The sequence below is a fragment of the Sturnus vulgaris genome, chromosome 1, assembly GCF_052056855.1.
Source record: "Sturnus vulgaris isolate bStuVul1 chromosome 1, bStuVul1.hap1, whole genome shotgun sequence".
NCBI lineage: Eukaryota > Metazoa > Chordata > Aves > Passeriformes > Sturnidae > Sturnus > Sturnus vulgaris.
In genome coordinates, this window is record NC_142243.1 from 58674725 (window position 1) to 58963082 (window position 288358).

General features: G+C 40.7%; 1 protein-coding gene and 1 pseudogene across 3 annotated transcripts; both read left to right on the forward strand.

Moving 5' to 3' along the window:
• Positions 1-15300: 15300 nt before the first annotated feature.
• GLI3 (GLI family zinc finger 3) lies at positions 15301-220130 on the forward strand. Of its 3 annotated transcripts, none has more exons than XM_014883474.2 (15): positions 15301-15486; positions 29812-29974; positions 81392-81634; positions 126411-126516; positions 148888-149093; positions 153758-153904; positions 161642-161843; positions 176823-177039; positions 178485-178601; positions 179880-180020; positions 204589-204738; positions 205316-205480; positions 208284-208574; positions 211773-212100; positions 213261-220130. In XM_014883474.2, exons 2-15 carry the CDS (start codon positions 29851-29853, stop codon positions 215546-215548), a joined length of 4725 nt encoding a protein of 1574 aa, XP_014738960.1. In that variant the 5' UTR covers positions 15301-15486; positions 29812-29850; the 3' UTR covers positions 215549-220130. The 3 variants fall into 3 exon arrangements, with proteins under 3 accessions (XP_014738960.1, XP_014738961.1, XP_088023774.1); XM_014883475.2 differs by having other exon boundaries at positions 178488-178601; XM_088167648.1 differs by lacking the exons at positions 15301-15486; positions 29812-29974 and adding an exon at positions 77196-77317.
• On the forward strand, positions 15504-17557 carry LOC148225244 (uncharacterized; annotated as a pseudogene).
• Positions 220131-288358: the final 68228 nt, after the last annotated feature.

The window sequence follows — 288358 nt, forward strand, 5'->3', positions numbered from 1 at the left end:
TGAAACAAGAAACAAATATCATGTCCTTCAAGTTTAATTAATTTCTTTGGACAATCTCCAAACATATAGGGTTGGGGGTGGAGGTAGGGAAGGAGAAAGGAGGTGGGGAAGAAGAAAAGGAGCACGAAACAGCCAAAAGAAGAAAAATATGAAAAGGGAGAGATACTGAAATTTGAAATAGTAGCATTTATAGAAATTTAGAAGTCAGTATGTTTTCCTCCCAAAAAGCTGTAACCAGAACCTGAGAGGTTGGGAAAACGAAGTTTCATGAGTGTAAACAAATGGAGTCTTTCAAAGTGTTTGTAGCAGCTGGATGCCACGGCATGCTCTTCATGATGCACGAAGTCGTTTTGTGGCAGAACACTCAGAAAAGTGGTTCCTGCTTGTAGAAAATACATTCTACTTCCATGCATTCTAATTGCCTGGGTCATCACTGTCTGCGGCCCTGACCATACCCCCAGCAAAGCTCTTCCCATTGGTCTGGCAGTGCCCTCAAGTCTGTTTGTGGCTGGAAATGGGACCAGTGCAGCCACAGAGGGATGTGCCCCTGGTGGAGAAAATCCCTGTGCCAGGTCTTACTGAAAAAAACCCCAAAGCCAAAAGAAATGAGTCAAAGCAAAAGAATATGTATTCCTTTTCCACTTCATTTGCTTGCCTTTTTTTTTTTTTTGTAATATATGAAAATCACCCTTTTCTTCCCCAGTATTAACCAGCTCCTTCATCTTGAATTCAGCTCCTGCTGCTGTAATGAACTTAAGAAAGTGCCATTTGTAGGCTGATGTATTTCTAGCTTCTCTCTTTTTTTTCTTTAATATTTCCTGAGTTTTCCAGTCCTATAGCTAACTCTCTTCCATTCTTATGTCTTGTCTCTTCCTTCCACCCCTAACACTTTCATTCATTGTGTAATGAAAACCTTTCATTGCCAGTCACTTCCCTAACTCTGCACTTGGAGCTGAATTTCCTTGTCTGGCCCCAACAGCCCTGTTATTTCCCACAAGGTTTTAAGAGCTTTTCCCAATGTAAGTGATGGGGCAAAACCTGTCAGGGCAGTAAGTAGCCAGAGGGTGGAAAACAAATGGATTGGAAACTCCAGTTGTGCTGCAGATTGCAGGAGGAAGGAAATAGATAGGCAGTGTGGACATATACAGTGAACTTATTTATGGTGAGCACTCACAGGACTGACAGAGATCAGTTGCTTAATGGAAGTGGGTTCCCTATAAACACCGAATAGATTCCTACTCAGTTTCCTGTGTGAATATTTTTGGCAGAATTATATTCTATCTATTAAAATATTCATAGATAAGCAAAATTAATTTCAAAAGAAATATTTTAAGCATGTAGAAAAAGTGACTTCAACAATTGAAGGGCTCCCTGCCTCCTGTGGGATTTGTGGACACTCAGCTTTGAGCATCATTAGACCAAAAATATTAGGTGTGTGGTAGTGAAGAAGCAGGAATGCAAACAGAATTTCCTGGACTTGAAAAAAAATAATAGTTTGACAAGTTGCTCTAAAGAATGCTAACCACAGTTTTTGAAGTGTTTATATTTATTATTGTGCAGTCTAAGAGGGAAATTAAACATCTGGGTAATGATGTGTTTACAGTTTAAAAAACATCCTAACGGTCATACTCCTTCCTCTGTAGAAACACTTGCACACTCCTAAACAAGATACTTGTTTCTCTGTGTTGTTTATTGATCTACTGTCTGGCTAATACACCACTTGAGAAGATTCTGGTTCAAACATCTCTAATGTAAGCAGATGCAATGACTTCGACATTGGTTGCAAGTCTTGCTCTCTGAGTTTGCTTGTGAAAGACATTAACTTGACAATGACTGATCAGAAATACCTATTTGTTCTAGTTCAAGTCTGCCTCATTAAAACTAGATTTACACCAAGATATGTTCACTGAGATCAGCAGAATTGCTCTGAATGCGCTCTAGGATGATGAAAAACAAGCATACTTCTTTTTAAAGAATCCCTTCCCAACATCAACACTTAAGAGAATTAAAAATGTTGTTCTTTTAGTATGTCACTCACACTGGAAAGCTAAATGAGAGCAACCTATTTATGCCAGGAGAACCAGATTCTCATGGATTGTATGTAGTAACAATTATAGAAGAAGTTTTGAGCACTATAAAGGAAATTTTAGCCTTTTTCAGTCAGAACAGAAAGGAAATCTAGAAACTTATTCACTAAGAGATTAAGACTGACATTCCCAAAGCCAGCTTGGGTATTTAGATATTTACATTGCACTAAAATTAACAAAATTTTTTGTCTAAAACTTTTTTAAGCACTTTCCCCCCAATCGGATTTGGACTCTGGCCTAGCCACAAATGTATACGAACTTTCCCAGGATTAGACAAGAAATACTGTGCTACTGTCTGTGCACAAATGTGAGTCTGTATACAGTTGCATGTTTGCATCTTCAGTAACAGATGTAACATTTCTGTATGATAAGAAAAACCTCAGCAAATGATGTAGGAAGGTGGGTGTCAATTTGATGATTTACTCTACTTGCATTTCAAAGGCAATCCTTTTGAGATATGATGAAAGGTGGACCATGTCCAGCCTGACATTGTTTGGAAAACTTGTCTATACCACATCCTTATATGAGCATGAGGGAAATGACACTTTGAAAGCAATCCCTGTCTCACAGGTATGGTGGGGAAGAGTAACACTGCTTCAGAAAAATAAGCATTTATTTTACTGTTTTTGGCAGCCCATTGGTTGTTATCAGGGTTGCCTAGGTGGAAATATTATCTTTTTTTTAGTTATGAGAAATACTGTGAAATCTTCAGCTTTTTGAAAAGTAAGACAAAGTAAGATTGGCACTGAAATAGGGTAAACAGCTTTATGAGTATTATGTCTAATAGAGTGGTACTCTGGTCTCAGTTGTACACTTAACAAAAAATAAGTAACAGTGATTGAGAATTTGTATTTAAGCCAAAAGTCTATATCCTTTATCAGGAAAACAATGCTGTTTAACGTATTTTATTCAGGACTATGAAAATCACTCTGGTTCTCCTGTACAAGCCCAGACATATTTGGGCACCTTGATAAGAAAAGGGAAAGGGGAAAGGGAAAAGGGGAAAAGGGGAAAAGGGAGGGGAAGGGGAAGGGAAGGGAAGGGAAGGGAAGGGAAGGGAAGGGAAGGGAAGGGAAGGGAAGGGAAGGGAAGGGAAGGGAAGGGAAGGGAAGGGAAGGGAAGGGAAGGGAAGGGAAGGGAAGGGAAGGGAAGGGAAGGAATTATCCTCTATAGAAAGGATGAAATGGAGTCTAAGTAGTAGCAGCTTTGCAACTGACCTGGGAATAAGTGCAAGGGAAACTTGGGACTTGAGGTCCTTTATCTCTCCTAAACTCAAGAGGGGCAGGTAGTGAGAATATGAACGTGTGGGTAGCTGTGTGTTGTTAGTTTTCCAGACGAAGTGCAGTGCTGGTTTTGTCTGCACTGATTTGATTAGAAGGATTGGTTGTATCCCCTGACATATGAGGTTGGGGCACTGGTGTGGCCCAGCTGATGGCCATGCCATCCAGATTAGACTGTGTTGCTGTTAATAATGTGGGAAAAACAATCAGGAGCTATGGTAGGGATAATATCCACCCCTTTGAGAGGTGTGTACCTGCCACTTATTACTCATGTTCCCAGTTCTGGTTAGCTTTCTGCATAACTGGAATCCAAGACTAATTGAGAAGGACATTTTTCTTCACATTTATCTCTGGTTACCTTTTCTCCAAAGCATACTCTGTTCTTGTGATTTATATCTTTATCACGTGCAGGCTCACCACTGCCTCACTGATCCCCACCAAGGCCCCATCTCAGGCACAGCTGGAGACACTTCCAGCTGGGCTGCCTTGCTCTGAGCACACCGAGCTGGCATTGGCTTTGATTTTTTAAGCTTCATGATGTCCTGAAGCTGGCCTACTGCAAGGATGGCTCTTACCCTCTGCCAAGCATCTTCACAACATCAGCAGCATTCCTCTGGCTCCAGCAGAGCCCTGGGGAGGAAAGCATCTCAGTAAGTTCCTGAGCTTCTTCCAGCCTGAGGGCATCATGTTTGCTAACAGGCCCTGTAGCAGAGTTCATCTCTTTTTCATGCTTGGGAAGAGGCAAGGAGTTCTTGTCCTCTGCAGAATAGGCTCGTTTTGATTTTTTTGCTATTCAGTGTCTTGAGAAGCTACAGCCTCATTTTGTTACCATAAGTCCTAAGAGATTTTTCAAAAGGTAGCAGACCAAATACAGGACCAGTTTTTGAAGTTTTTATTCAGCTGTTCTGGCTGAAGACAGCTTTCTCACTGGTGTCTACCAGACTCAGGCAGTAAAAAACAATGAAGAGGCAACTGGATAAGGACTGAGGAGTATGACCCACTGACCTGCACCCAGGCTGAAGGAGCAGAGCACACAAATCCATCACCAGGTTTGATACCTGGGCTTATACTGCTAGAATAGTATGTGTAAGTGTATAATGCACCTGTGACTCTGAGGCCAACACATTTTCTCCCTGTGCCATAGAAATTGCCTGATTTAGACCATAAAGATATGCTGCTCTTTGTGTGGTATATAAAGAATATCAATATGAAAAGAATTTATGTGTGATCCAAGAGTTTTTTTAAAAGTCCATGTCCTCTGGATATTGCTTTTATTCTTTCTGAACAGATATAGAGAGTAATATAATTGCATCAATGATCATACAGCACAGGTAGATTGCTAGTTGTCTATAACCTCCTTAAATAGGCAGGGCTCCGGATAAAGGAACTTTTAAAGCTTTGATACAGTCTGTGATATTAGACTGCTCATATATTAGTGCTCAGCACATCCTCTTACACAACTCAATGTGGAAGAACAAATTAATCACACTTTGGCCTGCTAAATGGGATTTGGAGGGCATAACTATAAATTAAGCTTTCCTCAACTCCACCTCAGAATATTTCGTCCTCCATATTGCTCATGAGTCATACCTTCTCCAAGCTCTGCAGAGCTGAGTAAACCCCGTTCATTGTCTTCCTGCACACAAATGTTGAAGGTCTGCCTTGACAGCTGGAGGTTTTCTGTTTGTTTTTAATTATTTGCGCTTCTCTTCCCTGTATGGAGATGGCAGGTAGAAGCTCGCAGCTTTGTGGTTGGAACAGAAGACAGTAAAGATTTTGCCTCACTGTTGCCTTAGCCCAGTTTCCTATACAAACAAGATTCTCTCTGGTAGGCTCCAGTGTGTCTGAGGAATGATGTTATTATGTGGTTATCACCTTGAAGCATTAAGCATATTTTTTAGATACAGTAAGATGAGAAGTGTCATCTTCTTTGGGATTCTTTGGGAAACCAGTATAGAGGACAAAGGACAGGCTTGATTTGCTTGCACAGTAGTCTGTGCTGCTGAGGAAGCTTCATGAGCAGGTTTGTTTTTTTTTTTTTTCATGTTTTAATAGCAGAAGTATTGTATGGGACACTTCTATCCGGCAAAGGTGAAGAAAGCAAAGACAGAAGTCAGAGGTGAGGTCACTGGCTGCCAGGAAGGAACCACAGATGGAAGGAAGCACTGCTCAGGGAGCTTGCAGGTCAGAGCCCAGGTGGGATTTGTCTCACCAGACAGTGGTGGGGCAGCCAGGTGCTTACCTCCTCCCATGACTTCCTTGCAGTCAGCAAGATTAATTGGCCTTGGATTTCCAGAGACTGATTCATCCTGTCTTAGTCACCTGTTTTAGAAGAGATGAATTGCAACAGAGAGACTGTCAAGGGCATCCAGATGAGAAGTTTAAACTGGACAATGAGCTTTTAGGTCATTAAAGTACAGTTGATATGATGTCTGCTCAGAAGTATGAGTGAAGATTAGGCTCTTTTGAACAGTGGAATGCGCTGCCTAAATGCTTTTATGTCCTTTTATATATTTAGATGGACACAATATCACAAGTTCTCCATAAAGCTCTTCTTGCTCACCAGCATAATTTTTATCTTGTTACTTTGCTTTTCTGTTTTCCATCCATTAGCTGATCTTAATCTATATCTGGGTCATAGTATGAGTAGTCACAAAGTTGTATATGGTGAAGGATGAGTAAAGCTCTCTGTCATCTTTTGATCATATTACTGTGTTCTGCTTGTGAGTTTCCTTCAGTTTACATATTTGGGAAAATGAAAAGTAACTTCCTTCATTTTCTTTCAGCCTTGTAAAACTTTTCCTTGTGCAGTGTCCTCAGATTTCCAGTTCTTAACTCAGGTATCCCACTGTACCATGTGGGGTTTTGCAAGTGCTTATTTCTCTTTTTTAAACTCCAGATCCTAGAATCCTGCCAGCATCAGCTGTCATAGTGCTTTATACTGTGTATTCCCTGCTTTCACAGGCACAAAGCAAAATTTTAAGTGTAGTGCAGTTTCAATTTCTATAGCATTCTTTTCACTATCTGAGTAACCAGAAGGACCTGAGAACTTTCAGTAGTATTTCAGTTGAATTTTCATCTCTTTAAAACACATCTCATGATGTATGAAAGTCAAATTAATTGGTTTTGAACACTTTGGTGTCTCTATTTTTTATGATGTACTGTGTGGTATCATGTGCATTGTTCACCAAACACATTCAGAAAGCTACATAAAAATGGAGATGGTTTGGTCCTGTTTGTATTCCTAGTGACTAATATTTTGAAAGATAGGAAGAATCTGATTTCTAAGTCTAGTTTAATAGTTTAATAAAGTAAACAAATAAACGCAAGGGCAGAGTAAAATTGAGAGAGCAAAATAATAGATCAAGCAAAAGGGTAAGAACTCATCCATTCACCATAGCTAGGCTTTTGGAAAGGGAAAAGTTGAAAACTTACAATGTACATAGGATAGAAGCACATTTATGGTATTTGGTATTGTTCTTTTGGATTGTGTTTCACCCTAAATGCATGTAAAATTTTTGTCTCATTTTTAATAGCTTCATTTTTTACTTTGAGATATTCTGCAAGCTTGCTTTTTCTCCATAGCTATTTGTGGTGGTTACTTGAACTAATGATGGTGATCATAAAACCATGGTTGGTCTCCATTGTAAAATATTCTACTGCCTTTGATGGAGCACGGTCTTACTGTGCTGGGTAAATGTACAGACTGTGAAGAGATATTTCCTGCCTAGAAACTCTGGTGATTTTTTTCTAAACTTGTGTTTGGCTTTGTCTTACTGGTTCAAAATTCAGAACTGTATATTATAGCACGTCTCACATTGTTTTCCTTGTCTGCTGTTTTCTTAGTTGGCCAATTGCTGGTCTGTGTCAGCACCAATGACAAGTTAGCACCAGCCTGCAGTATTTATTCAAGTAAAATTCACTGACTTTTTCTTTGCCTGAGTACTACAAAACAGAAACCTTTTAGATTCAAGCAAGATAACATAAAGCTCTTCCAATTTGTCACATATACTTAAGATATTCTGGCCAACTGTTGACAAATTTGAGGCATGTCGACAAAGTATCATAATTTCCTAAGGAAAGTGCTCTTCTCTCCATTAGTTTCCAAACAGTTTCCTTAGTTTGCGATCCTGCAAACATACAAAGGATTACTATTTACTTTCAGTGTGTGGGTAATTCCAGTAAAATTCAGAATTTACTGTTGAAATTACATCCCTCATGCCCACCAAAGCCTATGGCAAAAATTGCATCACTTCAATGAAACCTGGGAGCTGATACTGAATTGGGAGACAAGATTAATATTTGATATGATTGATGAAAATGTGACATCTGCTTTAACTTAAGACTTGCATATCTCTGGATGCCCTGGCTTGCTAAAGAACCCTGAAAAGACCCAGAAAGTTCAGTTACTGTTATCTACCACCTGGCACTGTATATCACTCTGGACCACTAGCGATGAGCGTTACAGACAGACCAGTGCCAAGGATGGCTGGTTTGGATCCATGGGGCTCATCTCCAAACTTACAATTTGTATAACTAGCAAGGTGTACTTTTGAGATCTATCTACTTAGACTTTCAGTCCAAGACCTCAAATCTGGACAGAAAGAGCTCAGCTTCATGGTATTTTATCTTTTTATTTTTATGACTGAGAAATTTAAAAAGTAGTACCAAAGAACTAAATGTGATGATAGTTTCAAGAAAGGGGGGCATATTGTGGGATTGGTTGTTTTCCTGAAATGTCATGTTTGATTGGCTTGTCTTCTAAAGGTGTTTAGGCAAGAATGTCTCATTAAGCCCTGGTAAAAGCAACCTGGCATATCAGTGTAATTTTTTTTTTTTTTTCTTCTGAAGTAGAAGGGCCTTGCTTCCCTTTGAACAAGACTATGTGACCTTAAGCTGCAGATTCCTTCTTGTCTCCAACCGAGGTGTTACCCAGACTTCGAGTTTGGGGTACAGAGAGGTGTAATTTGTGTTACTTCCTTGAGAAATAGTGCAAATCTCCTGCTGATTGGCTCTTCCCAGGCTTTTGTGGATGTTCTTCATTACAGAAGAGGGAATGAGAGAACTCAAATAGTCGGACATAAATGAGATGCAAGGAAAAATAACTGCAGGGAAAATTAAAGGCTCTTTTTGTATGTGTATGTGTACATGGGACTGTTGTTCTCTGCCATTAATGAGAGCTGTGCATGCTGCTGGGTCACACACCAGTAAGAATCTTCTGTGAGTACCTGGTCACCTTTCTGCCAAATTAACCAGACAGAGCTTGTGCTTTTTTATGTTGACTGCAGAGAAATAGAAAAAGATCTCATCTGTTATAAATCCTGACTGTACAAGCTCCTTAGTACTTCTTGATGTCCTGGCTTTCTACCTACAGAATAGCTTTATGCTGAAGTGGTGTGGCATTTTTTATTCGGTACTAGAGGTTTAATGTCTATCTGAAATGTAGCCTGATATGGAGCACGATGACAGGAATAAGGGTGGGAGCACAGTCACCAACAGTCCCTTCAATGTATTGTCTGATGCCATATAAGCATGTTATTTGGTCCATTTGGTGGGTGCACAGTTCAATATCCCAGTCAGAATGAGACAAGCAACTGGTATAGACAGATAGATGTGAAACAGAGACTGAGAGAGGTACATATATATAGATATATAACATGAGGTCTCGATGGATGAGAAATTCATGCTTTAGATTCACTCATCTCAGATGTCTCTTGTCTAGATATCATCAAATGTTGCACTGTAGCATTCTGTAAGGACAAATGTCCACCGAGAACAGATTAAGGCCAGTAGATTGGCTGGATGCCTGACAAGATTGGAATCTGCACCCAGGTGGCCAAGAGGATAAACTAGCAGTCCTCAGGAGCCCCTTAATGCCCATGGGATGCTACTTGATTTACTAATGCTATTGTCATACTTTTCCTGGGACAACTCTTACAGGGGATGATCTGCTAGAAGTGTAGTAATAGAGCATTAACATGCTATGAAAAAGACATTTGCAAATGCCCACTAAGTAGTGGCTATGCAAGTCTAGGATGAAATAGAAGCTATTAAACTATTCTTTTCTATTGCTATTAAAAAAAAAGGCAAACAAAGCCATTGTATGTGCATTTGGACAAGAACAATGGACATCCACCAGCTACTGAAATAATTATTTAAGAGGCTGACAGAAAGTCTGAAGACTACAAGCCTTCCATGGTATTTGAGCATGCTTTAAAATGTTGGCTAGTAGATTTAAGACTTAGGGGAAAACCTAGTCATTTCCTAGGGGAGAGTCTGAATTAACCTCAGAATGTGTCTGTCCTAATCACTGCATCATCAACTGGCAAAAAAAAAGACATTGTGATGGATCCTTTATATATCTGTGATATCCTCCCCATTTCCCCATCCCGACTGACATCATAGTAAGCAATATTAACATTGGGTTGGACATGCTAGAAAAAACTGTCCTTTTTTCTCATAATGGTAATTTCATTCAAGGAATTGGTTTAAAATCTGCCAGAACAGTCTATATAAACTACATCTCCTGGAGAAGGGCTTGTGAGCATACCCTACCAAATACTGCTAAATCCTTTCACATGTAGTTCGATGGCTCGGTTGGGAGACAAGCTGAGACAACTCCCTAGAGAGAGGTTGAAAGTATCCCAGATCATTTAAAGGGGATGTTAATGATGATCTAGCTAATTATAACAACCTAAATATCACCACCATTAGCAATTTCATTTCTTATTATACCATGGCAAAAAGGAGATAAACAGATTATTTATGCCAATTCTGCATGAAATGTTATGATTTTTGTGCCTTTATTAGATGTAGCCTGTTAGAGACACTCTGCTTTTCCCCCATATGCTACCTGCCTGATAATTAACATGTACAAGATGCTTTTAAGAGCAAACAAAGGAAACTCACTCTGCTTGTTTGTTTGGTGTGTTTATGCTCATATATCAAAATATCTCAGGCAGAACAACACCATTTTAATTTCCTGTAAAAAGAAAGTATTCTTCTGAAGAATGTTCATTGTAATGAAGAGTTTTAATGCAAACATACATCTAAACTCGAGGGTAAAAGTATTTTGAAAAAAGTTTATATTTAAGAGATGGAGAGCTCAGGCTTTTTATGTAGACAGCCCAAAAGTACAGAATTTTCTGCATAAAATTGTTCCTTTTTGTCTGTATGTAAAACTCAGCTCTTAGCCTTATTTTTTCTTCAGTAATCACAACAGGTTTTGAAAAAGAAATATTAATTTTACATATTTACAAGATAGAAGGGGCTAAAAAAATTACTGCATTTTGATCTGTTTAATTTCATTATACAGCATTCAAAAAACCTAGTTCTGAATATATGTTCTAAATAGCTAGGTTAGTTAGATTAGACATTCAGAGAAATTGGATGATGTACAAGAGATGATCTGCTAGAGTAGAAAGATAAATCTGATGACTAGACATCAGTCCTTTTTCCACTGAAATCTAGTGATATCCCCAATATTAGCAGACGAGGGAGAAAGACATAGAGGTTCCTTGCTATGGACTGCCAGAAGGAAATTTGTAGATCAAGTCTGTGAAAGGCTGCAACAAGCATCCTTAGAAAACTCAAACTCTTGAATGAGGGTTTCTACTTTGACACATCTGGATATTTGCTGATAAATTTCCTGATTGATTTTTTTTTCAATGGCAATAATACAAATCAAAACCCCAAATAATGAAAGAATGCAAAGTTACTAATTTACACTAGTGTGCAGCGGTACACCAGATGTACAGTTTATAATTTCTTTCAAAACCAAGAGATTCTAAACAATTAGTTCTTTCCCTACTCAGGCCCCACACCATTTACCTTTCCTAAACCAATTCCCTGACAGTAACTGCAGGTTTTTGCCCTGACTTTTATATCCTTCCCAAATGTGGTCACTTCCATACACCAGTTCTGCATCCCACCTTAGGCCACGACCCTTTCCTTGTGCCTCTAGCTGCAATTTCTGCAGACTCTGAGGATTTTGACATGGTACCATCTCATACTCCTTTTTTCCTTCAACCAGGCACCTCTTGAGACCTCTCTGCTGTATGAGGCAGCCATGCAACAAGGGAGATGAATAGGTCAAGTTCTCTTGTGATGGATATTGCATAACTGAGCAGAAATCAGTGCCATTGCTCCATAGTCTGGTGCTTCACCTGAGGTTGCCCCTGTAAAAGCACAGCAGACCTGTCCATTTAATAAAATTTATTCCCGTAAGGTATTTGCCTACTGGCAGGAAAGTGACTGTCTTAAAAGCTTTGTCTTCTAGTGGATGGCACCTGGATAAATAGCAACAGTTAAGGTCCTTGTATATGTCCTGTAGAACAGTCACTGGGATTGGGGAGAAAGTGGAGGGTGGTGCAACTGGGAGTGGTGAGGAGACTGGCTCTTGATATCGCTGAATATCAGGTCTTTTGCATGCAGCTTATGTGAGCAGAGTCCCTGCTCCTTCTGATTGTGTTTTCCTGTAACAACAGGTGCAGCAAAAAGGGAAGACAAGCACACAGCCTGGAGACCTGTAACTTTCAAGTCAGAGGCCGAGAAGAAGTGGGTTCACAAGGTAGGCTGAAGAAAGGCAAAAGTATCATGCATGATATAACTTATGGCAGAAATGGCTCGTGGTTATGGCATATTGAGTCAGAGAAACGAATTTCGGCATGGGGCAACAGGTCTTCTGCAGGAGCCAATTCCTGCTTGCAGGGAAACATCACAGACAAATCTCAGAGGTCAGTTTCTCTCGGAGGGGCAATCCAGACATGTGAAAAAAATCATTATATTATATTTATGTGTAGCTTTTGTCTTCCCATTGCATCTTTCAAGTATGATTCCTCTAAATCAGATATGAAAGATGATAAGGCACCTTCCTGAACAGACCTGCCCATTTTCATTTTGTTTAGCTGAAGGGTCTTGGATGCTCTAAGCTTCTTTTTCACTCTTCGTTATTAAGGTGTTGAAATATTTACAATACGTTTCAAAAGGCAAATGTCACCCACTCACCATCAGTTTTTATTTTTGGCTTGGCCTGAGCAGACACAGGCACAGGCAGAAACTTCAGTCATTGTTTCTGTGATTCCCTTCTCTCAAGACTTTTGCAGCTCAAAAATGCAGCAGAAGGCTATTTTTCATAAGCAAATATTAAATTATTTTATCACCTCTTTAGTTTATATTTTTTTTGTCTGTCTTAATGCTGGTGCGAGTTGAGTGTAAAGAAATGTTTGGGGTTATTTATCTCAAATTAGAATTATGAATAATATTAAAAACAAACAAACAAACAAACAAGTTGTTTTATGATGTAACAAGATGTCCAAGCTCTGAGGAAATAACTTATTTTTAGAAAAGTCTAAAATGAATACTGATTCGAAGGCCTAGTCTGAACTTAAAATCATGCCCCAGTTTGAATGTCTTTTAAGCTATTTTTAAAAGCAGTATCTTAACATCAGCAATACTGAATTATAAATGGTTAGGCAAACAGGATTTTCCACATTAATTTGTTTCTTTCACAAAGTATCATTTTGGATGCTGGTTAATTTCCCCTGTTACTTTTAAGGGTTTTTATTATACAAAGAGGAAAAAAGAGTTTAAGAAAATTGATTGCATTAAATAGAAAGGAATATGCAATGGGCAGAAAATGAGAGAAGGGTACAATGGGCTGAAGGAATCATATTGCTCTTAAAGAGAACTGTAAAGGGACGTGAGGTTTGCCTAATCATTCTGCACACCACCACTCCCCCACCACATATATATGTGTCAGGGGATGGTACACATGTTACATATATATATGTGTATACTATATATATATAGACACTATATGTGTATATATATACTATAGATAAATATACTAGCTGTATGTATTATATAGTACATAGTGCTACAACAAAATATCTGCAGTACTGCACCACTGTGATCATGTATCATGAAACAGCTAACATTTTCCTGGGAGCATGAGACTGCAAAAGGAAGTCATACAAGATAAAAAAGTTGGAAGAATATCAGCTCTTCGTATCGGTATTCAGATCCTGGTGTTGCACATGCCTCTTCCCCGTGTAGCACTATGCCTGTCAGCAGCATCGCTTGGGCAAGCAGGGGCTGCTCGGTCTGAGCAGGGGCAGATTGGTGTCTTGGTGTGCTGGGAAATCGCTGCCTATGGAGGCATGGCACCAGGGCACAGGCTTTCATGCTGGAGCCGGTGTCCAGCAGTGCACGTGAGTGCATGGCAGCTTGGACGATGTGCACCTCTCACTCAATGCAAAAGCACCTGACCCCGTGTCTATCCTGAAAGTCAAGGTGAGCTGACCTGGCGTTGTAAAACCTGCACAAAAAAAGGCATCCCTGGGACTGCCAGGGCAATTAGCCTGACCGTATCAGGGAGATCCATGCACTATAGGTATCTCTCTAAAGCTACTTCTTGCACCCAGAAAAGATTTCTGGGTGAAAAACAACCCCAAAACAGTTAGCCTGAGGAAATTAGGCTTGAAGTGGCCCTTTGAGTCAGGTAAGATTGCTTTCTCTTTGTTTCTAAAAAAAACTCGTGGACCAAGTCACCTCAAACCACAAATACCTGCAGCTTTTTTTTGTAATAAAATTAACATTTTCAATGGTGAGACTAAGGGAAGCTTAATGAAATGCACAGCATCAAAAGCCAGTCTTTCATTTCCACCAGCAAACATACCTTTTATTTCAAGAACCATAATTTTTTGGGGACTTCCCAAATGCAGCCCGAGCTCGGGTACCTTGCTGAATTGTATGTATCAGTGACAAATCTTTACTTGGCTGTGTTGGGAGCCAGGCTATGGACAAAGGTGCATATGAAGTTTTCTGACATTGTGATGGTAACTTAAAAAAAAAAAAAAGCATACTTTTCGCGAGAGCCAGTCCCACCTTGTGACTTGATGGAAAATGATTGTGGTAATGTTCATTTACTGTTTCTCAGATTTTTTTAATATCAGGGGAGCAATCTGCAGAACTAGAAAAAGGCAAGGTGTCTTGTCAGGACACATCATTTCCCGACGGATGGAGATATTGGAACAAATGGCATCCTAGTTCCTGCTATTTCTGAACCGCAGCATGCTGCTGTGGGAAACCTGCTCGCAAGGAGCCCGGGGGAAGAACGGAGACGAGGGCCAAAGAGAGAGGCAGCGGAGTTTTGTAGGGTGAAGGCCAGCGGAGCCCGGCAGGGTGCTGGGGAGGCTGGCAGGTGGGCTGGGAAAGGAGGAGCGGGCGCAGGCATCACCGCCACCCTTCTCCTCACCCAAGCACTTGTATTTTTTCCCTAAAAAAGCTATTTTTCGGTGTCACATGGCTTAGGTGAAACTTTCCTTGAAGTCCTTCAGTCAAATCAGCCTGCGACGCCAGAGCAAAGGCAAGCCCAGAAGCCGCAGCGCACAGAGAAAACCCATCGGGAGGGCACGTTTCCCCCCCGAAAGCCCTGAATTTCTGGCGGGCCGGAGAAAGGGGCGTCCGAGGCATCGGTGCGCGGGAAACGGGGCTGCAGATGCAGGCTGAGCTGAAGGATGGAGCCGGAGAGGAGGGAGCGGGAGGAAGCGCGACCCGAGGCGGAGGGGCCGCTCCGGGGGGGCCCGCCGTCGCCCCGCGCTGCCTCCCGGCTGTGGGCGGGGTGTCGCCGCCCTTGGGCCGCCGCCGGGGCGGGCCGGCCCGGGCCGGGGGGATGGCGGGGGAGGAAGAGGAGGAGGAGGAGGAGGAAGGGGGGAGCGGGGGTGTCATGCCGAGAGCTCGCGTCGCAGCCCGGCAGGCCGCGGCCCGACCCGCACCCCGGGGCGCAGCCCTGCGCCGCTCCCCCAGGCAAGCGGCCCCGCGCCCCGGGCAGCAGCCAGCCCAGCCGCGTCCCGAACGGGCGGAGGGAAGGGGGGGAAGGAGAGCGGAGCTCTCTCCGCCGCTCAGAGGAAGGGGAGGGAAGAGGGAAAGTTTAGCGGAGGGTGTTTGAATCGGGAGTTATCCCTAAAGAGCCTTTCCCCTGATCTGATCCAGAGGGCAGCGCTGGGAGGAGGGGGCGGCGACGACGAGCAGCCCTGCAACATCTGTAAAACTTGAAGGAGGCGGCGGAGAGGAGCGCGCGAGACGGAGAAAAGCGAGAGGGACAACTTTTCCGACACGTGAGTACCTCGGCGCGATGTGTTTGTTCCCCTCCTTCGGTGGCTGCGCCGAGCCAAAACAATGCGGGGCGGCGGCGGGGCTGGAGGGGACGGGCGGCACGGGACGGGACGGAACGGGACGGAGGGGTCCCCCCTTCCCTACCAAAACTGTTTGGGACCAGGCAGTGGATTTGGGGATACTTTTTTTTTCTTCTTCTTTTGCTCCCTCTCTTCTTTTTCTTCTTTTTCTCCTCCCCCGCTCTTTTTGTTGAACCAAATCAGAAATGTCAGTCAGTGCGAGTGAGTCAGAAGGGATCAGATTACAAGATCACTGAAACTGATGTCGGACCCGCGCGCACACACCCCCACACGGAGGCAGAGGCGCGGGCTGCTCCCCGCGGGAAGCGGGCAGGGATAAAACAACCACCAACAACACCCGCCGGCCCTCCTCTGCCGCCCCCGTCCCGCCCGTGTCCCGTCCCGTCCCCCTGCCCCGCGGGATGCCCGCCGGCCGCGGCGGGGGCCGGCCCCGCTAGCCGCGGCGGCGGGGGAGCGGCGCGGGGACGAGCCGGAGGCCCCAGCCCTCGCCCATGGGCAGCGCGGGGGCTCGGCGGCAGCGGCGGCAGGTACGTACCCACTTGGGCGAGAAGTTCTTTGTTCCCCCGGCTCTACTCCGGGCCACTTTTCTCGTCTCCCAGCGCTCCGGCCCCGCTCCCGGCCCCCTTCCCGCTTCCCTAACTTGGAGGCGGGGGGCAGGGGGGCCCGAGGTATCTAACCCCCAAAATGGCTGTCCCGGAGCGCGGGAGCCGAGGGCGCGGGGTGCGGGGCGAGGCGGGGGCAGTCCCCGCTCCGGGCCGTGCCGGGCACGTCCCGCGGCAGAGCGGCCGATGTGCGGGCGACAGCTGCTCTTTTATTTCCACCCCGTTCTTTCTCCTCGCCCCTACTCCCTGACCGACTCCCGGGGGTTTTCACGCCCGTGCGGCGGGAGGCCGGCTCAAACTTCGCAGGGAGAAAGGCGAGAGGAGCGGGGGAGAATCCGCTGTCACATCTGGCGGGGCGGAGGGGCGCCCGGGGGGCCGTCGTTCCCTGCCGGCTGCTCCCTGCGAGGAAGGGGGCGGTCGGGTCCCGGTCGGGCGGGGAGCGGAGTAGCGCTCGGCCCGCTCCGCTCCGCGCCGCCGCTGGCGCGGGGTCAGGCGGGGAGCGGGCGGCGGGACGGGCCCGGCCGGGAGGAGCGGGGCCGCTGCCCCACGGGAGCTCCTCGGAGCCTTACGGCACCGCGGCCCGGCCGTGCACGGCCCAGCTTTGGAGGGTGGGAGCAATGCGCGTCCGCCGCGGTTCTGATTGTCCCGCGAAGTCGGTGGGGTGCTGGAGCAATTCCCGCGCCTTCGGACGGGCCCGCCGGCTCGCAGCTGCTAGCGCCCGCTCCCCAGCCCGCGCACCACGTGAAGAAAAAAGGTAAAAGGAAACACACGCCCCCCGCTCCCCACATCTCACTCCCCAGTTCTGTTTTTAACCCTCTGGTGCGTAGTTTTTATCCGGTCCTGCGGGTACGGTATCCGTGGCCTTCTGCCAGTTTGTATGTAGATATATTTATGTAAAACATTTTCTCCCAGCTCCTTGCCAGCTGTTCCACATTTTCCAGCTGCCACTTCAGTTTGAAATGATGGACTGTACGGATCTCAAAGAGCCTTTTAGTCAGAGGTACGGATAGCTGTCTGTTTGATATAGAGTGTCACGTTTTAGAGGCTACTTCACTAAAGGAGCATTAAGTAGCAACCCACTGCAAAATGCTCCTCTTCGTCGCGCTCCTGCTACTTCCCGCTTCATTTCCAAGGCTCAATAAACATGATTTTTTAAGCTTCAGCGTGCAGACTTTGTTTCTTTGTGTGCGTGCTACAGAAAAACTTGGAAGCGAAATTTTCCAGAGGCCTTGAGATATGTGGCTGATTAAACCAACAAACATTTTTAGGAGGGCACGGCTGCCTCTCTGTCTCTCTGTGCTGTAGGTATCTGTTTTGAAATCTTTTAAGTCACTGGAATAGTGAGAAATCACTGTGTTTCTCAGTCTTCCAAAATTGTTTTTGGTGTGGTGTTCAGCGAGATTAGGGATTGAAATGTGCCAGAACTGGCCTTAAGTAGTTTGAATATTTGTGCAATTGCATTGTAATTTGCAAAGGTGCCTCACTGATTGATTCCTATAATTATTTCATTTAGGCCCTTTATTAAAAATTGATAATGATCTGACAGTTTCTTAATTATATATGTCATTATTATTTTGAAGGAAGACGAATGCAGTGTTTTAAAAGTAAAGTAACCTTAAAATGTAAAAATTGCCATGTGCACACCACTGTATTTCAGTCATGGAAATATATATTAAAAGTAATGGTGAATGAGTTTAGCAATGTAAACTGTAGGCAGCCTCTTGAGAGTTTGTTTATATAATGAAGGTTTGGGTATAACTAGCTAGTATGTAAATACTTTCAGTTTTGTGTATAGCCCAATTCTGAAAGCATAAATAATAGTAACTATGAGAGAAGGCTATTTTTAAGGACAGGGGATTATTTCTTTAAAAGCAGGATTATGTGATTTTGAACGAGTAGGAAGAATGAGTAAGAAAAGGACTCTCAGTGTATGTGTATTCTTTTAAGCTGCAGTGGAAGCAAAACTATGGCTTAAGGTGCCCGAATGAATGCACTCTTGCATTCTGATAACAGCATATGGTTTTCAGCAGGACATGCTGTTTCCCAAAGCTTTTCTGTAGAAGTACTGAAAAACAACGACACCACCTGCATTTCCCTGCATTAGTGGAGTAATATTTTTGGCTTCAGAAGGTGCGCAGTGGCCAAGAAAGTGTTTTACTGCTATATGTAATCATCAGTTGTGAAAGATTGTTCATTTTCATACACAAAAACAGTTTGTAGCTAAGAAATTAAAATATCAGTGGTTACAAATTATTTTTATTTTTCTGAATAGAGTTTGAAAAACCAAAATACTTGAGTTTGAAGATATCATTATAATTTGTTCCTCTTGCAGATTACTTGAATTTTTAACAAGATAAATGTATGCACTGATACTGACCCATGAAAGTTTCAGTTACACTTCCTGCCTCGTTTTGGGGAAAACTATTGAATTACCTGCACTCCTGTAGTGTATTTGAATCTTATTCTGCATATTAGAAGAAGGAATGGCATATTTTTATGTTGCAGAGTGTTATGAAAAGCTAGTTTTCTTTGCCTGATAAATAAGGAATTTGAAGGCTATTAAAGCAGGGTTTATTTGGAGTTATGGAAGGAGGCATTTTAATGATCAGTGTTGCATGTGTTCAACTATATGGAGACAGAAATGTACAAAGAAAAAGCAGACTTGAAGGAAAAGTGAATCAACGAGTCATGAAATCCTCAGGAAACCTTAGTAATGGAATGTTAATGCTTTTAGACTATAGTAGATTACCTTAAAAGTCAGGCTTTTCTTCTTTATGCAATTGTTGTAAATCCCTAGCTAAAGAATACTTTGAAGAAAGCTTTAGTTTTTCTGGCACTCATATTCTGTAGTAATTCTGGTTGTTTTGGAAGATTCAAGATATTTTCTGCCAACTTGCAGTTAGGCAATTAAAATGCTAAAATGGCTACAGAGGTGGCTTTTTATTCAACAAAAGGTTCAGCTGTAATAATGATTTCAAGTTGTCTTTTAACCACAGGTTTTATAGATATCCTCCCTTTAGACTTTGTCATTTTTATAAGGGAATTGATTTGTTATACTTTAAAATCAAATAAAATGAGACAGAATAAACAAAAATAGGGCATGGGTGCTGCCGCAAACTTTTCAAGTTCTTTCAGTGCATTTTTCATCTTTACTTTTATTTGATAGGTCTGTGAAATAGAGCTGTAGACTGGCAGACTTTAAATGAAATTTCACACTTTGATGATTTTTTTTAAACTTTGATATATTGACAGCAAAAGGAGCTGCAAAGCTTTTATATAACTTGAGCAGTAACGCCAAGCAGCAGTCAAACGTCTCTATGCATTTGTGTTTAACTGCAGAAGAAAAACATGTCCATGGGCAGTAGAGGGTTCTTATCAACTCCCTAATCCCAGATCCCAGCAAACCTTGAGGGCATGCCTCAGATCTTGCTGAAATCATTGTAGACTCTCACAGTTTGCAGATTAAATATGCTATGTGTTCCTGGCTCCAACAACAGTTTTATGAGCTCACTAAGCTTCCTGTTTTAAGATCATTTTCTGAAGTTTTTAGGAGCTGCTAAGGGCGATGCTGTCTATGGCAAGTGGTACTTGTTAATTTAGGGACACTTTAGGTATTTCATTCTGTTTGTAAAAAGAGCCAAAATTGCTATTTTCAAATTAGAAGTCGAGTTCCACCAAAAAAAAAAAATGAGCTCCTTTAAAGAGGGATTCTGTTGTTTTAATGTGTTTGTCAGTACACAAGGTGACAAAGTTTATACGAGGCTTGATTTGTTTTATGGGGCTTGATTTTGACCAGGCTCTTTAAAACGAGACTTTTTCAGTTGCAATTCTAAGCACAATGCAGCTTTTAGTACATAATTTCTGAGCCTCTTTTAACCAATTGTGTTTGTAGCAGCTCATTAAACATACCTTTGAAGTTCTTGTTCTCCTTTTCCTCCAAGAAGGGAAAATATATTCTGCCAAGAATGAATTTCAGTGAATCAGGTGAACCCTGAGATTTGTTGACTCTTCTGAACGTATGGCATTGCCCCTCACATTCAGAGTCTGGTCTTTTCTAGGTGCTAAATAGTTAACTCTTATATTTTATTCACTGTAATCATGTTTATGTATTCGGTGTAATAGTTTTAATTAAAAAGGAAAATACTTATTGTCCAACAACATGTGTCATATTATTCCCGAGAGAACTTGAGCCAATTTTGTGCTTAAAGGTTATTCATTGAATGAAATTTTGAAAGCCCATTTGTCAAGGTACTGCATGGTTTCTGTTAGTTTTCAACCCTCAAATTCATTGTCCGCATGGCCCAGTCATTAGTCAGCAGTGTATTAGTGCTGCCTTCAGGCAATGCTGCCCAGCACTTCTTCGCACCATTATAGCTCTAAAAGTGTTCTCTGCCGACTGGTAGAATTACTGCTCTGATTTCCGCTTGGCTGGTTTTGAGGTAAGTCCCCTCCCTACCTTCCAGCTCAGTCTAATCCCTGCTTTCTTTTAAGGCTGCTTTCTGCAGAGATTTAGGGGAAAAGTTTCTTAAAGATTGTGCTGGCATCATACTGTGGTTTTGTTGTGGTATACTCTGCACATGTAAATTGTACCTGCCTTACCTTGAAAGTGTATTAAATTGGCTGCTGATCTGAGGAGTTGGTTTCTCTCTCTTTAAGAACAAAATAAGAAATGAGACAATACACTGATGTTAAAAACCCCTGGAAGGTTATTTAGATTACAACAAAGGAATTGGGGTAGAATGTGTTTGTCTCTAAATAGTTGCTGGGTGTCAGAACTGATAATATCAGAATCCACTACAAGGAGATCTGATTAAATAAATTTCTTAGCTGAAGTTGCCAGTCAAATATCAAGTCATTTTTTACACTGATTATCAAGACGATTAGGCCTTTTAAAAAATTTATTCTTTCTTTATTTTTATTCATGCTCAAAATGTTGCTGCATTTTTTTGATAGCTGATATTTAGATCAGGGTAATGTATCCAGCAGACCTTTTGGTGGTTTAGAGCTGAACCTCCCACAGTAGTGTTTGCTGCTTTGTATGAGACTCTGTTTTCTCTGCGTACAAATCTGTTAACGTCAAGAAAATCAACTGCATGTAAAGAATACATCATCCAGCTGCCCAGAGAATGAAGCCTTCATTAGATAAGATGTATGAATACCTGAAACTGAAGAGTCAGAAACACAGATCAAGTTAGTGTCAGTTCTGTATGCTGTTCTGAACTGTATATATTAAAATGAAATCCTAGCACTACCGATTCTTAACTATCAGGATGTAGTTTGGTGGGGCTTTGCTTGGCTCTTCAGTTCACTATGGATGTATTTTCTAGGAAGATAATACAGCTGTATAATTCCGTGATTACACTATTTTAACAAGGATAGTGGATTATGCATTTGTAATGCAGCAGTTCAGAGTTGTACCGTTGTGTTTTGTCAAGTTACAAAAACACGAAGGGATCATGATGCAGTTTTCCTGCTGTTATGAGACAGGTGTAAAACCTAAAGTAAACTATAAAAGCTAAAGATAAAGTTTTATAAAGTACCTTTCTCACTTGAAGTTCTTCCTGGGTATATGGAGATTTCCTGGCTCTTTTACGTGTTAAAACATCTGTGTTGGGTTAGAATGTGAAATTCTGGATGAAGGCATCCCTTAACCTGAGAGTATGCTGAGGAGATAAACAGGCTTCCAGGAATGGGACTGTGATCAAAACATGGTACTTTCAAAAACATTCTACTTGATTCCTTTGATCTTGTTTTAAAATGCTAATTGTAAAATATGGAATAGAATCTTTTCTTCCTTCATTTGCATATCATAAGTTGGGAACAGAAGGCACATCTTTGCAATAGATGGACATTAAATACATTCTTCCTTGAGCTCAGTTCCTGTATAGATTGACATTGATATATAGATCTGGTTTTGTTTCTAAGGAATCTTTCATCTGTTTGGATTGATGAGATAAAATGTGTGAAGAAAGTGGTCATTTCACTGGAATGTTGAGCTCCACTACTTGAAATTAGAGTATTTCTGCATTTTTCTGTAGAAGTTGTAGTGACTTCTTACTTTATTAAGTAAGTGGTGCAAAGCACATCCATTACAGATGTTTGTAATTTGCTTTACCAAGCTAAGAAGGCAAAGACAAGAAGGCAAAGAAAAAAGCCAGCCTGTATTGTCTCCATAAGTATCCTACGAACAGTATCAGCAGAGGAAGTCATAGAGTGTGTTATTCACACGGCAAGCCTTGCTGTTGTGCCCCTTACTGTTCTCTCAGAATATTCCTGGCCTTTCAGATCTTGAGTATATGAATGAACCAAAATCCAGGTTTCATCAAACAAATGTGTTGCCAAAGGAAGTCACTGCACTGTTACTTAAGTTTGTTTTGGATTTAGTGCTGCTGAATTCCTGAAGAAAGACGGGGCAAAATCAGAGTGTAGAGTTGGTAGGGAAGTTTGACGTGTAGCCCCTCGTTGTAACCTATTGCTACAAACAGTACAGTCCACAGGAGATTTTTTCCTATCCCCCTGTGCTAATTCTTTTACAGCTAATCTTACTTTGACATAATTATTAGAGTTTTTCCTGCTGCAGAATTTGAAGCACAAGAACAAGTAGGGTTGCAAAACAAGCAGTAGCAGCTTATTCTGAATTTCTGAGCAATATTAGGCAGTTTAATTGGAAGGAGTTCTGATTTCTCCAGGGTAATTGCATTACTAGTTTTGGACACATCCCCCTCCCCAAATATATTAAAGTATTTAGAGACTAGAAAGATATGTAGGACTTTCTATTTTTTAATAAATAAGCTTTATTATTTCCATTTTATTTAGATAGTTTGTCAGAGTCAAAAAAGGAATCAGGAAACCGAAGACCATGTGATTAAAATAACAAATGGTTAAATGCAGAGTTAATGACCTGATTAGTTTTGTTTTGTTGTGGGGTTGTTTGTTTGTTTGTCTTAATTTTAAATTTCAGTTCTTTATTGTAAAGACTCTCAGACAGTGAATTGATTATAAAATTTTACCTCAGAATATATCATATCTGAATTGTAAAACCACTTAGTCTGGGCTCTGTCTCCCTCAGCTTTGTGTGTTGCATGTTCCCAAACAGCAGCTTCTGTGAGGGATAAACTGGAGATGGACAGTTTGACCTGAATCCTTCAGTGTTGTTATCCATTAAGTTCTGTTTACTGAATATGAAAATGAATCATCTCTTTCCTGGCAGAGATCTGTTTTATTTAGACACAGAGTTTAATCTGTTGAAGTAATAGTAAAAACACTTAATTGGGGTTATACTTATCAGCTTTCTAAATCCGAAAACAAAAGTAGATATAATCTACTTGTAAAACTGTGTGGCTGATGTGTATTTAAAGCAACTGAGGTGTTGCCTCCGTAGAAAGTGCCACTTATTGATACTATTGTATGTGTATGTTTAAAATATTTTCAGAACTTTTAGGTAGCTGAGTTTATCTGTAGCAGAAATACATAAGCAAATACATAATTCCCCTGGAGTCGAGCAAGTAGTACAATCAATCAGTAGTTCAATGTATGCCATAGAATATTTTCTCACTTAGGATCTTAATCATGAGGATGCTAATAGCAGTGGTTTGCCTAGCTGATTGCCTTTGTGTTAGTGATCCTCCGTTATTGTTGCCACAAGCTATTTAACCTATCAGGAACAGATCAGATCATCATTAACCAGGCTTTAGGTCTCCTTGTTTTTCATTCTTTGGGGGGGGGGAAGAAATCAAAGGAAAGTAACAAGGAAAAGACAGCAGACAGTAATGAGTTTGGAAAGATTGTATTAATACATGTTGTGTCTCTTAACTTGGGGTATTTTTCAATTTCAAGCTACAAATCCACCTACCTGATTCTGTCAAGCTCTTTCTTTCTCTCTTTCTCTCTCTCTCTCTTTCTCTTTTTCAGACAGGTTTAGACATACGCAGATAGCAACTAGTGCATTTATAGATCATGCATGTAATTGAAATGGAGATAGGTATTTGAAATATAAGATACTTTGCCCCCTACCCCCAACTTATTGTTTATTGTGGTTCTATATAAAGTGGATATAAGACTCTGTGCTGTTTATATTGGTCTTAGTCTTAATGTGAGTAGTCTTAACAGGGAGGAACCCAAATAAAGTTTACCCTGGAGTAGTTAAGTGAGGGTTGCAGAATTCTGGTTTAACTTACAAAGTATTGGGAAAGGATAAAACTATTCTAAAAATATACGGGTTAGTTCCTATAGTTACTACGAAAATGGTGAGATATACCAAGAAGTTAATGTTACATTTGGGAGACATTTCTTAAAATGTCTGAGCGCTTGAACATTTTTCATCAGGTTCTGTCAGGGGTAACTTTGTCAGTGCGGCTTTGCCAGCAGGTTTGATCGAAAGCAATGCTGAAATCTAGGTGGGTTTTGGAAGTTAAATGTACCTGAATCAAGCCTTTATAAATCAGCATGAAATAGCTCCCGTGTAATAGCTTAAAGATTGTCTCATATAAATTTTGCATTTGAATGTAGCTGAACAAGATGCATTTTTTTTTGTCCTTAAATAATCCCAAGGAACGGTGTAACCCATGTTGATAAAATTGATAAAGGGTCCTTTATGGTTGAGAGAGACTGTAATTTCCTGATTGTTCTTCATGCCTCCCCTTGTGTTTTTCACTTTCATACAGTTGTGCTGTTCAAGATGCATTGTATCCCCAAAGACTGCTTCCAGTAGTGTGGATCAAAGTAGTACCTATGAACACCCTAACTACCCAGAGCCATTTCTGAAAAATTAAACATGCTATGTTTGCTTGCACGCTGATTGGGGCACTCTGGTTGCTGATAGCAATCAGTATGAACTTCCCTACTGCTGATGTAATGATGATGAATGCTGTGACACTGCTATTTCAGACAGCTCTTCTCAGCGGATGCAAACCACTTGTTAATGAATTGAATACAACTATAGCAGCATCAAGTAAAACAGGGAAAAAAAACCTTGTTTCTTTTTTATTTTTTTGATTCAACGTGTTAAAAGATACTCCTCAAAAATAAAAATAAACCAAAGAAAGGCAGAAGGTTTAAATTCACATGAAACATAAACCAGTCTTAACATGCAAATTGAGAATTTTAAATGCTTACACTTCAGCACTTTGACCAAAGCAAGCAGTCTTCTTGAAGTCATTGAGCCTATTCCTAGCAATAAATATTTGCATGGTCTGGTCTTTAAAGCTAATGTGTGCAATATAAATAAAATGATTTAAAAAGTATTTCAGAGATGAGAAGTGATACAGAGTGAAAATTTATTGGAAAATTGAAAGGTATGTTCAGAAAGGATCAAGTTTCTTGTCCTTCTAAGCACAGGGCTACTCCACTGGTTTTGGTTAGTTTGGACTGTGAGTAAATGAACAAAAAGATGTGGGTTTTTTTCCTCCCCAGTATATTAATATAATTTTTACTACTGTAAGGCACAGTTTCATAACCAACATACATAAGGACTGGAAATTACATGATATTAAGTTGTTTGAAAGATTTTTTTTGTTTGAAATAAGTTTCCAACATACTGTGATTTGTTGACACCTCTTTTAAAAGAGACAGTTTTCCTCATTGAACTGGTTCATTCCAATAGCTTGTTCCTAAAATTCCTCCAATATAATATGCAACTGGGGAAGGTTTATATTTGTATTTTAAAAAGAAGAGACACACCTGCAGGCAGGTTGCTCTTTTGAGAGGGATTAGTTTTAAAATGGGGATCTGGAATTAATTGTGCAGTGGGTTCAGGCTTCAGGGAAATTACAAAAGGTTCAAGCATGGCTGAATGGGAAAAAGCCATGAATGTTTGCTTTCAGGAAGGAATGTTCATCCCTCTATTTACCTATGGAAGTTCAGACTTTTGCCCGTATACTGTTATAGCATTTTCTTGCCATTCATATGCACATGGAAATGCTGGATAGGCAATGAAACTAGCTTTCAGGTTTTTTGAAAGTGGGACTCCTTGCTGCAAATACATGCAGATTGTCTCAGGCCTGGAGGCAGGAAAGGGAAAGTCACTGACCCACACATACACTCTAATATAAGCCACTTTCTATTTTAATTTGGAGATGATGTCAGGCTGGCTGATTTTTAGAATGCTTTTTGATAGGAGTTAACAACCAGTAGAAAGAAATCTTTACATAACCTTCATAACCTTGGACGTTTTTTGTTAACTGCAGCTGCCATATTTCAGTACAATTTCCGAGAGAAAATAAAAATCAGCCAAATTTAAGGAGAATGATTCTAAAGGACATATGTCTGGCTTGTGTGTTCCACTAGACTACCTTAAGACAGTCTTCAGGGAAAAAAAAAATAAAGATTTTTGGGGCACCATATTGATCTCCTGATGACTGCTTCCTTGAGAGACATGCTTGGCAAAACACAGCAGACCACACCCCTCTAATTATCAGTCCTGCCATCTCTCCTGGCCTTCCTTACCTTCCCAACCCTGCATACCACTGTTGATGCACTGCTGGGGCCCTGCTGGATCTTCAGGAATTCTTGCAGGTGTCCATGCCACATGTGTGTGGGTTGGGAGCAGAGGAAGGAAGGCACAGGAGGAAAAGCCTGCAGTGCCAGGGCCATTGGCTTGTGGTGAAGGGTGTAGAGCTGAGGAAGAAAGTTTTCTCTAGTGGTGGTCCCTCTTTCATGCTGACATGAATAAAAGCAGACTTCTGGATATGTACTGAGTAGACGTGAACCAGAGCAGGTACCAAGAGCAGATGTTTATATTAGGTCTTGGCCAGTTCTGCAATTTTCTGTCCAAAAATTTAAGTGCTACTTTAGGCCTCTGTTCTGTACCGTGGTCCACACCAGGGAGCATAAAACAGAGAAGTGATAGAGAGTGAAGAAGAATATGGAATTATGTCTGCTATTCTTTCTTCCAGTAAAGATGACCCCAAAGCCTCAGAAAAATCTCATTGACAGGCTGTTGGGGAAAGAAATAAAGTAGCCAAGAGAATGGATGATGTCAGTCTGACCAGCCACATGTTGCTCTTGAATTGCAGATGACCCAAAGGTGCTTTTTATGAGATTAAGGCATTAACTCCTTAAAGTACCTGCATTACCTTCCTTTTCTGAGAAGTGGAAGGAGCAGTTTGCAATGTAGGTCCTGTCATGGTGGAGAGGGGAAGGAGGTGGACATAAGTGAAGGCTCCTTGCACATACCTGCATAAATATCTGTGTGGCAGGAGGCAGTGGAAACACTTTAGACACCTGTTAACATTTTTGTGACCTCTTCCCAAATGTTTCATGCTACTCCACTGGCCTTGTGGAGGCAGAGTATTTGGCTTCTTCCTTTCTAGTTGAATAGGGAGTATAATTGCTTCCTTTCATGACTTTAAGTCAAAATCAACATGCTTGTGAACCAAGGACTAAACAAAAAGGGGGATGAGTTCTTCAGCTTTCAGAGTCGTACTCTTTGATGTAAATGTAAATAGCAGTCTTGGCCCTTTGAAGGCAACAGAAGAAAAATAACCACAACTGAAGATGTATAGCTTTTTTAGTTCCTTCAGAGATGGATGGAAAATCATTAATTTGAGAGAATGTTAAATAACTCAAAGGTGGTTAGTCAGAGGATAAGAGGGTACACTGAAGGACTCACTCATGCCGTGGTTGGAGGCTGGGTAGAGGCAGGTTTTGGTGTTTATGTGGCCAGGGCTGTATAGAGAAAACAAACACGATCCTCTCAGTGTGGGGTGAACAGCTTGGTAGCAGTGCCAGCCTCTCTCCTCTCTACTAATGCAAGAGACTGAAAAGCAAGATATTCGAGTTCACTGACTAAACTGGGGATGCCCTTGCATGTAGTGTGCAAAAGGAAAGAGGGAGAAGGCATATGAGAAATTTGAAAAGGTGCTGTTTACAAACCTCATGTGAAATCTCTCCTCAAGGAGACTTGTGCATTGCTGGGTAAAAATCAGGGCTGTTGCAAGTAGAGTTAGATTGCTAGTTGTTAGATCTCCTACTCTCTGTTTGAAGACATCTGACATTCTCCTTAGTGTTGTGGTAGGAAGTTGTTTCACAGATCCCTATAATATTTATAGCACTTGCCCAGAGAGATCTTGAGAGCAGCTTTAGAAGTCCTCTTCTGTGGCAGGCAGAGCTTTGTTATTCCTGTTTTTAGCAAGCAAGAAACTCAAGGGAAGAAAAATGCCTTGCCAAAACTTAGACAGTAGGTCAGTGGCAGAGAGTGTCTGATATCCAGCCCAGTTCCTTGGCTGTGCTGCCTAGCTAAATAATGATTCATTTAGTGATTGGGCTCTACTTTGATCCCTACTGTATAACAATGAGGCTTTGGAGTGTTTTATTGTACTATTAAAAAGAACTCCTACTAGGAAGGTGGGAAGGGGAAGGTTTACTAGACAGCTGTGTTTGTGATGAATTGGCTTTGTAGGCTTTTTTTTGTTTGTCTGGTGTTTCTTCTTTTTTTTTTTTTTTTTTGAGTGTCAGAATTTGAAAAACCAGTTGCTAATATAATTACACTTCATTATACTTTGTGGCTTTTTGAACCCTTTTTAAAATTTTATTTAAATGCTGTCCTGGAAGAGTACGACTTCCTTCCATTTTTAGACCCATTTGACTACCAAGCAGTGTTGCTGAGAGCAGAAAACTTATTATTATTTTTTTGTTGTTGTTGCATAGATTCATGTTTAAACTACAAAAGTACCAAGATACTTGGTTTTAAGCATAATGTGTGCAGAATATTGCTGATTTGTGTAAAACTTACTTGGACAGACAGGTGTGCATCAAGTTAAGCTGCAGACTAGTGCTTAATGTTTGTGTCCCTCATTGTCTGAGATCCCTGAAATCTTGGGGCCTGGTGTGCCTGCACTGCTGCACAAGCAGCAGCAATACCCTTTTGGAAGTTCTTGGGCTTCTCATGTTTCCATCAGGAATGTAAAATATCTGAGAATATTGAGAAATTATTTGTGGGGTATAAAATGAATGTATCACTGGAGATGTCACTGAGAACATCCAGGAAAGGCAAAATAACCAGATACACACCTCTACAGAGCTTTCTATTTCCAGCGTTTTCATGCAGAGGAAAGAGATCTCATTATCTGCCACCAGCAATAATATTTGTCTTTCCCTGTGGTTTTCAGGGTGTTTCACCAAAACAATTTTGTTTGAGTTAGATTTCCGAACAAACAAAGTGAGAGATGTTTACATGAGTAACAAGGTGTAGAGATAGACAGGATAATTCCTGCTGCAGTGTATTCCAACACCATGAATGTTGAAATTTAAATATTTGGCTTCTAAAGTCAACATGAAGGTCTATCTTGATTTTTTTTTTTTTTGCTTTGTTCCGAAGTGCTCTGGGCATAAGAGGAAAATACTGGCCTTTTTTCTCTTGGATCTATTAAAACCCCACAGAACTGAAAAAAAATGGACGTACCTATCAAACAGCATAATGGCTTGTGATGCTGATTTTCTTTAAAGGCAAGCATGCCTAGTTTTGGTGTTAGTATTTCTTTAAATTCCTCAGGAATTCATGCATGCAAACATGATTTGATGAGCTTACAGAACTGTGAACTGCTAATTCAGTTGTGCTCCAGGCTCTTCTTCAGGTGAGAGGGGTGAGAAGATTTGGGCTAAGCTTTCAAACAGTCTTTAGAGTTTATGACTCTCTTGTTTCATTCAGGTATTAGTGCAAGGAGAGCTGAAGTAATGAGAAGTCATCATGGAGGCGCAGTCCCATAGCTCTACCACAACCGAGAAGAAAAAAGTGGAGAATTCCATCGTGAAATGCTCCAGTCGAACAGATGTCAGTGAGAAAGCTGTTGCCTCCAGCACAACTTCCAATGGTGAGTAACAGCAGGGATTTACTAGCAGCCAAACCTACAGTAATTTTATGTTCACTGCATTCCTTGTGAATTGAGCATTTGCACCTGGATCAGTGTTTGTTCTACAGAAAAGCTAAAGAAAACGAATGGAGGAGGGGTGGTGGTGGTGGTGGAAAGTGGTTGGATACAATAAGGCCTGTTTTGGCGTCAGGCATAGTCTCTTTCTTCCAGGTGTTCTAATTTGAGATGTAAACCTGCTAAGTTATTTATTATAGGAAGTTCCTGATTTTGGCGTTTTGGAAATTGTCTTGATTAGCCTGGCAGGGCCTGCAAGTGCTTTGCATTTGGCCATTGAAATCTCTCACACTAGTTAGGTAATTAGTTATTACTACAGAGGCAGAAGTAAGTCTGTCAGAATGGCAAAGGGGTTTTTTTCTGTTCTTTTACAAATAAACTTCCTTCTCACAAAGAGCTGTTCCACCTCCCCAAAGTTCCTTAACGCCTGGAACAAAGCATCAAGCTAAGTGTGTATCCTCTGGTGGATTGATTTCAAAGTTGTGAACGTACAGCTTTTAGATTTGCAAAACTGGAGTAGTTTGCTTAATTCTCCCCAGAGATTATATCTCAGTTGACAATTTTACATATTCCCTGCCTGTCAGAAGAGTGTGAGCTAATCCCAACCCTTTTAATTGTTTGGTATAAGAGGGCTGAGCATATTGGTTCCTACTAGTGCAAAACTCCTGTTGCATTAGGAAAGAAAATTGCTTGAAATGGTGTGGTCAGAGTTTAGACCTATGGATTTTGGATAGCTGCAGATTTACTGCTGTTATCTTACAAATCAGTCTAGTAGTGGCTAAAACCAGAAAATGCCTTTCTGTATATTTTGTGGTCCTGATGTATTTCAAGGAAAACATTTTCTGTTCACACTTTCTGCTTCCATCATGCTCACTTATCTGGGCTTGTGGTACAGGTCAGGTTCTTACTTTAATATCCTGAATAAAGGTTTCTGATTTCTCAAAGAAACAGGTTATGTCCTACTAGACTGGAGGAGAAAATACATGAATCCTACAGCCATACTAGAGGGGAATCTCCATAGGTCAGTAAAAATTAGATGGCACATGTCCAGTATCCTTTTGGATGACTGGACTTCAGATTCAAAGCAAACTCAACACCTGCTGACCTACTAGATGGAATTGATCCCATGAGAGTATGAAAACCCTTGAGCCACTATGGAAAATGTTGCATCAGTTTTCTAAGGCATTGAAATTAGATCCTCAGCTGGTGTAAGTCAGCATAGATCCGTTGCTGTCAATAGAATTACAGTGGTTCACATTAGCTGAAGAGGTCCCCATTATATTTTTTTTTTAATCGATAATAGGATTTTCCACATTGGCCCAACTTTTCAAACAGATGCACAGTTAAACACATATGCATATTCTTTGATGTGTCAGGGGTTTGTACTCAAACATTCATCTCTGACTGTTTGGGCTAGCTTGAATGTTATTGGTAAACATTCAGATTTAGAGGGCTAAAATGAAAGCCTTGAAGATTTTTTTGCCTAATTCTGACACTAATCTACCATGTGGTCAAGGAATTTTCTTTCTTTAATGGTAGTATTAGTTCTTAACTACGTGCTTCACCTAAGGAGAGTGTTACTGCCTGGCAGAGTCATCAAACTCCCGAGATCTGAAAAGACTTAAAGTCTAATAGATGACTACAAAGTTGTGTCACTGGAATTATCTCCTACTAATGGAAGAAGATGCTAATGTAGTACACGCCCTGGGGCCTAAGGCTTCCTTTTCTTAAGACAATGACAGTTAACTTTGTTTTCAGTGGGTAAGTGTTGGCCTTGTTAGTCTTTGTATTTAAGGAAGTCACTAAGATCTCCAAGGTTTGGGTTTCTAATCTACCTTCCTGCATAACAGAGACACAAGGGCTTTCCAGAGATGCAGAGCTGGGCTTCAAAGGGATAAAAAATTTGATTCCTTCTTTGATATGAAAAATTTCTTCTTAGTTTAGAGACTTAGTGGAGTATGTACCAAAACAAATACTAGTACTAAAACTTCAGGAACTTAAATGTAAGTTTTACTCGTGCAGTGTTTTAAAAGTTTTGCTTCTTGCAGATGTGATTGTCATGATAATGAATTTTGGTTACAGGGACAATTTGCATGAAAGCTGGAGCTTGCATCACATTTGCATCTTTTGTTCTTCAATGCTGGAATGAGTATTACTACAGGAACATCATCAATTGCTATAAGACACCACTCCTACAAAACATGCAGCTTTTGTCGATTCAGTGCCTCTTTTTTTTTTTGTAAAGGGCTGTGGTAATGTTAAATGTTGTGATTTACATTTGAATGCTCTGTTAAACAAGGTAAGGTACCCTTAAAAATAACAAAAGGACAGAATGATCCCTGCTATTCTTCACAGAAGACTGATGTCATTGCAGAGCAACATCTGCCTGTGTCATACCAATGTCACCTCATAATCTTATCTATTATCAGTGCTTCTGTCCTTCTGGACAACTCATGAATTAACAAAGTTTGCAGGGTAAATTTTATTGATACCTGTCTGAGGTGTGATGTACAGACTAGTGTTTTCTCAGTAGCTCTGCTGTGTTCTGAAAGAGTCAGAACTTGGATCATAAACAGATGGAAAGCTGCTAGTTATAGCTTTTATGCATAGCATACAGTCATGAAAAAACAAAGAAAATGCCATTATTTCACCAGCTCCCAGAAATAAGTGAAACACCCAGGAGCAGGATCTATGTTAATATGGCTATCGAGCATGGAAAACTTTTAAATCATATGTTGTGCAGGCTGTGTTTTGAAGATTCTGGTGTAAATCTAGATGCAAGGGAAAGAAAGTGGGAAAGGTGACCTGGAAAGGGAGCTCACATGTTACTCTGAACAATGCAGTAGAAGTTTTGAGGCTCAGACTAAGGGTGCCCTTTGGAAGGTAACAGCTGCACTGTGGTCTCAAGCACTGAGCAGACATGGGCCACAGTTTACACGTTAGCCACTTCTGCTGAGTTCCTGTTATTACTTAATGCCATAAAGATTTCTGCTGCATTCACCTGACTACAAACTCTGTATTGCTGACATGCTTGCAATGTACGGACCTGCCAGCATTTCCATTACAAACCCCTAAATTCCAGGATTTATAATGAAGCCATTAAAATTCGATCCAGGACAAAACATGCACTGGAGCAAATTAAAACTTCTTTTAAAATACATATGATCAAAAATTTTTAAAAAAATTATCATAATTTGTAATAACTACAATGTAATAAGAAAAATCTTTGGTGCACTTTAATTCCCAGTGGAACCACTCTTGCTTTGTTTTGAATTCATTTTTGCAAGCTTTTGTTTTTTTTTTCTTTGTGTTTCATTTTGTGTGTCTCAAACTGCATGCAGTTTACTAGGATACATTCCTTTGCAAGTTGTTCCTTTTCATCCTTTGACTGCTATATTTGCTGCTAGGGTAATATCCAGGGGGACAAAAACTCCTAAAGAAAACTACTAATGGAGATGTTAATTCATAAAGGCTGTATGAATAAAAAAGTTTGTGCTAGCGCATAAAGTAAGTTTAGTTTTGTGTATGGTGGGATTGGATAACCTCAGGCTGATGTGCTTTGGCAAGGTAATAACAACAACAAATAAATCACGTTTATGTCGTGGCTGTGCCACTCATATTACACGGGAGTAGAGGCCGGTGCTCTGGACCACCTCACTAACACGGGGCTGTGTTGTTGGGTTTTGTCTTCTCATATGCACATTTGTGCCACTTTTCTGGAAACTACCCTGTTCCTTGCCATGTCAGAGCATGGATTTAGGTCGTTCTGAAGGTTGCTGCATGCACAAACGGGTTTCTATCAAGTTGTGCAAAGAATGGCTTTCTTATGGATGGTATCCGTTGATAAACTCATTAACATTAGTTCTGTGCTCCCATTGGAGAACCTTTGTCTGGTGTTGCAGGTCACAAAACCTGACTTGCCAGATCTTTGGTGGATAAAACAGTACCTCCTGTAATTTCAGGGTTAGAAAGAAATGATCAGGTGAATGCTGGAAACGTTGCAGGAGTCTGCCCGGTGTATTGTGTTGCCGCATTGTGATGAATGCCTGTGTGAAGGCTTGTTCTCCCTGCTCCTCCATGCTGCTCCTGGGCCCCTGAGCCTCGCAGCCCGACAGGCGAGCTGAAACCAGCAGCAAGCCAAGTCCATATGTCAGGCTGAGTGCTGCAGTGCTGGAGCAGAAAGCTGCTTGCTGCCGTGCCCTCCCTGCCTGTGCAGCTGTGCTGCCTGCGCTGGTGCAGTGCCCTCCTGCTCCCCGGCACCAGGAGCTGCCAGCCTTCCCGAGCATTGCAGTAACGTCCTGAACTCCGGTCTGATAAACTTAAGCAAGTGCCTTGCTTTAGCCATGGGACTAGTTCTGTTTGCCCTAATAATTGTGGGTGTTTGCATGATTACAATTAGGCAGTGGCTTTCATGCTTTACCAGGCTGGCTGCTTTGACTCTGAGTTCTGTGTTGTAGGTGAATTGGATTTATTTTAGGGTGCTTCCTTAGAAGCTTTGTTTAAAAGAAACTAACTTAACACAGCCGTCAGCTCAATGCCATTTGTTTTTTTTTTTTTTTAACTTAATCTGTACCAAAGATATAATTAAATTTTTTACCTTAATTTCAGAAAAGTAGAAGAATTTCTGTAACTACTACACTGATGCTTGTACAAGGCAAGACTGCACTTCACAGCATTGCTTGGAGAGCATTAGGAAATTGTGATGCTGTATTCAAACCTGATTTATTTACTGTTTGGCTTGTGAATTTTGTTGGTGACTTGAATGCTTTCCTCCTTTGAACATTTTGGCTCAAAACTGATGTTTTAAAAACAATACAGTTATTGTATAGGAACTCCTTCAGTGTCTGACAGGCAAGCACTTATTTTCAGTTTGATATATTTTGTCTAGTTTTTGACCCATGAGCTTGTTCCAGTGTAATCTGATATTTCTTATTAACCTATTACTCTGCCTCAGAAAAAAGCTAATTATAAACGTATGTAGGTTGTGGACTTGACTACCTTTATCAGAATCAGATAGTTATTGAGAACATACTTTAAAGTGATAGAAAGCAGAAATTATTATCTTAATGATGATGTAACTTAAAACCAAGCTTGATAGATGAATAAATGAGAGGAAGTTCATGCGTTCACTTTGATTCTTTCAGAAGAAGAGCCAGCTTCATCTAGGTCTCTTTTTTCTTTCCTTCTTCCTAGTACTTCCAGGGTTGATTGAGGGAAGTATTCAGCAGTCTGCAACCCCGTAAGAATCACATTTCCTGTTTAAATTTTCAGTTGGTTGCTTGTCCTGCTGTGTGCTTTCAAACCTCACCGTAAAATAGGTGTTAATCATAATACCCATTCTTGGCCTCCTCGTTGGACTGATGTGCTCAGGGTCCTGTTGAGAGGTCAGGGTTCAAAAGAGGTTGTTAGGTATCAAGAAACATTGCCTGTACTATTTTAGTGACTTGCAAATTGAGCCCTGAATTGATTATAGAGACCTGATTGTATAAAGTGATCAGGAGATGCCATCCTCTTCCCCTGAAATCAAAGGGGATGGAGGGGCCCTATTCACTTCTCATTTTCAGGTCAAGGAGGAAACAACATCCTGTAGTTTTAGATGCTGGAAATGATAACTTCATTGTACATGTTTTTCTGACTAATTTCTTTTTCAGCAAGACCAATACTGCAAGTAATCCCTATCTACAAGTGGTATAGAGCAGCATGAAAGTTAAGGGTAGATTGGCCACATGTGGTAGCCCAGAAAAATAAGAGCAAAGACCTGAACTTGTAAGATTTTTTGTAGTCTTCTGTTCTAATATTTGTGACCGGGTTGTAAGAGGATAAACTTAAAAGAAGGTACTTTTCCTGGAGGAGAATAGGCTACCTTGATGCTTGGGAGTATTGGAAAGGAAAGTATTGGAGGTTGTAATTAAATGGGGACTGCATGTCTTGGTGTATTGTAATCTGATGTGAGTAGCTGATTAAATGCATGTTCTTGTGGAGTAATGCACCCATGGTCTTTTATGCTTACTAATAAAATTTCAGTCATCAAGTTATGGCTTATTGTAGACTGTAATAACTCATTCTGCCTGATAATATTTTCTAGCGTTGTTCCTCAGTGAGCCAGCCCTACACATACCCCACTCTAAAACCAGTGATCTGCAAGTGCAATACAGTATTGCTTCATTAATTCTGCTGAGATTTCCCTCGTTTTTTCCCCCCTTCTCTCCCCTCCCTGCAGTGGTTAATAGCATAAGGGATATTAAATGTCAATCCTCCTGTATCCCTTTGCAAGTTCCAGAAAGAGATGATTGAGTGGCTTATCCCTGCAATCACTGTAATCAGTAAGTAATGACTTAACATCCTGCTGGATAACACAAGGTGGAATCAGAAGAAAACATTAGTTAGCAGCAGAAGCTTGCCACCTGTTCAAGGTGCAAGCTAAATTCAGGAAATTTTACACTGGGGAGTTTTTTTTCCTGAAAAAGAAAACAAAAAAAAAGACTCAACCCTAAAACACCCAAGCATCCATATGAAAATTGTACCTGGGTTTTGACACAGAAGTGATAATAATAAAAGGGTTTAAATGGTGTCTCTGCAGTATGGTGATAGTACCATGGTATCTTGTGCTTTGCAGGAGTCTCGTGTCAGTTAGAACTCAAAAAATTCAGTTATTACAGCCCACAGTACTAGTGAGGAGGAAGCAACCAAGAGGTTTGATTTTTAGAAGAAGATGGTGGCAGCTGAAACTGTTAGCCTTCCAAGAAAGGCTAACTCACTGTCATCAGCTGCTGGTCTCAGGGGAACATACCCTAAAAGAGAACGAGCCTCCTAAAGGCCTTGCACTGCTGTGCCAGCCCATGCCACCAAAGGGAGGCTGCATGGCAGCAGCACTGCTGCTCCAAGTGATGGCATCTTCCTCCCAGCTGCTGGAAACGGGTGTCAATGAACAAGTGGGAGCCAGGCTAGTTGGGAGGATTGGAAGGGCACTTTAAAAATTAAGGCAGAAAACTTCTGGATCCTGGGCCCCAAAAAAGAGAATCTGTATGTGAAGGAGCTATGCAGAGCAGATCATCTTCTTAAAGTAAACAAAAAAGAATTTTTAAAAATCCTTCTAATTGACTTAAAGCTAGGCAACCTTTCTGGCAGGCGCAGTATTTGGCTTTATGATCTGAGCTGTGTAAATTAAGGCAGTTGAAGCAATTAAATTACTTAACAGGTTTTCAAATGGCATTCATCTTTTCTCTTCTAGATGTTTTCTATTTCATATCTATCTCCAGTTAAAAGGAAATAATCAGGAATCAGTGTTGCATTTGATTATATCCCTGCACTGTATGTTTCTATTTACTTCCCCCCTCCTTTCTTTTTATTCTTCTTTTGCAGAGGAATCAAAACTTCAGCTTCTTCTTACACAGAAATTATTACTAAATACATATGCCAATAAGTGGGAGAAGTGAGCTAAGGGTATAGTGTGTGATTATATAAAGAAGGTTCCATATTAAAACTACCTTTTCTGTATTCTTTCCAAGCCATATCTTATTATTTTGGGGTGAGAGTGGAAGGGGAGGGAGATGCATTCTTTTGACATCCCAACCAAAAGGGAACGAGATGGATTTTTAGTGCTGTGTTATTATCTTATTTCCCATTAAAAGTGTTTGCCTTTGATGTATACTGCAAATGGTCACAATTTAATTTGCAGATTCTATTTTTGCTCATAAGGCTGGCAATTCAGAAAAAAAGATTTGCTTGTAAATGTGATCTAGACCTACTGATAAATGCATACTTCAAGTGTACAGAGGCACTTTGAAAAATAGAAGTATATAGGAAATACTGGGTTTTATGCAGACCATTTTAAAATTTGGCTTATAAGGCGTTAAGTGTCAGATTATCAAAAAGCAGGTCCTCATCTTGTGCCTGCAGTCAACTCGAGTCTTGTTATAGAGAAGCACATTCTTTGCACATGCCAGCCACTTAGAATATGCTGTTTTCCATTCATTTAGTATGACTTTTCATGCATGTTCCACATGCAGCCAAGTGGAAACTTAAGTCCCACAAATGCAATAGCTTGAAAATGCACACAGATGTCCCAAACTAAGGGGATTTTTTTTGTTCAGTTAAATAGAACATGTTTGTACTGATGCAGTTTTTCCTAAGATGGGATGATAAATTGCTGAAACTGAAGTTAGGTTTGTAGACCATGTGCTCTCTCTGTGCCCCTGTCCTGTGCTTGCTTTTCTCATCTTTTCCAGTGTAGGGGTTTGTACGTAACAGCAGAGGGTTTTATATGTGGAAAAGTTCCTTCTGGGCCTGACCAGCAGTGTTTTCCCCTCCTCCTGATCTCTCACTTTTCTCTCCTTCTTTCTCTCCTTTTTCTTCTCTCTCCTTTTTCTTCTCTCTTTTCTTTCCTTTCCCTCCCCACCCCTCCTCCCCCTCTTTCCTTTAGTTTTCAGAAAGTTGAGTTCCATCCCAATTATTAAATCTTCGGAGACCATTCCCACATGGTTCTGTAAATGGTAGCTTCATCCTGAGTTCTTTCATCTCTTTTCCTGCTCTCCTGGCTTGACAGTTGAAAAGGTCTGACTGTGCCACACAATGGTTTGATTGGTTTCTCTAGGGGAGGCTTTACCCTGCCTCATCATTCGCCAGGCAGGTGGACCAGAAAGTCTCTTGATTCTTTTGTTGCCTCTCAAAGTCCGAGGTCTTTGACTGAATAAATCCTCCGTCATGGGATAATTTGCTAAAAGGAGACTGAAAGATGTGAGAGAAAAGCCTCACTACTTGGGTGCTGAATTAATGAAATAACTGGGCCTTAGAGTTTGCAATTGAAAAATCACCAGGAATGCAATGGGTGGAGACAGGCTTCAGAATGCAAGCCCGTTACTTTGCTGTAATAAACTATGAGAGAGCTTTAAATGATATTACTAAATACGCCGGCTCGGCTGGCCGCCTCCGGTTATTTGCATTTGCAGCCCCGTTCGTTTGGCGGGGGAAGCCCGAGCAGAATAAAAGCCGTTTTGGTACAGCGCCTGGTTAGTCATTAGATTATTACGAGGGGCTGGAAAGAATTCCATATGACAGAACTAGGGTTGAGTTAACACAGGACGAAAAGTAATTTACAGATAGGCTGTCCTCAGCCATCTTCGTAGCCCCTGATAAGGTTTCATTTCAGAATGGATAGGCGACATTTCCACTTACGGGCCCATTCTGCGACACCTGTGATAACAGCTTCTGGATCCTAATTGAAATTGGTTTCAAAATGGATTTTCACTTTTCTCTGTCTGTGGAAAATATTGAATGGACTCAGAGCTGCCACAGAGAATCCCAGACCTTGGAAAATGGAGCAAGAAGCCAGGATCATCTTTCATAACTGTGTCGATGATATGACAGTTTTGTTATCTGTCTTATTAATGAAATCATTGATCACCTGATGAGGGAGATAATACACTACATTTTTGCTGCAGTTCAGGAAGCTCAATTAGATTTTTTAAAATACAGGAAAAAAACAAGTCAAAACAATGAAGTGAGTGTTTTCAGGTCTATTTTCAACTTTGCTTTTCTTGAAGATTTTTTACATGAAAGAAATCTCCGAGACTGTAAAATGTTGACTGTGGCTTGAGGTTATTGAAAGTAAAACAAATCTGATGCTCAGGTTAAGACGTACTGGGTTTTTTTGTTGTTGTTGTTGTTGTTTTTAACAAACTGCACTAAGTAAATAACACTTAAGTCTTAGTAAGTGCCATGGAAACTCAGATGAAAGGAGAAACAATGGAGCTGAATTTTAGCTGAAGTGGGATTAGTGATCCAAACTCTCTGAATGCCCTGATGTGGACAAAGGCTGGTGCTAAATTTATTGAATGCTTGCTGTGATGCTGGTTCTCCGGAAAATTATTTCTTCTCTAAAAATGGATTTTAAAAGCCTTTATTTCTTAAAGCTCAGATATTCTGGGAAAATAAGTTTTTTTTTTTCTTTTTTTCCCTTTCCTTTTTTTTTTTCAATTAATGGACTTGAGGAGATTTTAAAATGCAAGTAAATGTAATGAACCGCTGGCTCAGGATAGAATGTATGTGCAGGCTTCAAAAATAAAATCTGAAGGGATTTTGTGATGTGCTGTTTTTGTGGCTGTTTTCTAATTATTGGGGAAAGAGATACATCTGTTGTTTGTGCTTGGTTGCTCTGGAATGTACGCTGTATTCCTTGAGGAAGGTGGGAAGGGATAGTTTTTCTGAAGAGGGGTGCCAGTGACTTCTCATATTTCACTGTGAATTGTATCCTAGGTGTTTCTTCAGTCCCTCCACTGGTGTGGGTCAATCTATTCCCCTTTTTAAGTTTGAAAGGGGAGCTCTGATCAAAGGCTTGAATGATGTCACTGATCTCTGGTGATTGATTAGGAACAGAAGTTCTGGAGCATTTTGCATGTCTGCCTTTACCTTATTGCTTCAAATCCATTAGTGCCCACCCATTAGGGTAGCTTTCAGTCCTGAGAAAAATAACCTGTGCATATATATAAACACACATATATGTCCCACAGGTAAATGCATATATAGAGAAGAGGAAAGTGTACAAGCTCTGTAGTCTGAGATATAAACATATTTTCCTTTAATATAAAAGGAAATAGTTTTTATTGGTCTGTATTGACACACTATTTGCTAAATTCATGGGTGTAATTCTTCTGTTCTTCTGCCACTTCTCTCACAGATTTAAATCCACTGGTCTCTCTCACATTGGATTTTTGACTGCTTTACTTTGATTTGGTGTAGTTTACCCAGAGAGGAGTCATGCCCCTGCTTGTTACTTCTTTTCTATGCCTGAGGTCACATTAAGATCCACTGTGCATGTCAGTGCCTTAGAGATATTTTTTAATTACACATTGAAAAATAAATATTTTAAATCCTCATTTTTTTTTCAGAAGGTCAGAGCTAGCCAAAATGTATGTTAAGCTGCTAAGAGAAAAGAACTTTGATTTGTAAAAGAGTAGCAGTCCCCTGACTCTCAGTGGTGTGGGAGGCTGACAATGGGGTTTACTTGTCGACAGAAGAGTGGTGTGCATGAGCAAGCAGTACAGGACTTGAATCTGACTTCACTGTGGTGTAGATGAGGAGGATGGGTGGTGCAAAGCTGGAGTCCTTTCCTAAATATCCTGCTTCTAATGGTATATTGTGATTTGAATGAGGACTTTAAAACTCCACGCAGACTTTAAGAAGTTGGAGTTAATTATTCTGCTAAATGCATGTTTTCAGTATGTAGGGTTATTAAAAAATGTGTTATTTTTGTGTATCTCTTTTCCCCTTTCTTTTTAGTAGGTTGGCGTTCCTCCCCCCCCCCGCCTCAAATCTCCTTCACTCTCTCTTTTGCTGTTGTGCATTTCACACCAGGAGATGACAAGTCTTGTGATTGCAGCAGAGGCAATTGAAAGAAAATAAAAAGAGAGTTCTTTTTCTCTGGTGCTGGCCCATGAACATACCGTAAAAATTGGATTAGACACACCTAGACTTGGGATTGATTGCATCTTGAATGGGAAATTAGAACATCTGAAAAATTCCTTTTTGGATGGAACAGAAGCACAAGAAGGAAAAGTTGGATGGAAACCAGAGAAGAACTGTAAATCACTATTGAAGTTACTTCCTATGGTTTACCATTGGCTGTCAAAGAAAATTGCCTCAGGCTTGTTTATAGCTAATTCCCTCTATAGAAAACTTCAATTTGTGGACTGGCCTCTGAACGGGATTGATAACTCTGTTTATAGACTAGGATGGGTATCTAAAGATAACAGATAATGCAAATGAGCCTTTTTTTGATAAGCCAGGGAAGCAATTATGGATACAACTTGGTTGATGGATTTCAGAGTGCTTTTTCACAGATTATAGATTTTATTTCTTTTTTTGCATTATAGTTTTCTTAGCAGTGTTAGAAAAACAAAATCAAAGTCATTTGAATAGAGCTAAAAAGATGGAGTGGCTGATATAACCAGCTTTCCTACCACTTGTAAACGTAGTGAATCAGATTAAAAAAATAAACAGGCAGTCCTCAGCCTTCTCTGAGAGAAATATGATTTGATAAAAATGTGTGTTTAATATTCAATTTACGGTTTCATCTGAAGTGTGTAAACCTAGATGTCCCATGGGAGTTTACAGCCTGTTCCAACTTTAACTCAGATAAAATGCTCCTCGTAAACTGTCTTCCTGCCTTTTTTTTTAATTTTTTTTTTTTTTTTAAATTTGTATTTCTGCTGGAGAGGAGGAGGGTGGAGGCTAGACCCTGCCAGTTGCTGGAGGCTCCCTGGGGTGCTCAGCATCTGTGATGAGCCTTTAAGCCTGAACTAGTTTCAGTGCTGACTGCATGGCACAGTGATGCACAGTGGGCTCACTCAGGAGATGGCTGCACTGCACTGTATTTCTCTCTCAACTCTATGGATTTTCCCATTGGAAGTGTCTGGGAATCCTCAGCTTCTCACAGCCAGGATCTCTCTGTGGCTGGGGATTGCATCTGCCAGAGGTCAGAGGGAGGTTTGGTATTCTCTCCTTACCTCAGGTTTTTTGCTTAACTTGTTGGTAGTTCAAGCTGGTGTGTGTTACAGGTGGTGTCTCTGGTGAGGAGCCTGTGCTTTCCTTACCTCTTCTTGGGGTTCTTGGGGCTGCTCCAAGCTGCCTGCAGCATGCAGGTCAGGGAAATCCATCCCTTTCTGGCATCAGGGTTCAAAACAGGGGGTATCACTTTTAGGATTCAACAGTGAGACAGGGATGAGACAAAATTAACCCCAAAGAAGGTGTCTGTAAGGCATGCTTGTAGCTGTAATTTCATATTGTTCTTTAGTGATAAGATAGGGTTTTGTTTAATTTTAGGCCAAAGTTCACAACTCACTGAAATACTGAAAAGATTTTTAGCAACTTTAACTAGTTCAGGCTTTAAATATTCAGTCTTAGCTATCTCTTTCCAGTCCTTACTCAAGCCGTAGTCTTTAACTGGTTCCCTTCAGTAAGATATCTGGGCTCCCAGCACCCTTGATCACTGAATTCTCACATCTCTGAAACTTGAGATAACTTCTCATGAAGCCATCTTAGGACCTCATCCTGGAAATATGCTGTCTTTTACAAATGTTCTATTTGAAGGCTCTTCTGTATTATGAGAAAGAAGGGAAAGAATAATGATATCTTAGTTACCATGCAGTTGTAATAGAATCACTCCTTGTAGTTTGAGCTACTCCAGGTTTCAGAGACTTTATAAGATCACGACTTGACCTCTGTTGTGAAGCCAACTGCAATTGATTCTATGGGAACAAACAGCATGGGAATCTTTATTTTAATCTATATTTTTAAATATTCAGTCACAAAGTGTTTTAAAACCTGCTGGGTTTTGCAGGCATTTTCAGGACCTTCATAAAGAGCCACACCTCTCACAGTTTTTTTTCAGCAGAATTGAAAACAGCACAATTTTGCTTAGAGAAATGCCAGACTTGTAAGCTGCTTTCTGAACATTATTGTAAACTGCTTTTCTGAAGGTGTATGATGAATTATTCTTCAGAGACATTTGGCTGAAGAGTTTGAGTGAATGGACATTAGTACTTTTCAAACACTGGGATGGGTACAGGATTACGGTGTCCCTGCCAAAAAAGCAGGGATCTGGAATCATTCACGGGATTTCTACCAACTTAATTTCCAACATTCATTTCAGTCGAAGTCAAGTGCCAAGTTTTCTAAAGTATTGGTCAAAGAAAAATATAAGTATAGGTTTTATTTTGTATTTTTAATTCAAGGTGCATTAGCATCTTCTGACAGTCACCCTGAGCTTACAATATCTGTTCCAAGACACCATTTTGTTTGCTGATATGGTAGAGGATAATGTTACATATAAAAGAGTGGAAATAATTTTAAAAGTCCTGTCCTCAGCTTTGAACATTTTCTTTTGATTGTTCAGAGAATAGGGGGAGGTAGGTTCATTTTGCTGTTTAAATTCCCAAAGACCTTTTCTTCAGCCTTCAAATTTAAATCAGAATTTAAGGCTTGCATACGTTTTCTTTGGCACCAAGAAATTATTTTTTTCCTCTGAGAAATAACCTTAGTATGAATGATACCAAAATATCTCAAGTAATAAAATATTTCAAAGGACTGTAATTATTGCTACATTTATCTTCAAGGCTGAAGGAGATGCTAAAAATAAGCCTACTCCTAAAAAAAATAATAATTATGTCTATAAGTGAATAAGAACTTTGGGCAGAGATATCAAAAGTTTCACCAGGTATTTGAAGAGTAAAAGAAGGAAAGAGGAAAAAGAAAAGAAAGAAAAGAATGAAAGAGCAAGCTCTGTGCTCCTCTGTGGTGCTCTCATTTCAGCAAATTTCTGGTGAAATTTTGGTTGTCATGTTGGACTTAGAACCTGTCAAAAATCAGTATTTTAGCATTGTTAGACAGAAGTCATAGTTGTTCATGGAACCAGTGCTTTAACTGCAGGAATGTAAGATCTTACAGCTAGGTGCAGAATAATTGATTTAGAAAAACTTAAGTGTACTAACAGGTGAATCTGAGAAAAATATCGTATTTCAGACTCCTTAATTATGGAGCAAAATGATGCCTTTAGACACAAATTTTAGACGTGAAGGAAGGGCAGCAGAGTTCTTTGTTTGTGTGGGTGAACACAATTTGGGCTGCTGCTTTTTGCTTGCATTTGCACAGACATATTGTGCTAGATTTCGCTTGCCCTTTGAGAAGTGTAGCCTCTTCACTTCTTTGGGAGGAGATGACAGAACCTCTGCCCAACAAAAGAATGGTTCAGGTTGGCACAACATTTTCTTCTAGCTTTTTGACATCCCAGAGAAGTCAGACTTACTGGCCAGGCCTCTGTGCAGGTGGAGTTGTATCCTGAGTGTGTGCTTGGTGGGGATGTCATGGGCATCCCTGATAGCTGCAAAGTCTCAGGTGTGGTCTGGCTGCACATAGTATTGCCTTGTGCAGGTGCTTCTGGATTTCCAGGAGTCTTGGCTGCTGTGGAAACCAAATCCTTGGCAGTCTGGTAGTGGAAGTCCCCTGTGCTGCAGGATTGAGCTTACTTTAATGTGGAACATACCTAAACAATGAGAAAATTAGAGGAGTCTGAGTAAAACCCCTTATTATGTTGGGCTTATATTTTGTTTAGCAATAAAGAGAGCAGTGAAATTACTTTTCCTAGGTTCTGCTGGAGGAGTTGCAGAGGGCACTGTGTGTACATTGCAGCCTATCAAGCTATAGTTGAAAGGGAGAGCATTCAGAACTTAGCAACAGTCAGTTCTTCAAAATGTAAAGAGTCCTTGAAGTTAGGTGGATGTTAACTAGAGTAAACATAAGCCATGAGGAGGTATGAAATGATCTCACTGAAAATCAGTTTCCTGATTTTGTGTCCCTTCAGTTTATAGACTTTTCTTTTACTTCTTTTGGAGTTCAGACAGAATCAGTGTCCAACCTGAAAAATGAGACATAAAAATGTTTAATAAAAATAAAGATGTTGCAAGCTGTTACCTGTCTCCTTCAATTTTTCCCCTCTAGGGATAGGTCTGTCCAGTGTAAATTTTCTCTTTAGTGGTCAGCAAAGACTGTGAAGTTGGCTCATGTGGCTGCCAACATGCGATCCTAGTAGACTTCAAGAAGTGGAACAGAAAGGGAGAGATAAAGGGTGATAGAAAGGGACAAGAAAATTCCACTTAGAAATTTACAGTGCTTTCGTGAAAAAAAATTCACCCTTTTTTTCTTTAATTTGGAATGTGGTACAATATTTCTGTGTTTAAAAAAAAAAATCTCAACTTCTATCCATAAACACATATTTCTTCTTGTTCAGTGCTGCAAATGCTTTTGAGTGTCTTAAACTAAAAGAGACCATGAAGGCCCATGAAGAGAGGAAGATGTTTTACCTTTCAGTGTTTTAGGAAATAAAAATTAGCAAACATAATAAGTGTCTGTTCTTTTCTATTTATTAAAATGGATGGGATGTGGATCAAATTACTTTATTCAGCAGTTTAGCTTTTCCAGCTACCTTGAAATGGGAGACTGCTGGCAGTTCAATAAATTTTCTGGAAAGTTGCCCAGTTTCACTGCTGGTTATATAAGCTTGCCTGTATTCTCTGGGGAAGACTATTTTGTAACTTGTTATATCAGGATATAACCAGTTCCCTTTAGCTCTGGGATGACAGAAGTAGATGAGTGGTAGTGGTGGTGATGATGTTTCTTCTTTCTGGGGTTAACAAAAAATCAGTGTCCTATCCCTCTCTACTTTACTATCATCTGAAAATAGCATGCAATGTACATTAATTGCAAGAAGCAGTTTTGGTTGATTTATACATTATTTTGCAACTGCCATGTTTTTGGAATTGCTTTAATGATAGTAAAACTTGTTTTGGAGCCAGCATAATTAAGGATGTGTGACTCCTTTATTAGACTGCCTTGTTGGATTTCAAGAAACAAGCCATCACAACTTGTTTATATGATGGTGTTTTATCTCTGTAGATGTTTGTTCAGCTCTTGGCTCTGCTGTAGTTAAGATGGGATTTGAAGCCTTGTCCTTACTCCATTGGATAGCTGTTGATGTCAAACAGAAATTAGTGAGTTTCCCATTTGAGACCAGTATTGTTAAGTCACCATTAGTGCAGATGAGACAATTGGAATGTCTAAGCACTGCAGACTGCGTCTTCATGTCTTTGCCATGGTGGTAGCACTGGGAAGTATCTGTTTGTGGAGGCAGAGCCCTTTCTTTTATGAATGCACTTTTCATTCTGGAACCTGCAAATGAGCCCGTTGGGTGCAGCTATATATGTCCCAATTTATCACTTCATTCTTCTGTTTGGGTTATTTCATGCAGAAGCATGAAGTCATGCTCTCAAAATTCTGTGCCAGTAGGGAGTAATCTAGCTTCATTATCTACTGGCCTAATTTTATATCAAGAACTGCCCTCAGCATGGCAATAAACCCTTGCTATTGGTACTAAGTCTGATGATGCTACTTATTTGCATTTTACAGTTCTTGTTGAGGGTTGGAATGCCCTGAGGACTCTTGAGAAGCTTTGAGTGACAAGGACAATACATCTAAAACACATTTCAGAATAAAAATAAACCTGTTAGGGTATTTGTGATCCACAGTCATTTAACATGAAGGTCCTCTTGGGCAGAGCAGAGATGCTTTCCTGGCAGAGCAAGCAAGACCTACAGTGGAGCAGATCTGTTGAGGCTGGGAAGTGGGTTGGATAATGACAGTGGTCACTGAGCTGAGGTGATACAGGTCACCTCATGGACTTGTATTGCAGTCATTTATGTTACCTTAATTCCTTACTGTCTGCCTAACTAGCGGGGTCCATTCCTGTTCTTGGAGAAGTCCCTTTTGTTCCTTGCCTGAAGTCCATTGAGCTGAGTGGAGGAAACTTCGTTGTGTAGGGCTTTCCAAACTGTCCTAATACAACCTTTTACTGTAAAATTGTTTTGAAACAGTGGTTGCTTAAAGATAAGAAGTTGACCTAAAAATCCCAGATCCACATAATGGCAAATGATCTTTGGATGCCGATGGGTGTTGCTCAGGCTGCTCCCCTGGAGTCATTTATATGTAGGCAGGACTGGGATGTTGCATGTAAAATGCCCATCTAAGAATAGAGTTATGGGTTGGATGAAATTGGAAGAGAGTCTCTTGGCTTCTTTTCAATGAGAGTTGTAAGAGGAGGCTTCTCTCTCATGATTTACATGGTTCAACGATTTAGAATAAAGTGGCAGGTGTGATTCTGAACATGTGAGTCTGCACTGGCAGAAGCAATCATTCGTATGGCTTTTGCATATGCTCTGCTAGATGCTGTTAAGTCAATATTTACTTCTCAGGGAGTAAATGCCAGAGTTTTTTCTGAGAGCTGCTACTGCTGTATCAATGGAAGAGTAATTTGCTATGTCATCAAGTATCCTACAGTGCAGATTCCTGGAGTTTTAGGAGCATTGTGATTATGAGCTTGTGGACAGTAGCTGGAAACACAAATCCTGTTTTTCAGCAGCTCTGTACGACCAGATAATCTATTTAGAACATGTTGCACTGTGACTATCTAATGTTTCACAAAAGTTACAAATAGCTTGTCAGGTGTTTCTCCTTTAGGATCTTCCAACACCATCAAAGAATATATATTCCAGTTGGCATTATTGAACTTTTGGTCAGAAGTTTTATTTTGTTGGTGAGAATGATGGGAGAGAGAATTTGGCTATTAATTAGGCTTTACATATGGACTGCATTTGTTCTGTGTAAGAGACCCTCCCAGGAAACAAGTTTCACTGAGGATAACAAAGGTCTGATATGAGGTAGGATATGTAAAATGATTATTTTGTCTGAATGCTGAAGAATGCTTAAAAAATGTGGGTTTTTTTGGTGTTATATCACCATTTCCTTTGGAGTATCCACCTGAGCACATCTATGCAGCCAGGTTCTCTGTACAGGGTGGGAGCAGGCAATCTGCAGGTACCAATGTGCACTGCAGTGGCACATCAATGCTGGGCACACCTGGCATTCCTTTGAGTTTCTGCATCATTGCAGAACTCCTGCCTCCTTTAATTTCTGCAGAAGGTGCCCCCCACTTTGCAAGTCTGTGGGAGGTAAGTGGGTTGTGTGAGGGGGTGTTATGCACTCTTTGACCTCTGACTGCATCTCATGGGATGCTTAAAAATCTTCTGGGAAAGAGACTGTAGCATAAGGCTTCTCAATTCTTCTCCCTCTGCCTTTAAAGCCAGGAGGAGCATAACCTTTTTGGAATCTAGAGACTTCTGTGGCGTTCAGGGACTGATCCACAGCAGATTGAGGTCAGTACCCTCCTAATGGGCTTTGGCTGAGTCCCTCTGAGAACAGGAGCAATTGGCCCACAGAAAGGCTGCTAACCCATTTTTCACGCTTGCCTCCTCTCTGCTGAAGGAATCAAGGGGGAAAAGCATGACTCCTAATGACTGCTGATTATAAATAATTAGGAGTCATTCAACATTTACACTAACATATTTAGGTTGTGATGTGTTCTGCATTTATTAGAGTATTGGCTTCTGTCCTGTGGCTCGGTGCCTTTGCTTAGTATCTCTCACCAGCTCCCTGTGTAAACACTGGGGGAAGATGGGAAGCTGGGCCCCCAGTTTGGCATCCCAAGGAGGCTGGCAGCCATGCAAGTCCCTTCAGTGCTGTGGTTCACTATTGAACAACTGATTAACAAGTGTTGAGTTTTATCTTTATTGCTTGTCCTTAGCTTAGTTGGATTTTGCATGGAGCGAGAATTACTGATCTATAGGTGATGCACAACAGAGTCCTTACATAATGCAAACAGCATTGCTTGTGCAAACACTTAACACACTGAAATATGGTAAAGCCACGTTTGTGGTGTAGGGTCCATTACAGAACTACCAGTCCACATTGCACCAGTCGTGGTGCACCAACCATGCTCTTCTGGTATAACCATGAGGATATTTTTTTCTTCTTTGCAGATCATGTAACAAAACGATAACAGATGAATCTAATAAATATTCCAGCAATGCTTTCATGTGCTATTTTCTGTAAAATAAAATTAAAACCTGTAGCATATGTTAGTTTTTCAGGGAAATAAGTGGAAAGAAAAAAAAGAAAGAGTAAAAGAGTAACACCTCAAAGGCTAGATGTTAGCATTTATATGTACCAAAAGGAATTTCTAACAGACAAATAATAAAAAATAAAAAAGTTTGAATTTGCACATCAGAAATGGTATTGTCTTCATCCAGTTCATAAATGTAAAGCTGAGGTGAAACTACACAGTTAAACTGTGATGTGACAAAGGTAGTGTATAACCTCTTTAAAGTCTATATAAATCAAACCTTTAACCTACTGCTTTTAAAAGGGAATGCCTGGAGAATGCTTTTGAATAACATTTTTTTTTGTATTCCATTTAAATGTAGATTTTTAAGGCTGTTAGTATAGCGGTGCATCTTTTGCAATGAAATGTTAATCAGGACTCTTTTGTAGCAACTTGGTTCAAAGATAAAATATTTAGTGCTGTTGTACAGTGAGCTCACATTCCTTCCATACACACACAGGCTCTCTCTGCCTCTCCCTTTCCCTCTCCTCTTTCCTTCTAATATTTTTTTTTAATTCTCCACACCATCAGAGAAATATTTAATATCTGAAGGCCTGGTCTGTGCATTCCCATACTGATAAAACCTGACTTGGTTATGGTTCTAGCAGACTGCTAGCAAGGAACTGTAATACTTGGATGACTGAATATAGTTAATGTCCAGGATCAGTCTCTTTCCCATTTATCCTGTGTTACTGAGTAGAAAACAATTTTACCTGTCTCTAGTTAACTTTCTTTGCTGAGCAAATTTGTGATATTAAAGAAACTCTGGGTTTCTATTTCCGCTGATTACAGTAATTCTCAACTCGTAGATACAGCTGCATTGTACAGTCGTGGTTCCCTTGGGTTTTGGTTTGTACTGCTATAAGTAAAATATTCTAACACTCAAGGTAATGTGTGTCCTTAAACACACACGCTACTAGGAATTGGGTTACTTAGGTCTGTAAATCTAAGTGTATGCATAGATTGCTCACAGGTTAAATAATCAGTTTATTTAGTTATTAAATCTCTTTTTCAAAGTTTGTAACTCGCATAAAGAGGCATGGAAAGTAAATTTTGCTTTTACTAATGTTCCATCATAATGAGCCTAAGCTGCTTTCCTCTGGTGTGATGGGTGAGTTTGTTCCAAGAAAAATAGTTGTTCTACAGAAGTCAGATTTCATTTAGTGTGATTGCTATTTTTTTCGTATTTTTCTTATTGATATCTTGATCTTTCTGGATTATTTTTTTTAATAATTTGACTATGTGCATTTTGATAGAAGCCAAAATGCTAGGGATATTGTAACATTAGGCTGATTTAAACTGAGTTCCACAAAACCTTAGACTTCACATTACAGGAATGTTCTTCCTTGATGTAAGGATTTACTTCATTTGTGTCTCTTGTGTATCATTTTCATTTTTTAAAGGAACATGGTAATAAAAGAGGTCAGGAGTCAGTCTGTCACAGGATGGAATTGTGGGATTAAGGGCATAGGGTCTGCTTTCAGTGAAGTGTGGAGCACACATTTGGACTGTGAGGATGAGAGGAGCAAGGAAGATTGTCCAGTATTTATGCATTGGCAGGAATTTACTGTGGGATTACAATTTTGTCTTTTCTAAACTCTGCTTTCTAAGCAATTGGTGAGTTTTCTGCAGCACAACCCATGTCAGTGCAAACAGCCTGTTGATCCTTCACTTCAAACTTCATAATGGTCACTGCACTGAAAATACTCAGCATGGAGTTTTTTGTCTCCTTTTTAACACAGGGGGGAAAAAACACCACCTAAACTCAAGAGCACTTGATGATGAACACTTGACACCTTCCCAGACTCGGTCATTAGGCTCTTCTTCTGAACAAAATTATGTCTTCTTACCTGCACCAAACTGTTTGCTGCAGGTGGATTGTAAAGAAATACAAACCAGGCTTAATGTTTGAACTAAAAAGGCAGATTGCATGATTTTACTTGGTGTGCAACACCCCTAAATTCTCAATGGTATCTCCAGTGGGGATGGTGGTATTAAAGTATTCAATTTGGAAAACTTTGCCAGCCATGTTCACTTGAGCTCCTGGTATCGCTATAATTACATTGGCAAGTTAATACCAAAATAATGCCAGTTTTGTATTTATCAGGAAACTAGTATAAACATTTTCTGATTTTTTTTTTGCCAGTCTCTTCCAGTTCTGCAGGAATCACCAGAGCACCAGGAAAAAGAAGTCTTTGACTATTGTATATATAGACTCTATGTCTAGAGAAGAACCATTTTGGTATGGAATGAAGAGGCTAACCAGCTCATTGCTGTATAGGTTCCAGATTTTATTTGGTCCTGATAAGCCCTGAAATTTTGGAACAATATGTGCTCCTCTGGTCTTTGAGGAGTTTCTTGTTCCGTTTCATGGACATTTTTACTGGAATCATGAACTAAATTTCCATCTGGTTTCTTACAGCACTGCTACAGCTCCATTTGTCAGTGACAAAGCATTTTTAATGATATTTTCTTAATTTCCTAACAAGGGATCTTGGTCTCCAGACATGAAAACAAACCAGTAAACAGTAATGTGTGAGAGCTGAAATCAAGCAGGCAATGCTATTATATCAAGGTATGAGGCATTGTGCTGTAACACAGTAAAGGTCAGCTTGGGTGCCAATAGGGAGCTACTAGTGTTTGCAGACTAGCTAAGATTGGCTTAGCAACTAAATCAGTGATAGCATGCCCGAGGAAGGCTTTTTTATACAGAGGGTAATTTTTGCTCATGAAACTTCATGAGATAAGAGTCACTGAAGTCACAAGTCAGCAGTGAGAACAATGACACTCATTGATTATAAGCCAGCCTGGCAGAGGGGAAAACTCATCTCCCCAGGGCAGTGCTCCTTCAGAGGCTTGGATCAGTTTTATCTTGGTGTTGCTTCTCTGAATGGCTCCTCTTGGTTTACATTGGTTTTAAGAGAGAGTAAACAAGTTTGCAGTGTTTAGTTCATAGCACTTCGTCCATTACCCTTTGGAAGTGCTTTGTGAGGTCTTCCCAGGACTGTTTGAGCATGAGGTAGGATCCTTAAATTTTTAAGTAGCAATTGTGATTTGCCTTGACTGTAATCACCTCCACCCTGCCTTTCAGTCACAGAGCACAGCTTTACAGAGCCTGTAAATGGTGTTCCTTCATTGCTTATGAGTAATAAAAGGAACTCTTACACTCACCAGATTTTCTTAAAAAAATTGGTGTTAAATATTAAGCTGTCTATTACGGCTAAAACGAGGCAGCCTCATTTTGTAGGGAGCAAGAGCTGAGGGCCAAACCAGTGGCAATCTGATCAACTCACTCTGTGACTTAGGTCTTTATTCTTTCAGAGAATGTTAAAGGGACGATTATATATCTTACTCTTAATTGTCTATTGTTTAGGAAGAAGTTTGCATACAGAGGGCTGTTGGATGTAGATGTTTAAGCTGGTACCTTGATGAGCATGAGGCCTGTTGTCCTGCTTCCTGGAGGACTTTGCTGTTAATCTAAAGCCATGTATCATGCAGCTTCAGTTTACCAGAAAAATGACATCTTTTTCCTTTCCTTAGGCACCCTTGCAAAAGGAGGAGGAGGAGGAGCGGGAGAGGAGTTGGGACAATAGAACAGTTTGCAGTAGTTTCCACTAGCTGCCTACAGGAGGGAGGATCTCTTTAGGCTCTCACTCCCTGCTGCCTGGGAGTGGAGGAGTGGGAAGCAGAGGGTGGTGTGCTGACTGCATCCCCATGAAAGACTGCTCTGAGCTCCTGCTGCTCTCTCCTCCCATGCCTTTTGCCTCCATGGTGTGTTGTCTCTGTGGTAATAGTCAGCAGATATCAGAGCTGGAGGTGCTGGCAGAGCCAGCAGCCTAGATCAAACTGGCCTTGCTCAGAGCAGGGCTAATGCTGTAGCTATTCCTTCTGCCAGGGCTAGGGAGGAGAAATGGGGAGGGACCTACTGTGCCATAGGAGTGGTGCAGGAGGTAGGGCCTGTGCACACCCACACCTAAGACAGCAAAGGCAGCAGGGGCTCACAAGCTTGGGTGCCATTTCAGCCAGGTGTCTGCTCCTCTTCTTCAGAAAAGGGAGTGGACTCCCACCAGCTGGTGGGGGCATCAGTCCAGTTTTGACCATTGGAATTTAAGTCAGGGCTGTATTTATTTGCTTCCTGCTTTGGCTCATCTTTCCTTGCCTATGCTTTGCACTCTGCTGGACGTGCGATTCAGTCCTGGAGTGGGAAGACTGGGCTATGGGGTGTTGGAAAATAAAAAAGGGAGGTGGTGAAAGATGGTAGATCAAAAAACAAGGAGACATTCCAACAGGGTAAGGGAAAAGATATCTGGATTAAAAAAAGAAAAAAAAAGGAGAAATGCGTTTTTTACATCATGATAGATAGAAGGTAAGACGTCCAAAACAAAGCTAAAAATAAGTGTTAAATAACTAGGAGAAATAGATCAAGTGGGTGGAGGAAGACAGTCATAAGCTTAAAATGAAAAAAAAGAAAAATGAATGAGCATTTTTTTGGGAAAGGACATCTGTGGTAAATCAAACGCTAAATAGAAAAGACAATAGGGTAGCAGAACTAGGATAGAGAGAAACAAACAGAAAATCACCAAGTAGAGAAAAACATACAACAGAGATCCACTTCTGAAAAAAAAGAGACATTTTAATGACAAACCAACATACTGTTCCTTTAACATACTGAACCCCAGTTTCTAGCCCTGCTTCTCAAACTCTGAGTTTCCTTCTGATTAATGAAGTAATTCAATACTGTGTGTGGAAAAGAGAGATGGCATTTTTACACCTATAGAAAGAGTGATGTCACATGTTTTGGTTAGGATGGTGAGAGTTAGAAAAACAGTCTGTTATGAGTGGTTTTAAGTTGGAGGAGATGGTGAGATCACAGCTTGAGCTGAAATCCAGACATTCTGCTGAAACAACCTCATGTATAAGAAGTGGCCTGTATAATTTTTTTTCCTTAAGAAAGCCAAACAAACCTGAAACAAAAAAAACTTCTCCCACAGTTTGGTGGCAATCTTCAGTCAGGCCCCAAGTGATGATTCTCACAACAGGAAACCTCAGTTTGAAAGTATTTTGAGAGTCACCAGCGTTCTCATTATTTTAAGTCTACAAGTCTACAAGTGATGAGTGGTGGAGTATGTAGTGGTAAACATGGAAGTAGAGTGGTATTTACAAAACCAGCATAAATCAGCTGTCATTGGCTTCTTAGTTGCACAGTTCCTGGTAGAATTGCCCAGGGGAGAATGACAGGAGTTGTTACTGGTGCAGGATCATGCCCTGCTTCAGGAAAAGAAGATAAGGCTGCATAAGTGGGAGAGAAGGAAAAACAATGCAAGAAGTTGCTGAATTTGCCAGAATTTGGAACTGGAATTCTGTTTGTGTATGCTGTGGCAAGAGTGGCCATTTCTATTTCTTCTCCTGCCTTTACCTCCTCTTCAGTTTGCTTCCCTTCCTTACTTAGTTTTCTCAAGTTACCTTTCTGTACTGATATTCTTATCTCCTTGCTAAGTATTTATCTTTGCCAGGTTCCTGTTGTTTACACCTTGTTTGCTCTCAATTATTTTTTGGTCTTATCATATGCTAATTTCAATTTTTTTTTTCATTCTCTCTTATTTTTCTGCCCATTTCTTAAGTTGACCCCGTTTAAAACTTCCCTGCACTTCTGAGGCCAGTGTTTACTTTGTCACACAGTCTTCCCTACAACCCTCCCCTCAGTTACCTTTGTTTTTAGGTTGTCATGCACGATTTTCCTCACATCTTTCAGCCTGGCTGCCTATCTTGGGTTACTGCTTTGGCAGCATAAATTTACTTGATTTCAGCACTACCCATCCATGATGCTTTACTTATGGCTTGATGGAATTGGAGCAGAATTTACTACCTTCTGTATTCCTAGAGCTTTCTAGAGCTGCTCTTCATCTGTGCTTATATATGGAAATAGCAATTCTAGTTTTCTTCAGATTGGCTGGAGATCTGTCAAAGTTTCCCTTTCTCTGCTACCTATATATTTTAGTTTTAATGAGAATCTCAAGCACTGAATTAGTGAAGTGACTGGTTGCTGCAGGATGGAGGGAATGAAAGAGACAGCATTGCTCGTCCATTTAAATGTAGAAAGCATGTAACTAGATTTTATTTCTGTTCATTCACCATCCCTAAATACTTTATGCAATTGGCAAAATGAGAATACTTTTATTACATGTCTCTTCAAAAACTGTTTGGGACAAGATAAGGTGATGAATGGATGTCTTAGGGCTCTGATGAAAACCTGTATTTATTGTTTTAAAAGGTCTTCCAATTTAATGAAAAACAGGCAACACACTAGACTGAGCATGCCCTCAAGATATGCCAACATACACAAAACACAGAAAAATCTGTGAATCACATCACATAAGTGGTTGTGCATACAGGCACTGCAGTTCTCCATAGACATATGATGTTTGCAAGATGTGAGCATTCAAACTTGGTTTAGAAATGAGTGTGAGACAGATTTTACTATTGACAAGTTTGCAGCAAGCAAACAGTATCTGTTGGTGTTCTGTGTTCGCTTATTTATAGTGTGTATGCCCAGAGAAAACTGTTCCTCTTTTAATAAATGTTTACTTCAATGCCAAATGTTGATGTAAAGAAAAGTGAATTTCTTAAATAAAGTTCTGCCAAGGTTTGTTAGTCTTTGATTAGTCTTGTATATACTGGTCAGCAATGCTCAGATATTGTTCTCATGACTGTGAAGGGGCTATACTCTGACAGGTGATATGGATGCCACAAAGTTTGGCAAAAAGTTTGACAGAATGTGTTCGAAGGTCCAAAGAGAGATTATTTCATAATTGTCATTTCCCTCACCTATACTCTGCCTGCTGCTATGTTTTCATTGTCATTTATTTTGATGTACTAATTGATTCCTATTTTCCAGATAAAGCTGAGGGGGGAGTTGTTAATTCCTGTCGCAAAAGTGTCCTGCCTGTAAGAATTGGGAAAAGCTAACAGAAATATGCCCAATATAAAATAAGTGTTTTCTTGAAGCCCAGGTCCAGGTGTCAAGCACCTTTTCTCTCTCATTCTGCAGCCATCCTGGAGGCTGGTTTGAGCTAAGTCAGCTGAAAAGTTGTTAGTTCTGAAGATCTCAGGGAGGAATGTGACCTGTTGAGCAGGTCATCTTAATGATGCATCAGTATGGCAGGTGTTGTCTGCAGTTGCAGTGATGGGAACTAGCACTACAAAGAGCTCTGTGAAAGCTGAAATGACCGAGCTGAGCACTACTGAGTAGGGCTGGTGCTGCTGAGTGCCTGGAAGCAGGGATGTGTTCCGTGTGGTTTATAAACAGAAATTATGTAGAACAAATATGTTACACTTCATCAACTGTTACCACCAGATTCTTTGAATGTGATGATGAACACAATATAATTAACTAAAATGTGCATCTGTCTAAATGTGTTGTATTCTGTGGTATAAAAGCTGCAAGAGAATATCGTCTCTGATTTGTGTTGTCACATTTCTAGGAACAATACAACCTCACAGTAAAAGGTCAGTACTTAGTCTGATACTCAGAACAAAACATGAAAATAGTTTCTTCAGACTGATATTTGAGTGTTTTTGGAGAGGTTATGTTGTATGTTTGGGATAGTTTCAGACACAGGACAGTGTTTCTTCTTTCAGCTTGCCGAAAGTGATCAAAATCCAGGAAATAAAGGAAAACACCATTTTCTTTATTTTCATAGTTTAAGTTTTTCCCACAGCTACCATCTGCAGCCTGGATGATATGAAAGTGGGAAAGAACAGCCTGAGGTTTTTGTCGCAAAAAGGGGAATAATGACATGTGGAACACTATGAGATACTAGCAAGGATTTGATAAGCTGCTTGTGCTTGTTAGCATACCTTTGGGAAGCCAGTAAGCTGAAGACTTCTGTGGAATCCATTGGAATCCTCCAACATATTTAATCATATTTCACTAACTTGAGTAGACAGGATCACATTTATCGTTTGCATTGTGTATGCTGCCTATCAGTACTCATAACATTGTAATACAGATTCTAATGATTTCCCCATGCTGAAATCTGTGAAAGATTTGGAGTGTTCACTCTCCACTGAACCTTTAATGGTCTGGAGAAAGTTATACCCATGTGTGTGTGATAACTTGAGTGTGACTTGTTGCCTGTGTTTAAATGCACAGGTCTGTAAGTATTTTGTTAGTCCATACCGGATTATTTCCAGGAAATTCTGATGCACCACTATTGACCTGCTGACCAGCTCTGTCTGTGCTGCTGCTGTGCTGCCTGGTCATGTAACAGTGGCTCTTTGGCTTTCTTAAAGCTGCTGAAATGCATTAGGCATGGTTAGAAGGTGCATGTAGTTACTCTTTTTGGACAGGTAATTTCTGTAGTTGCTGTCAGTATATGTGATGTAAATATTAAAAATGTTAGATTCTAAGCCAATCTAATGACTAAGTTCTGCACAACCTCATAAGAAGTTTGAGGCGCCCTGCTGTATTTCCTTTTTTACTTGAATGATTTCTGGGGATGTGAATACTTTGGAGATTTTTTAATACTCTGGGGCAACTCTCTGGCCTGGATAAATCAAATGTACTTTCTTTGGCCGTCACCTAGATGGTGCTTACTGTGTTAAACACAAGACTTGCTGAAAACTTTCTCTTCTAAAAGAGCAGGCTGCACATTTTGTCTTTACCCAAGAAGGTGGGGAAGTTCTGTTAGTGAAAGAATAACAGCACAGATGTTAAATGAAGAGGTATAATATTAAACAGAAAGAGATGTGTTTTCTTTGTGTTTTTCAATGTTTAAGATGTTTTTTTCAAATGGAGGTATTACTGGATGATGCTGTTTTACCTTGGCATATGTTAATAGCTGCCCTGAACCCACTTATGCTCCTGTGCAAGAAGAGATTTAATGGTGCGTAATCAACTTTTGCCAGATGCTTAACAGTGCAAAGACTTTAACAATTTGTACAAGAAAGGTATAAAACAAAGCATTTGGATTTTGGATAAAACAACTCCATCTGACTGGATAAAAATTGATGCAAGAGTGGTTGGCACTTAATGTCGGCTGCTCTGAGCTAATATTGACCCAGTATATCAGACTAGTATGTGTCAGAGAAATACACAAGTTCACACAGAGTAAACACTGATCATAAATGGAGTAAAGACTGAGTAAAGAGCGTCACACTGAGTAAACACTGATCGTTTGGATTGAGGGGTTTTCTTTGGTTACTAGCTAGCTAAAAGGTGTGGGACTTAGTTCAACAATTTTCACTGCCATGACTGAGAGGAAGATTTTTTGACCACAGGGACTCTTGAAGTTTGAAGATGATGAGTGTTTTGGGTGTGGTTGTGACAAGCTGCAGATGCTGGAGTGTACTTCCAGCTCTGTCACTGATATCATCATCTCTTTGCCTTGGTGTGCACTGTTCCAAATCCTGGAACCCTGGGGACTGGCTGGTGTTGCTAATGTCCTTTAAGGGTGTCACTGGAGCTGACAGTGTCTTACTGGGAAATTCTAGAGGCCTTGCAGAATGAGGTGCTGTTGTTTGACAGATCCTCAGTACTGAGACTTTGCTGTAGAAAGGAAAAGTCGTCATTAAAGTGAACTTGGATAATATGTGAACTTTCTGTATCCATAGCCAGGTGATTTATTGTCCTGGAAATCTGATCCTGGCAGCAGATATGATGGACTGAAATCATATTCTCTAGTTTGCTCTTTTGTGTTTCTGTTCATGCAAGCAATTGAAGGGACATAGAGGAGAAAGAAAGGGGAGTTTATGGGATAGTATTAGTTAAAACTCTTCCTCAGTATGTCTTGTGTTGGTTGAGGCATTACAGTATCATGACTGGGAGTATATGTAGCCTAGCCTAGCTGCGGTTTCTTGCTTATTGGCAAGCTTCAGGAATGCTAGGGGTATTTTGACTTTTTTCCTTGTTGCTTAATTTCATTCACAAGAATCTTATATTTCTGACATTACTCCTCATACTTCAAAGAAGAAACACTTCAAAGTCACGTCCTTCTGGATGCTGTGACACTAAACTTGCTCTTCCTTTAGCCTCAAATTTTGTCTTCTTGATTCCAAGAAATTATCATCTCTACTAATGAGGGATAACTGTCAGGGACTTTAAAGAAGCCCTGTCTTGAACCCTGCCTACCCCGTCTCTTACTGTCTAAGTTGCAACTTCTTACTGAGAAGAGTTTATAAGCAATGATGTGATTGGATCCTGAGAGCTAATGGAGGCCAGCAGCATAAGACCTGCTGTTTTCTGTTACTGGCCAGTCATGCTTTTATTTCAATGGGCTGCTGTAAACCATCCTTCTATGTCTGATTTGGGCAGTTTATTGCAGTGAGACATTCCAGTGCATGTTGTCACTGGTCTGCTTGCACTCTGCCTCCTGCTAGAGACCTTGGGGGCAGATGGCCAGATATTTCTAGAAATGAATTCAAGAAAAGCACAAGTGGTTTAACCAGGGCCCTTCCAAATGGTGTGTAGACACAGCTCAGCTGCTCTTCTTGCCACTACATACTTGTGAGTGGTCATCTATATTGAAAGAAATGCTTATTTTATGGACAAGACCCCTGACTTGAAGGCTGTAAGTGAAATGTCAAGAGAGATAACATCTATGATATACACTTGCATGCAAATCTGCTACGACTTGCTAAGACTTGCCTTGTTTGTGTATTGATTCTGAGAGGGAAGAAACCTTGTTTTTTTGATGTTTCTGTCAAGAGAGGCATGGTATCCATGAAAAAAAAAAGATACTGTTGTGATGCTTTTGTGTGCAGTGATGTCTGGGCAGTTTGACCATGGAAAAGAGAAGGTATGGACAAAGGCTGAAACAATGCACTTCATGCTCTTAATTTGGTGGGATGGATGGATGGACCGAAGAAAAAGGCTGTTAATGAGAGAGCTTCTGGCTTGTCATTATTTCGTATGTGCCTTTTGCTGGGAAATTTGGATGCTTCAGAGAAAGTCATTGTGATTGGCATAGTAGCAACTGTGGAAATGCCAGAGTGAGAGGCTTTCAGGGTATGGTGCTTTCCAGAGTACAGTATTGATGCCAAGCTGTGATAACGAAGATCTGTTAAAATGTTAAGATTAGATAAATGACTGCTGTCTGTAGCCCCTCTTCTTGCCATGCTGTTAGCAGAGCCCAATTAATATCAAATAACTAGTCTGTCAGAGCTGGGTGGATACATCAGATCTTTTTGTTCAAAATTACTGGCTTGTAATTGTTTTGGCCGTTTCCAAGCTCGTTGCACTGTACAGTTGTCACCAAGATAATGCTGCATGCCATCATTGTGCCATATTTTTCTGTTGTGTCTATAGTTTTTGAAGTTTATTTATAGAGCATTTAAACATCTCTTTTATAGATTTGTCTTCCCCCGTACCCATTTTGTCTTCCACTGCAGACTTGTATTGCTGCTGGAACTTAGTGCCACATCCAGAGCTGAGTAACCCATGGGATTAAGCTAGGATTTCCTCTTTGCTGTGCTTCACCCCACCCCCAGTGCCCTGTTTTCAGACAGCAGAGAGCTTTTTTTTTTTTGCCTATATTTGCATAAGCTGCCCCCAGATCCTGTTATCTCTCTACATCTCAGCTATGCTCTCATTTGCTATTAGGTTTCTGCCAGCTGGGTTTATCGTTAATATTAGCAAGATGTAGCTGCTGAATCAGTTTTTACACATTTTTCTATGCAGATCCCTTGTTTATTTTTTACCACCCTCTGGGTGCAAAATGGGCAAATAGAATTACTAGCAATCTGGACTAGGAATCCACTTACATGTACAGTCAAATTCTGCCCTGTATTTGATACCAAACTGAGAAAGTTGGGAGGGAAATTAAATACATTTGAGCCAGTTGTTGGAGCGGGTGGACAATGCTCTGTTATGTTGGAAGCCTGAAGCATGAAAACCTGCAATGTTTCAGTTGTTAGCTTTGCTTAAAATTGCTATTAACTTTTCTTTCTGAGGGACTATATTGCCTTCAGGATGGCAGAGGAAGGGTTGATAGGGCAGTGGGAAGGAATTATCTGTTCCCGTGCTAGCGTTTTATATTTTACTCAGCAGTGACTTTTTGTTAGAGAAAAAAGGCAAGTATGAAAGGGATCACATATAAAAGAAAAAAGTGGAATAAGGAGAAAGGTGGGAAAGTAAGCTAGGAGGGGAAGAGGTAATGCAGGTATTCTTGTCAAGTTAAATTCAGTTTTGTTTAAGTACTTTTGTGCTAGACACAGAGCTCCTCAAATGCTAGCTGTGTAAAAAATGAATGAATTTTTATGTAAGGCAGATTTTTTACCTGTTAGATCTTAGAACACCATTCAGCTTATGCATATGATCAGAGAAATTATTTCTTGTTTAGAATACCCATGTTCAATCTACATTAAAAGCAAGAAAAGTTTTGCTGTTGTTAGTTCTCCTAAAAGCCTTGATATGTTTACTAACAGGAAGAAATGTAGGTCTGTTTTAAAGAAAAAATAGATGCAAGCCATATGTACTGTGCACGGATGGAAGCATCTAAAATCTGGTTTGAGTAAAGAACTGTTCTCTGATCTCTTTGTAAGGGAGAACTATTTTTTTTTTAACAATTCCCTTGCTCCAGTTTTGTTCTGTGGTTGATTTTCCCTCCAGTTTGGTTAGCTGTTAAGCGATGGTAACTGTTTTAAAACTCATTATCCCTCAATGGTAAATATAACCTCTCCCAAATTGGAAATCAAACATTTTGACAATGGAAGTTAAAATTCAAAAGAAAAAATCTAAATGTATACCAGCTAAGCACAAATACTTGAGAATTTTTCTTGAACTTCTAAGGCTACCCTTAGCCTTATTTACAAACACCCACACTTATAAAAATTCTTAGATGACTTTGTATCCCAGCAGGGGCTGCTTCAATGCTGTCTTAAGCTCTGCAAGTAAAGCAATCTATAGTTTTTTTTCTCTTATTTCTACCCTCGTTTCTCCAACATGGACATTGTCCTGGCCGTGTAAGAAGAAAGACAAGATGTGATTTAATTACTCCACAGCTTTAATAACTCATCCGGGAACAGTGACAATTAACTGCCCTGTACAGTTCATCAATCTTCACTGGATTCTGGATTTTTTTTTTAACAAGTCTTCTCAGCAAGATAGGGTACATGTGCTTTTTGTTTTCCATTTGATCATGCCAATGATACCAGACAGCTCCCACCAACTCAAGTGATATTTCCCAATTGTTACTGGAAGTAACAGTGGCAGAGGTAGAGGGAAATGCTTGAAAGTTCCCAATCTTTTTTTGTCCAGGCAAGCTACCTCTGCAGTGGTGAAGAAAGGCACATTCAAATGAAAATTCGAAGGGAAGGGTGAATATTCTGAGTGTTGCACTCAAGAGATTACTTCATAAAACATTAGTGATGCCAGTTAGATATGGGAAAATTTCTTGTACTTCCGTTGTACTTCCAACATGACTGAGACCTCACCATGTTTCACACTGAATGAACAATACACCATTTGTTTTTGCAATGGTAAAAACCATATATTTTTTGGGTAACTGATTTTTAAATATGGGGTCTCCGGTAGTTCTCTGAGAAACTCAAATTGTGTAGCCTGAAAAAAAACAAAACATTTTTGCAGTGCTTTTGAAGGACCCATTCTGAGAGGCCTCACTTTGCTCATTTGTGGATATATGTCTGATAACAGACAGTTCCTGCTGTGGAGAGCTTATATTCTAAAGAGCCAACAGATACAGACAGAGAGACTAAAGTCTCAGAAGTACCAGCTGCAAAACATTTGTGGAGATCCAGATCCCTTGCATCTCCAGTCTTCTATGTAGGCACAGACTAGTACCAGTTGTTCACTACGACATACATGTTTTGGAAATTCAGTTGCTGAACACATTATAGGTCAGTCAATCATGACTGCAGTTGCTTAGTGATGATAAAGTCCGTAGAGTTTTGAAACTGAAAATTTCTGAATGATTCACTGATGTAAGTGGTCTTACCAACACTCAATGCCTTTGCAGCTCAGGCAGTCAGATGTCTATAGCGAGGTATCTCTGAAGTGTGACATCTGACCCAGGGAACTGATTTTGGAATGGGTTCATCTACCTATCTCATAAAGCACCTATTGTCGTCTTACAGATTATAAGGCTGAAAATGCTTGGTGTTCTCCTGTAGGCTTTAGAAAAATATGGCTGTATTGTTTTGGCTGTGTTATCTTACCTTTCTTATAAAATGGTAGACTGTATATTTGATTAAAACAACCAATCAAGATAAATTATATTGTTTGGTTGCTGTTTCAGGGCCGATATTCCAATTTCGGTGCTCATTACCCTGGCTTTCTTATCTAAGCAGTGAGAGAAGGTGATCAGGTCTATCCTAAGAAACTGCATGTATCACTGGGACTTAAATTTTTCCAGTAAATATTAGATGAATCATCTGAAAGCACGAATTATTCACTGTTCTTCCAGCTTCTCTGCAGTATTTGATTGTTGTAATGAAATAGAGAATGAAATTTGTTAACTTCAGTTTGACTACTTGTATTATTTAAAGATGAAATCAAACCAAACAGTTGCAGAAGTAAATTGACTATTGAGGCCAGATATTATTTTTATTATTATTACTGGATGGCACAATAGTACCTTCTGTAGAAAACTGCGAACAAACAGTTTGCATTCCCCATATTTCTAGAAGTTGAATAGTAGAGCCATCTTATCTACCCTTATCTTTCTGAAAGGTAAATGTCTAACTGGGTGATCTGTAGTCAGTGATGTACATTCAAAGGATGAGTCCTTCCATTTTGAGATAGGCTAAATCACAGTCTGGAGGCATCATTTCTCAGCCAACAATAGAAGGAGCCTAGACAAGAGTACATTAGACTTAGGTGAGATGGATCCTACTTCATGACTCTCATTGTATGAAATGGCATTTCTCATCTTCCATACATTTAACTGCAGCTGTGAGAGTTGCAGAGATAATTGTTCCTCAGGTATTATCTTCTTCCTGCTAAGCATGCAAGTGGACCTTAGGACTGTGGTTTTATTCTATCACTATTATGAGCCAGCTGCATCAAAGAAAAGGCAATGCTAACAATGTAAAGGAAACAGTAAGAGGAAACTGAAGATGATCATACAGAATTCGCTGTTCTGAATATCGTGTGAAGGACACCTCCACCACTTTTCCTGTGCTAGTCCAGGGTTTGCTGCCGAGAATGATGGGGGAAGATTTCTGTTTAGTTGAGTGTGTGTTGGAGAGTGGGAGCCCTGTCAGAAGGGAGAAAAGACCCCATAAAAAGAAGCTGAAGAAAGCAGCCCAAGCTCAGTATACTGAGATTGGTCAGAGAACCTAGAGGGAGAGACAGGGAATCATCAGAAATGGGGCACAATGACTGGCATGCATGACTGAAGATTAAGAAAAAGACATATTGAGAGAGAAGATGGGAACAACTGAGCAAGGAGATTCTTCCCACAAGGAATAGGACAAAGAGCTTAGATTTAATGGCTAATAGATACTGGTTAAAGAAAATGGGTCTGAGATGAGAGGTTTGTGGAATGCAGTGTTGGAATAGCAATTAGGTCTGGGAGGAGGAGATAGTAGTGGAGAAGATGAAGCATTTTCAAAATTACAAGGGGAAAGATGGAATGGGAAATACACATTTTAGTGGAAGAAGCAGCAAGTTTGCTCTCACTAAAGCAAATTTCCTCTTTAAATCCTGGGGTGGGATTCAACATGCAAAATTTCCTCTTATCAGCAACTGTCCGTGAACCCTTGATATGCTGTCTGTCATCTTCTGCCCTGAATGTCATGGGAAATGATAATTTACTGAGGTTACAAGGTGTTTTGTTTGCTTTCAAAGGGTCAGTGGGTTGAATTAAATCACCCATTTCTTATAGCTGCCATATTCATCTTCCCATTTTGCTTTTTCCTTTGTTGCTTTTTTTAATACTATGAAGCTACATGCAAGTCATTAAATAAAGGAATATTATTTATATCACAAAATCAGGAACGCCAACATAGAATTCTCTGTGCCTGTTCATAATAGTGCAGTCTTTAATGATATGATCGCATGCATTCATCCCTTTCTTGTGTGGTGACCTGAAGAAACAGACATGCAGCTGTAATATTTCTCTATCTCTCCCCCACTTTCTTCTTTCATAATAATCTGTCACCCCCTTGGCCAACTTTTGCATCATTGACAGTGAGGTGGAGGTCTTGGTGATAAAAATTTCTGTATTTCATTAAAATACATAATGAAGAAGACAAAATATCTCTCTTTACCATAGAAGGAGATTTTACAGACTGAACTCATATTTAGATAATAAAATTCCCTGCTAGCAGAGTGGCTTTTTATAAATGGCCCCAGAAATGAGGAATTCTTCAGTCACAACTCCCACCTTTTTATACACTTTAACCACAAAAATGCAACAATATATGAATTTTTTCAGTGTCATTAATTACATTGAACCAAGCCTTCTTACTACTTGGAGCAACTCAACATCACCAGTATAGAAGGTTTTTCTTTTTGTTTCTTGGTATGTGACTTGCATCTGGTTTTCAGAAAGGCAAGCATGTGTGCATGCTGACAAATACAGTTATAAATATTGCTTGAAAGCACAAACTGTATGAAGTAGATTTGGTGCTAAGTACTCTGAAAATGTGTTCTCTGAAAATGGATTCTCAGGCTCTCTAGACTATGCACATACAGATAGGGACACTAAGTGCATAGTCTATGTTGGCAGTGGACAAGACCATCACTTCACCTTGTGAGAACTCTTGTAAAAATCATTTTCATACTACTAATGAAGTACTTGGATATTGCAATGAGTGCTAGAGAAAATCCAGGAGGAAATTATCAATCTGTCTACAGAGCTGGGCTTTGATGAAGCCAGTATGTGGAGCAGAGGAGTCATATGTTGAACTCCAAGGTGAGAACCAGGTAGTGATGAATTGTTTAAAAAACTCAACTGTCCACCCCGTGGGTGGTGCTGGATGAAGCTGGGGTCTTGCAGAGAAAAATGGCATGTTTCTTTGATGGCATCTTGAAGCTGACTGTAGTTACACTTGTGATGCTACACAGGCAACATTAACTTTGTCATGCCTTTCTCTTGTGGGCTTGATGTTACTTTCAAACTATCCTTTTTCTTGTTGTCTTATTCATGTTCCAACAGTTCTGTGTACACAGATGTGTAATGCTTCATAAACAATGCATGATAATTTTGTTTTACACTTGTGGCAAAAATGTATACCCACTCTCAAGTCCTTACAGGTAAAACATTACAATTTGATATGAGGGAAGATAAATTAATGATCTACTGCTACAAAGCAGGTAGTTCCAGTGGTATAAGGGACTTCTGTGCTCCTCAGATGAATAGCTGCAGGACAGAGTCCTAAGTGATTAAGCAGTGATGGTTGATTTTTCTCTATCCCTCTGTTCAGCAGTATTGTTGACATTGTGTTCTGTTGCCTAATGATTTAGAGACCTGCTTGCATGCCATTAAAATTTTAATTACTGACTTCTCAGTAACAAGACAACTTGATGGACCATAGGTATTTTATTGGTTTAAGGTGCAATTTATTCCCAGCTTTCTTTGGGCCCACTCCTCCATTTTTCCTGCTTCCACTGAAGTGAAGAGAGGTCTTGTTGAGAAGTTAAGAAGAAAGCGCTTTTGCCAATGAACCCAGCTTCTGATATACAAGGCTGGTATTTCTGCAGCCATGCTTCTGGTCTATGAAGATGACAATGATCACTGTTGGCCACACTTTATTTGCTATTCTTCATCAAGGCTGTGCATATATAGTTTTCAGTTTGTGATGAAATTTATGGTCAGCCTGGCAAAACAGACTCTACAGTCGGTCTCCATCTTCACACCTGCATATAGTTTCATGGGTGATTGATAACCTGCTGGGTAAATGAAAGTATTCCTGGGCATTCTATTCCTCAGTGATTGAAGGGGATTTTGGAAGACAAATGCTTAGTCCTCAAGAGAGTACTCAATAATTTGCAAGCACTCTGGATGTTTGAATCATCCTATGCTGCTGAAGCCTACAGAACCTCATGTGATTCTATTGCACTCTAGTGCTGATTTTTTGTAAGATTTGTCCTGGAAACTTGCTTCAGATCACATCCCTAATCAGCAAGTCTGCTCAAAATGCAAAGCTGCTTGGAGTAGAAATGGACCTTCCTGGGAATTGCCTCCAGGGCATGTATTTCTGTCTTGATTCTCTGGTGTCTGGTAAGATGCTGGCTCTGATCAAAGTTATTTTCTGCTCCTTAATACTTTCTGTATGATGTAGAGAAATTACTCTGCAAAGTCGATGTTAGAGGGTTGGTAATACACCATCTCTTCCACCCAGATGCTGCCTTTTTCTTGGTAGAAATCTAGTATAGAAACTCTTGCCTCAGATAAAAATGGCTTAATCCAATCTATGAGTTTCAAAGATATGTAGAATAGATACCAAACGCTTTTCTGCCTTCCCTTGATATTATTCAGTCTTGTTTCCCTCAGAAATGAGGCAAAATAAGGTTATATTATGGGAGGAGAGCCATCCCTCTGAGTACAGTTACATAATACATTATGTTACATCACAGCATGCATCCTAGCATCCTGGGTTTTGTCCTGTTAACATAAAACATTAATAGGGTACCAAAAATGGTAGGAATCCAAACTTGAGCTTTTTCTTTCCTGTCTTCTTTTCATTTATCCTGAAGTCTATACTTACAACTGGAGATACATATGCCATATGCATATATGTTATATGTTCATATATGCTATATGTTCATATATGCTATATGTTCAAGCCATGATGTGTTGCCCTGGGTGAATTTTTATGAGTTAACATGTTCTGAGAGTCTTGTGTAGACTTAAGCAAGAGCTAAGCTGGTGAGTTAAAGCACGAGGGAAAGTTAAAATTCAAAGTGTTGTCCAGCTATCTACCTGCTTTTTTTGCATTGCCTTTTCTGTAGGCCGCCTGCTAAGTTGAGTGTGTTCACTGGCCTTTTGTAAGGTCTTGTCCTTAAGTTCTGGCACAGACTCATTTGAATGCAATTTATGAAGATGGCATTGGAATGGTCTTCAACAAGGGGGAGTGTGTGAGACTGCTGCTGAAAACCTAGATTTTTGTAGGAAATAGCGAAGGTTAGGAGATCATAAACATCTCTTTTTACTTAAATTCTTTGATGAGAGAATTTGAATCCTCTGTTGGGATATTCAGACTATAAGAATGATATACATGATAATAGATGGAATGTGGGGGGAGGATGGAGGAATACAGGTGAGAAAATAAACAAATATTAATCTACTATTGACATCTATTGACATAATTTATTTATGCACTTGTATTTTTTTTTTAATCTGAATTGTGATATAAAGTAGCTTTTATGCAAACCAAAGGGCAGGGATCTTATACAGGCCATGATTTGATCCAGTGCACGGAAATTGCTCTGGATGGAAATGTTAAAATTTTTTTAATGTATTGAAAAAAAGAAAGAAATAGAAAACTTCATGTGTTAAGAAATGTGGACAGATAAATGGTGAAAATGCCAAGAAGTGAATTTGGATTCCTGCTGCTTTCTTGATTGGCAGGTAGATGTAAAAACATACAGGGATACAGTGCTTTGAAAAGTCAGTGAGCAAATGCAGGCCACGGCACAGACATCAGTTCAGCTGCTTCTGAAATTACATAGACACCCCTGATTTGTGCCAGTTAGATTGCTGGTTCAAGGCTTTGGTTAATATCAAAAGTAGTGCATATACTTTGATGTTAACACTCTTTAATGTCCAAGTTTACATCTTTGTTTCCATGATTTTTGAAGATAAGACCCGAAAGAGAGGGAAGTATGTAGTTCAGTGCAGCTGACAGTGGTAACCTTACTGCTCTGGAAAAGATTTTTTTCCTAGTCTTTAGAAAAGAGTTGCAACAAGCAAGCCCAATGTGTATTCTGCTGTGAGAAGGCTGTGGACTGTCAGTCTTTTTGCCATGAAAAAACTGCGATTTCTAATGGGAATTTCTTCTTTAAAGCTAGCTGGTTTTGATGTTACAACTCTGGTGCATCTGAAATGGTTAATTGAATTTTCTAGGACAAATGTGTTAAATCTCATATCCTCTGCAAGGAGGATGTGTTAATACAACAAATCATTGTGGCACAGCTGATGAATTTGACAGTATGATGTAGAAGGTATCTGTTGTGGTTCCAAAAGGCTATGGTTTATAAAGGAAAAAAAATTAATTCTTGTAGGTGCCAGCAAGATGGAACTTTTGTCTTGCACTGGGGAAGAAAAAACATGGCTACTATTTGGAGAAAAAGCTTCTTTGACTATTTAGCAACCTGATGAGATGCTGGTAAATCAAGTGCATTTATTTAATAATTCGGGATGTTTATGAAAAGCCATGATTCAGCACTTAAGGTAGCTGTTATTAAGAGGGTGAAGCACAGTGTTTTGGATGAGATTTCTCTGCTGCTGGAAGAGCAGCAGGGGTCTGGATGGGGTAGGCCTCCTGAATTCAGGGCAATAACAGCTTAAATATTGATTCAAAGGTTTTCTTCTGGTTTTATGTGTTTTTTCTTTTTTCTTTTTTTTTCCTTGCCTTCAGAGGGACATGGTAAATAGTTATTAGTCAACAGTTATGTATTTGTGGACAAGTTGTGCAAGTTGTGGACAAGCATTTGACGTAATAGAAATGGGAGGCAAGCTGTTTTTTCAGAATTGGAACGTTTAATATGCAGGGTGATTTGCAGGGCACCTTTGGGCTAACTCTTCAACACATTTTGCCTTTAAATTTAAGTGGATGTTTCTGTAAATAAATCTAATGGACCTCGAATCCTTCAATCACACTGTGCTTATTTGCTTATTTAGAAAAATAAGTTCTTCTCTTATGAAATCAGTTTCCAGTATTTTATATGTTTGGTGAGTGAAGAAGACCTACAGTTATGCATTCCTCTGCAGATATGCATTCCTCTGCAGAAGTCACAGAATTGCATGGGGATTTTTTTTTCTCTTTTGCTTTGTATATAGCCAAATGAACTTTGCAGGTGATTCTCTTTCCCTTCCCCAGCCTTTCTTACATACAAATCATACTTATTTTATGTTTTTGAGGGATGAAACTTTATTCTTCCATGAAATAGATGTTGCCTGAGAATGTAGAATGAAAAAATGCAAGAATACAAATGAAAAAAATAATAAGGGAACATTGAAATCTCCTTCTGCCAGATTGTGCAGAGATGAAGCCAGCAAAACCTGATTAGCAATTTAAGAATGCCCTTTTTGAACTCGCATGGCTACTGTAGTAGGAGGAGAGTGCTGTTTTAAATTGTTCTGCCATTTTCTTTGTGAACATAGGATTGTTTTTGAGTTGGCTGTCTTTTTGATCTCAGGTGCCCATTGCACTTTGATAAATGGAAATACACAATATTGCTTAAGGCAGTTACAAGCACCTAAGTACATGTATGCAGTTAATCAGTAAAAGCTTGAGGCCAATATTCCACTGTCTTTAAAAATCTGTTATCTAGCATTAAGGTTAGAAAGACAAATGCATAAATAATCAAAAAAGTGAAATCTCAAAACCAGTTTTGCTTATCCCTGAAAATCAATAAAAAACATTAACCATTAGCTTGTTTTCATCCATAAAGTGATCAGGTTGGCATTCAGTTCCTCCCCCTGTGGGGTTGTGTTGAGAAGCTGGAAAAAGCTGGTGTGTCTTGGCTTTCTTGCCTTTTCTCAAATGTAGCAGGCAGGGCTGGCAGACCCTACCAGAGGCTGGAAAGCCTGGCCAGAAGTGTGCAGTGGAAGTGATGAAGGGAGGAGAGAGGCACTGACAAGTAAGCCAGTGAGTGGTAGTAAGTTGTTGTAATTCTCCAACTCCATGCATCCAAAGATCCAAAGCATTTGAGAGGATTCCATCCCCTAGGTGAGGGGAGGGCAAATCATGATATGAAGAACTTGCTTTGTCCTTTCCTTCCAGGAAATCCTTTGGATTGGAATCCTTTCCAATCTCCATCCCTCCTTGCCCACTCGCATGCACCCATTCTGAGACCCAGGCTGCTTGTTGTGGCTGTTAGCAGTATTTTTGATGACTGGAATGTGAAGGCAGGAACTATGAGAACATGGCAGCATGCACCTCTGCCAGAGGTACCTCCTTGTACATCCTCTTTAGTGGAGAAAACTGAGAAGAAAATGAGCAAAGGGGAGAAAAAACAGATTGGTCTTTGGGAAGGTCAAGATCTTAAGGCTAAAGGAGAGTTTTTTGTTTTTTTTTTTCTTTTGTAAGCAGTGTCTCCAGGCAGGGAAGAAAGCTTTAACTTTAGTGGAACCAGGCCAGGTTTGGGGCCTTCAGAATATATTCCTGGTAGAGAAACAGTGTTGATAAAAGGAATACTTTGCAAAATCTGTGGATTAGTAGCTCTGCTGTTCTAAATTAGTGCGCTAATGTCTAGAAGATCATTCAAAGCGTTAAATTGCTTGGGGTACGGGGCTCGAGAGTTTTTCTTTGTTTGAAAACATCCTTTGCTGTAAACCTTACGACTGTTTTGCAGCATTCTTCTGAATTACTTAGACTACTGATGAGTACTGTGAAAAGTCTCATTTCTACAGTCAGGTATCCAGCCTGCCTGTGTGGACACTTACTTGCAGACATAATGTATCACGCATCCGAAATTGGTTGGATTTTATGGAATGTAAGGTGGAGCTGAATTTGTGGGTGCCTGTGACCACACTTTTGTATGTAGAAGTACATACACATCTGCACAGAGAAATGTATATGGCATTCAAATTTTGCCCTTAAAAAACTTCGGTGGAAACATTGTCTGGAGATTGCAGCCACTGTAAATCAGGGCAGAGTAACCCATGACATATTTTTAAACAACTGGTATTTTTCAGAGACCAGAAGTACAAGGATATAATGGAAACAAAAATCTTACTGCAACTGTGCAAAAGGATGCAGCAATAAGTAAATTTCGCAACTAAATAGGTGATATCTGCCATCTAAACTGAAGGGTTGCCTGGGTTGTTGCAAACCACTTCAGTGATTTGCTAATGATTCCATTCAGCAGTTTGAACCCACCCAAGGAAAAAGGGAAGAAATATAATGTTCGTATGCAACACTATAACTAACTGCTTTTTTTATTCTCTTGAGGCTAAGGTGTCTGTGCTGTAGATGCTGCAAAAGGAAATGGTGCACCAAAGGGTTTATAATGCCTCTTTCACTCTTTTGTGGCTTTTAAGCATGGTTAATCAAATTTATATCAGGCTTCAAACAGCTTTAAGGCCTGGTCTTGCTGCTGGCTTGGTAGAAAGTGACAGCACAGAATATGTCCCCCCAGTGTCTGAGTGAAATGAGGCAGTTACCCACAGATAGGCATAAATGTGCTATTAGATGGTTGAGAAATATATCCCCCCCAAAACTCTCCTGGGAATTTATTGTAGTGCCTTTGATGTAACTAATTAGCCTGCTCAAAGTAAGCAATGACTAACAGTCTAATAAGTGGCTAATGGAAGGAACTTCATAATGTTTTTAAATCAGGATCCTTTTGAGAGTTTTACAATAGGCTGAGGAGCTGAGGAGCTTTTTCCTTCTGAAAAATAGTTGCCAAAGGTCAGATCCAGATGTCTGTTGTTGTCTTTTAGTTATATTTGACTCTCTTGGCTCTTTGAACAGTCTAGATGTTGGAGAAGGGCAATGATCCTGCAGATATTCTGAAAGTGCAAAGCTTGAATTTTAGACCTGATCAGCAAACCTTGAGCAAATGTTCTAGTTTGCTGATAGTGTTGTACAGTAATTTGCAGTCTTTGCTAAATTTTGTACTGTAGAACAGGGTTTGAAAGGGGAAATTAAAAAGTAAGTTTGTTCTAGAAATAAATATTTTTTTCTCATTTGAGTTTCCTAGTCCTCAAGTAGCAAAATCAAAACGTAAAATCTATTATATCAAGAAAGGGGAATGTATTTGACTGCTTTCTTATTCTGCAAATTCATAAGGAAAATGACAGACTATATGTTAATTTTGCCAATTAATTCTACCTCCAAATGTCTTCTACTTCTGCATTATGGCTTTCATTTTTTTCTTGTCCACTGGAACTACAAAGCTCTGGTACTACTGAAAGCCACTTTCTCATCAAGCTAATGATACAGCATTACAGCATTTCCACGTGCTAACCAACATCTTCAGTGCATTTTCCAGACAGACTCTTTGTGCCCAATGTTTGCAGCATTTCTGATGCTGGACATGCTTCCTTCTTGCTCCACTTGCACAAGCAGTTTCACCGGATCCCCAGAATTTCAGTTTGAGTAAAGCAAGCAAAACTGGGGCCTTGTAGGCCCCATGAAGGTAAATTTAAAATCTTGCCACCTGCTTGGTACCTAGGTGCAGGGTTTAGGGTTTCTCCTGCCGCAGTCGATGTTGTCACTAACACCTAAACCAGAGTGCTAGGGGCTGCACTCGCCAGTGGTGTTAAGTATCACTGCAATAATCCACTGTCTGCCATGGGAGAAACATGTAGCCCTGAACTTGGGAAGGCAGAAAAGGTTTTCAGCTGTTTTGATTTAAATTGTTTGTTTTTGTTATTTTAAAGCCCGTGTGGAAACGGGCTGGGGGAGGGTGTTTTCAGAAGGGAAGCTCACACTTCGGAGGCTGACCTTGCAAGCTGCTGAGAATTAATCCCTCCGTTAGCTTCCCAGAGACTCTCAGCCCTGCAGGTTGGGGCTGCAGCTGGGCACTGCACACATTCAAGCTCCACGTCTTGCCTAGTTGGTGGTTCAGCTGGGCAGCTTGAGGCAAACTTGGCCAACAGGATACTGTGGGAAGCTGGTTCACAGCAAGCAACTTTGGCAGCTTGTTCTGAAGTCATTGAAGAGAGTGGGATGGCTCAAGTGTCAGGTTGGTAACTTCAGGCATATGCCCAAATGTTAGTCCTTTTTTTCCCCACATGTCCTGAATGAGCAGCGAGATGCAGGATCATGTGTAAGGCAGCCCAGCCCTTCCTCCTGCCCTCTTTGTCCGCCCTCTGAGGCTGAATCCTGGGACTGACAAGGAAGTTTCAACAGCACTCTTTGCGTGTAGGTAGCTGTGTCTACAGCTACTGCTTGTGTTTCCTCAGTAGGATTTTTTCAGCTCATATGAGAATTTTTTAGCATTTCCCTATAGATCTGATGCAGTGATTTGTAGATGCATACTCTCAGTTAAATACAGTAGGTGTTTTCTTGTATGAAATTTTAAAGGTGGTTTTGTTTTACGTGATTTCCTATATGTCTGTTTAGTTTCAGCCAGTTGGTTTTAGTTGAGAGTGGCTGGAGAGGTAACAAACACTGTGAATTCATCTGGATTGAGATAAATTGAGGTAAAGACATTGCTACTAACAAGACCCTCTCTGATTTAGGGGTCTGAAAAAGTTTACCTGAGTTTTTTAAGCTGCTTCATGCCATTCTTGGGTTCCCCATCAGTCTTGGGGAAGTTATCCATACATTTGGAAAAGGCTGTGAGTGATGTTCTCCTGATAACAATGTGTTGCTGGTTTAGTGTTGGAACAGTGTGAACTCCATACAAGGCCCAGTTTTACCTCGTCCAGGTCAGTGGGAACTCTGCCGTTGATTCTGAAGAATGCATGATCAGGCTCTGTTTCCAAAATCTTAGGCACTGTCTCAATTCACTGTGTTCTGTCCTCCTCTGTACTGTCAAAAAAGGAACTGAACCGAGCTGTGCAACAGATGCAGCAAAAATGAATGCATGTGTCATTTGAGGAAAATAAGGCAGTGTGCATGGAGTATTTATTAAGTAGGTATTGTAGGGATTGGGTCCTCTCCCTCCTTAGTTGATAAATACTTTTTCTTCCAGTGAAAGCTAAAACTGATAACAAAAGAATGTAACGTGTTTATTAAAACAAACAAAACCACAAAAGAGCTATGTATTTGTATTCCAAAGATCACAAATCAGTTCTTGGAAAATACTATACATAGGACAAAGGAAAAATAACTAAGCTAAAAATCCATTGCAAGTGCGAATAGAAAACTCGAAATTTTTAGTGGTAAGCTCAGATAATGTATGTTATTTATAAGCACAAAATTCTTGTATAAACTATGCTTAAGCATTGCAAATAAAGTGAGTACAGTATTGTTATCTAGATTTTGTAGCCTCTTGTGTGATTGGAGTCTATTTTTATAACCAGTTATGACCGTTGTCCTTCATATGTGTGTTAGTGTTTCCAGAGTGCTTCTTGTGCAGTTGCTCCAAATGCAGGAAAATAACAAACTTGGGACTAGGGGCGTCCAATTTAAACTACTGTACTCACCCAAAACAAAATTCCGTTCACAGCATATGCTGTTTTTAAAGGCAGGCACAATCCTACAGATCTGTTTCCCCCAATGTTGCTCTTAAGGTGGTCAGAGAGTAGGGAAAAGTGTGTGTATGCAAGAAGGCGCAGGTACAGGTGTCCTAACGAGCCTGGCAATTGCTCTATTGCATCATTTCAAGGAAGAAAATATCAGGTGTCAAAAACTTAGACTTTCTTAAATGGGAAGGAAATTGCTTTCTTACTTAGGTATCTGTTCTGTTAAGAATCTAAGTAGTCAATCTTTTTTACATTCCACCTTCCCCCTTCTGTCTGGCTCACAGCATCTAAAATGCTACTTTTCTGGGAAAGGCTGATATTCTGATTTCAGTTTTGTAATTTAATGATGGAGAGTTTCCTTAGTAAACCAAATTTAGAGTACTAGAATGCTTATCTTATATCCAGACCTTGAACATAAAAGGCATTTTATACCAGCAATTGTTCATTTAATGAGCAATTGCAGAGTGCAGGATGGTTAAGGGATTGAGCTATATGCACCATTATTGCAAGAAGTATTCTGAAATACCAGAAATAGGACGTAAGCTCTGATCAGGGGGACTGTGAGCACAATTACCTTCTTTTCAAATCCTTCTGTGACACTGCGGGAGGAAAAAGGACTTTGAAACTTGAAAGGAAAGAGCTTGCTTTCAACCTCAAAAGCTAGGAGGAAAGGGCTCTGAAATTTGCTCAGTATTCCCAATTCACCATTAGCCTGTTTCTTCCTTTAGCCTCAAGGCATTCTCCGCTTTTTGAAAAGATGTTAAGAAATTCAGTCACAATAGAGAGCCTAGTTTTGAACATGTTTCACTCGGTCCATTGAGGTCTGGTCTTCAGCCTTTGTGTGGGGTGAATTGAGCTGAGCAGCAATCTGGTTGGGGAGAGGTGAATGAGCAGTCTCTGTGCAGTCACAAATTCTCGCAAAGAAAAGATTACCCTTTCCTTTATTTTACAATATGCATTCCTGTACAATCCTGCTAGTGGCAATATGCAGAGTGGAGCTTGTGCTTAGGTCAATATGGAGCACTTGGTTTATAGCAACTCTTGTTAAGTTTGTCTTGTAATTGAAGCTGCTGTTGACCTTGCTTGGAGACCATTTGTAAAACCGTTTATTTAGCATAAACTGAAATAATAAACCCTCCTTCTCTTAGGCTGATTGTGATAGGGTGACATTAGTTTGATTTAATGATTAGCCGCCTGACCCCTCAGCTAGAGAGAGCTGCTTGAATAGGAAGAGTTCACTAGGAAGCACACAGGAAGAATACTAATGAGCTTGTTAAATTTAGCATGGCACCAACCACTTTTAATTCCTCTAATGGGAGAAGCACTGCCTCTGAGAGAGAGGGAGGGAGATGGGGGTGGGGGGGGAGAAGGGAGAGAGAGGAAAAGAGGGAGGAATGCCCATGTCCTGGTAGCCAGAGATTTTTGGTCAAGAGAAGAGAAGAGCTTAGAGGCAACATCAGCCAGGGTCTCTTGGACTGAGTTGTAAGTACCTCGATTTTTCTTCTACTCAGCTGAAGTGCTGTCAGATCTCTTATGAGACAGTAACGCTGTCTGAAAGTTGCTAGCAGAAATATGGTGATGGAACTTTTTATATAAAGAGATTTGACTGGGCTGGTGTTGTCTTGTTTAAGCAGAGGTGTCTCTGAAGTGTGTTGGGATTGACAAAAGTGTGCTCTATCAGTAGATTTCAACTTTTTTTTCAGTTTCTGATTTCAGGTGGTTTAAAGTAAAATAGCTTTTACTTTGTCTTGGTCTATGGTAAAAAAAGGCAAAAAAGTTCAATAGGTAAAGAAAATTTTAAGGATTTTTGCATAAAGTTTTGGCTTGTGCTGATTTTAAAAAAACTTTCTGAGTAAATTAGCTGTGCAATTAAAAGTGTGTTTATTCAGGCATGCTGTCTGTCCAGTCTGAGTTTTTTGAGAACGCTTTTTGATTGAGTGAGAGGTGCTCCATTAAGTGAGGAGCTCAGCACTTCTAGTAAAATTGGCTTCTGATCAAAATAGCAGGACTAAATCGGGTATTTCTCAGTGCATGTGAGAATCCTGGATTAAAGTGATCATTCAAGACTGAGCACTTCTAACATGTGTCTCTGGCCATTGGCTTGTTAAGTCAGAGAAAGGGTGTATGTGAAGAAAGAGAAGCTTATGCAGATTGCTCTTGGGCACGATTGTTTTTTTTCTATTCTTATTTAACCCTTCACTCTTACACTGACGAAAGGTGAGAGGAATTATGCTGGAGCTGGGCTGCCACCAACTTCATCTTTCACTTTGGCATTTGTCTCTCTACAACATTTAAATAAATCAGATGTTTCTCTTGACCCTAAAGCTGGTCACTTCTAAAACGTGAGCAGAGCAGTAACAGAACAGTTCTCGCTTATTTGGCTGTAAAACCCCTTTGGCAGATGCTTCTGGAGAAGTGGGCTGTTTGCTTACATTTTTGCTTTAGAATCCCACTTGTTGCCATGGTAGACAGTGTGTTTCTGTCAATAATTTGGCCTGGTGCACCTTGCCGTTCTTACTCTTGAAACTTTATTGAACCCTTCAGTTGAACCACAACAAGATTAGACAGCTTTCCCCTTTTGGCGCACCAGAGTGGCTCGCCTTCCGTGAGAGTGAGCAGCGTTACTGCAAGAGGAGTTTCCTGCTCAGCGCCGGGGGAGCTCCTGCAAACTGCTTGGATCTTAGTGTCCTGGAGCATGGGTGCTGTCAAATTTCTCATCTGCTCCCTATCACAGGCAACCCAGTGGTGTGAAGTCAACGCTTAGCGAGCTGTTTGGCTGATGAATAAGCCTTATTTTTATTGCAAGAACGCCATCATGTTTAGTTAAACACTTCTGGGGCAATTTTTGTGTAGTAGGAAACACAGAAACTTTTGACTTGTAATGGCACATGGCAATAACTTTATAATGGGGAGAGAGATCATTGATGCAGAAGGCAATATAGTTTTATTTTCTTTTTTTCTCAAGTAATCGAAAAAGGGAAAAGCTTATTGAAAGAAATGGTATTTTTCCTTTAGTTTCTAAGTTACTGAAAGTAGGGTTTGAATTTCATTCAGCAATTTGAAAAATCAGCCTTTTCCATAATAGTCGCTAATACCTTGATTCATGACGTGTGCATGTTTTGAGAAGAAAAGTATGAAAGTGGAGCCCGCAAACAGATGTCAGCTTCTTGTTGTATCCTAGGATGGCAGTTTTAACAAATATTATCTTTATATGGAAGAGTAAAAGAGCTGAAATCCTATCTGATCATCTGAGTGATTATACAGCCCACAAATCACTTTAGCTTTCTTCTTTCTGAACTGTTGTAGCACTGGTTAGCTTGCTCTACTTAAGAGTCTGTCAGAATTTCAAATAGAGTGTAATACCCTGTTTTTATAGGAGTTTACGTCTCATCTGTGAAAGTTCACTCTGGGTTGAAATTTAACATAAAAGACAAAAGACTCTGGCTAAAGAGAAACTTGATGGAAAATATATCTATGGGGTGATTTCTTTTTTTCTTTTTGGTTATACAAGCAGGTTTCTAAAAACCTCATATAAGTTCTAAAGTTTTAGTCCCTGATTTGCAGTTCTCTAACTAAAACCAGCTTCAGTGTAAAAAGTTGAAACCTTAAACCCTGCTAATCCAGAGCAGGGACCAGTGCCTGTGCATATTAATAAAAAGTAGAAAAGGGCAAAGAGTTTAAACTCTGTAATGTTATTGTCTATTTCTATTAACTCTTTCTCCTCAGACTCAACCGTGGAAAAGCTCTGTATGTAGAATTACTGGCTGCAAAAAGAATTCCGTCCCTGGAAGATGCTGATAAGTCAGCAAACCCTGGTTGCTGTAATACTTGGAGATAGAAAAATAATTAAGTGCTCAATAGGCTATGCTGCTGAGTTTTTGTGTTGTTGCTACTTGTGGGGAGAGGGGGCAGGGAAAAAACTGGTTAGCATTTCATTCAAAGCAATGGTGTAGCTAGTTTTTGCATATAATGGCCAGGTATCTGTATGTACAGAGCCTGTTTCTAATCTAATTCCTATAAAGGCACATAGGTTGAGCTACGCTGGTGTCAGGCTTGCTGAAAGTAGTCACCTGGTGAATTGCTGGCTGCTGCTTTTGCTGTGTGAACAAGTACACCAGGGAAAGGTACAAGTGAAAACAGCCCTGACCTCAAATCTCTGACAACTGAAGTGCAATCTTGGTGCTGGTGTCAATCATTCTTCCTTGCATGTGGATTTTAGAGTAAGAGCACTTTAGTTCTATTTCCTAAGGATGTTTTAATTTCCTTTTCTAGTTACCATTTTTGTGCCCAGCATTTAATTATTTGAGATTCGTTGTGTGCTTCTAGAAGTGCAAAGCAACTTTGGAATGAAGTGTCATTATCAGTATTCCTTCAAGATGTATTGGTGTACACTTGCATGTGCAGAGTGGTTGATGGAACAAGGCTGTCCCTGGAACATTGGTATTGGCCAAGGATTACAGCCAGCAAGGAATCCTACTTGTTTAGAGAAACATCTCTATTTTAAACCAATAATGCCACTGAAGGAGAGCATTTACATTAGAGACTTATGTACCCAGCAAAACCCCTTTGTTGCATGGCACGTGTGAAATGTACCTAGGAACATGCATCTTGATTTTGAGGAACAGAACCATTTTGTCTGGTTTTTGAAGGGTGTATGTAGTCCCTAGGAGTTAAAATTCTTGTGGAAGCAGTAGGTTGTTTTAGCACCTAGTCCTGGAGCTCTCTGCAGGGAAGGCTGGTAGAGCCATGGCCAGGAGGCTCTTTTCCCCTTATAAGTGGTACCACAGGCCTAGAGGCTTACTCCAAACTAGTGTTTGTGTTTGACCCTCTTAGTTATTGTTGTTTTCCCCCCCACTTTTTCTTTCCCCCTTGTTCATTAAGAATTTGGGGCTTTGTTTGTGTGGATATGGAAAAAGAGGTAGGGGGGATTGTATGCAACCATCCTGCACAAGCACCAACGTGGTGACACTATCAGAGCAGGTGGCCTTGCTTGTGCCTGCCTGATGCTGCTGGTCTTGTATCTTGAGCAGTTGTACCTATTTTATTGTTGCCCACCTCGGTTCTGATCACTGCTGACCTCCCTGCAAGGTTTCAGCCCCTCACAAAGGCAAACCCCAGGGACCTGGGGCTGGGCTGCAGAGCTGTGGTGGGTGGCTGGGCGTGATTTAGGCCCAGCTGGTGGGGTTCATCTTCTCCTCCGTGTGACAAATCATTTCTTGACTCCCCATCAGGGAGCTCCCAGCCTCCATGTCCCAGAGGCAGGGAAACAGCAAACCTCTGTCTGTTCCTGCACAATTGATGGCCCCGCTGGTAGGAGCATCAGTGCATGGGTGACGGTGATCTACTGCTCCACTGCTGCCGGCTCCAAACGGGCAAGCGTCCCCAGGCCATCCCTCACAGCCACACAGGCACCTCCTGTCACAAACTTACATCGGCAGGAGGAGGGGGCCAGCGGGGGGAGAACTTTTCTTTATTGTATTTGCTATAAATGGGCTAAAAGTGTGTGTCTCTCTTTTTTCTTCCCTTCTCTCTTTCTTCTCCCTCGTTTTTTTGCAGAGGATGAAAGTCCTGGGCAGACCTATCACAGAGAGAGACGGAACGCGATCACAATGCAGCCGCAGGGTGGGCAAGGCCTCGGCAAGATCAGTGAAGAGCCTTCCACGTCGAGTGAGGAAAGGGCCTCATTAATCAAGAAGGAGATCCATGGATCTATATCGCACCTTCCCGAACCTTCCGTACCTTACCGCGGGACGCTCTTTACCATGGACCCCCGAAATGGTTACATGGACCCTCATTACCGTGAGTATTGATTGCTGCTCATTTGGGGATGCAAAGTTGGAAGGCTGTCACATTTAATGTGATTTTGTCACTTTGCATCGCCCCCAGGGAGAACTGTTTTATTTGGAGGGAGTGGTGTTTGTGGTAAATACAATCTTGCTTTTTCCTGAAGTTAAAAATCAGGGTGCAGTTGCACTGCAGCTAGATATTATCGCAGGCCTCTGCAAAGTGACTTCCACAGGACATCTCATCTGTTGCTAATCCTCCTCAGCCATCCAGGGTTGTGTTTTGCTCCACCTCCTTAATACATGAAGAAAAACGGGCCTCATTATAGAAACCAGAGAAGGAAAATGAAACAGGCCTTAAAAATCCCTCTTTTAAAACAATGTAAAAGTATGCTATTGAGAGGAAGAAGGACTGTGCCCTGTACACTGAGAATTTGGGGAATTGTAAGGCTTATTTTTGTGCTTTTGGACTCTTTATTTTGTTTTGGAGGGTGTTTTTAGACATTCATGAGTGTGTTTGAGAATGCAGGCTTGATGGAGTGGTTTTGCAATTTTCTTTCCCAGCTATAGTTCCCTGAAGTTGTAAGGGGGAGGAAAAAAGGCAAATGGTTTCAACTTCTGAATTCTTGCTCAAGCATTAATAAAAAAGTAAGAAATTAACCGACACTTGAACACAGATGTGGAGTGGATTTCTCCACAGGCAAAGTATGAAGGAGTTAAGCAATTTTTTTTTCATCTGTTTCTAGTTTACAAAAAAAAAAAAAGGAGAAAAAAGATCATTTAGTTGTGTAGTAATGAAGTACATCTTGAGGTGTCAAGGCTTGTGCCTTTTGATTATAGATTTATCACCCAGTCAGGATACAGATTTGCCATTTAACCTTTCAGTCTCCAATTCCAGATGATAGGCTTAAGACCCACAAAGAGAGAGCAGTCTGCATTGGTTTTCTTTATTTTTTTTAACATCATTCAGAAATTTTAGTGTTTTAAGGCAAAAGGTCATTAGCCAGACGACTGATTAGTGAGGACAGCTGATTAGTGCATGTTTTTTTGCTAAAGAAAGTGCCAGGGATAAAAGCTAATTTTATCCCTTCATTAGTTGGGCTAGCAGCAAAGGGGAATGTTCACTCATCAGGGTGCAGATCAAAGTGTGTCTTGCACAACCTTAAGTCTCACCAACCTCCTTTAAAAAAAAAAAAAAAAAGAGGGCCTGATTGTTAATAAGGATGGAAGTATTATGAGAAAGCGAACACTTGTTGTCTGTATAGTTTAGATCAGTACTTAGGGGAAAAGTTTGCAGTTAAGCTTTTGAGCTCTTTTTCAGTATAGTCAGTTGGTTTTTGTGCACCCTTCTCTCCTGCTCCGGTACAGACCTGCTCAAACCCTCTGGGGGAGTTACTCATCTCTCTGTTGAGGAGCATGTGCTGCAGCACACCCACGGCAGACTCCTGCTAGAGAGGCATGAATGTGCGGTGCAAGCGGCCCCTCATGAGCAGCAGAGCATACAAGTATTACCTGGGGGGCTGGAGGCACCATACCTAGCTTGTGGTTAACAAATGCCCAAATCTAGCTTAAAAGAAACCCACCAAAACAAGCAAGTATTATTGGGGAAGCAAAATAGCTTCTCTGTTTGTAGGCAGTACAGCTGGGGAGAAATGAAATGTGTGACAAAAACAACCCTTAAACAAACAACAAACCTTATGCTGAATTTAGTGGGGAAGATTACCATTTTGACCATCTGACCAGCTGCCAGCTCACCCCTTAAAGCTTTTTCAAAGTGTTACTGGAATTGCTGAAGGTTCAGACAGAAGAAAAAGATCTGGTCAGTCAGCATGTATGTGAATGGTTTGCAATGAGTTTATTTTGGTTTGTTTTCCCAAGTTCACCTTTTGACAAGAGTTGTCAAGATTTAATGAAGCTGCTGTGTCTGTATTGTGACCATTAATGCTAGCTAGTTAGGCTGTGTGGACTACTAGAAAAACATAGATGTCGGTAGTTGAGAGAATACCAGAAGTTACCCAGCATATGACAGTAGAGAAACAGGAGATGAGTTAATTTTAAATGAGCCACAAGATCTTAAAGCAGAAACCTAAGTCAGAAAGCATCAGATGGACAGACCTGCTTCCCTCTCCTGTAATGAGTAGTACATTTGTATTCACTGATTTATAAAGTCCCTCAAGCTATTAATGTCATAAAAAGAGCCATCATGCTTTTATTTACCTTTAATAGCTATGATACAGAGAGACAACTAAAAAGACAAATGTCTAGTTAGATTTATAGGAAAGCAGACAGTCTTACTGAAATTTTCATAGTAGTTATATCATTTATATATGTAAGATATGCTTTCATCAGAGTGGTGACTGTATTCAGACTGACACTTTAGTGGTCCATAGGAAGAAGGCTGAATAATGTAAACTGTAGCAACAGGTAAAGAACCAGAGAGGCTATTGTTTTCCTTTCTTAATTTCTTGCCAGTTTTGCTGGGCATATGAATAGAAAACGTTTTAATTCAACATAGTTAGATGTGTAAACACAGTAATTTCTTAGTTTCCCTGTGGTTGGAAAATACAGACTTTTCAAGATGCCTAATTTGTGCTTCTATTTATACCCACTTTGTATTTAAAAGTGTGGGCAGGCTTCCTGTAACACAGGAAAGGGAAAATAATTTTTTTGAAGAAAGACATCTGTATATTTTTATGACAGAAAAAGAAGAAGAGTGTTTAAATCAGTTGTGTGTGGAACGCATGTCCGTTCCATGAGCTGCAGTTATTAGAAACAACTTGAGTGCTTTGCATTTTAACATGTAAATATGTATGAGTCTCTTCATGCATTGCAGGATGTTTTTTTTGTTTTGATTTCTTTTTTCTAATTAAAATGCCTGATTTTGTAAATGTTGGTAATAATAGTTACCATAAATGTGGAATAAATCCCTCATTGTGGGGAGTTTGCTCTCCTGCAGAGTGTGGCTGGGGGTAATGGTTATGTTTCAAGTGAACCAGCTTTTCAAACAGCTGGGATGAAACATGCTATGGAGCTGGTGGCCCTTCTGCGCCACCAGAGAGCCCCTCAACCATTTAGTTTAGCAACTGAGAATGTGAATGCAGTCACATGCTCAACTCACAGCCTTCTATCCTCCAACAGATAAAAAGGAAAACATGGGCTTAAAGCAGAAATTTTTCTTTTTTGTTATGGGTTTCTTAACCACTATTTAAACATGGCTCAAAAAAGGAAGAGGGGGATGCTGTTTTTATTTGTTTAACTTTTAAAAACCTTTTTTTCTTTAAAAAGGCTTTAGGACAGATGACTGAAGTGCTGGAGTTAGCTCCTTTTCTATGTTGAGGAAAGCAGAGTTACTGACCTTAATTATAGTGTTTCTTAAAAGGATTTAAAATCCTGAGTTTCTCAAACACTAATTCCAGTGGTAGTTGGAGCCCCTCGTTAATGTAAATTCCATCTCTAGAGTTGGGGCTGAGGCAGGGAAGATGGGGATAATAACCTGCCTTTGTTATTCTCTTCTGCAATTTTAATTTTTACGTAGATTTATGGCAGACTAAGACTGCCTGTCTCACAAGTCATTCCTCATGGAAAAAATGAATCATTCCTGATGTAAACACTTTGATTTAAAACATACTGTTGATATTCTTCCCTGGGTTACACAGCTCGTCTGAAAGAATTGTTAGTACCTAATTAGCAAAACCTGAAAAATTATCTTAAGTAAAAAGCAGTGACAGAACACTTGGCTCTGATCCAAAAAATTATATACACAGGAATGTATGGCCCTCGCAGGATTCTCTTTGCGGTAAGTCACTTCATCTTAAAGAGGTTGCACTAGCTGAAAACAGGAACTCACCTCTTTCTTTTTTTTCTTTTTTCCTTGTCCTTTCCTTTTTTTCCTTTCTTCTTACCAAGGATTTATTTTGCTGATTTTGAAGCTTCTGTATTTATCTGAGGAAGTGGGAACTGCTTATTGCACATTTCATAGGATTAGCCCTCCAAAGGTATTGATTGGCCTCAGTTCCCACTGACTGTCCTTGGACTTAGCTTTATAAAGACTGGGCCTTGCATAACTGCCCGAGTTAGATTACCCAGTGTTAGTGTCACTTCAAAATCAATTTGCAACATGAACTAAAGACCACAGCAAGGAAAATACAATGCTGATTCACTAGGTGCACTTGTTCATTTACTAGCGTTAATTTCTGTTGACAAGAATTCCCCTTCCTTCATATCCCTATAGGGAAGGAAAGGTAAGTGTGGAAAAAAAAAGGGAAATTGGATTTTGTCTCTAAAAATGCAAACTGCTAACTGGAAACACCATTTAAAAATGTAACTGGAAAGCAATGACTTTTCATGGCAGCGACCCTTGAACCACAGTGGCCAGCTCTGTGTGGCACATTTGACAGTGAGAGCAGTCCAGGTCACCACCAGCAGATGGGCTTATGGATAGGGCCTACAGAGGAGTAGGTGGTGGCCTCCCTTGTCATCTCCCTGGCATAATTTTGGACTCAGGAGAGGCAACTGAGACACTTCTGGATAGCTCCAAAGCAGGCCTCTCACCTCTAGTTTTCCAGTGTCTTTCGGTGACAGAAGACCAGGACAGCTTTTTGTAGAGGGTTTCTACCTGGCCTGGTTGGACTGTGGTAGGAGAATGTTGGTGGAGAATCCTTGTAGAGATTTCGGGCCAGAGTCTTTACATACATTTAGGTGCTCTTCAGTTTCAAACTGAGTTTGGCCTCTGAGAATCTGGGTCCTACTTCAACTCTGCAGCATTTTGCAGGAGAGAGGCTTAAGCACTCTAGTAACAAAACTCTCTACTGACAGTGATTTATGGGGTGGTTTCCAAATGTTGTCAAGTAGGAGTAGTTGAAAAAAGTAAAATCTAAAGCTTTTAATAGAACTCACAAGGAAAAAAGCATCTGTTAGAAAAGTGAATGTCAGACTGCTCATGTCAGCTAAGCAACTGAAGTGTGGATCTTTAAAAAAATTAGTGTGTTTGCAAAAACATTTTTGGGATTAAAAGTCTAAAATATAATAGTATCTTTCAATAGCCTCCAACAAAAACCATTACTGTTCTCAAATTCAAAGTTATGGTCAGAGGCAACTTCAGTGTGAAATTTAGGAAGGTGCTGCAGACCTTGTAAGCTTAGCAGCTTGTAAGTTGAAATAGCTTCTCCAAGATGACTTCCAAACCTCTCTTGTTGTTTTTGAAACTGCTCATTACAAGTACTCCTGCCCATTTCTCTGGAGGCCTGTGAAATCAGCAGTCTCTTGAGAGCCCTGGAGTTGTTGCCTTTGTGTGATGGTCTTGTTTGGAAGTAACAATTGCACCTATAGGTTTACAGTATGTAGCTATGTTCTTCCTTTTTATGCATTTTTTTCTCTCCTCAGCAAGAGACAGACTCCAGAACTGCCAATATCTGGAAAGCTTTGAAGTGTAGTGTGATTGAGCAATTGAAAGGTGATCGTGTAGGTTTGGGTGATTTTTTTTTTTTTGTTTGGTTGGTTTAGGTTTTGCTGGTGAGTTTTTGTTTATTTGTTTGTTTGTTTGGGGGGTTGGTTTTGTTGTTTTTGGTTTTTTTGTTGTTGTTTTTTGGAGTTTTTGTGGTTTTGATTTTTTTTTTGGCTGGGTTTGATTTGATTTGGTAGAATAGAATGTTTGAGATTTCTTGTTTCTAAACAAGAAATAAGAAATTACAGAAATTATTTCTAGCCCCATAATTATGTTGGACTTCAGAAGTCTAAAAATGTTTTGAGAAGCACATTAAAAATGTTCTATTAATCTCTCCTTGTTTTGGTGTTCAAATGCATCTGAAGAAGCTGTAGGGTGAAGTTTTATGCATGGTGGTTTTTTGTTTTGTTTTATTTGTTTGGGGTTTTTTTTTAAGAACAGGACAAATGCAAAACCACTTCTCTAATGGATTTGGTTTGGTTTTTTCCAGCGAAAGCTTCTTTAGCTGCTTTACAGTATGTATTTGTTGTATACTGCCTTCATGGAAAGAGACAGAATTCATTGCTCAGAGCCACAGAATCATGGTTAAGAACTGCAAAGAAAAAGCCAATAATGTAATCCATCTCTTGAGCATCAAGGCAGATCAGCTGCCCCTAAATCAGGAGAGAGTGAAAAGCTTCTTCAAAAGTTGTTTCCTTGTATCACTTGATACACAGACATTTGTCACAATGCTTTTAAAAGTCTGTAGTGGATTTGGGCTGATCTTGTGTGCATACAATGGAACTGCTGTGGCATCAGCAGCTGGAAGGTGGGGAAAAATGTGAGACGGTTCTCTTGCATTGGTGTTCTCTCTGGTCAATGTTACTAGAGGAAATTTAGTTGCCTAAGTAGAGATTGGAACTTGAGTGCGATTTTCATGCCTGTGAGAATCCTAAGTGGTTTGAGTGCCAGCCTGGTCAACCCTTGTATCCTGGGTCATAGCTGTTAATTCTGTATGAATATCCGGATATATCAGGGAACTAAGGTGGCCCTATGTGTCTGTATTTGGGTAGCAGGATCCTCAGTTTTTGTGTCTAAATGTAGAAAACAAACATTTAAATTCAGATTTTTTTGCTCCATCTCTGCTGTCATTGTCCAGCTTTCGTTAAGCAAACCATAGCAATAAAAAGGTAGCTAATGTGTACAGAATGCTGTCTGTCATGATGCTCTTGTGTTAATTTTCTTTCATTCTAGGTGCTTGAGATCTGGATGTGCCTTATTTTTCATTACTCTTGCCCCCGGCCCTTGTGCAGGCACAGGAGGGAGGGCATTGTGTCACAGAGAATGCCTCAGGTGGGCAGTGGGAGTAGTGGGAGTGTGTGGGCACCATGGGCCTGCTCTCTGCATGGCACTGACCATGGACTTGTCAAGGCAGGATTTGAAAGGCAGCATGGTCCCTGTTGTGAAAGTGCAGTTTCAGCCAGCCTCCTGTTGGAGTCCAGGATTGAACAGGCCTTTACTTTTACGACAGTTTAAATGCTTTAGTTGCTGAACCATTTTCAGGATCGCTTGCAGATACAGCTTTATTCCTATTGATTGAGGTCAGTACTTAGGAGGAGAGCCACTTAGCCAGAGCCTCTACTTCCTTTTATTCACACCTACCAGCACAATTAGCTTCCTCTTAATCTGGCTCTTTACCTCTTAGCCTTGGTAGTTTACACAGTACTCTCTAAACTCTTATTAAAACACTCCTCAAATTACTTACAACTGGAGCTCTTAAGCTTGCTGAGTGGATCACATCTGAGTTTGGAGATCATGTCAGCAATACTTACCCCTTCAGTCAATCTTACACTGGCTACCTTTATTGATTTCTGATAATATAGCTTGCAGCCGAGGCAGCAACCACCAGTGCAGGGAAGCAGTATTATCTTCAATATTGACATATTCATAGCTGTGTTTTAAAGAGTACAGCTAGTGTGTTGCCATGTGATCATTGGCATGTGTGGTGGTGGGTACACAGCAGCAGGAAAGACAGTATGTGCATGGGAGTGCATATATGTACGGGTTTGTACATCTTCATACTTCCTTTTAAAAGTAGCAGTTATCACTTACAAAACAGTCTTTCAATTTTGCTTTCTGTATTGGGTTTTTTTTATTGTCTTACAGTTTTTTAGAGTTCAAAACAGATAGCTCACCAGATAACAGAATTGCTTTCTAATCTCAATTATGCTTCTTTCATGTTTCATACTGAATAAGGTAGTATAGGGGTCCCCCATTGTTTATTCTAGTTTCCCTTTCACATTTCAGTGTTGCCCTGAGCCATCATTTTTCCCAAACAGTTGAATGATGCTGATCCAGGACCCAGTGCATTCAATGAATCAACAGCTCCTGGCTTCAATAAACTTTGAAATAATCCTCAGTTGCCTTAGATTCTACCCTTTTATCTTACCTATTCTCCATGCTAGTTGTAATTTAAAATCATAATTCCCAAGAATCCATGTTACCATTTTGCAGATGAAGAGCTGAACATTGTTATTCCTCCATCTACAATCCCCACTGAAGTAGCCAGTGGTAAGAAGCCAAAAGTAACGGCATATGAAATACTTCAAAATAAATGGCTGATTATGGTAATGGCTGAGTGTAACACCATATCAACTGTAGAAACAAATAACTAATGTGTTAAAATGTTTTGAATTAAATTTCATTCCAGCATGTCAGACTCCTTAGTGTGAAAATGTATATTTTGGTTTTTTTTTCCACCAGCCTATACAGAGATACAACTTATGAAAGCTTCGAGCTTTGGCTTTGACTTCTGTTAGACATTGTTGTTGCAATGGAATTGGGTTACTTGGATGAATGAAATTTGGATCAAGGCCTATATTATGTATAAACATTGGTTGCTCACTTTACCGGGACGGACCAGCATGGTACAGTGATAGGAAACTGTTGGCACCAAAGCTGTTCCTCATGCTGGACAATATTTGAATTGGCATTAACACCACTGATCTAACTGTGCTGTTAACAATAAAGTTGGTGCCAGACATCAAAAACATTAATTACTGCTATGATAGGATGGGAATTTTTTTTTCTTTTAACTAGGAGGGAAAAGAGGAGCTCTAATCATACATTGCTAGTTCATTATTGAGCTGCCCCGTATTTGGGATGGGATTTGATTTGGAAAACCTGATGTATGTGCTGCTCATCTAAGTCCTTACATTGTGTGAGACTGGCAATGGCTATGGTTTGTGCTTTTTTTCCACTCTTACAAGTTTCCAGTTAATTTTTTTTTTGTTTTTAATTTAAGCACATAAAGCAAATGGAAGAAACCCCTTTAAAATAAAGGTTAAAGACCTGATTTGGCTTCATATGATCCCACAGAAAAAATTAAAAATCTGATTGAAGCACATAATGCTGGCCTATGAAAATGTTTCTGCTCCTTGTGGGGAAATAGCACATTTCTTCAGTCAGTTAACTACTGAACAGTTAACTACTTATCAGGTTAACACACATCTGGCATTTGGTAGCACCATTCATCCTTTGTGCATTATAAACCAGGGTTAGGGAGGACAAGGGCTGCTGTAGTGGTTCTTCTCATAGATGTGAGTTTTGTGTGTATTCTGCTCTGAAAAGGTGGTCTGTACAGGTGAGTTAAAGAATGCTGTGTCTCTGTGTTGTGACCAGCTTTCCTGTCTGGAATTCTGTGGGAGTGTTGCTTTAACACGTGGTGGTTGCCTTAGCATGCAGGTCTTGCTGGACCAGGGGCATGTTGGGCCAGTTGCTGCTGAGGCTGTGCCTGGAGGCTGGCAAAACACGAGGTCGTCGTGCCTTACCCTTAGGGAGTGGGCTCTGGGCTGCCTTTAAGAAGTGATGTAGACATGGATACTGTTTGTTAAGGTTATACAAGGTACTGGCACAACCCTCGGAGGAGGACACTCATTTGAAATGGTTTGCTCTGCTGTCTATTGAGAAATGACTTTTGTATTTTCCTTATGGGAGCCTGGTGCTTAGTCTGGCATTGCTCTGTGGTCTTGAAGCACAATACCCTGTTGTCAGAATTGTTATATAGATGAGAAGAAGCCATCTTCAAATTCCTTCTGAGCATGCCTCTAGGCCATATTTATTTGGCAACACGTGCCAGTAGATCTTGGCTCCAGAAAATGCCAGGGTCTGCTCAGTGTTTTCCATGTAATGCCTTTTTTTAACTTATTATTCAGACTCTGTATCTGCTCATTGTTTGCTGCAGTCTTTCACGGAGTCTGGCTCAGCTGTTTGATTCAGAATCTTGCCATTTATATGATTGGTTGAATTCTTCCAGCTGTGATTTCCTAAGGAGCTTCAAAAGCACTCAAGAAGGGTGCTTTCTCTTCCTGCCTGCTTCCATCCTGCTACATAGTTCTTCCAGGAGTCCCACCTAACTGCAACTAATGACACCCTTTTATTTTGTCAGTGTGGGGAGCTGAGAGGTGCTGCTGGCAGCCTAGTTATATTTTGCTTCTTGTTCTTCTAACAGTGCAATGTACTTAAAAGAAAATTGAACAGTCTAGAATTAAGTGCAAAAGTGGGAAACCAGAAGTGGGACTTGTAGCAGTATTCCTCCTCAGCCCAACCTTTTTAGAACCATGATGACTTGTATATTATGGCTTTGTAGCTATGAGACAAAAGTGTGATGATATTCTCCTGGATTTATCTTCAGCTCTGTAACACTGGCTGATCCTACTGCAAGTACATGTCACCAAGTCAGGGTGAGTGTGATTGCCAGGGCATCACTGGTTACAAACCAGCCATGATGTGCAGCATTCGTGGTGAAGCCATATCCCTTTGTGGGAGCCGGGTGTAATACCTTATGGCAGTGTAGGCATGTGTCTCAGGTAGAAGACCTGCTGTTTTATTTGTAGTGACCAATCCTTTTTTCTTTTAATCTACGATGATTTTGGCACTGTATGGGAGACACTGGTATTAAAAGCTGTTGGGTATGCAACACGGGACACGTGTATATATACTACAATAATTTGGTGTTTTCTCTGAGGCTTGGTGCTTCCTGGTTATTTTCCTGCTCATTTTTGTAATGTGATTTTTCATATACTTCTGTATTATGAACCTTTTTGTTTTTTTAAGCTATCTCTGATATGCAGCTTTCATATCTTGGCTCCCAGCAATGTTGAACCTCATTTTAAAGTCCCTTCATGCAAAAGCCATCTAGTTATAACTCTCAAAAATAAGAGGCTTGTCTCCTGAGGACAGCTCCATATTGCGGGTGAAGTATAATCCTTAACATTGTTTTTTTGCTTTCAAATAGCTGGGGACAGTAAGTCAAGGAGTGAGAACTCCCTTTGTTTCATGTAGTGTGCATTGCAGGGAAAGAATGTAACAGAGCAGAAAATGAAGAAACACATAAAAGAATCTCAGCTCAAGGAGGTCAGATCCATCACAGGCTTAGCATTGCCTTCAAAGATGTCTGGGACAGGTGGCAGTTCAAGACAATCAGAGGAGAAGCATCCGCTAGCGCTGAGATAAGGGATTCTTGCAGAATCCTGCTATCTGGTCCCAGTTTGCTTTGATGTAACTCTGCTAGAGAAGACTTCTGGGAGCAGGCTACTGCTTCCCTCCGTGATAGGCTGCTGTTGTTCAGCCTTTTAAGGTCTCATTACAGTGGTCCTTGAGGATTAATCCTCTTTTAAGGTTTACATGGGAATGGTTTTGTCTGAAGGCCCAGCCAGGGACCTCACTAACACCTGTACAAAGCATTATTGGATTCTTTCATTCTATTTTTTTAAGTGGCTCATATTTAACAGTATTTGACAGAAAGTAAAGCCAAACATCTTGCCTTTTTTTACTTCCCTCTTTGACTATTACTGAGTTTTTGTTGAGCACAGCTTGAACAGTCCTTTGCAGACACTGAACCATTAGCAGTAAATTGTATGCTTCTGGTTACTCTACTTAGCCTGCTGGTTTTGGCTGTCTTTCTTTTTCTTTTCTTTCCATGTCCTCACCCCCCCTTCTGCTCCTAAAAAGAGGGGAGTGATGATGTTTGGCTTCAGAATCAGAAATCATCATTTTGCTGGTTTATTCCCATGCCTGCCCTGGTAGAATTTGCATTCATGCTGTTCTGCTCAGTGTTCAAGGTATGGGAATGTCATCAATTACCAGCATTAATTTATTAAAAGAACACATTGGCACTTTATAAGGGTTTGTTTCTGAAAATACATTTGCCACTTTGAAATCACAAAGCTTGCTTTTGCTGCAATTCCCACTCATGTGGGAATCATATCTGGTTTTGGAGATTCAGTAGCAGGCAAGTGCCTTCCAGCTCCCCAGTACATTCTTCTTGGTATTGTTTCTGTGTAACTCTGTTACAGATCTGCCTCTTGAAGATGGAAAAAGGGCATTCATCCTTGATGCCAAAGAAAGGAGCATTACTCTGGCCTGGAGTCTCTTTCCCCAGATCATTCATTATTGCCCTAATTGAATTAAGTGTCACAAAGTCATTTTGATACTGTAACTTCAAGAAAGTGGCTGAAGTAAAAGACTGACAACGTTTCTGCTGAAAACAGTATCCATGATCCTGACAGGTGAAAGTAAAGTGACTGTTCTGAGCATAATAAACAGTTTAAGGGACTCAGGTCTATGTTGCAGTGGAAGTCCTTAAGTTTAGTACTTCTGAACCATATCGAGCATCCTGATGGACCTAATTCGAATTATAATGACAAGTGCTAGTGTATTTTAGTTTATTTTAAAAAAGGCAGCAAACCATTTCTACCTAGAAAACTCAGCAATGGCTATAAGTTGAATCCTTTCAGTTTAAAATGATGAGTTGTGCATCACTGCCTACAGAATAACTTGTCATGACTTACGTAGTGATTTTACTTTATGAATAAAAGGAAAGCGAAACAACACCTTCATAAACATTCTGGGTTTTGTTTTGAGTGTTCTGTTTGGAAGTTATCTGGTATGTTAAAGAGTGCTTGTGATGTATGTATAACAGATTTTTTTATATATATAAAATTATTATAGGAAACCCTATATCTAATGCTGGCTATATAAGTCTGTACGGTGCCATTATAGCCATAAATATGCCTGTTACCTTCATACACTGCACATAATTTAAAATTAGTGCATGTGTTTAATTTTTAGTGTGTTTGTGAAGATTGTTAAATTCTGCACATACAATTTTTTTCCCTGTTAGCTAATTCTGAGAGGGCAGAAGGATGAGAGAAATAGAAACTAAAAAAAAAAATACTAACTCAAATAAAGGTAATGAAAAATCATGATATGCAGTGCTATAGATCCCTTCAAGAAGACCTGTTGTCTGAAGAATATAGACATATCCTTCGCAGCCTAACTTTATATAAATCAGACAGGTGTGCCATTTTATGCACCTGCAATCCAGTGCTATAGCTGTAGTCTTAATGCACATGTTGAATATGTTTATAAATAAAATATTCTATACTTACTGTCCATAAGCTACAAATAATTTGAATAATATGATGTTAAATTTCTGTTCATCTTCTTCAACTTCGTGTTAGAGCTAGTTGTCAGCAGTTTGGACTTCTATGGACCTAATGAGGAGGCTGCTGTTTCATTTTTGAGTTCATAAAACACAGGGAATGTGAGGGTTTTTTTTATTCCACCTAATGATAAATGCATGGAAACTGGCAGTGCTAGGTTTAACTGAATTTAATGGCTATTTATGTAATTTCAGTGTAAAGGTGTCATTATGAAGCATCTTTTCAAACTGAATGTCAACTGCATTGCAGTTTAACAATGTTTCATCACAGAGTTAAGTGTTTTTCAGGTGAAAAAAAGTACATGATGACACCAAGCCAAGTTGTGACCTCTTCTCTAAAGAGCTCTGGTTCTTTTTTCACCTAAACACAAATGGGCTGGATAGGAAAAAGGAGAGGGCTGATTTCAGACAGATGTTGGGAATGTGATGTTGTGGTCCAAAGATTCAATTGCACACTCTACAGTGAGGCAAGAAATGGATAGAACTTCCTTCTGGGCCCTGGGCTGACTCCTGGGCTTGTCTTTATCCAGGTTGCAAGAAGTAATGTTTCTTGGAGACAAGGAAGTGAAATGGCTGGCTGTTGCACTATTAGTACATATACCATGGGAACACCTACTAATAATAGTATTAGTGTTTTCTAAATAACAAAAGTAACTGGAAGTCAGTGAGAATTGGCCATCCTGGGAGCTCAAAGTGTAAGGTTCAGCCATTTTTTCATTGTGAGAGTAAAACAATCTATGAAAATGAAAATGCTCATTTGAACAATCATGGAAAACTGAAATCCTGAAAAAGAAGTTTTCAGAAAGTTATGATGGGCTAAAAATAGGGTTTTGTAAGAAATTATGTAAATCCACTGCAGCAGGTGCTCCCCAAACGACTCCCTATATATATGTAAAAATACATATACACGTGTGTATATATATTTGTATTGCATATGTTAAAAAAATCCTTTGCAGCTTTGGGACTTTATGCCTCTCATGAGTCTGAAATTTTTTGATAGTAAATTCTGCATTCTGTATTATTAGCAGTGGAATCTTAATTTATTTTTGCCCTACAAAAGAACAAAACTGTAGTCAAAACTGATCTCATGCTAACAAATGTAGAGTGGACTAGGAGTTGTTCAAAGTCCAATGGTTATACCACAGTGTCTTTGTTTGTATTTAGAAAGTGCTTAACAACCTGATAATTCAAAAAAACCAATACAGCAGAAGTGTGTGTATCAATTATTTTATTTATTTATTTACATACACAGATGCCCTAAGTTGCTGACTGCTGTTGTTAGTACATACAAATTACTTTCAGAAGTGGTTGTAGCAATTGTAATTGCTAGCCCTGTAAGAAGAAACATATACTCAAAAAATCTGTTATAAGCAATGTGATTTGAGAACTGTAGGAATTCACCTCAAGTTTCTTCAGTGAATTTCAGCTGCCAAGTGTTGTGTTAAACACTAAGTAAAGATTCAAATAATATTAACAGAGAGTTTGATTAGGAACAAAAAACTGGATGGATTTTCAAATTGTCTTCTTTCAGAGCCTTTTAGAGTCTCCTTGTGCATGACTCTTTGGTCTTGTCTTTCTGTCAAGGTAATCCAAAGTGTTCTCCTCGTTTTCTGTGAAGTCTTATCTCTCCCTTATTTTCCGATATTAGTCTCTTCATCATGCTTAAATATTCACAAGATCATTAATTTTCCTAACTGCTCTGTATACTTTTTTCCTGGCCTCTCTCTCCCAGAGCTAGAGCTGCTTTGGATTTATTGATCTGTCTGCTTTTCATGCTAAGAGAAAAATCCTCAAAACTTAGGTTATTTCTGTGGACCCTGCTCTGTTAGATCCTGTCCTGAGCTTGCATGTGCTCAGCTTTTTGTCTTGGAAAAGGCAACATAACTGTGGCCTATATAAGGTCTAGCAAGGTCCTGAATACTGGGTGTCAGATCAGAATCAAAATATTACTCAAGCAGCTCTGACAGGGTTTGGACATTCAGTAGGTGTCCAGTCATTTCCCTCTTGCCTAAACCCTGCAGCTTTAGAGGAACACACAAGTCTGGGATATCAGGTGGCCAGCAGGGGTTTTGTGTGGTGGGTGCTGCAGTGTGAAATATTGGCCCTGGATCTGCAGGTAGGCAAAGCTCATTCAGGAAAGCTGTGGTTGTTTTGTAGAGCAAACAAACTGATTCTGGACTCATTAGGGATGAAATCCCACCATATCCAAAGCAGCTGAAGGCTTTCTAGTATTTTCAGGATTAGGTTTTATAATCTTAAAACTAGAAAACAGATGAAGTACTTCTAAAAATAGCTTGATTAGAAGTGATTTCTTTTTGGAATTTTGATCTACTGTCTATTTTGCTGTTTCATGCTACATACTTTTTCAAGGTGTAGCTTTGGTGAGGGAAAAGGAAAGTAACTTTTTCCATCCGCTCATGCAAGCAGTTTGCTAAGATAGTAAAGGAGTTGTAAAACATGATTTTTCATAAAGTCAGTATAGAACAGTGATTAGTCAAGAATGTTTTTTCATCACTAACCCACATTGTTTTTTCCAAAAAATGAATGAAACTCTAGGATTGATTAAGAAGGGCCCATGTCGAGTTCTGTATGAAGTGCTGTTTTTCTCTCAAAGCAGGTATGCACAGACCCATTTCTTGTTTGTAGCAGCTGACAGGCAGACAGTTTGAGATTTTTTTGGTGATGTCCAAGTAAGTTTGTGGCAAAGGCACAAATAAAAATCTTTGTCTAATGTGCTATGCCCATGCCTTACTAATTAACTAAAAAACTTTCAAAGTGGATTCAAATCTTTCTTCCTAGTCTGGGTTTCAAGTTGGGTAGCTTTTTTTAACCCTTTATTTTTTAGATGCCCTTTTGAAGTGTTGATTGTCACAAGTTTTTCACCTGAAGCTTGAAAACTGAGATTGGGACAAAATTTGAGTGTAGATAACTGTTTATTATTATTGATTATTGAGAGTTGATTATTGCTGTGTAAACATAGCTTTAAGAACTGGAGTCAAGCTACAGCTTGATGCAGCAGTGTAAGTAAATGGCTGAATTTTCAGGAGTGCTGAGCATTGAGAAATTTTTCTGGAAGCTCTTTAGGTATTGGTAATTTGAAAATGAAGAGTATTTTCTCTAACTCACTCCTAAAGTCTTAACTTACACTTAGATTTCTAAAAATTTTGGTCCTAGTTTCTAGTCTTCAAGTTGGATATCTTTGTGTGTATTTTGCCAGTAACCAAGGTGAATATGGACTGTGCTGTAATGTATGTGGTTAATTTTGCTTCACAATGAAAGTGCAGATGATGTGAAGTGTGCAATGAGTGTGTCAGGTCTCAGAGGAGCAATTATCAGCCTGGCCAGCTCTACTCACACCTAGATTTTTACATGATGGGCTCCTTTTTTTCCAGACTTAGTGAAAGAAGTTTCTGTGGGTTTTTAGTTTTATTTTGTTGTTGTTGTTTTTCTTTGTTTTTTTTTTTTTAATTTAAAAAAAAATACCCTTAAGCTTATTGTCATATTGCAGTACTCTTGTCCTTTTAACCCACAAACTGCAGATTATTTCAAAAAGTCTCTTATAGTTGAGTATTGGCTTAATTGTCCCTGAGATAGGATTTTCATGCAATAAGGCTGAAACTCTGCATATCCCAACAGAAGAAAAAAAAACCAAAGAAATTTGGGCACAGAAGGTAGTATAGGGACCTCATGGGGAAACTCCCTAAAGAAAACACTCATTGTAATAGCCAGTTACAATTACTAAATGACAGCAGTGAAATTAACCTGTCTCATAGTTTATACAATCCTTGCACTTATAAATGTGGAAATTAATAGTTAAGGCTGTCATAAATCTTACACTATTCTCATAGTAAATAAGCATATTATTCTTATCAACTTTAAGCTACATTAACTCAACTCAGAATAATTAGTAGTTGAAATTTTAATTTTGTAGTAGAAGGAGACAGACTAAATTTGGACTCTTGGATGGAAAACTCCAAGTGCTGCTCTTGTAACTCTAATGTCCAATACTAAGAACTACACAGAAATCTTGTATGGAAGATTACTAAAATTGATATATTATGCTAAGTACTTACTAATGATCTGTTACTTAAGACCCCAAATATTAGTCACTAGATATTAAATCTTTACCAAAGTCTGTGTTAGAAACATATCCTTTTGAACTTCATATAGAATTGTACAGGAAAATGGTTTTTTTTTTACATTTTGAAGTTCTAAAGAGAAATGCTTGCTTTCAAATAAACTTACAAAACAGAGAATGTGGTTTCTTAAAACAAAAGAGTTTGATAAAGTGATATAATACAATTGTCAAAACTCATCAGTTTAGACCATGACATTGTAAGTTCAGCTAGGTGGATAAGTTATGTTACAACCCTTAAGTGAACGGCCCAGACAGGGATTGAACCCACAATCCTGGTGTTCCAGCACCAGTTCAACCAGCTGAAAACTAATCCCAGGGCTCCCTTATCTGATGAGGATACAGGGACAGAGTCAAATTTTGTCCACAGCTACTCCTTTCTTGACTTTTAAATTGGTAGGGTTTTTAAAGTGATGTATGACCTAGGTAGGCTTCTGTCACCCAGCAATGCTGAACAGACTTTTGAAATGCTGTATTTGGAATAGGCAGTTTCAAACTGTCATTGGGTGGAACAAATGTGGGTATCCCTGACACTCTCCAAAAGCAGATATTGCTATAGTTTCTCCAGATGTTCCTTTTGTTAGCAAACCTTTGGAAAGCAAATGGCTTTCAAATTGCTTTGAACTTTAACAAAATTTTTAGAGAAGTAGAAAGCGTGAAGTAAGATTCTGATCTTCCAAAAAGCCCACCCATGTTGGAGTTGAATGAGACAAGTCCATAGGGACAAGTAAATGTGTTGATATTTGGCACCATATTCCTGCTCACTGTGTGATCTCCAAAGCAACTGGTGCTCTAGCCCAGTAAGACTTAACCAGTGTTTGCTGAACCAACACCTCAACAAAAATTAAACTGACCATTATTTCAAAGCATGAACTTGTAAAGTGTGTAGGTGCTAATATAATAAATGGGTATTTTCTGTATGTAGCAAGAAACACCAAAGATAGCTAATAGTATGTTTGAGTATCCAGATTTTTTTGGTTTTTTTAATAATAGAACAGATGGGAGTACTGTTCATTGGCAGAAATTACAATATTTATTTAATTACAGAGATAGGATTTGTATGCATTATAACATACATAAACAGCAGGCGTCATTCAGTAATCCTGATTTTCTTGTCCTTTTCTCCTAGTCCTCTTGCTCTGAAAGAATAAAGGGAAAAAAGCAAAACAAACCTTCATTACAACCTTACAATAAGAGACTAGGAAGGGTGCAATGAGCACCTATGCTGATATGTTTTAATAAATATTAGTTTGCTGCATGCCACAACGGAGAGCAAATACATGCAATTACTTGCAAATTTCTTCAGTGTTTGTACTTATAAATCTCTGCCTAAATCTTCCCAGCTGGGAGTTAGTCTGGTCTTTCTGCTGTGGAAACAAGGCTTTGTTCTCATGTTCAGCTTCAGCTCAGTCTGGAATAATTCAGAAACGTATTAGATAGATTGCTGCTCCCAAAAGGCATAATGAAATAACCTTCACTCCCAGCCTTAGGGAAATAAGCACACAATCAGGGTTTGGGCAGATTTCTCGATTAAACAAAGAACTAACTGTGCACAAATTGCTCCCTAACAATTTGTAAAGAGTTCACTTTATAAATTTCTTGCAGATGTAAAGCTGATATTTTTAATCAGAATGGCAGGGCTATTAAAGTTGAAATGTCTTCAACCTTCTCTTTTTGCTCTATAATTAGTATCAGAAATATTTAGATTTAAAATGGAATTGGTAACACATCCTAGGTTATTTTTGATTTGTTTTGGGGAGTCAGTGAAACGCAATGTCAAACCTAAGCTAAAATCTCCACTTAATACATACAGTGAACTTAATCCATCTGGAATAGATTCAGGATAACTTGGTGCTGTCAATTTTTATTTTGTTTAATTTCATATGGTGTTCAGCAAAGGAATGAAAAGTTATTGCATTTAATGTTGTTGTGACTTAAGGTGTTCTCCACTCAAATTATTCAATAAATCAAAATCAGGCTGTGGTTGTAGCTGCAAAGTGTTGTTTAGAATAGAATATTTAGGAGATTTTTTGAAGCTTTTCATTGATTGAACAAGACGCACGTGTCATGCAAAAAGCATGCAGTATTTTGATGAATAGCTGTATTAAATGGCAAGTCTAGGGACCCAGTAAACACAACTTCTTATTTTACTAGCCTTTGTTTTTAGCTTGAAGGCTTCAGTGTAAAATAAAATACCACTCGAGTATCATTCTGATTCCTTATTGTTTATGTGCAACCCATGCTCTTATCATCCGAAACATCCCCATACATTTAAAAATACGTTCTTATTTTCTGTACATTAGTTTCCCACTGATTACCTCATTCTTCAGCTAGTTAGATGGTTCAAAGTCTTGCTCTCACCTAAATGTGCAAGGTTCATGGAGAATGGTAGAGATTTTTAGGCAGACTTTTCTGTTCCTGATCCTTATGCTGGTGGCTGTCTGCATCTCTGGCTGAAGTCGATAGTCCTGCAGTCACAGAACAGAGAGCAGAATCCATTCCCCAGTTTCCTATGTCACGCTGAAGAGGAGCTGTGCTTGTATCAGCACAGCTGTCAGCAGATGCTGTTAGGTCCTGTTTCTACAAGCACAATGTTCAATTTCAGTTTAAACAGACCTGATTAAAAAAAAAAAAAAAGTGAACTTTGATCAAAATGCATGCAGCTACTTGGCAGTAGTTGTGCTGCTCAGTTGCAGAAATGCACATCCAGCTGCTGCCTGGAGCAGTTCTGAAACACCAAAGGTGTCAGTGCAGCCTGGGCAGCTGCTCCTGCCAGTCTGGGGCTGAGCTGGGTGTCCTGCCCCAGACCATCATCTGTCCACTGCTCTGCTCTGACAGCAAGTTACCAGCTGGGGAGGTTTTTTGACTTGGAGGTTCTCTGAAATGTTTTACTTTTTGCAGCTAATGTGTACTTTCTCTTGCAGGCCCGGCTGGCCTGACATCACCTCTTGCTTTCAAAAAAAGCATGTGAGACATAAGCAGGAAGCCTGTTTGTGTGCTTTATTGCATCAATGACAGAATTGGAGTTCTAGAGTTGTGTAAGTTTAGGTGTGGTTTGGGCATGTGTTATGGGGAGACAAACAAAAATACCTAAGTGCATCCTCATTGGAGAATGGACTTGCCACACTTCTACATAAATACGTAGCACTCATGTTTGTCTCATTTATACTTTATGTGTGAAAGCAGAAAAAAATACTAAAGTGGTTTTAGGAGAGATAAGTGAGAAAAAATAAACAGGAATAGAAGCTGGGCTCTATTCGGTCTGCTTACTGTGAAACGAAACAGCTAAACACTAACCAGCATCTTGAGCTAAAGAGAAAAAAGTCACAATTAAATTTATCAGGAAATTAATCTTTTACTCTGTTTCAAGTTTGACAGGACCTTCTGACAGCTTTTACCCATCAAGCAGATATGCAACACTGTTCAAACTACTTGTATTCTGATAGCTGAACTCAGGGTTAGGAAATGAACTTTACAGTTCTAGTGGACATGTAATTAAATACAATGTCGTTCTGCCAATAGAGACTGTAACAATTGCTTGAGGTGCTCTGCTCTTACACTGGAGAATCTGCAGTGGCATGTTGAACAGGAAGGCTCCAGCTTGGTTTTCTTTTAAAATTGTGCTTAAATGTATGCTAGATACACATTCATCACTTTAATCTAAACTCTACTGTAAATTAACATGTATAGCCTCTGAGATCATACACTTTCACAGAAGTACTGTAATGAAACTTGGCAGCTTTCACCCCATAACATCATTTGTTCCATTCACTAGCAAATGCAGACCTTAAACAAGTCAAAACTGTGCTCAGTAATGAGTTCCATTATTTTTCTTCATGTTTTTGGAGTCTCAAAAGCCTCCTGTCCCATGTCTTTATTTTACACTAACTCAAAAAAGCATGACAGATGTATCAAAGAAAAGCTTTCTCATGTAAGATCCTGAGATGTTTGTCATTTACTGTACCCTAGCATGGGACTTCAATTAGCATGAGTGACTTGTTGTCAGTAAGGAAGCTTTCTTCTCAAAACTGGTACATGAGTGGCTTGATGTACATGGGTGCTGTTACACATACAGTTGCCTGGATGATTCTGTCATACTTTTGCATCTCTATTAATACTGATACAATGCTGACGTGAAAACCAGGTGCCAAAGCAAGCTCATAAATATAGAAGTTTTAATTTAAATTAACTGTTTCTTCTGACCTCATGGAAAAATGCATGCTATTTCTCACAGTCTCACCACTGGTGCTGGACTGAGGCATGACTTGGTGAGAATCAGACATTGTCAGTGGGAAATGAGGTGACTTGCTCAGTTTTGAGGTAGAATTTGGAGAATTTGACTTGACATGCTGTGTTGCTCCTCTGTAAGGGGAAACCAGCATAGCTCAGTTTTGGCCATCTTAACCTTTAGCAATGAGAGAAAAAAAAAGCTGTAGGAAGACCCTTTTATCTTGAAAACACTATGTATCAGGGAGAAAGTAAACAAGCATCTTCATGCAGTTGGTCCCTTGTGTGAGCTGTGATATCTGACCTGTCTCAGCTCTGAGCCCTGATTTGACCTCACAACAAGCAAGTTGGAGAGAGAATGAGCTGCACCTTGGATTGATTTATACATTCTTAGTGTTTCTGCTAAAGAGGACAGATAAACTGAGTTTATCCAGTGTCTAACTGCTCTGCCTAATTGTGTAGGCACTAAAAAAAACGTAAAAGACATTAAAAAGCTGTCAGCCTGCATGTTTTCAAATTTCTTTTTCTTATGCTCTTGTGGGTAAATCTCATAAATCTAATGCCATTCAAGATAAAATTCAAGATAAGGGCAGCAGTCATTTCTGCATAGAAAACAATTACTGGAATGCAGTCAGTACAGATCTTTCACCTTCACTAAGCAACTGGTTTTGTAGTCATTCAGTAGTTAATAATAGGTTTTATTGCACTGAATTAACAATCTATTATGGCAGCTAAAAATAACCAAAAAGTCTTTGCAAGATCTTATGCATTTTTTTTTTTCTAGGTTAAGAGGTATAAGTTTATTTTGGACTGTTAGTGTACCTAAATGCAGCTTCTTCATGAGTTCTGTTGGGGCTTTGTAGTGTTGAAAATAGCATTAAGTGTTAGTAAACAGAAATAGAATTCTAGTTGCAAGGGAAGGAAAATCAGTTCTAAAATAAATACCTCCCCCTTAAAAAATATTCCTGATTCAACATATGGGCTGATGGCCCATTGAAGTCATTTATTAATGTCAGAGTTGGTCTACACACTATCAACAGTGGCTTTCAGCTTCTCTGTATGGATTAACCTCATCACTGTGGCTTTTAACCTGTCTTTGGGGCTGTTCTGAGGAGCTCTCTAGATACATAATTTTGGAAGCAGGATGAGGTGCCCAAGAAGTTAGAGGAATTTGTCTTAGAGGTGTTTTGCTTTTATTGTATATATGTATTGCTTCCATTCCTATCTGTTTTTTCTTGGATTCTGCTCACTTTGTACTTTATTTCAATCAGATATTTTTCCTTCTCTTTTCATACAGTGTCTCTGCAGCATGCTTAGATGCTGATTAATGGGTAGCCTGACTCAGAACACCTGGCTACAATGAGTTTTTCATTTAACAGCGGATAAGGCAGCAAAATTTAGGGCATAGAGCTCTCTCATACTTTATTCTGGTGATCACATTTAAACAGCAATCTCATACACTCAGAATCCACCGTGTAGGGGAAAACTGCATATGCATCTGATAATGTATATGTGCAGTTGTTGTTAGTTGTTTTCACTTGGGTCTCTCCTAGTACCCCGTAGGTTTTAGTTGATGTATCACTTTGTTTTACTCTTCATGCTCCAGAATCCATAGGTATCTTCCTCTTTTTGTGAAAGAAACTGATGATGCTCTATATATTTTTCTGTGGCCCTGCCTGTGGTTAATTATTTTCACATGGAAGTCATAACCAACTTCCTGGTGTGGGAATACTTTTGCTCTCTGTTTCTCTTACTCAGTTTGTATGTATGTGTCTTGTATTGCAGAGCATTTTTTCATAGCCTGTGTTCTGGGAGTTCCCTTCTTCCTTTGGTTTGTACTTACTGAGAAAAGAATGGTTGAAAGATGAAGGATAAGAATTTAGATGAACATAAATAAGGGGAGATTATGTTGGTGACTGGTGTAAGGCATGTGTAGTGTGGTGCGAGCTGGAAGTGTGCAGGGCAGCCTGTGAAGGTGTAGACACCTTCATTAAGGTGGAGTAAATTGGTCCTGCAGGTATTTGGGTCCTTGATTTTTCTGGCAGCATAGAAAAAAAAACTTGGACTGAGTACTAAACTTTTGGATGGGCCAGTTTTCTCATTCACTCAAATGCCTGATCGAAGATATATTTAAAGGGGGGCACAAACAGCATTCCAGAAAGCAGATAACCATCCTAGGGATGAAAACGTGTGCAGATGTCAGTCTTGTCACCAAACTCTCAGGTGCCTACTGAATATATGAGCAATTCTTCCACTTTGTGGTTCACATCTTACATAACCAAATTGTCCTGTGGAGTTCTTTGTTTCCAGTTTGTCTGTTAGTAAAAAGGGATCTGTGTTCAGGGCTTTTTACATGAACCTCATTGTTTCTGTCTGCTTCCTGTGTCTGTGTTTGCTAGTCTCTAGAACATGCCTGAAGTGATAGATTTTTCTGTAGTCCCAGCTGCCTCATCGATGTTTTTCTCCATAAAACTTCCATTTAACTAAAGAAGCATGGATTCTTCTCAGACTAACTGATGTTACCTAATAGGTGAAAGAGTGTACTTCATACATCTGTTCAGCATGAAAGCTCACATCCTGGTGTTTGAGTGAACTTGTGCTGAACTGAAAATAAGAATATTGATTGCATGGTGGACAATATGTGTGGTATACTGTAGTTGAGTGTACACAACTTACCAGATCCATGTGTAATCATGGTGCTGAATATAGAGAAAAACCACAAACAAACACAAACAAAAAACCAAAACAAAATATATGCTATTCCATAAACTACAGTAGCCTTCAGGGACTGAATATATATTTCTTTTAAAATAATCTTTCCAAAAGGAGTTTTTTCTCTTTTCCTTTTTATGTCTGTACTTGAATAAAAATTGAATTCATGCAAGGTGGCAGGACAGCAACAAAATACATAACCTTTCTGAAGGTAAGATATTGGAAGAAAAATAAAAAGTTTGTAAGAAATTCTAACCCTGAGAGAGAGTGATTGAAGAGATTCAAGGAGAACTTTGTTTGCTTTGCATGGCTGTTCTGCTCTTCTGTCAGCTGAGCCCAAGGTGACAAGTTGTTGACTCAAAAGGCTCTGCAGGAATGTTAAATGGTTATCATTATTTAATACTTTCACTCTATTAAGCGACAGCCTCTACTTTGCATCTTCAAAATGCTTTTCAAGCACACACTAGTTTTCAGGGCTGGAGGCTGTTCTTTTTTACAGGTGGGCCCTGAGGTCTTACTTTAATCCTGCAGTGAAGCTGAGCTGGGGAGGAGTTATAAACAGGATTTCTACTTTTGCTGGTCCCTACTTGCTCTTTGTGGTACAGAAGCAGACATGGATAGGTTGGCTCACTCTGGGGCTTATGGCTGGTGGGCCAAAGTCCCCCTTTTTAGTGATTACTAAAGCTATTCATTTTGAAGCTCTTTGATGTACCTGTTGGTATACAAACTGTACAAATGGCTGCTGAAGTTCCCACGGGGCAGTCCTGCAAATTTTCTGCTGGTTAGGAGAAAATTAAACTGCCATCATTTTGGGGGTGGCAGGGCTAAGTTATATTTCATTTTTGGTATCCCCCCCTGAATTAAATACCAGTATCTTACTGTGATCTTTACCATTCTCACTAACCACTGAAAAAGCTACCAAGCTTGCTGAAAACCCGAATTAAAATTTACAAAAAAGTAACTGTCAGTGATGGTGAAGCTTGGGTTTGGTTTGACTTTAGGGAACTGTAACTTTAGGAAATCTCCAAGTTTTGTATTTCAGTCTCTTCTGGGGAGTCCTACTCTTTTAGTCTTGTCTTAAATTATTTTATACTCCTTCCTAGACCTATATACTTATACTATACTTATATACTCCTTACTCCAGACCTAGGTCTGGTCCCTCCTGTGAGTTTTGTGACATATTATGGACAGTTTTGCTTGCTAACTTTCAAATTGCTGTAATCTTTTCAATGCTACCTGATTATTTCAGCTTAGAATATCTCTACTGCACAATTTACATACTTTATAATTAATATACTTTTGTACTTAAAAGCTAAATCCAAACAATGAAAGATGAGGACAAGACAAGATTTGATCACAGAGCTATGAGAAAAGCAGCAACATCTCAAACTTCACTACGTTAGACCTCTAATTTCATTTGTGTGTTTAGCTGTTGTTTTTGTCATCAGATGGTCTTGCCTTTTTTGTCTTCCCAGCATTGCAGTACAATGCTTTAAATATACTTAAGAGGAATTGTAATTTTTGCAACACCTGTGCAATTGTCTCCTAGACCTCTTGCAACACTACTGTTGCCCCTTTATATTGGCAGCAAATGTTAGCTCAGCAGAAATCAGAATAAGAATTTAAGACAGTTAAGGTACATCAAAATCTTTATACTCATAAATTCAGAATTTTTCTCTTGAAGGACTTGCATTTTTTATGAATAGACATTTAGTGTGTAAAAGTTGAATACATTCAGCACACAGTGAAAAATATCTGTTTAGAAAGAAGTTGGGCTGCAAGAAAATAGCCATAATACTAGGAAAATATCAAATTATGTGACAGTAGTTGCACATTTTTGAAGCATGACCAAATAACATATAATTCGAAGCATTTCCCTACCTCCTTGTTGTTTTTTCCCCCCTGGAACTGGGAGGAAATGGATACTACACACCCACCCATTCACAAAAATCCTGGCAGGAGGCCAGTTTCCCTCTCTCTCTTCATCCATGAGCCAAGCTCCGGTCTCTTTTTCCCTTCTCCTTTCTTACTCCTCTTCACAGTTGCTGCCTGCCAGATTTGTACCTATTTCAGAAACAAATGAGCTCTATGAGGCCTTCTCACAGAAGTTTTCTAGTATTGCTCATTATCCACACAGATCCTAAAACATGCATTTATGCTTGACTCTGGCTTGTTGGGGATTTTTTATTTTAGTTTGTACTTTATTTCTTGATTCTCCTTCAACTTTCTCTCTGTTCTTTTCTGTTGTTTCAGAGTGTCTGAGTTGGCACAGGCTGCTGCCAGCAAGTGGTGGAGGGAAAGGAGTTTAAAAGCCCTTGCACACATCCGTATGCCAGACTTTTGCCAATACCTCTTCCCCAGCTGGTTTGGCAGCAAAAGTAATACCTGTTGTGGCGGCAGAGGCTGCTGCAACCACTCCAGATGCTGTGGCTGGAGCAATGTGGCAGGATTTAAATGCACAGTCCCCCATGCCAGTGCCTGGGGGTTTGAGTCTGAAGCTGTCAAATGAAAAACAGTGTGTACTGAATTGTCCCCATGGTGATTCTCAGCCGCTTTGCGAATGTGGGTTTTGGATTGTGTCCAAAGTCTGATTTTTATCCACCCCTCTTTTTTTTTTTTTTTTTTTTTCTCTTGTTTCCATGATTGGGTTAACACCATATGAAGAGGCATGAGGATATTAAATAGAGAACATTGGCTTGTAAAGCTCTTCCCAGCAGACGCCTCTTTTATTTGACAGGCTGGAAACTCCCTGGCCCGCTTTAGCCCTCAGTCTGCTAAGGAGCTGGTAAGGTATGATTGTCTACAGGACAGCGAATGTGTCCGTATATGTCAAAGAGTGCCTCGTACAGCTGAGTCCCACTCGAGCTGCTGGCTCTGATCTCTGCTGCCTTGGGAGCAGAATTGAAGAATTACTTTAGCATCCTGCTGGCCACAGCTGGGCTTGTGCCCATATACCTTGGGCTGGGGGGTTAGCATGGAGCCTGCAAGTCCATCACAATCAGAGGTGTGTCTGCTGCTGGTGCTTGTGCCCAGTGTCATTCCACCAGCTCAGGTGCTCATGCCAAGTGTGGTGGGCAACATGCAAGCTACCCAGCTCTGGGCTCACTGCCTGAATAAACAGGCCAGGACGGTAGCTGCAGTGCCAGGGTTTATACTGTCATGGTTTATATTACCACAGCTCCGTTCTTGTGGGGGCCTTGTGAACCAGACTGGGCAAATACAGTGCAGGCATGACTTTGTGCATGTGGGGCAGCAGCTTCAGGCTTTTCATACCACTCCACTGTCCCTGTTGTGGCAGGGGGCTCTGATAAGGGACAAGGAGAAGAGTGTTGCCAAAGCAGAGGACAGAGGCTGTGGCCTCTTTGTGGGGCTGCAGGAGGGAGTGCCTGTGGTAGCTTAGATGTACATGGCATTTTGGAGCTGAAGGAGCATACCAGATCATTGTGTGGCTCATGCATGGAAGACTGCTCCCAGTCCCCAGCACAGCTTTGCTATTGTCTGATGTCTGCACATGCTGGTCAGATCTTCTGCATGCAGGCAAAGCCTCAGTGGCCTGCTCTATGCATGTACCAAATGTCCCTACTCCTGGTAGATTTGTGCTCTCCTTAAAGAACGGAATATACATTGCAGTGCTTAACAAGACTACTTTGGGTTGGTTAAATTCCTTCTTCTGCCAAGCCTCTTTCAGGCTCCCAAAAAGTCATTACAATCCAAGCCTGCTGTGTAGTTTGCTGGATTTGTGTAAGTGAGTAGACTGGATTTTCAGTCTTATTGAGCAGCGTGTTGGTGCAAATATGGTGCTATGCATGTCCCCTTAAGCTGGCTCTGATTTCAGCAAGGTCTTCACAGTCCTCTGTGAGCACCAGCTCAGTGACAGAGAAGAAGGAGTTTCCCTCTGTTCAAGGCACACTGCTTCGAGCTGGGGATTTCTGTCTGCTGAGCTCACGTGCACAGGAGAAATGCCATCTGCCCGTGAGCCAAGTGCTTCAGTTAAGAATGAACTTAATTGGGGATTACTTACAGAGAGTTTGCTGCACCCCCTGACCTCTACCCAGTTATGTGCAGCTTGGGAGAGGAGGGAATGTGAGTCTCTTGTTTTCTCTCTAAGCCTATGTCTGAAAAGAAAACTCTCCCCTGATTTTTTTTTTCCAAAACGCAAAATCTCTGCCAAACCCGTAATCAGATACAAATAGGAATGAATGCCAGAAGCAAAAGCAGCCAAGGGGAGCTTTTCATCTTGAAAACAGCTTTCCCACCTGGCCAAGAACTCCCAGCATTTGCCTGGCACGATGGGGCAGCCCTCCCTGAATTTGCCCATGAGGGCCTGCTTGGTGCTCAAATGTTGATTGTCTTCTCTTCTCCATTTAATCCTGGCTGTTGCTGCCTCACTTTGACCACCCCAAAATCTTTCAGGTGAGAGGGGAGGAAAGGCATGCACCTCTTGTCCTGAGGATTTACATGCTGCTTGAAGTGGAACTTACAGCCTGGGTGCTTTAGGAAGTAGCCCCTTAGATTTCTGCCAGAACAGGCCAGAGGCCAGCCTTTTGTGTGAAGGAGAAGGTGGTAGATAGATGTTGGCCTTTTTGAAGCAGCTTCTGCTAGTTTCAGCTTCTGCTGTCCCTCATCATCAGGTCATTCACTACATCTCAGTAAAAGTTTGGTGGTGGTGATTGCATCTGTTGTTGGTTTTCCCCAGGTTCTACCTATGATGTACTAATGAGCCCTATGAAAAATAGATTTCCATCTAGTTAACTAATCTGCTACCGGATTTAACCATTTGGGAGTGTTCAGCAAGTTCTGGAGATCCATTTTGGTAAACTGAAGAAAATGCCAAGTGTTCTTGTTTCTGCTTTATAGCCCTGATGGTGCTTGTGCATGAGAAAGAGAGAAAGAGGCAAAGTCCTCTTATGTGCTCTTCATCTGAACTGAAAGGCAGCTTGTGCCACCATTATTGTAAACATCAGTGAAGGGTTGCCATCTCATTTTGACTAATGAGAGTATGTCATCAAGAGGAATCTAGGAGCACAAGGCTATTGTTGATCTGACTTGTTCACATTCCTCTATCAAGAAGGCTGCTGAATTCAAGCATGATTGAGAGTCTCTCAAGGATGACCCTGGGCTTGGTCATCAAGTGTGAGGTCATTTTTTGCAAAGAAATGTCACCCCAAGTTAAACACTTGGAAAAGACAAGCCATGGTGATATCTCATGGAGCTAAAATAGAGACCTGAATTTCTTCATTGAATGCTTGTTGTGTATTTCACTCCTAAAAGTGCATTCATAAAATGCCTACATGAATTGTTCTCTTTAGCTCATTTGAGGTTTTTATTGCTGCAGTATGGGTAGAAGAAATGGAACTAATTGCAGACTGCTCAAGTAAACAGAGGAGCAGAAATGATACTTCTTGAGAAAGATGGGATAATGCTTTTCCTGTGTTTCTAGGATTCTTTTCTCTGTTTGTGTGTCAGAGGATGTGTCATTTCCTTTTCTCAAAACAGTCTTCCATGCAGGTTGGACATTTGTGGCAAGAGGGTTTAATGGAGTTAGAAGGAAATATGTGGCCTGTTGGCTGGTGCCTGAGATAGAGCTTAGATTAACCCTGGCACCTTGAACCACCAGCCCCACAAAACCATGTGTTGTTTGGGTAGGCATAACTTTTTTCAGCTGCTAGCTGAATGTGCTAGGGAACAAAAAAACTGCAACAGAGGACTCGCTGGAATGTTGTAAAAAACTGCAGAAGTGGTCTGGTTTAACTTGAAGATTGGGGAATGGCATAATAAAAATAAATTGTTTCGCCACTTTTTGTATTGGAAAAGACTCAGGCCATAAACATCTTGAAAGAAATGGATTTTTATTTTTCTTTCACCCTTCTGAATGGATCAGAGTTGCTTGAAGAAAATCATACTGTACATAAAGCACAAGAGCAGCAGGGTTTGGAGTCCTATTTTTAGTGTCAGTAAGTCAACCAGCTTGGTATGCTGGGAAATTCCCAACTCCTAGCACCTAAAGGTTGGAATTACCAGCTCTCCAAGAACTGGTTTAGAACATATGTTAGTTGCATTAGGTCAGCTTGTGCTATCTGTTGTAATAACAATAATAATAGTAGATGTATTGCTTGTATTAAAAGACTGGGCTATGACTGTAATTTTCTCTAGCTCATCCTGAAACTTATTTTTTTTATTTCCACTTTAAACCTGAATTCAGACTTTTGACTAAAGTTCTCAGAAAGGATCTTTCTACTTCATGTCTTTTAGTAAGCAATCTTTTAAGACTATAATCTGTGTGTATAAGGAGAATTAGAAGAATTCTCAACTCTTAATAGATAGGACAAAAATTACTCTGTGTACAGGAAGCATCTACTTAGTTAAATTAAAAAAAAAAATCATTGAAATATGAAGAGCAATTCTGGTATGGACCAAAATCTCTGAAAACAACTTTAAGATAATCACTGTTAAAATGCACAGATTTTAATGCCAACAGATACCATTTGTAACAGAGATGTACTGTCCTCCTGTCACCTAGTATCTAGGTATTCAAAATAATAACTTTGTGTATGTGATCATGCAAAACACATACATACCAACTGCAAGATCCTGTCTGTACCTACATACCTGCTCATGTATGGTTTTTTGGAGCTTTTTATTTTCTCACGTGTTATGAAATGTGGGGGTTTCTCATTTTCCAGCTTTTCTCTGCAACCATAACAGCTGGAAACATACGTGTGGTTTCTGGTTGGTTTTGGTTTTTTGGTTTTTTTTTTCCCCCCTTAAATGAAAGCTGAAATTCTTACTTACTGACATGACTGAAAATGCTGGAGCTTAAAAAAAAAACACTGAAAAGAAAAATAAGACGATAAAATCACACGAGCTGGCTATGCTGACTCCACTGAAATTAATGATAAAACAGTTCTGACTTAGTGGGACTTAATTTTACCCTGAGAATGGAAATTACTGAAAAATATGTTTTGTATCACTGCAGGATTGAAGTTACAGTTACTCAGGTGTCCTAACCTTCATGTTCATATTTGATGAGACTTGATTCCCCCTAATAAAAATGTTATCTGTTCCTCTCCTTTTTATATGATAGTTGGAATAACTTCAGCACTTTCACAGCTGGTCAGCCCTCACTGTACAGCCAGGTACAGTGTGTCCCTGTTTACAAACTTTCTGAAGGATATTTAGATTTTTAGTTGTTTCTTTTTTTGCCTGAGAATTGAGTTAGGAGCATATAGATAGTTGATAATTTGTTTTGGAAGGTTATGTGAAAGCTCTAGGCTTACTGGGGGTCTGTGCTTTATGACTGATGCAGAGATGCCATCCCTGTGATTGACAGTAGTGATGAACACGGTGGAAGTGCCCTTAACTTGCAACAAACTGTGTTGTGTCCTTTCTCTCAAATGTGCAAATGACAGTATTTTAATTAAAATCCTTCAGCCTGGCACAAAGCAGTTCTAAGCTACGTATCTCTCTTGAAGGTGCATTCCCAGCTCAGCAATGAGCGTCCCCAGGAATCACATGGGTGTGAGAAGGGGAGAGAAGTCTCCTAGCACTGGCTGCCTTCCACTGCCTCTCCTTTCCATGTCCAGTTGTCTTTTTTCTCCCTTCACCTTCTGTACTTGTTTCTGGGATGTAAGAGTACTTTGTGTGCTCCCGGGGCGTTTGAATTGCTGTGTGTATTTTGTCCAGAAGGAATTAGCTTAGTGCTTTATCTGGTGATTTGTTGGCTATGCAGCTTTCTCACTCTTTTGTACAGCTCTCTGTTGTTTGCCAGTTTAACAACTCAGTTAAAAAGCAATGGAGGTGCAATAACGTTTTCATTGCTAAGGGTAAAACTTGCTGCCCTTTGTGGAGCCAAATACACCAAAGCAGGCTACCAAAGCATCACTACTTTTCCAGTTTAACAGGTTTAGCTGATGTTACTGGTTTGCCACCGAGTTTATTATAGTTTCATATCTCACCCCGGGCTGGCAGCAAGTGTTTTGGCTTTTCTTTCTCTGCCTGTGCAGTGGTAGTGATAGTCATCAGGGCTCTCAGCCCCTCAGATAATCTCTTCGGGTTATCATTTACTTGCAAACAGTCGTGTGAAGTATTTGTGAAAAGGCTTTTGAAGTGGCATTGCAGGCGGATGCTGCCCGGAGCTGCAGAGCAGGCGGTGTTTACACAAGGGCAGAGGATTTCTCTACCCGGTGTGGTTCTCCTCAAGTGCTCGTATTCTGCGGCTACGCTGTTTGCCTTTCTAATGAAGTGAACTGTTTGTTTGAAATATGTGGTAGAAGGTATTTACACAGAGACTAAAGTAAACTTTAGGGCTATTCACATAAGCCGTACGTATCTGGTTTGTGAAATGAAGGAAAACAATTTGGCTGCAGCTTACCTCTGGGAAGGGCAGTTAGGAATTGTTTAAACAATGAACGGGGCTGCAGCGGATGTTGCTGCAGCCTCTTACAGGCCTTCAGTGATGACTGCTGCTCATGTAGGCATTCCTCAGGATGCTGCCTCGATGGAGATTTCAAAATTGCTGTCGTTATTTAAAAGGGGGATTTATTCATTAACTGAGAAAACTTGGGTACATTCATATTTGATTAAAACCATCCCAATTAGACAATGGACTGTTGAGAGCCAACATATGCTATTGCCTTTATAACGTCATTAGTAACCCAGAGTCCCCACTTTGAAATAAGATCGTGCCCGAGTGAACAGACATCTGTTTCTGCCTAGCCAGATGGAGGTCAGCAACATAACTTAAACTGCTAATCCTTATTGTAGAGAGGGGAACAGGAATCTGAGGAAGGTAGGAACAAATGAACTCGGATCCCGCTCCTGGCAAGGCATGAGGTATTGATGGCAATACAATGCCTGGAACATGCTCTGCAGAACTCTGGTAGTAAGTTTCTGCCTAACCGCAAGCAGAAGTTCAGAGAGCAAAGGAGGGCTCGGCAAAGTGAAACTCTCTGTGGTTAAGGCATTTCAGTTCGTCTCGGAGAACCTCACTGCTGCTCCTGGCTCCGCCACAATTGTGCCTAATGGGAGTGTTAGTCGGCTGCAGCACAACATTTCTCAACAATGACTGGCAAAACAGACCTTGATAGTGGGGAGTGCTTTTCACCCCCTGTTATAGCACAGAACAATTAAAACTGGGCATGTGGGGACTTCAGGAGCTGATATTTCCAGCCCTGTCCAATAGAGACCATATGTTTCCATCCATCATTTATATTTTTTGGCGTGGAAAAAAGCACCAAGTTGGTTGGGACTACAATGCCACATCCTCTGGCATTGTTTCTCTGCTCATTCTCCTTGGGAGCAAGGGGAGTCACAACACTTCAGACTCCTTGGGTTCAGCACAGAGATAAAAACAAACAAAAAGTCCTTATGCTCCCGGAGTGCAATAAATATGCTACAATTTCAATAGGATCCAAACAAGTGACAATAGTAGCATTAAGAGCTGGCAAATCCTTTGATGTTATTGACCAGAAAAGGACTGTTGTGGTCTCTGTCATGAACATTTAAACTTTTGACCTCCAACCTTTGTGTCAAATGGCTTTTCTATATGGAGAGTTACTATACCTCTCTCAGTGCCACTGCATTTACTAGAGCATCAAACACTTCACTGGCGGGAAACTGATGCTTAATGCATTGGAAAAGGTCCAAGATTGCCAGAGGGTGGGACTGAAGAAAACTTGTATTCCGTTCTTCTGCTGAAGTGTAAATGAAGTCCTCTGTTTTCTTATAGCTTGATTGCATCTGAGCTCCACACAGAAATGTGGTAGAGAGGATTGGACAGGAAACAGACATCTTAAGTTACTGTTACCACCACCTTTTTTATGCAGTGTAACATGCAAACATACAGCTGAAAGATGGATTTCTACAGGCTGGGGATATCTTCATGATTATGCCAAAGAGCTGAAATCCTGCAGCGCTGGCACTACCCTTGGTGATGTGCTGGCTAAATGTCAGAGAAAGGAGTTTGCCTTGGGGGACATGCCAGGCATGCGCAGAGTAAGAGGGACCGTCCTTTCCAAAAAATGACCAAAAGCAGATGCCATGGAGTTAATGTAAGAATTTCACAGGTGACTCTGCTGTCCTTTTGTTCCTCTGTCAGTTTCACAAAATTTTCAGTTGAGGAATTCCTTGGTCCTTTTTTCAACACTTTCAGATCTTTACTACACTTCTCTTCTGTGACTTTCCACTTGAGGCCATTCAAACCTCCTGTGTCCCTAGCCTCCTGTGTCACTTGGCTGTGTGGCAGGGAATGACGTGCCTTGTCCTCATCTAGCCATCTTTCCTCTCTTCTGGCTTCTTTTGTCTCCTTGTAGCTCTCCTGGCTTCTCTAGGATGTAGAGAGGAATAAAAAACAGCCTCCCCTTTAGTGCTCCCTTACCTGTTTGGGTGGGCAGAACAGTTGTCTCATACTTTTATTCGTGGGTTTGTGTTCCACCTAATTCTATGTTTTCTTCTCTCTTGTCCCTCAGTTACCAAGCTGAAGAATGTGGCTGTGCACAGGCAGATTGTGTAACTTTTTTTTCTGGTCTGCCTGGACTGGAGGCTGGAGAAAGCCATACTGTTATACCCATCTCTGGTGGTGGTGGCAGAAAGTTCAGTCAGAGACTCCAGCCCTGTTGCAGTAGGCACTGTAGACAGGTGATGTGAAGATAGAAACTGCCTTGAAGACTTTGCTTTTGTGTTGTTGCTATACAGAAAAATCTTTGCTAATGCCATGGGCTGCTTTGCCCACTACTGCATTTTTATGCTTCTGCTTGTTTGGGTCTCTGTTTTTCCATTTTTCCTTTTCTTTCATTAGCGGGAGTGTTTTTCCTCACTGGTGAAGCTGGACCTACCCACGAGTCGTGGCAATGATGCTGGCGTCAGTAGGACACAGTGCAAGCAGAAGACCTCAGGAGATGGTGCAGCTGGTTCTGCAGCCCTCTGCAGCTCTGTGCCCCTGCTCTGCACCTCTGGTGTGGACACTACTGACTCGGGGCTGTCCTCACGGGACATAAGTATTAATTAAGCTGACATTGCCTGGTTTTGATTTGTTTTTTTTAAGTAAGTGTTCTCAGACATACGTGCCCTCTTCCTGTTTTTCCACAGCAGTGCCAGCTTTAAATGGCTGATGTAAAAGGTTGGTCACTTTGGGTAAGCAGCACTTAGCTTCCAAAGCAAGAGAAGTGTACATCACATCCTGCCACTATGTCTGCAGAGAGCAAGAGAGAGGATGAAAGCGTTGATAGGATTTTATGAGGAACTTCCATACTTTCCCATAGAGAGAATGCACCTTGGTGAGGAAAAGGAATTAGGAAATCCTGAATCCTAGCAAAAGTCCTAAAAATATAAAAAAACTGTAGTTATATCTATAGCTGATACTGTCATCCTGTGTTTGGGTAGTGGGAAACAGAGAATTAGTCTGTAAAGAAAAATAATAAGATCATGAACAAAAGCCAAGAGAGATTAGTAAAAGAAAAGCCAGTTTCAGGCAATTGAACCACAGTTTTTAGAAGAAATAATGGGGAGCTAATAAAATACTGTCATTTTATCTCTTTATTAGAACTTTTCACTGCAGAGGTTTAGAGTGTCTCAGAAAGGGTACCTCTCTGTTAACAGTGACCAGACTGAGGCCCAGGGAAGTGACACAATTTAACTATGGCCCTTCTTGTTAAAAACATTTTGCTCAAATTTTGACTTGTAAAAGTAACTAAGATTGATTGGAATATCGACAATATGACATCTCAAAAATAGGCTGAGTGAGCACTTAGAATAAATGTCAATAGGGCAAATTAAAGGAACTTACTGTGCTTTCCATCTTCAGTAATGATCTGAAACAAAAAGTAACCAGCATAAAAATGAAATACAGAGGAAGAACTCTCTAAGAAGCTGAGGGAAGGTGGGAGAACATGGAGAAAGAAAACAGCTTAAAGTCAAGTATTTAGAAATGTCAAGAAGTAATAACCAAAAATCGGTCTGTGTTGACTTTATTTGACTTCAGGAGCGCCTGTTTCACCAGCAGTCCCCTAGAAATGGTAGGTAAGGTCACTGCCACATAATAAATACACTGTCTCATCGTGGAAAAATGAAATATAATGGTTTTTGAGACTATGTGTAAGAAATACATATCACTGCTGGAAAGGGAAATTTTCAGAAATAGGTTATTTCTATTATAAATTTCTAAGGCTGGCTCATCCTAAACAGCATCAGCCTACATGAAAACCTGGTGCCCAAGAGTGCAAGGATGACAACACAAGCTGGAAGAAACACAGAAAGCAGAAACAAGTCACTGGGATTAATTTAGAATAGGGACAGAGAGATTAAGGGTTGCAATAAATGTATATTATCAAGTAGCCTGACAGCACATGCAATAACTATCTGCTCATCTGCAAGAGCTTGAAGAATGTAAACACCTCAGAAGGAGAGTAATTGCTAAGGATGATACAGAGAGAAGCAAAATATTTATGAATAGTTGGATGAAATTTTTAAAAATCAAGTTCAACAGCAGAGAAAAGAAATCTCTCAGAGGGTTCATCTGATTGTGCATCTCATATAATCTGAGGAGTTTTAATATCTGAAAATAGACATAATTGATCTAATTATACATTTTCCTCTCTAATTCCTATCATGACATAAAATACTCATCAAAGCTGCAAAGTATAACCTATTTCCAAGTCTTTCACACTGTGGTCCAGACCTTCAGCTGCTGAAAATCTGTTTAGCTTAGCTACAGTGATTTTCCCTGTGCTGTACTGATACTCAACTATTTGAGGTTTGGCCTTTCAAATAGCTTTTAAACATGGTTTTGCTACACAGAGGAGCACACAAGTCTCCAAACCATCATTTAAACAAATAATGTTTGCAGACTGACGCACTGATGCTTACAAACTTCTAAGAATGTCACCAGAGCTTGTTGAATTACCTAGCTTGTCTTTATTTGTTCCCACATCAAATCAGCAGCAATACATGGGTATTTCCTATCTCCTCCTCCACCGGTTTCTAGATTTCTGTTGCCTTTCCTTAGCCACATTTATCTTTGCATCTAACTGATATTTGTCATTACTAAGTTAATGTGTCTAGCTGATATCAGGACATTCAGATGCATTCTTTGAGCTGTTTTGAGCCCTAGGGAATAACCAAGCTGATCTGTGGCATCACCTTTTTCCTATTGTTCAGGAAGTCCATGCTAAACTGCTTAGAAGTTCTTTGGAGGTGAAAGCCTTGCTGTGAGATTTCTTCTTTAGTTCTCACCAGTGTGGATCAGGATTTATTTTGTTTGTAATATTTTAATTTCCTCAGTTTCCACTTTGTAGCTCACTTTCAACCACTGGAATTTACAGTGTGCTACAGAAATGGATATGAAGAAGTAGATAGGTACAAATTATTTTCGTATATATTGTAGTTATGGATCTAGTTACTTGTTTGCAGAGGAGGAAATGCTGAGGATGTGATCTTTCATACACGTGTAGTAAAAGGTGGAAAGCATTCCAGAGCAGCTGGGTAAAACCAGTTTTCTGTGATTCTTGAGAGTTAAACATGGTTGCTCATTTTGGTTTTCATAATTTTTAAGGATGGATTTTGAAGTGGTGAAGTCTGCACTGACACATGGTGACACAGGCAGTTAGGGGCAGGAACAGCAAGACAGCAACTGTGTTGCAAAACAGAAGCTGAATTTTTTTTATTACTGCACGTCCTTTGAAGGTAGAAGAGGGAGAGATCTCTTTTGTCAGCTTCCTGGCAGAGGGCAATTTGTCATTTTCTTGCAGAAACCACATTATTAAGTTTTTTAAGAAATGCTGCATGTGATCCAGAGGTTATGAAAAAGATAAGCTGTGCTGTACCAAGAACCAGCTGTGTTAGATGAAACAATTATACCTCTAACTAATGGGATGGTGAGGTTCATCATCCTCTTATCCTGAGACCATGGGCCAATATATAGATGCTGGGTATATGCAGCTGTGCTCCTCTTCATGCAAGTTTTTTTAAGATTGCTTATAGGATGAAGCAGCCAGTGTTTCTTGGGTGGAAGGCAGGATATTCCTGATGCATTTCCACCAATCTAATGTTTGTTCTTGAGCGAACTGGGCTGATGGAGTGACTTGGCTTTCCTCCTCTAAAAAGTATGTCCCAAGAGGATTGTGGGGCATCAGTGCTTTTCCCATCCCACTTAGAAGGCAAGTTCATAGCTGCTTGATCAGGGCAGCTCAAGGAGTTCTTGCTTTGCTTACCAGTGCGTCCATCCCAGTGGAAACAGTCTTGCAAATCACTGGGCTGTGATGAATCATAAATTTTGTTCTGAAAGAAATGGAGGCTTTTCTGTTCAAGGTGTTTTGTACAATTACCCTGGGAGTCTGTCTCTCACTACTTTTTTTGTTTGTTTGTTTGGGGTTTTTTTTTTGTTGTTTGTTTTTTGTTTTTCCAGATGGGCAAATGGCTGTGAACACTGGAGTCTGTTGAATGGACTTGACAAAGTTTAGTTAGTATTCCAGAAGGCAGTCCTGCTCCTTAGACAGCAGAGTTGCATTGACTGGAAAGAATAATAAAGTGTTCAAACTGAAATCAATCCAGCAGTTATTTAGCCAATACCTGCAGCAAATCTGGCATATTAAAACACCTCTCAGTGCCAGCTGATGAGACCAGTTCCAGCAAATTTTATTTCAGCACAACGATAACTGCTCCTCCCTCAAGTGTTTGGCATCGTGCTTGTTGTGGAGCTGCTAACAATAAAACATGTTCCCACAAGGTGTTTAGATTTACAGACTGAAAGTATTAAAATGGATGACAGGAATCTAAGATGCTCCAAAGTCCTGATTTTTGTTTTTGCAAAGATAGAAATTATTTTTGAGCCATAACAAGAGCTGGACCTCTGCTCTAGTTTGTGAGGCTTGGCCTGGAACTGCTGTGGCTTAGTTTTAAGATCAGTACATAGGCTTTGTGAGCACCAGCAGAAGGTAGAAAGGGGAAGCTTGATCATGATTAATACACAAAGACACATGGAAGGAAAGTGAGCCCATGGAAAATTGTCTATTCTCTGAATATGTTACATCTACTGTATGTTATCACAATTAACATTTAGTGCTACTGGAATGGAGAGGATTTGCCTCTTGAAAGTTCTTTTCCTCAATTTCCTTCTGTCTGTTTCTTGGCTTTATACACTTAGTTGACTTTTTTTCCAGCTTTGCCATGGCTTTTCCTCTTTCCTATTTAGAATCCCTGTCTCTGTGAAGTCAGATGGTGAGTTAGCTGCATCCATGTCAGTGTGACTGTTGCCACTTTGGAAGCGTGTGCGTGCACGTGCACACAGACACACAGAAATGAATCCTGAGTAACTGGCTGGAGCATGGCAGTGGATCAGCCTGCAAATAAGCAGTGCTTCAGATGGCAACCAGCCACCAGCAGGCCCAGTCACCATAGGGAAACTCTTCAGAGTCCACAGAATAAAGTGCATGCATTAACGGGTAGCTGTGGCTCAGTCATTTTTTCTTCCTGATTAAAGCCTCTGTATAAACAGACATAGAAAACATAAATCACTCCTTATTGAAAGAGAGCTAAAAAAACCCTCAGAGACAACATGTGCTCTTATTGAGCCCTAATGCAAGCTGTAATTAAACAGAAATCCAAAATAAGATCTTTGCTTGGCAACTAAGAACCTAATTCTTGCCATAAAACCTGGCAATACCATTAAGTTCAGATCAGTTGAAGCAAATGTACGTGAAGAAACAGTGATGCCCTTAGGGACTCTGCAAAGCTGAATATTAGAAAATTCTCATATGGTGATCAGCTTGTGAACCAAAGGAAGTGTAGAAATTTGCTGGCAAACTCTTCAAAACTGTTCTGCATATTGAAAAGACATTAACAGGGAGGCTATGTTTTGCCTCATACTATATCTGTTACATCTGGTGTGAAAGCTTGGTACTGTCATTCAGCATCAAGACTATAATGGATGGATTTAAGCAGGAAGGAGATTTCATCTCAAGTGAAGTTATATCTGAGATAGAAGTTTGCACCTGGCTCATCTCTGACATGTAATTTGGTGAACTGATTGTCCTAAGGACAAATGTGCTGCAGCATAATGAGGTCGTCCTGTGTTAGGCTTGGGACCTCTGTTTTCGTGGCCCTGACCTCGTGACACAGGTGCAGACATTGGGGCCTCACCGGGTGAGTTCAAGCCAGTGCAGGCGTCTTCTGTGGTAGCAAATGTTTTCTTGATGTGCTGAAAAATGCAGCCTATCGTTTCAGCAGCCGTCTCCCTCAAGTGTTTGGCAGGAATCACAAGATGCTTGAGCAAGTCAGCTAGCTGAGGGCGGAGTGTTTTACTAGTATCACCATCACAGCCGATCTTTCCAGATGTATTGATCCCCTAAGTAAGGCTTATTTGAGAGACTACAGAGCATACAGAAAAGTTACCACGAACTTCAGCGAGCTTCGTAGCAGCCTAACCCTTCTGCCCTTGTCTCAGAGTATTGCACAGCACCTTTGAGCCAGCTGGCATCATCCCCTTTTCAAGTCTTGCTGTGAATTGCATCTCATCAGACTTCAATTCAGGTTTGCTGTTCAGCATCAAGGATCATACATACCTGTCTTTTCTCCCAGTTTCTTTCTCTTAATGCTGCAGCAGAGAGACATAGGTTGTCGACTTTCAGAGAACAAGAGTAGGTCTCTTCTTTTTTCCTGTATGGGAATGATTGTAATTGGAGAGAGATGATCCTATTCACTTCTTTAAGAAGGTAAGAATTATTCTTGAAGGAGAAATAAGAAGGCAGGCTTTACACAACAGAAAGTCAGCATAAATTGACATATTTTCCAGAAAATCTCACAGTGATAAAATGGATGAGTTTGTAGCATTACAGGCAGTTGTGTCTCCCACTTTGTTTTAAGGAGACTCCGCTAGCTGTGCAGGACACAGGAGAGCATGTGAAGGAAGCTTACAGGAGTAAGTAGCAGAGAATTCAGAAGGCAGCAACAGCTACCAAACTCAGCAATGCATGAGCAATGTCTTCAAATATATTTCCAGTGCTTTGGCATGTCCTTACAAGTTCTTGAAAACAGTGGAATTTATGCACAGAATCAGGTACTTGTACTGAGTTGAAGCTGAGGGCTGCAGATACACAGCCAGCATCTATACACTTGGATCAGTCTCTGCAAGGATGCCATTAGCCCAGGAATTCACAGTTCCATTTGGATGTCTGTAAGAAAACTGCCTAGCGTACTCTGTGCAAGTTTTCATCTTAGCCAGAATTTTTAAGAAGGTAATAAGTAATTTCCTTAGCAGAATAGAAAGTTAGACTTCACTGATTTGTTTTGGTGAGAGAAGTTTCTCCCTGCTGAAGGTAAGAGTTTTTTTCCTCACAGTTTAAATGAATTAATGAAAGCATAGTCAGAGCAGCTATCCTGTCTTTGACACTGCATTTTTTCCCTGGTTTTCTAGATAGGTAAAGCAAACAACCGTGAATCAGATAGGTTCAGATTCAATTCTAGCCTGACTAGTCTCACTCAGTTTTTTACTTACCTACAGTATCCATAACTGTAGCAGAATGTGCCATTAATATTCTGATGGTGCCTTTAATGAAATAGTTACTGGGTGGGATATAAAAAGTCAATGTGAAACTGTCTACAGCCTCAGTTACTGCTTTGTAAACTTCTTATTAGCTGATTTCCATATAAATACACATTAACTGATTACATTTTATGCCATTTCAAGTGAATTCCAAGTGAAGCCCTGGATGGGTGTTTTGGCAGCTCTCTGATCTCAGAGTCCTTCCGTATAAATATTCAGTGCTTTTCAAAGTGTAGTGGTCTTGGGCCCCCAAGCACATAGAATTTACCAGCTACTTTTGTGCTGAGGACTGACCCAACGTGGCAGGATTTGATTTCCATCTGTAAAATTGACTCCACCAGTTCTATAGTTCTGTACATTATTCTCCCTGTCTCTCATTTAGCATGTTAGTCTGCTGACAGTAGAGTACACAGCACTTAGCAGCTGGTTTGTGGAACCATCAGTCAGGAAATTGTATGATAAATAGGAGGTAGCCAGGTTTAGTGGCACTTTATTCTGCTTCAGCAGTTTTAGCCTGACTTTGGCAAAGTCATCATGTGGTTTTTCTTAAGGGTTGCAACAAGAGATGGCTACAGTGTAGTAACTTATTACACATAGACTTGAGTTATGATGCTCGCCAGCTGTATTGCTCATGTGTAAATAATAAACTGTGAGATGGATAATTATGTTGGGGTTTGATATGCAGCTCTGCTCTGGACGGCTCAGGGCTGACAGAGACAGCTCCCTGTGCCATGATAGAGTACGGCTGTTTCCCAGATGGAAACTACAAACAAGATGCAACCAAGATATACAAAGGACCTTAATGTGAGAGGACTCAAAAAGATGTTCTTGGAGATTTATAGCCCATGCATAAATAAAACTTGTTGATGATCTGCACTGCATAAGTTCCACAGAGAAAAATACCTTTTTTTTGGGTTGTTTAATTCTAAGTTTCCATTTCTCAGCGGAAAGTAAATTCAACATTGAGGAGGGTCAAAAGGTGTTTCACTACATAATTACTAGGACTGCTTTTACTGGGTAGGCACTCAGGCTAGTTGAGGGTGGGACAGTGAGGAGGCTGTGCATCCTGAGTGGGATTTCATGGTTTGGCCAGGTGGACCACATCCTGTCTGACATGAATATGGTCTCCATGGTCTTACCTGTGCTCTCTAGACTCACTCTTTGAAGGAAGTGCATAGGCAGAGAAGGATTTGCCTGTTCATTTATGAGGATGTGAGTGACTTCCTTGAAAAAATGGTTCCAGACTTTGTACTGTAAAATGTTAGACATCTGCTTTGAAACCTCCTCCCTTTGGCTTATGCTGCTGTAGTCAAATACCAGAATAGCAAGGGAAGAGGGCAGGCAGGGAGATGTGCTGAAACACACTTCTCATGTCCCTTTTCCCCTTCACCTTGGTGTCTACTGGGGAATGTGTTTCAGGAGGTGGCAGCAGGCATCCTCCACTCAGACAATGACAGTGTGTTCCCGATCATCTGTGACCCATTTTTTTTACCTCCATTGAAGACCATGAGTGCTGGGCATAGGGAATAAAGCTCCTAACAGATTGCATGACAAGGTCCAGTTGGTTCAGCAGAACCAGAATTAAAAATACCATGAGTTTGAGCTCCCAGCTTACATCATAAGCCACGGTTATTTTTCATTTATGGTGCCTTAGTAAATGGCTGAAATGTGTTGTGGCTAATCACATGCTAATGTCCTTTTACAAAATCAAGCCGTGTAACTGGACAGTTTGTGTCAGATGTTTCCAGGCTTTCTTGAAATACTTGGAATATTTCCTCAGAAATTATTTCCCCTTCATCCCCTGTATGTATTCCCTCAGGGCAATGAGGTTTGTTCCTCTCATTCTTCTTGCACTTCAAAATACAGTAATAAAGCAAACCAACTTTTTAAAACATGATGAGGAAAAATCCTTTTTTTTTTTTTTTTTTTTTTAACCATCTCTAGTTGACACCAGGGAACTGCTTTCACAAATAATATAATCTAAGAGGAAGTTTACATTTTGCTGAATAAGAAAGGCGGGAAATATAAAGAAAAGTTACCTTCAAGAGTTGGTGGGCAAAACTGGAGTAGAACTAATTTTACTGTCAGTACACAATTGAAGTTTTTTTTTTTCTAGAAGCATTTTAGTAAATCCATGACATGACTTAATGTCTGTACTTCTCAGCCTTTGATGACAGATAAATATATGGCATCACCCAAAGTAGCAATTGGGTGTTTTTTTCATGCCACTGGAGGTACTTAACATCTCATTGGAATTGTGAGAGTTTGGGAGGCGGTGTAACATTCAGAGGCAAACAGATCCCAGCGGTGTGCTGGTGAGGAGAGCTGTGGTCTGTGTGAACTGTGCCCCTCCAAGCCGGGAGGCAGTCCAGCTGCAGAAGCTGTGAGGAGGGTGGACCGATGCCTGACTCCTCTGGGCAGAGCCCGTGGGGGTGTTAAGGGGTGCATTCCCCCTTTTGTCAGCCTGTCTCCGAGGCTGTCTGGAAACAGCGGGGAGCAGGAGTTCTGACAGCTGCAAAATCCCCCATCCTGTGAAAGGCCTGGAGGAGATAGAGCAGGGGAGCTTACTGCAGCCATGAGTCTCTGGGTCTCCAGTCACGGGGACAAAGAAAGCACCCTTCTTTTTTAAGAGCTGGGTATGAAATTAGTTCCTCCATCCTCACACGCATTCCTCCAGGTTCAGCCATTGGTGTGGTGCAGTTAAACATCACCAATACGGCTTTTCCCATTCGCATTTGCCTTTGAACATCGTCTGATTTAATCCAGTTTTACTTACATTTCTCAGCATGTCACTTCAGTTTGGCTTTCTGTTGTAGGACTGTGCATACATCTCTGAAGATAAACGTTTTTATTGCATTGTGTTCTCTGCTTAGGCTTTTCGTCCTGCAATGATATTTTTTTCTTGTTTTAATACAAAATAAATAAATCAGGAATGCTTATGAAAGCTGTGATGGTCCTTTTGATCTGATGCTTCTCATACAGGCACATAATTATTTATTAAAGACTTTTTTAATGCCCTTTTCCATTTAAGCTATAAAAAGAGAATATTAAAATTAGTAAATACATATTCATGCAAACACTGTGGGCCAAATTCTCCTCTCAGACAGACCTGACTGACAGGAGCACAGAAGGAGATTGTGACCCCTAAGTCCTAGCACTCTTGACACACACTTTTCAGTATCTGTTCTGTCTTTACGAATGTTGTTTTTAAAGAATCATTGGAGATACTCAGATCTGGAAACCTTGCTTGTTTTTTCAGATCCTCCTCACCTTTTTCCAGCATTCCACCCTCCTGTACCAATTGATGCGAGACATCATGAGGGACGCTACCATTACGAACCATCTCCCATTCCTCCTCTGCATGTGTGAGTATTCAGTGTTCTCCCTTGCTTCCTGAAAAAATGGACAAATAAATGAATCTTTGCAATGCTTGAAACCATGTACCTGGAGCACTTTTCCAGTCTTGCCAGAGTGTGAGGTTTTCTTTTGGAAAGCATTGAGGTTATCTGTTCATAAAGCAAAACCCATGCTGGTGTTTAAGGAATTCCTGTTTTAATAGGTAGCTGGCAAAGGTTACTTATGTGTTTTGCTGACATTTATTCTGTATTATGTCATTCTATAAAGGCTAAATTAAAAAGTGCTGAGCCCTGTGAAATGCAGCCAGATAAACATGTATTTAATCTCTATTAAGCTTGGTATTCTTCATAGCTAAAATTTCCTTTCATGCCAAAGGTTTGTTTACAAAACAACCAAAAGATTGGTTTTTTTCCCTTAGTGACTGCTATGAAGCATAATGAAATTTTTGGTAAATTTTCTTAGTCCCTGTTGTGTGCACATATAGGCAATTGGTTGATTGATGGGAGCGTCACCCAAACAAAATGGCAAATGTGATAGAGCACATGGTTTACACAAAGATAAAAGAAATGAATACCAGTGATAACATGCATTAGAAAAGGGTGGTAGTGGTGAAATCCTGTAGAAATAAATTTTATCTTATTCCGTATGAGGAGACAGGTATCAGCATTGCAGAATAAACCAGTAGATGCATCCAGAAAACTGCTAAATGCCATTTAAAATGGAGCAAAAAGCAGGGCTTGGTACTTCGCTAAAAGGCTTGATGTATACATTTAATCATACCTACTAATCACCTCTCACACTGAGAAAATACAAGAAGAAAAGCACAAGTAATACTTGGAAGAATAATGCTAGTTGTTTAGATGGCAGATTGCTTTTCTATGGCTATTAGTTACAGCTGTGTAATTACATATATGCAGAAGAAAAATGAAGTTGTTTTAAAACAAGTCCTCCTCTGTGAGCAGAATTAATTGATATTAACAATCCTAACTACATGCCCAAGTACACACACAATATTTTACTAACAGGTTTTTTTGGGTCAGTCGTCTATTACTGAATTGTAATTTCAGAGCAAATTTGCCTGGAGGTAAGTAATAAATCTGTGTTGCAGTCTTCTTGGGCATTAGAGGAAAAGTGGGTATTTATAGAAAGAGAGAGCACAGAAATCTGTGATTTATTCCTCAGGGTTCCTCAGATGCATCACCGTTTACACCACAATCTACCACATAATAAAGTACACTCAAATGCATGTTTAAATTTGCTGCTAAATACTGTTGTAAGCTGAAGGTGGCAGGCTCAGACAGTCATTAAAGGGTCATCCTAGATTTTGCAGTGCAGTCAATATTCTACATGATTGGATGTTTTTGGGAGCTGGGGGAGATGATCCTGCTCATTCTGAAGATAGTGGGGAATTTGCCTTTCTCTTTGTATTGGGCAGATGGGGTAGAGAGTTTTAATCTGCATCAGCAGAGGACCATCATCCAAGACACAAGTACTGCCTACCAGCTTGGAAGAGGCTTCTGGAAGCTCCTGATGGCATTTGCTGAGCTGAGCCCTCCCTGGAGCCTCAGTCCTATGAACTCAGTCCATAGCATGGGACCTCAAGCCCTCAGCAGGGCTTTTGGGTGGGTAGACCTGCTTTGGGTGACAGTGGGAAGTCAGGACTATCAGTCTACAGTGCTCTCAGTGCCAAGATTTCTGTAAGAGCCCTAAAAGATGTTGGAAATGCCTGTTTCGTACCTTGTTTGGCATTCAGAGGTAGGTCCCCTCTGACCCCCAGATCATGCTCCTTCTATGGAAAGGTGCCCTGCTGTGTGCTGTGCACCCCTGCTCCCTTATTAAGTGGTGATTCAGTTGGGCCCTGCAGAGGCAAGGAGGTCTTTAGCCAGATGTGATGACTGCAGGCAGCTGCTTTAGAAATATACTCTCATATCAGCCCAAGCTATAAACTCAAAATTGCCTTGATATTGGCCACTTTTCCCCGTGAACTTCTGCTGATTCTTTTGCTCATTTGGTTTATGACACCATTGGAGTGATGAACCGTAGTGGACCCTTGGAGCTGTTGTGGTTGGTGTAATTAAATATAAATAGGCAATTAAGCAATTTTAAAAAATCATTTAGACTTCAACATCTTTGTAGATGTTAGAGTTTGTCATGCTTTTGCAGTTTTCAGGAAAATATATTAATGTACATACATGTGAGGTAGGCACCCAGTGGTTTTCTACAAGTTTTACAGAACCTGGTGTGGGTAGCACTTAGGATCACTTGGGATCATTTGGAACCATTACTTGAACTGCTGTCCTAGCACCCATTAAAAAACAAACAAACTAATAAAAAAAACCCAAAAACAAAAAGAAAGAACTGGATTGAGAAGATATTTGAGAATTCTGAGAGAAAATGGCAAGATACCAGTCAGGAGGCAAATGTTTACCTACAGCTTCAACAATGACTTCGTTGTACAAGTGTTTTTTCTCCTCAGGTTTATAGTACTCTCAAATGTGTGTATGTCATATAAATTATAAATAAATTTTTTTAAAAAGTATTATTTTAGTTATTCAAGTTCCTTGAAGTATGTTCCAGAACCTGACAAGCCTTAGTGGAATTAGTTTAGGTATAATACAAGTGCAGAAAAAATGTGAGGAGGGCCTTGTCTGCATGGCACCTACAGTGTCTGCACATAATTTTGAACACTGGCCAAGTGAAAAAGAAAAAAGAAAGCAGGAATTTTAAAGCTATTACAGGGCTCTTACATACTTGCAGCTCTAAAAAGGTTTATGTATTCTTATGTGTAATTCTTATAGTTTAATTGCTGATGGTCAGAATCGTTGCATCCCAAATTTCAGCCTGGAGCCAAATTTTATAATTTGAGTTACAAACCCTTAAAATAAGGGTTTATGTTTATGATGGAATTGCTGACAGATGCTTATGTATAGTAGGACTAGCAGGCATTGCTGTAATTATGCTATCCTATCCTATCATTAAAGATTTCAATTGAAAGAGGTTTATAAATTGCTCTTCCTCTTAGATAAACCACCCTACATTAAGGCGTCAACGATATGGTGCAGAATTAAATTAAAATCTCATAAAATGAAATATGTTCTGTATTAGCTGTTTGACACTTAATTTGCCTCTGAATGAGTAGAGGAAATCACAAATTAACCTGCCTTTGTTTTTCCAGCCATGGCTTATTAGGTGTTAGAACAACTGCAATTACAGCCCAATAATAACCCCCAACCCTTATGAATATGTACTGAAATGTGTTACTTTTTGTTACCAAAACCTGTTAGGACTGTGTAGTTATCTTGGAATTTTTACAGTGCATCTCTGGTTTATACTTCAGGAAGATATATGAAACTCAAGTTGTTCTTCAGTGGCAATGGATGAATGGCAGAATTGAGGCTGGAGCTTGTGTTTTCCTTTTATTATTTTGTTTTCTCAAATTCAGTAAACTGTAATTCAATATTGCTGCTTTACATTGAACTTGGAGGTTAAATTATGTGATAAACACCATATGATTAAAAAAACCAAAAGAAGCATGGTTTTAGTAATCACATTCCTTGCTTTGTTTTTCTTTGTTGTTTTTGTCCAGCTCTTTCTTAATTTTCAAAATTGTTTCTAAAGTATAGCATTAAAGGAGGAGCTGAAGCTTATCTACATTTTGGTCCTTGACATCTGTTAGGTCATCCATTAGAGTGTGATGCCTTCTCTGGTTGGTGTGCAGTAATTCAAAATCATATCACTAATGAGGGTGTTTACTTGAAATTAATAACATGAGTATGCTATTTCTCTTCAAGAACCAAATCCCGAATTTGTTATTGGCTAACACTTCCAGTTGCTTGATGTCTTTGTTTGGAATGAGAGTTGTTAGCAGTGAACAGAAGAAGGGTGTCTTGTTTCTTTTTGTGACAGTGCAAGTGTAAATAACTTTACAGTCCCACAACTTTTAAAATTGTCTTAGCCAGGACAGGAGGTTTTATTTAGCAATTAAAAAAAAAAAAGCTCCTAAGGCAGAGGCAAAATTCTACTGGTGGATTTAAATAAAGCAATTTAGGAATCTACTGTTCATGGCCATTCATTCATTCCCACACTTCAACCAAGTTGCATTAGTAGGTTTTTCCCAGTATGCTTAATTTCAAAGTTGAGTTGGACAGCCTTTGAAGGTGACTTATCCTGATATTTTCAGGCACTGTTACTGTGGCCATGAAGGGAGTGTACTCCTGCAGAGATGTGGCAGGAGACAACAGTCAGGAATGGCTCTAGGATGGTGGCTTGTGTACATCTTGGAGTGGTAAATGCATGTGTTGCAGGAGGCTAGTGGAAAGTTAAAGTTTCAGGCCTGAATGTATTACAAGATGCATCATGCATGTTCGAAAACATTCATCTATTTAGTCTCCATCTTTCTCTGTTTCCCTTTTACCTTAGCTCTGGACTACACATAGGAAGACTGAGCAGATAAATCTAAGGGAAGGTGCACTGATGCTTCCCATATGCTTTCACCTGGGAGAGGTTGCCTTTGCCAGGAGGAAGTTGGAAGGTACAGCTGGTGTATTTTAGCTTCCTAGGATCAGCGACATTCCAAACTCCTTTTTTTTTCCCTCTAACTGCTGATTGAGAGTAGAAAGTTTGGCAGTCTTACACCCTGAAATGATGCACATGCAGATAACTGTGCATGTGCCTAACACGAATGGCTTGAACAGATATTTTGAACTTTCTCAATGCTCTGGTACTAAACCAAAGCATGTGTTTTGCTTGCACTCAGCTCCAAGTTGATAAAAAGGCAGTTTAATTCTTAGATATGTTATTTCGTATCTAGTTTATACACACATCAGTTACACAAAGGTGGAAAGAAAAGCAAAGTCAGGCTCAGACACTCAGCTTTCATCATCTGATTTTGGACTATGCAGCAAAATAGGGGATGCCCAAATGTGAGAAGATTAAAGCATATTCTCGATTATGAGAGAAACTGCTAACCATACATTTGATAGGATGTTTACATTTCCCCAGTCTTGTCACTGACATTATGATTTTTTTTTCATTTTCATTTCTAAGCTCTAATTTATTTTTTAAAATCTGAGTGCTTAAACCTCTTAAATCTTTTACCTGCTGCTTTACCTCAATGTACCTCTAAGCTCTAGACTTGGCAAGGAGTTTGTCAGCTTGTCAGAACATTAATTGATCCTTTCACAGTGGAAAAAGGAGAGCCCCACCCAGTATGAAAAGCATCACTTATTGAATTGGGTTTAATTACTTTAAGACTTGGAATGGTTTTTACGGTTTAGCCAGGAGCCATCAACAGGAAAAACTGGGAAGCTCTTGGGACATGAGAAGATGACTGTAGTTACAGCTTTCCAAAATCATCCGTGAAAGTATTTTCTTTCAACAGGAAGAAATCTTGTATTAAATGGGAAACACCCCAAGAAACCTGTCCCTGGAAGTGAAGTGCAGCATGAAGAATAAGCAGCTGCTAATAGCCTGGAGGATTTTTATAACAAGTATCTGAGAAGGAATCAGCATGGTCTGGTGACTTGTTAAGGTTATTCAGAATTTGTTATGTGCCACAAATACGCGTGTTGTAGGCTCTGCAAGCAGCATGTATCCCTCTTTTCCTAGTGATATTCAGAGAAGTAAAATACCAGGGCCAGGTGCCCACACATAAACTTCAACAGATAGTTTTCATTCAGTGCTGGATCTTTTACGAAGCTTGGGAATAGGAAGCTACTGTCCAGGCTAAAACTGAGTGATATCTCACTCAGTGTATAGTTTTGCATCATTTAAAATAGTGAATCAGTGTTTTGTTCATTCTTGTTTAGTGGTATTTACCTTAAGATTTGCAGATCATAAATTCTCCTTCATAAGCTTTGTAATGCTTGCAGAGTAGCTTCAGAAACAGTGTTTTTAAAAACGGTCTGAAACTGCAAAAAGTTTGGAAAGCAAATTAGTAGTGGCATATATTTAATTGCAGAAAAAAAGGATAAGTATTTCCTCTTAAATTTTTGATTCTGAGCTACATTTTAAAGGAAAAAAGTGGGTTAAAAAGTGGATAAAAATAGTTAAATATTTCTGATGTAGCTGTTTTATGTAAGTTCAGTTACATTCATTTGTTTAGGTAAGCTACAGTCTGGAGTTACTGCACAGTCAATTCAACTCTTCTATACTTCTTACTGATTTGCTCTCTCGCTTCTAGGAAAAAACAGTATTTAGAAAAAACTGTCTTATTTAATTTCTGCTGAAAAATAAATTCTAGATCAAATAAGTATTCACTGCTAAAATCCATCCCCGTTTTAAGCCAGCACATTTACATGAAAGTCAACAGAATTGCCTCTAAGTGCACCAGATTACATTTGGTTCACATCATTCATCTGTTTCTGTGGTGAATAATACTTTGTGACATAATCATTTTCTCTGGAGTAGCTAATTGTAATGCCAAGGAACTACAGATTTATAAGGGAGAAACAATAGCAGCAAATAAATATTGCGTTAACAGAGGCTCTTTGTTCTTTTCATACAGGCAGCTTGATTTCGCGCTGTCTGGGGAAGTTGCAGCAATTGAAATTAGAGGAAAATTTTGGTGAGATTTTTAATGTAGAAGGAAAAGCTTGTAAAATGTAGAGGTTTGTTTTGTTGAAAATCCTTGGTAGAAAGTTCCCCTAAATCTTTGGTTCATGGATTTTGTTTTCTTTTAATGTTGAGAAAATCACTCGTGTAGCAGCAGCCCCCAGCTTTAATAAGCTGTGCCTCCAGCGGCTGGCAGCTGGCTGACCACTTCTCTTCAGCACTCTGGAGTAGCAACAATGCACAGGGCATCCTCCTGGTGTGACACAGGGGGAGGAAAAATTGGGAAAAGCCCTCGGGAGTACCCCTCCGATGGTCTAAAGGGGATAAGGTTGCCTCATCTCCACCTGAGACATAGAGAGGCATAGGTTTGCCTGGTGGAGCCCAGTCCAGCAAAAGGGATTCTTTAAGAGGTTTTTATGGATTATGCTGTTGCAGAGGAGCAGTTCTAAGGTTTATCAGCAGTAAGGTGTCTATCAGCATTCACCAGCACTGCTACTTGGCTGATTTATCCCATCTGGGCAGTTAAGAATCCTTAGATGAATTCTTGGCTGGCAGTGAGAAGTGGTTCCCTAAGGTGGGCTTTCAAACCAGCGTGAATTAAGGGATGATGGAAGCAAAAAGAATGGCCAGCAAAGTTATACCTCAGGTCACTGTTCTATGTAACATTTTTCTGTAGACTGAAGAATAGCTAGACATGATTTCAAGCTGTTTAGGTGCTTGCTAAGTGCGGTTGTGTATACAGGTGTGCGAATTTGTGTGTGTGCTCACATGCATCCTCTTTACAAAATAGGATGAATACCTTTTCTTCTGTTTGTCATGGACTGAGTAATTTTAGATCTCTGCAGTTAAAACTAATGCAAGGAACTGCTCAGAGACTGAGAAAGATGGAAAATTAGAGGAAAAATGTTAACAAAATGCTTAGGAAAAAATGTTTAATGGCAAAACCTTTGAGGACATGTGGATCATTACCTTAATTTAACATTTAAACAAAAATATATAGAATTGCTTTGATGCTTGAGTTCTGCTGCATGAAATTTCTATTATCTCATTCTGTTATCAGCTGCAAAGAATGCGAGCTCTAAATATAGTGCACATTCAAAGGCTCTGAGCCTGTGGTTTCTTGGACAAAATTCCTGTGTTCTTTGTGCTGTAGTCAGCAGTATTAGTCGAGTGAGCAGATATTGACTGTGGTATTCACGTGCAGTGAACCAGAAGCAAGCCAACTCTATAGAGGCTGCTGTCAAACTTGTTGCAGTAGCCTGTGAGGTACTGGACTGTGACAGACTCCTTTTTTTTCAGTACAATTCTTCCACTCATGTTAAATCTTGCTTCAAAGAGAGCTGAAATGTTACAGTCTTAGTGGGGATTTTTCTTTTTTTTTTTCTTTCTTTTTTTTTAAAGCGTACCTGTGAGATTCCTGTGTTGTGAATTGGAAGTTCCCTAAAGTTAGAGTAGGTATAAACTCCAAGAAATGTGAGTGATGAGTAGGATATGTTGTAGGAACACAGAGCATTTTCATCATGCTCTCACTCTCTCACAATCTTTCCCTGACTTAGACTCCATCCTCCCCCAACAAAGACATCAAGTCCTAGAATCTTGCAGTATGGATTGAATGTAGTTGAGACTTTTTCTTTCCCAAAGGATGAATATGTATATGTGTGTGTGTGTGTAAGTCTGCATTTGTTTACATGTCTGTAGCAAAACATGGGCTGTTGAAGCTGTGCTTCTGAGATGTAGGAGATTAACTGGCTGCCCCTTGCATATTCTGTTTTGTGATGCTAGAAAAAACCCCAAGGATACCTTAATTTCACTGAAAAGGTTGTGTTTTGTGTTCAGTGGGTGTTTCATCACTGTGCCTCAGGCCAGGCTGAACTATCATTGATGACTGATGTTATTGATTAATAGAGGAAACTATTTAAAGAAAAATGTTATTCTGCTTGATTTTTGCTTTTAGGATGCATGACCAAGAAATGGCTTGGGACCTTTTTTCAGAGTAACGTTTACATTGAAGCTATGAAGTTGCCACTAAAGAGCAGGTGTTTAATCCATTCCAGCAGTGAATGTGGAGGTGTGAATTTACAGTAGATTACGACTGCATTTATAGTCAGCTTTATGGGTGCATTGGCAATTTTCTGGAGACTCTGCAGAGGCTAGACACAGAGGCAAAACATCCTGCTCATGAGTCAGGATTACAAAGCTCCTGAAGGAATGAACTAACCTATCATCTTCTTGAAAGCATTATTTATGAGGTGTTGTGACCATTGGTGTTAAGGATCAACAGAAAATTAGGGAGTATTTCACATAAGGGAGAATTTCTAAACATATCAGATTTAAGTAGCTATCTCTTTAAAGATACACATCTTTCAGTCCTGTATCTCCTGTTGAAATTCAGCCTAGATTTATCATGCCTTTTCCACTGGCCCATGGAAGAAAAGATTGATAGTCTAGTCCAGTTTATAGAGGCCACCAACGCAAATAGCCCCATTTAACAACATTGTAGACAGATTTGGCAGAGAGAGCAGTAGCTGAGTGACCAGGGGCAATCAGGTGTTCTCTGCTTTACCCTGGAAGATCACTATCAGTGTATATCATCAAGACAGTACCAAGAAAGCTTGTGTAGCCAGCCTGTCTTCCTTTGCCTTGCTTGTTCCTTGGACATCAGGCTTCCATCCTGACACCTTTTCTGGGAACCATGTTTTTACTCCTGTGATTAGATTGAATTGCAGAGATGAGATGCTGAGGGAGCAAATGTGTAGCTTGTGCAGATGTGTTCCAAACTGGCCAGACTATTCCCTTCATTGTTTTTATTTACACACCCAGCTACCTATTCTGTTTAGAGAACTAATAATGCTTCCAACATATAGATAGTGCATTTACCTTGAAGATTTCAAAACTGAATTTACTACTTTTAAAAAAAAAAGTATGCAGCAAGAATATTATTCCTGTATGTTTGTTGTTCAAAGTTACAGCTTTGCCTGGGAAATGTTTTTTAACTCCAGTTTTTCACACAAATAGAACAAGAATAGCAGTGTGAGGACTTTATCTCTTGTTTCTTTTGATGGCTATAGTGTTCCAGCCATTATATATTTACCATTTGTTAGGACTAACTTGTACTCTGGACTACGTAGAAGCAAAAAGTCTTTCAGTGCTTGCAGGATCAAAAAGTTGGCCTAACAGAGACAAGACTTCTCAGCCTGGCATGAGAACTGAGTGTTTTCCTGATCTTCTCTGGTTGCACCTCAGCCAGCTCCCATACCTAGACCTTCAATACTGGCAGAGAAAATACAAGAAGGGGCTGTTAGCAGAATATCTTTTCTTCCCCCCTTGTACCTTAGCAGCATTCACCTTTGATGCAAATGGTGCTTCATGTATCTGTGAATCCTACTGCCATCATGATTGTTGGTGCTGATCTGTGACTTGCACACCTGCTGTTTGTGGTGGTGCTTGGAGGATGGGAGAAGCTTGGAATTTGTGTTTTCATAAGGTCACCCCTTGACTCCAGTTCTGGGTACAGCATGAATGTATACTGGACAGCTGATATTGTCACTCAGGTGCACTCTCAAAATGGCTTTTCTTTCCCAAATAGTGTATTTGTCTAGGGGAAGGGAGGGAGGATGCATTTCAGAAAATAGTCTGTGTTTTATACAGAAATGTATATATGGAGAATTTTATTCTGTGGACTTGTATTATCTATTTTTTCCCTGCTGCATGTAGTTTTAGATGAGAAATTCTAGCTGATACTCTGTTCAGTAACAGTCACTAATCCCTGTGAATATCAATTTTGGGCTGTCTGTTGATGATAGTATAGAGGTTTTAAGCAAATCCAACCATACCTCAACAGAAATGATTAATGCTGAACCTTCACATCACTGTTTTGTCAGGACTGTAGTCCTGTAAAGTTAGAATTTCAGTCAAACATTCCCTATATAAACAAAGATGAGTAGCAAGTGCAATAGGAGAAATATTCAATCCCTGAATTTCTCTTTTGTTATTGTTTTGTTTTAAACAGTGCAGTTATTATTTTATTACATAAAATAATTAAAGAAAATATTTCTTTCTTCCTCAAATCCCAATTTTGTAATATTGTGAATGTGACTTACAGTAGGCACTGGAAATGAAAGGGTTTGTTTTGTTTTGATTTTGAATTTGGGAAAAGAGTGTTTCTTAGCATCACAGAAGAGATTTTGAGGACAGTGTTCACTTGAAGTAATGTGAGAAGCTTTTCAGGTGCTTTTCCAGGAGAAGGAACACCTGCTTTAATGAGAGGAAGGAGTTAAGGGAAGAAGAGAAGCTAAAATTTGCTGGAACAATACTGTGCATTGCATGCTGGAGTTTGAGGTAGGGAGGGTGTAGAAAAATCGTAAGTGAATGAATGAGATGAGAAGAAAGGTTCCAAAGTACTAAATATGATAAAAGGTTAATTCTCTAAAAATAATTTTTAAAAACCCATTAAATTATGATAGTAATAACACATTAATTAAAAATACTATTTTTCAAGAGAACAAACTATTTGTGAAATTCATATATCAGTTGATTTCAAATTTAATTTTACTGTCATGGGTCATACCCATCACGAGAAAAACTTCCCATGAATTGCACATGAGTTTTTTTGAGATTTAGGACAAGCCTCAAGCTCTTCTTTCTGGTCAGATAATCCCCCTGGTGGATGCAGTCATCTGGTCCTCGCACTGTGGGATTGGATCCTAATTAGCAATGCTGTTTTTTCCACAGAGAGTATTGCTGCACAGAAGCAGGAGCACTCGTTGCATGCAGACTGCATCCTCTTCTCATCTGTGAATGGTAGAGAGAGAAATGAGGAGTAATCATAGAAACCATTTCAACTCTCTTAGTTTTGTACCATTTGGTTGTTTTTCTTCTTCTCCCAGTCATGCATGCATGCATGCATGTATGTATGTGTACTTTCTCTGTCCTGTGTAACGCTGTCAAGGTTATTTTTAAAGACCTACAGGCATTTTCGGAGTGTTTTTGAATCAGTTCACCATTTACGGGTATATTGCTTTTATAGAGGTCGTCTTTGATGAGTTTTTTGTCATATGCCCTACTGAAGTTTCGGTGTACTCAAGCATTAGAAAAGCACTATTTGAGTGTCTTTGTTTTCTTTGTTGAGCTGTTTATTTTGCTTTCTTCCCACACAGTTCCCTGGCCTCGCTCTGACAACTGCTTTTCTGCATGAATTACATTCCTCGGGGCCGCAAGTCTCCTAATTCTTCCAGTCGATTTGATTCCTGCCTGTGTGATTAGTCCTCTGCTCCAACACACAGTTGGTCTTTGCCAAGCAGGCTGCTTGCTAAGTGCCTTTAACATGAAGACCTAACTACATTTTTTAACCTCATTAGTGTGTAGGGCACTGCTTCATTCTGGCTTAATAACATGGCCACTATTGAATCATCACTTGCTCTAAAACAGGTTACAAAAAGGTTACCTACGTTGTCTGTTATTCTTTTTGTATGACTGTGCTTTTGCTGGGTAAGTTTCTTCCAGCTCATGTCTATTTTTTAGCATGTAAGTTGCTTTTTTGAAAGGAGACCCATAGATTCTACTGAGGTAGATTTATGATGTTAAGAAATTTTATATTTGTATGTTCAAAAAGAAACTCAGCACCTATTTGGAAATAGCAAAACTAAGTAAAAAAAACAGTAAGAAAATACGGGTTTGGAACAAAATGGGAAGAAGGCTTGGGGGAAAAATTTACTACTTGTTTTAGCTTTAGAATTTTAAAGACTTCATCCTCACCAGTTTAAACACAGGCTTTTCACTATAATGCTGGATTTATATCAGTGCAGCCACAGTCTGCATGGCTTCACTTTATCTCGTGGGTTCAGTTTTTTGCTGAATGTATTGCCACTAAAATTTAGATTTCAGTTGCAGTTGTGTATAAACTTGAATGGAAAATTCCCTGGCTTCCAAATGTTGTAAAGGCAGCAGAAAAGTTTCCTAAGAAGACCGTATCACCGGGGAGCTGGGGAAAGAAAGGAGGCAGTGGGTCACATGCCACTTGTGATGGTGCATTTGTGCAGTTGCATAGCACAGCCACTCAGAGGGTGAGACTTCATGATTAATGGTGTTTATTCTTGACAGAAGCCTCCTTTATTTATCTGCAATACAGTTTAGTGATTTTATCAGTCACCTGAATGAAAAATATTCAGTCATACCAATATTGCAGTGTAAATTGAGTAGAGTCACTTTTTATTATATCTTTCAGCCTTATCATCTGCACAGTAATTTTCTAGCAGGGTTTTGATATAGAAAGGCTGGATTTAGCTGTACTTGACACAAAGCCTCTTCAATTTCCTCTAAAAGTTCAGGCTACTCTTAGAAATGTGTATAAATATATATGTGTATAAATATATATATATAAAAAAATATAACCCTCTTATCCAAGCAATTTCAGTATTTGAAAGAATAAAGATAAAATGCGCAAACTTCGATGTGAGAAATGTTGTTAATATGAAAACATCTAATAGCTCTGAAGCCAGTGGTGAAATGCTCTTTAGTGTTTAAGCTTGTGGCTTAGTGCATTCTTTTTGCATGGCTACGTAGTCTGACTTTCTTCTAATCAATCATCATCCAACTCCAATCAGCATACAGGCAGAGCCTATCGTTCATCCTGGGTGTAATTTCAGAGTTGAGGACTATAATGGCCACATACAGCACATTAGTCACTGCGATAACAGCTAGTGGCACTCCTGAGGAAGGGGGAGGATGGGGAAGAAGGGGAATAAAATTCTTCTCATTCTCACAGTGCATTAGTGAAATAGGAGCAAATGTTAAACAAATGTTTATTCAATTAGCTGACTTAAGTCAGCATTAAGTGTGAGAAAGCTTCTGACACTCCTTTGACCCACTTTTTCTGAGAGAGGAGAGGAGCAGCAAGGGAGACAAGAAAGGGGTACATTAATGCAGTCCAGATTTATATATGTCCACATACTCATATGATGATGCCTCTGGTTAAACACTGGAAGCCACGGCAGGCTCTGCCTGTAGCCTAGAGGAGGCTAAAATTTGAATAGCAAATGGGACCACCTCTAGAGCATCGGAAGAGAATTGCAGAGCAGAGAAGTTTGCTGTAGGAATGCAGTTGGTAATTTCACTGCCCAGACTGTTATTACTAACAACAGATAATGACTTGGCTGTAGAGCTTTTAGATTTTCCTGCTGCACTTTGTGCTACCGCATAGTTTGAAGAGGAAATAGTGTGTGAAGGTCCATGGCAATCTTATTCAAATAACACTTTCTTGTCCTGTGCATCTGGTTTATATTCATGATGATGGTTTCTGCATGAAATGCAAAATTGCTACATTATCCAATATATATTAATATACAAGTCAGTAAACTTGGAACCAGCTGAAGACAGGGGGAGGAAAAACTTACTAGCACTGAGGTTGGGCTGTCCTCTGAAAGTATAAGGTCTTATGGTTCAGTGCAAGCTGAGCAAAATTAAAAAAGTGCCTGGGTAAGGCTCTAGCAGGAGCAAGTGATGGGAATCACATGTTAGCATTGCTTTTATTTACTGTTTATGTTACTGCAGTGTCCAGCTCTGTGCAGGATTGGAGCTCTGCTGAGTGTTGTGCAAATACAAGGAGCTCTGCCAGGAAGAGCTCGAAGTCAGACCTCTTTGGCTCTTTGGCAAATGAGCTCTGGTGAGTCAGCTCTGATGGCCGCAGGGTTTACCAGCCCCAGCTGTTTCCTCACCCTGGGGATTATCTCTTCTCCCTCAGCAGGGTTGTGTGCCTTTGCCCCGTTTACAGTCTCACAGCTTTTTTCTGGTTTCCTGAAACTGGGCAATGAAGTGGCCAGAGGCAGAGATGTTCTGCCTGGGAAGGGCACCAGCTGGGTACTTGGTGGCGTACACAGCTGCCACAAAATTTGCCAGATAACCTCTGGTAGAAGTCTAGAATAGACCAGTGGCATTTGCAGGGAGTAGCTACTGTTGGTTACTTTTCTGTGTATTTGCCTGCTTTATACATGCAAAGAAACTGCCAAGTAAATCCATATAATCCTCCCCAACTCACTGATTTCTTTGCAGCATCCCGAGAAGGATTTGAAGGAAGGAGATGAAAGCTGGGATGTTCTGTATTGCAAAGGCCAAGTGTACAGTGTTTCAAAGCAGTACCAGGAGGCAGCAACAGTGGTAGGTGGATGGAAGGAAGAGGAAAAGGAGAGGCAGGTTGTTCTGGGGAGATTACTAGTGTGTGAGGAAGAGAACAAGAAGACTGGACTTGACTTGAAAAATACTGGGGGACAGTTTTATTTACATTTTTCATAAAGAAGAAAATTAAACGGTCAAGACTGTATCAGCATACACATTTAAGGAATGTATGTTAAGACTCCAAGTCAAGACTGTATCACCTGAAGCAGCAGTTCAGGTGTTAGTGTGGTCTGAAGGTCACCAGTGTTACAGCTGACCTTAGGTAAACAGCATTCTGTTAAATAACAGAATAATATTAATTGCTTTTCATGGCATAAACTATTCTTGAGGAAATTTACAAGCTGATGGTTGGGTTATTTATGAAGTCTTGTAAGTAGCAGACAGTGTATGTAAAAAACCTGGGTCTATGTTCAGGCAGTCCGTCAGTTGAAAAATAGGAATACATCACTGACTAAGGATTTAGTGCTTGATTAATGTAGTCAATTTTTAACTGTAACTACATAATGTTAACACTTCCCAAAGAAGGAAAGGGCAACCAGAGTAATATTCTTTTCCTGTCGGTCATTGCCTAATTGTCATGCAGATTTCCTGAACCATGAACATCTCTTGTACAGTCATTTGTGTCCTTTTTTTTTTTTCTGCAACGATGCCTTTTAACTTTATGTGGGAGAAACTTTTTATTCTTACCCCAAGTGAGGTTATTTGTATATTTTAGGAATTTGCATACCAGAACTGCAAACATTTTGTAAGGCATTGTCCTTGCCTCAGTGAGAAAATATTCATAACATAGCATTTCTTGATATGACCTTCCCACTGTAGACACTGAACTTTTTCCAAGTGCTTCAACACAGTTTTAAAGATGGGGAAAGATTGGATTAAGAAGACAACAAACTTGTACAAGGTGGACAGCTGATAAATGATGGAGACCAAACCAGAGCCTGTCTACCCTAAACCCTGATCTAGCTTCTATGTGAACTACGTAGGCGTGGACCCACTCATTAATTATTTGAACATGTATCTACTGAAAGAAAGGTTGCTACAAATAGCAGTAAGTTCTGTAACTTACTTCCCTATGCTGACTACAGTTCCAGTGTGAGGACGAGTGAGCAAATATTCACTAAGTGTTGAAACATGGAAAATGATCCAGGAAATCAAGAGGGTTTTTTGTATTAGGATTTCAAAAGCATGCTCGTGTTCTTTTTCTTCATTTCCACCATTAAAAAAATGTAGTCAACAGTGCTTACTCTTTTGCAGTACTTGAGCTGTTTTATATGAAGTGAGCTCTGACATTTCCATGTATTCAAATAATTATTTAAATGCCCATAATTACTTGCTTAGTTTTGCTAAGTCCAAGCTTCGAGGCAGTGAGCAATTCTAGGGGAATGGAGTGCCTATTTGAAGCTGGAATTTCTGAAAAAAATTAGGTATTAAAAATTATATTGTTGATTTTCCATATTATGTATTTATAAGTTTGATTGTTTGATTGATTCAATGAGAAGTGAAAAGGGAAAAGGACTGTGGATTGCATTTTAAAAATGCTCTGTGCTGGCCTCAATCTCCTTACACTGAAATCTCAGAGCTCAGCTTTATTAATATGAAAACCTTTTATTAGCCAGTTGTTGGCTGCTGGTGCTGAAGGGTCAGTCTGTACAAGCAACTATGGTATTAAATAAACAATAGAAATTTAACATGGGAGATATTACCAAAGGAATTGAACCACGTGCTTTAGAATAGGAGTCACCACATACCAAGAAAGTCCTTGTTTGTTGATCTTCCAGGTTCTACTAGAAATAAGTGTTAATGTTTTGTGGGTAGATATCAGAAGATTATTGCAGAAAAAAAAAAAGATAAAAGAAAAGTATCACAGGCAGTTTAATGAATTTAGTATTTTTCAATTCTCCAGGCGGGACTGAATTGAACAGGTATCAGAGAAAAAGTGTGGATATCAGTGGTATGAGAGTTGTGCCATCAATGCTTGCTCCTACATTGAATAACATACTGTTAAATGATTAAATATTGAGGTTTGAACTTTGACACGTTCATAATATAACAAGATGGATGAAAAGGCAATAATAAATTAGGTTATGTTACAATATTTCATCCCACTTCGTTGACAAGCTTTGTTCTGTGAGATAGATTATTGTTCCATCTGTAACCTCAGCTCAGTGTCATATTTACAATGTTATAGTTAAGGATCACTTGCTGTTTTCAATATAAATGTATTTTTCAACAGATTCATAAAAGAGCCATTTAAAATTTTATCAGGACAAAACTTGGCATTAAGATTTCCAGTCCTGGAGTTATAGTTTCCTTTAAAATCAGAAAGACCTTAAATCACCATGATTTTTTTAAAGATAGATTGTGCTTAGAAGAGGCTTTTGTCCAAGCACAGCTTAAAGTTATTTGGAAACCATTTATGACAGATCTCTAACACCAAACCAACCTCAAAAATAGTAGCCCAGATTTTTCTGTGGCACAGACCCTTGTGGCTTTTCTGAGTGGCTTTACATCTGCTTCCAGTAAACATTGCTATTGAAGAATGCATGTGACAAGTGTGGGGGTTGCCCTATGCCCTGGGGCCTCATGTGGTTTTACACAGTTGCAAGAGATAGAAGAACAGGCACAATTTGCACTGTATTGGTATTTTGAGATGTACTAAAACAGTTCAAGCACTCCAAAACAAGTAAGTACCCTGAGGCCACTAATTGGCTATAATTGTCTTGCATGGCCTCACCAGAGACCTCTACCAACACCTCATGCATCTAGGAACTCCTTTTGAGCTGAGCTGCCCGACCTGTGTTGTAAGTAGTGCCAGTTTCTGGTCCTGCTCCTGGCTGAGCTCAGGATCTGCAAGGTAGGAAGCTGCTCTGGATAGAACCCTCAGAGCCATGGTGTAACTTGTCTCCTGACCTGTCTTTGTCCCTGTCTCCTGCACTTGACTGGCCCAATCCAGACCTGGTTGTCACTTTGCCTTGTCTCAGACTGCACCTGGCTCTGGTCACTCAGATCTGGTGGCATGGAGTGCTTTGCCCATGTGTCGCTGCTGGCTTGCCTTTTCTTAGGAAGCCTTTGTCGCCCCCCAGCACCCTGAACTGGGTCTCTTTTCTTTCCATCCCCCCCTCCTCAATTCCTAACTCAGTTACATGCATGAATCCACCATAAGATAGTTTCATGGACTTTGGCTGATCCTCTAATCCCATCAGTAGAACACTGAGAGGGTGGCTGAAAGGACCCACAGTCAACAAGCTCTGTGCTGGCTTACATACCCAGGGACTTCCACCTCTAGTCATAGCCAGACAGCAATATTTCACCTCAAGTTAGCTGTTCCATTAGTACCAAAGAAAGGGATAGGATTTGAATTTGGGCAATCTAAACTTTCTATGTGGTAGGAGTCTCCGTATCTCAGTTTTTTCTGCTGATGGAAAGAATGTGTGATTCTTTCAAGATAATACTAGGTAATGATCTGTGCATGCAGATAATTTTGAAATATGTATAACTTGCTCATGCTTGCCTCATCAACTCTCAGATTCCCATGATCTTCCTTCACCAGTTAAAAAAGCATGGGCTGAAAAGGGAATTGCATTTGATTCCGTTTTTGTGGTGGTTAAAATCCAAACCTGCTGCTAGTCAGTCTTCTTGTGCAGAGTTAATCTATTGCAGCTGTAAGCAACAAAACAAAATGACACACCATTTTCATGAGTAATAACTGAAATCCTACAGATAGCTCACCTGTGGTTCAGCAGTGGTCAGGAAAAACCCATTTTCCCATTTTTTAAAAAAACAGCTTCACACATACTGTGATTTGCTCTACGACTGATGCTGTTCACAACTGCTGAACTGGTGTGACTGTGTACATTTTTAAGACTGTGCAGACACCTCTGCAACTATTCATCAAAATAGTGTCATGACTAATAGGAAAAAATACACCTATTTGCCCTTACACTGACCTCCCTGCCTCAGCACGTGTGTGCCATTTGCAAGCTGAGTAGTTGAGATTCCCCAGAGCATCAGAGTTGGGACAGGAAGAAGCTGGCAGGCTGGATGTGACTGGGGAGTGGGAAGTCCTGTGTTAGATATGGAAGCTGTGTGGCTCTCATATTTCAGCACCTTAGAAGTGAACAGGAAGGCCTTCTAGACAGAAAGGGAGAGATGCTTTCACAGCTAGCCCTGTTCTCTGTTCCTTCTCATTTATGTTGGGGATATAATCAAGGTTACTGAGAAAATGATAAAATAATCCTAATGTGGCAGGATAAAAACTAGTGGTGAAACACAACCACAGGATCTCTTTTACCCACAAACCTGGAGACCTTCAACTATGTCTTGAAAGTGTGATCAGCTTTGTATGAAATTTGAATTGAGTTTTCAGGGTGTCTAGAAGTAGACACAGATGTCCTGATTCAGAAAAGATCATCTGCTTTGCTTCCTCCCTTAAGTGGTCTGAGTATGTTGTATAATAGAAGAACCTCTGCACAGGAGAAGATACAGGGCAAGTTCTGACTTCCTGTGGTTTACAGGTGAAGCATAAATTGTCGAGCAGTATCACTGAAAATCTCATTGCCTCTTCTCATGCTGAAGCCTCATTGCATCCCATAAAGTAGCCTCAGACCCAAGGCAGAACACCATTCAACAGGATACATGGCTAGGTTGCAGGGCTGAAGGGTCCTGAGTTTGAAGGAAGGTTCCCAGCTTTTTCCCTGCTCATGACAGCAGAGTTGGACTGGATGACCTGTAAAGGTACCTTCAATCCAAACCATTCTATTCTTCTAAACATGTGAAATAAAAATTATGGGGATGGATTGCCACCCACATCTGGAGATGTGATTTATTTGTCACTGAATGAGTATCTGCAGAGCCACCCCTGGCCTGTACTGTTTGCTATTTACAGGACAAAAGTCATTCTTTATTGGTACACAATAAGGTGGCAAAGCAACAGTAAGGGTGTTTGGCAGCACCCTTTGTAAAAGTTGCATTCTAGTTTGGAGGAGGAAGTTAATACTTTTGAAAGATGTTCACAGTGAAGTTTAATCACCGAGGTAAAGAAAGAATATGTGACGTTTGTTAGAATAAATCAGGATGGCTCAAATTGTGGGACTCAGAGCAGATGAAGAAGGCATGAGGGAAAATGGGTCTGTAAGGAAAGGAGGTTCGGGAACACAGAGGAGCAAGAGAAGTCCAGACTGAAAGTGAGCACAGAAGTTAGCAGCATGTTAAAATCACATGCTTGAGAGAAATTAGGAAACATCAGAGTCCAGAGCTGGGAATTCTTTGTGGAATCTGATGACTCCTAATTTCTGCCTCAGATAATACTGTTTATATGCCTGCTGTTGATTGATGTTACCCAGGTACGTAGCATGCTAGGAAAACTGAGGAGCTCAGAAGAGGAGACAGAGAAAGAGGAAGGGCTGAGGAGAAGAGCAGCTGAGTCCTGGTGTCCTTGAATGGCTCTTGTTGGATCTGGAGGGAGAAGCTGACAGCCTGGCTCTTAATCTTGCTCCTGCGACAGCATTTGGCTGTTGGCCAGCTGGAGAGTGAATCACTGAGGCCAATACAGACTTCTTGCCTTCTTGCATAAGCATTTAAAGAGTTTTCTGTTCAATATGCACCAGATAAGGCCAGAGCCCCAGCCTGCCTGCTTGCTCTTTGTGTTTCTAACTATGAGTTGGGATCACATTTAAAAATAATCACTTGTAAAATGACATCCAAACTTAGTTTCTTTGTTACTCTTGTATTAAATTTGCTGTACTACTGTATTTTCCTCACTGCCAGGATAGGAAATTCACTCTGTAATGTGATACCCAGCTGTAGTACTTTTGCTTTCTACATCACCTTGGTTTTTAAAGCTTTTTTGTCTACCAAACTTGGGCTCATAGGGAACCAGGAGACAACAAATGTTTCATGTCAGGTGGGGTTTCATAGTACCAAGATAAAAGATGCACTTCCACTGTAAAATAAAGGTACTTTAGAACCATGCAGACAAGAAGTTCTCTGAGGAAAGGAGATGTCTGGTTTGCACAGTGGCGGAAAGCGGCTTCTAGTATTGGGTTCTCACTGCTTTTCAAATGTGGTGAAGGTGTGCTAGTGAGTGGCTAGGCTTTATGTGGGTCACTTACTTGGGTGCCAGAGGAGTGACTGCACTGCTGGTACCTGCTGCTAGCACAAAATGCAGCTCTCTTATCAAACTTTGAAGCTAGGAGATATTTTCATACAGGAAGGCTAAACAGGCTTACCTTGCAGAAAGCTGTTGGAGGGCAAGAAACACAAAAAAGGTCAAATAGGGAAGGGGAAAGACTGAGAAAAACACATCAGGAGAAATCTTAATTCCTCAGATTTTACAAGCCCTCATGGATTTAGTGGCAGGGAAGCTGGCGTCATGTTAAGAACTCATGACTTTGATCACTGGCCCACTCATATGCTAGCATTTCCTAGCTGATGGCAGGGCAGAATTGGCTCCTATGTAAGATTATGTTCTGTTGGCCTTTTAGGTGATGACAACTGCCTCCATTGATCATGATATGTGTATGTTAAAGGGAAAAAAAATATGTTTCTTGTTTGATTACTCTTTGTAAGCCAACAGCATCAAAGGAACAGGCTGCCCTCACTGCTCTCACAGCTGCTGCCTGTGTCTGTGCTGTATATATGCTAAATTAATTGGAAAAACAGGGACAAAAAGCATTTAGTTCAGGTCAGCCAGTTGGACTACAGCAAATGCACGACAGGCTTAATCATTGTCTTTTGCCAAAGAGCAGGTTGGCAAGGGCAGGCACTCCAACCTCTTCTGATGAAAATTGAACTTTTTCCAGTGCCTTTGGAGATGGGATTCTGTGAGAGAAAAGTCTCCAAGCAGAGCCCAGACGCTGTCGAATCAACAGGGTGGGATGATGGGGAGGGTTATGGTCAGTTATTTATCTTTTGTCAGCTGTGAACTCAGCTTTCAGCCTTGGTTCATCACACATAGCATGAGAGGGCACCAAGCTTCCCCTTCACAAAAATGACGTCGTTAATTAATGGAGTCTCGTTAAAAAACATTGGTCACTGGCGCCATACTAAAAACACATTCAGCAATCTTTCTTCCTCTGCTACCAAATTTTGTGCCTTTTTCATGAGAAGGGACAACAACAAAAAAATGCTCCAGAGGACACATCGGTCTTAATGGCTTACACAGTTTGGGACTCCTGAAGTTATTTCTGTATAAACACGCCAGCTTACACTTTCAGAAAGAGTAAGCTGGCAAATGAAGGGCATGGGTGCAGCATTCTCAAAGCTCCTTGTTCAATAGCCACATGATTTTGAAGATGTAAATGATTTTGAATCTCAGTATGTATTTCGTATTTCAGTAAGAATTATTATGTAATGCAGTGTACATGTTTTGCACTATTTGAAGTGATTTTCTCCTTAACTTCTTGGAGAAAGGATATTGAGGGGTGTAAAGATTAAACCAAATATAAAATACTGTTAAAATTGGTCAGAGAAATGTTTCTAATAATGGGGACAGAGAAGAATTAATTTCCCATCCTTTTTCTTTCCAGGCAGTTGACTTCAGTACATGTGCAACCTAGTTGTTATTCTTCAAGAAACAAGTGTGTTACCTTTATAGTGTTTTTCTTTATTGTATAGATAACCTGGCTGTTTTTTTTTTTTCTTCCTTTTGTTTCTTCCAGGCCTTCTGCCATATCTAGTAGCCCAACATACTCAGAGCTACCATTCCTTAGAATTTCTCCACACCGAAATCCTGCTGCAACATCAGAGTCTCCCTTCAGCACCCCTCACCCATACATTAACCCCTACATGGACTACATCAGGTCCCTGCACAGCAGCCCGTCCCTCTCCATGATCTCAGCAGCCCGTGGACTCAGCCCAACAGACGGTGGGTTAAGACAGGCTTCCTGTTTTCTGTCATTGTAGCAACTTAAGTTATATTAATCTTGTCAACATTTTTCCCCCTTGTTCAAAGCAGCTTCACCAGGTTTGTCAGACATATTCATTATGTCATAAATGTTTCAATACTTCATCAGCCGATGATGGCTCATTTGTACATCTCACAAATGTTGAAACTTCAGGGGGAAGGAAAGAAGAAGCTGCCTCATTCAAAATTTATGCTGGAAGGGTGGTGTATGTCTTGTGATATCTTTTGTTTGTGGGGCTGACATGAGGTGTAATTCTGATCTCCCAAAAATTCCATTTTATCTGCACTGAATTGAGTCAGATTGTTTATGAGTGCATGTCAGTGTATGACCATGGAGCTCTTCAGGCACAAAAGGCTTGTTAATTAAAATAGTATTTTTCAATCATATAAAGCATGCACTGACTGTTCACATTTAGTCAATAGTTCTGTTAAAGTTATGTAGAATTATTTCAGTTTATCCTAGCCAACAATATGGCCAAATGAAATGATGCTTATGTAGAAGTGGCTGATGATCAAGATTGTCCCTTTTAATCTAAATGATGGGCAGGATACTTGAAATTCAGTGCTTTAGGTCTTGGTGTGACCATGGCTTTTACTTTCCAGACTATTTGAGCTGAGGTGAGCTCCTGTGATTACTCTTGTCATTACTCTAGCACATTTCCTATTCATTTCAGTGGGAATTTTGCCAAAGGTAGCCATCAACAGTTGCAAAAAAAGGCTGTCTTGTTAGTAAGGTTTTTCAATAGTGGGTAAGCATAAGCAGTTTGACATTTCAAAATTGTAGCATTTACTGAAGGGAACTAAAATATAACATACTCCAAATCAACTATGTAGAGAAAGGTAATGAAACTGGTACTTTAACTATGAGAAAGATCTTCCCAGTGAATTAAAAAACTTACCAGAGTTAAACTGCCTTTAGCTGAATTTGAAAAATGAGCAGTGCACCCTATCCAAACGGATAACTAATTAATCCTCGTTTATAAGAATATATACCTTTACAGTTAATCCATTAGTTATGGGCACATATTCTTATGAGAATAAATTTTAATGACCTATTGTCAGTCAAGGTATATGGCATGCCATAGGGCTTTCCTAGCAGTACTTTGGATGTTGCATGAATTCTTGCTAGTTCTACCCCTTTTGTTTTAGCAGAAGTATTTAAAAAAAAAAATACTTTGAATAAAAAATTTGAACGGGCAGAAAGGCAAATTTTGACTTTGGGAGCTTTGGAGCTTTAGATACAGGGCAAAAATGACAGAGCTGTAATGTAATGGCATATATTGGGAAAACACTCATGGTGTACATTTGAGATTTTTCACAGGGGTTAATATGCAGAATACCTTGCTCTCTTCAATACTCTTCAGGCCCCATTCTTGCAGGATTTCATTTATGCTTAAGGTATGTTGCAGTAGCACACAAAGGAAGGAAGGTGTGAAGGAAACCACCTATCACCACCTATGACTTTAAGCTGTATACAGTCTAGGTCTCAGGTGGACCGTACTGAATTCCCTTGCAAAGATGGAGGCACAGTGTTCTCTGACCCAGCACCCCACAGACACTCCAGAAAAATCCAGAGATGTCACAGGGTAGAATTTGGTTTCAGACTTTGGCACCTAAATGTAGGTGTGTATGTGTGATCTTGCTCTATTGTTCTGCCATTGTAGTTCAATGAGTTGTAAGTAGTGAAGTCTCAAGGAACTATTCAGTTCTCCAACAAATGGACACTTGACATGTTAGCAGTTGAGTCTGGAGCTCTGTTGTAATCATGATGGTGTTAATGTTCATCTATCTACAGTGCAGGTGTTTGATGTCAGTTCAAGTCTGTGAAATATCCTGCCTCTTTGATTGCAGACTGTATACACAGCCTTAATCTGTCATAAGTATATGCTAAACTTACTAGCTTAAGCATCTCTCTTCAGGTTTTAAACAAATACATGTTACTTCACACTCGCTCTAGACTCACAGCTCATCTTTGATCAGTTACCACAGCCCTGGTGTTGCACAGCATCCAATGAAAATACAGCAGCTTGATTGAGGTGTTGAAGATATCTCAATCAAACAGCATGTTGTTGAAAACTGCAAGTTTGTTCCCTGGAATCCATAGCCTGTTGTATGGTCAATCAGGTGTACAATGAAATGCCTTTTTCAGATGTGGGTTTCTAGGATCAGAGAATCTGATTCATGGCTTGAGCACTTCTAGAATGCAAATGTAACACTCCTGTGGTTTACAGGAGTATATGCACTTTATGTGCTAATTACATAATGGACACCATGGCTTAAGTGATACAGCATTTGAACTATGAAAACTGGGAAGTTGTTATTGCTCTTCTGAAAGCCATAGCAAGATTTCTCTTGCTGCCCAAATTGCTTTATAACAGTTAGATCAGTGTACTATTGGGCTCAGTCTGTCGACTCACAGATCTGGGGATGGCCAGGAGCCAAAACAATCTGGAACATAACTCTCGTCACTTCTCCTTAGCCAGCAGATTTGGTGGGTCAGGGGTGGCTGAGGACTTCTCAGAGGATTTGAAGTAGGGGTAAAGATGGAGTTGTTGGTGTGTGTAGAGAAAGGTGCTCAAATGAAGCTCAGCTCTGCCTGTGGTCCAGAAGCAAATACCTCCGCTTATAGAAAAACGAGAACAAAGCTGAAGCTAACTGGGAATAAACAGGAAAAAAATCAGGGCTGTGGGTCTTCCTGTTTACCCTTCATTTACCCTTCATGCAGTACATCATTTAGTAGGCTAATTTTTCATGTTTGAGGGAGGTAGTAAGGAATAATCTTCTAAGAGTACCAGAGCATTTCTTGGAGTATGGAACATTTAGTAATGCAATTATGTGTTCACTATGTTTTCTGCAGCAGTTAATTTTAAAGTTTGCAGCCAATGTTACTGTTAGTTAACCTAGACGCTTATGTCAGAAAGCTCAGGAAGTATTTTCAGTCTGTCTGCAAATACACCATGGTTGTCTACTATTGTAAAACTTTAAAACTTTCAGTGATTCAGTGTGAGTTACCCATCTTTTAAAATTTGGTCTGAAAAATTTCTTTACCATTTGACAGAAAGCGGAAAGATTGTATTTAATTGTGAAATCATTTTGTAATTTGGAAAAAATGGCAGCAACTTTTCATTTATCTCAGCTCATTTTTTATGCCTATTCCTGTTCAACATACTTCTATTTTTCACAACCCTTTCTTATATGTTATATTTAACGTTTTAACATCAAAAGCACATTCTTTAATTTTATTTTGGAGTAATAAAGGCAGGTTATACACTTCAGCAATCTATTGCTGAATAAACTTTTCTCCAGATTCCAGTGCCTTACGTTCAAAAGGACATTAAAAGTGTAAATCTTGATTCTTTGTTTCTAAGGTTTGCATTTAGGATCTGATTTTCTAATGAAAATATAAATTATCTTTTTAGTAGCTCTGTATAGGTACCAATATTCAAATAATTTCAACCAAAAATTTTGTCTTCATTCAAGATTCAGCTGCTGAAATTAAAAAAAATTAAATTATCTAAAAGAATATAAAAATAATCTGGTGTACCAATTTGGGGTGCAGCCCATCAACCTAAGGAACCCTAAGTGTTTTAAGCAAGCTTGCATACCATCTTGTGGTGACCAGAGTGTAAACTGTTTTGCAGGTGAGACAGGGAGACACCAGAAAGAAGGGCTGTTCACCTCAGATTTCATGGCAGGTCAGGGTCAGGATCAAGGAGAAGGAGCCCAGCTTATTTTATGTGTACATCTTACACAAGTTCATTAAATAACCCTCTACTGTCAGTAGCATCTGAAGCCTGCTGAGAGGAGATGAACTTAAAGTAATATCAATTTTTGTATTTGTCCAGAATTTCCCATTAGTTGAAGGCCTGCTTGAAAATTGGAGGGGAACAGGAAGCTCTCATGTTACTTTTACATGAGAGAACAGCTAATACAAGTCATTATCAGAGGACTGCATCATGATAACTTCACTGATGGGATGTAGAGTCTATTCAGTCTGTGGTTTTGACTCTGAAAACAGGCTTGTGTCAAGTATATTTATACATGAGCTTTGAATGATGTGATTTACTTCAGTCTGTCGTCCTAAAAAACGGATCCTATATTGTTCATGGACAGCTAGTATTTGTCCTGGAATCATGCTTTGCCCCTGTTTTCTCCAAAGCATAGACATATGACAAGGTGAGGGAGAATCTTCTAGTCCCTAAGTAGAGACTCCAGAAACCCGAATGCTTATGGAAGTTCAGTTGCACTGTTACCTTACACATGGATTCCTTTGGGCCAGGGATGAGGTAAATGTGTATAAAATGCTAGGAAAGTTTTCCTGCTTTTTTATGTCACTAAATAAATCATACTTGTTTCCATTGCTGTCATCCTGTCACTTTTTGAGTCACTTAATAATAATGAGATCACTAAGCTCATTAATATTTTATGTCTTGCTGTTTCTTTGAATGGTATCTTTATAGTACCATTGGTTGAAATATATTGACCCGTGGTGGCATACTGCAGACGTTGCATTACATTTAAAAATAAACAAGCTGTTTTAATAGCCAGAGAAACCAGCAATGTGATAAAACTTTCCTTCTTGTTTATCTTACGTCATTAACGATAGTTTCATGTTGTTTTTTTAGCTCCACACGCTGGCGTCAGTCCAGCGGAATATTATCATCAGATGGCTCTGTTGGCAGGCCAGCGCAGCCCGTATGCAGACATCATTCCTTCAGCTGCCACTGCAGGAGCCGGGGCTCTTCATATGGAATATCTTCATGCCATGGATAGTGAGTGATGTTTTCTAGAAATATAGATGGTCCTACAAAGGGAACCATGTGGATTGTTTGTGGTCTGACCCAAAAGGCCTCCATGCTCATAGAGAAGTGGGAGTCGACATAAACCGCCTCATGAAGCTGGAGGGCCAAGGACTGATTGCCAAATGCACAAGGGTTATGTCAAGCCTAAAAGTAAACTTTGAAAGAAAGTAGGGAGAGGAGCAGGACTGCTCCTGAAAACAGGTTATAAATTTTATTTCTAGCAGGGCTTGAGTGCTTTTGAAAATGTCCTTTTCTATTTGCAATCAGTAACTCACTTTCATAGTTAGGCTGAGTATTTCCCTGATGAGCTCTCTGTTAGCAGAAAGTTTACATCTGTTTTTCTGTTAGGAGAGCATGCCCTGCACATTTCAGAGAGTGCTAGCTGCACTTAAAAGTTGTGTATCATAGACCAATAGACCAGTGACCACTTGTAAAGTGGAGCAGTTTGCTGAATTCTCAAGGATCCCAACTTAGTTTTCTATAATATTTCCATAATCTTAAGAGCCTTCTTTATCCACTAGGCATCATTCAGTCCTCTAATCTGTCTCTTTCTCTGTTGAAGAAAGAAAAGAGAGGACCCCATTGCAAACTGCTTGCTCCTGCTTCTTTTGATCAACCAGAAGGGATTATGCAGAGCATTCCCCTTGAGTCATAGATGCTTACATGCTTTTTAGGATGTACTCTGTTCTTCTGATGAGGGCAATAAAAAATGGTGGCAAGAAAAGGTGGTGATGTTGACTTTTGCTTGGTAGCAGAGACTAATACAATAGCATTAGACAACACTTGTTTTCCTGTAGAATTTTAAACTTTGTTTACATGTGATTGCTTCCTGCTGTTGGCTGCACGCCACAGTTGGTGATCTCAAGGAGCATGAGTGTTGGGAGATTTACCTCTGGAACACATGGGAATATAGGAATATATATATATCTAGCCCTGGAGAACACATGCCTTGGAGTGTGAAGTACTTGACTCACCAATAATTTTTATAAGAATCAAGCAAGACAGATAATTGTGATACTGTGCAGGAAAGCTTTTTTCATTTTGTTTCCTTGCTAATGAAGGATTCTTAAAATTCATTTTCTATTATGAGTCTCACTGCACTGGTAGCATGCATAAAGAATTTACAGTAACGTACCTTGAGCACACTGCAGAAACACAGTAAACTCACACAAGTAGTCTGGACTTAAACCAGAAATTAATGTGCAGAGTTCTGTACCTGAAAGCTTAAGAATATGATACTTCCTGATTGGGATTTTGAGAGGAATAGGGAGAGATGAGGCACACTTCTAAAGGACTGAATGCCTGTTAATAATACCTTGCAGAATGGAAATGTTACATGTTACACATGATTCAGGTAATGTAAATTTGCTGCTGTGTTCCAGCTGCAAGGACAAATCCCCATCTTGCATGAATGGGCATGGTGTCCTTGAAAAGAATCATAGAATCCTAGAATAGTTTGGGTCGGAAGGGAACTTTAAAGGTCATCTAGTCAAACTTCACTTGCAATGAGCAGAGATATTTTAAATTTTCAAGGGTTTTGGTTCCTACTGTGAGAGAGTGTCTAAATGCACATAAATAGCAGTATCATACCACATTCTTGGATGCAGATTTGACCTAATGGGTTTATTCAGCCTTTAGAAAGATAGATACCCATATATATGCCAGAAAACTTGAGAAAAACAGGAGACATTCCAGTATTCCTACAAATAATGGCATTTGCAGAAGGTTCTACTTCTGTGTTAGTAGAGACTATGTATGCTGTAGTTTACATAGAATTGCATCTTTTGCATCCCAAGAATATTATCACTTCTTACTTAACAGGAAATGTTTTGACCTTTGTCCATAATTTCAGCCCATTCATGAAAGGTACCTAAACACCATCTTTAATAAGGATATTCGTGTTCACCAGCTCCAGCTAGGATACATTTGAAATGCACACTTTAATTTGTTTTGTGTTTGTTTTTAAAAATTATGATCACACATTTGAGATTAATTATACCAGCAACTTTTCAATTAGGCATTTTTTCAGAGTTAGAGACAAAAACTGCACTATTATGCAAATGGGTTATTTTTAAACAGTAAATAGAGAATTAAAATAAGATTGAATCTTAGTAAGGTCACTCAGCTCACCTTCTGTATTTGATGAGAATGTGTTTAGTCAGGCAATAGCTGCTTTTATCTAAATAGAGTATGAAGTTACCCTTTTACTTTGTAAAAACTAATTAAAACTATCTTAACTTGCATGGGTATACAGTAAATTAATTGTCATTAAGAAGGAATCTGAATGTCCTATCATTCATCATGCTAAAGAAAACCCCTTTCTTCTTTGTCAGATTTTTAGATTAAAAATGAGAACAAAACAATTAGCAGGAAGCTGATATTAAGACTTTAAAAAAATCCCCAATAAGAATGCCCATGTATTTAATAACAAAGTACAGTGATCAATGCGAAGCAATGCCATTTGTTTGGATCTTTCTTCTTAAGGATTTGTGTGGTGATCTTAAAAGTAGTCTTTTGCCTTTGCCCAATCTTGTCAAAGGAAGCAGAAGACACATGAGTAGTTTCCCTCATTATCTGCTATCAAATTCTGAGCAAGTTGACTCAACTGTCTGAAAGGATGCTGCTCATTTATCCCACACAACAACCAAATAGATACAAGCAAGACATTGCTCTTCTTTTGTGAAGCAAGTCTGTCTCCTAATTGTGTGCTTATACAGCATTTAGCACAGAAATTTGGAAACTCTACCCCCTCCTGGACTGCAAATAATAATTCCAACACCAGCCTGCACTGAGTTCCAAAGGATATTACATACAGTATGTGCAGTTTGGGGTCTTCTGTTTTGTTCTGTGGTGCTGGAAAACTGATTTCAAGTGGGGATTATGAGTGGGAGAATTGTTAATCAGAGGTTAAATCTTACCCAAAGAGCAGTAGACTTCTTGAAGCTCTGAACTTGGCTGTCCATGAGCTGCCTAATATATCGCAGAAGAATAAAGCCAAGATTATACATGTTTAATTGTAATTCTTTATCCTGTAATAATTCTTCATCCTGTCCTGAGAGGCATGAAAACTGGACCAAAATTTTCTCTGCTGCTGTAAAGTTTTTCTACAGTTTTGGTGGCCAGAGACCCTGAGCAAGCCGTACCATCTTCTTGCTCATTCTAAAAAAGTCAGATTTGTTACTTTTAAGTATAGCATCCAAATAGGGGTGGAGTAGATGTGGAGGGTATTGACTGCACCACAGTAGCAACAACTGAAACTGCTTGTTGTGGCTGGAAAGATATTGAATGCCAAAACTGTCTTTAAGCACTATAACAATTTTTAAAATCACTGTCTTTTGGGTTGATAGGTGCATTTTTCACTCGGGGGATATGTTCTACTTTCTTAAATGAAGTTCAGTGGAACACAAGCATGTTTCCCTGAGGTTTCAAAATTCCAAATTATTAATATCCACACTCTAATTAACTTTTGTCTATCCTCACTCAGAACAGGAGGGTTTTTTTTTTTTTTCCAAAGGTATTTAGTATTGACATACTTCTTTTGGCATTAGAGACTCTGATAGTAACCCAGCTGACCTAAAGAGTTTGGGCAGCTGTGGTGCATTGACCTTGGCTGGAGGCCAGATGCTCACCAAACTGCCCTATCACTTCCTCTTCTCAGCTGGATGTGGGAGAGAAAATAGATGGAAAACAACACATAGGTTGAGATAAGACAGTTTACGCAGGCAAAAGTGAAAGATTACATGTGCAGAAGCAAAGAGAAAACAAAAATTTTTATTCTCTACTTCCCAGCAATGTCCCTCCACTTCCCAGACAGGAGGGCTCCAGCATGTGGAGGGGTTGCTCCAGAAGGCAAACGTTGTAAATAACAAATGCTCCCTCACCCCCTCCTTTTCTCAGCCTTTATGTCTGTGCTGACATCATATGGTGTGGAATATCCCTTTGGTCAGTTTGAGTCAGCTGGCCTGGTTGTGTCTCCTCCCAGCATCTTGCCCACTTTCGGCCTACTAATGGGGGGAAATGTTGGAAGACAGTGCTGTGCCAGCACTGCTCAGCAGCAGCCAAAACTCCTTTCCAGCTACCAGTGCAAAGTGCAGCACTGTGAGGGCTGCAGTGGGAAAAAAAAATGAATGTCGTCTCAGCCAGACCCAAACACGAGCCCAAAGAGTTAAGCCAGACTGAGAAGCTTTGGACTGGGTTTGGTTTCTGTTTGTTAAGCACAGTTGGAGAATGAGGGTCAAATATCAAAGCCATTCTTCTTTTCTTATACTTTTCTCATGACAGATTTATCATTTTGAACACTAAGACAAAATTTATGATGAACTTTCATAAAGCGAAAACAAAGTTTTTACACATCTGTAAACAGAAGGCAGAAGGAAAAGAAAGAAAGAAAAAAGGTTTGACTTTAAACCCACCCCCCAAATGCCCCATGTTCACAGCCTTCAATAAAAACTAGTGCCTGAGACATGTTCAAAGAAGTTTGATTTAAAGGAAGGGAATAAAAAGGTTTGATGAAGTTTGATTTAAAGGGATGGAATAAATGATACATGTCTGAAGATTGCCTTATAAATGATTAAGCAATGCTAAAAACTTCAACTCAGAAATCAAATTCATGGGCAAATTTGCTGGATGGCATATTCCATTTTTGAAATTTATGATGGAGATAGATATCTGTTATTTTAGAATTGATCTCCACCTCACAATAAGATCTTTTCTTCTGACACCTGCTGGATTTTTTGTTGGCACACTCAAGTCTTTACTGTCTACTACTGACTTTTTATTTCTATAATGTCTACTCCAAAAGGGTGACATTTCTAAGCAAATCTTCACTGTCAGCTTCCATTTGCATGCTTTACCAAAGCTGATGTTTTTTTTTATCAGCACTTCCACAGAGGTAAATGGATTTTTAGTGAATCAGTGTTCTTTCATTTTCTGATTTTAAAGCATTATTGAGTAGGGAATATAATACTTCGGTGCGAGAGCACTGTGAGCAGATGAACATCTCAAATTGCTAAATAAATATTGAAGTGTTTGTTTTTAAAATAAATGCTGGGCAAGGCTGTAAAGTTTACTTTAGTATTCAGAGGCATTGACAAATTGTGACCTATTCCTTTTCATAGCAGCATACTAACTGAAACTCATGGTATGCTAAATGAATGGTTAAGCAAATGTCCTGTAACAAGTGGCCAGCTCATGCTTAAGACTTTTTAGACATGTGAGACCTAATTAAACCATGAAGATATGGAAAAACAGTAATTCTATTCAATTGTATTTTCTGTTTTAAAACTCTTACCCCCCCCCCTTGAACTGAATCCCTGTCTCCTGTGGTCAGACTCCATAGAGCTCTTGCCTGGCTGAAGCAGAAATGTTCCCTTTTTGCAGGATACTGCAAAATCTCCCTTAGGAGATTATTCCTGTCCCAGGTAGATGGAGGGGACTGCTAAATTCCCAGAGCTAGATGGGCCTGAAACAGGTGCTGCCTGGAGGATCAGAGGAAGCCTGAGACTCCTGTATGTGTGGCTCAAGCCCTGGCGCTGCCCCTGACAGCTGTAAGGAGAGTCTTTCTCCATCCCTGGCCGAAGATCTGGTGCATCCAGAGCAGACACTGGGATGCTCTGGCAGCAGCTGGCAGGCAAGGCAAAGGTGTAACAAGCAGTGGGCAGACATGCAAGAGCCATAGCATGGCAGGCAAGGGGTAAAGGAGACAGGTTTAGTCCAGAAAGGGCAAGGAGGATGAGGAGGAGGAGGGAAGTCTTTGCAATTTTTGAGAATGTCCAGGGCACTGCAGGGAGTATAATGCCTGTACTTAGCTATGCCCTTGTAAAACCATGATAAAGCACTTGAATTGTATCCTCATCTGGGATAAATTACGTTACAAGCACTAACTTCAGACGCATTGTTTTAATTCATTCCAGTTGAGCAGTCAGCAGAGAAGAGTTGTGGATGAAAGATGCAAGTGCAAATTACAACTATTTTTGTTTTACCATGACATGGATGTTGTATTTCCTTGTTAGATATATTGCAGTTTCTTATAGCTGCTGATCTTTGTTGTTTCTTATATTAGCACAAGTAAAAGATCTCAGCCTTTGAAAGACATGAAGCACAGGACTAATAAAATACCAGACACAGTACAATAGCAAGCTCCTAAAAAGGAGATAAAACAGATTACATAAAATGGCATGTGGTAGGTTTTACAAATAAATAAATAGTTATACCTATATTTTAAATGATGAATCAAGAGTTTGAATATTCATAGAAAGATTGGAGCTGTATGGACTAAGGCTTATTCTGGAGACAGAGCAGGAAGGAAAAGAAAACCTCTGTATTACCCGGATGCCAAAGAGAAGGATTATAACTGGAGATCTGGTCAAACAACAGCAATAAAATAGCAGCCCTTGATACTGTATTAAAATCTTGGATAGCATGCACAGAAAGAATGGAAACCCACTCAGATGTGTAAAGCATGCTAATAGATTGTAATCTAGCTCTGATCTTGAGATGAGTCTAATTAGAATCATTTGGGCTTTTCTCCTGGTTATTGTTAGACATGTAAACTTAAATACCCTGCAAAAATGATCCTGGACACAAAGATGTTAGGAAAGGCAGACCTATACTGGATGCTTCTGGCCAACTGTGAATTATTAGCAAGTTACAGAGAATGTCAGGGACTCTAGGAGAAGAAGCTGTAAAGTAGGCATCAAATCCAAGACCTGCGTGACCTTGGCTGTCAGGATCATTAGGATTCAGTCCTTTACTACAGGTTAAAGGGATTTAAAATGTAGAAGCAGCAGTACTGTTAAAGGAAATTGTTCAGTACGCAGTGGGGAAGCTAATTCTCTCCCTTGGTCTTTACCAAGATAGAAAATAATTAAATAAAGGGAATAAATTTAAGGTGATATATCTTCTGTCAGGACTGCAGAGAGTTGGGATGATGTGGTAAAATAGATGAGAAGAGGTAGAGAACAGGACATAAAATTTAGAAATGTAATATGTATTTATTTAAGTGGTATCTGTATGTTTGCCTTCACCTTGCTGATTTGAAAAGTCTAGTCTCCAGTTTTAAAGAAATTTGGCAGTTGTAGGCCCCTATACACCCCAACTAAGGAATATCATGGGATCTTGGACAAATTCAAATAAAGCCTACTGTTTGTCATTTTAATGCTCTGAATGTCAATCTGAGTTCTGGTGATAGAGCTGGCCCTTTAGTGTTTTAGTCCTGATTTTCAATTTTGCATCAAATATCCACCTGGCAGAATTACGGTCAACAAAAGAAAAGCTACCTCTTCATTTCTATACTGTATTTGACATGTGTAGGTTTGGCTATATATATTAAAGTGTTGTGGGTTTGGGCTTGCTGGTATCCCAGATCTGAACTACTGTCTCATTGCTCATGGTTGAATTAATGATGTGAATGTCTAAGAAGCCATCAGATTCATAAATCACCAGAAATGAGAGGGATAACTCATAAAAGTCTTTTCCTTTTGTTTAGCCATTTATCATTTTGCTTGCACATTAATAAACAGAGCTCCCCTGAGGTAAGCCATAGGAAGAAAGATTTTTCTTCCTAATTTTCCTCAATCGTAGCCAGTAGATCACAAATGAAGAAAGCGGGCTTGTCACAGTGTGCTGGTGTCTCCCTCTACCCATCACTGATAACAAATAAATCCAGTGAAGTATCCTGGTGGATAATTATTTGTGTTTACATAACAGGTGCCAGGTTTCCGAGTCCGAGGTTGTCAGCTAGACCAAGCCGAAAGCGCACATTGTCCATATCCCCCCTGTCTGATCATAGCTTTGACCTTCAGACCATGATAAGGACATCTCCAAATTCCTTGGTCACAATTCTCAATAATTCTCGTAGCAGTTCGTCAGCCAGTGGTTCTTATGGCCACTTATCTGCAAGTGCAATAAGGTAAGAATTATATTTTCTGCCTGAATTGTGTCACACACACACAGATGTGAATGTATACTCACATCTTTAAGTAACTTGTGGGGGTTTTTTTGTGAATATGTGCATTTTGCAGTTTCTATAATGTATGTTCATTGGAACTTAATTTAAAGTATAAATCTTTTTTTCTTGTTCAGAAAAGTAACCATAAGGAACTTTTTGGCCTACTATTGTCCAGTGCAGGTAATATTTCATCTGACCAGCAGGAAGAGTGTGTGTTTGTGTGTCCAGGAATCCATTTTCAAAGAAGAAACTGTAGGATAGGTTTGTGACTTAAGTCACTTGGATTCTTCTGCCCATAGATATGATGGCCAGTGAAATGTTCCTACATTACAATCATCAGAAAGTAAAGAAGAGGAATACGGTACTGTTCAATTCAAATGTTTGGCTTTAACTTTTGGGTATTCATCTCCATTTTTTTTTCATGCGTTCAAAGATTTTACATTCTCTGGCTAATTTTTTTTTTCTTTTTTTTTTTTTGTACCAAGGAAGTACTGTCATCAGAAATGCTGTGATTTTTACTTGACTGCTCTTGGCTGCTTCACTTGTGTGTGCAAGAAAACAGACAGAAATGGTTGTTCTGGAGGCAGAAGAGCAGAGTAGCAACTGAAGAGATGGACAGAAGTTGTACAGAAAAGGGAAAGAAATAGGGCATAAAGGAGAGGGAACTAAAAGAATACTGTAAAAAGAAAAAAGGGAGTGGAAGAAAATCAGGAGCTGCAGCAGGAAAAATGGAGATGCAACTGCAGAACATTTTTGTATTTGTGGCATGGCTATATGTTAACTGGGAAAAGCTCCTTTGGTATTCGAAAAAAAAATCCCCCACCTCTCCAAAGTGTCAGAAAATGTTGAGTTTGCATTTATAACCCTCAAAGAGTGCTTCTGGGCCCTGGCTTAACAGAAGTTTCCACCTCCAATTTGCAATGAGGCAAAGGAGCAAGTCCCTACAGCAGTTTCTTGAGATGGGGTGCCCATTTTAGGCAAGGCTCAAAAACACTACCAAGATCATGGATTTGACCCCCTGTATGGGCCATTCACTTAAAAAGTCAGATTTGATGAGTCTCGTGGGTAACATACAACTCATATTATTCTGTGAAATCTGTGCCTCTGTGGCAAAACTGACACATTTACAGCTTCGAAAACAGGCTATGGGGGTTTTCACTCCTGGAGAAGATGGGGAACACAACTAGGGTGTTAGAAACCATGAGCCTGACAAACTCTGAGAGTGACAGCACTGTAAATATTGGCATTAGTGTAAGTTCTGTGTTCTCCTTTTTTAGCACTTTTAAATAGTCATGCTTCATAGTTCTGATGTACTTGAGTAGCTGTGTAGTGTCATAATTCTGCAATGCAACTTTGCAGTCAATGGAATCATGGTTCCAATTATGAAGTTCCTTAATGAGGAATGTGATTTATGTCAATGGCTGGCAGCAGTTGGACCACATCTGTCAAATACCTGTAACTGTGTGGAGGTGCACTATCTGCACTATCATTAAGATGGGATGGCACTTAATAACTAAACTCCTTTCCCATAGCTTGTAACTTTGGTAAAGCAAATAGTGCATGAAAGTTAGCATAGTCTCCACTGTAGAGTAAGTCTTCTCTCCTTTTACCCTTCCAAAGCAAAGATGGAGTCAGAGGAATAGTTTTGTTGAAGACAGTTGTGGAACTGGAGGAAGCTGTGGGCAAAGACTGAGTGAGGCTGCTAGGGATTCTTCAAAGTGAGTCTTGTGAACTGGTGTCACTGAAGAGAACAGTGCTTGTGTGACTCAACCTGTGGTTGACCAAAGCTTTCAGCCTTTCCTGGTCATACTTCCCAGGAATGCATAATAAAAAATTTCATATAATTTTGAATTAAGATTTTTTTTTTCATTTTGATAAGAGTAAGATAAGATTCAGCATGCAAAGTTGGAAATGTACAGCTCCATTCTTCTCAGTTGAAAGGAAGGAAAGAGCGAGCTCTTCTTCCTGCTTTGTAACTCACCTCTGTTGGTGCCCTTTAACTTCTCCCATGTGAACCTGTCTATATAAACCAAAATAAACAAATATAAGGTATTAAACCCAAAACAGATTTAATTACCTTAATAAATTCCAAGATTTAATAAATGCGAACAGGACTGTCAGTGAAACCTAATTTATTATTCGCTGTCCTGCAAATAATGCACTCAGCACAAGTACTGTGGTATTGAATAAAACCATAGGTTCATCTCATTTAATATCCTGTCAGCAACCGTGATCAAAGTCTAGAAAAAAACATTTCCGGGTGTAAAATTTCAGCTTCTGGAAACTTGCAGGTTAACATCATCGGAGTTGCTGCAAAAAAATGGTACAATTCAGCAAACCACTAGATGGAATTGCAAGACAGGAAAGATTTCTACTTTCAATAGTATCAGTAGCATTAACTATACTTAACATTACACAATCTTTCTACTTCTTCATATTGTTTCCTATCTTTTTTAACTTATTCCAAATAGTTGACACTGGGCAGCATTTTTCATGGTAAATACCTATCTAATGCTGAATATTAAAAAAAAACAAAAATCAACAAGGCTATTAATTTGTCCAAATGCAGTTAGGGAAGAAGAGATTTTTCTGTACAAACTAGAAAAACTATTGCTTACCTTTTTACCGGGAAGCTGAACTTTGCCAGCAGTGTTGCGTAGATGATGTAAATGTGATCTCTGCTGTTCTTGAGAAATTGTTCCATTCAGCCAAGTGATAAGCCCTTAAGAAGTTTCTATTAGCATGTGTTAAATAAACTAAGCACTCAGCATGTTCCAGTCTAGGGCCCACAGAGAAAAAGGAGGACCTTTCCCTGCAGCTGCAGCTCTGGTACCTCCTTGGGAAGCTTGTGGAAATTCAGCTGTCTGTCCAGCCATAACAGTTTTGTGAAACAGAAAGCAGTCTTTAGAGGAGACAGGAGTCAGCCCAGAAACTGTACAGGCTAAGCAAGTTGGCACGAAATGCCTTTTGATAACACAACATAGACTTGCAGCAGAGGAGAGAAAAGGCTGCAAAATAAAGCACGTGGAAGCTGGTCATTCGGAGAATGAAGGTACTGCCCCCTTGTGATTGTGCTCTGATACCATCTTTAACTTTAGTATTTGTAGGGACCCTGTCTTCTTCAATGCACAGCCTGAACATCCTGAACATACTGTGTGGATCAGTGAGAGCCACAGGACACTGCCTCACCTGTTCCAGGCAGCCTAAAAGAGGAGGGAGCCTCGTACCTGGCTGTTTGCTGCCTGGAGGGCAGACTGTGCTCTTGCAACGCAATCCTAGGCTGATGCTGGGCAAACTGAACTAGTCAGAAGTGACCACCAGGCTCAGTTTGTCTTCTCGAGTCCCAGCCTACCACTCTTAATTCTGCAGAGGAGTCAAATTGCCCCCAGCCATGAGTTGATGATACAGACAGCTGTTTTGAACATTTCATATGTTGTGTCATGTTAACTAGCCCAGATCTTCCTGCCTGAAATTGGACAATTGCAACGAGTGACACTTTTTGCCTCCATCTTTCTTTGATTCGTGCTCCTATGCAAAATGAATCCTTCCCCTTCACCTCAGAGGGAGGTTGAAAGCATTAATGTTTTGTGAAGCATTTAGATTATACAGTGATGAGCACAGTGGAGAAGCTCAGGAGGGTACCAGTAATTATTTATTCACTGATGGTTTAAATACAAGGGAAGGAAGGCCTATGGGCATTACTCTGGGCACAGAGAAGAAAAATACCAGAGTGCCTCTCACTGAAGGCTACCGTATACTTCTGGTATGTTTAATTTTGTGGGTTCAATGCTCTTTTACATCCATTTTTGTAAAAGTACTGCATGTGTTAAGAAAGTGTCTCCAGGGCCTCACTGGTCTTTGCATTGGCTAAAAAAAGAGGCTGAAATATTACATCCTGTGCTTCACACAGCTTTTCAGCATTGGATCCTCTATATGAGCGGTGTGGGATGCTGAGGATGAAATCAGGTGAAAAGAGCCACTTTTTGGTCTCTGTATAAAGCCAAGCACAGAAGGGCTCTGGTTTTTGACATGGATACTACTGTAGTTTGAATAATAAATACTAGCAGTTTAGTACAATCCAGAGGGAGCTGGATTGGTGCTTGGCGGGTGCTTTGCCATTGTCAGCTGGCAGTGTGGTGCTGTATCCTGACTACTGGCTGAGTACTTGAAAAGGAGATGACACTCCTGCTGACAGCTAATAGTGGATCTCCTTTAGCACACCAGGTAGAGCTTCTACTTTGTGCATTTGAAAACACCTGGTTCAGGTCTCAGCTGGGAGAGATTATGCAGAAAGGAGATGTGTGAAATACCATCAAATGAGGATAATCCTTCATTTGACATTTACTCATTTGGTTACCTGCCTCAGTCCTGCAGTGCAGCACCCCTGCTATTAATCCTTTGTCAAGACATACTTAATGTTATGTCTGCTCCCTGTGACAATTATTAGACTTTGCACTTCAGTAGCACTTCTTTTTGAGAGACAGCATGGTTTAGAGTGAGTAGAGAGGGCGTAATCACTTCCCATGGTATTAAGAGTACTGATTCAAAACCTTTACAAAAGATTAACTGGTCTTTAATAAACATGGGGGGCTGGGACCTCATGTTCTATCAGATTTGAAACTTAGAACCTCTAGTCCCTTGAAATTTAGTCCCTTGGCAATGCTGTGATACCAAAACTACAAAGTCAGTTTTCAGAAAATGATCTGAATTTCCTGTCAGACTCAAGGTGTTCAAGTCAGTAGTTCCACCTCTACAAGAGACTTTCTTTTGGTCTAGGCAGATATAACTGTGAATATAACTTAGCCACCTCATAACCTGTGAAAATTCAGTTTCATGTGAGCACAAGAGCCCTTTGGGATCTCCTTGAAGGTTTGAAAGAAACTGAGAAAGCTCAGTAGCACTTTCTTTTTCCTCATGCACTGCCCTGCTTCCCTGATAGTATCAGAAAAATTAACATGGTGTGGATAATTACAGCCAGACCCTGGCTGCTCTGGCTCCTGTCACTTTGCTCTGGGTTGATCTGAAGCATCAGGGAAGGGTGGCAAGGATACTTTCACAAAGAGCACTAGAAAGGGATAGCCAGGTTTGTAGGGTGAGCTTAGACAGCAATGGATTAACATCAGTGAGGAAGACAAGGGTTGTGCTTCTGCAAGCAGGTATTGGATTCTCAGTTATTTCCTCATCTCATGTAAGCTGCTTGTATAGAATGTTTGTTGTATAATGAGCCAGTACATTGTATTTAGAGATGAGTGACTAGGTAACATTTTTTCCAGATTTCCTTTGCAAACAGCGAGAAAAGAGAAAAATAGAAATAGAGTTAAGATAGCCAAACAAAGTATAAAGTTATCAACAGAGAAAAGTGAAAGTATCTTTAGAGAGCCCAACCATCTAATTATACACTCTATTTAAAAAAAAAAAAAGTGAAGAGTATCCTTTTATCAGGTTTAAATTATCCAGTTTTTGAATTTAACAGAATGTCTCATAAGACAGGAAACCCTCATGTTCTCAATCCTCCTGCTTTATTCAATATTTTATATATTCTTATTATGTCTCCTCTTATTCATCTCCTTTCTGATGTTGTTTTCAGTCTGCACTTTAGAGTTCTTGCATTGTCTTTTCTGCTGATACTGTCTGAAAGTCTTCTACTACATGCAATAGTATTCCAGGGTAGGACCAGCAATTTAAACGGACCATAATTTTTTCTGTTTTTTTCCCCAGCCAATTGTTTTAACATGTTTTTGCCATAGCTTCATGTTGATCAAATTTTCATTCCTTCATTGAATTCTGCATTGAGACAAGCAAGTGCTTCTTGTCATTTGTCTCAATTAATTTAGAACCAGTGTATGAGTAGCTCTGACTCCATTTCAGTATCGATATGCATCTTGCTATCAGTATTGCTCATTCATCTAGCATATTGGGCTCTAAAGATAACCACTTAGCTTTCACCATGCTGCTCAAAATAATTTTGTCACATATGCAGATATAATTTTTTCATTTCTCAACTCCATGCCCAGATTGCTGACAATTGCACAATGAAACAGAAGACCCTATCTGAGAATTTGTATCTAACCTTTACTTAAATCCAACTACTTAATTCTTGCCTTTGATTTGTGTTTTGGACTGTAAGTTTTAAGTTTGTATGTTTCTGTTGTTATGCCTGTGTAAAAGGACACAACCAAATGCTGGTTAATGAAATTAAAAAGGACATGTTTAGCATAGCACAGGTAAAACAAAATACATTCACAACAATATTTTGCAAGAAGCTTGTTATGATAAGTTGTGTAGGATAAAGAGTTTGTTAATTATGTCAGCATTATAGGTGTTTGGTTGTTTTATTATTACTCTTATTGGGATCCACCTCAGTTAGATACAGAGCTGACTTTAACTGAAAGCCTTTCTTACATTAAAAGCTTTCTAATTAATTGCATGCAATATGTTATAAATTAAGTCTTTGTTTCAGTTCAGACTGCGTCAAATTCAGTCCAAGTGTAACCCCACTGAAATACATCCTCCTGTAGCTAGACCTTTACATATGTGCAATATAAGGCTTTATTCTCCATGGTCTTGTACTGTGATTAACCTAAAGAAGGGAATATAATACTCTATCCTGCAATAATATCTTCATTTCATACCTTCTTTCAAGAAGTGTGAATAACAGAGAAGTACCACAAAGAGAATAAAAGTGAAATTCACCAGTATTACAGAAAGTTGCATCTTTATCAGGCTCTGTGGAAATATAACCCTGCAGCTAGCAGGCAGCTAGCCTCCTGCACAAAGCTCAGGTAGATTGTAGGAGGGTGACATTGAAGGAGATTGCTTTGGACTGCACCTACATCTTGCATTAGAAAGTGGTAGATGTTTCTCAGCAGAAACACCAAAAACATGAATGGCAAGATTTCTGCCTTTGGAAATTGTAAAATGTAAGGAGCTGAGCAACATACAGGCATGTATTGCATAAACATTTACATGTGCAGGTGCACCTATATACAAGTGAGATTATATATACATGCCTGTAAGTCTGTATGTCATAGATCTTGTAATTAAAAGTCCATTTGAAGCAACTTTCTCCAGACTGGTTCAGTGTTACTCAAAGAGTTTAAAATCATTGAACCCAGAATAATATTAGTTCCAGGAAAGTTCTCAAGCTAAGACAAGTGTGCTGGGGTTCAGCACTTCATTACTTCATTTTCAGACTCCCAAAAGCAAGTATTAATTAGCATTCTGAATGTAATACATTTTACCAGTTTTAGAAACCCAAAAGTGCTTAGCCATGAATTTAATTCGAAATTATATTTGCTAGAAGTGGCATGAGCTTGCATGGAGGAAGCACAGATAAATTATACAAGGTACCATTAATACAAAGTCCAGCTAGGATACTAAGGATTCCTTCACAAGAATAATCCAGTGAGAAGGACAAAGCTGACAGTGCTGTCTGAGCACATAAGGTTAATCAGTGTGGCCCCATTACTCTCAGTGAAACTATGCCGTTTTACTCTGCATATGGCAATGTATTCATGAAGAAAAATTTCACCTAGCCTAGCAGATAAAAAAGAATAGATAATAAGGAAAGCTGAAGAGAAAGTACAAACCACAGACTCTGTTAATTTTAAACTGGTAATAGAAAATTTAAAAAAAAGGGGGGGCAATGATGTATGTGAATTAAATACGATTGTACAATGATGGTTGTTATCTGATGAAAATTGGAAAACCTAGTAAAATACATGCTCTACTTTATTAGATGCAGGATATGTCTTTTTACCATTCATTTAGATGACTTGTCTCTAAGTTAGTGATTTCTAATGCAATGTGTCAACATTACAAATGCATATGTTTCAAATACATATTTGAAACCTAGTAATTTTTGAAATATTTTTTTGAAAAATATTTTCAATTTTCAAAAAAGGATTTGAAGTCTCATACCTGCATTCAAGATCACATTATGTGTGGTTCATACTCAATGTTTGGTATTGTTTTCCCCTGTACCCATAAAAACTACTGATGACTTTTCTGCCTTGCCTACTAAAGCATAGTGGTGTCAGTTAAAAAATTCAGGGAGAAGAACAGAATTTAATGCACATTTTTTTATTACTAGAAGTATTACATATATTGTGGGTAAATTGCTCCAAACAGAAATGCATTTTAAAGTCTCTCTTCCTGTAGTGCTGTTTGGTTTTTGTTTTGTGTCTAAGATACTTGAAACTGTAAGAGTTTCACAAATCTTCAGGGCTGCAAGGTTGCCAAGTGATTTGTCACTCCTGTGTCCTGAGCAATTTGTCAACATTCACTCTTGCAGGTTGTTGCCATGAGAAGAAGTAGCGGACAGAGCTAGAAACTTCTTTTCACTCACTCCTGTGTGTTTACAAGGAACATACACAATTCCTGTTTCTGCTAAATCCAACAGTGAGAGATTGTTTTCTAACATGTTGTTACTGATTGCTTCTTATCTTCTGCATCCTTGTCTAAGGAGAACTCACTGGCTTGTTTTCTTCTACACCTCTGCTGGGGTCTGTCCTGCCAGCTGTCCACAACTTTTCACATCTGAGTATGCAGTGTTCCTGGCTGCATCTTACACATACACATTGCTCCATCAAAAGATCTATATAAACTTCTATGCATGAAGTTAGCTTATGCATATCCCCTCAGCACCCATGGCTCATCTCCCAGCCACACTTACATATATCCTGTATTTTGAACTACATGGCAGTTTGTCATGGGATGAATGAAGCTGTTTCTTATATTAGGTTTTATTAAAAAAAAAAAAAAAAAAAGCATCTGAGCATGTGAAAAGCAGTATTTGATCACTGTTAACTTATGACTTGTATTATGACTTACTTCAGTTGAGATTACTGTGTCTGTAAGACCCAGGCTTTAGGACTGCACTTAAGGGCTTGCTGAAGTGAGTCCCTCTTCAGAAGTACTTTAAAAGTTATTAGGGTGCTTTCCTGAACAGTAGCTGGGTCCATTTGTGAAACAGTAAAGGTGCTCATTTACCTCCTAACAACTTTCATAAACAATTTATAAGGACTTTGAAAATCAAAATTAAAAACTAAAGTTGAAAAGATGGCCCAGTCTAAGCAAAGGATAAAAACATCATTGAATTCAATGAGTCCAGATAGTCTTCCAACATTAATAGTTTCCTATTAAGCCAAATTTCTCTGTTTCCCTTGTCCACAGGCTTCATGCAACTCTTAAGGGATAATAAGACAAAGTGGTGACATCTGTACCTACTTGAGCATGAGTATTACATATATTGTGTACATATAAATTGCTCCAAACAAGTGCATTTTAGAGTTAATTAGGTGTTATCCTAGTTTGTGATGATCAGCTTTATTGAACATGAAGGCAGTCCACCACAAATTACTTAGCCCTTTCTTGAACTGGGGTCCTTTTTTGGAGGGATTTGTATATTTTGATCTGTCTTAATTTGTCTTGATCTTAATGTCTTGATCTGTCAGTTTAAGTCCCTGATGGCAAGAACAAATGATTGTAGAGCAAACAGGGAGTGCCAAGATTTTTCCACAAATTGGGAAGGGGCCTGCACGTCCCCTTGCAGTGCTGATTGCACCCTCCCTCTGGAAGTCCCTCTGGAACTTTAGGATTGTCAATGCACCACCCAGACATCAAAGACCCTTCAAAGGCCAAAAGCCTGAAGCCAAAATGCTCTCCTGCCCCGTGATCTAGATAGAGACAGTGTGTCTCACTATGCTCTATGTTCCTGTCCAGTGACTTGTTTTGCATTGTTTTATTTCAAAAGATGTTGGACACTTGGGGTACTACAAGGACAAGCAAAGAAAAAGATCAGAGGTCTGAAAAATTACATGGTTGAGTTTAAACAGACTTCATCTGTTTTTTCCAGACTGGACAGGAAGAAGGTATAGAAATAATTTCAAATATTTAAAAAAGTCAAGAAAGGAAGGGGAAGGCAGATAATGAGTGCTGCGTAGAAAAATGGAGTGCTGGATCTTCAGTGGACACAGGAAATATTTAAGATAGAGGATAGGAAAGAAACTTCTAATATGATAAACATAGTGTTCTATATGAATTAAAAAAGATACACCAAAGAAACAAATTTTTCTTTCTGAATTTTAAAAATGAAGAAAAAAATAATTAAAAGCATCAGAAATACCCCATTGGGTCAAACTAGAGGTGTTATTCTAGTTAGTGTGTCTCTGATGGTGCAAACAGGGATGCTATTTAGGAAGCACATGAACCCCCCTGCTTGCTCATTTTTGTTCTCTTAGTGCTCTCCCAGCATCAATGTTCTTTAGGTTAGCAACCTCAAATTATACATTCTTTCTTGTTCTCTTCAGGACTTCTTTATGGACCTGTTGTCTTTGGATTTGTCTAGTCACATATGAACCTGCTTGCTATGTCTTTCATTAAATGCTCTCTCATTACCTTGATTGGGAAGCTCTTGTCCTGAAATCTTGCAAAGCAGATCCAGAAAGGGGAAAGCACTCAGATACTTGAGCAAGACTTCCATGCATCAGATCTTGCAGAACTTTGTATTTTGTTACACAAAGAGGGTGCCTTCAGAGTTTTGGGAAGAAAATTACTGTGATATATGGAGACAATCCTGGCAGTATTCACAAATTTGGAAGCTCCTCAGCATTTTTTGCCTCCTTAGGCACACCTATGCAATGTATAGGAAAGAAGGATTTTTTCCTGACTTTAATTCGCAGATATTTTGTGGTAAATTCCACAGCTGTGACCAGAAACTGGACGACCTTGTTTGCAGGACAGCCACAAAGTAGCCACAAAGTTTGGTCTTTATTATAATGTCTGTTTTTCTTCTTCTTGAAGTCTGTTCTTTAAAATTTGATGTGTTCATGTCATTGCAATGTAGTTCACTGCCCTGCATTACCTCCAGTGAAGGGAGTTTGAGACTTTGCAGATGAGGAGAAGAGAGACAGACAGACTGACAGACACAGAAGCCCACAGTATGATAAAATAAATTATATCACTGATGGGCTTTTCTGTCAGTGTATATGAGTTATTGAATGCTTAAGCAGAAATATTACGTTTCTTCTAACCCTTATTCCTCATAAAACTCAACAACTAAAAAGATAACAGTTATGTAATTTTTAGTGGCTATACATGCTTTTATCTTCTTTTCCTTTTCTACTTTGTTTAAAAGTCCATTACAGAAATACAAATGAAATTCCCTCCAGTGGTGTAAATTTTCATATCTCAGTAGGTAGATGGAAGGAAAAGATTCATAGTTCATTTACATTTCTGTGAATCCAAGATTTTTTGGAAGTGACTGATGTTTTGGAAAACATGAACAATTGGAGCAGGAATCTTGTGTTCTTTGGCATCTAGATTTTGGAAGTCGAACTCTCCTTTGTCTGAAATGCAGCCTCTTAAAACTGTCTTAAACATTATTCAAAATAAGGCCTCTGGAACTACTCATTGCTTTTGAAAAACCTGGATGTTTGTTTTAGTAGTTCCATAGTCTCAAAATTACTGCTTTCAGGTCTTGTTTACTTATTTTGGACATGAATTTTTGGTGGTTCCTGAGTGACACTGCTGCACATTTATAAGCAGACATGGTTGGAACAACTGGACAAGGGCAGCTGGTGCCACTGTCCACTCTTGCTGCTGATGCTGGCTGCCTGGCTAGGAAGCAGTGTGAGCTTGGTAGGGCCAGCAGGAGGGCATCTGGCTGCTGGTCAAGGCAGAGGGATCACATGGGGCTCTGGGTTACAGAGGTTCCCCATCCATCCTGTTTTCAAGAGCTGCTGAACAAAGTGCAGCGAAAAACTTTAGGAAGGAGGGCAGGAGTCCAGGCCTTCCCTTCCCAATAGAGCACACCATGCCAGCAATGTTGAGAGCTTTGATTTATTTTTCTTCTTTTTGGCCCTCAACATTAAGTTCATTGTATGGTTTCTGAATGGCAGAGAAAGACCTAGCACCTTCTGTTCTCTTCAGAACCTTCTGATCTGTTCAAATCAGAAAAATCCTCCAGGCTGCCCAGTGGCAACATCTTGCATACAAGTGACATTAAACCCAGCCAGGTCAACTTGCCTTGTGAGGAGGTCTCCAGAAATAGCTGGAGAGAATTATTATTTGAAGGCAGCTATCTGAGCTATTTAAGAAGTCACCCTGATGGCTGAACCACTGTCTCCATTTCTGAGTTATTCCTCTTCCTGTGCTGGCTATTCTTCTGCTCCCTCACAATCACCTTTTCATTTCATTCTGAGATGTTTGAAGTTTGGAGGTAGAGGGAATGAAGTGCAGGTTTTCAGGCTCCATAGGAAAATCCTAGTCCTTTAGACTCAACTGTTGCTGATGAGGACTGGGTAAAAGAAAGATACTAGAGAAAAAAGGATTCCTCCTTCCCCTAGCACATCTGTCCAGCTGTGTCTTAATGCATCTGCTGCTGCTGTCACTGTTTTTCCAGTAAGAACCTCTAGCTAAGATGATGTCTGTCTCCTCTATAGTACTCTACAAATTTGTCAATGCCTGGCTTAGCTTCCCCTTTCTGGATACTGTTGTACAATGTGAAAACAGATGTAGATAATAAGGACATCACTAGGAGGTAAAATCTATCCTTTTAGTGGAGGGCATTTTAATTTATGTAGGGAAGGGAATAGCAGGTATACTTACTTAATGTTTAAGCACTGCACTGTTTGAGTCATATAATTCTCATTTTACCATGTAGGGTCTGAAGGACATGATAAAAGTTTTGAACCTGGACTTGTCAAGCTAGATATTGTTGTGCATGGTCAAATGAAAAAAAAAGTCAAAAACACCCCAGAACTCAACCTTGTATTTCCAAAGGCTGCTATGCACTTGGACCTGCCAATGAAATCACTCCACTTACTTTTTTCTTTTAAACTGACTCATCTGAAGGTTGAAAGTGTCCTAGGCTTTAATCACTCACAGAGAAATAAAACACCTCATCCAAACTGTTTGTGTGTCCTGTTTGTTATCTTGGTGAATTTGCCAGCGTCTTCAGGATGGTGCCTTCTAGTGTTTGAGTGTATGAGGTGAACTCACAGTGTATGTGTGGAAGCAAAAAACACCAGGAATATAGTAAGAGGCTTTTTTTTCAACCTCATGTATGGCAGTGTAATTGTGTGTTTTTTAATGAACAGACCAGAGTAGTTACACTTGGTAATGTTTGTTCACTAAAAAGGAAAAGGGGTGTTAAATCATTATGTTCTTTGATGAATGGCTTGTACACTGAAGAATAAATTGAACAAACTGGCATAGAGCTCAGTGAACATGAAATCAGCTATTAGAAGAAAGCTTGTGAACAAATTCTGAGCCTGATATGCATCTTTTGATTAATGTCCTATTAATCATCCATAGTGGCTACCTTAGCTAAGTCGTGCTGTAATCATTCATGGTTGCTTACAGGAACACTAGCAGAGACTATAGAGCTTCAATAACTGAATATTATTACTGATTTCTCCCTAACTCTTGCTGTGAACAATTACTGTTTTCACTACGTTTCTGCCTCCCATTATTAGAAAGAATACAATGCAGAATGAAAAGAGAGTTCCTCAAAGACCAGTAAAATTCTCCCAGGGTATTCTTAATGATATTCTGTCCTAAATGGGCAAACTATTGTAATGCAGAGTTCTCACCAGGAATAATAGTAATGTAATCACATTGAAGCTGTCTTTTTATGAACTGTAGTCAAACAGACAAAATGTATAGTCATATTAATGAACACGGAATTTCCGTAGAATTATTACTTGAAATGGTTGAAATTATTTTGGCTTTTTGTATCACAGTATTTTCAGTTAATGCACTTAGCAGCAGCAGCAATTAAGACTCCAGACTGTTAATTTGGATAAATTTGACATTAGAAGAAGCCTTGATTCTTGGAAGGTATAATGCCCATACCCCTCTCCTTTGAGACCAAATGTTTTATATTCCTGTGGCTTTTTTGAACTCTAGTCGTTCAATGTATTTTTTTAATCAATGAATATTATTTTTCTTTTTTTTTTCCTCCTTTATAATTGAAAGTCATTGGCAAATATTTGCAGGAGGATCTCTTACTCCTGTGTGTGAAGATTTAGTTCCACACCATTTATTTCTCAAGTGTGACACAAAGAATGCTTTTGCACTACCCACAACATAGGTCCTTAGATGGCAGTGTAATTTCCTCCTAAATCACTGTGGTCTGGGAAATACGGAGAAGTAATGAAGTGATGACAGGTATTAACATGCATAATGGGCTTTAATAGACATTTAATGTTGTTTAACTGGAAGAAGGAGAAATGCTTTCCCATTGGAATATTTCTACATTGGAAGTCATTGATCACGAATTTCAGAGGGGAAAGGTTAATCCATCAGTTTCTGTAACCAAACAGCACTGATGGAAATTCTTTAGGTGACATTCTGGATGAACTGAGCTTTCCATCTTTGCAAACAAATGAGTGATATGACAAGCATGGTGTTCAGAACACATTTAACCAATTGATTTTCTCTCTTCTTGTAATAAGATCTAGAGACATATGAAAGAGTGTAGCATGAGCCAAGATTAAAGGAACTGCTTCATACACGTGAACATAGGGGAACTGCATTATCAATAAAAGTACTATAAAGCATGTAGGCACCCATTCTTTTTCTTTATATAAAGTTTGTTATTGCAATAAATAGCTGTTATTGAACTGCCTGCCTTTTATTTCAGTTTTTCTGAATTTTATTTCGGTCAGCTTTCTGTGGTTTCTGGTAGAGGTTAGGAAAAAATGTTTGTTTTGTTATGGTATCATTTTTGTACTGACTAGTAAAGCCAGAGCAACTCTGGATTTAAAATCAGGATTTATCACGTTTTGGGGCACGAAGAAGGATATGAGGGGGAAATCTGTCTTCAAGTAGTTTAAAGATGTCAAATATATTTTAAAGTTTTAATCTGTATGGTTCCTTACCATAATGATCCTCATCTTTTTCCTCCCTCTTCCCTCCTTTTTCTCCCAAATTCAGCCCTGCTCTGAGTTTCACATACCCTCCTACACCAGTATCCCTCCAGCAAATGCATCAGCAAATTATAAGTCGTCAGCAAACCCTAGGTTCAGCCTTTGGACACAGCCCTCCACTCATCCATCCTGCTCCAACTTTTCCTACCCAGAGACCTATCCCCGGCATCCCCAGTGTCCTGAACCCTGTCCAGGTCAGCTCTGGGCCTTCTGAGTCCACACAGGTGAGAGACAACAAAAGAAACCTTTACACTCCATTAATTTAAAAATTAAATAAATGGCAATGTCTCAATGGCAATTAATCACCACTGTCACTGAGACCCTTCGATAACAGTTTTCTTGTAGCTCTAGTGCTTGCAGTCACTTTATTATGAATCACAGGACTGTTGGTGCAGTTCCTGATTGGTAGTGTGCTTTTTAGTCCTCATAAATATTCCAGTGTACTGCAGCAGCTTCTCGTTCCATACTGCCTCTCCTTGATCTTATACAGGAACCTAGTAGAGGTGGGGAGTAAGAAAAAGGGGCAAAACACATCAAAACGACCAATGTTTAATCTTTAGATTAGCAGCTTCAACTTCAAATCAGGCTGACCCTAGGATATACAAAGTCGTATTCTGCCCTCATTGCCCAGCTGTGAGTAACCTGAAGCAAGTAACTCTGTGAGCAAGAGAGTAGCTAAAAAACGGTGAAAAGGATTGAAGGCTTTTTTCTCTGATTTTTGCCAAATTGGACTTACTGAGTTTGAATTAATCATTTCAGTAAGGTGCATTCCTGAAAGCTGGGAATGAGCAGCAGTGAATCAGGCTCCTAATGTGGAGTTTATCATGGTTTGTGATTTGCCTGTTATTAACTAGTGCTCTTTGTTTCTAGATGACCTGGGATAGGTTATTTGTCAGTCTGGAAGCTGTTTATCTCCTGACTAGCTTTTACAAATACAGAGGAAGAACATACTGCTGTATTGATTTTTTTGTGGGGTCCCTGCAAGTTCAGATATCTGTAAAAGATCTCTGGATTCCTACAAGATCCATTTGCAGGTGTAGATGATGGTGTTCAGTCGAGCACAACAAGAGAAAAACAAGATTCTGGCCTGTTTATGTCAGCCATTTTGCTATTAACTTGTGAGAATCTAGGACTTCATCTGGGATTTTTTGGCTGAGTCTCACACTAGCGTTTGGTTCTTCTTCCTATCCACCCATTATAATGGGAAACATAGTGAAGAAGCTGAGATCTTGTGTGCAGATATTACATGCAAAACCTTTCCTTAAGTGTGAAAAAATAAATGTTTCTCTTGTGTTTATTTGAGCATGCAGTGGTTTTCCTTCTCAAAATTGCCTTTCCAAAGTTGTCATTATGTGGAAAATCAAGTTCTTCCTACCTCTCACTGCTCTGACAAAACCAGCATGGGTTTGTAGCAAGCAATTACATCAAATGCTCCCCTTTCCACTCCCTCCCTGCTCTGCTACAAAGTTGAGCAATGCAGCTCTTCCATGAGTTAATGCTATGTAATTGAAGAACAATGTAATTGCATATCCAATATAATTAACAGTGCAGCTTCTCCATACAAAGTTGCTGAGCAGATGCTGCATATTTTTGTTCGGAGCCACGTATTTATCGCAGTCTAATTTTGTCTTCTTCTGGGGGGAAAAAAAAACACCCCACCTGCCTGCAGCAGAATAAACCCACAAGTGAATCTGCAGTGAGCAGCACAGGAGACCCCATGCACAACAAACGCTCCAAGATAAAGCCTGACGAGGACCTCCCCAGCCCGGGAGCAGGAAGCATGCAGGTATGGCAGCCAGGTTCCAGTCATGAACCTTCCCTCTTGCTGCTGGAGGGAAAACGCAGCTTTTCCTGTGACACGCACGTTTTCACTTTGTGTGCTGCACACACGGGCAGCTTCTGCCCGCAGCAGCCAGGGTTTGATGGCAGTGGTGGCTCCTGGGGTGCAGGGGCTGTGGCAGGATGAGGGCAGAGAGGAGGGAGGCTGATGGAGAGGCACTTCTGACCAGTCAGAGCATGCTCAACGCTCTGTTCGCCACAGAAAAGTGAACAGGGGACTTTATTCAGGTCTTTATTAAGAACGTGTTTTCTGTTCAGCAAAACTGCTTAAAGCCACCTTGACTTTTACTGGGTCTTAGCACTGTTCTGTGCTGAGACCCCAGTGTCAGGCTCCAGTCTCGTTTGCTGTACTTTCTATGCCAGTTAATGCCACTGGTTTTAGTAGAGTGACTCTTGATTTACAGTGACTCAGGGAAGATGAGAATCAGAGCCTCAGTCTTGTAAGTGAATCCATGAAAACAAAGCAGAGGTCTGCCTAAATCCTTCAGCCAGGTCTGAAATGGAAAAATAACAGGAGTGCATAATCTGAACCCAATGTTTACACTAACATCTGACTCTTACACTCAGCAAATAACAAGCTGGGGAGAATGTGACACCTGATGAACTGGAGATGGGAAATCTAACCCCAAAATACTTTCTTCCCTTGCTCACCCCTTTAATGAACATGTTAAGGGCAAGAACAGACTAACGAGTAACTCAAAAATTACCAGTCTGCTCTTGAAAAGGTTTTAGCATGCAAACCTGTTATTGTTTTAATAATGGAAACACACTGGATTACTGGTGATCCAATTTCTGTCCAACCCTAGTACTAAAATCAAATTCCAATTAATTCAACTATATTGAATAGTGCCTTTCACATTAGTGGTGCCACTGAATCATGAAAGCCAGGTGCACAAATTGCAAGCTGCTTAAATAAAGTGTGATGGAAGCCAGGCCATTATGATTTATTTTTAATTTAAATGTAATGAGAACGAAGAATTTATTTTGCATGTATAGTTTGCAAATGGCTTCTGGCTTATCAGGCCTGTTTTGGGCTTCTGTATTTTGTACAATGGAGTAGCATAGTGAAGTGAGAGTAAAAATAATCCTCCCTCCCCCACCTTCTCCACACACACACACCTCCCCATCATCTTTCTTTTAATGCTGAAGTAATTCACATTTCTTCCTCCTCAGTTTCAGAATGTCCTCTCTCTTCTTCTCACCCCTGTTTTTTTCCTCTCTCCAGGAACAGCCAGAAGGAATGACCTTGGTAAAAGAGGAAGGGGACAAAGATGAAAGCAAACAGGAGCCTGAAGTGGTCTATGAGACAAACTGCCACTGGGAAGGCTGTTCCCGGGAGTTTGACACGCAGGAACAGCTAGTGCATGTAAGTTAATGGTATTCAGGAACTAGGTTTTAAAACTACGTGACCTTTTTCATGGGGGTCAGGTTCTCTGACCCTATGCTGAGTCAAGTTTCTTAGCTAACAGAGCTGCAAACTGGAGAGGGGTTTATGAGTTTCTGAGAATAAAGAAAACTTGAAGCCACAGTGCTTGACCTGTTCAGTCAGCTAAAGCTTAGTGTAAAATTCAATAAAGTCTTCCACAGAGATTGTAATGGCTCTGATCCTGTAAGCCAGCAAACGCTATTTTGAGTTAGAGACTTTGATAGTTATTGAGTAATAGTAAGCTGGACATGAATGATTATTAACCTTTAGTCAAGTTTGATTTTTTTCTCCCCAAAGGGGCTGTAACAGTAGAAATGGGTGAGGGGAATTTTTTCCCTTCCCTAAGAGAGGTTTTGCTATCAATTTACTGTTGTGTGTAGACTGAAAGGGATTATTTGGCTAAATACATGCAGGCTGAGTTACTTCAGTCATTTTAGCAAAAGCAAACTGTATAATCTTTTCTGTGGTACATCAAATATATCCCTTGATTTTTATTCCTCTCTGTCAGCTCTCCCAAATAAACAATTTGTACTGTTTGGTAATATTGGAAGATAGAAAGTGAGCAATCAAAATTCAGAATACGACCTGACAAGTACAATACCCTGCCATTCTAACCTCCTTAACTAGAAGCTTAACTCTTTTATTTACTGGCATCATAGAACATATTGAATACTCTGAAAAGAAAAATTGAATTCCTAGTACAGAATAGAGAACATCTTCAGCAAATGAGCTGTGTGACAGAATTGTATTTAGTTTAGAAAACTGTTTAATACTTTACTGGAGATCATGCAAAATCTATTGCAGAATGTGGCTAGTACGTCTGAAATAGCTAATTGAAAAGTCCACTTTTTTACCCCAAATAAATTAAAACAAACCTGCCATATATTTCCAAACACTATGCCAAATGGTAAACTTATCCTGCAAAGCTGACTTTAGTAAAGCAATTTCAGCTTTCACTTGCTGGAATGTGAGAACCTCTTGGTGTTGCAGTTATTCATCAAGATGGATTTTCAGGTTCTTGTTATTATGAAGTAGTAGCAGCAGTAACAACAATAATGATAAATGAAAGACTACCAACAACTAAAATAATATCCAAAATGTGACATTTTTCCAAGAATTCTTTGAGACATTTTGCTCACATAATTCCCTAACATTTGAATAGGCCAAATTGAAATGTGAGGAGAAACTGTTTTGGTGTCACAGTACCTTTTGGGGAAGAAATGCCAGTGGCTTGACACATTTCAATTAAAAGATCAAATGTTGGTCTTTGAATTGATTCTGTGCAAATGGACCAAATGACATCATATGGGGCTCTGCATAGGCACAGTCTTTATATCTGCTAGCAATTGTTAAGGCTGAAGCTTTATGATGCCTGGCAAACCTTTCAGTATTCAGAAGTTATCCCAGTGATGATGATAAATAATATACACAAAAATATATGAAATAAAAGAGAAATTCAGAATAAAAGTTAACTTTGGCAATAAAAAAATGATTTTTTGATGTTCCAGGTGTAAAATTTAATGGAAGTCCACTGAACATGTTAGGTAATAGCCTGTGTTTTGTATTTTAAAGTGAATTAAATTTACATAGTGGTAGTTTACTTCTTCTGGAGTTTAATGATAAAGTTAATTTGTTGGTTTTGGTGGGATTTTCATAGCAAATCTGCCTGCATTGTAATGGTCAATAGCAAGTCTGAAAAAAGTGTATTTCTTATGCTTCTGAACAATGGCAACATCTGAAACGAGTTTCTCTGGACATAGAAAAGGAATATAAAAAGTTTTTCTATGACAGGGAGTTCTTTTTTTCTATGACAAGGCTCAGGATTCAGGTGTGTTATGATGGTGTTTAGGATTACAAGGTACAAGATTTGACTCCATACCCTGAAGAAAATAAATTCATCATGGCAACCATCCCATTTAAGTAGCACAAATCATGCTGTAAGAGTCAGCGGGATTCAGTGATGGGGCCATGGTTTGTGATTTCTTTTGCTGCTCTGGCAGAGCCCTGCTGTGGGGCCTTGAGCAAGTTATTTCTGCCCAGAATTGCAAAGGGCTTTAGACATCCAACTCTGTTTGAAAGCCTGGCCACTCACCCCAGTCTGCCTTTTGCACATTTTGTCTGCCCTTGATTGCTACAGCCCTCTGATGCACATCTGCAGCAGCTAGGGAAATGAGGTCTGGTCTCAGTAGGGCTTCATAGGAGGGCAGCCCTGGTTTCACTTGGATGTGTCACTCTGGCAGAAAGTGTTCCATCCCTGAGCATTAGGTCCTTGAAAATCTCAGCTGAAAAAGTGCTGTGCCTCATGTATGCCTCCTATCCAAATAGTATAGGTAAATCCAAGTAGATACGAATTGCTGTAGCTGCCCTAAAACCGGTGTCAGCACAGTTCTGAATGCTGTGTGTGCATGCGTGTCCCCGAACCAGGCACAGGCACAGTGTGTGTCTCAGAGCTTGTGCACATGCTTGGCTCCTCAGCCCTGACACTGTGGTAGCAGCTGGAGGCTGCCCCCAAGCCTCACGATGCCAGACACTGCTCAAACACAGGACAAGGAGTGCACCTGACGTGGGCACGAGGTCTTTCACCCTGCAGCTCTGGGGCCACGTACATCGGGCTCCTTGTGCTGTCAGGAGATACCTGATCTGGCAGCAGAGTTGTGCCACCATGCCTCTCCTGGCTGCTGCTGTTCTCCTGGTGATCCCCAACCTACAGGCAGACTCAGCAGAGCCTGAGCTGCTCCAGCTGAGCTTGAAGAACTTGAATGTTTGGAAGTAAGACACTAGACAGGATGTTAAAAATAGAGATAACCATCCGGTTTTGTTGATTCTGCTGTGGGGTAGTAATCACCAAGGCAGGGGCAACTGGCATAGATAAAGGCAATAAAGGCTTAAATTGCCCTAGCAAGACTCATCCAGATAACATTTACCATCTTTCTGTAGCCATGCATAATAGCAAGAGATCAGACCCAGAATGTCCAAGCCTTGCTTCCCAATGCACTGGAATTTTAGAGGAACACTAAGGGTGTTAAGGGAAGAGATGGAAATATGTTTCTAGCTGTTTGCTTTGTTTTGTTTCCTGAAGGGTTATGTAACTCTACGTGAATTCTAGTAATGCCAGGTTGAGTAGAGCTTCGAAAAGCTTTTCCACAATACATAGTGCACCCAGTTCATGGTATAGATGTCATTATTCCCACTATGTATAGGGTGTTTACACAGGAACATATGCATGTGTTTTTGAAAAAGGTAAATATGATTTCGTGTATATTCGGGTCATTCTGTCTTATATGCATAGTTTTGTTATTTCTTGGGGAATTTTGAGACCTGATTTACTTTGAAATCAACTATAGTTGAATCAGCATTACAAAGAGATGTGTGACATAGCACATATGAAATTGGTAAAGGCAAACAAAATCTGTGTCTAAATATGTGGTATAGCTTTACAGCAGAAATTGCAATGTTGTACACAGTAGTCAGCATTTGATGTCATTTTATGCATTTCTGTAGCAAAGTCCTGCAATTATTATTATAAAATGTGGGTGCCACTAAAAGTGTTCTTTGGTCCCAATGTTTTCTGACTGGATTTATGAGCAGAACCTGAGCTGCTATGAATAAATAACTGAAAAGCTACCTAAAAGAATCATTATTGACCCACCCAGAAGGGTCTGACACTGAAATGATTTTGGCATGGGTGCTCTTATTTTCAAGTGATATGAGCCGCTTAGAATTCAGCATGGTTAAATTTTCATGATGCATGCACCAAAAGGCAAGGTGTTAAACCATCAGACACTCTGCCTTATTTATAACACCTATCCATCCTTCCTCTCCCCCCTCCTTCTCTTACAGTTAATAGAAAGATTCATGATTCTTCATGGTTGTCTATCTAGCGTCTGACAGTACCGACTGCACTGCTAAAGCAAGTCACTATCTATAATTGATATCCTTCTATGGAATAGGGTACCGGCTGCAATTGAAGGGTTTTGCTGAAAGCTCTTAAATCCTGACAAGTTCTGCCCTTGTTCTGGTTGTTGCTGAGCTGCACTGCTGAGATCCCAGGGTTATTTGAAGTTGATGCAAAAGGGGGTGCGTGTGTTGCACATTAGCAAGACACAAAGTTGGCGAGCCACGTTAGGGCTGCCACTGCATTCTCCCACCAGGTAGTCTTATTTACAGTGCCTTGCACTCCTGAAAAGGCTGGTTACATTAATGTTTGAAATGTCTATTATAGGTTTCTTTCTTTCCCTTTTTTCTTCTCCTCAAAAAATTAAAAAAATATCTTATTTATTTTAAAGCCTCAGTTTGCTGCTGGGGTCTTTATCATTCAGCTGTTTAATTAATTTCTCTGCCTAGTGAGATATTATAATTGGGCTTAGCTGAGCTTAAGTTTGTTTTAAATATGTGGGCGCCTAGAAGCTAATAAGATATTGTATATATTTATAAATCTGCTTTTTGTTGCAGTTTGTCCCTCTTTTTCCCCTAGAAATCAGTTAAGAATAAAATATTGCAAAAGGGTTAGATGCTAAAGATAAAAGTTTATTTAAGAAAATTATCCTTCAAGGAAATGACTAAATTTATTGTTAAATATTAATACAATGGCAATCAGAAAAACACAGTGCTGCCTATTTCTCATCCCCCTTGCTGCGTAGCCTTGATGATAATTATTTTTTATTCAAAAACATGCTTGAAGAACTGTAGAGCTATTTTTTTGTTAGTGTTTTCTCCTCAACTGTACAGCAATAAAATTATTTCATTGTTGTTACATTTGATTAGATGAGATCAAAAAGCCCTAAACTATCAGCAATGACTTACATTCAGGATTCCATTTGCTGAAGTCTTCCTGCCTATTTGCAAAGCCCTGGTGACTGGAGCACTCCACCTGGCAATCCCTGGGGATTGTGCTGCTCCACTTGGTTGCCTTCTTGCACCAGAGGGCAGCTTCTTGTGTTTTTCAGATACCCACATGTTCCAAGGCATCACAAGTGCACTGAGGGTTCCCAAAAGAACCATTACATGCAGTTCTGAGACTGGAGTTTCTTAATCTTTCTGCTCTCTGTTCCTACAGAAAACAGTGAGTTCAACTCTGACCAACAAAATTTGGCCAGCAATGCATGGAGACCTACATAAACCCCAAACTGTGGCCACATCCAATCTCTGCTTAGGTTTTACAGCATCTGTAAGGTGCCTTAATCCATCGTCTGCACTGCAAAACACTTAGGAACATCAGGAGGTGAGGAACACACCATTCTGAAGGATTAGCCCTCAGTGGGTGATTTTGGGTGCCCAGAAATATGGACACTCAAAATCAATAGATTTGAAAGTCTCACTTTCTCTCTTACTGTGCTGGCTTTGGCTTGTGGCTTCTTCCTCAGCTCCTCTCCTGTAGGAGAATTGTAGGTAAGGATCAGAGAGAGTTTCACCACTCTTCTCTAAACAAAGATCCAACTGCAACAGGAGGGTAAACCAGATTAAAGCAGTATCAGCTACAGTGCAGCAGACCTGTAAGTGATGCTGAGAGTTTCACATGGACTACCCTTGCAAGAGGAGAAACTGCCCTGTAAGCAAGAGGCCCCAAAGCTGCCAAAGCCAAGGAGGTGCTGGGTGCAGCTCTGTGAGTAGGCGTCTGCACCTAAACGGAGGCATTGCACACATCTGCTCCAACAAACAGATCATCCTGTATTTGTAGTTTCTTTTTTTCTGGGTCCTAGAGGTGTGCTTGCAAACTGGTCATGGGGCAGGTGAAGTGCTATCTTTGTGAAACAAATCCCTTACAGTCCCAAAGGGGTGTAATTACACATCCCAGTTTGCATGCTTCTCAAAATACGTTCGGGTATTTACTTAATATTTAATTGTTCTTTGCAGAGGCAGTGCATTTTCATTTTAGTTTTATTTGGCTCTAGCATAGTAACAGAGAAGCCTCAGCCCATTCACAGGCTCATTGTGCATGGCAGTGACAGCCACTGCCCTGAAAGGTTCAGGAATGTTTCCTTTAAATTGAAAAGAGTAAGGACTAGATAAGAACATGAAATCCATTATTGTAATCATTTTTTCCTGACAAAAGGAGAATGTTTTACGTACATCAGCAAAGGGGGTTTTGTTGGTGGTTTTATTCTGTTTCATCTTGTTGTATTTTCTACTCACTGGGGTCTGGACCCAAACTTGGAGAAGGAGTGCTGTGGACAAAAGAAATCAGTTCTTCAAGTGAGACAAGCCCAAGGCTTGTGCTGAAAGTTGTGACATCTTGGAGAAGGCAGGGAGTTCTTTCAGTTGCAAGCAAGTGCCATGGGAAGGCATTTTTCAGTTTGTCCATCCCCTCAATATATTTGATCTTTGTAGCTGTGAGGGTACAAAGGAAAGGAAGAAGAGATTATAGCAAATAACAGACATCTGCACAGAAGTTTTTAGATTTTGAAATCTCTTCTTTGTTACCTGTTTAAAGGCCTATTTCTAATTAAGGCACCACCTTACTGTGCTGGATTATAAGCTGATGAGCCCATCCTTTTGAACTGTGCCAGAATTGTTGGATTGTTTATAGGCCAGCAATTTATTAGATGGCACAGCAAATCTGGTAAGCAGATCTGTGTCCTTGAGAGCATATTCATTTTCTCTTGGTTTCTGCCTGGGTACCTAACACAGTCTTGTTTAAATTAAACAAGTTTTTAACCCCCCATCAGAGGTGTCCATGTAAGTGCTGTTGGGTTTTAAGGTTAAGTAACCACAGATGGACCTCACTGCTGCTTTCTGGAGCCTCAGTAGCCCCCAGGCTCTGGCACGGCCCCTGCTTGTGCTTCTCAGCACATCCTTGTTCTGAGTCAGTCACCGTGATGCCCTTTGCCTCCCAGCAGTGTTAAAAGTCATTGGTGCTGCCTGTGAAGAGATCTTATTCACCGTGGGCTTGACCCAAAGGCCAGCTGTGCTTTGGCTCAGGTCCTCTTAAGCACTCCACTACACAAGTGCATCAGCAGTCTCCCTGTCTAGAGTCTGACTTTTGATGAATCACAGAGAAGAAGGGGAAAAAAATAACATGGGGATTTCTTTTTTGATAGAGAAAGGTTTACAACAAAATAAATCCACCCTAATCTGTGAAGTATTAAGAAGGGATTTAGGGAGAGAAATGTAATCATTTTTTAATTTTAATTCCGCTGTAATTAGCATTCCTTTCACAGCATTAAGAATACTTGTTGTTAGTCTGCTGCTGCTATGGCTTCTGTTCATATGAGTTGCCAAAGTCATTGTCTTTGAATTGGTATCCCTGAAAGAGGTTGCTAAACTATGACATGTCCTTTAAATAACACTTCTTTTTCACTGTTGTAGGTAGGGATGAACAGTGCCCTGGGAAGTTACTCTAACTCTACCCATAGTGAGTGGGCACTTGGGTGGAAAGGGCTGTGCAGGGCTTGACTTTGGTTCGTGCCTTTAATCACACAGCTCTGTTTAGGTGGTTTATGGCTATACATATACATATACATATACATATACATATACATATACATATACATATACATATACTTGTAGTGTTTGCCTGAGAGTTCAGCTGGTGAACTTTCCCAGGTTACTGATACCTTATTGGTGGCTTCCAGTTTTGGGGAGAAATGTAGGATAAGAAGCTGCCAGCCAAGTCCCAGGGGAGCCCATGCTGAGGGAGTGACAAACACCTAGGCAAGCCACCTAGCAAACTGAGTTGACTCTTTGCCTCCTGACTCTTCTTGGCATAACATGGAGAAGAGAGAAAAGGGAAGTCCCTCTCTGCATTAATTGTGCTGCCTCAGAGCTGCAGGGAGGGCTGGGCTTACACATGGACTTCAGGTACCTTTCAGTCCTGACCAATGGGCCAGGACAAAGCAGATTCACCTGGACAGAGCTGTTCTTTCTGTTCAACTTTTTCATGCCTTTTTCTGTTAAGTGATTTGATGTTACGTAGCCTGTGTGATTAGGGCAAACCAGTGGGAGATTCTACCTTGATGTCTTTTTTGTGTGGTATGCCTCTGCACTGCTCTTGTCACCCATATTCTACCAAAAAATCTACCCATAGTAAACCAGTCCTGGGAAGAATTGAAATCTGTGAGTGCTGGCTCAGCTGCATGTGGAGGTGCTTTTTCTGAGAGAGGACTGGCAGATCAGCATGTACAAACGGAGCCAGAGACAGGCAACTTAAATACAGGCATTAGTGAAGTTTCTGCATTTGGTTTTGAATAGGCCAGGCTGCATGAATTCATTTTCTCTATTGTTTCTCTAACCTCTTAATAGAAAGAAAAAGAAAAAATAAAAGCAGATGGGCTTGGCTTTTTATCATGGGGAAACAAGTCTAGTGCTTTCCTGTGCTTAAACTTTAGTGTGAGCATGACTTTTCTTCAAAATGTTGAGTACCTGATGTATAAAATGAATGGGTGGTTGTTTTGTCATGAGTGGGTCCTCTGGTGGCTTGCACTGTAGGTATGAGGTCTGCATTCACCATTCTTATGTGTATGGCAGGGCTGAGATGCTGCAGTTCTCTGTGAGATAAAGTAGTCAAGCTGAAAATGAAACAAAGCTCCAACTGTATCCCTCCTTGTGTTTAGCAGAGATAAACTACAGTGGAGTCTCAGTGCTGCTCCGTTTGGCTTCTGGCAGCAGCTTTAATTGGTAAAATGCAGATTTTTTTTTTGATCAAGAGAGGATTATTCCTGTTATCAGTCTGGAGCATCTTATTTCAAGATGAAAAGGCTTCGCTGAATTACAGATGCCAACATTTTTACAAAGCACTTTGGCGATTGACATCTCAAAGAGAAAGTATGATTTATTAGCCTATAATGGCTAACACTCAGCACTGGGCTAGGTCCCACTGATTTGTGAAATTGCTTAATATGAATTGCCTTTTTGTGCAATTCAAGTCCCAGGTTTTTCAAATAAACTTCAAATATAAAGTGTATGAAACATTACGTACCTGAAAAGAGAGAAGGTTAATGGGACTGTGTAGCTAAAAAGAAAAGAAAAGCAAAAGGAAGAAAGGGATAAAGAAAGAGAGAGAGAAAGAAAAAGAGAAAAAAGATACAGAAAAAAACCCAAAAAACAAAGACCTACTTCTAAATCCATCTTGGTGGTGCTTTTTTACAGTAGTTTGGTTGAAATGTTGGCAGAGTAAAGATTAATAACAAGCCTTGTCGCTATCAGTACTTGCTTGTCGATTCTCTGTAACAGGGCTGTCTGTTCAGCATGGAAATTATTGATTAAATAAAAATTGCTATTAGATTGTGATGTGATCCATAATCACAAACAATGGTGGACATTCTTCTTTCAGATCCCAAGCCATGCATCAAGTTTTTTCTTGCAGCAATTTATATTGTGCTGACACTCGCACACATTAGGCTTTTATCCTCTCCTACACGTGCCAAGAAAGAACGAAAAGAGAGAACAGCAGCAGCACAGCAGCAGGGAGGTACTCACTAAATTTTCAGAGAGAAGCACAGTACAGATAAGTCCATCCTTTGCTGCTGGTTAGCACCTTACCTCAGAACTGATTCCTGCCAGATAAGGGCAACACACTTTGAATGCATCCAGGGACATCCAATATGGTTTGTGGGAGGGGAGGGTTGTGGTATATTACTCTAAGATTCTGTAGTGTGAAGGACAAGTGTCTTTCCTGTATTTATTTAGCCCTGATGCTTCCTCATTTGAGGAATTCAGGATTGGAGCACATTACTTAAAACTGCATTACTTTAGGCTTAATTAATTAAAAAGAACATATCTCACTCTTCATAGCACATGTGAACATGGTACCAACTTTCTTTCTCCTCTGAAAGCCTTTGTCTAAAACAAAAGGAAACATAGTGAAAAAAAAAATTTGAGAGTTTGGCTACTTATAGAAGCTTCTCTGTCCCTTTGTTTCTCAATACCTTACACAACATACGTATGTCAGAACTGATCAAGCTCACCTGGCCTGGCTGCTAGGGAGAAGCATTCCTGTAGCTCTGGTCTGTTCATTGTAGAGTGTTTTGCCAGTTACCAGCATCAGGCAGAATTGCCACAAGGGTTCTGTACCTCTGTACAAGAGCTGAGAGTACAGAATCTTAATACACTGTGGATATGAAGTGATTTGGTTGTTGTTGTTGTTAGTGTAAGTTTTCTTAAAGTGAAGTGAAGGCTGTATCCTTTAAACTGTTATCAGTGCTAAGTGTTTACATTTCTTTGTTGTGCCTATATTATGTGTAATATTGCCTCAGATAACAAAAAAACCCCCTGCCTGCAGTATTTGACCATTTGCCACATTATACTCAGCTTTAAAGAGTGTTTAACAGTAAGCTGAGCTTACTCCAGTATGCAGGGCAAGTAAAAAGTTTTCAGGCTTGGCCACTGTCATTTAAATCAAGACACCACTTCATTTTGCAAAGTCAGAGCATGTGCCTTGCACTCCTCCGTCCAGTGCAGCCAGGGATTACCAGCCAGGAAATTAATTGCCAAGGGGATTCCGACACTTATGGTTAGTAAAAAAAGCCTGAACAAAGAAGTGTGTTTTATATGACATTCTGAAGGCGCCAGGCAACAGTTATGAAAAGTTTTTGGATGAGGAAGAGTCACAGAGATACAGGACTGCCCTCTGGTTTGCAGCTGCAAATTTCTGTGATTGACTGCCAGCACAAGTCTGTCCCATTCAGATGGTGCCACAATGGTATATAGGAGAAGATAGGAAACTGAGATAAACCAGACTATTTAGGATTGAGTTTTAGTTAACAAAAGCCCTTGTGAGTTCACTGGAAGTCAATTAAAGTTTGTATGTGGAATGCAGGGGCAGAAAAAAATTTGTCTTGGCTCTTTTCTAAGTGTTTTAGGTGATACTCCCATGTTCTACTGAGATTCTGCACAGTTTTCACTGCAACAGCTCAAACATGCATCTTTAGATACAGCGCAGGACTGTAAAGGACTGCAAGCCTAGTATGGATGCAAAAAGGAAATTCTAAGTGGATGTCTGGTAAAAAAAAAAAACCAACAAGGGAAGTCTTTGAGCAGTAATAAACTGCTGCATGTGCTGAATCTTGTTAAACATGTTTCTTGGAGGTGTTAGGAGGAAGAGCCCCAATTACTTCCTCCAGTCCAGTTGTGATGTTGTGGCTTTAACACACTGCTGCTGCTGTGCTGTGCTGTGCTATTGAGGCTGGATTAATTCTACCAGGACCTCTCCTCTGTGATTAAATATATGTTAAAACATATATTGCTAAGGATTTTGGCACTGCTTTTCACTGCCAGCATTTTTCTTTGTAGTTTCTGTGAAAAGTGTTCTGTGTTTTTAAGTCACTATATTTCCAGTTTTTGTAGAGGATTTTAGTGCCATTCATTGAAAAACGTGGATCAGGCATTATCTCTAATCTGAACTGCAGCTTTCATAGTTTATGTATAAGGAGACACTAAGTGCATTTATTTAAAAAAAAGCTGTGATTCAATAATCTTTCTCCAGACAAAGCATTGGTATTTTAATCATACGAAGAATTTCTATGTGTCCATGTGGTAAGCACAAGGGCTCTCTTTACAAAAAAAATTAGAAAGATTTACTGATTGATTTTCACAGGAAGATCCTGCTGAGGAAGAAATTTTCTTTCATTTTAAGTGGATCAGTATTAGCTTGCTGTAATTATTAATAAAATTCTAAAAGTAGAAGAAAAGGCATTTTTTTACAAAATATGGTCCAATGTTAAACCAAAGGAAGTGCATGTTTTCCAGCAAGTCTTATATACATGCTTATGCTAGTGCCCATATGCTTAATGCACCTTGAAAAGCAGATCCCATTGAAATATCTGACATTTACCTTGCTATTTATGACCTTTAGGAACAAAGGATTTTCAGTAAAAGAGGCAGTGGTTTAACTTTTTTGTAAAGGATCAAATATTTTGCTAATTTTTCTGCATAAATAGATGACCCATTGTACCACTCCTGAAGTTTGGAAAAATTCAAAATCTTGTTAAAATGGTACTTCTTAGATTTTCCTTGTTTTCTCTTGCTATAGCCTTTCATAGGTTTCTAAATTGGTTCACAGGATTAAGCAGTTTGTCTCTGCTAATATGAAATAGTATAAAACTGCTGTAATATATAGTTACATTTTAATGCAAAGAGCCTCTTGATTCTAAACTGGTTCCAGTGTATTTCTAAATACATGAACTGAAAGGCAGTATAAACTTTAACACGTTTTTGTCCTTACAGCATTATAATTTTTATAAAACAGCTCTGTCTTTATACATTCACTTAGTGTACCAGTTGTTGGGATATTTTGCAGGGTACTTTCTTCCATTTTTTTTTCTTCCTTAGGCATCTTTACTCTTAAGCTTTTATTTCTTGGCTCCACTGCTCTGGTCTGTGCTGTGGAATGTAAAGATTAGGAACCTCTCCCAGTTTTATTTTCTTGTGAACATTCCCTATGTTAAAGGAGAATATTATTACTTTTAGCATGGTTTGGACCCACAGCTCAATAAGTAACTGTAAGAGTTGCTGAAGCCCCACTCCTGCAGAGACCTCAGTGTGTTTGGACCCAATCAAATTTAATGGGCTCCAGGCTACCATAAGAGCTCATGTCAGCAGAGCAGCTCACTGACCAGGATCTGTGCATCTTGGCCAAGAGCAATGGCTGGAATTTATCAAACCCAAACAATATGGGGGGAGAATAGTTAATTTCAGGTTTAATATATACAGCAGGTCTGATTTCCATTGAAGTCAGATAAGTTATGGTGGCAGGAAGGAGGCCTATAGTTTTTGGTCTTCTGCAGAAATGTGGGAAAACATCCAAAGTATTTACTTTTGCCTTGTGTGCACTGGTGTGCTTCTGTCAAAAGCAGAAATGGTATTTTCATTCTTCATACTATTTGCAAATAAGATGAAATATCTTATTGTAATGCCTCTTTATGATTACTTCCTTCTCATGTGTGCTGGCAGGAGTCCTCTGTGGTGTGTCTTTGCCAGAGAGAAAAATCCAGAAATAGAATATATGCTTTTAAGTGTGTTATACTAACATCTGTAGCAGTGCTAAGTGTCGATCTGTTCAAGTTTTTCAATTTTTTTTTTTAAGGTAAGTCTTGTATGTTTTTGTTAAAGATTGTACACAGATGTACACAAGTTCAGATTTCTAAAGAAGAGTAAGCCATTGCTCACCTTGGGTACTGCCTGTGAGGGAGATTTTTAACATGGTTTTCCTGGAAATTCTCCAGCAGTTGCACGTAAAATCGATTTTTATCCTTAAATGCAAAGATCATGAAGCAGAAAATTTTGAAGTTGAGCCTCAGGTGGTTTTCTCTCCTTCCATATTCAGCCACTCCTAGAAGGTATCAGACAATATATTTTCTAGGCAACATTCATTGGCAGTCTTAGAACCAGTGAAGGAAGGGGAGATGTTTGGCCAGTCTTTACCTTCTTCCCCATCCAACTGTAGGAAAACCTCTCCCTTGTTTGTGCACTACTACTTTGGCTAATTTGAGAGAGGAATGTGTAATGGATTTGAGGGGAATGTGGAGCTTTTTGCAATGTGAATTTCCTCTCTTGTGAGTTTATGACTTGAACAGGCACAGCACCTCTTTGCAATCATGCTGAAAAGCTGTTTCCTGAAGGCAGGAGTCCTTCCTGCAGCTCAAGCTGTAGAATTCCTGCCTGTAGCCACCTCTCAGAAAGCCTGTGGGGAGAGCTTGGATGCATGTGTGATGGAGAAGAATGAGAGGAAAGCAGGCAGAACAGGCTGAAGATCATCAGTGCAGGGCTAGGCTATAGGATCTAGGAGAAGACCACCTTCATTTGCTACTGCATGTAAAGATAAATATCACAGTTTCATCATGTAGTCAGCAGTGGGTCTTAAACCCTTCAGCAAATGGTATTTGTCAATTTTTTTCTTCCAGCCCTGATCCTTCAAGCCAAGTTTGAATTCTCTATCACTCGTACACACTTCACCTGTCTTTTTCCTCTCTCTGCTTTTCTCCTTGGCAGTCTGTTTTGGGACTGTTGTTATGCTGCAGGTACCCAAATTACCCTATATTTTTCTCATATGACCTCTACATAGAAGACAGGTGAAATGTAGGTGTAATTGGGGGACCTAAATGTGAAGAGCGTTAAAAAAAACAAAGTAGAAGTGAGGCAAACACACACACACACACACACACACACGCATACATATATATAAGCTAATTTTTGTGAAAGTGAATTCTGTGCATTGCTGAAGTCTTGGTGAAGTTGAAAGTTGTAATGGAGTTCTACCTGTGATGTTGCCTTTTAAAAAGGAAAAACCCTACAGGAAAGGCTTTTGTGCAGTTAGCACAGCAGTTCAGGTGCTCAGAGCAGCTCTCAGCCTGTGTGTTCAAACACCAGGAAAGATCCTGAAGCAAGTGGAAGTTGGAGGACAGTTTGCCAGCACCCATGCAGTGGGTGTGGAGTGTGTAACACAACCTGCAGGAGCTGTGCAGGGAGTGCTGAGGCAGAGGCAGCCGGGAGGGCAGCTAGGAGAGCTGGGAAGCACTGCAAACAGCAGGCAGGTAGGAAAAGGTGTTGGGAGAAACACTAGGAGTGCTTATCTTGTGGTTGGCCCCTTGTACTCTTCCAAGAGCACAGCAGGGGCACTTCTGCCTTACAGGCTCCTTCATCCCAGTGCCCCAAGAATTTGTCATCCTCATCTAACCCTTTTCCATCTTTCCCTGCTTCAGCAGTTCTCAGGAGAGCAGGGCTCCACCTTGGAGAGCAGAGATTTAACCAAAACATCCCCGTTTGAGAACAATTTACTTGAGCATTTGGCTTGTGGTTTCCACTATCAGTTCCTTCTGCAACCTCCTCACAAAATTGCAATTGGCCTGTCCTTGGGCAGGTGCTTGAAGAGAGAAGCTGAGCTTTTTTTTTAATAACATTGCTAAAATAGGGAAGCTGTGATACTTTGCTTGAACTAAGGCAAATGTGTTACAAAGCATCATTGCTGGAGGAGATGGTAAAACCTAGTTATCGTGACAGCATGCATTGTAAAATTACTCCTCTACAGCTGGGGGGAAAAAAGGGAGTAAAGAAAGCTGGAACCATACCATACCAACTTTACCTATTAGTGTTCCAGGTAGTAATACAAGAATGCAAATTCCAAGAAAAACAAGGCACTTGATTTTTGACAGAGTTACGGAAGAGAACATCAGGGAAGAAGCAAACCTGAGAGTCATCAAAACATCTTTCCTACCACTGTAAAACTGGAATGATTAATGTCCACAACATTTATGTTGATGTCCTTGCAGAATCTCATTTATTAGATTTTCATGTTTAGCAAATAAAGATGCAATTTCTGCCCATTGCTTTATAGCTGCATGCTTTGACACAGGAAATCAAGGGAGAGTTGTAAAACATTGCCCTTGATGGAGTGCATTTTGCTGCTAACAGACTTAACTGTACTGCATACATGAATATATGTATATTAAATGAAACAAGAACAAGATGTGATGTTATTGGGAAAGAATCCCTGCAATATCCCGTAAGTTCCATTCACTCCATAGAATTTACCAGAGTCTACCAAAAAACTGTCCAAAACCTGGATACAGATACAGGCTGAGGGAGTTGGTTCCCAGACTGACGAGAAAGCTGTGTTTGCCCTCTTGGTATTCTATCACATCCATACTGGATAACTGCTATATCAGAGATTAAAAGAAGGTCATGCTGTATTATGAACCACTGTCTTTATTTTTAGGATTAGATAACTTTTCTCTTTTTTTCCCCCCACTGATTCTCTTTATATCCTAAGGGCAGATCCTTCCTCTTGGGTCAGGAATGTAATAAGGCAGGTTTTCCTCTCTCCAGGATATTGTGTCTGTCTCACTGTGTTTAAATTGCCACAGAAAGCTCTTCTGAGCAAAATACAGTATTTTCTTTGTACAAGAGCCAATGATTGACGTATCCGTGGGGACTCTCTGTCTTTAGCATTTAAACATACAAGTTGGATATGTTTAACCTATTGATAGGCAACGAAGACAACTACAGGATTTACTGCAAGAGAACAAAAGGAGAAGCAGAAAGAAATACTTTTTTTTTTTTTTTTAAACTGGGGAACTTAGAAATTTTATTGCTGTTGTTAGGGCAGAGAGATTAAAAAAATAATCAGACCTATATTTTCAGCTGAAAGAGGGAAGTGAAAAGCAAACAGTCCTGGTGAGCTGTGTCCTTTGAATTAACATATTCCCATTTATTAGTAATACAGTTTCAAATTTAGAGAACAAGACTTATCCAATCCCATACTTAAACAGTCATTTGATTCACCATGACTTGCTCAAATAGCATTTGAGGCAAAAAGATGATTCCTGCTCAGGCGTACAGTAAACTCCACAAAATGCAAAAGTTCATTACCTATTATTAGTTTGATTGCTCTTGGCCTTGGTGCATTCCTTGCTGCTGAATTTGTATGCCCAATGAAACAGGGACAGCCTCTGTCCATGTGTTGCACTGAACCCCAGATCTTTACTAAATTTTTACATATGACTGTAAACCAAGTGGCAACTGTGCTGGTCCAAGAAAGCTGTTGACCCCAATTATTTGTTGCAACATCTCTGAGGCTCCCTTCACTCTACCATTGATTTGGGAATGCTCCCTCAGATGCTGGAGTCCTCCTTTCTTACTATTTCCATCCTCTCTTCCAGCCTTTGGTTTCCATGCTGCCCTTCTCCTGTGCCTGTCATCCCATTCTTCTACGTACACGTGTTATCTCAAGTTATAAATCATCATAATTTTCAGTTGACTTAGGCTTCTAATTTTGATTCCTCCCTTTCTTCATTGACTGCTGTTGCCAGTTCTCAAGGGACAGAAATGAATATCCAGAATAGCACAGCAATAAAAGCGATTCAAGCATTAATTCAGCTGGAGTGCTGACTGGAGTCTCTTTTTATTCTTATAATTGAGTATTAACAGTCATGGACACAGAGTTCAAATGTTAAGTTTGTAAAATAGGTAAGTTACATTTCCCATTTTTGACATGCTTCACTCCTTTCTGAAATAACCATTTTTTGACTGAAACTTTCTTTATGTAGTAATTTTTTTTCTTAATGAGTATGAGTAATTTTTTTTTCTTAATGAGTTTTAGGACAGTTCTAGGACATTTTAAAAAATGTTCTAAAACATTTTTAGTCACACTGAAGTTACAAATATTTGCCATATATATATTTTTTACATGCTTTTATCCTGGTTTTGGCTGGGATAGAGTTAATTTTCTTCCTAGTAACTGCTACATTCCATATTTTGGATTCAGTATGAGAAGAAGGTTGATAATATACAGATGTTTTAGTCGTTGCTGAGCAGTGCCTACCCTAAGTGAAGGACTTTCCAGTTTCCCATGGTCTGCCAGGGAGCAGGTGCAAAAGAAGCTGAGAGGGTCCACAGCCGGGAACAGCTGACCCAGACTGGCCAAAGGGATATTCCATGCCACAGAACATTATGCTTAAGATATAAACCAGGGGAAGTTGGCTGGGATAACCAATTGCTGCTCAGGGGCATGTTGGGTATCAGTGAGCAGGTGGTGACCAAGGGTATTTTGCATTGCTTGTTTCTGTTGGCTATTATTCATGTCCCTGTTCTTATCTCCCTTTTTTCATCATTATCATTATTAGCGCTATTATAGTTTTTATTTTGGATTTTAAACTACTCTATCTCAATCTATGGATTTTGCCTTTTTCTAATTCACCCCCTCCTGCTGGCAGAGGACGGTGGGAATGAGGCTGGTAGGTAGTTGTTGGCTGTGTTAAACCACTACAGCTGTTGAAAAAGCCACACTCCTCTCACATGTAACCCAAAAATATCTGATTATGAAATGTGGCATGCCACTAGTCTTCGTTTAGGTTTACAATCGTGACCATATCTAGGGTGAGCATGGGGCTTCATTTGTTAATAGCGGAAAATGATGAAAATTAAGTCTATTGATTGAGTTACAAGTGACAGTGTGACGTGAGGAGTGCAGTGCACAGACTATTTAGTGTATTCATTGTACACTGAGGAAATTGCTGTGCAGTATTTTTAAGATCCAGATGATCTTAACTGCATGTATTCCATTTTAGTAAAGGCATTAAAACTGTGGAGGCACTGATCTGCTTTGGGCCAGATCAGCAAAATGTATGAATTGTCATGTTGCTAATTAGCATTAACAGAGCTCTGTCACAACAGCGTTTCTTAAATCTATGAAAGACAACATCAAGAACTCTAATGGAATAACAATGAGTACGTCTAGAGGAAGGGAAGCAGGATTGGAGATAGTTGTCTGGGCTTCTCCATAGGCATGTGCCTATATGGAAGTGCAGAGTTCTACAGCATCCACTTGGCTTTAGGAACTGCAACCAGCTTAAGAGTTTATACCACCATAAGGGCTTAAAACAGCTTAAGTGCTTCTTCCATCTCAGGAACTAAAAATGGCTTAAGTACTTATGCCACCCTAAGGACATGGGGTCAAAAGTGTACTCTCAACTTGAGCAGCAGGGAGGAGACATTGGTCTCTTGGGGCTGTTCAGCCTGGTTGTGGCTGCAAAATATTTTGTAAGGAAAGGACAGACAGGATCTGTACCTATTTTCCATGAGATAAGAGTAAATTAAAATGCATGCATTGTTCTAACAGACAGTCACAGAGGTTTGAGAGAGACTTGATTGAAGTGATTGGAATGTGTCCGAGAAGTCTGCTGGGGATTTCACTCCATGGAGATGCATTTTTTTTTCCTCCTCACAATGAGATTTCTATTGTCATGGGAGATTTCCTGGCTCACCAGGACCTCCTTTATATCCTGACTTTTTTACAATGCCTTTGTCTGTTCATCTTGCTGTGGATCATGGAGTCAACCTTTATCAAGATGTTAATGAGATCGTAGGGAAGCCTGTCTGATGTCATCTCTCAGTTGCCTGACTGCCTAAAATAGTAACAAGGAGCAGTGATGAGTTGCATATTGCATCTCTGGGGAGCAGGCAAGCTTGGGGACTCACTTAAGTGCTGCCTTGTCACTGTTATGAACACTGATATTCTTTTTGCAGTCACTTGTCTATCTCAGGAAGCTGTGTAGGTCAAGAACCTCAGAAGCATGCACACCGTTCATGAACAAGTGACTACTTTTAGTGGGAATCAGAGATCTAAATACTTCTGTGAATGTGGCCTTTAGATTTCCTGGACCTTAAGTCTCTGCCTCAACTGTGGCCATAGCAGAAGATACTCTTTTGTGAGGTTTGTTGTTAGGAGAGGTACGTTCACAAGCTACGAGGTACTCAGAGACTTTTGTAATAATCTCAAGTCTAAAGTGAATGTGAGATCTGTACTTACACCTAAGTGGTGATAAGGAAGTTTAAATTCTGTTAAACCAAGTCTAGTGAGCCCTGGTGTACTTCACACTATTATGGTCAAGAAGGTTGAAGTTTTACTAGACCAGATGAAGAGGCTGAGAGAGCCACTGATGGACTAATACAGTCCTCAAAGTGGCAATGGGGAATCTGGGAACAAAATGACAAATGGGACTCAGACTTTCCCACCTCAAGCCAAAGCAGGTTAAGGGGGGGAATTAGGACTTGGTTGTTGAAGAGAAGACCAGAAGGAACTAATTTATTTAATCCAGTGAATGAAGACGGAGAAGAGACTGTTGTCTGCCAGTTAGTTAGGGTGGGGAAGGGAGAGAACTAAACACTCTGCAGGGAAGCAGAGCTTATTTAAGCTGAAGGATAGTGTTGGCATGAGAACAAATGAATATAAATTGGCTGTGAATAAATCGAAGCTAGAAATTAGTTGCTAACCAGCAGAAGAGTTCCTAGAAGCGTGTTCCACTGGGAGCAGAGGGAGTTGATCACCAAGGTGCTTAGAAGCTGAAGCTCTGTTCATGACCAGGATTATGTGCAGTGGGACTTGCCATAGCGAGGGGATGGGCCTGATGACCAAGAATTTATTTCTAACTGTATGTGGGCTTAAGGACAAATCGACATTCCCTATACAAAACATAGAAATAGAAGTGTTCCCTGCAGGATTTCCAGGTCAGAGACAGCTAATCCCCTTCCAAACCAGCTTCAGAGCTATCCGGTCTGGTACTGCCAGACACAGCCTCTGCACATGTCCTCTCTGTGGGCTCCACAGCTCTCTTGTGCAGCTGCAGGATGGGCTGTGTTTAGCAGCTGTTCTACTGCAATGCCTCTTCACCTTTCTCACTTTGTCCCCTGTGCATCCAATGCAGCAGCCGTGATGGTTTGAGGGACTTCTTGTCACAGTACAGGGGGAGATTTGTGCTAGAAGATGGTTTAAATGCTGCCTCTGCTTAATGTCAGTGGTGAGATCTAGTGAGAAGTTATTTAGCACCTCCTTTTTAATTTTTTAAAATACAGGGAAATAACTGTGAGAAGATAAAAGTCTGAAATTGTCGTTGTATAACTGAAATTAACCTAATTTTGGCAATGGTGATATGTCTTTCACTCTGCCACTGACATACCACATTATACCAATACAGCATGGTCTCTTCCCAGTTTTCTCCTACATTCTAGGGCAGCATGTCTAGGTTAAAAAATAGAAATGTGAGATTCGACCACAGTATTCTGCTCTTACCACCAAATAGCAGTTTGCGTTCAGATGCAATCTTAATTGCAGTGACATTCTTTTTCTGATGTTCCTAAGTTTCTCCACGGGTATGGAGAGGCCTTTCCTCCTGCTGTTTGACTACTGTCATGGAGAACATTTGGCCTTTGTTTATATTTTGAATAGCTGACAGGTACCATGCAGTCAGCTAGGACTGCCAGATTCTCCTTTCATCTAAAAACCCTCTTGGAGGAGGGAAATGGAACACTAAGATTATTGCAGATCCTACCTTCGGTGTCACCTCATCTCATCTGCTACAATATCAAGTAACAGGGTAACAGGTACGGTTGGTATGGATTATATGAGAACATGAGTGATTTAAGGCATTCCCTTTTCAATAGTATTTCTTACTATGTAATAAGCATTTATGCTTCCAGGATACTGTGGATTGAATTTCCCGTTATCCCTGGTTTTTGAGATTGCCCAGTAGAGATGACAGGCGAACTTCAGCCTTGATTTCAATTAATCTGGTGGGGTTTTATGCTCTGGAATTGAAATCCATCTCAGAGCTTCCTCCTTCGAAGGTAGGTCATTCTGAGACCAAAATCAGTATTTAGGTCAGCTCCCTCTGTTTGTTTTAGGGTATTTTGGAACTGGATGATAACAACATTTTTAAAGAAAAGAAAATGAGCCATGACAAACAGAGGTTTGGTAATAAGCGTTGAAGTAGCATGAAAGTGACTGGTATTCTGCAAATGACCCATGTTTAGCAGCTTTGTGGAGCTGTATGCAACGGGAGATAGCTTGTAGAATTCCAGCTTTTAATGGGGGCTTTTTTTTCAGGTCAGAAATTCTTAATAATACAGAGCTGGTGCTTCAGAGCCTTATGCTAGCAAACCTGACACTAGGGAGTAATATCATTGGCTTTCATGCGCCTATTTACTGTAATAAGGATTATGGACATAAGTAAAACTTGCAGGTTTGGGCCCACAAAATTAAAAGAAAAGCTTTTTCACACCCTGAAACTGCATCAAAATTCAATTTCACCAGGAAAAAAAATCCTTCTGATCTAGTCCCTGGAATGTGACATTTCATGGGTGTAATAAGGTTACAAACAGATTATAAATTGAAACCCTATAAATCCTTATTGTACTGTACCAAAGCTTCTGCTTTGCATAATACTCTTATTCCTGACTGTTCTTTGTTTTACAAGCTCAAAACTGTTCATTTCCTCTCATAATAGAGAACAGAGAGCCAAAAACACCGTGTAAAATCCAAAGGTAATTATCTGAGTCAAAGAACCTGAATGCCAGAGTTCATAAACTTCTGAACTTTTCTAAATGGTCTTGTTTGCACAGTGAGACTTCCCTCCTCTTTAAACATGTTGCAAAAATTGCACATTCTTTCTGCCAAGTGATAATGGTAAAAAACCCCAGTGTAGACTTAGTTTGTGATTTGCATTTGTGTAGTTCTGCCAGTATGTCCATAGCAGATGACTGATGAGTTTTCTCATCATAATTTCAGCAAGTGAGGGTGTTTGAATCTCAGGATGAAATACTGTGATTCTCCTTACTTGAGAGCACTGCTGGTGCTGATTTTGTGTCTAGCAGATGTCTTCCTCCAGACTAGCCTTTCAATATTTGGACATGTTTGTAGGTCTGCTAAAATATCACCCCTCTGCAAAAAGCAATTAAGCAGCTCACCTGTGAACCAAATAAATTACCCAGATTAGCAGATCACAGGCTCATTTATTCCAGGCTTTCCCTAAAGATGAGGAGCCTCAGAGGGATTGAATGAGAATGAGATGGATTTTCGAGTGAGCTCTCAGGGGCCACTTGGACCATGAGAGCAATGAGGGAAAACAGCACAAAGAGGGGTTTGATTGTAGGAAGATCAGAGAGTCTAGGAAAGGATTGATCGAATAAGAGAGCAGGGCAAATGTGTATGGAGGGCCACAGTTGTGAGAGACCAGAGGATGATCACAAGGTATTTGACAGGTAAGCCAGTGATGGAGAGAGGCAAATGCTCATCACCACCCTCGGCAAGCTCTGTCAGCTGCTGCAGTGAGCCTGGGCTGGGGAGGGAATGAGGAAAGGACTTTTAGGCCCATGAGAAAGGTCAGTTTTAGAGGATTCCCATGCTGTTAAAGGCTAGAGGTCTGGAGTGCAGGGAGCAAGCTGATTTGCAGGGACAAAGAGGAAAAGCTGTCCTATGGAGATTTTCTCTGAAAGAGCCTTCATGGTGCCTGAGTGTCCACACAGCAGGAGGTAAAAGGAGGTGCCGTGGTGAAGTGATTGAGGTTTTTGTATCAAATGGAAAGCCTGAGTCACACACTCAAGCTTCATTCCCCTCGTGGCTGTGCAGGTTTAACCACATAACACACGGTCTGTAATGATTACAGAGAGGTTTGGCTATGAATTACTTGAATGCGTTTAATTTTGTCCTGTTACTTCTTTCTCTTTCAAGAAAGAGCACACATTGCCCTCACTGAACTTTTCTGATGGCATTTCACAGTGCAGGGCATGTGTGTGCTTCTTGCACAGGTGTGTGTATTATGCATGGCTACAGATCTGCACTTAGGAACATTCACTCTGCCAGATTACAAGTCATATGTTGCCCAGCACCTCTGCTCTGTTCATGCATCCTGTGCCCCATAACAACTTTCAAGAAATGACAATAAAGTTTCAGAAAAAGATCTGTCGTCTTTTACAGGCAATGGAGGTCTGTTTTCCATGGCGACGGTGCATAATTTTGAATATATGCGATTTTATGTGGCTTTCTGACTGATTTCAAGATTTCAGAAAAGATTGGGATTATTTTCTTTGTGTTCCAGTATGAGCTACTGAGTTTCTGTAAAGCTGGCATTTTCTGTGGGCCCGTTATGGAACACATACAGATTTCATCCCTTTGCTGTGATCAAATAAAAACTGGAAATATTTTTTGGTGGTGCCTTAGTGGGAATAATGTCATTCGCTGAGTAATGCAGCCATCTAGTGGCACAACGACAGAAGTACAGCAGTGTGGAATAATTTCTCCAAGAGAGTCCGGGAGGATGAGTTGGGTAGCTTCTGTTGGGAAAAAAAAAGATTCTGAAAGTTCAAGTGTAGTTTTATTTTCTTTTATTTTCTAAAGCTGTGCAAAAAAATTTCAAACAGTTAAACCTTTAAAAAAAAACCAAGCCAATTTGGATGCTGGCACTGCTTCACCTGCCTGTTTCCACTCAGAGAGAATTAAATGAATTTTTAAATGCTTTTCTGAACTAGATCTTAATGAAAGAAACAGAGCAAGCTAATTTTGTGGAAGAGTAAAAGGTACACAGCCCTGTCCTGCTTTTGGATACACTCACATGGATGACACTGACCACAGAAAGATGTGCCCCCGAGTCAGCAGGGCTGGGGCTGCTGTCACTCCCACACACATTCAGACAGAGCCAGAGTTAGCAATGGGAAAAACTGACTTGATGTGTGCTTCAGTACTCAGAGTTTATGTTCACAGTGTATAGGGTTTTATTTCCACCGCCACAATCTGTACATTTACTGAACTAATTACACTTACTGAAAGAAAATATGAGTAACAGGAAGTGAGTTAAAATTTGGGTTGGAAACTTGATTTAGCAGTTCTGTTGATTTTTCAGGTTGGAGGATAAGTTTCTAAAGGCCTACTTTTGTAAACCTTGTTTACGTTGAGCAACACTTAAGTAACACTTCCTTGCTTTGCAAAAGCAATACCCAACGTGAATCACACAAGTGGAGCCATGCATGAGATTATCCAGGATCCATTTATCAGCTTGTATCCCTGAGGCCTGATCCAAAGCCTGTTGATCTCAGTAGAAAAAACATTCTTGGGCCTTAGTGGACTTCCAGTAGGATCTATAATTTGAACTCTGTGGTCACTTGGAAGTGCCGATGATCTTATTCTTTCGGTACCACAAGGACCTGGTTCATACCTGAATCTCTGGTGCTCTTCCAGTGTGAAATTACAATTAGCTTGCACCTGATGTTGTATTTCTGTTAAGCTGTAACCTCTGTTCTACCTGAACAGCATATCAACAATGACCACATACATGGTGAGAAGAAAGAGTTTGTGTGCCGATGGCTGGACTGTTCCCGAGAGCAGAAACCTTTCAAAGCCCAATATATGCTGGTGGTCCACATGAGGAGACATACAGGGGAGAAGCCACACAAATGCACTGTAAGTAAAGGAGTCTTATGTCCAAGCTTGTACAAGGAAGCTGGGGCTGTGCAGAGAACAAGCAGAGCAGGACAAGTGCTGCATTCCCTGAGCTCTTATCTGTCAGACCCTTGTGGAGAAAAGACTGCTTTGTTATCCAGCACAACCAGATGACAAAAGCTTTAGGAGAGGGGATTCCCTGGATGATTTGGCCCACTTCATCAAGTTTAAAGTACAAAGAAGCCCCAAAAGGCATTATTAAACAGGTTTGTTTAATTGTTTAAAGGCATTTTTTCTTACAGAGCTTGATATTGGTGCTGGCCACCAGCCTCCTGGTGGCTTTGCAATGGATTTCAGTCTTAGTCGAAGTACACAAATACTGTGCTCTCCTGTAAGAGAAGATTTACATAATGCTGAAAGCATTTTAACTTGAGCTGTGGTGCAGTTTGTGTGGGTAAAATTAAAACCCTCCAAATCAAAACTACCTTAGATAAGGTTATGAAAGCTTGGAAAATTTTGGAACTTTTATAAGTTCACTTTTAGTGTTTCCTGCAAGTTCAAAGATTAAAACTAAACCAGACTTATTTCATGTTTGCAGTTTGAAGGTTGTACAAAGGCCTACTCCAGACTAGAAAACTTGAAAACGCACTTGAGATCTCACACTGGAGAGAAACCATATGTGTGTGAACATGAAGGCTGCAACAAAGCTTTCTCCAATGCTTCTGACAGGGCCAAGCACCAAAACAGGACTCATTCCAATGAAGTAAGTAAGCACAGCTTCAAAAGATTAATATAATTCATTGTTGAACAGACTTACAGTGTGGTCATAGTATTGTATTACAGAGGACAGGCACAGCAACCCTCAGCAACCTGAAAGGAATTTAACTTCTGGATGGCTCTTACCAGCACAGTATGTCATGCAGACCTGATGTTTTATTATGTATTAATTAGGAGAGTTTTGAATGAGGGATTCTAATGGAAACATATGCATTAACCAAGGACAGATCCTGTTTTCCCTGTAAAGGTGGGATCATTTTTCCCTCTCGAGCTGGAAGGGTTTGTTGAGTGCCTTGACCCATCCCCATGCCTGTGTTGGCACCAGGCATCTGCTGGGAAGCAGCTTCCCCAGCATGCTTTGGGGTGCTGCAAACAGCCACAGTCTCTGCATTTGAAAGCATGGGTTGCCTTTTAAGTTCTGAGTTATGCCTTTTCCTTCTTGTCTGGCCACTTTTACTCTTTCTTTCCATCCTGAACAGACCTCATGGACTAGGGATGCAGCAGAGGAAATACGACCTTTCTCAATGAAACCAGCTGAGACAGTCACAGCTGTTTCCCAAACTCTCAGTGCAATATCTCATTATTACTGTGTTTCCTGTTACTGCTGCCTCCATTTCCAGGAATCACACCACGTTTTATTGGCCCATTTCAAGTTGCACAGAGTCACAGCATCTCAATCTCACATCTCAGAGTCCACTCTTTCCTTCTTGACATATGCTCCTTCACCTGTAGCCTAAACCTGGAAGTCCTGGAAGGGTGGGTCATGCTATAGCAGCTGTAACCATTTCCACACAGCTTGTATCTTTCTCTAGCTGGCTGTCGAGTCTGTCACAGGCACACACTAGGGCCAGCAGATCTCCAGGGAGCATTTATCTTTTTCCAGTCCCTGCCCTGCAGCATCTCCTCAGTCACAAGAGAAGCAGAGGGCACTGCACATCTCTGAGTTTCCTCATCCCTGCCACGTGTGTTTTCAGCAGCCCACCTAATAATGGCACTGAAGCTTTGCAGTGATTTCATGAATAGTCACCAAGGTAGAAGGAAGTTTGCCAAGCCTTACCAATAGCTGCCTGAGCTTTCTTTTTTTCATTCACTTTCAGAACCAATCTGTGTGCTGCCTGGTTGATGAGTTATACTTAGCGATGTGACCTGCCCCTGTGTTAAGATCAGAATTTTGTGTCTAATAGTAAGTCAAGCAGAGAAATTTTATGCTGCACATGATTTCTGATAGGTGCAGCCACAGGGAAAAATGAAGCATTTCCTTCACCATTACTTCACGCCAAAACTGGCTAATCTTCTAGGGCAACATGCACTGGTGGAGTGATGTGAATGCAGTGAATACAGACCAAATTCAGCACTTGCTTGCAGTGCCATTTTGGCTTTAAGTGGGTAATCTACAGAGAATCTTAAAAGCAGCTTACATATCTTCATGACGATATTCCTTACTCATGCAGAGGAGAGCTCAGTAACTTGTACTTCCATAGCAACTTGAGAAAACCTGCCTTGGTAGCTCAACATCATCTCTAAATTGCTCATTCTTGCCCTTATTCAACTAAATGGGAAGATTTTTTTTCCACTGATATCAGTGGAAGCATTCTCAGGCCTTAGACAGCTATGACAAAGCTACATCTGTCAAAGGCTCCACAGTGCCATGTGTAAGCAGACAGAGAACCCCTCTGAGAAACTCTGTATGAAGGTCTCTTTCTATTTTTTGAAAAAAACCCTTTAACATAGTAGTTTCCTGGAAACAATTCAGTAATAAAAGTGAGTGAACAATACTTTGCTTCCCGAGGCAATTAAAGGATTTGGGAAGTGCTCAGGTCTTTCTTCTAATCCCCTCACAATACAAGAACAAAGGCTTTGTTAATTTATAAGACAGTAAATTTACTTTATTCTACATGCTTAGAGAACTATAGAAATTCACAGATAAAGAAAGTGGTTTCTAAAAAAATGAGTGATGAGTTATGCTAGTAGCAGTAATAATAGTATTAGTGCATATATTGCTGCAATGTGAAAATGTTCATGGCACTGTATCTTATGCTTTGACCTCATACTGGTGATCTGAAGGAGCCAGAAAAAAATGTTTACTCAGTTACTTCTGCCTGAACAAATGGCCAGCATCTTTTGGAAGGGGTTTTTCCTCTCAGTGTCAAATAATAGGTATTAGGCATACTGGGAAGGCTATCAAACTGCTGAGGGCAAGGGACAGGATTGAAAATTAGACCAGTCTTCATAAATTGCCATAGCTGAGTTGACTCTTCTGCTAAGATTAATGAAAACTGTGCCAGTTGTGCTCACTCATGAGAGACTCTGCCCTCAATCAACTGTGCAGCACTAATTGCTACCTTCTGAAACAAGGGAATTATGGTTTTGACTAGGTGCAGTGACAGTTGGATAGGACAAGGGGTGATGGCTTTAAACTGGAAGAGGGTAGATTTAGAATAGTTAAAAGGAAGAAATTAGTTACTGTGGGGCTACTGAGGCACTGGTAGAGGCTTCCTAGAGAAGCTGTGGATGCCCCATCCCTGGAAATGTTCAAGGCCAGGTTTGAATGTGGCTTTGACCAAGGGGTCCCTGCCTGTGCTGGGAGGGGAGTGGATAATTAAATAATCTTTAAGGTCCCTTCCAACCCAAACCATTCTATGATTCAGTTGTTGTAGAGACCATAAATTAGGGTAACAAATTCACTGTGAAAGCATACAACTGTGACACCAGCTGTGTTCCGAGGAGTTCTCTGGGAGTCCCACGTGGAATTAAATCTAATATAGGTGTTCTTTTTTGCATCTTGTCAGAAACCGTATGTTTGCAAGATACCGGGCTGCACGAAGCGCTACACCGACCCCAGCTCTCTCCGGAAGCACGTGAAGACCGTGCACGGCCCGGAGGCACACGTCACCAAGAAGCAGCGGGGAGACATCCACCCACGGCCTCCGCCACCAAGGGACCCGGGCAGCCACTCCCAGACTCGGTCACCAGGCCATCAGACTCAGGGTGCAATTGGTGAGCAGAAGGACCTCAGCAACACTACCTCAAAGCGTGAAGAATGCCTCCAAGTGAAAGCGGTCAAGTCGGAAAAACCAATGGTATGCAATACGCCGTGCCACTCCCTTTGTCCTTTTCTTCCTGCAACCAGTTAATAATCCCTGTATGAAATGCTCAAGTCTGTAAACTCTGGCTCACAAGATTTGGTTTTGTGAGGTCTTCTTCTGTGTTTACATTGTAAAATGTTTTAAAGCCTAAGAAATAGAAAACGAAAAGATTACATCTAATCTGTGTAATATGGAATAAGTGCAGTGCTGGCAACTGCCACAATAATTGTTCCTCTTAAAAAACTCCCTCTTTTGGAATCAGCAGAGTACGAGAAAATCAGAGTTTTCATTTAAAAAAAAATAATTTTCCAACCCTTCTGTTTCCAGAAGAAAGATGGTGAATCTGAATCTTGCAGGCTGAAAGCCAGAATAAGAAAGAAGCAAAACAAACCAAACTAAGCCACAACAGGTCCAAATGACTAAAATGATGATATTGATGATGATAATTTTTGGAGAACCTGGGGAAGCAATCAGATTTTAGGGGCTTGAAACTTTTGGGTAATGGATCAAACTCAAGCAGAATTAACTGACTTTCTTAAACAGCAGATGGGCATCTTTTAATAACAGTTGTGATGTGACCTCTTATGTTTATCTAATACTCAATCAAGTTAACCTAATTCAAGTTTAACTAAATCAACTTGAATTGACAGTCTGCAGATCTTTTCTCTGGTTTACCTTGAGGTATTGCATTAAACTGTTGAAAGACCTGTATTTCATTTTTGAGGTGCTATCTTAAATACACAAGTTCTTTTATTTGACTGAATTTCATGTGCCATCTGCACTCTTCACAAGAGTTCATTCAAAGGCAGCCACTCCATCCTCTTCCCCATCTGGGTCTATGATTCATCTGTATCCAGCCCTACAAATATGAGCCCTCCAAATTCTGCTCATACTGTTAATCATGCTGCAATTCAAAGTGATTACTCACTGAAATATGAGTTACTGCTATGTTGTACCTAAGACTTATGTTCAAACTGTTCAGTATTAATACTGAATTTAAAAACTTTGAAGGGCTCAGAGTAAGCTCCTGCTGAAGTCTAAAGGAGGTCTTCTGCCATCTTTGATGATAACTACCTTAGTTTACAAAGGAACAAAATCTCTTTTGCTTTGCTAGGTAAACCTGTAACATTATTGAGATATGTTGAACACAGTTTTAGCAGGAAACTTTGTGGAAGAGGGGTACTAATGCCTATAGCTTACATAGTATTAAATATTTCTCACTGAAAATTATATTTTAAAAATAATTCTGTGTATCTTGTTTTTCATTGCATGTATGAACTAGGGTATATTTTCTTGGTTTTCAACTAATCCAATGTCTTTTCTGTCTAATGCTCTTAAATGTCTTATTCTAACTTCCTAAGGACAGTGGGTAATAAGGTGAGGGCATTTTAACTTTTCTGCTGTTTTTCTTATTGCAACATTATTTATGTTTTTATTTTAGTCTTCTGCCTGTTGTTCAATCATTCCTTTATTTAGTAATGTGCAATCCATCAAGTGCATTCCCAGTTGTAATGTGTTGTGAGCATTTTGCAACACTTGACATGTGAAAAATCTAACTTATGTTGGTGAAATATCTTCAGTAATGTCTTTGTACTTTCCCCTCTAGATGAGACATCCATTTTTTTTGTATTGCACATCTAGAAATCTATGTCCTGCATTATACAGTTCTTATTTCTGTACCCTGCCTCACTGTGATCTTGACATGTGCTGCAAGAACAGGCTTCTGATCACTTTTACTCTTCTTCCATATGGCATGGAGCTATTGTCCAGAAGCACAAACTTTCTTCCGTATAATAACTGCTATTTCTATTCTCTTCACCAAATCTGCTATGGCCAGGATTTGGAAATGAACTTACTCAGTGTGGTCTCATAAATTTTAAGTATCATCATTCAAGCTAGAAATAATAAAATAGTTATTGAATCTCAAATGGACTCCTTAGGGGCATATGAAACTACAGTAGTGCCATGAATCTGTGTCTTCATTCATTGATGTTTAAAGTGAGAGTCGTCCCTGCCACTTCAGAAATTCTAGACCACATTTTTCAATAAAATGTACATAAAGATCACAGAGTGGCAGAAAAAAAAACCCAAAACCAAAAAACAAAACCACATCAGAAACCCTAAAAGTTAAATACTTACATGAAACTGTTCTTGTGAGCAAAATGATACTGCATGCCCCACTGATTTGTGATCACACTGATAGAACCTTACAGTGAGATATTAAGTCCAGAGACTTCTGTCTGTCTTTCTCTGTTTTGCCTGTTAGTTTTTCAATTTTCCCATTCTTTTGAGAGAACTTTATAAAAAGTCTGAAAAGTAAATCAAGACTGTGTTTTCCCACAGCAAGAGTTCTGCTAGAGCAGCAGGGAACACTCCCTGTTAAGAAAGATGTTATTGTGATATGTTTATATCCCTGCAGACTAGCAGCCTGTATGGTCTACTTAAATTCCTGCATTTAAAATCTTAAATTCTAATGAAACAAAGGATTTGGTTTAGTGGATCATCACCTTCTTGATTCAGAGCAGAGGTTAGGTATAAGAGGAGGTATAAGTTAGACCTGATGCTGCCAGGGTCACGGGATGCTGATAATATGATACAGTATTTTTTACACTGATGCTTTGTGCCTGTTTTATTACATGCTAACATTTCAGGCCAACCACTGTTTGTAACAATGAGCCTTAAGCCTGGAAAATGCTTACATTCTTTAGCCACAAGTCTAATTAAAAAAACCCAAATTCCAATGTTGTTGGAGTCTTCTTTGTTTGTTTGTTTACAAGCCTAGCAGTGTAAGCTAATACCTTGTAACATGGCTGAGTTTTGGTTTGGTTTTTGTGAGCTTCAGTTGGGAACAGCACATAAGCAAAATAGGGTATCCGTCTGTAGGTGCTCACAAATAGCTTGAAGTGATAGAAGTAACTCTGGAAATAACTTAGATAAATGTCTTATGGAGATGTATTGTATATCAGCAACACGTGAAAGGGGATTTTAGTCTTGTGTTTTACAATGCCATTCACTGCAGTTGAAGCCAATATCTAGAAAGTCTCTTTATGAACGATCAGTGTTATCATTCAATGCTGAACTTTTCTATACCTATATATCTTCAGCTCCATTTAGACCTTCTTTTAGCACAAAGGCTCTTAACATTGTTTGCTTAATCCTCACGCTCTTTTGTCTCTTACTTCCCTCCAACAGACATCTCAGCCAAGCCCTGGTGGTCAGTCTACATGCAGCAGCGAACAGTCCCCCATCAGCAACTATTCCAACAATGGGATCGAGCTTACTCTGACCGGTGGTGGTAGTGTAGGAGACCTCAGTGTCATCGACGAAACCCCAATCATGGACTCTACCATTTCCACAGCCACCACAGCACTTGGCTTACAGGCCAGGAGGAATATGACAGGGACCAAATGGATGGAGCAAGTGAAATTAGAAAGGTTGAAACAAGTTAATGGAATGCTTCCAAGACTGAACCCCGTTCCACCTTCCAAAGCCCCGACCTTGCCGCCTCTCATAGGAAACGGTGAGATGCACGTAATAGGAGTGATAACGCTTTTTGTCCTTAATCTTGTTGCTTGCTAGCTCAATCTTGCAACTCTTGCAGGAGTTGCACAGCTTGGGAAACTCAGGAGATGTGAAATTATTTGTAAATTGATCACTTTCTGTTTATTCCCTCACTGCAAGTCTTTCTATCAACCCTCTGAGAAGTCTGATAGTCCTGGGTGTTACAGAACAGGGGCTAGCTAGCAAGGGAGCCAATAATCACATTTTAAATATTCCCTACAGTTAAAGGTTTTGACTCAAGATTATCATAATTCTGTCTTGTTTTGAGGCAAGGCAGAAGAAATAAATACTTGTGAGTTTATTGTATGGAAGTCCTTCTGCTGAGGCTTTTGCAAGGCAGCCATTGCAGAGATGTGGTGGGCTTCCCTTTACATAACCTGTTCCCACACATAGAAGAAATCACATGTACAGATGCTACTGCTGAAAAGGGCAGGTATCCATGAATGGGAGCAAGGCGAGGTTGGACTCTGAAGATCCCCAGTTGTTTTCCTCCAAAGAGCTGCTCATGACCAAAAGGGATGTCACTGCTGCCCCTACTTTGCCTACAGCATGCCTGTAGGTTTCTGGGCTCCACCCAGCAGTGACAGCCCAGGTTTTCTGAGACCCATTCAATCAAAAGAAACTATGTAAAATTAAGAAACTTATCCTGTTTACTTAAAACCAAAACAAGGAAACCAGCAAAGATGTTTTGCGGTTGTTAAGAGTTATTTGAAGACTATTTCAAGAAGTCTTAGAAATGACCTTGAATAGCCTCCAATTTGTATATTTTGTCATTTCATGCAAATGCTTGTTCAATTATATTTTGCCTATAAAAAGCTCCCTTACGAATGTGTCCTCCTGGCACATCCGCCAGCATAGCTGCACTGCACCAGCTGATGACAGTTTGTGGCTATGGGCTATAAATTTTCTGCTGGGATTCACACTGAAATGTTACCCTTGAGTCTCTGAATTAACTTTTAACCTAAGGACACAGTTTTTATCCCTGCTTCTTTCAAGAAAGAGCACTGTGATGACTGTGATGATGTTCTTCACTTATACTCCACTTACTTCTTTACCGTGTGTTTTTCACACCAGTTTCTGGGTAATACCTCTTTGATCAACTGTGAATTTTACCCGCAGGTACCCAGTCGAACAGCAGCTGCAGTGTCGGAGGATCCATGACTATTCTGCCAAACAGGAATGAACTCTCGAGTACGGACATCACTGTGTTGAACATGCTGAACAGGAGGGACAGCAATACTAGCACAATCAGTTCAGCCTACCTGAGCAGCCGCAGGTCCTCTGGAATCTCACCTTGCTTCTCCAGCCGGAGGTCCAGCGATGCCTCCCAGGCTGAGGGCAGGCCACAGAACGTGAGCGTTGCAGACTCCTACGACCCCATCTCGACGGATGCCTCCCGGCGCTCCAGTGAAGCAAGCCAGTGTGATGACCTGCCAAGTCTTCTCAGCCTCACCCCGGCTCAGCAATACAGGCTGAAAGCTAAATATGCAGCAGCTACTGGTGGACCCCCACCAACTCCACTGCCTAACATGGAGAGGATGAGCCTCAAGACAAGGATGGCACTCTTGGGTGACTGCAGGGAGTCTGGAGTATCTCCACTGCCTCCAGTGAATGTCCCTCGAAGATGTAGTGATGGTGGGGCAAATGGTTACAGCAGGAGGCATTTTCTGTCTCACGAAGCTTTAGGAAATGGGACAAGGAGAGCCAGTGATCCAGTCAGAATGGCCTCCGACAACCTCTCTGTCCCGAGAGTCCAGCGTTTCAACAGTCTTAATAGCTTTAACCCTCCTGCTTTGCCTCCATCCATGGAAAAGCGCAACCTCGTTCTTCAGAACTACACCCGTTCTGAGGGTGGCGCCTTCCGCGGCTTCAGCTCCCCCTGTCCTCCAAGCATCAGTGAGAACGTCGCCCTGGAGGCTGCTACCATGGAAGCAGGTAGCAGTCTGAATGATGAGGATCTCCTGCCAGATGACGTGGTCCAGTATCTGAATTCCCAGAACCAGGGCATGTACGACCATTTGTTGAACAATGTCCTAGACAGCAACAAAATGCATCACAGCTCAGTTTCAGGAAACAGCAACCCCAGCAACTTTGACCAAGCCCCTCCACCGAGCAGTCAGCAGGCGGGTCCCGAGGCAAATAAGAGTGACTTGCCCATTCAGTGGAATGAAGTAAGCTCAGGGAGTTCTGACTTATCTCCTTCAAAGCTGAAATGTGGTCAGCGGTCAGCAGTGCAGCAGGCTCGGACCTTCAGACTGTACAACAATATGATGGTTCAGCAGCAGAACCTGGAGAGAAGCAGCATGGCCCAGCAGAATGGCTATCAGAACCTGGTGGAGAGCAACACTTCCTACAGTTTACAGCAAAACATGACTCTTGGCAGCGGAGATGGGAATTCTTTCAGCATGCAGTCCAACAAGCCTTACAGTGAAAGCATGGGCAGGCAAGCAATGATGGCTGGGGTGACGGACAATTCCTGTGGTATGGCAGTGCAAGGGCAGAAGCTGAGAATCAGCAACATGCCAGTGAATGGGAACCAACAAAATTTCAGCCACCCCCTGGCATCCAGCGATCAAACCATCAGTATGGCAAATGGGATGCAGGACAGGAATATGATGGAACAAGAATATTTGCAAAGCCAGCCAGTTGGAGATGGTGTTCATTACCAGGGAGTCAATCAGTCTGGTCAAATGATGCTAGGGCAGGTTAGTCCTACCTCACAAGGCAGCCTGTATCAAGGGCCACAGAGTTGTCCACTGGTGTCTAACACCATTAGTAGCCAGCCTTCAGGTTTGTCAGTGGCCAGAAGTTACCAGTCATGTTCTAATTACAGCAGCAGCAGACGGCAAAATGTCTTGAGAAACAACCTGTCCCAACAGCAAAGACACACAGGTGATGGCAACCAGATGTACAGGGTAAACACCATTAAGATGGAAATGCAAGGTCAATCACAGCAGTTCTGCTCTAACATGCAGAATTACTCCGGTCAGTTGTATGACCAAACCATGGGCTTTAGCCACCAAGCTATGAAAACAGGTTCTTTCTTTGGTTCAGAAGCCAGCTGCCTGCTGCAGGGGACTGCAACTGAAAACTCATCTGAGCTTCTTTCCCCGGGGGCTAACCAAGTGTCAAGCACAGTCGACAGCATCGACAACAGTCTAGAGAGTGTGCAGATAGATTTTGATGCTATCATAGATGATGGGGACCATGTCAGCTTAATTTCGGGAGCCCTGAGCCCAAGTATCATTCAAAATGTCTCCCGCAATTCCTCACGCCTCACCACTCCCCGAACATCTCTTACATTCCCAGCTATGCCTGTAAGCACAACCAACATGGCTATTGGGGACATGAGCTCTTTGTTGACCTCACTTGCAGAAGAAAGCAAGTTTCTTGCTGTTATGCAATAGACATAAAAAAACAAAAAAACACTTAGGAGACAACAGATGGGAAAAAAAAGACTAATATTTTTTAGTTGTGTATGTATTTTAGCAATCTCATCTCACCTAAATGGGATGTGTTTCAAGTATATTCCTTTTATGGAATAAGGACTCTGAAAACCCTAAAGTGTTCTAGGGAGAAACTGTCTTCCATTTCAGTTTTGAATCAGTATTGCTACACCCATTCTCTCCTTTTCTCTCTTTTCTCTCTCTTTATCTCCCTTTTCAAATGTCTGTATGCTTCCTTTTTTTTTTTCTTTTGTTTTTTAATTGTAAACCAATGTAAACGTGTGAAGTGCATGTTGTTTCTTTTGTTTTGTTTTGTTTTGTTTTTTGTTTTGTTTTGTTTTGTTTGGGGGTATTTTTGTAAAGAAAGGCCTGATGAAAAGACTTAATAATTTTCTGTTACTCAAATGAGGCTAGACCTTATAAAACTGTTGCATCTTTTCCCCTTGAACCTTAAACCAGGCACAATGTAAAGTGAGCATACAGTGATGAAATCCTCTCTGGATGCATTGGACACATCACACTGAGGTGGAAAACCAGTTTAGAAATGCACTGCCATGGTACCCCTGGGCTGCAGTTTCAGAAACATGGAGCACAAAAAGTTGGGAGGTTCAAGCAAATAAGAAATGTAAGAACTATCAGTCCTTTGATCTCTTAAAGCGAAAGCTTAAGGATTTTGTAAACACACACACAGATAGCTGCCACTGCCATGAATAACGATACTGAGATTGTGTCATGTTCAGCCTATTTCAGAGGAAGAAGAAGACCAGAAAGCTGTCATAGCCCAACTCTCATCTTTTGCAATATTTGGCATTCTGGTTTTCAGCCTTCTTTTTTAAATGACTGGATAGCAAATTATGGGCATGTGTAGTGACTTTGGTAGTCTATAGTCCTAATGCATAACACATTTGTGGAGATACAATCAGGGTCTTATGAAGTATTTCATACAATGAAATAACAACATAGCAGTATTTCATAGCGGGGAATTCTTTTATTTTTAATGCAAATTGTTGAGGTGTAACTTGCTGAGCAACTGGTTCTTATTTGCTGGAAGAACTGTGTGTTCATCCCCTTTAGCCCAGACAGCCCCATGGATACATACAGCTTCAGAAACATCATAGGCATGTTATGTAAAAGAAGCAGAAAATGAATGTCTGGCCCAGTTCTCCAACTAGCCAAATAAATCAAAGCAGTTGCAAGCAATCTGATAATCTTAAATGTTTTTCCACTGTGTCCAGGCTTTACAAAATTAAGAAATTTAAACCGCCATTAAAAATAGCAAAGAAACAAGGGGAACAGCAAGTATTCACAGATCACAGACTATTCTGATCTGGAATTATTATCAGGTCCAACTCTTCAGTGAATGGGCTGTATGAGGATCAAACCCACAACTTTGATGCTATTAGCATCATGCTCTAACCAACTGAGTTGTCTGGCAGCTAATCAAAGCTCAGAAAGACCAACCCAGCTTCTTTCTCTCTCTCTTGGTGACACCATGTGCGTTTAATTTCAAAGCAAACCAGTGGGTCAATGCCCAGGGTCAGTTGCACCGGCAAAAAATTGAAACCAATGCACTGTGATCATGAAGCTGCTCACTGGTAGAAGTGAGTGGCATTTGCTCTGTGAGCACTGGATTGTTTCTGGCTCTGCTGGGCTCTGTGTCTGCACTACTGAACACACGGTGCTCCTGGGTGAACAGGCTGCTGAGGGGAACAATCACAAGACCAAGCTTTAAGTTCACCCACTCCACTGTAAGGAGCCGATGTTATAGTAGACATACAAGGAGAAGAGGGAGCATAGTCAGTTTTGAAATACAGATAAACTTTAGCCCAGTCAAAATCAGAAGGTGACTTCTGTAGGCTAGAAAACCATAGCATTTTTTCAGTTGTAAAAGAAAAGGTGAAATACCAGCTGATTCAGGACAGGGCACTTGAGGAAATGTGTAGGAATGGAATCTCAGTGAAGCTGTCACATAGCATTGATCTGTTAACAGCTGTTAGAGGATGGATGTATAAATCAGTACGAAAACATCATAGGAATCTGGTGCAGGGGCCATATTTGAGCTTATCACAGCATGTACCAAGAGATTTGCACTGTGAGCTGGAATGTCAGAAATCAAGACAAATGTAACTATCCTACACCTTTTATCATGATCTAGCTCTTGTCTTTCTTTGTATCTTTAGCCAGCATTTCTTTCTTAACTTGTCCCATGCACACACATTCGCTCATCCTGCACTTTTCCCTCTGCCAGTTCCCCTCCCAGCCTCCCTGCTCCTGACCAGCTATCACAGCCTGCCTGCAGTGATCCTTGGGCTGCACAGGCAGTTGGGCACAGCTCACCATGGCAAATGACTGGATTGCTGTGGTGGCAGGAGGAAGCTACTCCCTGTTGCTCTGTTGTTGCCCAAAGGCCCTGTAGAGACCTGCTGACTGTACACAACCCCTGCTGCTGGAACAAGCATTCATTCCACTGTGCAGATCCACAGGGGCAAGAATGTTCCAAGGCCATATTGTGCATTGCAGCACTGGGATACAGCTCACAACCCTGCAGAGAAGCAGCACTGTAGGCATTGAGAAAAGGCTGTGCTGGACATGTTTCAGACAGTTCTCAGTAATCAATCCTGACTTTTTACTAAAGCCATCAATTACATATTTATAAACAATTTCAACAGGGAGACTTATGACCAGCCTGGGAGTAGGTGGTTGGGGAGAGAAGTCTTTTATTGTTATGGAGCCAATACATTAAAAAAACCCCAAACATCCCCAACTATTTTTTAAATGCAATTTTCCAGTTCATAATTGTATCTGCTGGTGCAATTGATGCTGGGAAGCTATTAACAGATGTGATCCATCAGACCTTAGAAGGAGCCATTCATATTGCTCCAGGCTAAAAGGGACTGTTTGAGTAGCCAATTTGGCTTCCTGGATTTGACAAACCTTCGTCACTCACTTAGCCTTGTCTTGGGCCAGCAGTGTGTCTTGGTAGAAACCACATGCTCAAGAAAGGCATCCCATTTGATTTGGCAAAGCTGAAGAATCGGAGACTCCACTGTGTCCTTGGGGAGTTTGTGCAAATGATATATCATTTTCACCATTAAGTATGTGCCACTCAGGTTCATATGTCACTCTTCAGTTTTTAGTGTTTTCTCAAGCTTTTCTGTTTTATACTAAAGAGCCTGTTTTTGGTACCTGTGAGGTAGCAATACATCATAGCCCATCTATCTTGGGTTTTGGTTCTGTTTTGATAAGGTAGGCTCATCTCTCTGAGCATGGCACTGTTACACTGGACATCGGCCTTCACTTGTCAACCTCCTTCTCAACATATTGCAGTCTGGGGAAAGCCACATCAACCCTGGTGGGATGAGTTTACTGGCATCCCTCTACTCTTCCTCTTCCAGCTACAGAGTCAAAGCTTGCTTTTGTGCACGTGGCACATGAGTTGATTTTTGCATAGCTGTTGGAAACTCACTGCTCACCCAAGAGTACAAGAAAAGGCACAAAATATCATGAATGTTCTGTTTTTAAAGCATTGCAGCATAAGTCTAAATCACCATTTCTTATAATGGCTCTGTGACAGTCTTCCATGTTTGTTACTGTTGGCCTTGGGCACATCAGTAACACTCACCCTGCCTGAAGCATGTGTGTTTCTCCAGACACTTTTATTTCCACAAAGTGGAAGTTGCCAGTGAAGAGTTTATCTGCCAGTTACACAAAGGTAAAGGAAAGGTGTGTTTGCAGGAAAGTCAGTGGGCTCCCACATGGCTTTACTGTGGGGTACAATGGTCCCACACATCCACGTGGCAGATGATGTTATTCTCTCCTTGGAGAATGGCCCCAAATGGTATGTGCATTAAGATGCTGGCTGGCTGCTGTCACTGTCACTTTCCATCACTGTCACTTCCCCCACCCCTCAATGAGATGGCAGGTCGGCTCACCCACGCCTGTCCCACCACAGCTTGTCTGCCAGGACAGCAGTGTTTATATTCTTGCAATGTATGTGCCTTATTTTGCGTTGACCCTGTAAAAGAGAGGGACCAGGATGTGTTTTCCAAATTTTCCTGATGAGGCTGTACTTGCCACTGAGCTAATAGCACATACCACTGTTAATAGTGTCTGAAACGTCTTGTAAACCTCTGATATTCATGTGTTATTGTCCTTGGATTGGTGGAATGTCTCCTATGGAACAGTTACTGTTGTCAGTCCTGCAGATGTGTAAGATAAAAAAATGTTGCTTTTTTTTTTCAATTTTTAAATTTTTTTTTATAAAGCTTGTAATCCTTTTTAAAAAAATTAAAAAAAGAGAACATGTAAATACATTTATGTACGGTAGGAATATAGAGTTCAGCTGTAACAGACCTTAGTGGTCTTCATTTGATAAACCTGCAGTTATGATCTGATGTTTCTCAAGCCTTAGGTTGATCTGAAGGGTCTGTAGCACTGTGTACATATGAACTGTACTTCTGCTTTCAGAACCACTTAGCTTTTTTGTAACAAAGAAAAAAATGTTTCTTACAATGTCAATAAAAACAAAAGCCTTTGTACTTAAGTTCTTAGCTTTCAGCTTCCAAAGTATCTCCTTGGGGAAGGGAGTTATTTTTTCATAAATCTGAAAAGCCTGGTTGCAATCAGTGCTTGTATCACTTCCACTCAGAGCTGCTTTCCTCTTTCTGCTTCCCAGCCTGTTGCTTCACTTCATTCACAGTTTAAATAGACATGGGTAAACAAAACAGGGTGTTTACCTTCTTGCTAAAGAAAAATGGCTGATGGGTGTTGGGTGGAAAAATAAATGACAACACAGTGTCACAGAGATGAAGTATTTGAAGGGAGGAGAGAGACTGACCTGGTTAACTCTGCTGCAGGAACAGTCAGTTCAGAGGCCAAAGCTAAGTTGTGCTAAACTTTAGGCTGTTCTATGGAGGCTGTGTTTTCATCCCTTGCTTGCCAAGGGTGTCTAACAAAGGTTTGCCCCACCCATGAAGAAGCATGGGAAGGAGGAAGAGGAGTTCCTCTGGCTGGGTTAATTTGTAGATGATCACTCAGGTGGGTTACAGCATGATCTGCAAAGAATTAGACACAGTTATCTTCAAAGCTGGACATAATTAACGAGTGCTCCTGTTGAGTACAGTTGTTATGGATGATGTCAAGGTAGTGATGGCAAACAGTATAGAAAATTTTGTAGCGCTACTTAGTATTAAGTTCTCATTTCGAGGTCTTTTGTTTCCATTGCTGGTACCTTGGCAAGACCCAGAGCATTCTGTTTAGCTGCCAGTGCTCAGCTTCTGCCTTAGTCCTTCCTCAGCCAAAATAGGTGAGCCATTTCCCAAGTGGTGAGAGGTAACTTTGCATTGTTACTTGCTCATGTTGACTTCTTTTCTTTCATGTGTGTCCTGTTTTGTTGTGTTTTGTTGTTCACCATTATTAAGTTTTTGTCATTTGGCACAGGCCTTAAGGTTTAGGAAGGACAAAAGGTAGAATGGAGAGCTAAAGCCTAAAGCGTGCCCAGAGGCAGTAGAGCCCTGGGAGTGGCTCAGTAGGGGTGAAGGAAACCCTGCAATTTGAAAAGGAGGTTGATGGTGGCCATGGTGCCTTAACTTATATTCTGCAATCCAGAATTCTCCCAGAGTTTGGCAGTGCTTTGGCATCAGCTCACTTTGGAGGATGGGTGTGTGTGACAGTGGCTTCCCCACAACTTCAACCAACAGGAGGTCAGCAGCTGGGGTGGTACAAGGCTCAGACAAAGACATGATGGACCAGCAGAGAAACAAGGGAGGCCTGTGGGGACTGGGGAGTCAGTAGCAGGATCCATGCTGACCACAGATCATGGCTGTCAGGGGCTTAGAACTGATCGAGACATTTCTGAGCCTTACCAGCCGCCTGCAGGTAGTGGGAGGTGAGGAACTCCCATTTCTTACATGCTAATGCAGTAAAGTCTTGCACACATGCACGTGTGCAGCATCGTGCTAAACAAGCATCAGCAGCAGTGCACACCTGCTGCCATAGGGGAGCCCACACTCCTGGACTGACAGCCCCTCTCTGCTCTGTGCACAAAGCTTGCACCACTACCTCTACCTTTAACCTGCCCTGCATGCTCATCTTCCAGCTGTCTCCTCCATCAGCTGGATCTACTTCAGGATGAATGTTAAGAGGGCAGGAGATGCCCTAGGGGCCCCCTGTCCCGTTCAGCACATTGGTTGTGTGCTGTGTTGAAGCTGCAGGGAAAGGTGCTGCCAGGCAGTGCGAGGTCAGGCACCAAGGTTACAGCATTTCCAGAGCTGAGTGCTGCTAGGTGAAGAGCTGTGGCTCCAGGTCATATTCCTAGTCCTCCAGCCTAACCTGGGATTGGGCTGATGAAAAGCTGCACGTTCAAAGCTGCAGCCAGACACAGGAGGACCTGTGTTGCCATGTGGAAAAGCTCAGTATAATGCCAAGTTCTCAGGAAAACAAAAAATAGCAGGGCAGTCATGGTTTGTACCATCCAAAATCAGCAGATGCTGTTGACCTTTAGTCTGTGCTTTAGTGCCAAGGCTTTAAATGAATTAATTTAATTCATTAAATTGGTTTCTTACTTCAGAAGGGCACGTACCCAAGAGAGAAATGCAGTTTGCAAAGCCTGAAAAAACCCCCAGAGATATACAGCATCGATCAGCAAGGGAAAACTCCCCACAGCCCCCCAGTACCCTAAACAGGTGGCATGACATTACTGCACACAAACCCAAAGATGGGCAACACGAAAATCACCAATAATGTTAAGACCCTGCCTGCCATGGTCAGGGATGAAGCAGGGGAAGAGCAGACAGTGTGGCCCACAGTGTTGATGGAGTTACTGAGCTGGCTGGGTGTAAGCAATGGCACTGTAGGGCAGCCCAGTGTAATTTTTTTCCTTTCCCAGCTTTTGTGGGCTTGACTGTGTAACCGTCAAGCTGCTTTTTCAAAGAGAGGGTAATAGGAAGGAGACGACTTGTTCTCTTCAGGCTGAAACACAAGCTATTTGTGTTAGGAACACAGCTTTGTTACATGATTAGTGCAATGGGAGCCCCTAGGCACCACTTCCCAGTACAAACAACTAGTATTAATAACTCATGTTAAAATTGCCTGCTATTTAATAACCTGGGCCTCTTTCCACCCTGAGAAACACATAACTACTTTGGGTTCCCACCATCTCTGCCTGTCTTCCCTCACTGGCTTTGGATTCTCCCTGTTCATTTCCCAGGGAAAAAAGGAGCAGGTTTGGGGAAGGAAGAAGAAAGAACTGATGGTTAAGAGGAATATCCCTGCAGCCCATATCTGTGTACCCCCTTGCCTGCCCCCCCATCACAGGGTACTGCTCCTGCCTCTGATGTGGGGCTGCTCGTTGCAGCCTTGGTCCCCTGTTTTCGCCCGTGTTCTGGGGAACGAGTGACCTATTTCATGCCTCGCCAAGGAAGCAGCCGCCCTCCCTCCGAGCTGCCCCAGCTGGCTGAGACGTGATAGACCAGCACAGTTACTCATGGGTGGGAGGCCCATGTGAGTCATGCTTCCCTTCGCCCCACATGCAGGGCGGCTGTGGCAGGAAAGCGGGGAGCAGAGAGCGGGACCGCATCCCGCGCACGGCAGCGGCACAGTTGGGCCCAGGTGGGAGCAAGAAGCGGTGGGTAGATCAGATGGTGATGAACCATAAACAGGATCGTTTCCCATCAGCTGCCTGAGCTGCTCCAGCCTTTGCCAGCAGCACTAGGATGGCTGTCGGGTCTGCAAGGCGGTCTCTAAGCCACCCTGCTCTGCAGAAAAACATTACTAATGTTCCCATGACCGGAGCAAGAGAGAAGAGACAAATAACTTGGACGGCAACGTGAAACAGTGGCAAAAATCTGGAAGACAGAGGAGGAGAGAGGAAAAAAACAAGAGGGTGGAAAGCTCTATAATGACTGAAAGAGCCCCAGATGGATACAAACCGAGAAAAGGCCAGAGACAGAAATAGTGTCACCAATTAGCTGAGCTGAATGACCCCACTCCTGCTGTACCTGAGCATCCTCCCCTGTCCTCAGAGCCCTGACGCTGCCAGCCCTGAGAGAGGAGGAGTAGGAACAGGGAGCTGCTCAGACCTGGATGAACAGAAGCTATGAAGTTCCTATAGCAACGCTTAGTGAAAAATCCCAAAGCAGAGGCACCTATAGAGCTGGGTAGAAAAAGGGTTGTGGCTCCAGGCAGCATCCCCTGGGGGAGAACCATGAGAAATATGTGCTTCCCCATCCTGAGCATGGTTCCTGCTGCACCTCTGCTGCTTGAAAACTTCCTACTTCCATTATATGAACAGCCAGCCCTCCCAAGACATAGGAAAAGTTCACTTTGCCTATTTTGCCTTGAGGCGGTTTTGTTTTGAAGTCCTACAGCACATCCCACAGTGCCAGGAATTGTGGCAATGTTTTCACTGGCAAATTTTTAATCTGTAAGGCTTTTGCTGGGAAAGGGCAGATATATCTCATCCCTGTCGTTGCTGACCACTTCAGCCTCCAGTCAACTGCTTTCAGTAAACTCCCTTAACTTTGTCTGGGGGACCCAATGGCATGGCATTGCTTAAATATGACTTTTTGGATGGAGCTCCAAAGAAGAAAAAATAGTCTGCATCATCCTGCTTCAGAAGCTGAACTTGAGCTCTCATCAGAAGTTTACAGATGTAAAAGAGGGCTAAAAATCCCCAAGTCATACATTTTGTGAAAGCAGTCATCAGGCACTGAATCCTCAGAGCTGTGTAGTTCAGTGGCAAAGGCCCCAGTGCCCATGATGAGGCTGGGGGCTGGTGTAGCAGAAGCCAAGGGCTGCAGGGCTGCCATGAGTGGCAAAGCAGCACGTGTGAGCACTGGGTTTTGTTCCCTTCCAGCAACAGTAAATCAAGCTGCCCTTTGCAGCCATCTGGGGAGGAGCAGTGCTGTTTGTCCCCCAGGGCTGCTGTCTCCTCTTTGCATCACCTTTGGAGTAGGCAACCTCCTGCTGCTGATCCAGCTGGCAAGAGCTCTCCTTTGGACACCATTAGTAGGACACACCATGCCATGCTTGTTTTTCTGTTGCAGGGAATTAAAGGAATTCATGTCACTTTGAAGTTTGTGGTGCAGTGTCCCACTCCAGGCCCACCAGGACAGTGGGCTGGCACAGCGTGAGCAAGCCCAGTGACACAGCTCCTACACCTGCCCTATGTCCAGTCTCCTTCCCTTGCCTTGGATGCCTGTCCCTGCCCTTTCCTCCTCTTCTCAAGGCTGGGCTGTAGCATAGAGGAAAACCAAAAATACTGCATGCTATTTTTTTTCTCTCCTTGGCTAGTCTCTTGGAGATTGCTGCTGTTTTCTCCTAATTACAGAAAATGCTTGAAGCTGTGCAGAGGCTTAGCAGGGAGGCAGCAATGCCTTTCTTAGCTCTGTGGAGTGCAGTCTTGAACCACTGTAGCACTTCTTGCTTATCCTTGTACCTTGAGACCTCTTAGGTTGCAGTATTAGGTTTCAATTGCTCTTTACCTGAGCTCTGCTTGGCATGGCCAGCCGGAAAGTGCCGGGCTCCAGTTTAGCTGGAGCATTAGCAAAGAAAGGGGAAGCTGGAGCATCAGCCAGCAAAATGTAATAGGGAATCCTCTTGCCCCCAGCTCTGCTGATGCTAAAGCCAGGGCCTGGCTTTCCTGTTTGAAACAGGGCTGGAGGCTGGGGTTGCCTGCTGTAGGGTCAGCTCTGCCTTTAGCAGCTCCCATAGTTGCAGAGACCTGTGTGCCAAGCTTTGCTTAGAAGCTCTGGTGTAAAGAGCTCCATTCTGCAGAAAGCCCAGGAGAATACAAAATCCCCTTGGACTTTTTATTGAGGAGGAGGAGCTGGTCAAAACCAAAATCAACAGTCCTGAAGCAAATAGTGCAGGCTTTGATCTACCCAGTTAAATATGAACCCTGGTGAACTAGATCCTCCTCTCTTTGTGCATGTTCTCAAACAAAGTATTTTCCTTCAAGAGAACAGGCTGCAGACTGGCAGGCTTTCTCTTCTCCTGTCCTACACCAGATGATGAGTTTTATAACAACATTGTCCTGACTTAAGTCATCCCATGCTTGGCTGGCCTTGTGCTAAATTTAAAAATGGAGAGCCTCAAAACCCCAAATGTTGTTCCCAGTGTGCCCTAGATAGTGATATTGCTTGGATTTTCTGGTGCCACCATGTTTGCTGAGTGTAAGTATTTGGTCAGTCTTTGAGCTAAATGCTGATCCACTGCAATGAAAACATCAGATTTAGAGGAAGAAAAACAAAGGAAACAGACACAATTTAGTAATTTTAGAGATACCACTCAGCAAAAATAGAACCAGCCCAGTTTCAAACTGGGGATGTCCTTGAAAGCTGTCGCCACATATGACTATCTCAAGGCTGGCTCCAAGGCCAGCTCTTCCTCCTCTGCCCATGGACCATTTCATGCTTTTTGCCATACAGGAGGGCTCCAAAAAGCATGTCTGAAGCTCTCAGGAGTTGAGCATCACCAGTGGTACAAGGAAAGGTGGACCTTGGTGCCTGGCTTTCAGGTCCTCCCTGAGCTAGCACAGCTGGGACCAGAAGCTGGCCTGTACCACCCTGACCTTGGGTCTGGAAAACCCCAAATTCAGCTTAGGTTGGGAGGGAATAAAAGAAAAACCTTCCTGATAGGCAAGCAAATGGCAAAAGTGAAACAATGAGCCAGTTGCTTACCAGGAAAATCCCCCAGCTGCTGTGTGGGTGGTGTGGGAGCACAGCCCCATGACTGCTGGGAAGTTGGAGCCCTTTGGGACAGCTGTGGGAGCCAGGGGCATGGCAGTGATGGTGTCCAAGGAGCACATGTCCTGCACAGCCTGGCCTGTCCAACCACCTGCCATCCCTACGAGTTAAAGTCAGCAAAGTTCTGGGGTGCCTGTGCAGGACCACTGTGTGGGAATCAGCCACAGGGTTTGAGAGCAGGAGAGAAGGGGTTTGCCTTGCCCCTGTGTTTCCATTAGGAGTGGTGCTGGGTGCCTGGTTTGCAGTGCAGTACTGCCCACTGTGCTGTCACATCTTGCTCAGTCTCACATGCCTCCTTGGCTCCATCACACTTTGGCTTTCTAGCTTCTAATAATCCTCTTCCAGTATTTGGTGCTCACCTTAAAGAACTCGGGAGTGACCCTGTCTGCCCTGAATGTGTGTTTTTCCCTGGGCCACAGCTCTCATGGTTGGAAGAAGCAGGGCAAGAACCATCTTTGTGCCCGAGGTCCTGAGGCTGCAGCAACTTTCCAGTATTGCCAGACTGTGGGAATCATGGCTCATAATGCTGACCTGCCCTGTAGCCAGCCTGCTGTGCCAGCCTGGCTGCAGAGACATCCCACTCCCATCCATGGGCTCTGCTGGGACTGCTGTCTCCCTGTGAAGGGAAATCCTTAATTGACTGGCTGGGGCTGTAATTCAGGGTAGGGGCAAACCTCTTGCCCCTACCCTGTCCTGGCTTCTGGTCTGCAGCCAAGACATGGAGCCATCACCTGTCAAGGCTTCAGCTGCATGTTCCTCTCCAGGCTCCAGCACCACTTTCCTGCCTTTGTTTTCAGGTGGTCAAACACCAGGCAGAGTAAATCCCACCGGATCATGGAAAATGGTGGTGCAAAAGTCTGTCTGGGGAACACGTGTGTCATTTTGCCCTCTCATCACCCTTTCTCCCAGGAAGCATCCAAACAAGTGAATGAGGCATCCTAATCAAACCCTCTGCTGCCTTTCAGTAGCAGGAACAGCAGTGACTCTGCTGCCAAGATTAATTTGGCAGCCACGTAGCAGATTTTTGCATATGCTCTAAACAGCATTTGGATGGCAAGTAAGGACAAAGGCAGCTTTGCCCTTGAAAGCAAACTACCTAAGCTGGCTGCTGGCACAGGTAATTAACAGCAGCTGCTTTATACAAAGCAGCAGGAGAAGCAGTCAATTTTCCACAGCTCCTGAACTGGCCCAGTGGTGGCACTGGCACTGGGACAGAGGGCCCACAGCTGGAGGACCAGCACTACTCACAGCAATGCCCACAGTGCAATTTGCAGCCTCTTGCTGAGCTGCACAGTGCTGCCCTCAAAGACAAACCACCAGCCATGGCCAGCTCAGCTTGGGAAGGCTGATGGGCTGGCAGCCCAAAGCACTGTGGAGTTTTCCATGGTCAGTTATTGTGCTGGCATGGCCAGAAGCTGCTATTATTAGATGGCATATGAATCACCGGCACGACTGGAATTAGCAGCCTCAGCCTGAGCCGAGCTGGACACTTATTGGAAAAGCCTCATTGAAGCCCAGCCAAGAGACAAAAGTGGCTCAGAGAAATTGCTTGCCCAATGCCCACTTCAGCCCTGGCTGCCGCCTCTTCCAGCTGAGAGGGAAGTACCAGCTCTGGGGGTTTCCCATGGCTCCGATGGTGTGACAGAGGAAAGGAAGGATCATGAGATCTACATCTCTGTTCATGCACTACCAACCCCATGCAAAATATAGCAAGAGAAGAAAAGCTTTGGGAGAGACAATCTTAAATCATGACCTGATGGGGCTGGTTAAAAGGTCACAGCCTGACAGAAGGTATAGGTGAAGGGCTTACAGCTGCCATGCCTGTGCCTTGGCCTGGTCTGCTGCAAAGCAGCATCAGTGTGCAACACAAGCAGCTGCTGAGCAGGGTAACACAGCTCTGTGGCTGTAGGGGCCAAACTGCAGATTCCTGGGAACTCACTGGGTGCAGAGTGAAAGAAAGAAAAGAGGGAGCTGGAAACACGTTTGCTTTTCTGGATGGGAAAATACTGTTGCCCTTTGATTCCAGTTTTGACTCATTTGAGCCTGGAACTGCAATAAGACAGCCCAGTAAGTAACAAAACTTGTAGGAATTGCAGCTGCTAAAGTTTTCCTTCAGTCTTGTCACTAGTCATTTTGCCCATGTTGTTCCTCATTTACTCTTTTGCAAACGAGATCAAGTCCAGTCTTCGTATTCTCTTGTATGGTTGTGAATCAAATGCATTGGCAATAAAGTTCAATCACTAAAGCTGTGCTGTGATATTTACTTTACCCTGAGCTTCTCCTACCAAAATTAAAATTATACACTATGTCATCTTTTCATAGGACATGAAATAGAATTTCATATGCATTGCAAAGTCACACCAAGGCACATTGTGAGAAGTGGCGGAGTACACACCATTTCTTATAGCCTAACAAAGGAGCTTTTATTTAATAATGAACTATTACAGCACAGTACAAAGATTTGCTTTGTTCAGTGCCTAGAAATTGTTTGCAGATTTTTCCAGCCACTGGGAGTTGACAGTTCACTTAGGAAATCAATTCTTAAAGCTAGAGAGCCTACATGCCTGTTTGGCTCTTGGAGCACTGCAAGCCCAGAGCTCCACAGGGTTCAGTCCAGCTCTCTTTTTCCATGGACTGAAACAGTGAAACATTTTTGGATATATTTCTTGGTGGAGGAGGCAAATCCATGGTTTCAGCAATTTCTCCCTCATCACCTTCAGGAAAGCTTAAAGCTTCTTATCCATACTGCTGAAAGCAAGGGATGAAAAGATGAACCTCAGAGCAAAACTGTAGGAGCTTCAATGTGAGGCAAACAGATCGCATGGGTGCTACAGAGGGCTCAGCTGTGTGGGGTGGATTCTTAGCTCTCTGAAGCAAAAACTAAAGATATCCATATCCATATGAGTAGAGATGATAGACAGAAGACATGGTGCACAAGGACTAGGATGATACACTGTAGTGAGGAAAAGTTTCCAGCAGAGCTAGGCACTGCCAGGAAAGAACTGGAATTTTCCCCTCTTCCAATCTCTTCTTCTACTTCTATTAATAGGCATTAGTACCAATGCAACCATGGGGTGCAGGCACACAGGATCCCAGGGAAACCCATCCCATGCATTAGCATCTCTGGTGAGGGAGGTGATCTGGGACAGCTTGTTTCAATCCTCCCAGAGCAGGTCAGGCCTCTTGGCTCAAACACACAAATCACAAAGCCAGTGTGTTAATGAATGAGAAGCAAAGATGGCTCTTTGTCCCAGAGAGGGATTGTGGTTGGTGGGAGGGAACAGGAACCAGCATTCACCCAGGGCTGTACCGCAGCCACTCCACCATGGGGGTAATGCAATTACCAGGCTATTTCTCATCTCGCACCTTTAACCATTTTATTTATCCCCAGTGAGCTTCTTGTAGAAGGGCGAAGGAGGAGGAGCAGAAGTGTGCTTGGCCCTTTAACTCCAAGTGAGAGCACTTAATGAACATACCTCTCCTTACTTACCAGCCAGCTTTCCCAGAAATATCAGAACACAGAGCAAGGAGCTGCCTTGATACTAAATCCTTTGGCAGGTTTAAAGGCACCAGAATCACAGGTCTGCCTATCAGCTAAAGAAAGGCAATCTCTGAAAAGTCCCAGCACAAATTGTCCGTGAGCATCTTGCTGAGACTGAGAAGCCTAAGTCCTGAGTTCTGGAGAGATACTACATTCTCTAACATCAGCTTCTGAAGACTTCCTCTCTTTAGGTCTTTCCAAAGTACATCATGTGCAGGAGCAAATATATACATATACACACATGTTCATTTGTTCATTTTTTTTCAAAGAAATTAACTCACTTTTCTGATTTTTTTTCTGGGAGGGAAACTAAAATCTCCTAAAGCACCAGTCCCCCTCTGTGAGCCAACAACCTACAGCAGGGAGTTGGAAACTTGGCATTTGGCCCATGCATTAGCTGCAGGTTAGTGCTGAGCAGAACCAGGTACAGCAGATCTGAAAAGCCTCATGTCTCATCTGCACTCTGCTTTGTTCTGCCAGGAGCTGCCATAATTCCTGCACATCACCTCTGGTGAATGAAAAAATAGTGTTAGTAAACAGGCTTGTTGCATATTGGGATGCAGTGGCAAGGAACTTCACTAATGCCTTACCCTATGACATCACTTAAGCTTTTGTTTGTCTTTCAATGGTGAGAAAGGAAAAGAAAAGAGTGGGAGGGGAAATTGACTTGAAGCAGCTCAGTCTAACCATTTATTTACCTTGTGTGCATGCCTCACACTCTTACTCATGGGTTACAGCCGTGGATGCACATAAAGTCTTGAAGGTCCTCAGCACAAATCCCTCAAGAGAGGAGCTGGTTCCTGACATGCTCAAAAGCATTACTGTTTCATCACTTTTCTGATCAGATAACACCATAACTTCATTGCTGCTTCTGGTAACCTCTGCACGTCCTTTCCCTACATGTCCCTGAAGCAGCGCACGTTGCATGGGAAATGCTCCTCTGTTTTGACACACTGCTCAGCACAAAACCATGCATCCAGGAAAAGGACACGGAAAGTTGAGCCAGCAACCCCTGATGTTCCACAGGGATCTGAAGATGGGCCTGCTGTACTGAAGTCTGGGAAGGAGAAGTGGGAAGGAAAGAGGAGCTGGGAGTGGGGAAGTAACTGGTCACACAGCAAGTTGCTGTGGTGTCAGGAGTGCAGTAACTTTTGCCTGCAAACAGAAAAGTGGAGGTACTTGATCTGGTTCAAAATAAACATAGTCTTGGCACTAGGGTGATGTCCCACGGTGACTTTTATAGGCATTTTTCTTAGGCCATTTCCTCTCTGGTACTGCACTCCTTGCATCCTCTCCCACAGTGAAATAAGCTGCGGGTGAGACAATTTACCCCACTCTGCTATGGTTACTCAGCATTTGCTGGCAATGCCCTCATCACAGCTTGGCCCTTTGGTCCCAGACCAAATCGTTTGGTCTGGACATCAGATAAAGGATGAGCTTTGTCTAACTTTACACTTGGCCCCCTCATTGCAGTTCCTTTGAAAAGCAAAGAAGAGAAATAGGCATGATTCGCCTGACCTGTTCTAGACACTGAAATGAGAAGGGGTGACTCATAGCTGTGCCTATGCTTCCTCATATTCTTCTCCATAAAGGGAGCCTGATGTGACTAGCTCAGATGGAGGCCTCTATGTTTAGTCAGATGAATCCCACCCCAAGTGACTGCAGCTGCTGGAGGAATGTGAGCTTTCCCATAATCGTTTCCCTTCCTTCCCCATAGTTTTGGGACAGAGAGAATTATTTGGGCTGATGAGTCCTTGAAGGATTCCTTGAGATTTATGCAAAATCTGCTCAGAAGGACATTTGTCTTCTTACACCAGGCCTGAACACGGTTGTGTGCAGGTTCCAGGCAATAGGGCATTCAGAGGGCAATGCAACACTGGTGTTATCACACACTCTGCTAGCAGGCAGCCTTAAAATGGAAAAAGCAAAGACAGTAACAGAAGGAGCATCCAAGACATCTCCTGGGTTTGGACAGCTATTAAGTTGGCCACATCCCAAGGGAAACAACTTCCGCTTTCTCCCCTGGCTCCTACCCTTACCTCTGCCTTCCTCTTTTCCTTCTGCTTTCTTCAGTCATCTCCCTCCTGAATAGAAACTTTTGGGAGGAACTTATTTCCTTGCACCTGTGTCTGCTGTGATGTAATTGTGGTAATAACCACTGTTGGACATATTTCTTGGTTGGGGTTTTTTTTGTGTATTTTATTGCATTTTGGTTATATTTAGAGATGGGCTCAGATTAGAGCTGTGCAAGAGGCAGACTCCCATGGTTTGAGAAGATCTGAAGCAAGAGTCAGACCCCTTCATCTCAGCTGGTCTTCTTCTTACTAAAGTGCAGATCCAAAACCCAAGGTCAAGCTGGAGAAGTTCAAATGTAAGTTGCAGCACAAACTCTGTCGGTGAGGCCAGTCTGTGGTTGTGGTGGGATGAAGCAATGTGCAAAGACTTAAGTTCTGCCTTAGCATGTGCTTTCTGCACTCCTTGACGGGAAAAAAGCAATTAAAGAAGAAGACTGGGAAAGCCAACTGCTGCCTTGCCTTCCAGAAGAAGCAACTGAGGCAACAGAGAGATCAAAGATAATGTCAAGAATAAAAATTATTGTGATGATGATGATAATGAAGATGATGATAATAATATAATCTCTCTCCATGTATTTTAAGATCTCGTGACCTTTATTTGCAGAGGAAACTGAGTATTTGAACCTGTTGTTTGATATGACCTGATGCTTTCTACAAAATCATATTTTGAGCCCCAGCTCTCATGGTTCAAACTGGCAAGAGCTCCTGTGCTGCTCAGGGCAGTCAGCAGCACCTGCACTGAGCCTGAAGGCTTCAGACAGACCAAGACACCACAATTCTCTGAAAGCAACGCTGCTTGGTGCCACATATAAAGACCAGAAAAGACCAAAGGGGGAACTGGCTCATGCAATGTTGCCTAGTGAATTTGTCAGGTTATTCTGAGGCTGGGCAATGCTCAGCAAATCCTCACAGAAGTGGCAGCCACAGGTGGGGCCATAGGCAGGTCCCAAGGGGAGAGAGATGTACTGCATCAATCATCTCACAGCTCCAAAGCATTTGCCCAATCTATGTCCACTGCTTCCAGAGATACCCAACATCACACTACCTGTGGCCCAAACCCTAAATGTTGAGGGATGGGCACCATCATTGTCTCACTGCAGAGCTGCACCAATGAGCAAATTGAGGGAAATGTAGATTTTGGGGTTTTTTTCACCACCCTGAGAGAAAGGAACTGGAATAAAAACTGAGAGATTATAATTCCAATCCAGTATGACATAGTCATGCTGGAGAATTTCTGAGTTTCTGTCCTGTGGTGGACTCAGACATGACTGTAAAGGCAAGCTCCTTTACAGGTTACTTTACTATCTGTAAAGGCAACCTCCTGAGGTGATTTTATCATCTCTTGCCTGTCCAGCATTACCCACCAGTAGGAAGGAGGGTTTCACGTCAAGGCTGAATTAAAGTCATGTCAATGGCTCCTCACTTCACTGCTGTGATCCAGTATTTCAAAGACATAACAAACCTTGTCATAGAAAAGTTGACTAGATGGCACACTTTAACTCTTATAAAGGCTTGTATAATCCCAGCCTCTTCCCACAGCATTCCAGCGACCATGCAGGAATTCCCAGGCACCATATCAGTGGTCCCCCACAGTGTTTCCTCTTTCTCACTGAGGTTTGGACATGGTGAGACCACCACCTGGTGCTGCAGCCCAGGGATGCTCCCGGAGATGCTTCTGCAATCCCCAAGTCCTGTTATTTGCTTCTAGGTTCCCAGAATCAGCTGAGCTCTCTTAGCCCCATTGAAACAGCAGCTATTGTGGAGGCAGTAACCACAATGACCCCATAATCTTGTTTTTCAAGGCAGTATCTCCTGTCCTGTAGGTACAGCCTGAAGTCTTTTTTCCCAGATGTATTCCTTTTCATTTAGCTAAATTAAAACACATTTTCTTGGATTGTGACCATTCAGCCAGCAATTCCGATCCCTCTGTAACTGTAAACTATCCTTGCCGTTATTTACTGGGCTGCAGGTGGACAGACTGAAACACTAGCTCTGCACAGGATGCCCACATTCAGCTCAGTGGGCTGTTGATGCTGTATAATAGTGACAACTATTCTGGTGTCCAGGGAGATTATTTCATGACTGACTTTTTCAGCTGAAATATTCAGCTCTTCTGAGATTTGGGAGTACATTTAGGACTGTTGAAGGAGTAGCATCTTTTTCTCCACAGCCTGTCTCATCACTGAATGATAACCTCTCACTGCCTCTCTCTCTTCATTTCCTTTGTATATGGAAAATCACAGATAAGAAAGAGAGAGAGAAGGAAAATATATTTACTTCATTAGTTTATGCTCCAAGTCATGCAATGACAGAGCCACTGGACTGACATCAACCCCTTTCCTGTCCACCCCCCCCATCTGAATCCTACCCCAAGCCATGCAATGTGGCCAAATAAAGAAACTGAAGCACAGGAAAGATGAAAAAATCAAATTGTCACCTTCCTTACTAATGCACAACTAACTGCTGCAATGAAGTTTCCTTTACAGTAGAACAGATCCTGGTACAATGTAAGAAGGTAAAAGTCTGGAAGACCTCTCCATAGCAATTCTAATGCTCTAAAGAAATTACAGAGAAATTACGTACAAAAATGACGTATTGGATAAATATTTTTTTAGTGCTTTCTATGTCCACAGCATATCTGACAACAGGATATGTATTCTTTCCATGCAACTCCAGTAAGGTCAGTAAACTTATCCTAGGATTGAGTTTATTGACATTTGGGTCAGAAATACCATTTGCATTTCTGCAAAACCATTACTGCTAACAGCTCTGGGTCAGTGTGCAGGCACACCAGCCCCTTCACTGTCCCAGTGCTGCATGGCCTGAACATCAGACATCTGAAGAGATGACATGGCCTTTCAGGTCTTCTCCTGGGCTATGGCACAGAGGAGCCATACAGATCAGGATAATCAGACCATAGTCAGTGATCTATGAGAGGTCAGATTCTGCTCCTGTAGGATGAGCCACCAGGTCAGGGAACTCGCCCTCTGTTTAAGAAAGAACGTTAAGCAACTTCCCAGGAAAATCACTCTCCTATGACCACATCTCAACCACAGTGTTAGTAGGAAAGAGGCAGCCTCACAGAGCAGGCTTTAAGCAGCCCACCCTCGGCCACGGAGACGCAGCCCAGCCTGGCGTGTGTGGCTCACCACCGAAGGCTCTTATCCCTCCTTTTACTGAATCAGACGCTGGTGTCGTCACACAACATGATGCAGAGGCCACCGGGCCACACACACATACCTTTCTTGTGCACGTTGCCTAAATCCCACTGATCAATGACTTCCTGCATGGTCACTGGAATGCTGTGGGAAGAGGCACATAAAATTCCCTGCTCTCATTTAGCCCTCCTGTCAAAGCTAGAGAAGTCCTGGCCCAGCTTCAGCTACAAAAACATATGAAATATATCAGCTGAGGCTGAACAGAATAGAAAACGATGGCCAGTCCGGATATTGCTGCTATTTCACTGGGAAGGTTTACTTCCAAAGCCAGTGTGGATGATTCATTAAAGAGCCCAGGTGCTCAGGCCCTCACCAGGTACTATGGTAAAGGGGGCCAAGGCCAGGTTTAATGGAAATCACTGTAAATCCACTACCTATGGGCTTTACTTTCCAGTGGTTAAAGCACCACAGGAACAATGAGAAGCACAATTATTTTGTAGCATTTGGACTTTTGTCTTCTTTTCATGGCTCCATCTTGGGCACTCGTGATGAAGTAACCAGAGAATTGCATGAAGAGGGAAGCCCTGTCTTGGCAAAGGACTTCCAGATTTTGATATCTGGCTTGATTTTTAAAAAGAATGGAAAACAAAAGCATTCTCATGCTTCTAATGAGAGCCGGATTAAAAACAACAACAATGGAACAATTATAAGTTCCTTCAGTTCTATGGAATAAACTTTAAACACTTGAAAACATGACAAACCCAAGACAAGACGATAGATGGTTAATGCCTTCAGAAAACCAAAAAATCTTCTTTATAAGACACAAGTCTGAGTGAACAAAACAGTCACAAAACACATTACTGATGAAAAAAATCAGCTCTCACTAGATATATACAATTTTGAGAGATGGCTGGTGAAACCTTCACAGACACAGCCCCCACAAGAAACATACAGTTTCTTGTTTCCCTTTCTAGACAGTTTTTAAGTTGGGTTTTCCTATTCACACTGAGTACTGTTTGCATGGAAACAATTGCAGGGAACTGCTAACTAGTAAAAGAAAAGAACAACAATAATTTCTGTTGTGACTTTAAAGTACAAATAATGAGAGAAAAGCCCATGTAGGCTAAAAATCAGTAAAATGCTTCATTAAGCCATTCTTAAACAAAGCATGTATTTGGTTTTTCTCACTTAAAAGCTTATGCAATTAAGTCATAATTTTATTTGACTAGAAATATTTGTTAAAAGAAAAATGCAAGACAAAATCTTATTCTCAGCTGTATTCATTTAATTGTATGAATCTCAAATTTGGCATAACAAAAATGAACCAAGCTGATCTGATAATTAACTCAGAGAATGAACAGTGTCTTTCAAATGCCTACATATAAATTCTGAAAGTTGGTATGGCTGGTAAGGGGAAATGAGATAAAAAATGACATTAGGCTGGCTGAAAAACCTCCAACACCAGGATGTTGTAATCTCATCAGGAATGTAAGAAGCAATAAGACAAATATGTTCTGGGTGCCACCACCCGCTAGGGATTCAGACCAAAAAATCTTGAACTTGGGTGACTCCATAGAGAAAACCCAAGAAGAAACAAAGGCAGCTCTCAGGATCACTTGGCCAAGGAAAAGGAGAGGTTGACTTACTCCTTCAGCAGTTGGTTTTTTTGTATGCAGGTAAAAAAAAAAAATTGGTTGTTACAGGTGATTTGAGTTTGAAATATTTTTGAGGTTCCATCGATACCACTGAGAAACAATCCAGAGTTTCTAAAACTAGCAGGTAATACTTACTCAGAAATTACACAGAGATGGTGACTTTACTATGGACCTCACTTAGGCTGGAAGTCGCTGGTTGTGTCAGGACCACTAATTGTGATGTGATTATGGTCTCTCTGGGCAAAGAGAAATTTGCAAGTAATGATTAATATACCCAATTGTTGTATCAAAAAGATTTCCCAAAGTTCCTGTAAACTGCATTCAAAATTAGTTAGGATGAAAAATTTAAATAGAAAAAAAATATGAATGAACATTGTGCAGGCATAATAAAAATAAAAGAGAAAAAATGATTCTGCCTCCCTTCACAATCAAGCTTAAGCTAAATCTCATTCAAATTTATCAGCAACTGGAAACTACTAACTATATCATTAACAAAAAAAAGGAGGAAAAAAGTAAAGAATACTGATGACATCATGAAATTCAGAGATGAAGTACGGGAAGCTGTGGGCCTTGATGGAAATGGTGCTTCAATATTCAGGCTTTCTATACTTAGGTAGAACAAAAAGTTTAAAAATATGTTAGAAACAAAAATAATCCTAGCAAAACTGGCAAAATTGATGCAGAAAAAGCTGAAATAGTTACCTATTACTTCAGCATTGGAAATGAGTGGCAAGGAAATTATTTTATATGCAAAGGCAAATTATCTACCAGTCCATTAAGAAATAAACAACTATTAAAATTCAGCAGCATCTTCTTCTGCCTGAGAGCTGTGCCACAGGGGTCTCAAGAGGCATCCTGCAGAGTGCTCTGCTTCAGAAACACCACGTAATTCCCTGCTAGGCTGTAGGTAAGCAGAAAGGTCAATACGCCTCTCCCCTGGGCTTGGAGTGGGAGGTGGAAAGGAGCAGAAGGTGGGGGCAGGAGACAAACAGGGCACTGCAGCCTTGAGCTCTGGCTCTGGAGCGCTGGCTGCGGCTGCAAGTCATGACTGCCAGAGGAGTGTTAAAAACCTGCCAAAAAACACACAATAAATGGCAAAACTGCATCTAAGTGAGACTCTTTGGGAGGGGCGTTTATTCATGCAATCACGAAGAAGATTCAGAGGCTTCTCAATTTCTGCATGAAGGACAGAAACAGTCCTCACTAAATCTTTCTCCATCAAACAGAGAAAATTGTCACAACAGTTCAAGCAGGAGATCTCAAACCTGATTAGATGAGAGAGCTGGTACCAAGTGTTAAGAATGATGGAGAATAAATTACTTAGAGAGGTTGTGGATGGCTCTATTTCTTGATGTTTTCATTGGCTTCAGCAAGGAGAGATTTCACACCACCAGCTGCAGTCAGCCAAGTCACTCAGCCAGTCTCTCTAGCCTCTCCCTGGCCCATGGAGAAAGATAAAATCCTCTACAGGGGATGCTTCAGTATGCCTAAATTCATCATTGTCTTTGAAATGCATTCTGGAGAAAAACGCCTCACCACTACCCCCCTTCCTACCCCCTGATTATCAAAGGGTCTTAGGGAGACCAGGTGTATGACAGGTAAGCAATTGGGTAGCACCAAACTTCTTCCTACTTTTGAGGAAAGTCCTCTACAGAAAAATCAGTGCAACAGGCTCTTCTTAAAGATCAGAATTCAGACACTGAATTCTGGCTGTTTCGGAAGATCCAGGAAATGACATATAAAATTCAGACCCTGAATAAAACACTTGCCCCAAACACATCACAATCAAAGCCTCCCCTTACTTGGCTCTATCTATAAAGTATTTGTTCAGTGTTGCACAGTAGCAACTAACTGGCTTTCACAGGTAACTTCCAGTTCACAAATGGCTCATGTCACAGAGAAAATGAATAATCATTACCTTCAGTGTTGGGGGTTGAATGCTTTGCTTTTCTTTCTGTGGAATTTCTCCCATTGTTATGCTAAGTAATTGTGGCTACACCTTAAAACGACAGATAATGTTCTCTCGTAGGGGGGTGGCTGGAGGGGGAGGGGGGGGGAACCGGAAAAGGAAAGGTGGGATAGGGGGGTCTGGAGCGGGGGACTGGCTCTCGCTTGGCTCCTGGAGTGGGAAGAGAACCTGGGCTCTGCTCTGGCATCTTCCCCTGTCATCCCAGCGCTGAGATCCACGCTCCCTGCCTTTGGACATCGCTCCGCTGCTCTCCCAGCTCACCCTACTACCTCCGGACACTCTGCTGAGCACCATGACCGACACCGTGAGGGGGGAGTCACTTTCCCCATCCTCTCTCTCCCCTGGGCCGCGGCCGCCATCACCCAGCCCTCTTCAACTGCGCGGGACCTGCCCTGCCCCCACAGCACCGGTAACAGCACAGGGAGACGGCCTGCGGCCAGAAGGGACTGGAGCGGAGCTAGACTGTTTCTGTTGCCAATTTTTATACCTGTTGTTGTTTTTTTCTGCTTTGTTAAATACCAGTAAAGAACTGTTATTCTCATCCCCATATCTCCTGCCTGAAGGTGTCTGAATTGGACCTAAAATAATTAAAAGGGAGGGGGATTGCACTCTGCATCGCAGAAAAGGGGCTCCTGCCTTTCCTTAGACCATACCTGTCTTTCAAACCGAGACATTCAGTAAACAGGCAAACCCACTCTTGCAAGCACTGAGGCAGGAATAACTTTAGCAACAAAAGTCTTGAGTTAGACAGAACCAATTCTAATTGCTTTTCTTTATATCCAAGTGATATAACCCCCCCTTGGCAGGGAGGTTGGACTAGATGATCTCCAGATGACCCTTCCAACCCCAAAATGTCTGTGATTCTGTGAGAGAATCTGGACCGTGGAATTGTCTGTGTTTTGTTTTGCTTTTAAGAGGGACATGAAGACACTTTGTTTTCCTCTCTTATTTGCTCTCTATGAGTAGTGGTCATTTTTCTCCATCCCTGGAAACATCTATATTTCTTCCTTTACAGCAGGTTTGCCAGATGCCTTTCAATTTATTACATCTGTCACCTGCTAAAGTGCCATTTATCAGCTGACATCTTCAAAACTGCATGCTAGGGGATGGGCTGCCATCCATCACTAAATCTGGTAAAAAAAGTCACAGCTGTGCAGCTTTCCAGATACCAGCTGCCCAGGTAAAACCTTAAAACCTCAGTGGAGCCACAGGCAGCGTTGAGCCACACTGAGGAGCTTGTGGGGGGCAGCGTGGGCTGTGAGTCTCTGTGGCTCACAGTGCATGGGAGGGAGCCCAGATACACTCATCGATTGTCCTCAATGAACACTGCATGTCACAGGCAGGACGTGCCCATTTTACATGTGGTGCTTGGAAAGGGCCCACACCCTTACTTTTCCTCCAGTCTACACTCACTGCTTGCACATCTCTTTTTCTTGAGTTTCAGTTTAGTAGTATGAAGCTAGTCAGGGCTAAGGGCTTTGTCTCCATGCTAAAAATCTCAGTGATTTCACTTCTATCCATTTCTAAACTGATGCAGTTAAACCACTCCAGTGGGAACATTTTTTCTGATTTTTGGTTAGCCCATCCAGATTCTCAGCCGATTAAAGCTACACTAAATTAAGCACAGTGCAAAACTGTGCTAAGAGAATGCACTTGGAGATTGCTCTTCTTCAACTAAAGTGGCTTACTAGACCAGAGTTGTTCATTCATGGGAAAAAAAAGCCAACATATTCCTAAGTACGTTCGCAGCAGAGAGCTGCAAAAACATTTTGTCTCTCATTCTGTCATTAAGGGCTACAACATTGATTATTTATTTATTTCTGATTTAGCAACAGCAGTAACACAAATTGCCTCCTTGACCCGAGGTAGTTGCCAAATGTTTAGTTCAGAACCAATTTCAGTGCTACTGTAATCCCCTGAACTGGAGAGCTGGAGCAGAAGGAAAGCTGAGCCAACCTGAAACTGTAGCTGCGCAAATGGCGCCAATCTAATTAAGTTATGAAAAACTGTCCCTCTGGAGATGACTCTCCTGCAGCTCACAAGCAAAAGGTGGAGAACATGTGAATCTGGCCACAAGCCCCAACTGTTGACAACCCAACTTATAAAGCATCTGTACACATGCCCTTTGGGAAGAAAGATAAGTGGTACTCTGGGGAACCACATATTTGTTTAACTCTTTGTTCTGTACTTGTCCAGGCAAAGAGAAAATGTTTCATATTATGCTGAATACCATCTCAGATTCTGGCAGGATTAGTTGTCAATATTATTACAGCCTCTTCAGTTACAGTGCTTCAGCAATAAAGTAGTTCGACTGGCTTTGAAATACAGAAATTCAGGCAATACAATCGCACTATGAAAGAGTGCTCATTAGCCTTTGGCTGACCTTGAAAAATTGCGTTTCTCTCCAATTCTTCCACAAATTGCCTTTAAGGAGACCTCCTTATTTCTACCAAGTCACAAGGTTCAACTGTGTGACTCATGTTTTTTAGCCACTCTCTCACGATCAGAAGGCATGCTTGCCTTTTACACGCAGCCACAATTGCAACAAGGAGGATACATAAAAATGCTCCGACAGTCTTTTAATAGGGACGTGTTCTTATTTGTTTGGGATTTTTTTTTCCAACCTCAAAAGTTTCATAATGAAACAGTTGGTCTTATAAAAAGTGTCACTCATCAACTCAAATTTTATGTCTAGGTCACTGTAAGGATTTTGTCAGATTGTGGCCGTCCATGGTCGTAGCTGAGGAAGCTGAATTAAGTGCAATCAGGTATGTCTGGGAGCATGAGTGGGCTCTCAGACAGATGTGTTCTCCTATTTGGGACAAATAGCATGAACACAAGATCTGACTGTTGCCGGACATAGGTCACCAAATGTGTTGAACCATTAGGTTGACCCATATCCTGAATCTATGCCTCTGCTAACAACAGCCCTTGCAGCTTAATGAGAGATTGTCCGGCAAAACACTGGACAAAGGATGGGGGAGCTCAGTTCAAGGTGCACCTTGCCAGAACAGAACAGAACAGAACCAGAACAGAACAGAACAGAACAGGTGTTGACGCCTTCACAGTGAAGGTCTCAGACATGGTGTTTTCAGCAGAACCTGGCATTGGCATACAACAACTGACATAATTACCTGCAGCAAGGCTGGAGCCAAATCTGCTCAGCCATTCTTCTGTTCCTGTTGTACAGCAGATGATGGAGCGGAACAATGGGGAAAAGCACCTGAAGGAACTGAATCTTGGATGTCACAATTCACCCAAGGAACTGGAGCCTGTCTGAGGAGCTGGATCAGACCATGGCAACAGGCTGATGGGCTACACCTGTAATGCCATGGCCACGCTGCTCTCGGACAGCATCCTTGCTGAGCAGAGCCTTTGCACATCGGCATCCCGCTGCCCAGCTCTCCTCACGGGAGCACCACTGTCAGCACTGCCGCAGGAGCAGTCTCCCTTTCTTGCACCAGGGCGATGTAGCAGCGTGCGCTGGTGGATGAAACAGCCACACAGGTCTAATTCCACCCAAAAGAGGGCAGCAGTGCTTACGGACGCACGGTCAAAGCAGTAGTTTACACTCTGCTCGATTTTCCCAACCAAGCTGACAGAAACTCCCCAGTTCTTGGCATAGGCAGAGCAGTTCACAGAGCTCTGTCTTACACACACTTAGCCTCTGCTCTCATTTCCTCCCTTTGACTGACTCATTAGTTGTTTTACCATTATTTCTCTGGAAATACAATGAAAAAAAATCACATGGATTCATCCATGCCAGTGCTGAGTACCAGGTGCCTCTGTGTTACCCCCATCTATCAGTTATTCAGCTGCCAGCCAGGACGTGCCTTCTGCAGACGCAGCTTCTCAGAACTGTGGCTTGGGTGTAGTCGGGAATGGAAAATTGGATACACCACAGTTTATGGCAATCAAGTGATGTTCAAAAGCTTGATGTCACAGGAAACCACTGATATTGTGAATAATTCAAAGCAATTTTAAAAAATCCCCAATATAACCAACTGATTTTCTCCTATTGTAGCTGCTATATTTTCAAGTAGCCTCTTTGTCCAGTGCTTTCACTCCCACCTTTTTACAGGTGTAGTTTACAAAACAATTTAATTAAACCCAAGCACCTGCCATTACCTTTTGTACTTACCACGCTCATCACTCAGCCACAGGGCTGTGTGGGTTTCCATGGTTGTAAGTGAGTGCAGGTCACAGACTTGAAGTGGGGAGAGACTGTCACTTTGCTTCCCAGCACCAGAGGGTTTCTCAACCTGGCAACCTCTGCTGTGTTGAGGTTGTTCAGTTAATGCTGTTTTCTTGGCTCCAATGCTAAAAACACCAGACATACTAGCAGCAGCCAAGGTATTAACAACAAAAACAGCAGTGAAGACAATAGCTACACAAGTATAACTCATGAGCTTAACTTTGTTTAATGGTACAGGATCTGCACAGCCTCTGGGAGCTGGACCCAGAGCAAAAACCACAGCCAACTTTCCCTCCTCTACTGCTCCTGACAGTTGGGAATGACCCTGTTCCACATCAGCACAGCCCTTTATTCCTGGGTGAAATGAAACACAGCCCCAGCATGCTCTGGTGAGCACAGGCCTGGAGGTGTGATTTCTTATACAAAATACGTTTGGACGGAATTTGGTGTGGTAGTTGCAATGTAAACTTTACACAGCTGGGCTGCTAGCATTGCACAGCAGTCCTGCAGGTGATGCACCTCCACATGACACTGTGTCCCCTCACCAGGGTTCCAAACAAGCCAATGAGTCTGCCACTGCCTGCTGTGACAGATCACTGTGCAGGGCTCTCTGTCCTGAGAAGAAAGTTCTCCTTCAGGTTAAATCCTAAGACTGGCTTTCCTGGGTGTGAGAAGCCTGGTTAGAGGATGGGCCAAGCTGGAATGTAGGAGGATGGGTAACACCTGAGCAGCTTCCTGTCTCTGTCTAGTGAGACAGCCCTTTCAGAAGGGATAGGAATGTCACCCCTTCACTGGTAACTGTCAGTGTCCTTTAAGACTGTTTCTTGCACTGACAGAAACCAATAGAGCAGGGTCAGATCCTTAAATCATAGATATACCCGCTCTGAACTGATCTGATTGTACCACATGCACAGATCTAGCTGCCTTAGCATGGGCATGAAGCACTTCTGGGGTACCTGGCTGGACCTCAGGCTTCAGGGACCAAGACATGCCCTCTGCTGGCACTCAGAAGATCGTTTTAGAGCATTTAAACTGGGACTGTATTCTTGCATTTGAGCTAGACTCACCTAGGTAAAGAGCAAAGTCTATGACTATTCCTGGACATGACTTCCCTTCCTGAGGCTGCCTGGACACACAGTCCTCTAAGAAAAGCCCAAAAAGCTTATTATGTCTCTTCAAGGAGAAAACCCTACTTGAGGGTCAGAGCAAGACCTACCACTCTTAGTGGTGCATGGTGCAGAAAACTGAGTGAGTTCAACTGCTCACTAATCCATGGGGAAAGATTAATGTGACTCCTGAAAGAAGAGTCCGGTTATTAGTACTGCACCTGAGACAAGAAGAACTGGTCCTCAATGCCTCTGTAGTACTCCCAGATTTGGAGCTGATGTCGGAGTCAGCAGCTGACACAAGCATTGCATGATGTTGATCTGCTCTCCAATGCCTGTATTAGTTGTTGGCACTTACCAGATATCTGCAGGCCGAGCTTCAGCTTGTTCTGCAGCTTTAAAAGTGGCATAGGTAAACACCCGTGTTAACTTCTATTTCTGATTTTTAAGCATGCATGGTTAGATGTGCTTCTAACAACTCCACTGCAGAGGTGATCAAATCAGGACAAGGACCCTCATAGACAGTATGATGCAATATGGAAAATCTGTGTCTTTTTCTCCAGACACAAAAATTATTGCTATTGAGTGTTAGGAGAACATGAGCAATGTCAGTATTACCACACTTGAAAAAATGCAAATATTAAATTCTTTCCCAGTGAATAGTGACAGTACCGTGCTATGCAGAAATGCAGGGAATTAGGCAGTGTCATCCCATGTGATCTGTACATACTTAAGAGGGAATTAAATCCTTGTGAACCTATCCAGTTTTACAGATGTTGAGGCCTAATTTGGCTTGTTGATGTTCCAGTTTTACATGGAGGCAACTCCACTGAGGCCTGTGAAGTCATTAACCACTGACAGAAGAAAGCGGAGACTCAGATGCTGCCACCCTACTTGCCATGCCAAGAAACGGCAGGCATTTCCCAAACACTTCATCCATTGAGCAATAGCAACTGCACTAGCAAGCTCTTCTGTGACTGGCTTTGCCCATTGCCTGACCCTTAAATCCATGGGGGACCACCTCCAGGAGTAGAAGGTCAGAAGTTTATCTAGACCTATTCTGGTTTGGATCTCTTTGCAGTACCACAAGGAGACCAGCATCTGCATTCTGCCATTTGCACATCATCCCAGCTCACAGGCTTTGTAAGGGTTCTCTGCTGTAGCATTTGGTGCCCAGATTTCTCTTCCTTCTTAAATTACTGTCATATACTGCAACCACTTTAATGCTGGAACTAATGCAACACCTTCTCTGCTGAAAGGCTCTGTTTCTGGTATCCTAATTGCAATTTATCCCATCATAATCATTATCACCCCCATTGAGCAATTGCCTTTTCAGCAGTAGCAGGCCATATGTTCTGGTTTACAGTGATGCTACACCCCTGACCTTCCTTATCATTTTTGCAGTCAAGAGAAAAGTCAAAGCAACGTTCTTTACATGGGCCCTTCTGAATGAGCAGGGACAGGACAAACGAGGGCTGTGAGCATCCCTCCTGGGTGTGTGCAAGGATTGCTGCTGCACCATGCATGGGAAGTCAGGCATTTTGCTCTCTGCAAACCACACCCAATGCCAAGAGCAAATGGAAGTCTGAGCATCTACTTTGCGCCTACACACAGAGGAAGGGTGGAGCAGGCTACACGGGGATGGGAAAGCAGTCTGTGTTGTGATGCTGTGGGTTTTACATGCTGACTGATTTTACTTATGCAACTGCATTGGGCCTCCTCAATGTTCTTGCATTTGATTAACTTTTAGAAAAAGAGCAGGTGTAGGGATGCATGAAAAGCTAAGTGTGTGCACACTGTGAGGAGGATCCAGGCTTCTCTCATGATTTGTGCTGTTCCCAAGAAGCAATTTGGCAGCCTTGCAGCTGTGCAGCCTGGTGTCCATGCTTAGCTAGTCCTTGTGAATGCAGCCTTGCAGTCTTTTCTTTTCTTGGCCTTGGAATCAAGCCGTGGGAGCTGGGAGAAAAGATTGGGTTTCCTCTTTGTTGTTTTGATATTTTGCTATGAACCCACCCAACTTTGAAACATTGCAAAATGAAGGCATTGCCGATTTGTTTTTTTTGCATCCTGCTGAGGGGAGTGAAAGAAAGAACTGGGTGAGATTAAACAATGGAAATTAGAGTGGAATAGAGGAGTGTGTAAAACAAGAAGGTTGAGTTTATGAAAAGCAGGACCAAGCTTGAGAGAGAAAAGCCCTTATGAGTGTTTAGATATTGTCTAATAGCTGAGCTATGAATGCACCAAGCAGCAACTGAGTAGATAGAGAAAGAGCAGACAGGTATAGAGCTGCTAACAGAGCTTTGTAAATTGCTCTTCAGCCTCAGGCACAAACCAGGTGACCTCATCTTTAGCTAAAAGCACTAAATACACTTGGGCATATGTGTAAATTGAATTACCAAAAAAAAAAAAAAAATCCTCTTGGATTTAAAATGACAGCATAATCACACCAGGTAGTCCTAGGGACTCTGGTAAACTCTGCAATTGCTTTGAGTTACTCTTGTCCCCAGCAGTTCAGCGTGTTGTCCTTGGCTGGAACTGCTGTGCCACTGATCTCAGTGCTGCCAGGCCTCTGGCTCACTTGCCCGTTCTCCCCCGTTGTGCTCTGTTTCATTATAATGGATAATAGGGAGCAGTGGTTGAAGTTCATCTAGAAAGAAAATCCGAGGCTTCAATGTTTGACAGCCCTGCCCAGCATGGATGAGCAGGGCCTGATTTTTGGGAAGATGATCAGTACTTTGTCTTTAAGAATAAGAAGGGTGTCTGGGAATCCCATAAGATGGTTATGTCTTTCTTTACCACCAAAATCCATTTTAAAACACAGCACTCATTTTTATGTTTTCATAACGCCTCATTTGCAGGCATGTGATTAGACCTAATTAATGCTTGTAATCAATGAATGCTTAATTGCTTCGGGTGAAAAATGCTGGAGAAATGCAGAGCACTGCTTGATTGAAGGTTCCTTCATTGGCTAATGGATCACTCTGTTACTCTTTTAGATTCTGCTTAAGCAGGCAAAATATCAATGTTGGTGTAAAATAATCCTGTATTGATGTGTCCAGCTGAGAGGGGTCTTTCTAGAAATTAGAATTGTGAAGACAGGAATAGACTTGGATGTCTGGAGGACAGAGGGGAGTGGGAAGAGTTTGGGGGTTTTTTGTTGTTTTTTGTTTGTGGGTTGTTGGTTTGGTTTTTGTTTTTCTGTTGTTTTATTTTTTTGTGTGTGTGTTGTGTTTTTGTTGGGTTTTTTTTGTTTTGTTTTTGTAATTTGAGAGCTTTGCAGCAAATGGCAAGGAGAAGACTGCTTAGCTCTTTAGACTTTTAGCTGTAAAAAATCATTTAACATTCTCCGATAAGCCTCTTGATTTAAACAGAGAGGCAATTTCTTCTCCCTGGGAGTTCCATTTGAGTGAGTCTGGCCCCAAAACTTCACAGGCTCAAATCTCTGGAACCAAATTCCAGGAAACATTCATATGTGGATGATGCATCTGTAACAGATACAAAGGGGAGAGTGGAAACATTTGGAAACTAGGAGCTGGAATAATTTATAACTCCAGCTGGTACTTCTCTTTTTTCAGGTGAAATGTCTTAAGGGGAGGAGGAGAACCTGTCATTGGCATGTTTTGTACCATGTCTTGCCTTTTCTTCATGAACTATTCAAATGAGGCCAGTTTCATGAGTGCAGAGAGCCAGCACTAGTTTAGTCTGCTCTCCAACACCCTGCAAAATTCCAATGATCACTCTCACTGTGCTTTTCTGCATTCACACCAGTGTGCATGTGAGAACAAACTGCAAGTAAGTTTCTCTATGAGCTCTAGCAGCCATACAAGGTGTGGATCCTAATGCCTGACCTGACTGTGTCTTTCTAGATACTGCTAGAGCAAAGCCATTTTTCCAATGCTAAGCATCCAGAGGAATAGATCAGGGTAGATTTTGGGAGGGAACAGAGGAACACGGGGATCCCCCTGCATCCTGCAAGCTCATTTCTAATGTGATGATGTTGCTGACCTTCCATGTAGATCAGTAATTAAACTTTTCCATGGAAAGAAAAGGGCATTTTAAAAAGCAACAGACGTGAAAGCTATGAGAAACTGATTTCCAGTTGCCTCACACTTCCATATGAGCTTTGTGGCACATCAGAGCTTGCCCAGCACTTATTTGCAAGGCTGAGTACCTACAGGAGCAACAGAATCAGCACATATAAATTTTGGATTGCAAGTGAGGTTTCCACAATCCAGCCCATTGTCTCTTTAACTTTATGGTCTGTTCAAACGCTCAGGCTTGTGCTCCAACATAAATACATTGTCTGAATTTCCCTCCCCCTACATTACTCCTCTTGAGCTCTAGAAGATTATAGGAAATAGATAAAAAGCTGCTTGTTTCTTTGACAAATGCAAGGCTTAAAGACCACCCTCTGCTCTTGAGCAAAATTAGCTTATCTTTACCCCAAAAAATGTTTTTACTAAATATGAGCAATCATTTGTGTGTGGCCTGCATGAGACACTCAATTCATCTTATTAGAGGTTATCCTTTGAGGAGCTTTAAAAGGAAATGCATTGTTCTTAATTATTCTTATCTCAACAGCTGTATAATTCCTGGGTTTGATTAAAAAAAAAAAAAAACCAGAAAGAATATTCAAAGAAAGATTATAAGATTATACTGAAAGCTGGAGATGGGTCTGAACCCAGATTGCAGAGTTGAACCTCAGCTCTTAGTCTGTGCTAAACTGTCTTCCTCTTTTCCTTCAAGGTGTGTGTCCTTTCTCTTCTTTCAAAATTAAAACATGAAATTGTGCAGGAAACAACAGAAAATCTCAACAGAAGAATAGGTTTCATCTCTCTGTTTTTAAACTTGTGCTAATGATGTTGTATCAGAAAATGGTAAACAAGATTGGTGAGGAAACACTCCTGTGCCATTCTTGCACCCCAAGCAACCCTGAAAAATTTTGTAAATACTTCCATCAGAAGGGCCCAAACTCAGTAATTCTTTTCCATTCAGTGAAAAATAATTTAAAAAAAAAATCAAAGCAAATTGAGATTTGGGTGAAATTTACTACCATGCTAAAAAGCTGCTTTATGTTGGTTAAATGTTTGCACAAAAAGTGACATTTGCTGTGATGCTGTACGGTTGTCACAAGCTGCTAACCACTTTGAAGTGGAGCAGCACATAATGGATCGAATTCTCTGCAGAGTCCAGTGCCAGAGTTTCAAGTGCCTGGCATCCCGCATTTGGTCCAGATTCTCTGAAGTGGTCAGCATCCAGCAGCTTCTATTGTGACAATAAGTGGAAGATTTTGCAAAAGGGCTTAGCTACCAAGCTGCTGAATTCTTCTGAAAAATCTGGTCCAGGATGGTATTGAAGGCAGTTTCATCTGGTTTGATTGAACCAGCTGTTGAATCAGAGTAGATTCCTTGAACTTCTTATTATGACATACCTCCTCTGTAAAATGCTGCACTCTGCCCAGCAACCAGGTATTTGATGCATCCTCCTTCCAACTGGTACCATTTTATCATCTCAAAAATACTTATTTTTCTTCCATTCCATCTTCTCAGGCTCAGGCTCAATCCCTGTGTTTACATACAAAAGGGTTTCTTCCCATGGTTCAAAGTTGAACCCAGTAATATTGAGAGGAAAATATGTCTCTCTCTTGGTCTTTTACTAACTGATATGCTGAAAAATGAGCACTGTTTTAAGCTGTGAGGGTTGGACTGTGCTAGAAGAATTAGTCTCCATATACACTTCATATTGAGGTATACATGCAGTACATGTGTGCTGTGAAAAGGCTATGGGAAGCTCTGGAATGGAAAACAGGAACTTTACAGGTACTGCGGGAAGCTTTTTGTTGTTATCTTGCATAAACCATCTGATGGAGAGGTCTCAGTCTCCAGTGTCAGCTGGGCTATTTAGTCCTCATCACATTTGAAAACTAGACTGCATTGGTGCCACAATACAGAAGTAGACTCTGACTTTCAGACGCATATGAAATGCAAAGGAATTAGACACCGCTAACAATATTAACTGCAGAAGCCTTATTTTCTCCAACTTTGTAAACTTTAAGGTGTAAGGAAGGTGTCACCTTCCTTACACTCTAAATTATCAATTTAAAGGTGATTTAAAAGTAATGGTATTTACACTCATATACTAATTTAAAAGTGTAAAAATAAGTTAAACAATTGCCACAACTGCTAACCACACTGCTTTTTCTCTTAGCCACAAAGTAGGAAGTTGGAGGAAAAGCTCCCATGTTTGACTCACTTCCCATACTTATCCAGGCTCCTCTGGATTGCATCCTACCTCTCAAGCAATGGTACTATTCAGCTTGGTGTCATTTGCAAACTTGCTGAGAGTGCACTCCATCCCTTTGTTTGTAATTGATGAAGTTAATAAACAGCACTGTTTCCCAGTATTCCCCTGAGGGACACCACTTGTCACTGATCTCCATTCAGAAGTCTGCTACTCTGCAGATACGACTGTCCAACCACATTCCTTATCCACCATATTGTCCATCCATCAAATCCATCTCTCTCCAATTTGGAGAGAAGGATGCTCTGGAGTATGATGTCAAAGGCATTACAGAAGTCCAGATAAATGACATCTGCAGCTCTTCTCTTGTCCACTGATGCAGCCATGCCATCACAGAAGGGCTGGTCTGTGTTTCACACAGCGCACTGAGGAGTTCACAGATGTGCTGAGAAAGGCTTGTGTAAAAGGCTCCTTCTGAAGTGGGACTGTCAAGAGGCCACATAGGACAGCTGGAGCCCTATGAATGTCACATAACATGTGGCATGGTCCAGTATGTAGAACCTTCCTTAACTAGTTTCCTCTGAGGACTTCAGAGTGAAAAAGCTGCCCAGTCTTCATGCTGTATCATCACTGCACCAACAAGAGGCTTGTTAGCCATCCAAGGCACTCATTTTCCTCCCAGAAACCACATGGTAAACCACTAGAATATCCTGACTGCTTGTTGCCTTTTTTTTTTTCTTTCTGTCCAGCATTTCTAAAAGAGTTAATCCTGTACATGCTATGAAGAACTTTGGTAGGTGTCCCTGCAGATATAGTGCCAGGTTAATCTTTAGTGGAAAGGAACAAGCAACTACTACCCAAACATTGGTAGTTCAGGACAGCATTGTTTCTGTTTCTCCTATATTTTTGGGTTTGGAAGATATGTTTTTCTTTCCAATAATTCTTAACATTTCAAGCAAGTGCAAAACATGCTGGTTTTAAATATCTGAATCTAAATGACTTTTTAATTACGATAATTTCTTGGTGTACTAGCTGCATGGTGATAATGGACAATGAATCAGTTTGTGATGGGAGCTCTCTACTGGCGTTCACACAGTTCTGAAGAGGTTCTGGCTGTTGGTAGGTTCAGCAAGGACTGGTATACTTTCTGTACAGCCTGCCATCCAGTTAATATGAACCTGCATATAAAGGTTGTCTCCTGTCAACACAGCAACTGCTGAAAGCACCTAGACATTATTATACTGTAAGAAACACTCCTAGTTAAGCAGTGTTACCTCAGAAGTCCAAGCTGGATCTGAAAAAATGCCCAGCTACTATCACTAGTGCGTTTGGGTCTTCCTTCCTGAATGGCACAGCCTCCATTTATAATCCCCAAACAGTGATGGTCTTGCTCTGATTTCTCATTAGTGAAAGGCTACAGGAGCAGTACAAGATTAATGACTGCAGCACAGCCTCACTCAATACCTACAGCAACAGCAGCTGTTAGCTCATACAAAACAATATTTTTCTCTGGGGTATTCCTTCTACCCACACCAGCAGTAGAGATAAGGACATTTACAGTTTCCTAATTTTCTTATCTTTATCTCTGGACTCATTCTTAGTGAATGTATAAGGCACCACTGCTAGGTATGAAACAAAGAGAAAAAAAACAAAAAAACTCCATAAAGCTTAAAGGTGTACTACAGCCAGATTTAAAAGAAACAGCAAGGGGGTATGGCAACAGGCCATCTCTTCCAAAATAAGCTCTAACTCCTATCCAGACATATGTTTCCCAAAGGGTGAAACTGCCAAGCAGATATTGATAAGAGAGGAATTGTTTTTAAATGCTTGTTTTTATATAAAAAAGTTAGCATCTGCTTCTGAAGAGAACCTAACTGTTAATGGGAACTTTAATGCACCATCCATACAGAAAGAACTATTCACCAACAGCACAGAGATCTGACAGGACAAAAAATAGCTTGACTCATCCAGACAGTAATTCAAAGCAGCAAAATATATCCAATCCTACCCAAAACCCCATCATGCATTTTCCACGTGGAAAGTAGACGGCTCCCACAGAGAATATCTTGTTGTCCTAAGCACTTCTGAAGTTGCACTAGAAAAATCTCTCTCCCAATAAGTCACGCATGCATTGCTACTTAATCACACATGTACATAATTTTGTACAGCTTTGTACACTTACATTGTTGTTAGTGACACAATTTAGCTAGTACTTGACAGAGGAATGATTGAACAGTCTCTGTACGTACAACGATCCCAGCAAAGGGCTGGGGGTGCCCAGTATCATTCATGAAAAGGCCCATGTTGTACTATGTGTCCTATATTATGCAAAATATTTAGCTGGTTTATAGCAACAGCTTGAGCACAAACTAATTTGGGTACGGCTTGTTGTCTTGATGGAATCCTAGAAGTTCCTGGCTGGTTCAGATTTTGCTGAAGATGTAAACCTGCTCCAGTAAAATTGGTCTCATTTTATGACCTTGGGTGAAGCACTAGGCTGATTCTGAATGTGTGCATTGGACTATGACTAGCATCCATCACACAGCATCCAGAAGAGATGAGAACAAGTCACCCACTCTTCGTTGGCCCAGTGTTTCTAGCAGCTAATGGACTCTCTGTTGAGTGGAAAGGAAGGACTGCTTATTTCTGAACCAAGAGGATTTCTCACATCATAAACAAGAAGGATGAATGTCATTTTAGCAGAGGATACAGATCCCTTTTCATTTAGAAATGGGTGAAACAGCTCAGACTACATAAAGTCTGATTTCCTCTAGAGCCTCGAGGTGGCCTTAGGAGAAAATTAGATATAATAAACATGTTAAAATAACTAGATCCCATCTGAAAACATCAAAGAAACAGAAACACCACAGGCCACATTTTTAAAAACTGGCTGCCTGAACAGTGAAAGGAAAACTGTGTAAGCACCACCTCATATACCAAATATGCACTGATGTGTGCGAAAAAGGATACTCACATATCCCACCACCATTTCTCCTCAGGCAGTTGTCCATTCCCTTACAAAAACCTGGTCTTGTACAGACAGAAAATAATCAAAGCCATTTGTAAGAACATTTGGGTTATCTAATTTTGAAAACATACCCCTAAATGATACACTCTGCCTGATGAGGACTGGTATGCTCTACCAACACGCAGAGCTGTTGCCAATATTAGTATTCGGGCTGGTTCAAATTTCCGTACAAAGCTTGATTTTAAGTACATTCATTCTTGAGCACTCAAATGGAAACACTGACTTTTGGAGGCAGATTTTTAGTACTCTTGTTTTCAAGTGAGCCCTTCAGGATGTTTCCTGCTAGATCTCTCTCAGAGTCTGTAGGCAATTTTGGAAAGGTAACCTCAATCAAATATTTTCTCTCTACCATGCTCCTTTTTACCATGCTTCCTGGGAGAAGCAGTGTCATGGTGTAGTTTACAGGTATTGCAGAGAATGGAAAAAAAACCAAAACCAAATTGACAGCATTAGACTCTAAGCTATGCTGTCAAACTGCAAGAAGAGGCGAGAAAAGCAAAAATAATTTTAGTGAATCTAAATGCTTCAGCGTGAGGATTAACATTCTCTAGGGAGCCTGAGGTGAGCTGGCTGATGCCCTTCAGCCCAGTCACTCCAGCCATAGCCCTTGCAGGGCCCCTGGGGAGCTACTGACTGCCCTGGACATGCATCAAGGGAAAATGGATCAGGAGGATGGGCGTGAAGCTGGCTGAGCAGTCCAGAGGCTCTGGCCCAAGATTTTGCCAAGTTTTATAACAAACATTTGTGGGTCCCAATGAAAAACACTTCAAAACACTAGAGCTCACACTGCAGGCAACAACTGCAGAGCACATGGCTTATTTATTTATTTGTTGTCATTTATTAACTGAAAATGAAATTGTTTCTACACTTTTTAAATGGAGCAGGGGCTGGAAGCAACGAGGGGGAGGGTGTGTGATGTAAAAAACTACTACTTGCCCAATGCAGTGGAAGGATCTATTTTTCCATCAGGGAAAGAAAGAAGCATCCTGAAGTGATGTACTGCAAAGCCGCAGCGGCAGTACAGGCTGGGTCCATCACAAGCTGACCCTTTTTAAAACTCGAGATTCAGGTTTAGTGCTCAAGAAGTGAGGAGCAAATAGCACACACATGTTGTTCAACCTTCTCTGCACAGCTCTGCCTGCACAATGCACCTTCACCATGTCACCTTATTCGCCCAGGCCCTGAGAAGAGACTTTTGTAATTTTCTCCTAATTTGCTTTCTTGCATGGATTTTTCTGTAGCCTGCCTCACCAAAACACAGTCAGGGTCTCTAATCATGGAGCCTTTACGTGTCTCCATGGTGTCTGTCAGATTGGGCAGTGGTCTTATTCCATTTATTTCTGTTTTTCAGATGCAGAGATGCTCTTCTCCAGGGCCAGCCCGGGAGGAGAGGTGGGCACTGGGTGCAGTCAGTGGGGCAGGTGAGAGGATCATGGCTCTGTGTCAGGGTCCATGAAAGTTGACTGGGAGTTACCATTGCCACAACCTCATAAAAACCATGTGGGTGCAGGCTAGCACATCCCAAACCCTGACATGTAGAAGTAGAGGCAGTTTCCTTGATTGGTCCATTTATAAATCCTGTGGACTTGAAAGGTTGAAAAGGTCAGTGCCCTGGAGGGGGAATATCTGGCAATATCAGCTTTCAGCTGCTATGACACCTGTCCGAACAATGATCTCACAAAAGTACCAAACATCTGCAAAATTCTGAGGTTCTCATTCACATTTACAAATTTCTGTTCTCTTTGTATCATTGCAATTTTTAAATGCAGCAATATGATCCATGAATATTCAGGAAAAAAAGCTAAAAAAAATTTAAGAAAATAACCAAACTACTGGGGGCGTGTGTGTGCCTCTAAAAACTAAGACTCCAACCCTGATCTAAACCAGACTGTTTCTTTCCTTCCCCCCATCTGCCTCAGAGAACTGGAAGGGAAAAGACTCCATCAGTCTTGGAGTCTGTAAACCTTTCCCCTCCCTAATATCCAAGACAAGACTTAAAGAAGAACCAGTCTGGAACAGGACATGAAAAATCCTCTGAAAAATGACTAGAGGCCTAATGCTGTCACTGTCCCATGTTTATTTTTCTTTCTTTGATGTCTGATGTCAAAGAAAAAATAATGTCATCTGCTGGAAATTCAAACATGTTTGCATTTTGAGGTAATTAGAATTAATGTCGGAGGGCAAAACTAACACTGGGCCACTCCAGTCTTTCCCATGTGAGGAAAACATTCCGTAATGAGTTACATTTAATCTGGGAGCTGGCAGACAGTCAGGAGCAGTACGGATTCAGGCAACAGGGTAATATTTCAAATTAATTTTCCTGAAAAAACAAAAAGTAAAATAAAATACAATAAAATACAATACAATAAAATAAAATAAATAAAACAAAATGAAATAAATATCTATATGTGCATTAATTTATAAACGATGGCACTCTGACTGTGTTGCTTCAATTCCAGAAGGGTGTAACTCTGTTGAAAACCGATGGCTGACAAGGGTGTAAATCAGTAATGGCAGCCCTGGTTCAAGACCACCACTGCTTCCTAAGTACTCCGCACCCACAATTGCAGCCAGATTTTTTAAAGAGCTCAAGCCCCCATTCACATTCAAACAAGGGCCAGATTTTTGTAAGTGCTTAGCACACAGTTTCTCCCCATTGTGGCACTAATGGCAACATGCAGAGCACTTTTGGAAAACTGATCATACATGTTTGCTTTGGAAGAGACTTTGCCACCCTTGTACATGTTGAGTAGCATCTCACTCAGTGAAGAATCCTACTAAGCAGTACTTCTCCGTGTGTAAGTATTACTGCAAAAGGACTCTCTCTCAAAAGGAAATTGCAAGCCATGTTGCTCAATGCCACACTGAATGAGTATTAGAGACTCTGGTTATTACCAATCTATGACAACCTGGCCTGAATATAATAAAACTGAACTGAACAGCTATGGGTTAAACCTGGGCTCATGAGAAACAATTTGAGCCTCATAGGAAAAAAAAAAAAAAAGGTTATTTCTGGACTGAGGACTTTCAGTTGAATTACTCAGCTGTCTTCAGGGGTTAAAAATAGAAAAGCAACCTCTTCCAGTTCAAAGAAAATAAATGGCTACACTTATCTGTGTGGGTAATTAAAACCAGCTGAGCTCCAAGAGCTGAAATCCTCCACACAGCTAGTCCTTACTGAGGAGTAGCTTCCTAGCAGCATTTGACAGATTAGAAAAAATTACATTAATAAAGATTGCTCTGGGTTAAGTATAATGCAGATTGTGCCAACATTCAAAGGCAGGTTATCGGTGATAGAAGTATGGAACAGATTAAAACATTCAAACACCAAAAGAGAAAACTTTTCTTTTCACATGAATTGATTATGACATCAGCTGAGTTAAAAGCAGAACAAATGCTGTATTTTCCCTTCTGTAACTTTGCAGAAGTGCATACCCTGGCCCTTGGCATTGTACAGCTGTTGTGGCAACTCAGATGAGAGCAAGGATGGCTAATGCACTCACATGGTGTGTCTTGTGCTGCATTTCCACCTCATCACTTCCCCAAGAATCATGGGAACATCAACAATTATTTCCCCCTTTTCAAGCACTGTAAATGAGTTTCTCTTTGTCTGCTTTTTCTAACGGGTGACGTGGTCCAACAGATAAATAGGAAAGAAATTAAGCAGGGCCATTTCTGCCGGCTGGCCCAACTCATACTCAGTGAGCTTGGGCAGAATGACTGCGTGTGAAAAGAAGAGACAGAGAGGTAAAGGAGCTGCTTTCAAGGTACATCTTGCTCAGCTGTATCTGTGGTCACATCGTAACTCTCCTCTAACTCCTTGTGTGTGCAGCTGAAGCCCTGGTCTTACATAAGTGTAGTTCAATGGGGTAACCCTTGTTTCTATCATGGCATGGACAGTTGTAGAGGAGGTAGGTGGCTGTCACATGCTGTCAGCCTGCTGGATGCCTCTCCAGTCTCTCCACCATGCTGTTGCAGCATATATTTCTATTGACTTCTACTTGACAGCCAGATAGCAATTGCAAAGACAACAGATCAGCTGGAACAATCAGCAATGTCTTTCTGCACAGAGGATAACATTTTAGAAGCCAATATTTCTTCACATTTCATCAAAGCAGCCTATAGGAAAATGAAATCCCAAACTTTGATTATAATCCAGATGATCAGTCTTTTTAAGCCTGTAAAGCTGAAAGTAGATACCTCTTATATTTACAACATATTTTCTTTATTTAGTTGTGGCCAAAAAAAGTAAAGCAATAGGATACTGTCCTTTTCAAATTTACATTGGCCCATACAAACAACTCCAAAGACAATTTCCCTAATCTGCAACTGCCTCCCAGGCCTGGACTTAACCAGACTGTTTTCCATGTTGACAAGACAAAAGCATTTCTAACAACTGTAGGAGCCTATTCCTGTGAATGTCAAGGCCATACAAATTCCTGGGCCCCGAGTGCTGCCTACACATCAGATGTGCTCCAGCCACAGCCAAGAAGAAGGCTAGAAGAGGAGGAAGAGAGCCATGGAATTAAATTCTTGCTGTTTTCTTCAGCCCTGACCTCTGCTGCTTCCCATTTTCCCTACCCTGTTAACCTTCCCCCATTTCCTTCTAAACGCGGGATGGCCTGCTAGGGGCAATATCAATTTATGCAGCTATTTGCATACACATATACATATATATTTGCATATACATATGCTAAACCAAACAGGGAGCTCTTTTTTTCAGAAGAGCATTTGCCCCTTGTCTCCAGCCACCTATTCTCAGGAAAGGCAGATGAGTAGTGGTGCTAAATGGATTGTCTGGGGGCAAGTTCTGACAGAGAAGAAAGTCAGCACAGCTTCAAATTTCCAGGTCTTTTTTATCTGCAAAAAATATTTCTCTCTGTGTGCTTCTTTTCCAAGAACAGCACTACTATCACAGCCTGCCTTCTGCTCAATGCTCTCACCCTATCTTATTACCTCCTCATGTTCTTCACTGCTTCTCTCCTTTGTTTTCTCTCTTTTAGTCCTTGTGCTTTCGCTTCCTCCGGCTCCATTTAATTTAGAGCAGCCAAGGTTTGCACAGCATGGGTACAGTGAGATTAACCAGGTTTGGAAAGTTTGCCTTTGCTGTGCACACATGCTCTGTTTTCTTCCCTCCACTCCCAGTGTAAAAAAATATGCCCAAAACTGCTGTGAAGTTCCTCAGTGAAGAGCTGGCACAAAGCTTCCTAGCCAGAGCAGTGCCATGCCTTTGTCTTGCACAGAAACCCACACACAGCTTACAACAAACAGAATGCCAACTGTTAATAAGAATAAAAAAAGCCTCCCCACACAACATGCTAGCACTTTAGTTAAAAAAAAAGAGAGAGAAATTAAAAAAGATATCACACAAATCACCAGTCTTTCATTGCTTAATGTAGATGTATTGTACCCAAAACTCGTTTCGCTTCATTTGGTGTGAAGCTGTGGTAAGTCCATTAAAGCTGAAGGAGTTGCATCTGCCTAGAACTGGTGCAAGCCAGACCACAATCAGATCTATTACATCTATTGCTATAATATCGTCACCTTCCATATGGTGCTGCAACTAGTCCATATGCTGAGCTGAATGTCGCCTAAAATCTGTTCATCCCAAAAGCTGCATCCATCTTAGGCTGTCTTATATCAAGAGAAGCATTTCTGTGCAACCCACAAAGACATTGACATTGTCCTACAGCTTCTGAAGAGTTACAGTGTGGTAACAGAGGATTCACCACCCATCTCCACCTACTTCTGAATACTCAGATCAGGCTCACTGGAAAAGACCAGAGCTGAATTTTCTTAGCAGAGTCTATGTGGCCTTGCTCCTTTGGTCCTTTGCAGCTGTACACTGCAAATATGGTCCTTCACTTTTGCTAACTCACTCCTCAGTTTCTCAAGGATGCATGTGAAGCTTAACCCTTTTAAGTAAAAGGTTTCCAGCTTCTTCCTCTCATCTATTACAAATAGTGTGTGGATTTTCTAATCCTGGTTAACAACAGCTTAGAGTATATACCTGTGCCAGTATCCCACCTATTTTTTCTTACTGCCTCTGGCATCCCATTCCTTTACAGAACACAAGTTTCTTCCAAGTTCCTCTAATCTAAGAGTCCTCAACCCTGATCATAAGATTACATCCCTGAAAGAAGAGTGTTGGAATCAGGAAAATTTGAATGACCAACATGCAAATGTATTTATTTTCCCAATAAGTCTGTCACGCCCGATCTTCAGTTTTAATGTCTGATCTAATGGGCAGAGGGATTTGCTACTATTTTTCTTGCACTTTTTTGCCTCACTGAAATGTCCTCATATGTATTGCAATCAATTTCCCCACTTTTAAAATATCAAATCTAAATTGCCAGTGATCAATACCATCCAGTGGAGCACAAACACTCACTGTCTGTATTAACTCCTGCTTTTTCCTTAGGGGTAAACTGAACCTCCCCCAAACTATGCATCAAAATGAATGGCTTTAAATAGCAGTCATCTGTGGTATTAATCAAGTTTCTTCTTAAAACCATCCCAGATGTGCCACTCAACCAGCTTATACTGGTTTCTGTAAGAACACCCACTGTTATTATTGTACCAACAGATTTTGCAACTTCCTTAATTTCTTTTAACGCATGAAGGTCTCAAGCTGAGATCTTTTGCAGCAATGAGGGTGTGCTAACAGCAGAGGGTTGCATAAATCTGTGCAGTCTTTCCAGCAGACCATGAGGGCTGTAGGTACAATGTGGATGAGGGCAGGATTACTTGAAATAGCCCTGTAATGTAGCAAGCCCTGTAATGTAGCAGACCATTTTCTTTAGCCTGGTAGCTACTGGAAACAGGACAGAGGAGCAGGAGATGTAAACTTGGCTTTACATAACTGCATAGGCACATGAACACAGATTGTACAAGCCCAACTGCACTTGCCCAAGTCCTTTCTATCCATAGTTAGAGGGACAGGGAGTGTTTCAGGAAACCTTGTTAGTAAAGGCAAGCAGGTGGGCAGGGATCCACAACCACTCTGCACCAAAGCCGAGAGAAAAAAATGGTGTTTGGCCAGAGATGAGTATCCTATAAAAGAGCTCTCCGAGATGCTTGGGACATTCTGAGAACTTTTCTTTCCACCACCCTCAGGCAGTGGGAAATTACTACCTCTTGTGTGAGTGGAGAGAAAAAGAACTAGGCAGTCTGTTTCAGCATGCAAGAGGCAGGTGGGTCCCACTGCCAGGTACGTCCATCCTGGCAATTCTTTGGGCATGCACTGTGCATGCATGGTTTAAGGAACACTATGAAAGTATTCCCCTCTGTTGCAAGCCCCCACAGCTATCTTCTGGATTCTTTGATCAGAGCAATGCCCAAACTGCTCCCTGTGAGAAGACCCAATGCCCTCTGGATGTGAAAGTTGATTGATGTATTATCTATCGCACATTCTTGATCTGGTCTTTTATTGGCTTTGTCACACTTTAAAATTTGAGATTAACACACTAAAATCAAAATGGTAAAAGCAAAGTCTAAGGAAGGCCTGTGAAATGACACTCTAGACAGCTGAAAGTCTTTGTACTGCCAGTGTTTTTCAGTCCTATCCCAAATACAAATATCAAACAGCTCTTCGACTTTACAGAAATCCAATAAATGTTTTTATGTAATGGAAACATTTTTGTAAAGACTTACATTTTATTTGGGAACTGGATATCTGTTACAACCAGAAATTCAAGTCAAAGCAATGGAGTAATATTTCAAAAATGATGAGAGCAAAACAAATAATCACATGAATGGTATTATTTTGCAAAACATGTGATCCTCAGTAATTTGTGGTTTATGGTCTCTGGTGCTAAAACTGTGCTGTGTCTTTAATCAAGCTAATTATGCAAAACTCTCTGAAGGTCACAAAAGGTTCAGGCAGAGGCTTTTTGATGCTGAAATGCAGACCAAATAGCCATAGTACATTGTTCTGATTAGAAACGAAGCACTGCTTTCTTCAGACTACGACTATGTTTGAAATTCCACTGTGAAAACCGGCATTCATACCTTGTATACCCTCAGATTGCTTTGCACAGTGCTGCAAAAAATCAAATTACGCTCTCCCTCCCTTTAATGTGGATATAGAAATGAACTTTCTCTTTCCATCACCGTGTTCTCTAAAAACATTACATTATACTTACAGCATTTATTTATTTTTGGCAGCCCGCCAGAGGAAAAAAAAAATCCTCCTTCAAAAATACCCCTCCCTGTGAATTGGATTATGTTGTAATCCGTTCTGGATCTACCCCAGGCCTACTTGCCTTCCTGGGTAAAATGACAACGTTTTGGATGGTCTGCAGGACTGGGTGGAGGGAGTGGACCACCAGGAGACTATGATACAGCCCAGGTTTCTCTCCCACTCCTTAATTTTACAGTCACAAGGAAAAAAACGTGTACACAGACCGGGCTTTGTCCATTTGTGAAACCCACGCTCACCCAGGTCGCTGCTGCTCATGAGGTCACGGCGCGGGGCAGTGCCGAGTGGTTTGCAATGCTGGCAAAGTGGTGATGCCACAACTGGCATGGGGTGGGCATGGAGTGATCTGGGGGCATTTCTACCCCACTAGCACTCCTCAGGGCTGCCAGCCAGGGTGTAAGCCATTGGTGCTGTGCCTCACTGTGATAGTGCAGCTCCCAGGACTCCTGCAAAGCTTTCCTGTGACTCTTTTCCCTGCATGGCCACTGCTTGTGCTGTTTGGTTGCCATTTTGCTTTGCTCTTTGCCTGCAAACTGCTACTCTCTTTTATTTTCTTCTTCCTGAGTGGTCTCTGTGGCCACTCCATCTGACTTTGTGGTGAGTTGGGGATCGTTGGTGTTCTGGAAATCTGATCGCCACATCTCTCTCTGCAGTGTAGGGACCAGAACTCTCTTCCACTTACATCAAGGGCAACTCGATGACAAACTGAAGGGACTTCAGAGAGGGAAAAAATGAGCCAGGGCTTAGATGTGGGCTGAAGGAAAATGAAGGGAATGGGCTCTGCACATATCTTGGCTGAATGATATCTAATTGGGCTATGATAATTCCCCGTAAGTCTTAGGAGGATATAAACACTTAAGAGGCAAAGGGATTGATTAGGACCAGAAAAGGGAGTATAAGTGAAATTAATGAGATGAAATGGAGAGCAGAAAGATTTATACTTTAGAGTAACATTTCCTATTAATGAGATCTACTACAGTGTGGGGTAGGATTCCAAGGAGAAGCAATGAAAATCCTGTTGCTTAAGTTATTTCAGAGAAGACTGGACAAAACACTCAAGAACACTGTAGGGAACAATTCCACAGTGACAGGGAATGGAAAAGAGGATCTAATAGTAGCTCTTTCCATTTTAATTTATATGATGACCTTATAATAGAGAGCTTTTTTTTGAGCTGCCAACCAGTCATCAGTAAAAGAAACATGCTAAAAGTCTTTCTGGCATTCCACAACAGTCCCATTTTTCCCTACTTCCCAAGTGCTGTCTATTACACATATACACTACAGACCTGATGATTTATAGCAGAAACGTCATCTTCCAGTCATCCCATTTTGCTGAGTTACTGCAGGGTCTCTGAACAGTGGTTATCTTGTGTGCTGTATGAGCTAAAACATCACAGCACAGTCAGATGATTCAATATTAATTTCCTGGCTTTGAAGACCTGAAAAGCCAAATCTTCAGTATCATTTTAAAACCATTTCTTTTTCCTATTACCTTTTCTTCACATACTCAAGCAACTGTGTAAAATAACTTTGTAAAATCTTTGCAAATAGAATCTTATTAGGAGAAAGGCAGTACTAGGCATTATTCAGTAAAAAGAGGAGGTGGGGGAAAGCTCTCTGTACTGCAAAATGTAGAATAAAAGAAAAGAAATCCTCACTGTGGACACTTCTGTACTTTGTAATACATACCATTCTATATTGCATTCTATATTTTTTTGATTGCTTTACATCGTCTACTAAGTGACACACTCATTTCAATAAGGGAGGACAATAAATGTTCCCTGAATGTTTAACCTAGTAATTTGATTTGTGAAGTGACAGCACAGATTGCCTGGAGAGGCAGAAGGTAGCAGTTGAGTCAGCTGCTAGAAGTAATGTAGACAAATCTTACTTTAGATGAGGAGAGATTAGATGCCTCCTCAAGCTCCTTTTCAGCCATATTTTCTTTTTTTTTTTCTTTTTTACAGTATTTTCCATCAGCCTCTCTACAAAGTTTCCAGGCATCTATCTGCCAAAATATGTGCAGATGCATATAGGTCAGCTAAAACAAACATCGGTAGACTCTAAGGTCAAAATAGATTGTTGAGTTTATCTTTTCCAGTGTTTCTGAACATTTTCCAAACCATGATCTCATATGACTACAGTGCAGAATAACAGGCTCTTTCCCCTTTTCTTGCCTGCAAAGCAAGGGCAGCTGAACTGAGGATTGAGAGCGAAGGTTGTGGTTCAGTCACTGACCAGGACCATGCACACCAGCTCCCAGTGCAGATGGGAGCACAGCTGCATGGCTTGAGTGTGCACGCAGTGACACAGGACATGAACACAGAGGGACACAAGGTCTGCTGTCTGCCACATGACCTATGAATTGCTGGTAGAAGGTGACTGATTTTCACAGACTCATACGAACGTATACTAAAATTGTTCAGGGACTCATGATACCACAGCTAATGTTGACTTCATTAAAGCTCTCTGGTCAATATAAGAAATTGTGTGTTGTCTAGTGGTTGGCCTGAAAGACAGGAAAGGATTTGATTCAGTGCTAGCTGTGCTACTGACTCATGATTTACCCTTCAAGTAAGTCATTTGACCTTTCTGTACTTCAGTCAATCTGGCTGAAAAATTGTGCAGGAAGAGGGAAAAGGACTGTTCTTACTGAAAACCACAGACAGAATCTCAGATGAGTTTTCTTAGGGCAGAAAAGCAAGACACAATATCAGAATGAGAGTCAGGATCAGAACCTCCCTGGCCTTTTCCGCTCAGGATGTCTGGTACTATCATCATTATCACAGCAGAAAATAATTTACTTCAAGTATTATTTCTAGCTCAGAAACCAAAAGGAAATATTCAGTGCCTGTGCCAGGTACATTCAGCTCTTGAATAGATTGAAGAACTATCTGAATGGATTTAATAACGTTTGACTTCTCTACATGGATCACATTTAAAGAGTATAAATAACCAGAGCAAGAACTGGAACAGAGATGGATTTATATTACTAATATTTTTAAAATTTTTTTCTTATGGGAAAATGGAAAAAAGTAGGGACTTAAAAATACCTTTTTTTCCTTGTGTTATGCTTTCTGTCAGATTTTGTACTATAGAGACCTAAAGAACATTTTTTGGCAAAAGACCAAGCTAAATACGAAGTGGTGTAAGTTCCTAATAATGGAAAGAAAGTTGTGGTGGGAAAGTGTCTAGAGCAGATTTTGTAGACAGAAGGTCCCCAAATTGGCTGCAGAAACAATTCCTTTTTCAGAATGTCTTCCTCATTTCAAAAATATAAATAGCTCTAATTAAAAGCCCCAACCTTTTTCTTTTAGTATGAATAGGAAGTGGAGTTGTAAAAGATTGATTTTGGCCAGTACCACTATAAAGTGGTGAAAACAATAATGACCTGTAAGGAAAACTGAAATTCAATGGGGGCTGAATTTGTGGTTCTGGGTATCTTGAAAACACCTCTGGTTTTGTGAGAAACCTCTACTAGACCAATGAAATCAAAGCCCTTCTGGATTTCAGGAACATTTGAACTAGAGTGAAAGGCTCTGACTGACAAACTGCTCATGTTGAGAATAGCACTCCAAATATACTGCACCATGATGCACTTTTGTGCATGGCGTCATAGGGAGATAACTGAATCAAAACCCACAAGCACTCCATAATGAGGGAATCATATGTAAAATGTCAAAGGTGAGTGGGGCATTGGATTCAGATACTGTGAATTTTCAGTGGAAACTGAGCCTGCTTCAAGTTTGATATCAGGTGAAATTTTGATACTTGATGGTAGAAACATCAGTAGAAGTGTGACTTTAGTATCACTTTAGTGTGACTTATCAGTCATTTGTCAAGTGGCTTAAAAGAGACATGCCCTATGAAGAAATGGTTATATATTTTCAAAGAGCCAAACTTTTTATGTAGGTCTTCTGAACTTCTTTTCAGAAATCTCAGGAAGTATCTTGCTCTTTGTTGGTCTAGATACAAGGATTATCAGAGCTTTTACGTTAATAAGACCCAGTAATTATGACAGCATTACACAATAGGCGTCATTAGTGGGGAGAAGCTGGAACACGGAGATGGATTTTATCCGTCAGAAGTTTTATTGTTGTAAAATGCGATACAGATAGGAATATTTTTATGAGTCCCAAGGATACCACTTCTCCATCAGCATCATGAAAATAAAAGAAGACTCTCAATTTTATTTTCAATTAGGTGGTAAAATATGACCAAGAAGCTCTTTGTGGGCTCCTGTGTATTAATCACCATCACTGAACTGCTATGTTAAAAGACACAGAGGACATAACGGACAATAGAGGTCTGGCAAGATTTCAGAGTAAACAAATCTGAACTGAAACCTTAGACTTCTTTGAACTCAGACCTGACCTTGTCCTAAGCTGCATTTTCATCCAGAAATTAGTCTCTTGGCTTATACACAGAAAGTCAAAGCTGTACTTCTAGACACTGAACACTGTGAACTCTGATGCTCTGAAATAGTGACACACATCTGTAGCACCTGGGAAGTTTAAATATTTTCATGTAGAGTTTGATAGTTGTCAGCATTGTAGGCATATCTCATCTGTTAGAGTTCTGAATCATTTCAGTTTTGCTTTCAATCTATGCAGACACTTCAATTTAAAATTCCCCTCTGTTACTTCTTGTGTGTAGGAGACAATAATTTCCCATTTGGCTACTTTTTTCTCATATGATGCAATCTGGAGGGGAATATTGTTTCTTTCTCACATGCTTTTACTTCATTAATAAATAATTTCATACAATCAGATTATAGTGATATAGTAAATTCAAAAATTAAAAATTTGGTCATAAAGTACAAGTGAAACATGACCACAGTACAGGAATAACATTCCTGAAGCAACCTCAAGATTTCTTATTTATTTCAAGCTCACTCTTACAGCAATATTGCATAAATTACCTTACATTGTAACAAACAAAAGCAATTGAGCCAAGTCCAAAGGAGAGATGCAACAAACAACTTTTTGCCACGTGCTGAGCTGGTCAAATGGAAGCCAGCTGCATGCTAGAAGCAATGGATGCATGGCAAGTTTGTGTGAGCTAAGTATGCCCTGAATTCTTCAGGCCAAACCAGCTTTAGAATTTAGACATTTTCTTTCTTCTTCCTTTCTTTTCAGGCAGGCAAAAGTTTCATAAGCAGTTGAAACTCTGATGCAAAATAAGTTTATACTGTTGTCCCTATCTTTGTAAAAAACCCTCTCCTTCACCTCAAATGTCACTGTCCTGGGCTACAAATTATTAGTCTGATTTCTATATAATCTGAGATTGGTGTTTTGTCATAAATTGCATCAATAAAAAAGTACCCAAACTTTAAACCTTTGCCTTGTCTCTGCTTTTAAGTATCCTCTACCATCCCACCACTCTCAGTCTTTCCTCAAACTGGAGAAATATTCCCCAAATACATCACCTTAGCCAAAAAGAGCAATCAGATTAAATCCTGCTATTGGACAGAAATAATTTTCTGCGTGACCTTGAGGGCAAGACATGACCTGAATAGAAAGGGGAGATTCCTGATTTTCTCGGTAACCATACTTGGAAGGTCCCAAGAAATTAGAGTGGGAAGTTGGGTTGCTTCTAGTCACAATATAACTACAATGGTATTTTTGGTGACTTATTTATTTTTCAAAAATCCCCCTAAAGAATAAATACCAGAAAACACAACAGGACCACCACAGGTAAACAGAGAAGAGACAATTTCTAGTAAGGTTTAAGAAAATTTGCCCAAAAACAGCTGTTCAGCTGGCATATTCAGCTGGCAGAATGGTACAGCATAAGCTGTTGGTACTGATGTGGGTTAGTCTCACTTATGAATAATCTCAGATCTGTGCCAGTAAAAGATTTATCACACAGTGCTATGTCTTTTCCCCCTTCCAATCTGACCAAACAAAGTGAAATCAAATCTAATCAGTAAATAACTTTAGCCTCAGTAGTGTTTCTCATTAATTTGTGGTTTCTCATTTCCCACAACTCCATCACTGCATAAAACTTCCCTTTTTACAGATGGTTCACTGTTTACATGATAAACATACTCCCTGCATTACCCTTCTGGACTTGAATAGCTCAAGCGTGAGAGCTCCAGTACATCCCACTTCCTTACCAGCCCCTTGAAAGCTCCTTGATGACAGTGCTTGGTGACCGCAACAGGCAGTGAGTACTAATATTGCAGTACAGAGAATTTCCCCCACCAATGAAGCATAGTATTCAGTTTCTCCAGCTGTTCTTCTCATTCCTGGAAACCTGCTGGAAAAAGCCACTATGGAGGTAAATGACTATCTTGGCACAGAGGTATCACCCACATCTCAAAAGAACTGACTAAAGAGGATGGGTCTCTTGCCCAGAGACTGGCATTGCTGGGATAGAAAAATGCTTTAAAGTGTGTGTGTGTTATCTGGAATCTCACCAAAGGGAAGGACATTCCTCTGAGGGTTTAACTAGGACAACTGACTCCCTCTGAGCTGCTGGCATGGAGGGTGTGCCTGCAAGAAAGGGCTTCATGCCAATGCTCACCCTTGCCTTGCTGTCTCTGGTTTCCTGTGCCATTCTGGATACACAAAATGATGGCTTGCCTCTGATAGGCATAGTCCTTCTCCAAGTGGCAGCCTGTACCCCAAAGCACAGCAAGGAACCCAATTTATTCAGTTCTCCTACTGGCACAGGGATATCAGCCAGTGTCATCAGAGGGTGGATATTTCTCTTCTTCTTTTCTTCTTAACTAAGAAAAACATTTCAGGCAAAAGTCTCAGAAATCAGACTTCAACATTTACCTGCTGTAAGACACATCACTTAGGTGATTTTGTTAGCTGTGGAAAATATGCCCCACCGAGTCAGGTTTTCACTGACAACTTGCTAAAGATAAATGCTACTGAGGTACATATGAGCACCAGGAATGGCTCTATCCCATCCGTCCTCTCTATGCAATAAACCTTGTCTGAAACTATGTCTTTTAGTAATGTCCTTCCAAATTTACTTCTGGGAATCAATTGACAAGAGCCATGAGGAAATCATCAAAATCTACCAGCAAATTTGATTATACTTGTAATTTTACTCCAGCATAGGATTTGCTGTCTACAAAATCAGGGGGTTTATACTGTACACACAATTTACCACGTTAATTTTTATGTTCCTCCCAATTAATTAACTAAACAGTAAGAGCCAGGACCCAGTCTCAGATCCAGGGACACCATCTGTCACAACCTGGCTCAGTCCCATTGCGTAAGGTCACCAGTCTGCTGTGAGTGGGCTCAATCCATGGGGTCCCACCTGCTTCAAACTCAGACATTTCTGAGGCAATGCCCTTCTCTTGCATTCCCTAGGGCCCCAGAGCTCCTACAACTCCTTTCCAGGGAGGTGAAACCCTGCAGGACAGTCAGTCCCACCCTGTGCTGCCCCAGGCTCATGCACACTTCTTGGAAACTGATCTGGGGCTTCAGGGGAGCATTTCCACACTTCCAGTTTAACCTCCCCACCAGGACAAGATGATGTGAAAGCAAAGATCAAAGTTAAAGCAGAAGAATGTCTGAACCACAGACATGGTACTCTTAAAAATATTTAAAAATCATAGACTTCTGTAAAAGGGCAAAGTCCTGGCTTAGTCACCCCTTCTTGTGAGTGTGAGGGCTGGGATGAGCCCATCCTTCTTTTCCATACACTCTCACATTAGACATACCCATGTTCAGCTGCTGTCAGCTGCAGTGTCCCTATCAGGAACCCTTGACCTTTTTGTCTCCACTCTCCTGTGTTAAAAAAGAAAAGGTCCCTTGCAAAGGCCACTACCTAGAATATGATCAGCATACTTAGCCCCAGCTTTGTGTCATTACAGCTACTCACAAGAAAGGCCACCGAGCATATTTCTGAGGCAGAGACAACCCAGCAAGCTGCCAACATGATGTTTAGATATGTGTCCAGGAAGGAACAAAATAAAGTCATTCTACCTGACCCAAATACACGGTGCTGTAGGAGAAGGATTGCTGTGAGGCACTGCCATGAGGAGCAATGTCACAGAGCTGGGGGGCACTGAGTGTAAGGATCCCTCTTCCAGGCTGTACGACAGTGTGCTCACAACCTGGTGATTAAAGACTGGCAGGGCAGAGCCACAGCATTACAGAGCTGAAAGATCTCTCTCTGATTTGGCTGTATTTAAAGATTCTATCACGGGCTACAAATACTACAAGAAAGTGCTTACAGATAAATGTATCTTCTGGATTGCACTCCGGATACTTAATATTTCGTAAGATCAGCGTGCGGATCTTCATGCTGGTTTTGACATCCTTTGAATTTTTGTATTTATTTCTGAAACCAGTTAACTGCCTGGAAGTGTTTTAGGCAAAAAACAATGAAATTATCAAGAGACTTGAAAGAATGTTCTGTGATGAGAAATTGTCTCACCTACCTAGAGAAAAATAAATTCTTTAAAGAAAAGCAATTGCCTGCCTTTTAAGCTGTGTTGAATTTAGACATACATCTGAAATGCACATATTACATAAGTGAGAATGATGGACATTATGCATACTGCACAATAAAAACTGTATTTTAGCGAGTTTTTTACTATATCATGAAAAATGCACAGCCTTTTTGTGTAATCACCTAAACAGTAATTATGGATGTAGATTTACGAGTACTGGCACATGTGCATGTGTGTAGTTTTAGTAACAAATTTGAAAAGTGAGAATAATAAATATAAAAAGGGACATTTACGATGGATCAAAGAATAGCAAGGAATAGTGGAGAAAAACCTTCCTCAAAGTTAAGAAAAGAAACATACTTTCAATGTATGTTAAATTGACAGATTTCACAGAATATTCCGAGTTGGAATTGACCCACAAGGCTCATCAAGTCCAACTCTGAAAGTGAATGTGGTGTATAGGGATTGAACCCATGACCTCGGTGTTAATAAGAAATTAAAGATAGAGGACACAAATAAAGCTAGAGAAGCTGTATATTGTTTTGGTTGCCTTTACATAAAAACAAATAAAGGTATAAAATAGATTAAAAGTAATTAGGAACTTTAGGTGCCTCCACTTTGGAATGCCAAGTTTTACTCACTGTAACAGTACCTAGAATGCTGAAAATTACTTTCTCAGCATTAAAAATAGTCCCTTTTCAGTGTCTCAAGTTCAGCACCCCAAGGACACAGTTGGGAAAGTTAGACGAAGGACCAGATGTGTGAATTATCTAATTTCCATTGATATAAATGGGAGTAAAGTGCCTAAAGAAGGAATGATGTGCCTCTTTGCTACAACCTAGTGTTTTAATGGATTCAACAGAGAATTAAAACTTGTGCCAAAGATTAAGAGTTTACAGAAATTTTCAATCAACATCTCCAACAGCCAATGAATAAATAAAAGCCTCTACTGTCATTCAGCATGACACTCCTTTTTACATCACTGTAACACTTTTAGACTTTCCAAAGGTGGCTTAAGCTATGCAACAGTTCTCTCATCTGCTATTTAGGGGAGAGCTGTGTGTGCAGTGTCATGTTTTAATTTAGGCAAGATTTGGATGTATGCTGACAGTCACAGTATGGTGGGAGAAGGAGCTGAAGAGAAAATGTCCATGTGGATCATTGCTTGATTTAGACAGGATTTCCTTTCAAGGCCAGAATGAACTTGGATGAAAACACAGACTACTCTTCAGCAGCCTACTGTGGATTTGTATATATGACTTGTTGGGATTTTTCCCCTCTGCTGTCAGTCCAGAGGGTCACTTGGACCATTTCTTTCTATGCTCAGGAATACCAATTTTTTGCACTGCCTTCAAGTGTGTGTGGGTTTTGAAGGCTGAAATGAAGCAGAAACCTATTGCTGCTGGCTGCAATACAAGTACATAGAGATGGCCCAAACAAAGTACAGGCTATACTTTCTTTTCCTTTGTGACCTTACAATTTGAGAAACCTGGACAGTCTTGCAGGTCATCATTTTGGCAATCTCTCTGATTCAGCAACAGAAACAGAGAGAGATGTGACTCATTTCCCAACCACCACTACCTCTGACAGTTGAAGACAAATTACTGACCAATTTCTGGACCAGAAAGATACTTGTCTATAAACTCTGATACCCCAGACTTATGGAGAAGAGATGAAGCCACCTCTGTCTTTGCAAGACCCATGGTCTTTTCCCTCAAGATTCTCCATCATAAAGTAAGGTGGAACAAATACCCAATTCTAAATTTATCAGCAATCTATAGTTTTCTATAGATTGCAGCTAGGGGGAAAGAAGAGAAAGCCTTTATGTATACAAACAGTCATTGCATTTGAATTTCCTCTTCTTTTTTCTTTCTTTTTATTTTTTTTTCCAAGGCAGAAGCATGTTTCTTATTTATTTGAAAACATCCTGTTCGGATTTAAGATTTTCTGTGGTTAGTTGCTGTTCATTATTATCTGTTCTCAACCCAGTCAGGATGGGAACCATTTCTGATGGGTGACCAACAGGGAAAATAAAACAAATGAGGAGAGAAGATGTATGGGGAATCCTTGCATGGTGTGGTTGATGTTATGATCTGTATTTGAAATGCGATAGGATATGGAAGGTCTACCAGCACTTTTGAGAAAGTCAGCTAAATAGCAGGACGTCTGCTGGGCAAATACATCCACGTGTCCTTTTTCAGACTGTTACTCATTACTGCACAGTTTAAAATGTGTGCATCATGAAATAATCTGGGTAACCTTATGGTCTAACTGTTATACATGATGTGTCTTGTGCCTTTCCTTGAATCAATCATACAGATTTTTAATCATACATACATAATAACAGCAATTATTTTACTCCTCCTTTGGAAAGTATTTCTACATATGCATTTCAAGTGATCTTCAACATTTAGTTTAGCAAAATGTTCTTAATCCAACAGCTAAAGTTCAAGTTTCTTAAAGTTTGCAAAAAACTCTTTGTAAATACTAGAAACCTTTCCTAAGTTAGTGGAAGCAACAGGATATGCAGAATATTCTGGTTTCTGCTTCAGTAATGGTCACTTTTTGGTCTTCAGCATAGGTAGAGCCTCATTAGTTTGGCGAGGCTCACTGTGCATTGTAGAGCATTACCAAAGAAGAACACTAAAGGAGTTACACTGCATTGCCTTTTGGTTTTTGTGCATATAAATCAACCTTAGATCATAAAATACAACCTGTAATAACAATCACAAATATTTTATAAATTTCTAGCTAGTTTTAAAACCTGTTCAAATACTTTGTACCACCCACAAAAACATTTTAATAAATTGCAAAGCAATAAAAATCATATAACACATAATTACTGGCATTATTGTATATTCCACTATTTTTTTTAGGAGAAGGAGCTGGGTAAAGAGAGAAAGAGACTGGGTTTAAGAAAAAAAAAAGGAAACTTTTCAATTGTATTTCCTGTGCTAATTCATAATATGAGTTTTTAAATAATAAATTTCAAGCAGTGCTAAATACAAAAAAGGGCTTTTTCAAACGGCTCACCAGATCTGCTTCTGAATGAGTCATTACTGATCAGTAGGATTCTCTTAAAAGGGGATTTACAGTAAAAGAACCAAAACCTATTTCCATTGAAATTAGTGGCAAAGTCCCACTGACTTCAATAGAGGATTGACCTGGCAGACTTTCTAGAGCACGGATGGAAACATTAGGAAAAGTGGTAGGGGTTTTTTCCTAATAAATCTGCAAGGATTCTTTCAATTCTATTTCCACAGCTTTCAGCACATTCTATCATTCTCCTAGTATGCACACAGGAATGAAGCATAAATGTGTAAATAGCTTAAATACATGCAAACACTAAATGCATGTTTACATTTACCCTAATGTAAGCTCCCGCTTTCTTATCTACAGCTTGTGGTGAATTTACAAGAGCTATGTGTTAGTTTGTTTCAAAATAGTAGTTTACTGGCCACTAAAAGCTATTCTGTTGTAATTCAAAAACAGAAGACTAAGTGAGGAAAAGACCAGCAAGAGAACAGAACACCTGCTTTCAGGTGAAAATACCAGCTTTTGTGCTTTAAAGTAAGGACTGAACTGATTGGAATGTAATGTTTGCAAAGCACCAGAAGTTACTTAGAAGCATGAATCTTTGTTGGGTTTTCTTTGGGTTTTTTTAATGAAAATCCAGCAAGCTTAATTCCCACTGAAAGTTACAGGAACTTAGGAACTTGCACATCTCTTGGAAAAAAACTCAAAGTCTTCTGAATATATTACATGTGAACATTTGTACATTTGAAGGAAATTACTTATCCAGTGTTTAAAAGTTCAGCTATAAGCTTTACTTACGATTATGGTTAATTCCTTGTCAAAACCAGATTTATTCTTGAATAAATTCCCTGATAATTATTAGTTACCAAACATACTACAAAATACTAATTTCTTTTCAAGAATCTCAATTAATCTGATAAAAGGTACAATATAGGGGTGATTCAAAACACTGTCAGGATTTATGCATGCTCTGTTAGAGATGGTGCCTCTGGAACTGGACACAGTGGAATGGGAGCTGCAAGACTCAGTACTTCTGGAAATGTTCTCACTGTCTCTAACCTGGGTTCTGTTCTGCCTCGGGTTTTCTGGGATTTAGGCAAACCAGAGCAGATCATGCTTAATTTTGTAAGTATATATAAGATGCTTTATGCATCTATTTATATATATATAGATATAAAAAAAAATATTACAAAAATTGGTCTATACACACACACACATGCAAATTTAAGTTGTTTCTAAAGTATTGTCTTGAAAGGTCTTGTTGCTGGGCCGGTTCTCTTACAAATGGGATCTGAGAAGGAAGTTCTAGTACTGTGAGGGTAAAAATAATTTGCAGGCCCAGTCCCGAATATGTTTCTTGGCTCTCAATTCACAAATGGCATTCAGCCCTTGGGGTGTGGTGATATTACTGAGTGGAAGAGAAAAAGGCAGGAAGTAAGACCAGGTACTGAACCTTGTCGTGAATGTCCTTGTCCCTGGCAAATATCTGAGTATCTCTGTGGCTCTCAGAAAGATTTCCACTTGCTTTGGAGAGTAAACTGACAGCTCATTTGAAGGGAAGCAAACTGTTTTTACTCCCCTAAAAAAAGGATTAAAAAGAACTCAGCATGTGGAACTTTGCAGTTTCCTACCTCCTTCTTTATCTCAATTTGGGTATTTTCATCTTTAAATCAATGCTTTGAAAAATTCAGTTTAAAAAAAAAAAGTAAAGCATACAATTAGAAAAACATTTATTTCAATACTGCTGACATGCTTTTCTGGTCTCTAATTTAAAGTCCTGCAGGTGAAAAATGCAAGAAAAACAATTTGGGGCATTTCTGCAGACAGTCACAAGATCAAGTAAGACAAATTGTGGATAAAGGGAGGAACTGCCTGTGCCAACTGCAGCAGCTGAGTTTGAAAGTTACATTCTTCCACCAAGTACTTTTCCCATTGTTAACATGTGTACCAAGGCATTCGGGGATGACATGCATGTGCTTCACACAGACAGTCACGGGATTAAGCAGAGCCACTCACAGAATAAATTAACCTCAGTATTAATCACACAAACCTGTCATGCAAAGAAATTGTAAGTATTGGCCTCAGCATAAGGGTTACATTTGTCTTCTAACAATAAAAATTATATGTATACATTGGACACTACTTGTAGATCATTCTGGGATTACCAATGAGCAAGCAGCGGGTTGAAGTGTGGTGAAACAAAGAAAAAACCCTCTGCTGAATGGTATTAATAAAAACATGGAACCAAATTTTTAACAGACTGAGACAGAGGAAGCAAACTGGAATTTAGTGTACACTTGAGATGCAAGATTAATGCTCCCAAGAGCAAAAACATTGAGTCCAAATGTCTAAGCTAGTGAAGGCATATTTATACACCTAAACAAAAATGGCCGGATCTGCTGTGTCACTGAGCACCTGCTCTTCCTAGTGAAATTAGTGGTTTTAATGGTATAGCTCTAGTAACACAGGTTTGAAATTTGTGGATATGAAATGGAATAAAAAATGGGGAGGTAAAACCTGCATCAGCAGATGCATTAGTGTTTGCCATAATAGTGTCCTGCAGATGTTACAAAGACGAAAGCAATTTTCCATGATAGATGATATATGCAATATATATGCAATTAAAGTAATGGGAAACAAAATGAGAAATGGGGTCATGCTCATCTGCTCTTTTGAAGATGTTTTTTCCATAGAAAGAAGCAGCTGAATGCAACTGTCGTTTAGTTACATCAAAACAACATAACATGTGCGAGCGAGGGAATCCTGGCACATTAATTGGCAGGGTAACTGGTAATGTGCTGTGTGCTGGACACTGATGCCTGTCTTTCCACCTCCCACTTTCCCCCTCACCATACTTTTCACTTCTAAATAGGAAAAGTGAACTCAAGCGAAGGCTTCCAGAACACAAATAAAAATGGTTCCCTGGATGGTAGATAGGTGGGATGAATACAACAGATTTCATACCACTGGGTATGGGAAGATGAACAAGTCACTGTAGAGTAAGCCAGTATGTTGGACTGACAGCACATAAGCTGCTCTGTAGTAATAATCCTTATGCACCCTGCAGGACACTGCAATAAATGCGAAATACTTCACCTCTCAAAGGACTTGGATGTCTAAACACACTCTGTGTTCAGGGGTCTAACCTATACTGAAATCCATGGGAATCTGGCACGAGTGCTTTTGTAAATGTTACTAACTGTCCACCTGCAACTTTATGTACCTGAATTCCTTTGAAAAACCTAACCTTGGAATGCAGGAAGGTAATGAACCATTTTCATACTTGTTTCATTTGAAGCATATAGCGCACGTAGGCCATTAGGAGAACTATTAACTTACTTGCCACCACAGGAGTTTCTGGTCCTTAAGGCTTCTGCTGCTGGGGGAAAGGCAGACAGCTTCTGGGGCAGGTGAGAAGGATCAGCATCCTATTGCACTTGGCAATATGGCTCTTGTACATCCACCTGCATTCAGTCTTTCTGCCAAACTATGAGCCCTATTTTTTTCCTGGTCCAGTTACGTCTCTCAAAGTGCAGGTGGACGGGTAGTATAGTAAACTGGAATTTCCTCAAGTTCAGCCCTGAAATCAATATGCTCCAGTTGTACCTAAAGGGGCCAGATTTTTCAAGCTGAGCAACTCTGGCTGAGGTCAGGGGATTGCAAGTCCATCCAACAGAAGATTTGGGATGTGAATCTCTGAGAGAGATTAATGGGTTCAACCCTCATCCTTTTGCAGTAGGACCACTGCTATGGGAATTGGGGATCTCAGATTCTCTACGGAGTCAGCTCTTTGTTAATATTTCCTCTTGCTCTTTTTCCCATACAACAGCACTGGTGCTTGCCTTTTTAAGCCTTCCCTTTTGAGCAGTGGAGAATACTTGGTGAAACTACAGACACACCAGAATAGATGACTGGCCCATATAGTTTTCAGGTAGTATCTAAGGGAACTTTTATGAACAAAATTCCAAACTTTTGGGTCCTTGTTGAAGAATGATAAATTAGGAAAGCAGTTGGCACAGGAGGATTCAGAAGTCAGAAATTAGTGTATTTTCTACTTCAAATAGACTTTAACATGATATTGTGCCTCACCCAACTCTGACATTGCCCTCTCAGATTAATGCCCTGTGCTACGTATTATTAATATAATAAAAATTGTGAAAGTTGCATCAATTAAAGGCTTCATAGGTATTAAAACAACTAACACTTATAATTTCCAGTCTGACACAGAACCATAGGATATTGAAAGATGTGACCTTAAAACTTATTCATTGCTTTATATTTTTGGAGTATTATTAAATTGATATTGGCTCTTATGCACTAAAACTCCATTATTTACAGCTCCAGTTTAAACCTTTAGATTAAATATGTAGAAACAACAAAAACAACGAAAAACAGCTGTTGAGAAGGTACACACTGAAATACTCAGCTTTGCAATGAGGATCCTTTAATTTCTCTTCTAAAAATATGAACTAAGCCTGTACCGTACTACATATACCAAAAAAGATGATGCAAAAAAGTATTGCATAGATTATTTAAGCCTGAACCTTACTGCTAAATGCACCTGTGGTCACAAAATGCTTCAATTAATTTGATGGTTTCAGAAGCCTTAAAACAAGGAGATAGTAGCTGGTTAAGGGCATTTTAGCCTTTCTAGTTACCAGAGGAATTTTCTCTCTAAGCATTTTGGCATGGATAAGGAAAAAACACTCCTGTCTCCCATCTCTTAAGCCTGCACTTTAGCCACACATCCACTCTCTCCCTATCTATGTGAAAGCTGGAAGACCACAGTGTCTGGCAAAATATTTAATGATAATAATACTAAAACATTTCCCACTGACTGAAGGAACTACAGAAGTAACATATAGTGTGTGTAGGCCTCCGTCCAGGAATAATAAACTATAGGATTCAGTCTGATGGTGAAAAAGAGCTCAGATAGCAGTGAAACAAATACATTTATCCTTATAAGACTGAAAGATAGCTGTGCTGGGCCAAATATTAAGTGATAATTACTAAGGATAAGCAAACCCTGTGGAGCCAGGGGTTTTGTAAGCAGCTCAGGCTTTTATTGTGTTTTGGAGTTAGAGTTTTATAAAATCCTTGGCTTAGGAAAAAAAAATTTGGAGAGGTTTGGAAAACTCATAACTTTCCTTTTTCTGTTCCTACTCCACTGCTTCGGTTGGAGTAACAGTAATGATCACATAGGAGAGGACAAGGAGAGTAAAAATACGGGAGTCCACCTTCAGCCTCAAAATCCTGGGCACCTTGCAGGACACTGAGGCCGATACAATGCCTCTTGCACACCCAAGTAAATCAGAGGGAGTCTCTTCCCTCAACTGAGAGTGGAGAATAACCAGAAAACCTCAAGCTTCTCAGTTTTTATTGCATCCATTATGATAGTTGGTATTGCTTTCCCAAGGTCTCACCTTCTGTAACTGGCTTATTACCTAGGAATCTTTTTTACTCTTTTAGAAAAAAGAAAGGATAAAGAAATTAAGCAAAAATCTAGATACTACGTCTTCCGAAAGGAGCTCTCCTGAGTCACGTTGTCTCCACTCAAGAGATTTGCAATGGTGATTGTACCACAAATCTGCATAAAATTGTGATGCTACCTATAAGCACAGCAGAGATAGCTCCGAGCCCTTGCTTGGCTTGGCTTTTTGAGTCCCACGCAGAAAAAGAAAAAAATAAGAGCAGAAACACAGAAATTGTGCTGGCAGCAGCAGCAGCAGCTGGGAGTAGGGAGTTACTGCTGTACAGAGATATCCAGCTGTCTAAGCAGACAGCTTCACCATGCCAGCTGCTTTGCCCTCACCCACTGTCACCTATCTTCACCTCTCCTCATTTGAGGCCACACCTGCAAACCTCACTGCTGTTACTGCAGCTTCATTGCACAGTGGCAAGACCTTAAATGAGGGGGTAAATGGTGAGCAGAGCTATTGCAAAAATGCACATTTTTAAGAGGTAATTTGGACAGCTGCAAAAAATAAGTCGTGTAAATCGTCATATGGGGAGATACACAGGCCTTTATTCTTCCAAAATCTCATCTTCATTTGCTGTGGAAAAAAAACCAGCCTAGTTCTGCAAGTGGATTCTTTTTTTATTTGTCTGTTCAGATAGTAAAAAAATGAAAGAAACCCAGGCTTGCTGTGCCATATAGAAGACTTTTCCACCCAGACTGAAATTCAGCTGCAGCAAAGGTGCAAAGGCAAAGTGTTAGAAGAAAGCAAAATCATAGTGTATATACCACCATAAACAAATGCAGATTGGCTTTGCTCTGAAGCAACCAAGCCCCTATTTCTGAAGGAGACTGCTTTCTCGAAGAGCCTAACAAGAAAGTCTCATACTATTGGCATGGCCAGAAACACTTTGCTCAAAACTGCAGCTGATTATTTTGGCATTTGTATTCCTTTCAGTAAACATCTTCCATTACACTGGATGCAGTAAATATTCCTGGGCAGCAGTGGCCACAGTGGCAGCAGCAACAGCAGTCAGGACATGGGCATAATACTTTTACTCCACTTCCCTCATTTTCACTGGCTGTGCTCTGCTCCACTACCCAAAAATAAAATGACTAGGAGTTAGTGACTCCTGAAAACAGACTCTCAAAGCAGATGAAAGTAGCAACTTTCTTGTTATTGGAGAGGACAAGCTGCCATTACTTCTTCCATTCAGAAATGAAGAAACATGAGGACTATGCTTTATGTCTACAGAAGAAATGGTTCCTGAGAGAAAGAGAAGAATGGCAGAGCTTTGCAGAAATTGTAGGGTGCAATTTTAAGAAGTGGGATCCACTGATAATGTGGCATTTTTATCCCTCTTCTTAACTCAGCCAGAGAGGAGTGTTTGGCCACTGCTGGGAATTCATACATTGTTAATTCAGGACTTCCTTCTCTTCACAGCAGCCCAAATTGGCATTTTGCCTCCTTTAAAGGGAAAACAAATCTAATCCTTTTGGAGTTCTGTTCCTTATTTCAAAACTGTATGAGTGGGTTTGAAATGAAACAAAATATGTCCACCTCTTCTTAGTAATGCCGCATTACTGGAGCTGATTGAAGGAAGAAGTGATTGGAGGGCACATTACATGAACTCTGCAGAGATTGCATGAAACAAATCTCTCTCTGTAAAAAAACGCAGCTCAGGGACTAGTGAATTGAGCAGAGTACCCTGAAACACCAGGCCAAGTACATCACTAGAGTATTGCAATTTTTGAAGGAACTGAAAGATGCACATATCAGAGAGTATATGCTGGAGTCTGCCAGTCTGAATTTTAGTTGAATTTGTATAAATTGGGTGTAGTGGTGTTTGAATCAATGATCTCATGTCAGCAGAAATGAAATATAAGTCAGAACTAGAAACACACCTTCCACCGTTCTGTTTTGTTTTCTTTCTCCCTTGCCCTTCCCCACTGTCTTGGGCTGAATCAGAGAACTCAGATAAATGGTATCTTGTCACTGAAAAAAATAGCTGAAAATGGCTTCTGATGAGCTGGATTAACCATGGGAACATAGCCATGAAAACCAAATAAGAATCAGGGAATTTGGAAGCAAAATTCTCCTATCTGAGGTTTTAACATAATCTGAAAAGGGCGCAAATCATACCAATAATTGCGTAAATTGTTTGAATCTTTCTTTAGTGATGCAGCAATGTAGATGGAGTATGAGCTAGAGAAGAAAGTCTGGAGGAGGCACCAGTCTGTTTTTATTATGTAGTCATAGCTGGAGTTGACTTGCAGCATCTGTGAAAAGGCTTCTCCTAATAAAGAGCCTCTCTAATATAAGGATAATGAAATCTTGCCATTTTATTAGCTAGGATAGAAGTAGTGGGGGAGTGATGCTTACACTGGAGAAAGGTGCATGTTTTAGAAGAGAACAAGACAACATTTCTGAAGAGAAGTAATATGACTCACTCCACAGGAAAGCTGGACTTCTAGACAAATAGAATTGCATAATCATGAAAGCAGTACAAAGGAAAAAGGGATCCAGAATACTGAAATGACTGTAAGGATTAATAAGGCAAAGATTTGTCTCTTTCTCATAGCTCATGCTTTGGCTGGGAAATAGAGGAATAATAATTGTCATTATTTTAGGCAGAAGGATACTGTGGATAGGTATTGGGTTTGGGATGAAGGCTGGGAAAGTATTTTACCTGGAATTAAGAAGAGTGTAAGTTAGATATGTGAGTTACACAATGGAGAATTCTGGTATCCACATGTAATGCTGGAGACAAAAAAGATTCTCTAATCAGAAACAGCATTATTGGTGAGACATGTGATTTCAGTTTGCTGGAGAAAATATAAAGAGAATCATCTTTAACCCTGGGGAAACACATGCAAATGTCAATAGCACAGGAGCTGTCCAAGGAAAAATCAGAGCAGTGATAGCCATTAGTGTGCAGAACAAGTACGTAGATAAAAGATAAAGAAGCCAATGACTCAGGACATAGCCAGACTGAAAATCATGGCTCAGCGTACATACTGTGGGAAGAATACGAAAGGCAGAAATTAACATTCTCAGCCACTGAATACAAGTGTAGGGTGTAGCAAATCTTTCCCAGCATACAGACAGCTGAGAAGGAAGAACAGTTTTCAGCAGATGAAGAGATTGTAAGGGCGCTGGCAGTGGCGGGATTTAAGGAAAGATTGGGAAAACTAGCATTAAGGATGGTGACAGCATTAGGATTTGTAAGAGAGCTCAGTTTCATTGCCAGATCCTGCAAGAGTCACAGAGCTAGTAGAAAGCTTGGGAGAAATGGGTCGAAGAGCTACAGTACAGCTTCAGGAGAGTGTTAGAGGTGTGAAAAGTAGAGATGCAAAAGAGTGTCATTACTGCTACATCTTACAAGACTTGCAGGAACAGAGCAAGGAAGGCTGAAATACGAAGATTGTTTCTGAGGCCCTTCAGTTTTGGCTACAACTACAGTATCAGCTTATACTTCAAAATGACAGTGTCTGAGAAGCTCAATCCTTTATTGCACGACTTTCAAAGAAAAGTGAATTGCAATTAGTGTCCCAGGTTCAAGGGACACATTCAGCTCAGGATTAGGATCTGGGACTAGCCAGTTTGATTTGCTTCTTGACTGTGAACTCAACTTGGTAAGGAAATTGATTTAATATGACAATTAAAGAGACTTGTGGCTATGGCTGGATCTTTGGCTGTTTCAGATCAGTGATCACAGTTGATAAAGACATATAGTGCTTGGACTTAGGAATGTGAGTTGGCCTTAGAAAATCAAACTAACAGCCCTCATGGCTCTGAGAATGGTCATAGGGAGATGCCTAGAGTATAAAACAGAGTAAGCCTAATAAAATACCCTCAATATTCAGCCATGAATTTAATTTTTATGATCTCACCTCATCTTGACCACATGTAAACAGTATCCACAGGTCATCCAGCAAAGGATTTTGTGCCTTAGTTATCCAGTGTGAAAAGAACCAATTCCCTCAGCATTCTGAGCCTCTTTCTCATTTCATTTGATTACCCTAGGTTTGTATTGAATGAGACAGTGAGCAGATGATCACTATTGATCCTTTCTATTCTACCAAGGATCCTTATCATACTATCCCTATACTTTCTCTTTTCCAGAACAGAAATGCCTAACTTATTTATGACTGAGCCCTGTATGGTCCAGTTCTTCTACATTTTTATTCACAAGCCAAAATTCAGTATCAAATTAGATAAGAACTCTTCAGCTTTCCAAAAAGAAAAGAAGAGTCAGGTTGAGACTGCTTTAGAATAAGAGGATAATGTGTTATTGCAGCCTCTGGGGACACCTCATGCTACCCTGAGAGCTGAGGTACAGAGACAAAGAAAACCCTTGGCCATGACAACCTCTATTCCTGTGAACTTCATGGACCTAAATCTCAAAGCCAGACCTCCAGGGTTTGCCCAATGAGTTTCCACACTTCCTGCTGCCAGGGGACAGAGGAAATAGAGGTGTGTTTGGGCATCTTATTGCAAAGGACAATAACAAGAACAAGATGGCGTGCTCTGGCAAAGGAATTAATTTGTTACTGCCTGAAAAAATGGTCTCCCATGACAACAGATCAAACTAGGAACTAGCTAGAAAGGATATCTTTACTCCTTACCGTATGCCCAAGGAGCAGCTGCAGCAGCCAGTTACATGTTTCTCCCTATAAAAATCAGCCCTGGCAGGAATTTCTGCTTATATGTGCCTATGGGTTGCTTTAGTAAACTTTATCTCCTTCTCCTGGCTGCTCTCCTGCTGCTTTGTGCAAGCACTTGTGGGGATGCCTAAGGACAACAAGGCACAGAGTAACAGCATAGACAGTGTATTTCTGGCAAGAGTTGGGATTAGGAAGCAAGAACGTGCTTTCCTTCTTGAATCTTGGATTTTCAAAAAACCAAATGATGGATACAGCTTAAAAATATGAGTTTGCCATGTAAAATACAATACACGTGCATTGTAAACTGTCTTGGATTGCTGCCTTCAGGCTAGGGGTTGGGGCAGCTCAAGGCTTGCAATTCAGTACAAGGAAAACTAGAATGAAACACAAGCCTCATTCTTGCAGGTGCTGGTAAAGAAAGATAAAGCAGTAATTTTTGTGGAGAAAGGATGTGTGATTGAGTTTTTCTGCCTAGCCTCTGACTGAGCTCAGCATGAATACTATAGTTAGGAACACTCTTATAGAAAAGAAAAGTGGTAGAGCTGGTTCCTAATATAAGACCTTGGATTTTCAAATAACTTCTTTTGAGTTGTAAGCATCTCTTTCAGGAGTTTAAGATTTGTAGGACAAGAAAAGAAGAAATATAAATTGAGATTCGTTTTTCAGTCTTGCAAGTCTTACTATGATAAAGATGGAGTGATGTAGTTAGCAGGAAGAATTATTTCACAGCTAACTCCTTTTTTCTCTAATGGTTTGTGATTTCTGTTTCAGGACATATGGTTAGGTATATTGATATTGATAGAATTTATTTCTGAAAAGAAGGCAAAATATTACTCTAGAATCTTACAGGTTGTTCCAGAGTCATATGTTCATTTGACAGAAATTATGTAAGTTTTCTTTCTGCAAGGAGGCAAACCTCCATTTTGAGGTTGAAGCTGAGGAGAAGAAAGTCTCTAAATAATTTTATGCTCCTGCCCTGAAAATCATAACAAGTAAGATGAAGGACACAACTAGCACAAAAAAGTAATGAGTAATTACAGTACTTCAAGAACCTGTCTTTTGGAGCAGAAGTAAGATGGGGAAGAGGAAGCCTAGAATTTCAGGACTTTCTTCTGGGAACTAGCCAACAGGACCAACATGAGGTAAGCAGCCTCCAGGTCAAATACTTCATGATTAATTTTATTGTTCACATGAGTTGCAGATTGTCTGTTTTAATCTAGTCTCATCTGATGAGGCATAAGAAATTTCTCGTAACTTCTTCCCCCCTACTAACTTCATGCATCATCTTACTCTCTTAGTGGCTATAAGATTCATGAACAAATCTAGCTTCACAGTTTTCATTGCCTAAACCCCACCCTGAACCTGAAGCCCATGACAAGAGTTTCACTCAAAGAATCACAGAATCACAAGGTAAGGTTGGAAGGGACTACTGTGGGTCATCTAGTCCAAGCTTCCTGCTCAAGTAGGGTCATCACCCTAGACCACATAGCACAAGATTGTGTCCAGATGGTTCCTGAATATCTCCAGTGAGGAGGACTCCACAACCTCTCTGGGCAATGTGTTCCAGTGCATGGTCACTACACAGTAAAGAAGTTCTCCCTCATGCTCAGGTGGAATTTCCTGTGCATAAGTTTCTACCCATTGCCTCTTGTCCTATTGCTTGGCATTACCAAGAAGACCCTGAATCCATCCTTTTGACATCCCCACTTCAGATACTGATAGACATTGATAAAGTTCCCTCTCATCTTTTCTTGAGGCTGTGCAGGCCCAGATCCCCCAGCCTTTTCTTGTAAATGCTCCATCTTGTAGATGCTCCAGTCCCTTAATATTCATTCCCCTTTGCTAGATTCACTCCAGGAGCTCCATGTTATTCTTGTCCTGAGGAGCCCAGAACCAGACACAGCACTCCAGATGTGGCCTCACCTGTGCTGAGGAGAGGGTCAGGATCACCTCCTCCACCTGCTGGCCTTGCTCTTCCCAATGCACCCCAGGATCCCATTGGCTGCCTTGGCCACAGGGGCTCACTGCTGGCTCATGGACACCTTGTTCTCCACCAGGACCCACAGGTCCTTCTCCACAGAGCTGCTTTCCAGCAGTTTGGCCCCCAGCCTGTGCTGGTGCAAGGGGTTATTCTTCCCCAGGCACAGGACCCTGCACTGTCCTTTGCTGAACTTCATTAGGTTTCTCTGCCGGGATCTCCAGCATGTCTGGGTCTCGATGAATGTCAGCAGAGCCCTCTGTGGTATCAGCCACTTGTCCCAGTTGTGGGTCATCATTGAATCTGCTGAGGACGCATCTCCCCTTCATCCAAGTCACTGATGAACAAGTTAAAAAATAGCGGACAAAATAGGAGTCAGTACTAAAGAGGACACAGAGAATGGCAAATTTTTTTAAAGCAAACCCAATATATGGGCACTTCTTGGTCTGCCACAGTGCTGGCCTTGGACAACACTGCAGGTGCAGCTTGTTCCCAGCACAGTATGTGTGATTCAATTAAAAGCAGCCTTCCTGTTACTGAGAACAAGCTGCACCTGCAGTGTTGTCCATGATCACCCAAGGCCAGCACTGTGGCAGACCAAGAAGTGCCCATTGCTCTGCTGCCAGCTATAGTCAGCTGATTTGCTTGATCAAGTGTCACTGATACACAAATTCATTTTTGGCTAGGACTCCCTGGAGCTGTGCTCCCCCTCAGGAAAGAGAGGCTCAAAACATCCCAAACCCATAGGCTTTTCCTCCAAAAAAATTCAACACTGCATGCACCTTTCCCTTATTGTCTCAATTCCCAGCTTCCAAGGTACAAGTTCTCAGCTAAGCTGAAGTGTGCTTTGTTGGCAAAAACCTGAAGTTCTTCTTTGTTTGCTATTCTTCAAATAGGAGGGGATATAAAGAGTGATAATGAGAACCCAACTGTAGCTGAAGAACTTTCACAGCTGAAGAGCTGTGGAGGTAGCTTTCACTACCTCCAGAGTGCCAGAAGTCTGCCTGCAAGCCCTCCAGCACATGAGGCTTTAACCTCCCCCGTATGGAGACTGCTATTTATCGTCATGTTTTAAAAGGAGACAAAAAATTAATATTATGGAACTTACTATTTTTTGTTTGTTTGATATTGAACCTGTCAGATAGCAAAGCATTCTGTTAATTCTGGGCAAGTAGAATTTCTCTGTAAAGTTTAGCCACAGCTTTTCTCACTTTCTGTAGTTCTGCAGTTTTTAAGCCTAAACTAAATTCTAGCATTCAGGACAACTTATATTCAAACCCCAATACAAAGGTGTCCTTTCCCCCTGCCAGCATAGGGAAAGTGCTGGGTTAGATTTAGCATTGAGAGTAGCATGGATGGAGTACTTTAGGTTGCTCTTATCTAGCAGGTTCTATTACAGGATGGAAGATTTCCCATGCTCAAAGCTAAAATACTAGAGAAAGTACCAGAAGTGTCTTTATTTGTTCTCGGCCTCTATATTAACATTTAGACAACAGTAGCATTGGAATAGGAAAAGTTTCCAAGCAGGAGACACCATGAAAGAATCTTTCTATAATTATTTTGCAAGTTCTCCAGACAAAAGATGGTGGAAGATCTTAGCAAGGGCATATAGTTTAGTATTCTCAGTCACTTGGAAATAGTGTAGACTAGACTAGGGTTTTGAAGACAAGGTATTTTTGTGTAGACTGCAAGGCTGAAAAAGATTGTTTCTATGTAGATACTAGAATAAGCACAATGTCAACATTAGGTATTTAAGATTTTTTAGGCCAGTACTTTCAGATCTAAAGAATAAGGCAGTGTCTGCCCAGGCTGCCTCTACATCTTTTCTTTGTTTCCATCCCTGGATGATTCTTGCTCCAGATTTTTTCTTCATCTCATTGAAGAGGAAATGATTCAGTTGTAAAGCAAATTCATAAGTTCCTCTTTTTCTACACCCAGCTCTACTCCTAACTGTAACCTGACAACTTATCACAGCCACAAGACTAAGAATTCCTATCAGCTAGTTTCAGTTGCACTTCTAACTTTAATAACGGCAGATATTATCCTTACTCAGTCAGACTTGCTATCCATGGGCTAGCATGAAAATTTACAGCAGGCAACTGTAAGTCATTATTTTTCATTTTCTGATGTCACTTACATCGAGTCTAACCAATGATATCTCTTAATTGTACCACAGACAAAGGAACTTTGTTAATTCAGGACTGGATATTGGGGTTTGGGCTACATTAAAAGTTGGGGTTTAGATTACTTTTGGGACAGCAAGGACTAGAGAGGTAGTTTTGTTGTTGGATACAGCATGACCTGTAGGACTAGCAGCTAGACTAACAGAGATAAATGGCTTGTGATTAATTCTCTGCTTTTAGGGGTCTCTGGACTATTAACTCTAATTTTAAGGTTAGGGTTCAGAAGATCTGGGTCATCAGAGCTAGATTTATTGCTGGATTCTGCAAAGCCCAGAGGGCTAGGCTGATGGCTTGAACAAGAATGAGCAAATGATTTGTGGTTTAGGGCAGTTAGGCATGAGTAGGCCATGGGAATAATGTAGCAAACGGTTCGCACAGATGCCAATTTTGGCCTCAGCAAAGATTTGGACTGGTAGCAAGCAAATGATAAGTTAAAGTGTCTTTTACATTTATTTAACCTATACCAAAAGGTTTCTATGAATGTATTAGAATAACAAACTTATCAGGCTTACTTCCAGTCTGTTGGAAATACAACACTCTTAAGACAATTTACCAGTTCACTAATTCTTATTCAGTGCAAATTATAAGGAAGAAAAAATATAGCCATGTAAACAAGAGCATTTTAGAACGCAAAGCCTGTCACTGACAGGCCAACCCACTAACAACACGTCAGCACAAATCATGCAACTAAATCAGACTTTTTTCTTAGTTTGAGACAAGAACAATTACCTTGTTCAATATTCTCCAGCATAGAAAGCCACATTTCAAGAAGACACACAATCTGCTGAAGCCAGAAATTATTCTTGCTGTTCAGCTCAAAATCTAACCATGATAAAGTCACTAACATTAGTTCTATGAATGACATTAACCATTACAGCCAAAACTGAGTACAGAATGAATCAGTGCTCTAGTAACCAAGAAAAAACCTTCAAAGGAAGGTGTAAGGGTGCTACTCAGTTGAAACCTGAAGAGATTTTCACTACCCCAGTAAGGCAGGGGCTTACTGGCAAAATTGCTTTGAGCAAAAGGGCTGTGTCCTTGATGTCACTGTTGCCTTGATCTGCTGAAAATATAGCCTGTTGCCTGGCTATTTGCCATCACATTTGGCATTTATCTT

Excerpts from the sequence above, each read along its gene's own strand:
- GLI3 (XM_014883474.2), top strand. The coding sequence starts at position 29,851 with ATGGAGGCGCAGTCCCATAGCTCTACCACAACCGAGAAGAAAAAAGTG. Across the intron at positions 126,517-148,887 it reads CCCATTCCTCCTCTGCATGT|GCCTTCTGCCATATCTAGTA; the intron begins GTGAGTATTCAG and ends TGTTTCTTCCAG. Across the intron at positions 177,040-178,484 it reads GGCCTTCTGAGTCCACACAG|CAGAATAAACCCACAAGTGA; the intron begins GTGAGAGACAAC and ends ACCTGCCTGCAG.